Source organism: Nyctibius grandis, chromosome 9 (assembly GCF_013368605.1).
Source record: "Nyctibius grandis isolate bNycGra1 chromosome 9, bNycGra1.pri, whole genome shotgun sequence".
Classification (NCBI taxonomy): Eukaryota; Metazoa; Chordata; class Aves; order Nyctibiiformes; family Nyctibiidae; genus Nyctibius; species Nyctibius grandis.
This window is the reverse complement of record NC_090666.1, coordinates 19,622,718-19,894,723: the sequence shown is the minus strand read 5'-3', so window position 1 is coordinate 19,894,723 and position 272,006 is coordinate 19,622,718. Positions and strand designations below refer to the sequence as shown.

At 39.5% G+C, this 272,006-nt stretch overlaps 3 protein-coding genes across 4 annotated transcripts; 2 read left to right on the top strand and 1 right to left on the bottom strand.

The window, feature by feature from the left end:
• Positions 1-3,981: 3,981 nt before the first annotated feature.
• Positions 3,982-10,038, top strand: TBR1 (T-box brain transcription factor 1). The gene is made up of 6 exons (XM_068408147.1): positions 3,982-4,673; positions 5,061-5,215; positions 5,542-5,663; positions 6,001-6,159; positions 6,976-7,037; positions 9,195-10,038. Exons 1-6 carry the CDS (start codon positions 3,982-3,984, stop codon positions 10,036-10,038), a joined length of 2,034 nt encoding a protein of 677 aa, XP_068264248.1.
• Positions 10,039-89,066: 79,028 nt separating this feature from the next.
• Positions 89,067-222,013, top strand: SLC4A10 (solute carrier family 4 member 10). Of its 2 annotated transcripts, none has more exons than XM_068407411.1 (25): positions 89,067-89,147; positions 116,917-116,998; positions 131,978-132,124; positions 142,948-143,086; positions 151,321-151,481; positions 162,427-162,615; positions 174,147-174,235; positions 178,725-178,882; positions 180,960-181,047; positions 181,559-181,705; positions 182,289-182,389; positions 183,492-183,666; positions 183,852-183,985; positions 185,815-186,060; positions 197,691-197,796; positions 200,611-200,772; positions 201,024-201,137; positions 201,642-201,803; positions 204,535-204,786; positions 206,090-206,158; positions 208,991-209,164; positions 209,820-209,942; positions 213,385-213,452; positions 217,307-217,423; positions 221,965-222,013. In XM_068407411.1, the coding sequence occupies exons 1-25, from the start codon at positions 89,067-89,069 to the stop codon at positions 222,011-222,013; spliced, it is 3,333 nt and encodes a 1,110-aa protein (XP_068263512.1). The 2 variants fall into 2 exon arrangements, with proteins under 2 accessions (XP_068263512.1, XP_068263511.1); XM_068407410.1 differs by having other exon boundaries at positions 174,144-174,235.
• Positions 222,014-227,476: 5,463 nt separating this feature from the next.
• DPP4 (dipeptidyl peptidase 4) lies at positions 227,477-271,671 on the bottom strand. The gene is made up of 26 exons (XM_068407413.1): positions 271,622-271,671; positions 271,455-271,539; positions 258,715-258,813; positions 258,054-258,148; positions 257,860-257,934; positions 255,822-255,874; positions 255,650-255,722; positions 254,371-254,491; positions 253,779-253,939; positions 251,798-251,901; positions 248,220-248,355; positions 248,031-248,075; positions 245,247-245,351; positions 245,073-245,140; positions 244,825-244,878; positions 244,232-244,356; positions 243,236-243,283; positions 242,627-242,725; positions 240,508-240,577; positions 238,841-239,035; positions 237,897-237,951; positions 235,753-235,852; positions 234,070-234,134; positions 228,778-228,850; positions 228,454-228,527; positions 227,477-227,575 (listed from the first exon to the last, which is right to left on the bottom strand). Exons 1-26 carry the CDS (start codon positions 271,625-271,627, stop codon positions 227,477-227,479), a joined length of 2,283 nt encoding a protein of 760 aa, XP_068263514.1. The 5' UTR covers positions 271,628-271,671.
• Positions 271,672-272,006: the final 335 nt, after the last annotated feature.

Genomic DNA, 272,006 nt, shown 5'->3' with positions numbered 1-272,006 from the left:
ACAAAACCCAAAATGCTGAAAATTCCCCTGCCAGCTCCCTTTCAACATTATTCAAACCCTAATATCCCCAGCAGACAACTGACTTTGAGAAAATGAATTCAGTTATGCTGATAACTGAATCACACAACTCTCACAAGCGGTGTCATAAATAGCAGTATTCTGAGAATAAACATTAAAGTGATAGAGGCTGTTCTAGGTTAGATGAACCCTCCCTCCTGCGAAAGAGAACGTACACGAGATGTCCATATATATAAATATATGGAAAGGGTCCCAACTGGAATATGACATTTAAAACCCTTTCCAGTGACTGGAGAGGGAAACACTGACAGGAAGGCAGGTGCGTTGGCTGCTTGGTTTTAAGCAGGCAAAGGCAAATAACTGGGTTTGGGGAGTGACTTTGGGTTCTGGGCAGGGGGCTGGCTGGGGGTTTTTTTTGTTTGTTTTTTTAAGTATTGGATGGTACTTAGGCCAATTTGATTCATTTGTCTGGGCAGAAGTGTTCTCTTTCTGTGTCACTCATGCTATTTTATTTAATCTTAATAAACAGCAACAGTTGTGGCAGGCAAATATTTTAAAAGTAGGTAGATCTTTTTGTCTTGAAGATGATTTTTTAAATTCATTTAACTACTTAGTTGCATAGTAAAGAAATAGCCCATAAAATTGTCTTATTTTCCACTTTGTGCCCAGTAATTTTCTATTTACTTATTCATTACCATTCAAAGGTTTTTCTTTTGTTTAGGATGTCTTACTTAGGCCTTTTAATTTACTATTTTAGAATAACTCTCTCTCAAAGTATATTTAGCATGCATTTACTTCAGAGGGAAACATGCAGATTTTTGCAGCTGCCCTCCTTATGGCCTTCCCTCTGCCCCCACAGTAGGCAGCAGAATATCAGACTGGGAAAAAGGAGACATACCAAACCACATTTGCCTGCATACAGTTAAATGGAAGTGCTTTCTGGCTATTTGCACTAAAAACCTGCGTATCATCAAGGAAAGCTGTATTTGGGCCTTGCCGTTGTCCGATGGGTGCATACACCGCTGCACCCTGGGGTGAGATGGGGCAGGAGGTGATGGGGGCACCTGCCCTGGGGCTGGTCTGCCAGCGGGCTCTGCATCCCTGCCGCTACCCACTCCCACACGCACGTGTAACACCACGAGGGAGACATAGTTTGGCAGGTCGTGGGTAACATGGCACTGCAGAACAGCAGAGGAGCTATCACAGTGCTGCAGTGTATACGTGTGTGAGAGGCCGGTGTAAGCAGGGAGACAAACCAGGGAGTCTTGTGTATTCTAAATTAATTTTGACAAATGTACATCTCGCAGAGGGTATCTGAAGGGAGTCTGTTGGAGATGCAGATCTCCTGCAGTATGAGCTTGTGCTGTGGTACCCTGCTTTCGATCCACTCCTCAGTTCGACTTGGAGGCACAATTTTCCATTTACTAAGATGTTTCACGAATAATCAAAAGGCTGTTTTTCGGGACATCTTTCCTCATTTTTGTCCAGTGCTTTAGGAGCTACACAGAGGATTTGGAAGAATGTGTGCATGCAGTAACCTGAAAAGCAGCAGCCCATATACCATCTTGGAGGAAGAAAGAGGTTTTCAAGCAGCCACCTTCTGAGCCTCCAGCCGCAATGGAGTAGACCTTCATTAGCAGCTTGACCCCTCGTCACCTGTCAGCACGAAGGACGGGCATATTGTATTAGCAAAGCTCTCCTCCTTTCTATGATGATTCTGTAACACCACCTGCCATGCCATATCCCCCTATTATACCAGTTTAGGAGTTGTGCACTGAGGATTTTTGGCATATATTAGCACTTCCATGTGATTGGCAGTACACCACTGAATTCATTGCAGCTCCGCATCTATATGGGTGTAACTCCATAATTCAGGGCAGCGTTTCCCAGGGTTTATCTGCATTTTGACCCATCTCCTGCCTATTTAAGTCCATTACGTTTCTGTCAGTTTCAAGCAGGGAAAGGGAAGGGTGAGCACACTGGTGCAACAACTGTTGGAAACGTTAGAACTGATATTAATAAAACCATTTTCTTAGCACTGAAAGGAGAAGGTGTAGTATGGAAAGTTGCATGCGCTGTACCACCCAACTGCGAGTAAAACAGTGAACTGCTTGCTTTTTGCTTCATAAATTATTTTATTAGAATAATTTCCTTACAGAGAGTGTGCGTATGATGGCTTCTGTGAAACACCAAATAACCGCACTAGCTCACAGTTAAGTGATAGAAAAACTACATGGCTGTGGGATTTAAGGGTGTTGAAATACGCGTTCTGACAAGTCATCCTGGTGCTGGTCTTCCCTGGATTTGAGTTTGCAAAGTTTCAGCGTGGCTTCAGATGATTATACACTGGTCTTGGTGTTATTATGTGATGATCCAGGCTCTATTAACCATCAGTGGAATTTGAAGCCGGCTGCTGGTGTCACCTGGAAAGAGAGACACAATCTGTGAAATACCTGAAGTCCAAACCGCTAAGGGGAAAATACTGAGAAAAATGAAAGGGGAGAGCTCCTCCCCAGGCAAAAAAAAACCGGTGCTTTTAAAAACTCACATGCTTGCCCAGGAAGGGAAACTGAGACTGATGCTGGGCAGCGGCGGGGGTGGCAAGCGAGAACCATGAACTCTCCGGGCGCATCTTCACGCCTCGGAGGGTCCCGCTTCCAGTTAGCCCGGGGGTCGCTCGGACGCGCCGGCCGCTCCCTCCCGCTAAGGGGGGTCCTGGGCGGGCGGCCGGCCGCAGCCCCCTCCCCAAAGGTGCGCGGGCCTCGCCGCGGCCCCGACCGCCCACGGTGCCGCGCTCAGCCGCCGCGGGTGCGCGCCCCGGGGCCGCCGCTCTCCCCCAGGGCCGGGGCTCGCCGGGCCGGGGCTCGGAGAGGCCCTCAGGCAGAGGGTGCCGGCGGCTCCTGCGGCAGCCGGGCCGCTGCAGCGCGGGGCTGTCAGGGGCGGCAGCGGCTCCGGGCAAGGCTGCGACAAAAGGTCTGTCCCCTCCGAGCGCTGCCTGTGGGGCTGAGCCGCTGAGGGAAAACACGCATCGAGTGGACAGAAAGCCGGAGCCGGATGGGTGGATGGATGCCTTCCACGCTGTTTTGCTGATAATCTCCGGCATTACGGCTCCCAGATTAAATATTTATTTACTAAAGAACCCGTAAACATCGCGGCAAATGCATTAGGGCACTTCGGCTGCGCGGCTTATGATTATTTCAGAACTTAAAAGAGATGATACGCGGCCGCTGTCAGCGGGGACGGAGGGTGTCCTTTCCCCCGCGAAGCAGGCACGGGTGGGAAGGGGGGAGTCGCTCCCGAGAGCTGGGGGAGAGGGGCTGCGCGCCCCGAAAGGGGAGGCAAAGCGCGGAGGGGAGCCGAGGGCAGCGGCCGCCCAGCCCAGCGCTCCCCTCGCAGCCGGTCCCCGAAGCCCGCAGCACCCGGTTTCCTCCCTGACACACAAAGGCGGGGAACACGCGCGCAATATTTGGGGAATCGCAGGAGTTTTGGTTTATTTTCCATCCGTAGTCAAAAAAAAATGCTGGAAAGGTCACATAATAATGAGTTCTTACAGCAAACACACTCTTCCCTTCCCCCTTCCCCTTTCTTCTATCTCACAATAAAATCATCTGCTTCAATTTGCCATGATCGTCGCGACCAGGAGCCAGGTGATTATCCTAATTAATGTCTATCTAATTAAATTACTGTCAGCGGTTAACCAATGGCAGAAGCCGTTTCATCCTCTCCACAAGCAGCAAGATCAAAAGTGAGTCTTTCCTGATTGCTGCATAGTGTCAATTGGCCAATCTCTTCTCCCAGGGAAAAAAAAAAAAAAAAAAAAAAAAAAGTAAATCAAACGTTTGGGAAGCATTTGGTGGATGAAGTGCTTTCTGTCTAGTGAGGGTCCCAGGATGTCTAGCTTCTGATACTAAGGAGCCCTTTCAGATTCAGGGACTGAAGGGTTATTACTGTGGTGCTAGAGCTATGCAGCTGGAGCATTGTCTTTCTCCCTCTATCATGCTCTCCAAGAAATTTCTCAATGTGAGCAGCAGTTACCCACATGCAGGCGGATCTGAGCTTGCCTTGCATGATCATCCCATTATCTCGACCACTGACAACCTGGAGAGAAGTTCACCTTTGAAAAAAATTACCAGGGGGATGACGAATCAGTCAGATACAGACAATTTTCCTGACTCCAAGGACACACCAGGGGACGTCCAGAGAAATAAACTCTCTCCCGTCTTGGACGGGGTCTCCGAGCTTCGTCACAGTTTCGATGGATCTGCTGCAGATCGCTATCTGCTCTCTCAGTCCAGCCAGCCCCAGTCTGCTGCCTCTGCTCCTAGTACCATGTTCCCTTATCCCAGCCAGCATGGACCTGCTCACCCAGCCTTCTCCATCGCCAGCCCCAGCCGCTACATGGCTCACCATCCTGTGATCACCAACGGAGCTTATAACAGCCTCCTGTCCAACTCTTCTCCACAAGGCTACCCCACGGCGGGCTACCCTTACCCCCAGCAGTATGGCCATTCCTACCAAGGGGCACCTTTCTACCAGTTCTCCTCCACCCAACCGGGGCTAGTTCCCGGCAAGGCTCAGGTCTACCTGTGCAACAGGCCACTCTGGCTGAAATTTCACCGGCACCAGACGGAGATGATCATCACGAAGCAGGGGAGGTAAGCCACAGCGCGGACCCTCGCCGGGTGTCGGGGCTGAGCCGCCGGGCTCCGCCGGGGGAGCCGCCCGGAGCCTCCGCCGCCCCGGGGGAGCCGCCCGCCCGCCGCCGGGGCCCCTGCGCTGGGCGCCGGCAGCGCCGGTCCCCTCCTGCGCGGTGCCGGTGCCGGTCCCCGCCGGGGCAGCCCTCCCTTCCTCCCCGCGGGTCCCCGCGGCCGCTGTCAGCTCGACGTTTTGGGGAGGGAGTTTCTTTTGATTTTTATTTCCCGGTCGCTACCGGGAGCCGTGAGGATGAAGCGCAACGGGCTGGCTCCTCCGCGTGTGCCTGTCGCTGCCAGTGGCTTGCTTTCCTTCTTTTCTTTTTTTTTTTTTTTTATCCTTTTTTATAGGCGCATGTTCCCTTTCCTAAGTTTTAATATTTCTGGTCTCGACCCCACGGCTCACTACAATATTTTTGTGGATGTAATTTTGGCGGATCCCAACCACTGGAGATTTCAGGGAGGCAAATGGGTTCCTTGCGGCAAGGCGGACACCAATGTACAAGGCAAGTTCCTCCAATTAACACTTTTCCCGACACATATGTAGGTGAGAATGATTAATTAAAGACGTTGTGGACGGGCTCTGGCGACTTCTTAAACGAGAATGGGCCAATGATGCTTTTTTTTTTTAAAAAAAAAGAAGGGTGAAGGAGAAAGTAAAAGGTGTTCAGAAAACGCTGTTTTAATCCTTCTGGTTAAAATGAAGAGAGTTTCGGCAGTAAAATACTGCTAAGTTTAACGGGGTCCTTCGAGCTCGTGTGCTGCTGCAGTGGCAGAACCGATGTATGCGCGAGAACTGTGATGCGGTTCTGTTTTTTGTTGTTTTGCTCAGGAAACCGGGTGTACATGCACCCCGACTCCCCCAACACGGGAGCCCACTGGATGCGCCAGGAAATCTCCTTTGGGAAACTAAAACTTACAAACAATAAAGGAGCATCAAACAACAACGGGCAGGTCAGTAGGGGAAACGCAGACGCTCTGCCAGGGTTATTTTTATTGCTTTAGGCAGAATCCTGCCGTTTCCGAAAGGACATGTATTTTTATGTCGTTAGGTGAAAATAAAAGGGTGGCGGTGGGGAAAAGCCCTCCCGTTTATTTTGCCACGGGCCTCTTCGATCCCGCGCGCGTTGCCCAGGCTGACACCGCTGCCCGGTGCGGCCGATGGAGCTCGCAGCCGTCCCGGGGAGGCGCATCGCGCCTCGCCGCCCGCGGGCATCGCTCTCCCCGTCCTTCTCGCTCTGATTTCCTCCTCTCCCCGCGGCCCCCTCCCTCCTTTTCCTCTGCCTGACAGATGGTGGTTTTGCAGTCCCTCCACAAGTATCAGCCCCGCTTGCATGTGGTGGAGGTGAACGAAGACGGGACGGAGGATACCAACCAGCCCGGCAGAGTGCAGACCTTCACCTTCCCCGAGACCCAGTTCATCGCAGTGACCGCCTACCAAAACACCGATGTAAAGAACTCCCCGCTTTATCCCCCTGGCCGTCGCCCGCGTTCCCTGCAGGGTCCCCCGCCGGGTCCGGCCCGGCCGCTGCTTTCCCTCCCCCGGGTCTCCGGCACTGAGAGATGGGGGTCCCCGTCTCCCCCTTTGTGCCATTGAGTCCCGGCCGAGGCTGGCGAGCCCCGAGCGCGTCCGGAGCCCCCCCCGCCAAGCCGGGCAGCAATCCTGCCGGCGGCCGTGCCGCTCCGCTGGGAGACGGGCGTTTATCTTCCAGTCGGAAACAGCTCAGTTAGCTGTTAAGCTGTTCGCTTAAGCTTTAAGTCTGCAAAGATCAATTAACAACCTCATTGATTGCGCCCGGGGGTGGCGGAGCAACTTCCTCAAATTAAAAGCTCGTTAATGCCTGGCTACGTTTCGTAGTGGTCTGGCTTTGCTACAGACTGGTGCCCCCTTTTTCAAATGACATATGTTCAGTCCACATTTTTGCTTTAATTATTTTGCTCGATGCAAATATAAACCCTTAGCTACCGTTCTGCGGTACTTTTTGCCTAGTTTCTGGATGTAAATATGTTCATACCCATGCAGTAGGAATGCTGACACGTCTCAAAACATGGGGTTGAATATTAACTATTATCGTAGTTTTTACAATAAAGTAAATCTTAAAATTAGACTGTGATATCTATAAGCATGCCAAAGCTTTATTTTTCACGTTTTAAAGGCAATTTGATCGACTAGAGTGAAGCTTGATCCTTTAAAAAATGTGTTGGCTGCAGCAGGGTATGAGTTTCAGGCTTTCACAACGTGCGCTCTGATCCTCTCTTTCCCTAGATCACACAGCTGAAAATAGACCACAACCCTTTCGCAAAAGGCTTCCGAGACAACTATGACACGTAAGTAAACCGGATTTTTATTACCCTTCTGCCGGCCGCACACACATGTCAAAGGGGGAAGCTTTAGGACGCGGGCTGGCTTCATTTCACACCGAAATGTGTAATGCCAGTCTTTTCCAGAGCCCTCCGGGGAGAGGGGGTTGGGGGCACCCTCAAGCTCTCCCGGAGGGGCCGCGGAGGGGCTGTCCCTGCGGCTGGGCTCCGCGCAGCCTGCTCCCACCTCCGCGCCCGGGGGCCGCGCTGCCCGCATCTGAGCCCGCATCTCGCTTTGGCACTTGCGGCGATTTTGTTGTTGTTTTTTTCCTGGCCCGTCTCTTTGCGCCCCTTTCCAAATTCCCGTTTCATTTGCGCGCAAGGGCTCTGAAAGCAGCATCCGAGCAACCCGGGCTCAGTCCCCGAGCAACCCGCCGGGTGTGAATAACTCCGGGCTCCTCAGAGCCGGTGTCCGGTGGAACAGTTCTTCGTCTCGTTTTGTTCTTCTCTGGAGTTTGATTTTTTTTTCATCCTCTTCCTTCTGGGTGGAGCTAAAGCCTCCGAAGTTTTAATCGCGGTTTGTGCCCGCGCTGCCCCTGCCTGTCCACCTCGGGACCGCCTGGTCCCAGGCGCAGCCGTTTGACCCACCCGGCCGTGCCCCGCGGGAGCTGCGGCTGGTGCCGCCCCGAGTGCGGCTCTGGGGGGGTGAGCATCAGCCCCCCACCCCGCCGCCGCCTTCCCTGGCCCTCGGGAGCCGAACATCCCGGCCGGCAGGAGCTGACGGCTGCGGCTTCCCCCGGCCCGGTGTCTGGTCCGCCCGGCACCCCCTGCCCAGCCCCGGCCGGAGCAGCGGGAGGTGGTGGCACAGGGTGGCCCACGCGCCCCGGGGGACGGGCGGCCTTGGAGCTCGCCTGCCCCTCTGCAAGCTACGGGTCTGCGGGACGGGGCTCCGGCTTTGAGAGGGGAAACCTCCTTTTTCCTCTCTAATCTGCGGCGGGGAGCGGCCTCCCTTGGAGGGCCTAAGCCCGCGCGTATTTTACAGCGCCTGCTTGAGCCTCCCTCAGCTCTGACAGCCCTTCAGCATCCCCCAGCAGCGGGATTTCAGTCCAAGGGTGGAAACGACGCCGAGGCCTGAACTAGTGCGAGAGGGGCCCGGGGCCGACTACCGGCTTTCCGCAGGGAGCGGCTGGTGGTGCGGCCGCTCTTCCCCACGGGCGGGGGTCGCGGCGGGGGAGCCGGGCCGCCGGCGGGAGGGGAAAGGCGGCCCCGGTGCACAGAGGGCGGCAGCCGTGCCTGCCCGCTCTTCGGGGGGCTGTGCGGGGAAAATGCGCGGCCTTCAGAAAGGCTGCGTGGCCTTCGCCCCCACCCACAAGCGCTTTTCTCTTTTTAACAGGAAAAAACTTTCTAGGGCGTCACTTGAAAGGAGACGGGGGGAGGGGGAAGCTTCAATGTTGTCTAGCACGTTGAATTTGTTTAAGGGCCAAGTTTATTTTGGATAAGAAATTCCAGGAGGCGTGGAGGGTTAATTAAAGCACAGTTTTAGCCTGAATTAAATACAGATAGTAGTTATTCATCCATTAAAGTTTTTATAATCGCAAATTGCAGCCCAGCATGGGAGAATTATATATATAGGCCACGCAGGGAACACTGGATGCTTCTGGTTTTACATTTCCTACAGTAGGTGTTTAAAGATTAGCTTAATTTAAACTCGGTACAATGTTGATGGTTCGTCTGTGACTCCCAATAATAAGTGTTAAACAGCCGATACAATTCCGTAGCCTGTCATTCATGCTGTTCGCGGCAAATGACCGGGTTGCCTGTTGCGCATATGGCGGGACCGGTCAATGTGTCACCGCGCAGGATTTCGAGCCGTTGGGATGCCAGGCTCGGAGCGGGGCAAGAGATCCCAGCCCTGCCAATGAACGGCCCACTGGCTCCGAAAGATCTGCTCTCCGTGCCTCCCTCCATCCTGCCCCTCCCCCGTTAAGGCCCTCAGCGCTCCTGGCGCCGGAGACCGAGCCCGGAGAGGGAGCGCAGGCCCCCGGGCAGGGCAGGGGCGCCCGGGGTGGTCGCCGTCCCGTCCCGTCCTGTCCCTTCCCCGAGGGCTGCGGCCGGCCGGGTGCCGCGCCGAGGAGGGCACCGGGCCACGGCGGACACCCAGCTCTTTCCCCTTCTCTTGGGCAGGATCTACACGGGCTGCGACATGGACCGGCTGACACCTTCCCCCAACGACTCGCCCCGCTCGCAGATCGTGCCCGGGGCCCGCTACGCCATGGCCGGCTCCTTCCTCCAGGACCAGTTCGTGAGTAACTACACCAAGTCCCGGTTCCACCCCGGGGCAGGAGCCGGCCCGGGGCCCGGCGCCGACCGCAGCGTGCCCCACACCAACGGGCTGCTCTCCCCACAGCAAGCCGAGGACCCGGGGGCCCCCTCGCCGCAGCGCTGGTTCGTCGCCCCCGCCAACAACCGCCTCGACTTCGCCGCCTCCGCCTACGACACGGCCACCGACTTCGCCGGCAACGCGGCCACGCTGCTTTCCTACGCGGCCGCCGGCGTCAAGGCGCTGCCGCTGCAGGCGGCCGGCTGCGCCGGACGGCCGCTGGGCTACTACGCCGACCCCTCGGGCTGGGGGGCCCGCAGCCCCCCGCAGTACTGCAGCAAGTCGGGCTCCGTGCTCTCCTGCTGGCCCAACAGCGCGGCGGCGGCGCGCATGGCCGCCGGCAACCCCTACCTGGGGGAGGAGGCGGAGAGCCTGGCCCCCGAGCGGTCCCCCTTGCCGGGCGCCGAGGACTCCAAGCCCAAAGATTTGTCCGACTCCAGCTGGATCGAGACGCCGTCGTCCATTAAGTCCATCGACTCCACCGATTCTGGGATTTACGAGCAGGCCAAAAGGAGGCGGATCTCCCCGTCGGACACCCCGGTGTCCGAGAGCTCCTCGCCCCTCAAGAGCGAGGTGCTCACCCAGCGGGACTGCGAAAAGACCTGCGCCAAGGACATCGGCTACTACGGCTTCTACTCGCACAGCTAAGGCGCGGCCCGCCCAGCCCCGCCACCCTTTTGCACAATAACTTCTCCGCGTTGGCGCACTGACCCCCGCCCCTAGCTGCCCCATCCGTACCCTCGGCCCCGCCCGGCAGGCAGGCAGGGATGCAGGGATGCAAAGCCGCGGCTGCCGCCGCCCTCCCGCCCCGCTCCCCGCCCGACCCGGCCCGGCCCGGGGGCGCGGGGTGCACCGCCGCTCCGAAACCCACTGATTAGTAGGATGCTTAGACTCTCTCAAACCGTACAGCGCTTCCTTCCTTTTACCACGGATGGATACTAGGGGATAACAGTCATAGTGGGGAAAAAGAGCCTGTGAAATGCCTGTACATAGTATCTAATTTATTGTAACCAATAACTTTTATTTTGTTCCGTTTCCGTTTGGATTTTTTTTTGGTTTTGTTTTCACTGTTAAGTCACAAAACTTAGATCCTGTTTAAATTTCTTTACCACTCCCCCTCTTTGCTCCCTCTTCCCCCTGCCCATCCCCAGGTAAACACTCTTTCTAAATGGAAATCTGGAGTGGTACGTAGCTGTAGCAGTAATGGGTTTCTCACTTTCCCTGCAGTTCCTCGCATGAAATAATTACGGTGTGCCCTGGGCTAACACAGCTAAGGAATAACTGAGCTTTCCCCTCAAAAGAACAGAAATAAATCTCGTAGGAAAGTCGATTAAAGTAGCATGATGCCTTCCAAAAGCAAAATTAACTGCCTCTTGTATTTTCTTTAAAAGGAGTAGCTCGACATCAGCAATATTATTATTTTTGTGGTATCCCCCCCCCCCGCCCACCCCCAAGTGCCAAATCCATTACTGGTCCCTGCAGGTGCCAAACATGCTGACAAACTCTTTTCAAATTTCTTTGCAGTTTTCCCCTCTTTCTTTATACTGCTGTAAATCTTTGTAATGAATAATCTAAACAAAAAAAAAAAGATATAGACGACTGAATTGTTGGTAACCATAGTGTAGTCCAGTGAAGATGAATTGTGAGTTGTATATTTTACTGCATTTAGTTTTGGAAATGACTTTTTCATAAAGTAGCTAACCGAGATCTGACTTCCTGGGGAATAAAATGAACATCGAAAGAAACAGCGATCTTTCCTGTGAACCTCTTATTATATTCAAGAAGGAGAACTAATATCCTTCCAGGTCTCCCCCCCCCACACCTCGGCGAAGCAGAATAGTAAATCTTCGATTTTTGAGTAGCAAATCTATACAATTAACGCATTTTTATATGGAAAAAAACAATTACAAACTGAAATATGCATCAGGCTAAATATTCAGTCTAGATTACACTCGACGGGGAAATTTCCTAATAGAAATTCAGGGTCATAAACGTGTGTATATTTTTGACTCTTCTGTAAATCGAATGTTGTGATTTTTATATTTGTTCTGTTACGTCTGTGGAACTGAAGAATTTATACCAGTACATGCTCCATTGAGAAATGTTTCGGGTTTTGCCCGTTTGTATCGTCTGTGTATAACAAGTAAAATAAACCTGGCAAAACGTTAACGTCGTGTTGGAAAGCACTTCGCCGTTTTGCAAGTACGAAGTTAGGTGAGGCCAAGGGGAAGAGGCTGGCGGGGGCTCGCCCCGCTCCCGGCGAGGCTCTCGGGGCTGGAGTCCCTGCCGGAGCCGGCCCCCTCGCCCAGCCTTTGTCTTTTTGAGCGGGGGGGCTGAGCGCAGAGGAGAGCGCGTACAGCGCGGGGCCAAGCGTGGAGGTTTGCAGTCGGAGAAGGAGGGAGATGAAACCCCGTCGGGTCTGCGAGGTTTATAATTATCCCTGTCTTTGACGCTTAAACCCCCCTGAAAACATTTCGCAGGAGGGAGACGTGCCCGGCGGTGGTGGGGGACCGCCTTTGCTGGCGGAGCAGAAGCGAGGGGCGCAGCCCTGCCCGCCCGCAGCCTCCCCTCGCCTCGCTGGCCCGGGGCGGGGGCTGCGCTGGCGGAGTCTCCGCGGTGTTCAGCAAGGTGCCGGGCAGGGGCGGGTGCCCCTTCGGAGGAGCGGCCTTCCCTGCTGCGCGGGCTGCCGCAGGAGCGGAGAAGCGGCAGAAGGGCCCCCGCTCCCGCAGCACCACCCCTCCCTCTGCCGACCTTCTAGCGATGCTGCCCCCCCCCTTTAAAAAATACCTATTGATAGGCGTCAGGGAAGGTGCCATCCCCAGCACCTGTGTGGGTCGGGTGCGCAGGTGCTTGGGGTAAAAGGCCAGTTTTATTCTTGATTCCTCGTCGGGGGAAGCGCGGGTGCGGAGCCGCCACGGGGATTTTGTCCTGTTGCGGTATTGGCCGGGGGCCCTGAGCAGCCAAACTGCATTAGCCCTCACCTGCCTGCCCTTGCCCCCGCCCAGGTGCGGGGCTCCACCTGAGCAGGGCTCTTGCGCCCCTCGCGCCTCCGCCGCCTGCAGCGGCTGGCGCTGGGCCGCGCGCCGGGTGCACGGCGGGGAGCGCGGGCCGCGCGGCCGCGAGCTTGGGGTGGCGACGGCGGCCTCTGAGGTCAGCGGGAAGCTGCGGCTGCCGTCGGGCTCACGGTGCTGCCCCCCGGGGCGGCGCGGGGGGCTGCGAGGTCGCGGGATCCCCGCCCGGTGAGGGGCCGTGGGGGGCAGTGCCCCTGGGGGGGCGCGGGCGGCCTGGGGCGTCAGGCGGGAGAGGGTCCCTCCGGGAAGCGCGGGCAGCCGGGGCGACGGGGGATGCGCGCCCCTCACCGGCCGCCCCGCACCGGAGGCCGCGGCGCCGCCCGCCTCCTCCCCGCGTATCACCCGCGCCTCTCCGCTCCCCGCGGGGCCCCGGCTTCCCCCTCAGCGGCGCGGTGAGGGGCTGTCCCGGGGCCCTCCACGGGGCTTCCCGTAACCCGGGGGAGCAAGGCTCTGAAAGCCCAAATGTTTTCGAGCCCCCTTTCCCGCCCTCGGCCAGCAGCAGCCGCCCTTCCCGCCCTCCTGCCGCTGCCTGTCCCCCTGCGTTGCCCCCCGAGAGGGCAAAGCAAGCGGACCGAGCTACGGCGGCGTTGCCAGGCGGGGAGGCCGGCACGCAGCGCCGAGGGGAGCCCGCTGCCGCCCGCCGCCCCGCTGCAGCGGCAGGGTGCGGGGGGCTCCTCGCCCAACACCGGTCACCGCTTGTCAAAAATGATTTCGCTAGGTTTTATTTAGTGGGGGTTATCCAGCGGGTCTGGAATAAATACGTAACGTGTGACAGGTCTGAACAAAATCCTCTCCTGCGCGTGAGTGGTTAATGTTATTCCATAACTATTTCGACAGGATAATTCCGTAACTCTTTCTGCGAGAGACTGGAAGAGATAAGGGCTGCAGAAGTAAAAAAGGCAATTTCCTGTCGGTAGGTCACTTTATTACTATTATAATTTTTTAGTTTATTATTATTAGAGGTGCACCTGTGTATCTGCTAAACGTATGTTTACTGACACATTAAAATGTTTGCGTTCACCTAGGATCGAACATGAAGGTTTTGACCCGGTGTTTGTAAGAGATAATATACTTGCAGCGTGCTCAGTTTAGTCGAAGCAAAACCCCGCGTATGTGTTTGTTAGGCCAGCAAATAATTGCATGAATTTTACATGAAGTATAATTTGTATTGTTATTTTAGGCATGCAGAGCGGGCTTTTAATTTAATTATTATGTAAAATAATCCTTTCAATTGCCCTTTCTTTGCTTTATTTGATACAACACAAAATCAAGCTCCGATCCTTAGAAAGTAATTCAAAGTTCTTATTGGCAATACTTTCTACGGTGTTTCACATTAATACTATAGCAAATGTAATACAGGGATTTACGCTCTGCAGATTTTACACGAGTACGCTATGCATATTTGATGACACATTGCATATTTTAACAAGGTTTTTTAATGACTGATTGAAAATGTTTTGCTAAGATATTTTTTAAGAGCTGGAGGAGAAATGGTTGTGGAAAATGTGTGTAATAGAATAGTGATAAGGATGGGAGGGTTTTGATTGACAGTACGAGGAAGCAGATGGATGACTAGGTAGGTCAGAGGTAAAGATGCCTTTGACAGCTTTTTAAGTTCCTTTGGCCATTTCGGTCCAATGAATCATGCAAAACATGTGTACATTACCAAACTGATGTCTCTGCATCGTTTACTGTTGGAATCCTAATCTTTTCAAACCCACCCTAACCTTCTTTCATCACCACTTGACGTGCTATGTCTAAACTAGATTGCAAGATCCTAAGAAGGCAAGAATCTGTCTTGTATTACTTGTCAGAAAAAAAAAAAATTAGGAAAAAAAAAATCATGTAAACCTATGGAGCTAGAAGAACAACCGCAACAGATTGGCAGAATAGGCGTAAGGTGGGACACGTTCTTCTTAATTTTCGCTGTCTGGTCATCACTCCCCTCCCCTAGGTAGTGCTTAAGGGAGATGTGATGAACAATGATTTTTTTTTTTTCCCCAGCTGGCATAAATCTGAATTTTCATAAGTCTGATAAGAGACCTAATTGCATAATTTTCCTTATAACATTATGCAGTGAGTGCTGTTGCTATAGTTAAAATGGTTTTCTTCACAGTCTGTGTTTTCAGGTGCTTTGTATGTCCCTCACAAATTACTTTGTCAACTGGAAGTGCTGTTATTTATCCCTGTAAAAGGTTACTGTTCTTGGCAATCTTATTTAAATTGCACAGGAAAATTTTAAACTTGCTGTGATACAAAAAAAGAATTGGGAAAAGCAGAAAAAACGATTTTGCATGGAAGTATGCTTTCCAGGTACTGTTTCTGTGCAGAATTGACACAAGTTTTCATTTTACGTATTAAAACTTGTCATGAATGTAGTTTCCAGTGGGGAATGTGTCACTTGCTAAGATACGGGGGCAAAGACAAAGAAAAAAGATTGAAATAGCAGAGCGATAAGTAGACGGAAGGCAGCAGACTGTTCATGTTCAGTACCCAGTTCTTTCCAGCTAAATAGATGTAATATATTTGTGGTACGTCTAGAGAGCCGCACACTTTAGTGATAACATTTGATGCGTTTGTCGGAATGCATATTAATCTGGGAATGCACAAAAGCACTGCTTATTTCAGAGTGTGATCACTTGAAAGCTGTCCATTTGTCAAATATGTGTATCTGAAAAAAATAGTATTGGTTGAAATGTATATGTATAAAGCTCTCTTGAATTTTTGAGCATACGTAACATTTTCCTTCTTACAGATGTAGAATAATAATTAATTCATAAAGATCCAGGGCTGCCATTGCTGATTAAATGTAACTTTTGGCCTTATAAAATATATTACACAATAAAATCTGTGATGTTTTATTCATGCGATCACTGCAATTTCTCATAGTTGCAGTGTTTCTAACACCAAGGGGCTGATACGAGTACGAATGATCTTGTTGGTCTTAAGTTGACTTTTTAGGTCAATTTTATTTATTTTTTTTTTTAAACTGAAGGGAGAATGGATGAAAACTTCATCCATTACTTCTGTGTAAAACTATCTATACTATTACACTGATATTAACAAGCATTTATTTCTTAAGCTTTAAATAAGAAACAGCTGCTAATGACTTTGAATCTGTTTTAAGACACATTTAGGTAAAATGTTGATAGCTTGTAAATGTGCATTCCTGCCTTAGTCTCTGATCGTGCACGCAAGTTCATATGTGTGAATAACGTAAAGTAAGAGGTCAGTCCTACAAAGACTATTCACTTGTCTAAAAATTCACAGATATAAATGTTTTCAGGATCAAGGCCTTTTTCAATAATTGTGATAGTCATGTACCTTGAAGTGACTGATTTAGAATACACTTAATAATTTGATTTTTTTAATATAGTAGAAACACTGCATTGATGAGTTACCAAAGTGCATCATACAAGCTCCCACTTCAATCACCTGTAATATATTTTTTTGGCTTGTTTGGGTAATTTTTTTTTTTTATTTTTAGTGACAGCACTGATACATAATTTAAACTTTATAAAAGTCGTATCTTAATTTCTATGGGCTATGCTATGGAATTCATTTCTGTAAGTAGGCTTCTTCCTTGAATTTAATTTAGTTACACATTGATGGCTTTTGTTTATCCAAGAAGCAGATAATATTGGTCCGGGACTGAAGGGTGAGAGAGCAACAGCGATATTTTTAGTTGAGAGAAATTTTAGGTTGCTGAAAGGTGTCCTAGTTTAGACAGAGACACCCACCCACACAGAAATAAACTGAAATCATAAATGTAAGATAACAAATGCTTTTGGTGATTGATTAACACCCTGGTTACAGCTTATTTACCTTTGTGGAAATGTGTGCCTGAAGGGGAGGTGTTATTTATCAGGAGTCGACTACAACTAGACTGTCGTATCTCCATCTTCTGCAGACCTCCACTGAAATGTGGTGGTTGCTCCCTGGCCCTGGGGAGAGTCAGGGCTCACCCCGTACCGTCTTGGAGTCCCAGCCGACGGCCTGGCAGCAGCACCTCTTGTCTTGCCTGTTGCTCTATGATCGGTGCCTACGTTTCCCTAAATTAGATCTGCAGTGCAGTAACACAGAGAAGTCATTGTTCCCCATGCTACATCCCCTTTCAGCAGACCCTTAAAGCATCCCCTCCTCCCCATGTTGCTGCTGCCTTACTGCTATGCGTCTAAAGCACAATGGTTTTGTACATAGATATTACTCTAAGCTTGGTGTAAGCTCTCTCCTGGTAGCTTAGTTTACTGTTGCATTAGGAGAAGGGAGCATTTCACTTGAATTAGATGCAAGGTATTGAATAATAGGTAAAAGGTTTTGCTTTCCATTGACAGTTCCTGAATTTTCTATGGAAACCACTGTGCAGCAGTGATGAGGCGTAGGGGCATTTTTCAAAAGTCTCCAAGTGGTTTAGTAGCCCACGTTTAGAAGTGATGAAAATCTCACTGAAAAATCTGCAGTGCTTGCAGTCCTAAATGATTTCCCCGCTTCTTACAATTTTATTCTTGGGCGCATTATCGAGCAGTTATTTCAGATACTCATTGAGGACTGGTATCTGTTGCAGAGTTGGGGTCAGAATAGCGTGGATTAAATCCTCAAGCGGTGTGCAATTATGTCATTGCGTTGACTTCAGTGGTTCAATGGTGATTTGTGTCATCTGATTGTTTCCTCTTGTGGTTTAGATGCTATCCAAAGCAGGTGCTGTTTGACAGAATGAATAGGGCCAAGTATTAATTTGATATACATATTTATTTCTCCTGTGTTAAAATAATTACAAAACCATCAACTGATATCTTCCTGTACTTACATTTTTATTTCTCTCTGTTTAGATTATAAGAACAATTGAAGCTTCATTTCTGCTTATTGTCAAGGTTGATTTTGATGCTTTAATTGTCTTCATAATTGAACCAAAACCAGTTTGGTTGGTGTGTGTTATATAAGAATTTGTCCCTTTTTAGGGGCAGTATTTAGGCCAACTGTATTCCTTTAATATAAAATAAATGCTCAGAAGTTGAATGGAAGGAAATTAATCAGAGATTTTCAGTCCTTCTTCTATGTGTCTGAAATTTTGTAATGCCCAAATCTTTTTCACGTTCTTTGCAGTTTTATCTAGTGTAGCTCTTTTTTCCTTTGTGTTAAATACAGTAAAACCCCTCTGATGTTAACATTCAATATTGTATTTTTAAACATTTCAGTGTTTCAGTTGTTGTGTTTCTGTATATTGTTCACTTACAGCTTCTCTCTGATCATTTATATAAATGAAAATTTTTAAAAAAAGGGATTTTTTTAATCACAGACTGATTCATTTTTATAAGTAGACATAAACTAAAGTAACATGAAGTGTAATGACAGAAATTAAAAATGGGCCTTTAAAAATTAACATAAAAATTTACTGTAACAACATGTGGAGGTAAGGTTGCTTCAGGAATATATTTCCCTGTACGTTGTTTAGACAGATGTAACCTAAAAGGCCAAAGCCCACAGTAGTCCATTAGCAGTATTTGCTTATTTTCCAAATACATTATAACTGGAGAAACAACACAAATAATTGCCCTGTGACAGTGTAAAGTTTAGCATATATGGGCACATAAGTCTTTGCAGGATCAGGGCCTAAGCCTGTTTTGCTTTAGCAGTGCTACCTGTTGTGGGGTTTGGGGTGGTTTTTTTTTTCGTTGGTAATTAAAACGCAGCTCTGTCACTGTGGTCACATTTCCCAGCTATAGAGGGACAAGGGCAGTGCTTGTGCTAAATGCACACTGTACTAAACAGTAATTATATTTAATTTTGACTTTATTTTGCTATCTACAACTGCCTCAGGATAAGGATCTAGGAGATTTTAAGTGTAGCTCTGTGTACTCAGTCCTTTTCACAAGGGTTAGTTTGCTGTCAGTTTAGCTCTCTGAAGCCACACGTGTGGGAAACGCTGCCAGGCTGCAGGGTGCCAGGGCAGGACAGAAGGAAGCCAGTGATCCCTTTCACAGGCAGGTAGGTATGAGATGGGCTTATCTGTAACCCCAAACCTGCCCTCAGAGAGTTGTTTAGGGTAATGCATGCATTGCTGTATTCCTGGGTGATGAAGCAGCAGAGTTCCAAGCTGAAGCAAATACACCAGTAGTCCCCAAGCAGCCTCTGGTCTCCTTCCCCTGGTAGATCTCCAAAGCTTCCCATGAGCTCTAGCCTCTGTCTTGCCCTCCATCCTTTTCCTTACCTGGGGGGCACTTCACTGGCTCCTCCTTGGCTTGTTCTGTTTAGAGCTTGAGATGAATGCTCTCTCCTTTAACTCCTTCTGTGGAGGATGCTTAAATAAGGAAAGCCTTGCTCAGGATTAGTGAAGAGGACGAGATTCATGGAAGGCTGCTCTCTTTTGTACCCGAACTTTAAAATTTACATTTACATATCATTTCTTGTGATTGTAAAGGGTTTAACTCATACAAGAGATTTAACATGACACGTTTTATAAGAATCTACAATGTAAATATTTTTAGCATTTATAGTTGCATAACCAGGGTGTCTGTTTCTGAGGTTTCTTTCTTAAGTAGCATGTAACAGGTGAACTCCTAGTTTTATGGGTTTTGCATTATAATTTATGGGGCCTCTGCTGATCTAAGCTTGATTCTTTATAGCTTTTGATTTTATTTATTTTTTTTACAATTTTAACACCATTTTCCAAAAGACTCCTGGCCAGAGGATATCTTAAAATAACCAGCTTAAAATTTATTCTTTTATAAAAATATTTAAATTTGTAACAAATTCTAGTCTAGTCTGTAATTGCAAGAATGTCATGTCTAGCCAATATAGATTTAATCTATAGGATTAAATGTCTCTAATGTTATTTCTGAATAACAGGAGAATATTCTAGAACCAATATGCATTTTTTCTGCATTATACAAATACCCTGTTTTGCCTGAGAAATCTTGAGTTTTATTAATTTTAAGTTTTTTTGGTTTTGTTTTTCACAGAAAAGTAGCCAGTATAATGCAGCTTTATTCCATCTTCTGTATTTTTCCACATCTTGATGTCCTTCTATTATTCATCAGAGATTTAGGAGCTATTCAGCTAATGCTTTTATGCTACACCATTACATTTTTCTTCCATTTTTTTTGGTGTAATATTAGATTATTATTATATTTGCAGTATCCTTTGCAAAGTTTCATCTTGTATGACAGTGTCTAAAGTGACAAACCACAGCTCATCTGAGACTGGGAAGATTTTTCTTGAGCGTCCCCACCATCAGACCATGGTGTGTGTATGTCAGTTTTACTGAAAGCTTGCATAGGGTATCAGTTGTCATTGAATGTTGTCTAGATTTATATTCTAGCTGTAAACCACACAAGTGTGTTAAGACTAGCCTCTGCGATCTAGGAGGTGCATCTTCCTCACGGCTGTTACTAGTGGCTTTGTTTCTGACAGTTTCTAATTTTCTGTACATAATAAAATAAATTATTTTGCACGTATATGCTAAAGCTAGAGGCTGTTTTTTGACTGTGCATGCTACAATTAGTTATGTAAATAGCAGCATATGCTGCAAGTTTCCAGTGCTCACCCTGCCTTTATAGAAGTGTTGGCTCAGGCTCTGCTTCGAAGGAAGTTGGCAGAGGTGGTTGGTGCTCGGTGGCTCAGGCTCTGAAGACAATGCTTTCTCCATCAGTTCCCTCTCATGTTTAGTGTTTTGGTCTATAGTACATGTTTGTACACCAAAGCCAATCCATGACTTGAATGCATGAGGGATTTTGGTAGTCAGACTTTTAAGCTTCCTCACATTTTTGTTGATTCATATATAGAGGTAGACTGGTAATTGTAGGTGTGCTATTGGACACCTTCTGTCCGTATACACCTGTCAATCTTCCCCCTATCACACTTAGGTTATTTCTTTAAGTTTGAACTTGTGTTTCTGCCTAATGATTTCTAAACCAGCCCTTTCCAGAGATTTCAGGGGGTGTATAATTAAGTTACGTTATTATTTATTCCCATATGAAAACCTTATTATTGCAATCTTTTAAATATCATCAAATATTTCTGTGTCTTTTTGTAAAATACTTCAGCTGCAGTGTAATCCAAAAGGTAGGTTGGTAAAGTAGCAAATTCTAAGTGGTGTTTTAGAAGCACTCACACGCAAATTGGTTTGTTTTTCATCTTTCATAGAAGATCCTGCTAGAGCCCTATTCAAGCACCCAGCGCAGAGCAGCTTTTGGCACTTTGTTTTTCAGCAGGACTTCTGAATCGTAAATCACAAGCTTCCATAGTCTGAGTCAGAGAAACCAGACAGGTTTCTTAAAGCTTATTTTCTATTGCTTTTGCGCTAGTTCCATGTATAGGGGGGACATTCTTTAAAGATCATTTTGGTTAGGAGTTTGTGTTGTGGCACCTACTAATACAGGATATTTGTTGGATATGCAAGCTCCTCCAGAATTCACTAATAAAGTTAACTTACCTCTTAACTCTGTGCTATTACTTTTGAGAATCATGTATTTGTATCTGTGTGATAACACCTTACTGCCAGGGGCATATGATAGTAAAGCCGCAATGTAATAGCAAACAGGAACTTCATGGCTGGTATGAGATTGAATTTAGGTGCTGTGAAAAGCCTCTGAAAGAAATAATTCAGACAGAACTCAAATGAGAATCCAAGACCCAAAAAAGTCCTTGGATATTTTGAAGACTAGTCGATAACGCTCATTTCTAAGGAGTAATTAGTTCTGAATCTGCTGGGTGCATAAGACTAAAAATAAAATATGCTGAGTGAATATATGTCCTCACAGATAAGGAAAGTTCCTAAATCTAAGACAGCAAAATAATGAAGTTATTTTTTAAAAAAAGGAGCTGGCATAGTGTGAAAGGTGGGAAAGAAAATCCTATAGCACAGTGTAATTGATGTGCTGGGTTGATAGAAACAGAACTGCAAAAGGAAAGACCAATCATAGCTAGTACAAGCAACAGTCTTCCATCAAAATCCTTCATCTGTTGCCTTCTACCCGGATCATTAACAAGTGAATACACGTATGGGACCTTTTATTTTATAGAAGGACAAGGGATACTTTTTGAGCTGGAAGATTTTAACTATTGCTTATTGCTAAATAGTGCATGCATTAGGGTTGTCTTTGGACACAAGGGTTGGTGAGCACACACCTTCTATTTCATCATACATAAAGTATTCACATCTTCGTATTTCTGAATGTGTATGGTGGCTCATGAAAGAGTAAATTCCAGTGGCAGTGTGACCTGTTGGTCTAACAGCAGCTACTTTAATTAAGATGTTGATAACTATACTTCTTAAAATTACTTTTTTAGCACTTTATTCAACTTAAATTTATCTTTTAAAACCTATTCATTAAACATGTGTAATGTCTATGTGTAGGCAAATACTTAGAAACCAACTATAATTATGCTAAACATATTATTGATAAGGTAAATGACAAATATAGAAGCGAGTGGGTTAATTTGGCCTGATCAATGGCTTAAAATGATGCTTTTGTAAGTAATTATTTTTCTTTGAAAGTAAACCTGTTCTCCAAATGTATTTAAAATGTTAATAAACTATTAAATGAACAAGTAACACTATATTCAACATTTTTACACCATTTCTACAGTGGGTAAAATTGTAGTATAAAGTTGGTGTATACTCGATAACAATTTACATGTTTATTTTACCATCTGGTAAATGTGTAAACGATATTTTGAGAAGCACATTTCAAATTCACTTTAACAACTTATCCCCGACAATATGTATCCTATCTCATGTACTGACTGGAAGGATTTTGAAAACCTCTCAGAGAGAAATGCAGTAACAAAACATATTATTTTTTTGGTGATGCTTAAGATCAAGCTTAGCATCAAGTTGGAGGTCTTTCACTATTTGGGAAGGATTTGGGTATGTTAGTGGTGTCGAAGAGAGATTTCAGACTTCTTTTACACACCACAGTATAAAGATATCATACCATCTTCCCTAAAGAAACCATAGGGTGCATAGGTAGTAATAACAAAATAAATACAGTTTGCTATGTTGTTGTATAACTGTATTGTATCCATTCCAGGGGGTTTGAATTTGCTACCTCTTGTGTCTAAATATGGGAAGATCATTATTAGAAGTGTTACAATGAACCCCAAGTGGAATGCTTTTCTCATGTACTTCAACAACACTTTGACACTGCAGCCTTCTGCCTTTTTATTTTAGTCTTCTGTTTATTGGTCTCTCTGGATTAAATTGCAAACACTTTCTTAAATATGTCAAACCAGAGAATATTCTGTTGTAGCTCAGCTTTTATTCACCCTTTCCTAGATGTTACTAATCTTAACTGGGAAAAAAGACTTCCTTTTCTCCTCCCCCAACCCCAATAAAATTAAAAAAACCCTGCCCTGAAAGCAAGTCTGCCTGGAGAACACCTCCACACTAATTACCATCTGGCCAATCTGCAAATGAGGTTTGAGAGCAGATTTCAAATGTAGGCTCCAGCTAGTCCATGCCTTGTATTATTCCATTAGTATTTATTAAGAGATTTGAAAGCATTTAGGCAACTAGAGAGCAGGCAGGTACCTTCAATTTTGGAAATCCAATCAGGCATCTGTTTCGTCCTTCCAGGGTCTAAATGCCTTTGACCTGATACCTCAACAGCAATGCTCCTCTACAGTTTGTGGCAGCCGGTTATGCTTGAGTACAGACTTTATAATGGGCAATAGTCTTAAAACACCTTTTAAAATGCATTGGTGAAAAAAATGTGTAAAATTATTTGTACACATTCCAGTTAACTCCTGTATCAAAGTTAATGAATTACAGTATTCATTTATTTTTGTTTATGTGCTATTTCAGCATGTGGAGAGAAAACCGTGCTTAGTACAGAGTCAAATCCAGTCCTGATCTTGAGTAATCTGAGAAACCTGTGAGCTGCTCTGATTTTATGTGTGCATCTAAAACCAGATTTTAGCCCAGTAATAAAAACAGGTTGTCATTAAACAGCAACTTTAAACTCTAAAAAATATTTGTATTTTTGCAAGTTAATTAAGCACACTGCATTTAACATTACTGTTTTGTTTTATTTAGATATTAAATGCATTTCTCTAATGAATTTCAAGTTTAGCAGCTATCTTCTTTTCCTCTTTCCTTACAGAGATTAGACAGGACCTTTCCTATTTGTAAATCAGCACAATCAAAGATGATAAAATTCTTAGCAGACTGTTAAAGAAATAATTTTGCTTTTCACCTGTCTTCCCTTTGCTGGCTTCTTGTTTTGTCTCAGCTCTGTGAATAGTGCTGTGAACCTTATGTAAAAAATAATTTATTATTTTGTTTTTCATGATAAAAAAACCAACCCAGAAGCTCTTTCAGCAAAAGAGCAGTAGTTGTTTAGGATACTTGCTGTTATAAAAGATCTTACTACAGAAGCTGATTAGTTCATAGATAAAGTCCCAATTGAGAGCACCTGGGAACATGCAGAACTGAATCTGAGTTTTGTAGTGCCAAGAGCAGTTTTTAATATGTACTGAAAATGTTTGTCTCTTTAGATTGGCTCCTGGTATCTATATTGCAGAAGAAGATGTTCAAGAAATTACTCAGAGGCTTAAAATGGTGTTTAGTTGGAATCATGTGGAAAAAATGGGCAACACTTGGAAAATCTGCTTGGTAGAGATCCTGGGAGGCTTCCTGAAATGATACAGGTTTGAAGGTAGGTAGTTAATAGACTAGGCCTTCAATACTGGGTAGTGTTGCTTTTATCATTTTGTATTAGAACTGTAATACAGCAATTTTTCAATGGAAAATAGTTCTGTTCTGTAGCTATTTACTGTCAAACGTGGTGCTTGCAATCAGGAGTGCCAACACTGGGAAGGAATCTGCCCCTTACCCCATGATCACGCTTATCATGGTGGATTCCAAGAAGAAGGTCTCTTGGCTTGCAAAATGTAAGCTGTTTCCCTTTAAGTGAAAAATATGCAAGCCCATTTAAGAAAGATTAATGAAAAATGACCTTTCAAAAAAGTGAGTTAAGATGATATATTTAGTTCTTGTATTGTTAATAACTGGTGCTCATTGGCCTCAGAAGCTTTCCCCCCTCCCTGTGCTTTTCTATGTGTCTGCTTATTTCCAAAAATTGTAAATATCAAACTATGTATTCAGAGTTCTAACTTTTAAAATAAAATTGTAAAATTAAATGTGACATTTTTATAGATTTTGATATTGACTAAAATGGACCTTTTAAAGTGACATAAATACATAAATGGAGATTGATAAATTTATTTCAGACTGCCATATGGGAAGGCTGATTACAAGGGCATGTGGAGCACAAAGCCAATTAAAGATATTCTTACTTCTTACTGTGGACCATTGCCGCTTCCCGTATTCACTGGAAGCTAAACTGAATAGCATTAACAAAAAATATTAAGCTAAGGGTATCATCATAAATTCTCTCTTTATGTAGTCCTGTTCTCTATTGACACCAGATTTGCATCAAAGAACATGACACCAGTGACTTGCTGGCAGCTTAAGTAATTGGGGAAAAAAGTGGGTATTCATACGGAAACAGGAGTTGGCTCATTACGACCAATCACCTGAATAGAAAATGGTATGGCTGCCAGTAGATGGAGAAAAAGGCAAGTCTAGTGGAAAATAGGAGCATTTAAAGGCCAAGAAAAGACATATGGTCTGTCTATGCTTGCTTTATATGCCTGGAAATTATAAATTAAGCTACAATATAGCCCACCACCTTAATGTGAAAATTCTCCATTTTTTCCCATCTTAAATCTTGAGAAATTTAACAGAATTGGCTAGTAATACTGACTTTGGCTTTTGTGTCAGCATTTAAGTTCCGCATAAAAATAATGGCTGAATTGATTGTTATCTAATATTTGATTCTGTTATGGGCATAAAGGATGTACTTTTGAAATAAATTCTCCTTCCTAGCAATTGCAGATGTGGGTCTGTTCTGTCCTTTACAGATGTTCATGAGGGTAGACAAGAGAAGAAAGTGCATCATTCTTGGCAGCTATTTTTCATAAGGTAATCCTGTGATGATGGTATGAAATGATTTGTGTCTTCAAGAACAGTAAATACTTTAATAGATATATGTCTCATTTACTGTTAGTTGTAGTCATAATTTTAACTTATTGTGGTAATGCTCTCCTTTACTCTTTAAGGTTTATGGTATTATTCCTGTAATGAAATAAGAGTCCAAGTCCAAATTGGTGTGTAAATTTAAAAAGTGTTGGGCTTATTGAGGTGGCTACCTGACCACCTTTCTGTTAAGGCATTAGTAAAAGTTGAGAATGGAAAGTCTTTTAAAATGTGCTTGTATAGACACATTTCACTTGAGAGACCAAGTTCTTGAACATCTGAGGGCAGTTTGAGTTTTAAAAAGATTTTATGTGGCCTGAAGACTCTGAAGGCTTATAGCATTTTCCTTCGTGAGCTTTTTTTTTTTTTAAATAGATTCCTTACTCTAAACTATCCCATGATATATAGTCATGTGGAGAACAGATGCTGAATTCTGCCCTTTTTTTAATGTCATGCTCTGAAACTCCAATGGTTTCTCCTTTTCAGTTAGAAATATTGATAAAATAACCAACATGGGACCCTGACATAAGCTTCCTGGCCCTTACTTCTCCATTTTATGTACCTGAAGGAGTCACTAAAGCTGTTATTTCTCATTTGTATTCATGGGCTCTGAAAATACAGCATATTTTGCATATTCCAGAATTTCTCTGATTGCAGCTGAAAAAAATACAAATCTCTTTTTAGTCTGTAAATAATTTCTGACTTCATTGTAGTACTATAGGAACAATGAAGGTTAAAATTTTGATTTGAAGCAAACAACAAACTTCAGATTTAATGGAGGAACAGTGGATAGCAAAATGGTGTATTATAACTAACATGCATTTAAAATTTGACATGTGATAGATGTAGTGAAAACCACGGAATTTGGAGCTGCATAAAAATGTACATATGCTTATCTGAAGTAATTACACCTATAGAGTTTCTAACTGGGTCCAGTGACACAGTACACTTGCAGTTCTTCCCCTGCCCTCGCCAGCGTTGGGTCCTTTCACAAGTACTTCTGTTCTTTCCTACTGTTTCTTTGTGGGTGAGTGACCTGCTGGCTTCATCTCCTTGTCTCATTTCGGCACAGGCACAGTCAAATCATCCCAACTGTTGACCCTTCTGAGAGGGAATTGCAGAAATTAAGTTACTTTACCCACTTTAAATCTGATGCATGTCCCACAGGGTTATTTTGGGATTTCTGAGGTGCAGAGCAGAGAGAAGTACATGTTTGCAGAATTCTGAAAAAATACTGCTAAGAAAAGTTCTTATGAAAATACTGCCTTATTCTGGGATCATCCTGCATTTAAAGAAGTACAAGCTTTTATTTCAGGAAGTTCCATCTAAGTTTCCTTTTTTATTCAGATCGAAAAATCACCTCATAACTCTTCCATAAACCCTTACCAGGTAAGACCGGTCTAGGTAACAAGAGCCTTTCCCCATGAGTATAGACTGGCACCACTCATTTACTGTAGCTCCAATTAATGGTAGTAGAAGTTACACTTGTAAATTCCCCCATGCATTAATGAGCGAGCAGACCTCCTCCATTTAGTTAACCATCTTCCAGTTACCTGGCACTTTCCCCATCCCTTGTGAGATCTCAAATATTTAATTAAAGCTTTTATTTTTTTTTTTTTCCCTTTTCTTTTTTTTTCTCCCCCCACTCTCCTTCATTCAGTTTGTTGAGTTGTAATTCTTGTTGGCCTGATGCCTTGGCAACATTCAGCACTTCTAATTGCCTGTATAGTCTGGCCTAGTCATGGAGCCTTTTAACTTTCATTCAGGCTTCCAGCAGTATCAGCCTCACTGGTCACAAGCTTCCCACTCAGGTTCCGTTCACAGCCCTTTTGCTGATTACTTGTTATGTATTTAAAGAGCTCCATACTGTTTATTTCATTTCCTATTTGAGATAGTCTGTTTGCTTAATTTTTTTCAATGCTAATTTAATTTTAAACATATAGGGCTGTCTTCCTGGCCAAGCAAGCCAGAATTTTGCATCCATATGTTACATTAAATAATAATAATACAACAAATAATAGTCAATGCTTTCTACTTCTATAATGTCTACCATTCAACGATCTCAAAGCATTCTTATTTTACAAGTGGTAAAATGGTGTCAAGAGACATGAACTACTTGTTAAACATTATGTATGACATCTGTTACAGAGCCAGACATAGGATTGAGTACTTTGGTTTTCCCTAATAGCAGTTAGTCTAATAGTTGCAATATGCTGTAGGAATTATTAGGTTAAAATATGCCTTGACTGAATGGGCTGTACCCTTGTAGAGATATGTATTGTAGAGACTTTTGTTCTCAGCATATCACCTTTATTGGTATATAAGACACAGAATGGAAATCCAATGGATATTCACGTGGACTCTGTAAAGGTTAGTAACCACTAATTATAATTCATGTTGGTTTTTAGAGTCATTATTATTAATCACAAAGAGCCTGGTCCATTTTTGTCTCATTTTGTTTTCTGTATGAAGACCTAGCACTCCCACTTCCCTGGATTTCAGCAAACCTCTGGCTAACTATGGCTACAATAACTCGTTTATGTCTCTGCAGAGATAATGTGCTAATATCATAATATATATTACCTACGCTAATATAATCTGCACGTGTCCTCTTTCAATTTCAGATAGCATACAGAGGTCGATTGAAAATGGTCACTACGATTTTTGTTTTTTAAGGTTGCCCGTGCTCATCAGCTAGTCATGGCTCTATGCTGTGAGGGCTACCAGGACCTCATCAGTGACCAAGGTCACATTCCTTTGCATGATCAATCTGCAGGAGTCAATAACTAATCTTTAATGCCTGCACTTGGCTTTTAGGATCGAATACATATATTTGTTGTTATTACATACGTAAAGGAAAATATTACATACGTGTATTCTTCTTCCCAAGGTCAGACAGCAGAATGTAAGGGCAAAGAAGAGCCAATGTGGTTGTATTGGTAGCATATGCAAGTGGAGGACAAGCAAGTAAAAAAGAGAATTCACTGCTGGCTGGGGAAGGTTCCCTAACATGGTGGTAAGCATGGTGAAATGATCTTTTATAGTTTTCAGGAGTGAAATTAGCTTACTCCCTGTGATGATACAAGGATTACTAGGGACTGCATAGGAATAACAAGGTGGATGGGAAAGCTAACAACTGAGGTACGTGGAAGTACAAGGTTATAGTATATCCTTGAAGGAAAAATCTTAAAATAGAATCTGGTTGTTTTCTTAAGAACAACTGAAACTGTGATTGTGTCTAAAAAGCCGCAATATAAAAACAGTTTGCTACAAGTACAGGATTTAATTTGTAAAATAAATGTGTGTCCAATTATTTTTATATTTTTCATTGTTTGTCTAGTGTGTATTCTGAGCTCAGTGTTATGCATAACTTGGTGCCCATGGATGCGTTTGGGCTTCTCTTGGATAAGGACTGTGTGGGCTTTTGAACAATAGTCTGCCAAGCAATGTATCGTGAATCCTAATTGTTTTAGAAAACAGTTGTTCTTTTTCTTCAGCAAATACTGTTATATCCACATTATTAACATAGATATGTATAGTCGTTTTGAAAATCATTCTTGGTTTGAAGAATTCTAATGCTTCATACAGTGATTATGCAAAAGTCTCATGTATAAGCAATACCGATGTTACTGGAAGCGCCTCATACAGAGTCCAAATATAGCAGATCAAATCAAAACTGTGCTACATCTTAAGCAACTGTTGACCCATTTCCATATCAAATTGGTTTCTGTCACAGAAGACTTTGCTTTTTCTTTTAGAGGTATTTACTTGTGCTGTGCTAGCTCAAGTACAGTAACAGCACATTTTACTCTAAGGTTATTTAATAATTGGTCAATTGGTTTTTAACTTTGTTAATTAACACGTTTCTATTTAGGAGACTGTCATAATGAAAGGTTTGTTCCTGCTCTGTGATATGTGAACGTACCACTGACTTCTGTAAAATCAGTCGCCATGATTCAGCACACGCAGAAAGCCGGTGCTAGGTGCTATGCCATGTGCAGGATGCCTACCAGTTGGCTTGATAAGCTCAGTCCTAAATACCTAACTTAAATAAACTGTGGGGAGGAAATTCTATTTTAAAGATTTCACTTTGTCCCTTGTTTATCCTACTTTTTTTGTGGGGGGAACAGCAGAATTAATAGACTGTGGTATATCAGTAAAATTTCAGAGATTGCTATAAATACCTAGAGTAGGAAGAAGGTGAGTTGTTATCGGTGTAACTTATTTGTGTCACTTTGTTTCAACATTAGCAGCATCTTAATATAGATTTCTTTTTTGGCTTCTAATGATACATTTGTTTTGCTGGGGAGAGGATGGGGAAAATGTGCTACTGCTGTTTTTCCGGCACACACTGCCGCTGCCCCCCTCGGCTGCCAATGCCCCCCTGGGCGGTGGTGCCCCCTCCAGCCTGGCTCACCGCCCCAGCCCTGCTCTGGCTGGTGCCCTGTCTGGGAGGGGTGCGCCATTGTGTGTGGACATGGGTGTAGGCAATGCTGCCGAATAGTAAATCTCAGACCCATGTAATATTGTAAAGCAGGATTTATTTCTTGCACAAAAAGTGTACAGCCCAGGCAGCAGGCCAGCTGGGACCACAGCAGGCCTGCCAGTGCTTGTGCTTTAAATAATCTGTTATGTTGTGTAGTATCAGGCCACGCCTACTGAATTAATTACATAATATCAACAATATTTGAACATTTTGACCTCAAAATTTCAAATACATTTGCTTTTTTTCGAGTGGTGGGTATTTGTTTTGCTTTTAATGTGTGCTATTGTCTAAAATATAAGCATCATTCACAGTACAGATGTTATAGAAAATAATGTTATTTGAAGAATAAATGTAATAAATTGTTTAGGTGGTTTTGATACCTTAATAGCACTTCTGTGCTGAGGTCATAAATTTTTTGTCATCAGTGACTATACAGATGATTCAAATGTACAAGAACATAATTTTTAAGCTTAGTGTATTTGTACTTTTGCAGTCTTTCCTTTGAAAAGTGGGTTCTAGTCACTTGGGAGAGCAGTTGCATCAGAGATTTTACTAAACTTCTTTTCCGAGGACATGGTTTTACATGCCATCTCCCAAAACACGTTTCTAATGTCTGTTAGCAGAAGCTACTGTTTCCTCCTCAAACTCAAGATCTGTATGTCAAATACAGAAACAACAAACATAGATGGTTTTACGTCTCATGTCAAAGATGATGCCTTCAGAAAGCACAGCCATTTCCATTATGATGCCAGGGCAGGGTACAATATTAGCTGACAGGCAGGGGAATCTTAGAGTTTACAGGGTATGTCCTGACGGCAGAACCAGCCTAATTCACACCCTGCGAGCAGGCAGGTTACAGGCTGCTCCAGCTGCCCTCGAGTGCCTGGTCCTCAGTGGTGCTGAGCTCTGTGTCTTCCACCTCTGTGGTAGAGGACCTCCAGGAGCATGGGGCTGTTCAGGGACTGGTGACCCATGAGTCAAACTGCCTGTCCTGACAATAATCTGTGATGGAACATTTTTACATCAGAGAATGCAGATTTTTTGAAAATGGCATTTTTAATGGAGATAGTTTTTTTGAAGAAGCAAGAAAAGTCAAGAAACTTAGCTGATTCCCAGATGGTTCCTTGCCAAGCCTCGTACTCCAGCTTCCAGCTTTTTGGTAACGTGTATGTTAGGTTGATCTCACAACTGGACAGTTTCAGATCCTCCCTGTCTTTCTGATAAGCCTCTTAAGGCTGAAGGACGCAAGTTTCTTGTTGCCTTGCTCCTGTTAGAAACCCGAGAAGCCTGATGGGAACTCAAAAACTGCGAGGCTTTGAAGTTACTGTGCAAGCCAGGGCTTATCTCCTAGTTTTTCAGAGTAAGTGGCCTTTTACAATTCCCTCCACCACTGATTATCTCTGGTTGTCTTTGGCTGCAGATTGTGAATGTGCTAGAAGTATTTAAGAATTTTATGGCAAACACTGGCTAAGGGAAGCCTGAGTCTAGGCTTTGTTATCAAGCCCTTCATGTCTGTGAATTCCAAATCTATCTGAAAGGAGAGAAAGCAAAACAAAGCCTTTCTTAAATCTAAGTGGTATTCTCCAACTGGAATCCTGTTACTCATCATCAGATACAAATATTGTTTTTAGTGAACTCATCAAATTGATGGCTTTTATGAAATGTTCCACTGCCCTTGGCAAAATGAGGAAAAAACCCATGTGATTGAAAATTTCTTTGGACTAAATAAAACATAGCTGCTATTAGCATTTAGCTTTGTATATGATAAAAACTATTTGTGTTCAGGTTTGGTGATGATGCAACTTTGAGTCATTCTTAAATCAGAGACATGGGTCTGAATCACAGCTAAACAAATCACTTTTTTTTTTTTTTTTTCTTCGGGGGATCTTCAGCCTGGCTTTGTTCAATGAAACTGAATATGCCACATTAGAGCACAAGCAGATGATTACCAACAATGTTTATTGATGCTACCACTAAGAGAAAATGGCAGACTGATATAAAATAAAGAGACTTAGCAGATGGGATATTGGCATTTGAATTGGTTAAAATAGATTACTGATTTTTACCCCAAACCTGCCCTTTTATGAACACTGCAGTATTGTTGCTTGTTGAAGAACTGTAAACCATATTCAGCCTTATAAAATTATTTCCTGTTGCAGACCCAGGCTATTTATTCTTACATATGCAAAGAATATTTTATTACCAGGGAAATCTAAAGCAGTGAGCAGTGCTGAGAACTACACGAGCCAGAAAGCCCAACTAAGAGGCAGAGCTGTGACCTGCCTTGAGTCTGCTAAAAACAAAACGCAGATGTAGAATAGGCCTAGGATAGGTGTAAGAACTCAGTGGAGTTTAGGCTATCTGAATCTGTCTCTAGGTGCCTAAATAATGCTGTAAGGTCTTGGTCATGGTAACTCTCTCAGACTCCAGGTGAGCATGAGGAGGCATGCAATGATTGATCAGTTCTTTGGTTTTAACATCTAGCATTTTGTGCTACGAGTACCCAGCATGCTCTTCAGGGGCTATCATCATTATTGGTCACCTTTTGTCGTGGGTCAAGGCATGTTCTTTACACATAGGTCGTCAAAACAGTCCTGACTCACCGGTATTTTCCCTGGTGGCTTTTTGCACTGGATACAGTTCTTGATGTATTTGAATTAACAGTGACCCTTAGTATCCAGGATGATTCATCACAATTGCGAATGCATATTTATAGCAGCAAAAATTCATTCAGTGCTAGTCAAGGAAATAATGTGTGAATTCAAGTCCAGTTGGCAAGGTAGTACAGTATCTGAAATGTTGGCTGTGCAGCAGCTGTCATTCTATGCCAATCTATTCTATCGTACAGTAAGCAGGTGGCTCACACATATTGTTTTTACTACATATCATTTTAATTTTGCAATGTCTCACTGAAATAGGAAATGTGTGCTACTGATTTCAATAAGATTTTCTTTATTGAAGCCAGGAGAGCATGTTAATAGCATGCAGCAATTTACAGTGTAGTTGGAGTAATACAGCAGCTGGTGAACCTGTTTATTCCCTATAGCTGTAGTTGTATATCATTCATAAGTGTAGCTAATTAACTTCTGTTCATTAGGGATTTTACACAAATTCAAGCAGAAAAGAAAATACAAGCCCCAAACAGTTTGTGTTCCTTCAGCACCCTTTTGTGATGCCGTAATTCAGCAACCTGTCTCCTCTGGTAGACATGTGTTGTCTTCAGGCCAGCCAAGGGGGACTCTGTGCTTTTCCATATTTCTGAGATTGGTAATTTTTTGAGGGCTGATCTGCTGAAGGAAATGTCTTTATTGCAATGTTGCATGCTAGTTGTTGTGTGTGGTAGTGATATCTTGATGTATTGTAAATAACAGTTTTCACAATACAGCCCTTTGGTGTTTCTCCACTCATCAGAATTAGTGTTTGTGTAGGTCAGGTGAGGCTGGCAGGACAGGGAATGACAGTGTCCAACTATGGACAATGTCAGCATCCCCATGCAAAATGTGGACTCTGTTTCTGGTATTTGATGATCCTGTCGGCTTGTTTGATTCTCTGTATATTTCTTAGCTTCATCTTTTTCTGGTTGGGCAAATAATATTTTCTTTCAGAATATGCAGTATCTCCTAATCAAGTTTTGTTTCCATTTATGTTTTTTAAATTTCTGACATTTATTGGCCTGGAAAGATATCGTTTGGTCTGATTGTAACTCCTATTTCTGTTTGTGGGAATTACTGTCAATAAAATTAATAACATATTAATTTTTTTCCTCTGCAAGTTGAGATAGCAGAGCCCTTACTTTGGCAAGGTGCCTCAAAAGTGTATTCCCTGAGGGAGTTTTTAGGTTAAAACCAAACCAAAACAAAAAACCAAAATTAACAGAAATAATTAATGGTAATTGGGAAGGAGAAAAAGGGAGAATAAAGGAATATAGTGCATGGGATTACTTCTCATCCCTTAGGCTGTAATGTCTCTTGAATTCAAGATCTTGCATGTAGGTGAAGAGTTTTTCCGCAGATAAGCCAAAAGTCAGTGATGACCTACCTGAATTTGCCTAATTGCTTATTTCATTGTCCCATTCTCTTTGTGTTCACGTTGTCCTTCTCTCACTTGCACCTATTTGCTGGACGTCTCTTCTCGCTCCCTCTGACTTTGTATTGTCTCCTGTGTCCTGCAGACTTATTTCACTGTCCCTTCCTCTCTGCTGTTGACTTCTTACGGCTGTGACAATTCACCGGTTCGTGTATCATTTCATGCTGAACGTCCAGTTCCTCTGAAACCCCCACTGTAACCCTTATGTTTTTCCCAAAGCAGGATTATTAAGGCTGAAGATGAGATCAAGTGAAGGATCAATATCATCCTCTCCTCTAAAATCCAGCTGTTTTCTATGAATTAATAAAGTACCGTTCCACCGCGTTATCATGCTACTGGGTGCTCTGCTACAGCGGCTCCCTGCAGTTGTGTCATTTGAACACTGAGTGGCACTAAAGCCCATGTCACTGAACAACAAAGTATTCCAAAATAGGGTCTTTAACTCGGGTGGATGCGAACTAGTAAATAACATGTGAGAGGGTTTTTTATGGCTGGGAAGAGAGGTTTTATCTATGTAAACCTGTAACAGGCATTACATATCTTAGACATGTTGCCTCTCCAGTTATTTTTGAGGAGGAATTTTTCTGAAGGACTAGTGGTACAGTTTTGCTGGGGATCATTCTGAAACCTTTGAAGAATTCTTCTGACCATGACATTGACTTTGTTTTTGTTTTTTTTTTTTAATTAATTGACTTTGATTCTTAGCTTCAAGTAGGTTCAATGTATTAAAACCAAACCATTCTTCTGGAAATCCTACATTAATATGAAGTTCAAAAAATTTTCTCAGTTTGTTTAGGTCAGAGAAGGTGTGGAGAAATGCCCAATGCCTTAAGTGCTATTGAACAACCTTAGTGTTGTTTCTAAAAATTATTTGTGGGCAGTAATTAATATTTTTGATACTCCATTGTTCTGGTGAAATTTTGTACAATTTAAAGTTACTCGAGACCCATCTCCTACTTATTCAAAAGGTACAGTTTGATCAAAGGCTTTTAATCTTCCTTTGAAAAAAATAGCTCCTGCTTTTGTTGTAGGAATGCTGTTTTTGTGACTAGTTAATGACATGAATGTTGCATTCAGTTTTCTTAAGAGTTCAAGAACATCTGTGCTTTACTTGAACAAAATACCTGGGACTTGATCTTAGCTGCACTTTGCGTTTGACAATTTTTACTGGAGCTCAAGTCTGGGCCAGATTTGGTACATTGCCCTCATTCATTGTGCTGAGGACAAGACTCTACTCCCAGCACTGAGCTGAAATGCTGGAGGTGTAGCTGTGGTATGTGCTTAAAAGTGAAACTCTGGGGAAAACCACCAATTTCAGGCATATCATGGTGGTCCTGCTTCAGTCTGACTTAGATGCAGCAAACATGTCAGGCAAATAAAGCTAACTACAAAAATCACTTCCATTCCTCTCCTTACTTATTTTCCATCTTTCCCTATGACCCTGCAGCCATTGGAACTTATTTAATCTCAGTGCACTAAATCAATTTCTGAGTTTCCCATAGAATCTGCTTTGGCTTTTAATCCTTTCTGGAGAGTGATAGGACACATGGTAATATCAGCATCTTACTGTTTTTCTTACTTGATCAAATTTACTTCAGTCATTGAATTGTGTATACAAGTGGCATGCCCTATTTATTTAGTCACTAATCAGATTGCACATTACTAATTGGAGTAGTACCTTCACAGCTGGCAGATGGTTGTTAGGTAAAGAAGGATTTTAAGTGAGCTGGGGGGGAGTTTAGTGGCATGTGTTTAGTTTCTGTCACCTTTCATCTGCACACTGTGGCACTGCCTTGCTTCTTCACACCACTTTGAGGCATGTAAGAACTTCTTCCAGTTAAGTGAAACTGAGCCAGCTGGACAAGGTCTGGCATCACCTGGAAAAGTTAACAGTTTCCATAATGATCTACCTACACTTAGAGGGGGAAAAACATAATTTCATGTCCCGGCACAGCTTAAGGTAGAATTGTAATTATAAAAGACTACCGTGTCCTGAGCCGATTTTTATCAGAGAAGGATAAATAAACTTTAATCTACTGCAAGGTCTTTCAACTCTGTGGTTTGCCTTAACTTTCTCATTGGCTCTGTATTTGAGATATGTATTTGAGATATGGGAAGGTGAGACTTCAGAATTTTGATAAGTCTTATGCTCGTTTCCCATATCTGAACCTTGTTCAGCTGTATGGAAAGGGCCTTCTGCAAGCTGACCACCTCTTTTGCAGTGTCTGGCCACTAGCTAGCAAGTACCACAAGCACAACCAGTGACCGATATATTTTCTGTTGAAAACATCCCATAATAGTGCCATGGAAGAACAGTTAATAACTTGATGCCTTGCATTCATACACTGCAAAGACTGTATGTTTTTGTTGCATTTTGCTGGGATGAGAGAACTTTCTCTCTCTATATAAATAAATATATACAAGAATAATCTTGGCTGTACCGTCCCTGTTAAACAGGGGGTCTGGATCTTAGAGGGATGCCAGACAAGGTTCCTATTTTAATGTTACTCTCTAGATAAATTTTCAGGATCAGTTATATATGATGGAAAAACTCATTCTTATGTTCTCATTGCATGACAGTTATCGAGTTCCTATTCAAAATGGGCAATATTTTTGATATTTTTTTTCTTCTGCAGTGGCAGGTAAGAGTTACTGCAAGGACCCGTATATCAGGTGCTCTGATGGACTCGTCAGGCCTCCATCTGTGGTTACACAGCTAACATATTCTTGTAGCTCTGCATGTCATGCTTCAGATAATTCACCAGTGTATGAAGTTTCAGACAAATGTGGAATTGCCTTTTCAGACGACTCTAAGGCTCTATGCTCTAAGGCTTGTGGCTTTGCACAGTTACCAAAAGCTGTGCAAAATATGTTTTGCAAATTTGGACAAGCTGTACTTGTGATGTAATCACAATTGCTTTAAATGACCATAGATGGTGGCAGTATCCCTTGTGTCTCAGAGGTTCTTCATGCTCTTTCTACAGACAAAATTTGGATACTGAATGCCTTCTTTCCTGACAGCAAATTCTGCAAATTCATGAGTAGTTGGAGAATCTTCTTTACCTTCCATTTAACATTCCCAAACAGGTATTTACTGTTCCACAGTGTGAATGGTTTTCTCATATTTAAGCAGCCTGGTGATACATTGTCATTTCTGAACAGTTCTGCCTGGAAAGCAGATAATTTATTACAGACGTTTCACAAGGAAGAGAAAAACGTCTTCCATTAAATTGTTTTTTTTTGCTACCTCTAGGCATTATATTATATTCTTTTCTGATTGATAGTAGCCTTGTGATTTGGACAAACAGCAGTGATCAGTTAAGGTGAAAATGTACTCCTCTCACCCGAGGATTTGTTCATGAGCTAAAAAGAAATGGCAGAACTTGCGACAACAGTACTCGCCAGGGTATCTTGGGCTAAATTTCCCTTTGAAATACAGGCTTTTTCTATTTTCGTTATTAGAAAATCTGTTTAAATTTTGTTATCAAAATCTGGTATTAAATACAATATTAATAATCACATATCATCACATGCTTACAATTTTTCTCTTCATGGGGAAATAGCAAAGTTTCCATGCTGAATTTGTTAAACCTCCTTTCAGTAATTTTTGAATTTTTTTTGAAGTTTTTGAAGATAACCTACAGAATTGTATGGAAATACATTGGTGTGATCTTCATTTTGTTTGCTCCTGTTGAATGAACTCATAACACAAAACATCCTGAAAGGTCTTACAGGGAGGTGCTCCTCAGTTATGCTTCGCATATCTTAAATCTGTTAGGCTGTCATAGTTGTTACTAGGCTGTCCTGGCTTTGTGGGGATAAAATGTATAGAATCAATTTCCTGTTACCTTTTGTTTCAGTTTGTGGCCAGCTGTGGTACGGTGATCAAGGCCATTAGCAGTGAGGGCCAGGGCAGCTGACCCAGGCTGGCCCACAGGTGTATTCTGTAACATTAACGTCAGGTTCACTATAAATGGGAAAGCTTGGTGGGATGGGGAGGGGGGCTTTTTGTTCTGCTCTCATCTCCCTCATTCTTCTTCTCTCTTCTCAATAGTTACTATCCCTGGAGGGACTTGCCACCACTCTATGAGCTAAGTATAATTTTGTGTCTTTTGTATTAGTATTGATATTGGTTTTCTTGTTTTATTAAATCTGTTTAAATTTCAACCCATGAGTCTCCCTCCTTTTCCCAATTACCTTTCTCAGCTGGGGAGGGGTCTTGGGTGATAAAACAACTGGTTATTGTTTAACCTGGGGTGCGGGCTAAGCATAGACATAGGCAAATGGAAGTTAGACTTCTAATACCACCAATTCCTCCAGTAGAGGACAGCTGTTAAATGAACTTGCAGTGTACTTGGTGCTACTGCAGTTCTGCTGCCAGCATTATCATAGCTTAGTATGATAGTATCTGAGGCATGGCTCAGATATGAATGTGTGCTGCAGTGATAGAAATGTAGTTATATTTTCTGAAATAACACTAAGAAATATAATAAAATATAAATTATCTCCAATGCTAGGAGCATTGACTTGCAAAAAAGTGCTCTTTCCCCTAAACATCATAACCTCCTGCCAACCCTGAATACAGTTCAACTAACTTAACATATTCCAATTGTATAGTTGTAGCTTCGCCTGAGGATGTGAGAGAAACCAAAGTCTGCATGGAGAGAAAACACCTCCCTTAATGTGGTGGGAAAAAATGGATATACTTATGGACTTGTAATCTTTTCACTAGATCTAGTAAGAGACAGCAAAATTAAAGCAAAATGTAGGTTTTACAAAAGTGGTCCAGGTATGATGCCAGACATCTGAGATGTGAATTTCACGTAGCTGAGACCTGTAGCATTATCCTGTCTTGGGACAGAGCGGAGCGATGTGTTTTCACGAGAAGCTCTGGACTCTTATGCACTTTCCAGTCTCTCTGTTTTGAGTGCTTCATGGGGTACCTGGGACAAGACCTGCGCTCCTTGTGTCCCACTTGGCTGCAGCCCACTACAGCTTCCCCATGTCAGAGTTTCCTCTTTGTGGGAACCAGGACACTGGGGGAGAAACAGTACAATGATCTTGTTTTGATATGGATATGTCAGAGTGGCAACCACGGGAGATGAGAAGCAGTCTTCAGTCCTTTAGACAGTTTAGACATTTCTGTCCCACAGTCTCAGTTGTTTGAGATGTTGAGCACAGTTTATGACATAATTTTGGTTAAGGTTTTAATCAGTCCCTCACTGTTTTCAAGACGTGCAACCTGATGCCAACATCAAATTACGCAGTAGTGCCCCAAGGTACTTTTCCAGCAGTGCAGTTCAGTCAGTGTGATATTTATGTTTGATGCTTCAGGTGATCCTGATAACCTCACACTTTCACTCTAATGTGTTTTTATGTGTGCAGTGAGAGTATTCGAGGAATTCTGGAAGCTTTGGCAGCTTCTGGTCCTGCTGGTAGGTGGTAACATATTTAACCCATGTCAACATGCTGGCTGTGTTTTTTAGGAACAGGCAACGGTTCCTCAGAGGAGAGCACTAATACAGGCATTGCTGGGCATAATGCAATGGCTAGGGAGTGGATTTACATCTGTGTCCTTACACTTACAAATCTACAAATAATGTGGTATTTGCAGAAATGGCAAAGAGATTACATGTACTAAATGGCTTGTGTGTCTTTTTAAAAATCTCTTAATGGGCTTAAAGACCCTATAAATAGATGAGAGACACAAACCCCACACTCACTGTCTTAGAGATCCACAGACATACAGATCAGATTTTTCGAGAACTCTTATCAGAGTTCTTTACTGCTCTGGTAAGAGTTTGTACAAATCATTTTGTCTGTGTGTTTAATGTTACAAAAACAATCTCTGTAATATTGCCATATTAGTACTTTCCAGTTTTCTCTTTATACCTACAATTTTAATCTTATATTTTTTCATCTCGGGGAGGAAAGTACAATTGTGTTTGAGCTTAATTTTCACTTCTTTTCTCAAGCAAAAGTTTGGAGCTCGGTTCTGAAGTTGATGTGTTTAACTTTGGTCAAAATTGGATAAAAAGTGGAGTTCAGACTTTATGATGGTATTTACTCTGTAAACGAACTCTCTGTTTTTCATGTGTAACGCAAGTCATCTTGGGGTCTAACGTTCTGACGGTGTTATGTGTCAAATGTGGCTATTGGTATCTGAGCAATTTGTGTGAAATCCTTTCGAAGTCATTGGAGATGAGCAGCTACTCCTAGATTATGATTCACCTTAAATGTTTACTTCAGGGTGAGATGAATTATAGCTGAGAAATGCCTTTTTCTCTCTATAAACTATAAGAGTCTAGATTGCTCATGGAAATTTAGGCTGTCAATGCTGTAAGTATATAATTTGAACAGATTCCAGTTTGTTGATTTTCCTCTGTGTACTGGGGGCCCAAAACTGGAGCCATGTTATTTCAGATGTGGCCTTTTGAGTGCCGAGCAGAGGGGAATAATCACATCCCTGTACTGCTGGCTGTGATCTTGCTAATTCAGCGCATAGAGTTGACCCATCCCAGGTACAGGACTCTGCACTTCTTATTAAACTTCATGAGGTTTCTGTCAGCCAAGTCCTCCAGTTTGCTGAGATCTCCTTGAATGGCCGCCTGGTCCTCCAGTGTATCAGCCACTTGCCCCAGCTGGGTGCCTCTCCATGGGCTTCAGGAGGGCTTGTTCTGTTCCATCATTTGGGCATTAAACACTTGAGGCATTAGGCAGGATCAGACTCAAAATTGACTGACTGGAGATGGGCAACACCTGCAGCTGGTTGCAGTTAGATTTTTGAACCACTGACCACTAGCCTTTGGGCCAAAAGACCCAAAGATCCAGCTTCTCACTGACTTTGTGGTTCACCCATCCAGTTCATACCTCCTCAGTTTCTCTGCAAGGATGCTATGGGGGACTGCATTGAAAGCCTTGCTAATGTCAAGGTAGATGACAGTGCTTACCCTCCCCTTGCCCACAAATACAGCCATTTCATTATGGAAGGCAATCAGGTTGGTTTGGCCTAACATGCCTGGTTTAGTTCTGAGCTTTAGGACAAATGCTTTAAAGTATGGTTGCAACTTACATAATACATGTCACTAGCAGTTGTGTATTGGAATCCCTAATATATTTTTATATTATTGTCACTATTATCAAACATAATGAAACAGGGCTCTACCACATACTGTGTAGCCTCCCTAAGAGAAATCTGATACAGTGAAATTCTCACAAAACCAAGGAATTGTTATAATTGACTTCAGTGAGGCCAGTAATTCAGTAAAGATTTCACTTTCTGTGTCCTAATTACCTGCTTATTAGGAAACATAGATGAATTTGTTCTCTTTGCAGAAATTAAAAGCTCAAGTGAAAAATTTTTCTCTTTAAAGATGCTTTACTTTGCACTAACTATAGCAATATGTATGAAAGAAAGCAATTGTAATTCAGTGGAAATTCTTTCCAAATCCCTATTTTTGATTGGAGTTGGCTACTTCAGTAAGGAACACACTTTCACCTGACATAGCCCATTTGACTGTATTGGAGCTGTGCCAGTTTATACCATGCTGCTGGTCTTGTGAAATCGCAAGCCAGTCAGGATTCTGGATCTCAGGTAAGATATTTTTTCTGGAAATGTAGCATGTGGAAAAATAAAAAGGATGTGTATTTCTATTTCAGTAGTAGGTCAGTATTACTATTTTACAGGCAAGAAAATTGAGGCACAGCAAACGTTTTTCCTGTATTTAGTGGTTAGAGCAGCAAAACTCATAAAGGTGATGTTTTGAAACATAGGAAGCCCTTTTAATGCCAATGCTGTAATCTTTGCCAATAATGTGTTATGTGTGGTTATAGTTTTCTTGTGAAAAGCCTGTAGAGAGCTAGAAATTAGGAAACTAGTAAAACATGCTTACAATGAACACTTCTCATGTTATACGGTATCTATAGTATTTGTTATAAAAATCTTGTGTATGCACGAAGGCTGCTCAGGCTGGAAGGAATGCCTGATTAGAAAAATATGGTAAGAGTTAGTGTTCGATCATTTTTATTTGGTATCTCAGAGTATGCTCCCAGAGGAGGAGAAAATAATCGCATCTGCTAAAAGAACTCTGTGATACTAGGGCCAGGTTCCTACCAAAGCTGATGTGTAGAGAGGAAGCTAGATTGCCAGCTCCATAAATTACCTGTAAGCACTGGTTTGATTACTGAGGAACTTCAGTGTTATGTACAATCTAGAGTGGGATTTTTATTGGAATATTTGTAACTTTGATAGTTTTGTTTTCAAAATTTTAATTCAGAAATTACTTTCTGTGGGTTTTTTCACTTTTTTTCCCCCTTCCTTTAGATATGACCTGTGTTGAATTAACTTTGTATTCTGAAAACTTGAGGAGGAGGTAGGTGCTTTTTCTGCCAGGAGTAATTGATTTAGCCAAATTGGTGTTGCAAACAAACCCCTGGGTTGCCTGCAAATCAAGACAAGGTTGAGAATCCCAGCAGTTGGGATAATGCTTCTTACCCAAGCTGTAATGAGAAAAAGGTTTTTTCTTTCGTCCAAGAATATTTCCCTGGCTCTGGTGGGGACTGTTCAGTATCTGACAAGGGGAATATACTGGAAAGTTGTTTAATGATTTGGGGAAATACCATATTAGTACATGAAGTTATAAGCTCATCAGTGGCATAACTGTAAATAAAACACAAGGTTCTTGAGTTTCAGTCTAATCTCCTACACCTGGGTGAAAAAGTGCCATTAATGTATGACTGGGCTACAAAAGCTTCATGCCAACAGCCCTTTGATTAAACGTGAGTTTAGTTGGTTCATCAACATTGCAAGGAAACAAAAAATAATTCAGGCTTTACTTGTTTTCTGTACCAAAGCATGTATCATACTGTATTTTTTTAAATATAAAAGGAAAAATGTAATCAGTAAAAATGTAAAAAGATAAAAATTTTGAGGCGAGATCTTATTGCTGCAGAAGTTGATAGCAGAATTTCCATGGACTCCATAGAGTCAAGACTTCATCTTTTGTTTGGTATTGTTAGGCTTGTCTGGGTTTACATCAACATAAGTACATTTTACATAAATATTTTCTTCCATTGTTTTCTTGTTCCTGAAGCTTGGAAATTAATTTGCAGTTTTACTTGAAATACAAATACCAGTAAAAGGTTGCAAATAAACCATCTTTTAAAGGTTTCTCTTTATTAAAGAGGATTATTTTTCTGATAAGAGAATTTATTTTTCTGATAAATTTGCACTAATCCTAGTCCCCTCATTGTTCGGTTTTGAATATTGTGTGAAATTGTGCACTCTGCTGATAAAATCTGCTGGCAACCTTTTGAGTGCATTTTGGTTTTTGAATTACAAAGGTGGAGAGAGCATCAGAAAGACATAAATGAACTGAATTAGGTAGACTTCAAACATTTCTACTATGGGGACACTTTAAAATGGTGTAGGCAGTTCTGTTCAGTTTTTGTAACTAAGAAAAGCTTAGCTCTGAATATCTGATGAATTTTTGAGAATCGGATCTCAACCGCAAGAGTTAATTGGGGTACCTTTTTTGCTCAAACTGTGTGGAAATCTAGAGTTTACTTTTTATACAGAAGCTATTAACTGTGCCTTTGGTGTGAATCTCATTGTTACTTCCATGCTAATCTGATATTGGAGCAAATAGCGGAGACCCTGTCCTGGAAGCATGCTAAATTAGAGGAAGCAAGTAATCCTAGGGGGGTGTGTGTGTGTTAGGAAGGGTGAGAAGAGCCCGTACTTGAGACTCCCTGAAGGGGTGATGACTATGACACCACATTAACCAAATACCATTCTAGTATTCCTTTCATATGCAGTCTTAACTTTCCAGCTGGCTAAGACAAAGCCAAATATCTGCGTAAATTCCCTGTCCAAATCTAACAGCCCGGCATGGACACCAGGCAAAACTCTACTCTGCACTGCTTCAAGGACCCATGTGGCTTGGGGCAGATAAGTCTAGTTCTCACAGCTTAGTGCTTCTGTTTCTGGGATTAACACAGATAGCTTTGGTGTCTTAGATATATGTGCAAAATAGTACTGTTCATAAATTGTACTCATCTCAAGGCACAGTTCTTTTTATAGTTACATGAATACCTATGGAAAGCTTCTGGCTGAAGTATTGTGCCTTCTGCTTGATCACAGTAAGGCCATGTGATCAGCGTGGTCTGTTACAGAGGCTGATAGACCCCCTGCTGAAGTGCTTATAGTCTAAGCAAGTGACAGGCAAAAGATATGATTAGGATTTAAAAGGTGCAAGTAGGTACATGCACTTTATAATATTTACTTTAGTGTGTATTTTGCAAATTTGAGAGATTGCAAAACAAAACTGTAGCCAGCCTCATCCATCTTCCCCAATAACTATCGTTTGACCCTGTACATGCCCCGTTAGGAACTCTGCTTGTGGTGCAATGCTTAAGGGAATGATCATGTTCCATAATGTGGAAAGCAGGGGATGATGCAGAGGTCAAGGGCTCATAGTCTGACTGCTGAATGCTACATTGTTAAGCCAAGTTTTGGAATATTGTGGTGTTCTTGTGCGAACTGGAATAGGTCAGAGGAGCTATGATGATAGTGCAAAGTCTTCTCTTGCAGTAAGGAATTAGAAGCACTATAAAGGAAGAGAAGTATTAATACAGTACCTACCTATAGGTACTGTGAACAGGACGGGCAAACAGGGCATGGTGCGGGAGGGCATGCAGGGGGAGCGCCTCTTTGAAGGAGGGGTGTTCCACTGGCTGAGTGGGAGCCTTGGAGTACACAAAATCCAGCAACCGGGCACCATTCTTTGACCATCTGTGCAGGTCAAGGGCACTCATCCTACCTGACCCTCAAGGCAGAATGGTGGGCACTTGTCTGAGAGCAAAGGCTGCAGCTCTGACTGGGGGGTCTGTGCCACCTACCCCAGCGGTGGCTGATGCATCCACCCAGATGGAGCTGCTGAAGGGAGCGTATGCAGTGCAGACCTCAGGCTGCAGGAAGTGCCTAGATCTTTCTCCTGGGGCAGGGACAGGTGGCAAACCTACCTGCAAAAGGTGTGCCCAGGTGTAGGACCTCCTGCAGCAGTGGCTGAGCTGCAGAAGGTGGTGAGAAGGCTGCATAACATCAGGGAGGCTGAGAAGGAGTTAGATATCTGGGTCCAAGTACAATCTGCAGTGGACCCACAGCCCATGGCCAAACAGCCAAGAACTCCCCCAGCAGCACACACAGAAGGGAGGGGGAGCAATACTGCAGAAGAATGGACAGTTGCAACAGCAAGGACCAGCAGGAGGAAGAGACTTCCCCTGGAGCCTGAGGTGCCCTTGCAGAACTGCTTCACCGCTCTACAGACCGAAGAGGAAAGGCCCATCACATAGGAGGGACACTGGAGCTGAGTAAGGCAGCCCGATCTGCTCCCCATACAACAACCAGTGCGTAAGAAAAGGTGACGGGTGATAGTAGTAGACGACTCTCTTCTGAGAGGCATGGAGGCACCCATTTGCTGATCTGATGCACTCTCTAGAGAACTGTGCTGCTTACTGGGGGCTTGTATCAGGGATGTCACCGAGAGACTACCAAGCCTCATACAGTCCCCTATTATCTGCTGTTGCTGTTTCATGTGGGCACCAGTGATACAACCAGGAGCAGTCTGAGGAGTATCAAGAAGGATTACAGAGCCCTGAGAGTGGCAGAAAGGGACTCTGGAGCGCAGGTAGTTTGTTCATCAGTTGTCCAGTCAAGGGGAAGTGGTTTGAAAGGGCCAGTCGAATCTGGCAAATCAACAAACGGTTACAGGACTGGTGCCACAGCCAAGGTCTTGGCTACTTAGACCACGGGACTTGCTTTGAGAAACCCAATCTATTGCGGGCTGATGAGGCCCATCTGTCACAGAAGGGGAAGAGCATCTTCGGTCATAGGCTTGCCAAGCTGGTGAAGAGGGCTTTCAAGTTGCTGGGGGAGGGGAACCTCAATCCATCCCACTCCTACCAGTTGGATGCCAGTGCCAGCAATAGGTGCCGAGAGCCAGGAGAAGGATTGCAGGTCAGCAGGAGGGTGCCTGAAGAGCAGCACAAAGGAATTTCAGCCAGTAAGCTTCACTGGGCGCCCAACTTACATGCCTCTATGCAAATGCAGGTAGCATGGGGAGTAAACAAGAGGAGCTAGAGACTTGCACATGCCTGCAGGGCTATGATCTTATTGGCATCACAGAGACATGGTGGGACGTGCTTCAATGACCGGAGTGTTGGAAGTTGTTTACCTAGGGAATACAACTTCTTAGTAGTATCAGAAAAATAACTTTTTGAGTAGATGAGAATTTCTGCATTTCATTTTCTGCATCATTTCATTTCATTTTCATGATTCTATATAAAGAAAATGTTCCTGATGTGAGAGGACTTCTTGGCCGAGAAATAAGAGATCTAGCAAGATCCAATGACTTAAAGCTCAATCTAGATAAATGTTGTCTTACATCTGTAAGATACATGTTTAGTTTTAGTTTGCAGTTAGAATAACTGAGCAAGAAACAGTATATTATCCCTCCCTTGCAGGTTTTAAATTAAGATAGCTTAATCTTTCGGAAGGATTATTTAGGTCAGTGACTAATCAGGGCCTGATTCAACATATTTTATTTAGAAAGTCGGATTAAATGGATGATATGTCTGAGGAATTTCTTTCACTTGAAAAATAGCCCTAGAAAGGGTAGCTATCTTAATAATTAGCAAGCTAATGTATTGATTCATTTTATGTATTTTATTTTATTAGGTAAAGTCTTTAACGCCTCTTATTTTTATTTTAGATTTTAAAATAATATTCTCTAATATTAACTTAGCAAATAGCAAAAATCAAAGGCCCAGCTTAGAATCAGAATACCATAATATTCATAAGCTTTGGTGGATGATCCATTTTGAGGAAAATTAAGGAAGTAACAAATATTTGGTGCTCTTTACCAACAGATTGTCTCACTGTGTTACGGGAGTAGTAGGACTGGGCTTGTGGACACAGACATATTTCATTGGCATTACTTTTTTTGGCTGAAGAATGTGAGAAGTTGTATTAGTGAGACAATTATTAGAATACTTTTTTCCAGTTCTGATGCCAACAGAAAAAAAGAGATTATGTTGCAATCAAAGAATACATCCCAATCAGCACTGAACCTTTTTGGATCATGTTTCAAATGAATTAACTTAGAGTCAAAAAATTTCAGACAGAGTATATTAGCAAAACAAAGAGCCATTACTGCTTTCCAATGAAATGAGAAACATAATTAAGTACCACCTGTCACAAAGGCAGTACAGTGATCCAGATGGTTATTTATTTTCAGATAGGGAGGAAGAATGGAGAGAGGAAAAACTGCTGCCAGAATAACGTGGAGTTTTTTTTCCCCTCCCCTTTGTTACCTTCTTGTCAGAATAGTTTCTTGAATTACAGGGGAAAAAAAAATTCTTAGGAATAGGTTATATTGATGTGCTGTTGCTTTTGATATCTAAAGGTAGTTCACTTTTTTTTTTATTAGCATGAAATGCAGTTTGAGAGGTCCACCCGTCAGTATTTCATCTTGTACGATCAATAAGACGAAAATAGAATGAAAAGGGTTTTGGCTGCTTGGTAGTGATTTCTTTTCCCCCTGAAGCTTAGAAATTAATTTGCAATTTTACGTGAAATAGAAGCTCCTCTATCAAGCTGAAAATAACCTGCAATTTAAAAAAAGGTTTCCCTTCATTAAAAAAAATATTTTTATCATAAATATGCACAATAAGAGCATTCGAGCTAACATGTATTGTGCGTGCATTTTATTTACCAGTGTATTTGAGGCTCGAGCTTAGGCAAGAATCAAGAGAGGGCAAACTGATCTAACCCTAGTCCTTTCTGATTTTGAATATTGTGTGAAATTGTTCACACAATTGCTGCTAAAATCTACTGGCAACCTTGTTAGGTCTGACAGAGTGCAGGTTCTTTTTGGAATTAAGAACATGGTGAGAGTATTGGACATAGACGTAAATTAGTGAATTAGGTTTCAAGCCTATTTCTACTATGGAGACATTAAGTAAGTAGTTCTCATGTTCAGTTTTGTAGCTAACAACTATGTGGAAATCAAGAGTTCACTCTTTCTTAGTAGCAATTCCCACCGCCCCTCCATCCTGGTAGAGTGACATATTTTATGGCTAAACTTGAAGAAGAACCAATAAACACAGGATGTCTTCCTAGAACAGGAATTTGGAGAAATGGCTTAAATAAAGCATTTCTTTTAAATTATAGCTATATTTTGATCAAAAAATGAAAACTGACAGAAAGGTATGACAGTAAAAATGTGAGTGGTACTGGGCCAATAAGTGATACTAGGCTTGTGTGACAGCTTTTATGCACATATAAAAATGTACATTTACAAATAGCATTGCTTATTATATCAGAATACCTTCTTGGGACTTAGGTGGAGGAAGTACCTGTCACTCTTGGTAATTAGGGAGTACTCCTTAGGTAGAAAACCAGAACTCTTAATACAAAGACATAGTAAGAGAAGTATTGCAAGACCTCTCATGAGCTTGAACCCTGTGAATTTTAGGTCTTCATTTCGGAGCTTCATCTTATCACACATCTATTTTTGTATATACAGAGCTATGTCAGTGATGTTCAAGCCAGTGGGAATTATTTACATCCCTGACCATTTTTATGTCAAACACAGACAGGTAGGTATATGCCATGTGTCTCCAAAATCTATGCTATATACCTCCAAAGTACTTTGAGAATGGGCTGAGCCCTCTGAATACACTTCCTCTTATATATAAAACATAGCCCTTGTGAAAGATTTTAAGGAATGAAACCTCTGTTCAGTGGCGTTTAGAACATTGACTATGATTCAGGAGAACATCTGAGTTACTAGCTAGCTGCAGGCCAAAGGGGTAAGAGGCAATTTTAGGAAGGAGAAGAATAAAAGTAGACTTTCTCTGTCTGTTTATTTTCTTCTGAAAGGTGACACCAGGCAGGGATCAGGTCAGTTTCTGACCTAAATTCAGAACATTATTGAACAAGAAAAATATTTCCCCTTTTTCCCATTGATGTTTGCTTTAGGAGCTTTATCATTGTAAAACTAGATGTAGAAGCCCTTGCTATTTCATTGATGTAATGCGCTAGAAATATAGACAAAATTAGAGTCTGACATAAATATGTCACAAAAGTATTTATTTCAATAGCACATCCTAGGTATTCTTAAAATCTTAAAACTTAAGTGTATCTGCATGTCATGATTTCACAACACCTGCTCTTCTTGTGTTCAAGTTTCTCAAATTATTGATGACTTGAGAACCTCCTCTTACTTTTTTCCTTAGCCTTCACATACAAAAGCTTGCAAAAAGCTTGTACAAAATCTAATTCTTTTGGGATGAGAAGTGGCATTACTGCTCTAATAGAGTAATACTCCAAAAGGAAAAATTGCTGGACATGCCTGGGAGTATGGCTCACATCAGATGCAACAGTGAAAGAAGCCAAGCTGAAGGAAAATGAAAGCAGAATTCAAATTAAATTATAAAGCAATTAGAGAATAAATATTACTTTCTCTTCGTTCTCTCTTTGGTGTGAGATACTGCTAGGATGTTACTAAAAAAACCCTAGTATCTTAGTTATGTTTGATTAAAAATAGAACTTTCAGCTCAGTCCTTTATGTTCTTCCACTTTTGTATGCAGAAAGCCTTTGGCTTTGGAGCTTTTGGATTCAACATTTTGGATCTTCGTATTGAAGCATGTTTGTCACAGCTGTTGAAAGAATGACTTACACTTTGACTTTGGATATTAATTTGTGGCTTTGTACCTATGGACGTCTGCGATGATATTTTTGTGTGAGTGGAGTAGGATGATACAGAATGATTTGGGGAGGTTTGTTATTTAACAGAGTTTTTCCATATTTCATCTGTTATTCAGTAATGCCAAACTCCTGACTGTAAAGCACTGTGACAAAGAGCCTTTGCAAAAACAATTACATGACTGATCCTCACTCTTTTTGGATGGCCCATCCAGTAACTCATTTGTAGCTTGTGCAAATGGTGTCCATGGTCTTGATCCTGTTTCTGTGAAAAGTTGGGGAAAAGCATCATGCACACAATAAGCTGATATCCTTCCTCATGGTCTTTGTAAAATCTGATTTGTTCTTGGACTCTGCTTTGCAATGTGTATGTGTGAATGAGTGTGTTTTGGGCTAATCTTTTGGGGAGTGAAAGATGTGTAAATGCCATTGAGCTTGATGTATTGCAGTACCTTTTTAAAGGTACAAGCTCTTGGACAAGCTTGAGATATTTAGGCAGAGAAGACTAAGGATGCTTATACTGATGTTCATTGAAATAGCTGCCTGTAGACTGAAGGTTTTTGTTCTTCCTGGTTTCACAAGTGGTATATTCACTTTAAATCTTTTTTCATTAAAGAAAGAAAATCACTTTTAAACGCATTCCTTTCCTAGCTTCATCATGACTTTTATAGCTTAATTATAAGCTCCTACAAATAGGGTTTACTGCGTAAATGCTGACACAGCCTTACCTCTAGTGACCTGAATGGCCTCTTGTGTTAATTACTGTAGATCAGTAATCATGTTATAAAAATATGCATCTGGCTTCTGTCCCAGAATCTGGACCACAGTGTTGTCTATCTTTCTGTACAGTGTTACATGTATGTATCACTTTGTACAAAGACCAAATTCTCAGTTGTGACTCAGAAAAATAGCCCCCTTCTTTGTAAGAACCAGCTTTGACTCCCCTTTCCTTTGTACCTCCTCAGCTCTGTGTCTCGCTTGGCTGATGTACAAATAAATCAGCCTGGAAGATCTTTAGGAGACTTGAAGAACATGCCTCATGGCAGATAACATTAAATCAGATTTAGTGAAACTACTTATTGATCTACTTTTAGACTGCAAAGGATATCCAAAATATAGGGAATGGCCTGCTGCTTTGGCAAGGAAATCAATGTTAACAGGGAGGTAGAGGTTTACTTGTTAGCTTATTTTTCCTAGTCAAGTTTTCGTTCATTTTGATTCTTTTGCGTGCAGATTTAGGTGGGCGTGTTTTTTGGAGGGTATGTGCTGGGAAGTGATGAATATGAGAACTTCTCTGGCTCAGCTGTCTTGGTAGGTAGCATTGCACTTGTGTCCTTAATAACACAAGTATTGTGGGGGCTCAGCTATCCTTATGCTCACTTGGGTAGCCAAATTTAGCCTTCGACAATTGTTTGTGTACCTTGTTGAGGTTGTGGTATGGCTGAATGTAACCATTGAGTTGCAGAGGCAGGTAGACTAGAAGCTAGATGTGTAGCAGGCTTGAATTGTAGAACTGGGTAAAAAGGGAGTAAGGCTCCTATTAAATTAATTGTATCCAGAAGGATATGGTAATTGGGTATGTGTTTATAACTTCCAGGTAAAAGGGGATGGTGGGGCTCTTTTAGTGGAGAATGGGACAGAGCTCTATTTTGAAGGTGTTCTCTGGGTGTAAGGGTCAAAGCCTGGCAGGACCGGGCAGAGGATCACTGGTTTTCAGATGCTGGTTACATCAGAATGAATCTTGGCCCAAGAGTGCACTGAAGCAACAGCCTTGGGGGGACTGTGGCCGAAGCCTGGCATAAACTGTTGAACTCCCGAGCCGGATCTTGATCTTTGCAATAGTGTCACTCGGAGGTCCGTGTTTGGGGACCGGTCCCCCGCTCCTTCTCCTTCGGCCACGGAGCCCGCTCCCATGTCGGCCGCGGGGACAGGGCAGACACCGCCGGAGGAAAGGTGCTGCGTAGAGGAACCGATGGCACCGGCGCGCTCGGACTCCGGTTTGCACGCGCGGCCGTGCAGGGGCGAGGTCCGCCCGCCTTCACCTCCCCGCCGGGGGCGGCGGCAGGATCTGTCCACATCCCGCAGGTGGATCCGGCTCCTGCCTCCCCCCGCGCTGGGGCTGGCGGTGCGCGGGGCCATGTGACAGGCGCGCGTTTCCTGCCGGCGCGCGTTTCCTGCCTCCGCGCCACCTGATCCGCGGAGGGAGCGCGGCGGAGCGCGGCGCGCAGCGCAGCGGATCCCGCAGCGGTCGGGGAACGCGCCCCGGCGGGCGGGCGGCGGGGAGGGCGCCGCCGCGGCGGCCCCGCCGCCGCATGGAGACCCAGGACCAAGGGGCGCAGATGGAGCCGCTGCTGCCCACGGTACGGCTGCTGCAGCGCGGCCCCGGCCCCGGCGGGGTGCGAGGCGCCCTGCAGGGAGGCAGCCGGGGAGGTGGCGCGGGGGGCCGCCTTCCTGCCCGCCTGTGCTGGGGGTCGGAACTGGTTTCTCGGGGAAACAGGTTGGCTCGCTCCGGTGCCGGGCGATACGGCGGCGGCCGGGTGCCTGGGCGCCAGGGCGCTCGGGGATGGAGCGGTGTGTGTTTGTGCGTGTCTGTACGTGCGTCCCGCCGCGGCAAGCACCCAGCCCTCCGACTCCCCCCGCTTCAGGCATCCCCTCGGTATCCCCTTTCTCCGCAGCACCCTGCCTTCGGCATCTCCTTTCTCAGGCTCCCCCTTGTCCCCTTGCTCCCCGGCGGCGGGGCAGTGCTGGGGAGGGAGCACCTGTGGGCTGCTCCGTGGGGATCCCGCTCCGGGGCTGGGGCTGTCTCTGCAGGTCCCCGGCCCTTCCTGCTTGCAGACCGCAGAGGAATCTGCTGAGCTCTGGCACTTGCATGGCAGGGTCTGTCTCCCTCCATATCCCCGTCTCTGCTTTGCGCCGTGGTGTCGCATTTCTTGTGCTCAGCCGTGGAGCTGGTAATCTGTGGGGTTATTGTCGTCGGGGGGGCTATGCAGTGCACGCTTGCCTCTGAGCACAGAGTGACTGCACAGCTGCGGCTGGGCAGCGTTTCCCCAGCAAGTATGAAAGCAGGTAGTTGGTGGGGGACTTCTTACACTGTTAAGTCAGTGAGGACCCTCTTTGCTGCCTGGCCTCTCCCAAACACACGGTTTGCAGACACACACAAGGTGTAGGTGTGGGTGTCGATCTTGATCTTGTACTGAGATCCTGTTTGTGAATGGCGGTTCCTGCCTTGCACTGGAAATCAGTCTGGGGCCGGGAGAAGTCTCTCATGTGCATACACAAGTGTCTGACTGTGCGTACACATCCCTGCGAACACACCGCGTAGGTCTGCAGAGGCTTCACTGGCTCCTGAAATGGCTCTGTGTTAGCACGACGAGCTGCACAACACTGACGAAGCTTGAAAGAGACAAGTCTTAGCTGCTGCAGGTTGATGAGATGCTCTGGTGGCAAGCCCATTTTTTGTAGGGTATGTTCCCATCATCTGTTGACGTGGTCCATTTTGCAATCAGGTGGCAGGTTGCTGCACAGCGTGAGGTTATCTCTGGCACCTCCTTTCTCCTTGTGGCGGGGACAGTTTTTTCCGGTTGCTCTCTGGATACCTTTTATGAATCCTAATTCCTATTACTTGCTGCTCTTGCAGTTTCTGATGCTGGAGTAGAAGGTCCTGTCTTTTTCACTGGCAGCCTGGCTGCCCAGCTCCTTTCCTTAGAGAGACAATCCAGTATAAATCCGGTTTCCATCTGTAGTTCATGATCACCGATTCTGTGGAAAACTTAGTCCTCGGTATTTCACACCAGTGTGGTGGTCTGCAGTCGGTAGCAGTCGTGCTCGTACCTTGCTAACCTGTGTTAAGCTTTGTCAGTGTGTGTTGTCTCTGGTTGTGTGATGGCCACTGCGCAGGGAGCCAGCTTTCAAAAGGTGCAGTGTACAGGATTTCCTTGTGCTGTCTGTCTTTAAGGTTTGTTCCTCCAGGGCTGTACACAGAAAAAAGAAGACCAAAGAATATAGTATTTCTTGTGTGCTGATGAGGCTTCCCTCATCAGTCCCCGGTTCCATCTGCAGCCCTGACTGGCAGAGCCCTGCCCTGATGCAGTACCTGTCTGCAGAGCTGCAGGTCCTCGTTAGCGCTGTTGCTCATTAAGTTTGTAGCCTGCTTCCCACCTTCATTTACTACAACTAACTAGTTCAGCAGCTGTTGTGTTTGCTTCAAGTAGGGAAGGGAGACTTCTATACCCCACGTAATATTTATTGTGGCACGTGCTCTTCCTCAGTCCTCTCTTACTGCCGCTGTTTCTGAGAGCGCTACTGCAAGTCAATGAGGCAACATTGCTTTCCTGCCACAACGATGGTGAAGGCCGAGCTCCTGCAGTCTTCGAGTTTTCTATGTCCTGGTGACATTTCCTCTGTGCGTCAAGCAATGAAGTGTGTAAATGTGCTCTGTGAGTCTCAGCCTGGCTGGTGTCTAGAGCCCTGCATGTGGTAAGGCAGAAATGGCTTTTGCGTGGTGGGAGTCTTGTACCTGGAGTCATGGCAGAGTTTAAGGAGCAGGAATCGGTGCTAACTTCAGCACTGTTAGCCTGGAAGGTAATGCTGTGACATAGCAGTACCTTCAGAGTACTTTAGGGATCAATCCTCATCTTGACTGGAAACAAACGGAACAGGAATACAAGCTGCAAAACGGATACAGTTCTGTGCCCAAGCATCGTCCCAGTTCGGTGGACTCTGAATATGAAGAAAAAGCCTCCTAGCTGAACGAGCTTGTTTCCTTCAAGGGCTTAGTCTAATGGCTTTGGTATATACAATAGAGTTAATCTTTTTCTTATGAAACTGTAACACATGATAAGTTTTAATTCTTATTTATAGTAAAAATATAGCAAATATCGTCCTTGATTAATATTATCTTCTAGTGGTGCTCAGCGATTGTGACATCTCAATATAATTTCCCACCAAAATCCCATAGTCTGTACAAAGTGGAATACATTTTTATTGTAGTGTTAGTCATATATTGTTATTGGTTTATTATACAAGCTTTTAATTAAAAACCCCAATCCCTAGCAATTTGCAAAATGATAAAATACATTGTTGCCTTTGGTTTTGAAGAGTTAAATAATTTCCTTATCAGTCTCTTTTCACAAACTCCTTTTGGAAACAGTTCTTACACAGCAACAGCACCTTTGTTAGTGGTTAGGCTACTGCTTCTCAATGTTTTTTTCACCGTGGGCAAATTTCTGTGAAAATTATTAGAAATCTATTGCAAATTGTCTGTAAGTTCAATATTGTAGAAATAAATGAAAAAGGAAGTTGTTCACCCGGAAACAATTTGTTCAAACTGCTCTTGAAACCACAAATATAGTTTTATTTTTATTGTTCAATACATATACTAATATGGTAACAAAATGGAGACTTGTATGCTTTCTGTGTCATCTAGTGTTTCATTTATCAGTTATCAAGTGTATTTTTTCAGTATGATTATTCAGTGCTTTAAAACAGTTGTGAGTAATGGAAAGGTTGCCGAGGAGTCATCATTTGTTTATAGAATGGGAGAAACAATCTGCAGATCTTCTCTGCAAAGATCTTTTATTGATTTGTAATCGAAGGACCAAATATTGTTAGTTTGTCTGTATACGTGTATACCTCATTGCATGTAAATCATTTTGCAAATGTCACTTAAGGCAGTGTATTCATAGCAAAAGTTATTCGTAGAGTATTTGTTTCTCTTCTGGATCTCTCTTGTATGAAAGTAAAAATTGGCTTTCTAAACAGGGTTATCTGACAGAGTTTTGATGTTTCAGATATAAGGAGTGTGTATAGACAAAGGGCAGGTATTTGTGTTAACTGTGTTTATGCTTGGCAGGTTGTTTTCCTGTGTTTTCTGAAGGTAGCAGTAAAACACATGTATGTAAAGCCAAACTGACTCTTCCTTTCTCAGTTAATATTCTCTTGCCTTCCTCATTCACTCTTAAGGTTTAAAAGCTATTTTATTTTATTTATTTGTTTATTTATTTTAAACATCCGGTAGATACAAGACCTTAAAGCATGACATTGCTCGTATATGTCCACAGATATATATAATGCATATGCATGCACTATGGTATGATATGGTATGTATGCACTAGGTAGATACTGTTTACATTGAGTACTCTTGCTGCTGCTGCAAATGGCACACAGTTATTACTATTTAGGCCTCCGTATGTGGGAGAATGGTATAGCGAGATCTCGGGTAGTAACTATTTTTAATGTAGCAGGTGAGTGTGGGAAGCTGCTCACAGTAACAGGGCAAATTCTTTTGCTTTTGTTAATGCTGAGCGGGACCTCCGGCGAGACTTGTAGATGAAATGTATTGCTCATTATGAGAAGGGATGGCAGAGCCTGACCCCACAGCTTGTGTAACAGTACTAATTCCCAGTTCACTTCACCAAAATTTAGTGTTACAGCAACAGTTAAGGCAAGTTTATAGAGACTACAGGAATGTTGTGATTCTTTTGGAAAAACACAGAGGTGGTATTACGTTTTCAAGACAAGAGTACTGAAATAATGGTATCATTGAAAATAAAACCCCCAAACCTAATTAGAAGTATAAATTTAGGATTGAATTGCTGCTTTGGGTATTTATTTTTTTTTTTACTGCTTGATTCCAAGTTCTGAGTGAAAAGAGAAGAGAAATTTTTTTTCCGGGAGAATGCTAGAATGAAATGAAGTAACAATCGGGGATACATATTTCTTTTTAAAAAACCAACTCCCTCCCCTTTATATTTGCCAATGTCATGATTAAAAAATATTTCTTTGGATCATATGGTATCCTGTGGTGTTACTGTTTAAGAATAATTGGCAGCCTGATATATATTTGTGCAAAAATAAGAAAAAGTATGAGTACTGTGTGGAAATCAACCCACTTTAATGCAGCTGTGTCTGGTTTGAGTTCTTCCCATTATTTCTACTTGTTAAATATACGCTTTCAATTTCCTCTGCTAATAATTGCATCTGCCCTTTCTACTTCCTTTCAAAAAAAAAAAATAGAATCACTTCTAAACCAAAGTACTTCCACTGACATCTTTTAATGCTTCTTAAGTAAGTAATGTTTACAGCCTCGGGATGAGAGGATTTAAGCAGGTGAGGGAAAACCTATCCACTGTAAATCGTCTTGAACAATTGGTTGTGTATCTGATATGAGAAGAGAAAGCCATAGGCATAGCATGTTCCTTTCATTTCTGTAATACACTGTAATGTACGTGTTCAGGTCTGCATTGTAAGAAACCCAAACTTTTGAAGACTCGTGCCATTGTGACTCCCTTTACAATAATAATGCCACTTTTACGTCGTTCAAATTAATAGAGGACTGAATGTGTTCAATGCAGTTTTCAGTGTTGGTGAAGCTTAAAAGTTGTTCTCATGAAATGAAAAATAAGCTTTGCATATTTAAAGATGATTAAATTTCACCCTGCTTCTACAAGCTTGTTGATTAGGATAGGCAAGGTGAAAGTTGGAAGAGACGATAAAGGTGATTGCTAAAAATGGAAGGAAGGAAGTGTCTGGGGGCGGGGGGGAAGAAGTTGCAGGGTGAAATGAGGGTAAAATTGAGACTGTAGAGAGATTTGTGCAAACTTGGAGAACTGAGGACATTGTGGCTGTCTGTGGTTTGCAAGGAAAGAGGGAGCTGATTAAGTTGCATGGGGAGGAAATGATTTGGTTATGTCACGGGGAAAGAAATGGAGCAACAGAAGCAGGAAAGCCAGCTCATACCCTCGTACAGCTGGGGCAAAACAGGATCCTGAATCCTGATTCTTCCGTATCTTTGCTGATTTCCCTGGCCGTCTCCTGGAGCCTTTAAACTTTGTTTAATTAGCTATTTACGAGACACTGAGAAGTTGATTCTACATAGGTTTTGGAATTCAGTGGCGATGTGAAAGATGTCAAGATTTGCAAGTTCTCAATTTTAATCAAACAGAGCAGGAACTTGCTGCAAAGAAACAGACACATTAGCATATTTAGGAGAAATGAAGTCGTCAAGGTACATGAGGTAATATTTGGCATTTGTAAGGTATTAGCTGATTAGTACACTACTATGTGCTGTGTTTCAATAAAAGAATAGCAATTGTAGAGCAATTCAGGAAGAACAACAAAAATCAGAATGGGCCTAAAACATATGAAAGCAGATTTGAAGAAACTGGGATTCCTTAGCCTGACGATGGAGACACGCACGTTTAGTATGTGAAAGGCTGCTGCTGAAAAAAAGACCAGTTTCTTTCTTATACCCCTACTGAATAGGAAAAGAAGAAAAGGTTATGGGACAATATTAAAAGGATGTTAAAAAAACCTTGTTAATGCTAAAGATAATGAAGCAGTGGAACAAATTGTCTAGTGTATCTGTGGAATCTCCGTTATCCATCTGTGAGGATGAATATCTGACAGGAAAGATGCATATACAGTTACTGCTGCTTTAGGGCTGAGTGATGGACTAAAGGCCTCATGAGATCTCCTCCAATCCTATTATTCTATGACAAGGGCTCACTCTTGTCTTTTTGGAAAGACTATTTTATAGACGGATAATATATTATGTGCAAAGTGAGGAGAAAGGAGCAGTTTATCTGGATTATAAATGGTAATACCTTCAGTTAAGTGAAGTCCACCTGAATCCTGAATTTACTATAAACATTTGCGCTTACTATAAACACATTAAAAGAGTATATTAAAAAGATAGATGCACACTGTTAATCCAATTTTGTGATTGCAAGCAGGTTTTAAAACCATACAAAAATATAAAATGTAGTATTAATTTTGAATTTGTATCTGCAAAATGCTGATCTTAAATGTAGATTTTTAAGCCTTCATGGGGTCCTGTTGACTTTTTAAAAAGAGTAGGAGTCTGTCTACATCAATGGGGCTGCAAGAAGTTCCAGGAGAGGTTTCACTGGGAGCAGTCACTTTGTAGCTCTTACATTCAAAAATGCCAGAAAGTGTTGCATGGTTGTGTTGCTTTTTGGAGAGAGATTGGGATAATTTTACCCTTTTTTTCTGGAAGCTTGTATTAAAAGTAGTCAACATGCCATAAATTAAGAAAAACTGATCTGAAGCCACTGTTCTGAGGAATTGTTCCAGATATCAGTCACTAACGATTGTACTACATTCTCTTTAGAGGCATTCATAGTCACTGAAACTATGTAAGGATGGAAAAAAACCCCACCAAACCCTGCTATTAGATTCTGGCAAAAATATAAAATAGTTACTTAAACTGTAATTAGTCAGGCAAACTATGTCATTAAATTCAATAGCAAAATGCCGTGTCACTTCTGGAGAGGAAGATCCCATGTACACGTAAGCTTCCTTTTCAACACATCAATGTGTATAAGTGTTTTTATTTTAGAAGTAAGCTGCCATCAGCAAGAATGTGATTTCATGTCAACTCTTTCCCAGTGAAACACTGAAAACTCTGTGATGTTTTTGTGGTGTTAAAGATGTTTATAGTGTTGTAAACATCAATAGGAAATAAACGTACAATCAGGGAGATTGTGTATCAAATCATAAGGGCTTTAGATTTTTTTTTTGGTACTGACTAGTAGTTTTTCATATTTTTTCTTTATAGAATCAAAGAATAGAATCCACAGGGGAATAAAAACTTCAGGATTGTTCTTCTGAAGCATTTTAATTTTGGGGTTCAGGAAAATACTACTGGTAAATTTGAATAATTGGATTTATGATTGCAGAATACGAATTAGAAATAAAAAAGGGCTGCATTGTGCTCAGTATTTGTAAGATTCAGTAAAATTTTCAATTTTGTGGTTTCTTAGTGGACTGAAACATCAAACTTCTGAATACTCGGGTGGAACTGTTGCCTTCTGTAAAGCTATATTTCTGTTGTAAAACAAAACACAAAAGAAAATGTAATTCCAGGACAAGATCCCACAGTCTCTCCTAGATCTGGTTGGACCAAAGATACAATCAATAAATTTGTGCTAGAGTGTATTTCTAGAAAGAGGATTTTGCTTTCAACATCCATCCATCTGTCTGTCTCTATCTTTGACAGTTTCCCAGTAGCCAAACAGGAACTTTATCAGTCGTATTGTTAAAATTCAACTAAGAAAAATATCTATGTGTTTGCTCACAAATTTTTTTTTTTAAATGTATACTGAAAACATACAGAAAAGCGTGAAAGGTTTCTATTGGGAAGTAAGCGGTATAATGATGTCTAAAATCAGTTTGAGGAAGTTGCCAACATTCCCATGCCGACAATGAATAAAGTCTAACTGCAGCTCTAGAAATGTGCGTCTTTTTTCAAGGCCCAACTCTACTGAATTGAAGATGTCATTCTCATTCTTGTGTAATTATTTCATCTGCTTATCTCATAAGACAAAGCCTATTACAAAAGTTGTAAACCAAAAGTGAATCTTGAGCTTTTAGCTAAATCCCTAAATTATGTGCTCTGCTAAGTGTAGGAAGTTGATATTTTTCATATGAACTGCAGCTAAGTGATGATAACGATGAGAGTTTGAATGGCAAGTATTAGCCACTCATTTGCTCTGGAGATTTTGTCCTTTACCTTGGGATTCAAGGTTGAGCTTATAGGTACACTGTTCCCAAGGACTGATAAACAGCCATACAGAAGTGGCTGAACCACTATTGTTCCTATTAACAAAACATTTTTCACCTGTTCTGCCCACATGGGAAATGGATAAAGTTTGATATAATCTCCTAAGAATGCAGAACAGTTTTATGAGATTGCACTACCAGCATCTCAAGTATATTGATGCAAAATAGAAAAGATCAGAAGTTTGTCATCTGAAAGTTCTTAGAGAAGTGGATATATTCTCCTGGTATGCTCTGTAGTGTGAAGAATGTAAGAAAAATAATAATTTCATATTGCGTGTGGAAGAGTGGATATTCTTCTACCTTTGATTTTGTGAAAATGTGAATAACATGAATCCTTCTTCAGAAAAATCAGCATGCTTTAAGAATTCTTTTGATCATTTTTTGTGACCTATTTAGGTAAGTACTGAAATAGAACCAGAGTGTCCCAGAACAGTACATTATTGTGCTGACAGAAGGGCTATTATATGTTTTGGTGTATTAAATGAGTAAATAGAATAAAAGTAATGTTCCCTTACACCCACTCACCCCAAAATCTATGCAGAAGTTGCTGCCAGCCATCTTAATGCTGTCCTCAGAAACAACCTACAGTTTCCAGTTCTTTTGAGGCTACTGCTACCTTGTTTGAGACTCGTATAATTTCCAAAAGTATCATCACCAATACAAGCGTTCGTGCAGTCTCTGCAAGCCTGCTGTGTTCTGAGACTTTACCATACTTTACTTTTTTTTCAGAAAATTTCATAACTTAGGTTGTAACCCATATTATCCATCTCCTTCAATTACTGTCATCCTTTCCCTTTATTTGAAGAGAAGATAGAAATGCTCAAACATAAGACTTGACTATGTAATTATGTTTTAGAAAGCTTCCACTTTATTCTATTTTTCCTCTTAATGATTGTGTTATAGTGCAATACTTAACTGTGTCCACTTGTTTTTATTGCAACATTATAATAACTTTTGAAATTAAATGTGGCAGGGAGCTGTAAAAGCAGTCACAAAGCTGTGTTTCATACTCATGTGAGATTCTTCTCATGTGAAAATTCTAGTAATAGGTGAATTCCATATTGTCCTGGTTTCATTGGGATTTTGTTTCAGTTTGTGGCCAGCCATGGTGATCAGGGCCATTAGCAGTTAAATGCAGGGCAGCTGACCCAGGCTGTCCCACAGGTGTATTCTGTATCATTAACATCAAGTTCACTATAAAGGGGAGGGCTTGCTGGGGAGAGGTGGGGCTGGTTTTGCTCTTCTCGCCTCCCTTTTTCCTTATTGCTGGTGATTGCTATTCCTGGACAATCTGCTGCAACCTGTAGCTAAGTATACTTTTGTGTGTTTTTGTTAGCATTGATGTTGGTTTCTTTATTTTATTAAATCTGTTTAATTTTGACCCACGAGTCTCCCTCTTTTTCCCAATTTCCTTCCTCAGTTGGGAAAGGGACATTGGATGAGGGAAAAACTGTTCTTGTTTAGCCCCGGGTGTGGGCTAAACGAAGACACATATCTTTTTTTTGAGAGGAGTATCTGGATGAATCCAGAACAGGTGAACATGCGCTCAAAAATAGTGTTAAGTGGTGCAGAAGCCTTCATGCTTATCCTCACCAATTTCATAGAAAGGAGTTTTTTCAGTAGCCATCCAGCTGGCTTTCTTCATGAAAATCAAATGTGCCTCTTGCTTTTGGAATAACAACCCCTGCCCCCAGTCCTTATCTTGTAGGGGAATGGAATGGGAAAAACCCTGCTATGGGGTAACCACTGAAACCTCATGTATCTCACAGGACTTTGCTCTAAAATGACATTGGAAGAAAAGGTTAAAGACACTTAAAGCAACTTCTAAAGAAGAAGCCACATTTGGTTTTAGAGAGGATGAAATATTTTTCAGTGATCTATAGGTTGCGTAGTTTGATTGTTTGTTTCACTTCATCTTGCCTAAAAGTTTAGGACTCTGTCTGCTGTATCTGAACTGATTTACTTTGGCCACAAATGCATGAAATTTTTTTTCTATTCACTCAGCTATAACTAAGAGTAGGTGAGAGGTTTCTAAATGCAAGCCGATATTGCCCAGAGCAACAGAAAACTGCAGTTACCTCTGGAGTGGAGAAGACCCATTGAAGAGAAACTTAAGAAATAAATGTGCAAAAACCTAGTAACCTCTCACGGAGTATTAGTGAGCTATAATTTTTTTCCACTTCCTTGTCCAGTGCTTCTACATTGGCCAAATTTGGGCAAAAATAACAGAAGCAGCAAAAACTTTTTGCCTTGCAGAATATTTAGTCAGTGAAGACTGTGCATGCAGTAACAAGGCATGCAGCTGACAGAAGCAGATTTGTGGAGGAAAAGAGTTGGTTTTGAGAACTCAATATCACCACTGTACCCATGATGAGGGATTTGCCTTGGGCTACCTTCTGCCTCAGGAACCATGTTCACATTAGCAGTTACAGTGAGATGTACATGGTAACAGGATTAGAGCTCGCAAGCCCCAACACATTACAGCCAAAAAAACCCAAATCCCAAAGCTACCTTACCCTGCCTCCTTCCCCCAAATTTCTCCATAAATATGAAACTTGTTAGTGTATGTAAGTCTATGAAAAAAGTTAAGCTGGAGAACTTCTTAAAAGAATCTTTCAAAGAAAAATATGGAAATATTAAAGTGAAGACATCTAGTGAAAGTTATTACCAAAACATGTAACTCTGTAGAACCTGACTAAATGTTTTTTTTTTTTTGTTTGATTTTTGTTTATTCTTGGTTAATGACTCAGACTTGTACAACCCAGTCTTGTGCACATTCATACCACTTATTTATCTTGGGTAGTTCAACGCAAAGAATGTACGTTTTGATGAAGCATCTAATGTAGGATCTGAGAGAGTCTGGTGGGAAACTAGTGTTCTTGTTGTGAAACCATTTTTTTGATCTTGAAGTATAGAAATTACGATTCCAGAAGTGGTCTGGTATTTAGAGCAACTTGTCATATAAAAATTCTGAATAGTGTTTCAATGGCAATATTAGAAAAAGGTAAATCTCTACAAAACCAGTTCTTGGTGATACGTAGGCTATTAAAATTGCTAACTGTGGCACTTGTCAGTTGTTCATTATTTAATGTTTATTTGTGCCTATCTGTTCTCCCTTGACTTGCATACAAAGGATGGCTGTGCCGAAAAACTGCTGCGAGGTAGTTAGCATCAGAGCCTTCTCTTCTAATTCCTTAGTTGCATGTGCGGACCTTACATAAATGCAAGGTAGGTTTACCCTTGATAAAATTGGGGTAATCTGCTTTGTGCTTGGCATCATGTAAGAATAAACATGGTAGTTTATTACAGCATGGATAAGATGCTGTAAACGAGCCACCAAGTTTAGGTGGTTGTATTTTTTGTTTATTTGTTTAGGCAAAAAATCGTGTGAACCTTTAGGAATGAGGACAGTGGTTTTGTTCTGGGTGGATGCAGGGTCTGTTGTGAAGGGGTCCTGGTCCATGATCAGCCAGTTCAGGAGCTAGAACACTACACATGTGAATAACAAACGTTAATTAGCTTGATTGCAAACAAATAGATTTTTTGGCAATGCGAAAATAATAGAATCTACTTCTTTTCTCTAGTTTGTTACTCTTCTGATTGCTTATGGAAATTAGTGAGCTATTGCAGCATAACCATTATGACTGTAATCACATAAAGTTCTTGCTGTAAGAGTGCAAATAATGATAGTTACAAACTGTGAATGGACAGAAGTAAAAATACCTCTTAGTTTGTGCTTTTATTTCTAAATTTTTTTTTTCTTAGACTAATAAAACTTTTAATTTTCTTAACACAACAAATAGCAAATTTTATGGATTAGGGAAAGTGCAGTTTTATGGATATGAAATAAAAATATTCTAGAGGATTATGATTAATCTTATTCAAGTACTGTAACCCAGAGACTTATTCTGCTAACTGCTATACTTTAATCATTGAGTCCCAAATTTTTCATTTCACAGTGATTGCAGAAATAGTTGTTTATATAGTACTTCCATTATGAATATTCATTAAAAAGTAAAAAATGTCATTAAAATTTAAGTCTGGCAAGATTGTCTTGAGGAAAAACAAAAGAATTGATAAATGGTCTGTGCAAAGTGTAATACAGTAGTGTTAAAACTTCACAGTTATAGTACAGGTTTTGATAACTGATTACTAAGAGTGGGTTCATTTCAGCTACTGATACGTTATATAGGAAAATAATATTGATTTATAATTATTATGAGTGATTTAGGGTTTTTTTTGTGTTTTTTTTTAATTCCATAATGTAACTGATTATTTTCCTGCTAACATTTAGTATTCTTCCAGCAGGCTTTTCTTGTATGTTAAGAAAGGGTGTGTTTTTTGTGTCCATATGTATGCAAATATGAACACATATTTCGTTCTAATGGGAGTCTTTTTTTAAAATTTCTGCCTGGTGGCAAATATGCAATTCAATTTAATGTTTTCAGCTTTCAAGAAATAGAATATGAAGTAAATTTTCCTTTGGTTTTGTTATTAATACTGTGTTTTAATACTAGTTGTACTCCATTTGAATTACTAAACCCAAGCTTAATTCTGAGATGGCAGGTGCTCAGCATTTCCTAATGATGAAGCTTCTTCAAGGCACTAAAATCACATTGAGATTGATATTAATTACAATATTCTAAGCCTTAAAGCAGCTTCCAACAAGTGTTAAAAATGCTTGTAGTATTAAAAAAAAAAAAGTATTTTTCCTTTTCTTATTTGGAATGGGAAAGCGACTCAAGCCATAGGCAGCAGCGGGATTCCTTCACAAAGCCTTATTTTTCAAGTGTTTCATTTTAGGTATCTTGATTGGAGGGATAGGAATACAAGTGATAGGAAAGTTTCTATCATTTGGAAGTGCTGAAATTACAGATGTGTTATGAACATGAGTGATCCAAGACATGCATGTGAATTGTGAGTATAATGAGAAGAGCAAGAAATTAAAAAGAAAGTTCAGTATCAAATCATCATTGTCAACTTTTATGTTTCTGCTGTAATCTTGCAATCTTGTAGCTTCAACACCAAGAAAACACTTATATTCTAGATTTTTATTTAAAAGGTAAAAATAAAATAGGCAAAATTTTAGCTCGTGGTAGAGATGGAAAATGTGCAAACATCAGTCTTGATAATCGAGGAGGCAAAAATCATCCTATGCGTGCTTCTTTTTAAATCTCATCTTCTGAGCCAATCACTTGATTCTTAGGTGTTACTGCTGGCTCTCAGTATCCTTTTTCTGTAACAAATTCCATCTCTTCCCTAGGATGGTTTTCTCTCTGCTGTGTACGATGCTTGTTGTCCAGGTTGTGCTCCTTCTCGACTCGGGCATTTCCCGCTGCACTTCTGTTGCTGGTGCTTCACACAAGTGTATGCGTATATTTAAGGGGAGGTGAGAGTTAAGTGGCTGCTGATCTGGATGCAATACAAAAAAACCTTTCGGAGCACCTTCTGCATGTTTTTTTCTTTCTTTTAAGAAGAAATGAGGAATACTAAATGTTATCTGCTCTGTCCGCAGCTTTCATGTAGTAGTGAGAGTTAGCATCTGGAATGGTCTCAGATAATGTCATTGGTGATAGCCCTGAGTCCTGGCAACCTGAGACTGGGCTTTCCCTGAGCTTTCAAGTTCAGGACTGTGCAGTCTGAATCATATTTTGAGGTCATGTCATTCAGCATTTCTTGACTAGTGGGGAAATAGTTTCCGTTCAGATCGAAGCTATGTAGATTAGGAGTTGTGGAAATGAGGCAATTCAGGAGACAGAGGATGTGATACCGTGAAAAATAAATAAAAAGTGAATACAGAATAAATCCTAACTGTTTCATTATAGCAGAAATAGTGAATTTCAATACAACTATCAATCACTAAGTTAAAAACAAGAGAGAAACACTTTTTCCACAAAGTATCGAGTTCAAGTTCAAAACTTAAAGTGGTGTGGGATAGTGTGGAGGCCATAAGTGTAAATAGATTAAAAAGGAATTAGGTAATTAAGCGCAATGATCCTAATTCAACAGATGCAGTCACCAGCTTAGGAAAACTTTAAACTGCTGATTACCAGAAACTGGGACCTGAATACCAGAGGAAAGACCATTTGCTAGTTCCCTTTTTTTCTTGTACTATAAGAACCTTGTAGTGGGCCAGCCTGAGACGAGATACTGGATGTCAAAGATTTCTGCTTTTGCTTTCCTTCCTGGAGTCCATGAAATAGGGTTTGCCATTGTTAGCTTGGCAGTGATGGGTTATGTCTCGGATGTTTTTGTGGAGAGAGAAATTATTCTCTTTGGTCTTAGCAATGACTTTTTCATCTGTAGATGAGATCATTTAAAAATAGCAGCTGATCCAAAATGAGCTGGGGTTGCCCATGCACTGTCTTTACTTTCTTATGCCAAAGAGTTCATTTTCTTTCTGATCAGTTACGTTTTTTGTTGGGTTGGATATTTTGGAAGAAAGATGTTTCTGATTGAGGGGTCCCAAATGTAGGAAAACATAGCACTTGTCAAATATTTACTCTTTTAGCAGTGGGCAGCAATGACCTGGGAGAGGTCTGTCAGACTATGTTCTTGCTGAATTTGGTAGCAGAGGAGGAGGAACCTTGTTCTGCTCTGCCCATGCATTCTCATTTTTTTTCAAGCAAATGAGCCATCTATTTGTGGACATCTTCACTGGCTTGCAAACTGCAGTCCTTCTTCCCCAAAGCACCTCTCTTCACTGAATTTTTTGAGTTTCGTTAATGTCATTGCTCTGGCTGTCATCACAGATCTGATTTTTTAAATCCAGATTGCTTTCAGGCAGTTTCAATGATCATTGTGAGTGTGTTGCCCAGCAATTTGTAGGCTACAGCTTGGCAGGAGATGCCAAATACTTGCTTTTTACAATGGGCAAGTAGTTGTATGTTCTTTTACAGATTCAATTATGAACTTCAAAGGAGGGCACAAGGCTGTTGCTGAGCCAGGGAGAGTCATTGAAGGAGCTGATGGTGGATGCCAAGTGCTTTCACTTTAATTGTATTAATGATAGACTATTGTATGGGATTTTGCTTGGTTGATTGGTTGGTTACCAGCTGTGTGTAATTCAACTGATGGGCCCTAGATGGCATCTAGTTTGTCTCTTTACTGCTACTCTGCCCACTTACTTTGGATCTTTATTGTGTGCTTTGCTTACGCAAGCAAAGAGAGCTCATTGCCTGAATGATGACACCACTTGGCTGTTGGGAAAACAACCTTGTAGCATTTCTAGGAGTTACAAAATTTATTGATTTCAAAGGTCCCCACTAGTTTTGGTGCTTCAGTCTTTGGATACGGAAATTGAGATGAGTTTTTGGTCGCCATTTACTCTGCAATTTCACATAAGAGAATCCTGGTCTCTAGAATCAAGCAATATAGTCACACACACTCTTAGAAAGATCTGTTTTTCAGATGCATAAATGCTCAATATGTTGGAAAATCAGAATTTTTTTTCTGATGTTTTGACAGTGCCACTGCATGCAAAATTCGTGGTCATTGTTTCACATATATCCTGAGATGGATCAGGAGAGACACAAAACCAAATTTCTAATTTACACCACTGCAAATTTTTAAAAATAACATTTAAAACAGTGCGCAGGGATGCTAGAATAAAAATTGAATGTAAAGATCTGTAGAAGAGAGATGTTTATGAAACATTTTCCTTGTGGGACTGGGTAAGACTAGATGCTATGTCGAAACATTTGTAAGAAGAAAATCTAAGAAAATGCTCTCTGTGTCTGGATTAAGGAATTAAGTTCTCAGCTTTGGATTGTGTTTTGCTGAGAAATAAAGCTTAAATTCTATTTTAAAGGTTAATGCTCAGGTTTAGAAGTTTGTGCTTAAAAAAATCTCAACATTTTTTACCAACTCTTCAGTCCCGATCTCTAGGTTTGGATCTGATCTATAATAAAGAAATTTCCAGATACAGAAGTCCTTCCATACGTTTTTTTTTTGTTTATTTGGATGGTAAGACTTGGCCAAATTTTATTCAGGAAGGTGCAGTGCAGTGTAACTCGATTGAAACCAATGGGGTTGCTCAAGATTAATATTAAAAGCTGAAAATGGGATTTCTGTCTCAGGGTATTTCTGTTTGCACAAACATGTAATAGCATCCTGTTTTCATATGCTAACATCTTAATCCTTTTCATTTTGTTTCCTGTTTTTCTCCTGTTCTTTGGTTCTCTCATTGTCCATTGTGCCCCACCATCAGGAGCAGATTATCACTCGGCGTGATTGTGCATATGGTTCTGTACAACATGGGTTTTCTAATCCTGACAGCTGAGAGCTACAATGGCAGCAGTCTGAAATTAACTTAGAAACTCAGGATCCTAATGACTGGGTTTTGTGCTGCTTCAGCTGTCTGTGCTTGCAGCCAGCTAAACCAAGACTCTTATTACTTGCAGATGTGTAAGTGTGATAGAGCTGACTGATGGGTCAATTCAGGATTCATTCAAAGTTGAGAACCAGCTGGAAGTTGAAAAAGCAAGAAAGCCTTTCTTCCACATATGTACATGGAATATATTGGAGAAGATGATATCTAACTCTTGAAATTTAAAGGATATGTACACAAATTTTCAAAGACATTTAGACATCAAAAATATATGGAAGTTCATACTGAGATTTCAAAAAAATGTGTAACTATGTTTGGCGTAGTATTTTCACTGAACTAGACTCTTGGGTAACTTCTCTGATTAAAAAAAAAAACCCCACCAACAAAAAAACAGCTAGCAGTTAAATGCCGTAATTTTCTGACAAAATAATGCAAAATTTAACACTGAACAAATGATAAGTTAATAAATATACAGTCACCTAAGGAACTATGTAAGCATACATTGAATCCTCTTGGCTTTTTAAAACTGACCAGGTCTAATATATCTTGGTTTCTATTTCAGTATACTTGCAGTGTTTACTGACGAATGAGAATAGATCTCTTTTTGGAAAATATCTAAAAATCTAACTGCAAAACAAGATTAAAATAGGACATTTTAGTTAAATAATCTAAAAGCTCATTTAAATAATGTTTTGCATCAGTTTTGTTTTAAATTGATCTGCTTTGCCTAGGGCACAGTATAAAAGGGCAGAACCTGAAGAGAGATCTATGCAGGCAAGATGCCTGTGGGAAAGTCTGCTGTACATTTGGTTAGTCAAATGCTTAAAGATGCTTGTTTCTCTAGGTGCCTTTTAGCTTTCATCCCCCTCAGCAATGAGTCTATTCTCAAACTATATTTTCTTTGTGATACTTCTCATGGGATACTTTCTGCTGACTGGTTTACATTTTGGGGAAAAAAAATTACTGTTCACTCATTTACTTCTTGGTATATTAAGAGGTAGCAAAGATGAGCATAGACTAAAATAGGAGTGCTCTCTCGATGGTCCAATTATTGCTTGAGAACATCTTCTGGATCACTATAACCAGAATAGATCAATATGACAGACTTAAAATTCTAGGTAATTAGCATCTGTATTTCATAATTCTTATTCTTTACAGAGTGTAGGGAAATTTCAGGTCATATTCCTGAAATATAATATCTGAATTACTGCTATGATTTGTACTGGTGTTTCCGAAGTGTCTTATTTTGGGGACTTCTAAAACAAATGTAGAGGAACTCTGCTTTTTTTACCTCACAGTATTCCCTTAAAGCATGGGTGATGTAGTTGGTTTTTCTCCAGCAGCTGTGAGAGCACTTGAACACCTGTCTCCCACTTCCAAGGTGAATAACTGATCCACCCCAATGAACTGCAGCTGGACCTGCTAGTGGGCCTTTATGGTAGCATGCAGAAGATGGGGTTTACTGGTGCATTGCAGAGGTTTCATGTTGTTGCCTAATGCATTGAAAAAGTTGCATAATAGATTACATGCATGAGAGTTGAGATTCTTTTCTTGTTAATTCACCTAATCAGGTGAATTTTTAATTTATTTTCTTTTTAATTCACGGAACTTCATCCAGTTACTATAGTAATTGATGGAATCTTCCTTCACTGAAGTCTTACAGTGTAGTTGAGTGCTTTCTGTACATATCAACCTGTACAGTGGTTTTGTGTAGGTTTTTTTTGTTTTGGATTTTTTTTTGTGTGGGTTTTTTTTTAATAATTTTTTGGTATGTTTCTTGTTGGCAGGGTTTTATTAAGTAAGGGAGGTGTAGTGTTATAACTATCATTTTTAGAGTAGAGAGGCTTTAGTTAAACAAGACCACTTTGCAGAATTGCATAATGGTGCATGATTTGACTGATCTGCTATCGTTCTAGCACCAGATTCTCTCCAGCCACAGTTGTTTTTCCACTCCTTCCTCAAATACTTAGTGATCTGCATTAGGAGAGCATGGTGAAGCCTTCTCACTCTTCATAGACTACCATTCAGTCTTTGATCTACATACACTTGATTTTATCAGGGTCACAGTCTTCAGTTAGAGTAGACTGTAAATATTCTGAAGAACTTGATCATGGGCCAGGGATGCTCAGGATGGCCTAAATGAGGATAATCAGAGATGACTGGCAAAAAAAGGGCATTGTGCACCCATGCATCATCAGTTGCATTAAATTACAGTAACCTATCTAGATGGAGAAAATTTAATACTTTGACTGTAGTCAAATTTTGAAATGGAAGGAAGGGGCAGCATTTCCGAGTTACTTTGTACAGGCTTATCATGTTCTTTGGTTTATTTTTTTAACTGATGCAGTTTTTTTGCTGTTCCTAATTTGACACCAGTTTATGGACTGTAGTTTCAAAATAGGAATGAAACATTGGCTTAATCATTATTTACATAGGGAAAATATGGTCATTTTCCTAGCATAAATATGAAGGCTTTAAATCTTCGTATACCAAAGGATTATATTCACTTAAGGAGCCAGAATTTTCTTCAACTGGTTATGATTGGAAAATGGATTTAATAGTCTTTCTCCCTCTGGAAAAGACTTGTTAAGGCTGAATGATATAAAGTTTCTGAAAATAGGGCAACTGTTATTAGAATAAATGACAAAAAATGTAGTGAAAGACATTTATCATCTGAATAATGTGGTTTTGCTTGGAGGCTTACTTATATTTAGTCTCTGTGTTATAAATATCACAGTTGTAATTTTTTGGTAGAAGAATCACAGCACTAATTGTTCTGATACACTGTTAACAGAGATTTTGGCATATTCCCAAGCACCTTGTAATAAAATTCAGATGATGAAATACGAAGATGGAGATTTTTTTTTTTAATGTTGCCTAAGTGATTTTGATGCTAATTAATGTTTGGTGACATCTGAAAATCTCCTGAATGTGTAACTTCATTCCCTTATTTTTACATTTTATTTATGACCATTCAAAAATACTTCCAAATTTAATTTTCTTCCTGAAGTCGTAGAGCCTAATATAAATCCTTGCAGCAGGGTTTTTTTTTTTTATTCCATTTTCTGGTCTTGCTGACAAGATTAGGTTGGTTTTCTAAGTTGTGTCACCTATCAAGGAAGATTTTTCTCTCCTTATTGTGGTTATCTCCTGCTAAGGAGTGAACAAAGAAACATCTGCTTGATTATTATTTGATTGATTGCTTTTGATTCCTCTTTACCTGATTTCTTTAGGCCAGAAATGTTCTTACGCTTCACAATTAAAACCTAATTTAGCTGTGAGCCACTATCTGGGAAATGGGTAAGATTAGTGAGGATATTTACTTCCCGACAATGCAGAGGATCTCTTTATTGTTTCTAGTGATTGTACTAGGAAAGAGTCAGCTGTTACCTTGTATTTTGTTAGCACTTCTCAGTGTCTGGAAAGTTGGGTTCAATTTTGTTTAATTTGTTGAGTTCCACAGTCTTTAATAATCTTGTTGTTTGAAAGTTCTTGCTGAAGCTTAACTTGAATTTTACAGTGGAAAACTTACTCATGTTGTTTTGAATGATGCCTGCTTAAACCATCCTAAATCATTCCTCTCAACCCTCAGTTTAAATAGTGTTCTCTCCTTAAACCATTTAAGCTTTATGTTCATCACCTCCTCTTTTTTAAATGGACACATTTGTTGACCAGTTAACCATCTGGATTTCATGAAACTTTTGGGGAGCACTTGAATACACCTCTCTTTACCTGCTTAGGCTCTTTAAGCCAAATTCAAAAGGTGAATGTTAAGAAATTAAATCTGGGCCTACTGCCTAAATTATTCAGATTTGTGAAATGCTTTTAGGACACTTAATACCAGTTAGCTATCAAAGCACAGATATTGGTAAAACATGAACAGAAGTGGAAGTGATCCATCCTTTCCCTAAAAGATTATTTGCTACATTTTTAATTTTTAAGAAGTATTGTAATGCTTATCATCTTAGTACCTGAGCTCCTCGCAAGGATGATGTTACATCATTGTCTCTCAAAAGCAGAACCATCATTGTTCTTTCATCTGTTTAACTTATTCCAGAAAATATGCTCTGTAGTGACGACGAGAGAATCCTTAGAGGATTTCCTGGGTTCTTCTTGTTAAGGTGATTTTGAAAATTAAAACAAAAATTTCTTGCAGTTATTTTGCACAGCTGAGCAGTAAAAGAGTTGCTCACTGCATTTTAGTTTATATATCATGGAAAATGCACCAGGGAAATACATCCCATTGAATTGTTTCAAGTTCTGCTTTTTGTATATCTACAGGGCCTCATTAAATCAATGCCCTTGTTTGAAAATAACTATATACATAATTGGGCTCACTTATAATAAATACTTTGCAAGTAACTATGTGAAGTGCAGAGAGAAAGGACTGGAAAGAGTGCATGCACTGAGGGAAATAGCCAATAGAGATACACAAGCTCTTGGTAGAGCATTACTTGTATTTGATGCTATTCATGTGTTACAGGAAATGCTGCAGCTTTCTCCTGACAAAAGCTCTTCAGTTCCAATGCCGTGAATTCTGGAGGAGAAACCATAACCAAAAAAAGCTGCTTCTTTAGACACCTCAGTTAATTTTTAGGGTAAGAAACTTTACACAACAGTTGTGAATCTTGTGACTTTGGGTGTAACTTGCATTAATATGGTCTGCCCTGCATACTTAATGTGTTATCCTCTCTAAGTAGGTATTTGTTAGTGCTGGGCAGTGGTGTGGTATGTTCTTGAAGGAAGTTTACTTGAGACTAAATTTTTTCAGAAAGGTCATAACTAGGGAGAGGTGAAAGACCTTGCAACTGAGTGCTCAGAAGTTGGTGTTAATAAGCTTACACTTAAGCGGTGAGCATTAGGGATAATAATGTTTGTGAACCTCGTGGCCCATGGTGAGTTTGAGCTGGTTCCAGCAGTTCTCTTCAGGCCTTGCCTGAAGGCTAGCCGCCATCTTGATGTGGAAAAACGCGCTAGGGCAAATTTTGCAACTGTGATTTGTGTAGTTTTGACTGTATGTGGATAAAATAAACGCAGAACTGGAGGGAGTTTTGCCACAGGAGCACGACACTGTGCCCTCTGCTAACTACATCTACTCAGGGGAGTATCTGTTTAGCCCAAGTACACCGGGACACACACAGCTGCGCTGTTCCTGGGATGGCAGCTGATGCAGTGTTGTGCCCGTGCACCAGATCACCTGAAGTCACCCAGGTGTCTGATATTTGGCAGGACTAAAGCTTCTAAGTTTCCTGGGCATTTATGAATGTTTTGGGCTTAATTTTCAGGTGCAGACTCCTGAACTCGATGCAGCGGTTGGTGCTCAGTGCGAGGGTCTGGGATAGGTGCCTCGGCAGGGTGCCTGAGGGTTGGCATCCTCCCACAGCTACCTGACTCTCTCCTGTGAGGATACGGTGGCCATGCTGACGACTTTCCTTGTATCAGTGGTTAATATAATTATGCAGGACAGGAAGAGACCTGGGTTCAACTCCTTTCCCTTTTTTGAAAGGCTAAAACCCTGTTTCTGTCATCCCTGAAAAGCATTGCAACTGTGAAGGAGCTCTCACCCCCCTCTCCCACTGGGGCCATTTTGTAGAGGTGTGGGAAGAAAGTGCCCGAATCCTTTCAGGCAGAGAAGAGAAGCAGACCTATATCCTGATACAAACATCGGAGATCTCCAAACCCCCTTGCTTTCTAACTTTCCTCACCGAAGTGGGAAGCTAGGTGCGGCTGGGTAAGGAGTCCAAAAGAAAACTCAATAACACCAGAGTGTGTCATTAAGCAGGCATTCTTTATTGCAGCGCTGGGCAGCACTGGGGATTATCCACCATGAGTGCTCCGACGATTTTGCAGATTTTCAGAGATTATATACCATAAAGTTATACATAGTCATAAGATTCTCAATAACTCATTTGCATAGTCATGAGATTTCCCGGAACTCATTAATATATGTAAATGTCCGTTCCGCATGCGCAGTCGTTTTCTCTGGTGGTCGTCAGGGGTCTTCAGATGAAGGCTTACAGTCTTCCTCGCTGTGTTCGCTAACTGACCCCTGCTTCTGCGCAAACTCAGTCCATGGATCACGTAGGTCACGTAGGCTGTGTCCTTCAAGGCAGCTGTTGCAACTCCCTTATCTTTAGGTTTCTGTGCCTCTGTTTTCCCAAGGCCAAGTTGTCTGAAGTGAAATACAGCCATCCTAATTAGAAACTATCTTTTCAAGGCCCAGTTGTCTGAAGTGAGATATACCCATCTAAATTAAAAAAAAGGCTCCCTTTGTTTATTTATATAACTAGGTTAGTCGAATGTCTAAGGTATTTACAACATCCTCTTTGTTCTTGGGGCCCTCAACTGTTTCAATCCCCCCTATTAAAGTGGAACAAACAAGGGTGGATGGTGTTACAGTGTTGTTATGAAAAAAAACCAGTGGTCATCTCTGTATTTTAGGTGTCATTGGATGTGCATTTTTCGGAGAACAACAGAGAAAAGTGAGCGGACACACGTCAGGTGAGGGCAATGCCTGAGCCTGGGCCCGGGCTGGCTTTAGGCTCTGGGTAGGCATCGAGTTCCTTTGCCCTGTTGAGACTGAGATGTCTCACAGCAGAATTTTAGCCACAAATGGAACCTTAATATAAAAAAAAACCAGAGGGGCCTCTAGGCCTGGGTGGCTACCGATCTGTCTGGATTGTTTTGTTTCTGTTTGTATGTTTGTGTGTGTGGTTTTTTTTTTTTTAAGCTTAAGACTTGCTTTGAATTTATTTAAATTCTATCCAAATTCCAGTGTGAGTGCGAGGTTCCCTTTCTGAATCTTTCTTAGTATTTTGTACCATGATTCATTTTTTAATGACTAAGTAATAATATCCAAAATGCATGCTGCTGAGCTTAAGAAAGAAATTAAGTAGTTTGCTTTTGTCCCGAGTAGTTTACTGTCACCAACATCTGTTGTCTTTGTTACTGTAATTATTCCAATTGTCTTCTGAAGAAAGTACAGGCCTTTGTTTTATTGAGAGCACTAACTGGATTTTTTTTTTTTCTCTAATAACATTTACATCAAAGTGCTTTCTAGGTTTGGTCATGCCCTTTCAAGTCAAGTGAAAAGCAGGGGAATAAGATATGGAATGAAAAAAAAATGTTTTAGTGTAAGCCTGGAGTATATTTTAATTGCATATAGAGCATTACATGGGCTTTATTCCCAGTGCCAGGCATATGTATGTGTATTTCCCACCAACATTTGCCCTGTATGAGTAGGAGTTTAATTAATAATTTCTTGCTTCTCAGTTGTTTTTCTAACCAAAGCATTTGATATGAAAGACTTAATCTCAATTTTTGTAAAGTAAATGTAAACGTAAAAAACTGGGAAAAATATTTACGTAGTACAGGGAGAACAGATAACTTGTGCAAATAAAATTGTATTTTTGCAATTTTATTACAACATCAATAATTAAGTATTGCTTCCTAGAATCTGAAACTGTAAAATTCCCAGTGACAGCACATTGTTTATGGGCTTTGAAATGATACTTTCTTTGTTAGAGTGCCAGTTCCTTTGGTATATATTTCGTCTGTCACCTGAGGCTATTTTTCCAACACGTAACACATGTGATTTTTTTTCTGCTTTCTGAATAATCAGCTTTTCCTTTTGCTCATTAGGCGTAAAAATACGTCCAAGGTATTAACACGATACAAGGTATTAACAGTGACCAGTCTCTACCAAATACTAAGTTCTTTTTGTCTATTACCTAATTAACATACTTTAATTAGTTCACTACATTTAATGAACACGTTATGTAAAACTCAACATTTTTTACCTTCAGGATAACCATGACATTCAATCTAATGTGTCAGACTGGACTGTATGAATAATTAATATAGGCTATATTTATTAGTTTAGTATACAGACTGGCTTGACAGGCTGGGTAGATGGGTGGTGCTCAACATGGGGGCTCAGGCAGCAGCCTGCTGGGAAAGGAGCAGGAGGAGCACCGGGGAAAGGAAAGGATGAACCTGAACAGAAATCAGGACCCCAGTGATGCCAGGTGTCCCTGAGCCTGTCTGGGGTCCCCCACTGGAAGGAAGCAAAAGAAATCCTTGTCTCTGTGTTCTGCTTTTTGTGCATTTCACCTCTTTTCATTGCTTCACAGGTAGCACTGGTTGAAACCAGAAGTGCTTAATAATAATAATAATTCATATAAAATGCAATATATGTATTTCTTTAAAAAAACCCTGCACTTGGGCTACTAAAATCAGGAAGACAATTGATGAATACTAATTTTTTAAGCTGCTTGAAAAATGAATTTTAAAAAGAACCTGCTATTTTAATACTTCTGATAGCTGCCTGAACTTCAGTATGTCTTGGGTTATGAGAAATGAAATGATGTACAAGAAAAACTATGAAACTGAAAAAAAGGTTGAGCTTATTGGAAATAGGCCTTTCTCTTGTCATGTCAATGTGTTTTCTGTTTTATCTGACCAGAACGGCCTGTTGTGCTTGGTAGCGTATGAGAATTTTTGGCTTCCTGAACATCTGGGAGGCTGGTGGTCAGCCTTTGGCATTGCCTTGTGCATCTGGGTGGAGTGCCCAGTGTTCCAAAATATCCTATATGATTAAGACACATAAAGATATGTCTAGAAAGCCTGAAATTGTCTAGAACTTCTTTTCAGAAGACCCAAAGGCTTTGCTTACCTTACCAGTAACAAAAGTGATCAACAGTATAAGTTTCCATGTGGGCATAATGCCATCTAGCTATAAACACTAGTGGCTGTAAGGCTTTGCAGAAAGGTCATACTGATGACCTGGAAAATAGGCTTAGGAATGTCAAGTTGGTAGAGGAGCTTGAGAGCATGAGCAAGGGAAAGCAATGCATTTTTCTTGAAATAGATTATGATGGTGCTAGGAATGAGAGGTTCAGATTTTTACTTACAATGCATTTTTAGGCATTGTATTCTTGGGAGAGGAAGTGAGGTGAGTACATGGAGCATCTGTTTGAATAGAGAACTCATTTCTTCCAGTCAGACTAATTCTGTTTCTCCTGATGGTGAAAGATGTTTTTTGGTTCTCAAGGTGAGGAAGAGGCAACAGGCACAGATATAATACTACCTTAAATCCAAGCTCTGATTTGATTTGCCTAGCCACCTTTTTCTCTTCCTTGCCAAGCGCATGAATGGTTTCTGATGAGTTAGAATAGACTATATATAAGCCTATGGTCCATCGACTGCTGGAGGCTATGTGAAGTAAGAAAGTAATTTAAAAAAAATGAAACATGAGAATTTTCTTTTTATAATATGGTCTGAACTGCTTTCCTTGGCTCATAATGCAAAGTACTTTTACATTAGCACGAGTTATTTCTGTTGCATTTATGCTAAATACTTCTGCTGTCACTGAGTGAATTTTGTAATCTTTTCTTGCTAATTACTTTCTTGAATGAGTTATTGGGATTCATGTTACAGCTGTGGTATTTAAAATGACTTATGGTAAACTGGCTTTTGCATGAGTTGTGTGAGTAAGAACTTTTAATAATGAGGAAGAATTTATGAAATAATAGAGGTCCCTCATCACCTTGTTACCATGTGGGTGCGGCTGCCCATGTATTTGTTTTCAAAATAAGTTTGTTTTTTGTAGGATAAGGAGGAGGCTGCAATTGAGATTTACATTGTCTCTGGCCAGCAGTTGGAAAGTGCTATAGATAGTTGAAATGTTCAAATTTTTTACTAGTAGTGTGTGTCAGATACCATATTTGAATGATTCTTTTCATGATTCTCCTTTTACATAGTATTCTCCTTTGAGTTTGCATACATCACTGGGCATGTTAAATTGTAGAACTTACCCTTAAAAACAGAAATTGGAGTGGTAACTTGATGAAGAATCGTTATGTAGAAGTACTATTTAGGGATTAGAGAATAATCAGACTGTTGAAATAACACAGGTGTTCTTGCATTATATCTGAGGTGGAATTTGTGGTGTCATCTATTATCTTGAAAGGCAGTCAAGAACTTCTTGAAAAATAGATTTGGGAGGAACTAACAACAATGTTATTCCTTACATGTACTTAATGAAGTTAGAATACCAGCTATTTAAAACTAAGTCAAATCTTCATGTGTTTTTTCATATCTTCTGCTTCACTTCTGAAAACCCTAACTTTTAGTAATTTACCTGAAAACTCTTCAAATTAATGACTGTGTCCTTTAACATTTCATTACTTTTTGGTTTTACATAATAAAAGTAGAAATAAATCGAAACTGTGGAGGTCATCTGTTAGAATTGAAATAATTTATATAAAACAAGCTTGATAATTACAATATTCAGTGCTACTGTGACTAACATCTTGATGTTGCTAGCTCACTACAAAATTGCAAACAGCAGGCAGGTACAATTTACATTAGTTTCCTAAAAGTTTTTTTATAGTAAACTGCATTTATTATTTTTACCTAAAAGACTTTTACCTTAAGCCTATCCAAGAACGAAAATAATTTAAAGAGCTGTCTGGGTTGGTGTTGTTACAGTGATGTGGTCCTATATTCATGTAAGGTGTTTAAGTTACCTGATATTTGAGACATGAGTGTGTGGCATGATATGGCTAAACAAATCACAAAGTGTGACACTAAGTACAAGTTTTTAGTGCATTGATAACAAAAGATTTCTTTGTGCAGCAGATTTACAGCATTTTATCCAGCTGAGTTTTGAAAGTCCCAGATAATAAAGCTAGCACTGTTTCCCACGTGAGAGTGTTCTACAAGTGACATAGTTCTAAGTGAGTTTTTAACCATGTACTTTTGTGAACTTCACAGTATTAAATGCCAACATTTCTTCTAACAAAGAGAAAATAACATTTTTGTATCAAATTTGGAAACATGTTTTGGAATAATGAGAGAGTTTATGCCTCAGTGACCTGTATTTTAAAGAGGATGTTGGAGAGAGGGAAAGAATGGAAATCTTACCACTGAATATTTCTCTGATGGATTGATGTCACATATTTTTATCAATACAAATTTAGTGTCGCTACAGGCCTTCATTTAGCTCCAGAGTCTGGTCTGAGAACTCAGTGATCAGGTTTTAGTCCAAGTACGTATGTCTTTGTAATGTCTTTCAAAACTGGAGATAGAACAGGCTGAAGCCACGTATCCTCTGAGGCTGCTAGACAACAGTCTTGTGGTAAGAATGCCCTTGCTTTATAGTCACCCTTACCTCTGAAATTTGTATGGAAGTTGGCTCACAGCTGTAACCTAAGAGGAAGTTTTAAAAACGGTTTTGAGCAGGGGAGATGATGAGGGAATGTAGTGACTGCTTGCTTGCAGAAGCAGACTGACATCTTTTCTTTCTCACTTAGCCTTGATTTCCTTCCGAACTCATCTGCTTTTTTTCTCACTGACTTAGAAAAGAGTCTTTAAGAGAGCAGGAAGGCCTGAAGCAGGGCTGTGCTGGCAGAGGATGTATGATGGTCCCACTGATGATCACTGGAGAGAATAGGAAAGAAATTTTCTAATTCGGGAATCTTGTGTCTGCCATTGTCACTCTCTGGGGAAGTGGTCCCACTGCTGTTTTTCTCCCTCTCCGAGGGGGAGGAAAAAGAAAACGTGAAATTGGCTGCTACTGAATTTCTCTTTCAGGACAAAGTGGGAGGTTTATTATCCTGGATATATTTAGTGGTGATAGATCTGATAATTTAGGTTTTAGACTGTCAAACAATAGTTACGTTTTGTGTGTAATGCACAAAAAAATCTGTCAGGCAGTTCAAGTTGTGCAATAGTTTAGGATGAGAAATGATACATTTTCCCTGTGTTTGTATATGATATATATATCTAAGAGAGAATGACTATGAAGAATCATGGAAATAAAAGTATTTGCACCTTTGGCAAAAAAAGAAAAAGTTAACAGTTACGCAGCACCACAGTTAATATTTTTATTTAAGGGTAAAGAGTCTTTACAATGGGACTATTTCAGAAACCTGCTATTGTACTCTAGGTAGTATAATTTCACTCTGCTGTTTGCAATATTCTCTTTACTTAAACCGGGAAACAATGTTTAATAGAACTAGTATTCACAAGAACTCTTTTTTTTCTTTTACTGTTGGTTATCATTATAAGACAAGCGTATATAAAATTACCAAAACCGCCTCAAAACCAGGGAAGTCCCCATGACTGGAATGTGTCTAAGTATTAAATTTTCTTCATTTTGGTTTTCTTTTATCTTTCTTTGTCCTTTACATTTTTACTCTTTCACAAGTGTCTTGTACTGAAGTAGTTAGCTGAAAGACAATTTAAATATAAAACCAGTGGTGTCTGACTTTTGAAGCTCCTACGGGATGTATGTTCCAACGGGCATTTTGTCCCAGTTTTCTATCTTCGAAGCAATCGTTGGCTATTTTTTGTTCTTGAGATCGTAACGTTTTTATCTATGTCCTTGCATTATTGGGTGTAAAATTGTGTTTTAAATATTTAAAAAAATATATGGGCAATTAAATTTTTAAAGCATTTTGAATTGTTCTAGGAAATGTTATTTTCTTCTTCATTTTTATCCATAAATATCTATGAATTTGTCTAGTTTATATAGTTTGTATCTCTAATTTTATTAATCCAGAGCACCCCAACATATGAGCTTTGGGGCCTGCTCCTAGTTTGGGTGGACTTTTCTTTCTTCTCCCCTTCCTGCGTTCTTCCTACATCAACCAGAGCGGGGGGCTGCCCCCAACCCAGTGCCTGTTCAGGCTGTAAATGCCTGGCCTTCCACAGTCATAAATAAGATGTTTAGCTTTTACTAAAGTGTGTGATGCTTGAATAGCTTTTCTGTGTCCCCTCCTAGAGAAAGGATGGCAAGACCGAGCTGGTTCAGTTAATCTTAGCCTGTTAGTTCTCCATGTGCACCATTTTGTTAACTTTGCAAGAAAATGAATGTTTGTTTCAGAGCTCACGTTTCAGAATCAATTTTGGAATAAAGTACTCTATCATTTTATTTATTATTTATTTTTGTAGCTGTAGGGTTGATAAAATTAGGTAGTAATCTGTCTGATGTATTACATATTAATGTGATAAATTGCATTTATAAAGCACTTTTTACTGTCTTACTTTCTTCCCATCATATGTTTTTTGTCGAGACTACTGACCTAATCCTAAAGTTACACTCTTGTAACAGCTCTTTTCCCCCATTGCCTTCCTTCAAAGCAGTGGCTTTCCCTCTCAACCTTTGAAATTCTCATTCCACATTACAGTCTTTTAGGACTCCAAAGGGTATTTTGCACAGGACCAGTGTTAAGTTTGTGCTCTGATATTCGAGCATACAAAACCATTTGTTTTCCATGACTGAAATAAGCATTTAAAACAGCCTGCAAAATTTTGGGGTAACTGATATGTCCGGCAGTTTTCTTTTTGGATGGGCTTTGAGTAAGTAACATTGGCTAAAATGGATTTTTATTTATTATCATTCTTATTTAGAATCAGTATATTTTATAGCAAACAAGAATATTTTAAGTGTGTGTGGGTAGATGGATTTTTAAAATATCTGTATTTATATTTCTCTCTCTTGCCTGTCTATATTTTATTGACAAAAGTAAAACTTTCAAAGGACCGTGATGCACAAATGATGTGCAAATGAACTGGTATCTGGGGATTCACAAAGATATTCAGACATTCTGATTGCTTAGAAGTATAGGTGAAATAATGAGGAGTGCACAGCTGAGTTAGTCCTCAAAGTAACAATATGCCGGTATTTTTATATACAGTGAACATACTTGCCTGAACCTGTCTTTTGCTTTTTTTTCCCATTGTTTGATTTGAAGCAGAATTTTGTCTGATTTAGAGCTAGTTTTGAATATGTAGTAACTGGACATCATCTTTTTAGAGTTCTTCCTGTAAGAACAATGACTGGGTTCTCTGCTCACAATGGGCATATCGATGTTGAAGCTCAGCAGTGTGTCAGGGTAATTGTCTAAAGCTCTGCACAGGTCGAAAACAGAATGCACAGACACTTTTTTGTGGAAAGTCTGAAGTAGAAGGGGCTAAATCCCCAGCGGTAGAAGTTACATAATTTGGTGATGCTATGCTGATTTATGCCTCTTGAGAGTTTGCCTGCAACAGAAGCTGGAGGTGATGAGAAGAGATTGGATGAGAGAAAGACCATCCAGGAAAAATTCATTGAATTTGTCAGTCTTGAAAGGACCATCATAACATATGGTAAGGCATGTAATTTACCTCAGGCTTGGAGGAAAATGATTTCTGCTAGGAGAATATTAATTTTATTTCTTACAGGATCAGCTGACAGGGTAGGCTTTCTCCTGGCTGGTCTTCCCCTTCTGTTTTCTCTAAAGGGAAGGATGGAAGCTTGGAAATGTCTTATCTGTAGCAGACAAGCAAGTTGGCTTTTTGCCATCATTTTCTGCTAGCAGAGAGGATGATGGTAATTATATGTCAAAATTTAACATTTCTCTTCTTTGAAAGAGAACTTTTTAATGCAAAATAATTAGAAAAGGCAGATCTATTCTGAGGCGGATAAGAAGCTAGGATTAGTAACTGACAAATTTTTCTTGAGAAAAAGGAGTTTTTCTTCCTCTTCAGGGACAAGAGAGAGATGAAAAGGATCAAAAGAAAGAAAGGTATGAGGTGTGCAATATAACTAGGCTGCAACTTCAGTATTGTGTAGTATTTGGGAGATACCTGGAGTGGCATTGCCTGTTCTGCTGTTCCTTCTGTGGAAAGGGTGGTAGCACTTGCTTTGCTAACAAGTTCCAGCATTTTTTATTAAATCGTTATTTCTTCATTTATCAGGAAAATAAATTTCTCTTGTGCTGTACAACATGGAGTCCAAATTCCATCATCGCTTTTTTGAGGAGGGAAAAATGTTTTCCTGTAATCCATTCTAGCATCCCCAATGGTTGCAAGTTAAGCCCTTAGTCAGCCATGTCCTTTGTCAGTTAATAAAAGGAGAAAGGTTTTCCCAGGCCGTGGCACAAGTTACCGTACTGTTAAGATGCTGAAAAAGACGGAAAGCTTTGCTTGCTTTAAAGTCAGAAAAGGAAGGCATGGTCATTTTAAATATAACTTATTCATCTTTTAGATACACATTTAAAATTTATCATTTCAATCTGATTTTACAAATAATTTTCCAGAATACATGATTTTCATAAATATAATTTTGCTAAGAAAATAAGTGTGATTGCAAACTTTGATGAGATTTTTGTACTCTTTATTTTCTATATTTTTCCAAGAACAAATGTAAGCAACCATTTCTTCTATACACTGGAAGTATAGGATTACTCCTCAGCAGTCTCAGAGAAAGGAGATGTCTGCCTTCTCCTACATCATCTTCTGGGAAATGGGATGCCAGACATTTTAAAGTTGTTTTTGAAGGTAAAATACTGGATAGAAATCTTCCTTTCTTTTTGTTGTTTCAAAACTGTTTATTATACATTTATTCTAATTTGTCGACAATATGGAGTGCAGTGATCTGGATTGTCAGGGACCAGCCAGAGACAGAAACTTCAGTTTTAGTGCTAGGATACAGCAACACTGATAGTGGGGTATTTTGAAAGGCAGGTTTTGATACAGCTACATTCACTCTTGGACAGAATTGGAACCAAGCAGTTCATTTGCAAATTTTGACTACGCAGCCGTGATTCAGGTCTGCCTCTGCTCATTCCCCATTTTCTTATATAAATGTTCCGAGTTTCCCTTAACCACAGTCATGGTTATCCACAGATGAACTGATTAGACTTATGTAACACCTGTTGAAATAATCACAAAAGGAGAGTTTTTGAACAGTATCTCATTTGAGAGAACAATTTATGTCCATAAAACGTAACAAGTTTTTAGTGAGTTAATAAATTTAAACTTATATTTTCTAAATAGTTTTCCTTTTTGCCTAGAGAAGGGTATTTACACTTTATAGCAAAAAACCCCCAGTAATTTTATGGGAGAATTAAATGAGAGATATATATGGACTAGAGAAAGGTAATAGAAACAGTCCTGTCATTAGGATTAAAGTGGAATGGGCTATCATTAATTACTTTTGAGCTTATTCCACTCAAATACAAAGATATTTTCTAATCTGTGTTGATCTGAGCAATCAGCTGAAACTTGATCTGATGAATTATTTTGGTTAAGAGAAATTGCTGAGCTATTTATATTGTTAATACCCTTCTACATATTAAGACAAAAGCTTGGTGTTTTCAGTACAGGAGAAACCAAATGTTATAGAGTCATTTTTGTTTGTTTACTTTTGTTTTGGTTCAGGGTTCTAAACTTATTTCCAAGTAGTGTTGAGCCCAAGGGCAATCTCCTGATTTTCCTTAGGTCCTGCTCCTGGTATCAGTTCTGCTGTACCTTAAGTTTCTGCTCTTTCATTCACTTGTCTGCATTTTCATGAATGTTTCTTGTGGAAATATAGGAGTGAAAGGTACGCTTTTGGTCTTTGAGTCTGATTTTCTGCTCTTGCAGACATTCAGCCTCTGATAGTTAAAAAGCCCCCAAACACTAATGACAACTTTGTATGGATTTGTGCTTGTTCCAAAATTGTCCTTTTATGTGAATATTTTTTATTTTTCCGTGGCACTTCTATCTTGACACCTATGCAGCTCTCCCCATTAGTCTTTTGTTTGTTAAGCTAAACAAAGTGAACATTTTCAGTTTCTTCTCAAAATTTCCCTGACCGTTGTAGCAGCCTTCATCTCTTGCAGTTTGAATTCCTTTTTTTAGCCACAGATGATCAGAATCAAGAACAGCAGCATTTTAATAGAGCTTCATGCTTTTGCATTAATGTTGATGCCTATGTACTAGGAATATCTTCCCTGATAATTTTAAAATTTCATTTCCATTTCCATAGGGACATCATGTTGGTAGTTCATAATTCCTCTGTGATCAGATTTGTACCCACAGTTTCATCCACTGTAATTTTCAGCTGCTGAGCTCTCAATTCTTAACAGAAACTTAATAATCTGTAAGTTCACATCTTTGCATTTTGCATTATTATATTTTACCTCAGTTTTATTCTTGTGTTCCTGAAGGTAATCCATGTCTTCCTGGTGATGTTGCATTCCTCATATATTAGCAGTGCTTTCCAATACCAGAAATGTTTTGAACAAACCCAAACTGTGATTTTTGGTATCATTCATACTACTTATGCTCTGGTCATTAATAAAATATATAGTAAAATTGACCCCCCAAAATGTTGCTGAGGAATATGCCTTAGTATTTTTCTCCAGCTCTTTTGGTACAGCACTATATTCATCTCACCTTACTTTTACAATCCGCAATACGTTTCTCTGCTCTCAAATGTTCTCTATCATGATCATTGGTACTAGCAAACATGACAATTTAAAAAGTTGAGTGTCAGAGCTTCTGTTTTTTGCTCACTCACTGCTTACGTCGGGTCTTTTTTGATATGGAGCTGATTTGTGATACATTGAAAATGACCATAATTTCACCTTGCGTAGTCCACAGGGACTCTGAATTTGCTTTTTTCATTTTTTTTATTCTTTCGTTTTTCCTGTGAAGGAAAATGAAATAAAAGCAAACTATATTTGTGAGTAATGCTTTTGTATGATATTTCAAAGGCAATGGATTACCAGATTTTTGCTTTAACATATCTCAGAAGAAATACCTAAACTTTATAAAATAGTATTGTATTTATACCCTCTCTCTGTTTTAACATTGCTAATGAAATGTTAAAATTTTCACTTTTGTGAAATAGTAATTGTATTGCCATGAGGAAGAATATGGAATAACTTCTGGGAAAAGATTCCACTAGCTGGGATAATATGCATGAAGAAATAACTATATATTTCTAAGTGCATTTGTAATTTGTACTGAGATCTTAATCTAACTCAGGAAAGTAGTCTTCTATCTTGTCTTTTGCTAGCTCTTGAATTCTTCGAATGTCCAGCTGGGGGAGAGATTATGAACTTGAAGTGATGTTTGTAACAACTGTGGTTATAGCTCCCTAGCTTTGTGTTTTCCACTCTGAGTGGAGATCATGATGTAGTACAAGATTTGCATAGAGAGAGCCTACATCATATTTATGAAAGGTAGCTTGGCACATGCATTTTTTATTCGGTCACTTCTTACCGTCTTGCTGGCCTGTGTATCCTAGCTAGGTGGCTTGTGGGGACTTGAAAGGGATTGCCAGCAACTCACAGATGCAAGGTACTCCCTTACGTAGTTGTAAGTAGCTACTGATAAGAATATAGTATTGGAGAACTGGTGTTTGCATAGGAGTAAATAAACTAATATTTAGTAATAGTGTATTATTATTTTTTTAACTTATCTTGGAAATAAAAATACCGCCTTGGGAGCTATTCCCATTTCGTAGTGACGTGGGGAAAGCTATTTTCCACTTCTTTACCTGCTGAATAAACTCTTGTCTCTTTTTTGAAGAGCCCTTGTTTCCTTTTTGTGTATGTATTTATATCCTGTGTGCATAGATGTAGTAATGTTTTCTTGGTTGAAAGTGAATTCATGAGTTATTCTGGAAAAACTTTAGTAGAAGTGGCAGCTTTCAAGAACATCCACAGTGTTCAATGTGGCACCCTGACTGCCACTGTCATCAGTAGTAAAAAGACAGTGTCAGGTTGTTGGGCCTCAGGATTAAACTCTCTTGGAGGAATATAAAAAGCAGCATCAAGTCTGGCCTGATCTGATTCCCTACTGCACTTTAAAGCCTCCTAGGGCTTCACTGACTGGCCTCTCCTAGGCTACGGAACACGTCACCGGAGAGCCTATATGAACGTGTGGCTGAATTCTCCTTCCCTGTAGATGAAGCGTCGTTATGTTGAGGCAGTTGCATACTGTATAAAGTGAATCAATTAAAAATTGATAGCAGACAGTTTCTCTCTCCAAAGGGAAATATGTGGTGTTCATGGATGAGACCACTTTGCTTTTATCAGTGCCGTAATGTGAATGACTATAAGACAAACCTGATTAACTCTAAGTTACTCAAAAGAGCAATTACTACAACTGTATAATAATAATGTTAAACTAACAGAATAGGATCTGGGTGAATTAATTTAGAACCATTTACTTCTAGTTTCAGATTCTGCTTATATTTCAAAGTAAAGAAGGACATCCAAATTAATTTGAATAACATTCAAGCTGTAGTTAAATTAGGGAAGATTTTTTCCTCCAGGTTTTATTTGTCTGTAAAATTTGACCGGTAGTAATATATTTCAGTACGTGTTGAGTATGCGTTGTTCCTGTGTGTTTAAGGATATGGACCGAGTGCCTCAATAGGACTTTCTCACTGTGTGAACATGAGTAATTTTTCTGTGGGTCTAGAATTCAGAGGAATTATTAAATGATAACTTTTTCCAGTTTGTTGGTGGCACTGTTTCATCTTAGTTCTGTGAAGTGATTTTTTTGTTTGCATAAGTTTGTTGACATAATTATTGCAACAATAAATATAAATAATGATTTATAATAATCAATTTCACTTGCATCAATTATGTGTTTTAATAAAAAATCTATTTGTTACTTTGTAGTCTTAATAATTTAAAAATTACGGAGGAAGATTACATTTGTTAGCTTGAAAGGTCTCTCATATCAGAAAAAACTCATGCATGATTGTTTTGTTTGAATATCAAAAACACATTTTTCTGTCATAACACTGGCAGATTTTCAAGGCATGCTGTTTTCTGGCTGCTAGCAGGGAGTAATGGAAACAATGCAGTGATCATGCAATTTATTGAAAATAAACACTAAAAATACTGAGGCAAGCAATGTTTTTAATTTAATAGGGACTAGGATTCATAAAGCTGCATAAAATAGCTGTTCCAGTACCATAGAGGTATTTAAATGCCTTGCTGCCTATGAATTGTTTATAATTTATTTCTGGTAATTTTCCTTTGGATCAGATTGTGATGCTGCTTCTGAATGGTGATAGTGCTTGCTGAGGAGTGGTCATGCAAGCAAAATTTGATAACCTCGATATGTCACTTCATCTGCTGTTTTTCTTTTGTTAATGCAAAGCTGGTTGCATAATACCTAATTTCTCCTTTAGCTGACCACGGATGAAAACAAAATCTATAATGGCAGTGCTAGGTTTTATAAAAAACGCGAGTGGGGAGTTGAAGGATGTGGCTTGTTCTGTTTGGATGATGCAGGATTGCTTTAAGCAGTAAGCTTACTGTTTTCAGATGGCATTAGCAGCATCAGTGATATAGCTGTGTCAGCCTCCTTGACTACTGGATGTCTGTAATTGCACAGAGGAAACTATATTTAAGATCTGATATCTTGAGGATAATGACTCCAGCACTTACTGATGGACAGAATGGCTGTTAATGCTTTCTTCACTAGCCCAGAAGATTTTGAAAGATAGATGGGTCAGTGATGTACTTTTGTAAGACAGGAAATGCAATTTTTGGGGGTCTCTGGAAACAGAAAGGTCATGCAGCTTGGAACCGGTGAGACATTACAGTCTCTAAGTCATCAGGTATGACCTCATAGTTTATACTAATATTTCGAACACAAGGATTTGTTTTACAGTTTTAGGTCATTTACATCTCTTTGTCTGTGTGATTGCTTCACATTGGATTTGCTGCAGGATTTATAGGGTAGACTGTTTACATAAGCAGAGCAATGTGTATCTTGGAAATCTTAGCGTGTTGTTAATTGCTATTTGAACAATGTAAGGTTATTCCATATATATTTTCAAACTGTGAATATGATTTCTTTTAACTAATGCATGGTAAAAGGTTATACCTTGTGCAGTAAGTAAAATTACAAGATTGTATTGCATTTTTTTTTTTGCTTTATGTTTACATGGCACACAAAGCTATTGTGTGAATGTGTGTGTTTGTCATATGAAATGCAGATAGGCAACTGTTTACCTACAGTGGCAGTTTATTTAAACAACGTATCACATTGTGTAACAGGACTGAGCTGTTCTGCAGGGACAGATCTTGCTTCATTTTGCAGTAGTAGATTTTTTTTTTTGCTTCATTTCAAGTTGGTTTTAAAAATAGCTCACTGAACATAACAGTGAAAGTTTGGCAAGATAACTCCTCTTTTTAATTATTACATTCAGTGACACGTACTAACACTAATGGGTTTGTAAAAGACAAGATTAATAAATATTTAAGCATGTTTAAAACCAAAATTTCATTTTATTGAAGCATGTCTCATCCTTTTTGTTTTTAACTGTTGCCAACTTTATTGCAAAGCTGATACTTTTGTATCTGCTAATGTACTGTGGTGATGTATAGGAAAGTCAGAGTACATAAAAGAAAACAAAACAAATATTATGGGTATTTTACATAGGAAGATAGTGGCCTAATTTCATGTATGGAGCACAAAATGGAATTGGAGACACTGTTATCACTTTAGGTGTTATAAATGCTAGATAATAACCATTGTTTCCCTTGAATACAGCCTAGAGCAATTATATTTGAAATTGTAGGAGAAGTTTATTTTAAAAAATGATGTTCGGCTCCATCTTAAGACATTCTAGATGTATTTGCAGAACATTTCCATGGCAACGTGTTTGGCCATGTGTTTTAAACGCTCAGCTGAAGCCTGAAAGTAATGTGGAATTTTTCTGTCGCTTGCTTTACCCTTGTGAAACAACAATTTTCACATATAACTGAACTGCAGATTGGCAGGGGTGAGCAGTATTTCCTGACCCCAAAGCACAGGATTAAGTGATCAAGATTTAAACATATTTTCATATTTCCACCTAAAAATGTAAACATGTAAAACATGGATTTGGTTTTTATATTTAGAACTGTATTCTGGTTTCACCCTCATTTAATAACATTTTGTTGGAAACGTATGTGTATGGGAGACCACAGAAGACCAGACTTAAGAAGGTGCAGCAAATTGCTTCAGTAAAGATGGCTGTCTTTTCATTTTTAATTAAAAACATATTTGTAAAAAATGTTGTATTACTTTTACTGGCCATAATTTATAGTTTCCCAGTCTACTTATCCAGCTTACATTCTTATTAATAATGGGGAAAGACTGCCCTGCTCTTAAGCTTGCTTAGGTTTGGAATGATTTAACTATACCTTTCACTTGCTACAAGATCTTTTTAATCTGTTAGAATTTATTTTCAGTATTTTAATGTATTAGTCACAATGAGTACATTCTGTTTCTTGGCATTGGAATGAAATTCCTGAAATTATTGGTTTCATGGTATTTTGGTGCTTTGCAGAGTATTTATGGACTTTCTCATAGGACCAGCACTCCCCCCAGCTTCGTTTTCCTTATTCAAGTATAATTTAAAACTTGACTTAACTGTATTTTGAAGTTGTTCCTGAAGTCTCCTTTGCTCATTTAAAATAATTAGATCTCCATGGAATTTTGCGTAACTGGAAGTTATATCAGTATGCCATGTGCTTTTCCTGGACTGTGTTTCATCATCTTAATTCTGCAGACTGCGTTCTGTGGATATTTTTGAAATGTAACATTGATAATGATCTCCAAATAGTGCGATAGACATCCGTTGCAGCCTGTTTAGGGTAGAAGCTGTATCTACAGAGGAAAATAAATTGGTGAAGAATGCTTGCTTGAGGAAGTGGATGTTTAGGTCATTCCATTTTGAAACAATGGTATTACTGGCTATTGCAAGTGAGTTTGAACATTTTTTTCCACTCAAAGGACATAGTCCCATTATAGGTCCTTCATTTGGAGGGACTAGAGAATAATATCCCAAAGGAATGTATTAAGGAGGTGAAGTTCTTTTGTAAGGGGAGGTATTGCAGCAAGGTAGAGATACACACATGGGAGCAGGGAATCAGACTGAAGTGATCTGAAAACTTCGAACTACAAACTATTTTGCTTGTTTAACCTTCTCCCCAACCCCTCCCCCCCAAAAAAAATAAAAAAGAAGGATTTAAAATATACTTGCTGATATTTGGACATATTGCACAAATGTGGAGTAATTGAATCCAGTGGCAATGTGTTGGTATCAACAAGAAGGTTTTTTTTAATGCCTTTTTTAAAACTGTACCATCCCTCTTCAAACCAAGTTGATTGCAACTTGTCAGTATTTGAAGAGTGCTGTGTAAAGAAGAATCTCTGTAACTAAAGAATTCTTTTCCCCTTGACTGTGCATAATGAATACACATCCATGAGTGTGTGTTTCCCTATCTTTAAACATTCTTATTCACAGAACTTGATGATGAAGATCTTATAAAGAAGCAAAGCTCTGTATGGACGTTTTAGGAACAGTGTTAACTAGGAAGTTGGTCAAGAAGCCCAGTATTTGTGTCATTTACCAATTCTAAACATGAATGCTCACACTCATTCGCGTATTCAGTTGTGTAGTGCTTTTACTTATTACTGATCGCTGTTCTGATTCCACACTACTGGCTCTCTTCGCATGTTATCGTGCCAGTTCTTAAGGAAATGGCAACACTAGGACAAGTAGGAGATCGTGGCCAAGTGTTCACAAATGGCAAAATAGTCTCCCTCCCAAGAGATGATCCTATTCTCTGGTCAGATCCTCCTCGTTTAGTAATTCATATACCTAGTCAATGGGCCTAATGACCTGAATTAGGGAAGACTTGGTATAAGCATGTCAGAAAGGTCTAAAACATAAAGTAATATAGCATAAATATGTAATAGCTAACTGCAGGGTCACAAAATATATAGCTAAATGACTAGTGTTCCAAGAATGCTCTATTCCATTTGGTGTTCCAAGAATATCACCACATGATCGTTCTGAATAAAGACTATTGGAAGGAGTTTTGCAGGGATGCAATATGAAAATGTGAATAAATCACAACAATAATGCCACAGTAATCTGTTAAAATTTTTTAAAATAGAGTCGTAGTTAGTCCCAACAAATTCCTGTAGAGGTGGGACCACATAAGAGGGAGTAGTAGGGAAAGTGACCATATTAATGCAGTAAAATAAAAGGCTTATGCATTACTTCGGCATTTTGGTGAGAAGAAGAAATCCCGACTATGGTTCATTCTCTCTCTCTCTCTCTCTCTCTCTCGTAGTGAGCCTCATAAATAATATAACTTGTTCATATTGTTTCTTGTTTCCTTGCAAGACCATATTTATTTTGCCTTCCTTAACTTTTCAATAAAAGTTACTAATAAAAAAACATTGACATGAGTGCTGTTACACTACTGTGATCGGGGTCTTTGGTGTCACAATAATTTCTTTCAGTGGAAGCTAAATATAAGTAGAAGCTGATCCGTAATTCTGGTAAATTCCAATAGATTGCTTAATTAGTAAAATCGATATAAACTACAGAGTAAGGTACATGATGCTTTCTATTGTGCCATACTGATTTCAGTGTGACCCTAAAAGGGAGAGCATCACTTTCCCGAGTCATTTAAAAAAATGTATATTCCAGTAAGAGATTACAAGATGTGACTGATGATAAGGTGGGGAAATACTGCTATTCCCTTTTTATTAAGAGGATCAAGTTTTTTCTTATGTTTAAGTGATACTTCTATTTTAGTTTGTGCCTGTTTCCTCTTGCCATGTCACTGGGCACCACTGAGAAGAGTCTGGCTAAGCCTTTGCTACTTCCCCCCAAGCAGGTATTTGTATGGTCTGATAAGACCCCTCTGAGCCTTCTCTTTTCCAGGCTGAAACAGTCCCAGTGATCTCAGCCTCTCTTTCTGTAACCTTTGTGGCCCTTTACTGGGCTTACTCCACTATGTCCATGTCTCTCTTGTGAGAAGGGAGCCCAGAACTGGACAGAGTGATCCAGTTATGTCTCAACAGGGCTGAATAGAGGTGCAGAATCACATTATCTGGGAAGGAAATTCCAATTCTGTTAACTAGCCAATCAAATATGGGAAACTTGGGACAGGAATCCGTGAAAAATGTGGACTGAATGCACTGAAAATTATGAATAGTAATGTTTGTTGGTAATGTTGAGAGGAAGAGCTTTGAAAATAGCTTTGCTTAAGTCATAGGAGTTGTTTTAGTGAAAAACCTGTTGTTTTGGAATGTCTTACATGGAATCTATGTCCCCCAATGCCAATTGACAGAAGCAGAGAATAACTCCTAAAGGGAAACGTTAAGCTTTAATATTTTGAGCTAAGTAAATTTTAAAGTAACTGAATAAAAAGATGTCAACTAGTATGATAATGCTAATTAAAAAAGAAAAAAGGTAAACTATGGGGAACATGAACTCCAGGGATTCATAAGTTGTGTTCTTAGTCAACTCACCAAAAATTATTTAATTTCTAGTGGAAACTCAGAGCTTGCACAGAGCTCTCAAATATTCTCAACTGATATAGTAGCCATCAACTGATACAAAATATTCAGCTTGGTGCATTAAATGAAAATATAAAACAGGCATGAGGGAGTGTTGAGGTATTGTAAAAAATTGCTCATTTTTATAATAGCTTCCCCCTTTTCCCCCAGCCTGCTTAAATAAAACAAAAATGTATATAGGAGCCTTCAGTAATTCAAGATTCATTTGTTTCTCTCCTCATAACGTAATGAGTTCACTTGTTTAAATTCTCTTTATTAAAGATTTTATGCAGGCACACAGAGTCATTAAAATATGTGCAAGAAATCATACCTATCTGTTTTGCATCCACATTTAATGCAATTAAAACTGTTCTAACAAAAGCAGTATCAGTTTTATGTCTCAATCTTGCGATTAAAATTTTCCAGTCAAAGCAGTGTCACTTTTATGCCTGAATCTATGCAAGCAGAACAGCAGAGAAATAATCTTGTCCTTGCATTAGTAAGGGGAGCTGCAGCTGAGCAATTCCATTCAGGTGTGGAGTCTGTTTGGAGATAGGAATTTGTATGGTGGAGACCTGATGTCAAGCTTATTAGGTGAGGGGGTTAATTATGCTTTAGGAGGATTCTGTCTGAGAGTTAGCCATGCAGGTCATTTATACTAGCTGATGTCACTCTTTAGTTCAATTTTTAAAGGTATTTAAGTGTTTATTTTCTATTTTCCTGCTAAGGTTATCTGAAGTACTTTAAACTTCAGAAAAAAAAAAAAATCAGACTTCTCTTTCCCCTTTTCTTCTTCCCATTGTTCATCTAACTTTTCTAGTCCTGTTCCTGGAATAAATTTTGGTGAATATAAGATTTTAGACTTTGTGCGTGTATGTGTGTCCTAAACAGCGGTTGTGCATATCATAACTGAAAATTTAAATTTAGGCAACTCGTAGTACATAAGAAAGTGGAGGTTGTTTGGTGTTACCTCAATGTTGACTGCCATGTAATGTTTTTAATTTAGTACACTGAATGATTGTTAGAAAAATCTAGTACATAAGGAAAAAACAAAACAGAGGTTTGTAGCAATGACAATAATACAATGATTTCTTATGGCATTGTATATTCTGCTAAAGATTATTCCTGGGTGCTGCGATTTCACATGGCAAGCGTAGGCCTAGTTCTGTGAGTACTACTAAGGATGGAGCTCAGTGTCTGATAACTGTGACTGGATCTTATCTTTGGAATACCAGTTGTGGTAGTTGTGCTAATACATTTCAAAAATATGACGACTTAGATCACCAGAGCACAGGATTTAATGGAAGTGGCTGGTTATTGCCAGTAAAGGTTTACCTAACATATGAAATATGAAACATATGAAAATGAAAAGCTGTCTTGGCATTCTTCTTTCATTCCGGAAGGAAGCGATGACCTCTTTCTTCAGGAACTTGGTTGTGTCACGGTTTAAAGCTGGGCCGGCTATTAAACCTGCGGCAGATGCTCTCTGTTATCCCCTCCTCCTCCCCCCAGGAGGAAAGGGGAAAGGGAAGAGAGACTTCCGGGTTGGAAAGTTAAAACAGTTTTAATAAACTATAATAATGAAAAAGAGTATAATAACAATAATAGAAATAATCAAATATATACAAATATATATACAAAACCAAGATTGAGCTCCCCTGTAGTCAGCCACGTCACCACCGGCACTGCAGGGCAGGCTCCGGGAAGGCCCAGGCTGGGCCTAGCGACGGTCGAGAGCTGGATTCAGGGATGCACGGATCAGGATCAGGGGCAGCAGGAAAACAGACGGAGTCCTCCTTGGACACCGGCCATAGCAGAAAGAGAGCGAGACCCTCGTGATCCCCCCCTCTTTATACCGAGAATGACGTGTGTGGGATGGAATACCCTCGTTGGTCAATTTTGGGTCACCTGCCCTGTCTGCTCCCCGCTGCAGCTGCGACCCCCCTTCGGCTCTTCACTTGTAAGCAGTGAGGAATTCAGCAGTGACCTTGGTTTCTCTAAGATAAGTACAGCTAAGAGCCTTACTGCACAACATCCCTACCGGTGCCTCAGTGATAACTACAAACTTCGAGCGTATCAGTCCTGGAAGCAGACACTGTCTGCAACATGCAGTTAGTTTCAGAAAGTGCAGTTATTAGAGGAGACTTAGCTGAAAGTAAAAATCACTGAAAGGAAAATCGGCCTGGTTTAGGCCAAACCAGGACAGGTTGCCTCGTTGCCTTCACCAGACTTGTACCCTCTGCTAAATCTCAGTGTACTGTCACCAGTCCTTCTGCGCGTAGTCATCGGTGAATTCCTCATTGCTGCTAGCGAGCGTCTTGCAGTGACTCACTGGGTTTGGTTATTGCCCAGTCCTGCCTTCTGCTCTCCTACTTATCTTCCTGAGTGGCTTTCTATTTTGTAGGGTGGCAGATGTGCTGAAATTTCTCAGCCATCTAAATTCTAATGCAAAGATGCATATTTGCTGTGGATGTCAGTGAGAGATGGAATCCGTGCTGTCAAAAGTAGTTAGTAGCACTGCCTTGTGTCCTGAACATCTACAGTAGCAACAACCTCAGCACAGATCTGAGGCGCGCTCTAGGTCCTTTTCTTGCCTGCTTCAACAGATAAGAAGTATTAAATTGTTTCCTTTTTAGTATCCTTTGCAATTGCTGAGACAGGAATTAAATTTATATTTTTAGCAGTGTCTGTATCATCAGCTATAAACAAATTTCCCTGGTAAACGCTTAGACTTCATTTCCCTCCTGGGCCTCTTTTTATGTCCATAAAAATGTCATTATCAATTTCTAGTTTAATTTCCTTTTAGTTTTCCTGTCTTTGCTTGGCTACACAGTACAACACCTGTAGATTTCTAATTTAATATAGGAACGTGAAGAATACCATCTTTGTCTTCCACTATCCACAGCATAAAATTTTTTCAGGTGAACTGAAGAATCTTTTAGGCTGTTTATTCAGTCATAGCAAACAACATTCAGGCTCTTTGGCTTCGGACACTTTTGGCACCTGCTTTCTATACAGAGCTGGGCAGCAGGGATCCTGTGAAGTAATCGGTTAAGCCCTGAGCTGATGCTGTTCCCATAATGGATGCTCCTGCCTTCCCAGCATGTTCATCACCATATATCCTTTCTCTCTTTGTTTACAGTTTACCTATTTGGGATAGGCATCGTAATGTACGCTGATGTAGCAGACAATTAGGGAACAATACTGCTCTTCTCAGAAAACAGCAGGGTGTTACTTCATTTCCAAGACAATAAGCACCCCATACTCAGTAACCCTCACTTGGAGAGATTGTCTGTGTTAATAGAGGCAGGGTTCTCTTTGCTTCATCAGGTTCCTTGTGCATTTCTACTCAGTTTGAATTTACGTGTATTTATAACTTCCTAGTCTCTTGTCAGAGGACGTCTTGATCAATCTCAGCATGGGACTGCAGATATCCTTCAGGTACCTCAGTTGCCATGTCTTTCCCTGGAACATAGGAATATAAAAATGGTTGTGCTGGGCCAGACTAAAGATAATAGCTCAGTCTCTTGTCTCTCTGATACTGGTCAAAAGCCTAGGAAAATGTGTGATAGTGGGACAGGTGCACAACGATGGATCCCCTGGGTACTCTCTGAGAACCTCTACTGAGAATTCCACCACTTGGAAATTGGTTTGTAATCCTCATGGATTACAAACCTGCTTCCTCAAGTTTTGAATTCTGCCATGTTTACATCAGGAGATGAAATTATACTAGAGCTTAAATGTTTCAAAGAAAATAAAATTATTACACATAACTCTTAATCCTTTTCTAAGTGTTTGGTGCCCCTTTATTTTTTAAGTGTGCATTTTTGTGACTTTAATAACATATCCAAGTGACAGAGGAGGAGTGAATTTCAATTCACTTTTTTTCCCTTCCTTTTTTTTTTTTTTTCTTTTCAGGCAGATCAACTCCTAGAGCTTTAATGTTTTATCTGAAATCTGTGGTTCCTATACATAGCAGACCTGATTGCGCTGTTATTTGGGGACCAAAAGCCCTGTGTATGGTTTAAAATACATTAGCTGGCCTCGTTCTGTTTACAGTCCTTTGCCTTCAGAAATCTACTTGAAAACAATTGTTGGTAAAGTTAAGTATCAGACATATTAGCTGTGATGTTGGGCTTGGAAAAGAATAAGTAGGCTTAAAATAAGAAAACAAGCTCCTTAAAAAAACCTCAAATACTCCCTCCCCAAGAACCTAGGCATCTGTACGTCCAAGGATGCAGAAGAACACTTAACCAGCGATGTTATTTACTCTCTTGTGTACTATATCTTGAGAAGAATTAAGCAATCAGTATGCTATTCTGGCAAATGATCCATAAATACACTTAAAATTCCTGGGAGAATAGGGCTCAGATTAGTCCAGTTCTACATTACAAAAGATTTATTAGAGTATGTTGGCATGCACTTCTAATGTAGTTACAGAGTATACAAGTATAAAATGCATTGACCAATACTGCTTGTATAGACTTGGCATGGAATATAAGCTTCAGTGGATTAAGTCTTTTCCTAGTATAACTATGTCATAGCAAATAATCCTTATTAACTAGCATTTTAAATCACTATGTAATTTGTTAAAACAGCTAATGTATGTCAGAGAGAGTATATGTAACAGCTTCAGATAACAGAAGTTTCAGGATATATGGAAGAGCAACAATCAGGATGGTACTGTTTCCTTTCCCTTGTTGTTTTTGATTGCTTTATTGGTGCTTGTTTATCTCTGTGCTTTCTGATGCTTTTCGTGTTCTTGTATCAACCCATGTCCAGATTACACTTCTTTTGATATTCTCTGTCCTTTCCTTCTTCCCTTAAATTACATCTGACGTGCTGTTCCTGTCACTTGCTTTTTTCCTTCAGGTGCAAAACTCCTCATCTCCTCTGTTATCTGGTCCTCCTTTTATTTTTTTGATGTTTCTGGAATGTTACAGGTCTCAGAGAACCTAGAGGTTATCTTTTTACCTCCTGCTGTTCCCTCCAGCCCACAGAACTTTCTTTCCTTCTTTATTAACACCGCCTCATCTATGGTCCTTTGTGTTGAGACTGTTACCTCCAACAATATCCACTCTGAATCTGGGTCAAGAAGTTGTACTTCTGTGCCCTTGTTAAGCTCTGCCTGCTCATAGCTCTTTTTTTTTTTTAAAAAAAAAAACCCAAACCCAATAGAATTTCCTTCTGCCTGCCTTTCAAATGTTTTTAGGGTCTGCATGTACACAACTCTACCTATTCACATCTCTGTCTCACTTTGGCTTGCAACTTTCTTCCATTCATAATCCCTCACCCTTCAGTTTCCATATGGATAACCATCCAACTCTTGTAGCTGCCTTGGTGCTGCTGTTTCTCATTTTAATTGTATCCCATGTGCCAAATCAGCTGCACACACGAGTTGGTCTCTAAGTGCTGTGTTCTCCAAGTTCATTTACTGTGATAACTATTTGAACTTTTTCAACATTTTTATTCTCTCTCTCTCCAAGAATGGGGCTTTGTAAAACCTTTGTTTTGTTGGTCTTGATAACTTCTTTTCTGCTCTTATTTTGTTTATTCCTCTGTACTTTCATTTCCTCTATCAGCTTATCAGTTCCCTTTAGGCTCTATTTTTTTGTTCTTCTCATACACTTCCAAACCCTTCTGACAATTCATGGTCCTGGCTGACTCCCAGTAACCACTTTCTCGGTTCCTGATGCCATCTGCCATGCTTCAGAGATACTGCTGACTATCTCTGAAGATCTTTTGATTTTGCTGACTTTCTGTATTTCTTAATAGCTGTTTTTTTTTGTCATCTGTTACAAGTGTCTTTGCTTGCAGTTTTGCCTATTCTGTATTTTTTATTAATCATATAGACCTCTATTCATCTTATCTATTCCACCCTTTCTCCATGTGAACTTCTTAAAACTAACTAACCAACTAAGGTCAAAAATCAAGCTTCCTCCTCATTTACTGAAACAGACATTATGATTTTGTTTTGTAGTCTTTGAACCTGTTCCAATGAACCTATCACTGTCCCTATCCTCCCTTTGACCTTCTGCTGTTCTTTTTTTTTCATTTGTTTCTTTCCTTGAATTCCTTCCCATACACAAGAAATGTGTCTTGAGTCTCTTCATATTAAAAAAAAAAAAAAACAACACAAAACCACCCTCAACTTCAGCAGTTTCTATTCACCGGGTTAATGTCCTATCCCTGGACCTTCTTCATCTCCTCGCCCCCTTAGTATGCTTTGTACAATTGTCTTCACTTCTTATCTTCTAATGCCTTTCTAGAACTGCTGACTTCTGTTTTTTTTTTTTGTCTTTTGCACAGAAATTTGACTCACTAATGTCCATTTGACTTATTCCTGGAGGAATTCCAGGCTAGTCCTTTATTCTCCTCCACTCCATCTGTCATCTCTCTGCAATGCTATCTTAGAGTCTTCACTAAATTTTGTTTTCTTAGACATTTGTCGTTTTGTCCTTGTTGATTTTCTTTCTTTTCAGAGTCAGTTTTATATTGGGTGGGTCTTCCTCTCCCCCTTCTCCTCTTTCTGTATGTGGGTGTGTGTTTAGATCTCTCGGGAATCCATCCTCAGCCTTTCCATCCTCCTCCACACCTTACTTCAGATAATATAGCCATAAGCATAATCTTTATGAAGGCATCACTGCTTTATTTTTTAGTGGTCTTCCCCCACTCCAGTTAAACTCTGCCTGTCTCAGAAAATTTTTGTGGTCTTCGGTGGTCACCTAAATATAATCATGTCAGAAACAATTCCTGGGTTTTCTTTTCTTTCCTGATGTGCTCTTCTCGCTCTGTGCAGCTCTGACAGTTCCTGTTTGTCCTTGTAACTGTAAATCAGATTGAAGGCCTGCTCATTTCAGTGCTGTGACTGTTATGATCTCATTTGCCTGTCTGACTTTAATACTTAGAGCTTTACTTCACTTGATTACTAGTGTTAATATCATCTTGACTTATAACGCTGCCTGCATCACTTGCTTTTTGAACCCTATTTACTCATCTTCTCAAATACAAACTTTTAGTCTTTCTTTTAAAAGCTTTACAACTTGCCTTCTCCTTTCCCTTCCAAGAGAGAGATTTTACCACAAAGTTGAATTTTGTGTTTGCTATGCTGGCAGTATCAGTTTTGATTTCCCAGTTGCTATTCATCTTACAGTCATTAGTGCACTTTCTCTTACTGTGCACAGTCTTTGTTGAAGCTCCTCCTCAAAACTCCTTCTGTAGTCTATAAAGTTAAGTGTAACCTGTTAATGACTGGGCAGGTGAGTTAGTTGTGTTCATCTTATAATACTTAGGTTGCCAAGTAGTCTTAACCTAAGGCTATTTAGTATTTGTATACCTACAAGCTATAACGTGGCTTTTAAATTACATGACTATTGAAATAGTTATAAATAAAGTAATTTATTTGAATCATTGACTACCACATCATGCATATATTTGCAGTGTGTATGTCAGTGGAGCCCACAGACACTATTTTTCTTTCACCACAAGTGCGTACACGTACATACTTAGTAACAATGTTAGTTAAAGAAAAGGTAGGCAGAATTTGCAGGTGTAAGGAAGGATGCTTATAAGACCAAATACAGATCAGGAGATTATTATTATTATTTGTTTAGTACCTACACTGAGACTGTGCCAAGAAGAGGAGCCTATTGTACTAAGCCTGGTAAATATACATAAGTATACATAAATAAAAATACATAAATAAACAGGTAAATACTGTGCCTGTGAGAAGGGTTGAAAAAAAATTTTGCTTTGGAAAAGTTTCCATACCAAAACAGGAATGCAATCCTGACAGCCTTTCTATTTCAAATACCATAGCTACTACCACCAAAAAGACTCCCAAATTCCTAAAGTAGACAATAGTTAAAGATTAGCTAATATCCTTCAAAGCTCTGATGAAGATCATTGTATCCTCCCTTGCTGTTCTGTACAGCTGCATATGGGTCTATCAATTTAGTGGCATTAGCTTGACCAATCTGATGGCCTTCTATGATGACATGACTGGCTGGGTAGATGAGGGGAGAGCAGTGGATGTTGTCTACCTTGACTTCAGCAAAGCTTTTGACACTGTCTCCCATAACATCCTCATAGGGAAGCTCAGGAAGTATGGGTTAGATGAGTGGACAGTGAGGTGGATCGAGAACTGGCTGAATGACAGAGCTTAGAGGGTTGTGATTAGTGGCGGGGAGTCTAGTTGGAGGCCTGTAGCTAGTGGTGTTCCCCAGGGGTCAGTACTGGGTCCAGTCCTGTTCAACTTACTAATCAATGACCTGGATGAAGGGACAGAGTGTACCCTCAGCAAGTTTGCTGGTGCCACAAAACTGAGAGGGGTGGCCAATACACCAGAAGGCTGTGCTGCCATTCAGCAAGACCTGGACAGGCTGGAGAGTTGGGCAGAGAGAAACCTAATGAAGTTCAACAAAGGCAAGTATAGGGTCCTGTGCCTAGGAAGGAATAACCTCATGCACCAGTACAGGTTGGAGGTTGACCTGCTGGGAAGCAGCTCTGTGGAGAAGGACCTGGAAGTCCTGGTGGACAAATTCACCTTGAGCCAATAATGTGCCCTTGTGGCCAAAAAGGCCAATGGTATCCTGGGGTGCATTAGGAAGAGTGTGGCCAGCAGGTCGAGGGTCCTCCTCTACAGTGCCCTAGTGAGGCCACGCCTGGAGTACTGTGTCCAGTTCTGGGCCCCTCAGTTCAAGAAAGATAAGGAACTACTGGAGAGAGTCCAGCGGAGGGCAACAGAGGTGATTAGAGGTCTGGAGCATCTCTCTTACAAGGAGAGGCTGAGAGCTGGGTCTGTTTAGCCTGGAGAAGAGAAGACCAAGAGGGGATCTTATCAATACTTAAAAATACCTTAGGGGTGAGTGTCAAGAGGATGGGGCCAGACTCTTCTCAGTGGTGCCCAGCGACAGGACAAGGGGCAACAGGCACAAACTGAAACATGGGAAGTTCCATCTAAATATGAGAAAAAATTTATTTACTTTGAGTGTGACAGAGGACTGGAACAGGCTGCCCAGGGAGGTTGTGGAGTCTCCTTCTCTGGAGATATTCAAAACCTGCCTGGATGTGACCCTGTGCAACGTGCTCTAGGGGAACTTGCTATGGTTCCCTGGATGGACTGGATGATCTCCAGAGGTCCCTTTCCACCCTTAACATTCTGTGAAAATTGACAAAATAATAATGCTCATTTCTAACAATAAAATCCTTTCATATAGAAGCAGTGATAAAACATGTATAAACTGGTAATGCCACATTTACATTTACTTTTTACTCTCGATAGTAATACTTGTCCCTTTTACTTTCCAAAAGTTATGTTCTGTAATTTCAACATAAAGCACCCTGTGAAAGTCATACCAGTTGTTTCTAATTTTTAGCTTGTTTTTATTGTCAAATATCTTGACTAGTCTAGAACAACAAGGTCATGGAAGTGGTGATGTTTAAAGCTCCCAGATGACAGCAGTCAAGCAATTTGCACAAGTGTAATTCTTAGATCTCTGAGAGGCAGGAAGACCAGTTGAACTACTATTTCTAATTTGTATTTACCTTTGATTCTTTGGCAGCACATTTCAAATTTCTGAATGTAGATCTTGTGCGCTTGAGCTGTCTAGCCTTTTAAACTATACAAACCCCTCGTTATCTAGTCCACTGTCATGGTCACTTTCCCATCTATTTTTGAGTGAGTCTTGCTATGATAGTTCTCTTTACAGTGCAGTGTTTCATTCTCTGGGCAGAAGTGATGCACAAGTAACGTCAAACTTGGTATCTGAAATGTGTTTATTTGCCCTGTTATTTCTCAGAACACATTATCAGTTTCATTATCTCACTTATTTCTTTTCTGCCCCCCCCCCGCTTCTGCACTGTCTACTGCTTTTCTTAATCCCTGTGTGAATTAATTAGACTACCTGAACTTTCAGATAGCAGATCACATCATCAGTGGCTTGGAGGACATAATTATTTTTTATCTTCTTTGTGAATAGAGTGGCTCCTAACTGTTTTCTCTGGCATTGCCCTCCCCAGTTACCATGGCTTATTGATGACCTGCGACAGATAAAGTGTGAGAGCAAAGATAATCAGAATGTCATTGTCCATGAGATGGAGAGTTTTTCTTGTCTTATGCTGTGACTATATAGACAGTGCAAAAGGTCTCTTTATTTCCATTAGGGTAACTGTTCGTTTGCATGCAGCAAATGGGTGATACAAATCTGGGTTTTTCAGTCACATCAATTACAGTTGCCTTGATAGCAGTCACTCATGACAACAAAATCCTGTAGATTAGCCTAAATCTTTGGAGATGAGAAGTACTGGGTCATTTGTTCTGGGTTTTCTGCTGAAGTTACTCCCTGAAGATACAGGTGATTTGGGAACTCTTCAGACTTAACCCTACATTTGAATTTACACATTTTGGCCAAGAAAGACTTGTCAGTTGTCTTCAAGGAAGTTATTTACAAGTTTCAGTTTAAAAAAAACAAACAAGCCAAACACAATCTTCTTTTCTCTTCTGGAGGATAGTAGGTCATATAGAAGACAACTCTGAAGGACCACAAGGAATCTAGTTGCATCTTCGGGAATGCAACAGAAAATTGCACGGTAATTTTTTCCTGACAATGGATGACAAAAGGGCCATACTATTTTTAAACACTTCAGTTAGGTTTGGTTCAGTCAGGCTATCTTCACTGCAAGTAAAGCAACATTATTGCTAGTCTTGGCAAACTTATTTGGAAGGTTAGCGATGAGTTTAGCTATGTAGGAATGATCACACTCAGTGAAACTAACAGTCCGTCTAGTTTACTATCTTGTCTCTCCAGATAGTCCTAATTGGACTCTCCTAAGTCAACAATTTGCAGCCCATCTTCAGTGACAATCAGTGTACCTAAGATCTTGCTCATCTTGTGGAAGTGCCCATCTCTCTGCATTGACTATTACAAAAGTTGATGGTGACGTCATCTCTAGTTATGGCAACTTCAGTCAGGTGCCAAAAGTTTTATGGAATTAATCTGAATTTAGAATATCTCTGTCTTGGAACATCCTTCCTGCTGCCTTGATTAATCCTTGTATTGTGCTTGTAGACAGTGTTTGTCAAATACAACTGAAAATTGTGGTTAGGTCTGAGAAGCAGAAGAGTCACCAAACATTATATCAGTGTTTCTGAGAGAGACAGTTAATTTATTATTGATCATGCTGGCTTGCAGTGTCAAAAATAAGGTGATGTTTTGAACTAGGGTTGGCATACATTTATACGTAAAAGATGCAGACTCCAGACTAAATCATTTTTGTGGCTGTAAAGGAAGTGAAAAAGTCCTCTCCCTGTGTTGTAGCTGCTGTTAAAACAGGTTCTGATAAGTTGGTCATGACCTCTTTTCTTCTTTGCATTTCCTATTTCCACATGAGTATCTGCTGCAAGAAGTCTGCCTTCTATGATTCTTCTCTCTGACCCTATTTCTAGGTAGAGAAATCTGAAAGCGTCATCTTTTCTGAGGCTGAAAGCAGATCCTTTGAGATGGAAAGTATATCCAACTTAAAACCCAATATATCCTACTGCTGATTAAGAAACTAGCAATTAGTGTAATTTAATTTTTTCAATTTGCTGCTCAGCAGCTAATATCCTATTGCATAGTGGGTTAAACTCGGCACGTTTAACTTCTAACTATGCCTAAATAATGCTGCTATTCTGGATCTGTCCTTACGTGGCATTGGGCCAAGACAGAGCCCCAGACAAGCTGAAAGTAAATCTCCTTTGGGCTTTGGATAAAGTCTTCACATCCATCTTCATGCTGTTGGACTTCTCCATAGTAGTGGACTTCTCCATAGTAGTGGACTTCTCCATAGTAGTGGACTTCTCCATAGTAGTGGACATAGCCATGGCTATGAAGCTAGAAAAGAGGATTTCGGCTAATGGGACTGCACTAGGATGGCATAAGACATTCAAATAATAACTACTGAGGAAAAATTAACCATGCCTCAGCTTGAAATCCGTGCTGTTCTTGCCTCCATAACTTTTAAGTATTTGACAGTGTAGTAAAGAAAAATATGAAGCAAAGGGAATAAAATCTCATCATACAGATGTGACCCAACTTCTACATCCCTTAACTAGCAGCAAGGAATGCTGTCTTTAATTTATTCAGAGGTCTGGCTGAGACTAGCAATTGAATGAAGATAAGCTTACAAATCCAGCAGATGTGATATGATAGGAAGGAAGGGGAGAAGTAGTGAGAATCTTAACATGACTGAAAATGTTCAAAGGAACACAATAACCTTAAGTGCCTTGTTCAGGTTTTGTAAGGTGCTCATGTTATTTAGGCATTCCTGATAATTTTACTCCGAGGCGTACAAAACAGGGCAAGCACCGCTACAATTAAATGCAAGTGCTTAAAACAGGTACCAGGATCCAGAAAGAATTTAACAGTTTAATATTCCATTATTGTATCCAATGCTTCATCAGGTTTATTAAGCCTTTTGAGTGGGACTGTTGGTTCTCCCCCACCCTGTTTTGTTGCTGCAGCTATTAGTACAACAGAGTCCTTTTCTGGTGGGAGAGTGCAGACAAAGTGGGGCATCTAGGTACTGCAACAAATTAAGTTACTATTTTGCCTTGATTTTCTGTTTTATCTTAAGTAGAAATCTTGTCTTCAGTTGGATAAGTGTGTGAAAAATAAAGTAACATATTTGCCTTGCAAATGTAAGAAATATAGTGTCTACCTAAAATGGCTATTCTAAGAAAGAAGATTCCTTATCAAATCATAAGGAAATATTTTAGTGATTATGCATTCATTTATGCATCAGTTCATAGTGGCTGTATTATGCATAATGGTATATAACCCGCACAGGATGCTTCAATGTAGGTAAACACAGGAATTACATGTATTAGCGAGCATTTACTTGTCTGTAAAACTGCATTGTTTTATTTGTGTGTCAATTTTCTGTTTGTATTTCATCTCATTAGATGTATAACACTAGTATGTGCTTAGATTTAATGTTTACAATGATGATCTATCTTTATATGTTACAGGAATCGCATTATTACATTAAATGTGTGCTCAGTCTCGGGTCAGTAGCAAATCAGTTCTTCCAAGGCATTGCTGATTAGTGCAATTTTTGGCAGTGTTGGAGATGTTATTTCTTTATTGAGTCATGCTAAACAGTATCTTGGCTTTTGCTATAAAAAGAGAGAAAAGGGAAAAAAGAGACAGAGAAGGATGCTTTTATGCATGTGACATGCAGCCCTGGGGAAGATGCAAATCTGGAATGAAAACTAATTGCTTTCTACTTTGTTGCATAGCGTGAACTATGTGGAGTAGAGCTGACCAAAAGGAATATGTGCTTTGTGTTAACTAGTAGTGATTACTGCAGAAAGCTGCCACAAAAGCAGTACAATTAAAGGGACACTTTAAAAAATAATTCTTCAGACCTTACAGAATAGACCTTACTGCATTATAAATGTGTTTTGATGGGTCTTCCTTGATAGGTGGATAGAGGGGAAAAGGATGATATAGTGTAGCTAGTGGAATGGAAAAGCAATTATATTTCATCAGGAAGATAAAATACACTGTACTTTCCATCTCAAAAGATTGCTAAATATGATTATATGTGATACAAGCAATTAAACACAATAATATTCAAAAATCTTCTTTTTTTCCCCCTTGGTGCTTGTCTTCAGAAAGAGAAAAGAATTGTAGCTTCTAAATTGTGGGCATACACATTGTGCATTAAATCAGTTTTGTGTGACTGTGTTTGCTCAAGGACAGTTTAAAGGACAAGGCTGAACATGGCAGTCACTAGTGATTTGCCTACTACAACAGGGAGGCATCCATCTACATATAACAGCTTTTTAGCTCTTTAAGTTAATTGTCTTTACAAGGTATTTCCAATATACTCTTGGCAGCTCCCGGGTTCAAATAACTCACTTTTCTGTATCTTTAATAGTGCCACATTTACAAAATGTCAAGCTGAACTTAACCAAAACGATCTTAAAAATACAAATGTCATGTAATGGGTCTGTGATATAAATACAACACAAAGAGATAATGCTGGAGTGCCTTCAGACTGAGAAGGCAATCATGGTGTGTATGTGATGTCTGGATAAACGTTTAGAATTTCATTACAGACCATTTGAAAGGTGAATACACAAGGTCTCTACCACTAACTTCATGATAAAATATATAAACTGAAATGAATATATTACAGAGTTCCATCTTTTAAGTAATTACTGATAATACAAGATAATTAAAATAATTTTATATTACAGCTTTCTATTGTTTATAGGAATGCAGTATTTAATGTTTTATGCTGACAGGCGTTCCTTAGTTCCAGATGGCATTTAAGAATTTTGTAGGTGGCCTAATCATCAATAAGTGGCTTATATAGAGAAGTAATTAATACCATGATTATTTTCCTTATGAGTCAGCAGGTGTGTCATATGCATAATTTCTAGTGCGGAAAAAATCAAAATGGTTTCTGCTCTGCTATGTATTTTACAGAAAGGAAGATGCTGGAAAAGGATTCTTTTTGGTTATGGTGTGCTTTGTGCTGTTGGGTGTATTCAGAATGTAATGAAAAAGCAAAAGGATTTTACCTGAAGGTTTAAAAATCCTGAAAAATGTTCTGAAATATTAATACTCTTTGTAGCTGGTTTTTGTGTTGTATTTCAAAGAAAAGCAATCATCCAGTTTATTGAGAACAATGACAAAATATCAGAGGCAGAAAATAAAACTAGCCAAGTAAGAAGAAAATTAGAAAGAAGGATTAATAAAAGAAATAATTTCTAGTTTTCCATGTAAAATGAAAATTTTAGTGTTATCTATTTTGACTTGTCTGTTCAAAATATATTAGTGCAAATATCACACCAGTGGAACAGAGTACCTACCAAGGGAAGGACAGTGAGACATACTCATTGCAACTATTTAATAATTTTGTATTGTCCTAACAATTTCCTATTTCCTAATGTACATTTAATGTCATACTATTATTTCATTTACTGTAGTGATCAGCACAGATGATCTTCAATTAATATTTGTGCAATATTCAGTAGCTTTAATGATATATGCCACAATGTCTTTTAGGATCATGTATTGGTTTTCCTTTTTTAGTAAATATTTATAATAAATGTATAGATAACTTCAAATCTGTGTATTGTCACCTAGACTTTAATCTACCTTCTTGACATCCAGAATATGAGGAATATGTCCCAATTCCATCATCCAGCAATATACTGAAGTTCTAGAAGTGTACGTGTCTACGTTAGCACATACAAATTTAAAAATGTGTCATATGCCTTTGTATGGATGCACCTTTGAAAGGAGTTACTTTCCTCTTCTTTCCACTCAGTCATCTACCCCATGATGAAAGCATAGACATTTTATAAGAGCTGTAACTAAAAACACATGAAAACATCTGTCTTAAAACGAGGTTTCTCAGCTTTTCTAAATGTGTACTTTCTCCAATAATTAAATTGATCTGAGGTGTGGAAGGGCAGTGCACAGTTCTAGGAGGTGACAGATTTAAGGATCAGCCTCTCTGCAACACATTATGAATCACAGTTAGGGCTGTATCATAGCTAAAGAGGGTCAAATTGGGAAGCTTTCTGGGAGGTCATTTATCTAGCTTTGGAATATCCTGGGTAGTGAGCTTTATCAATACATGGGTGGAAAGGGCACTTTAGACAATTTGTTTTCGGGTTCTAAACCATGGGCCTTTTTATTCCTTCTAACCAATGCACTTACAGTTCCTGGCAACAGCTGCAGCCTCACTTTATACTCTGATAAGCAGGTTGTTGATGTAAGAATTGAAAATAAGCACCCCTAGCACTCATGTTGACCTTCTTCCTCCATGACTGCATACCAAAAAGTAGAAGCCAAATGTCTTTGAAGGCAGTTTATTTCCTTTTAATTTTGTTCAACTTCAGATATATGTTTCAGTGTTGTAATGTGCGGTTGCACTGTAAAAGATGCAGAGGACGACTCTACTGTCTGCTTTTCTGTACTCACCACTGTGTTTAAACTTCTAGTATGAAGAGACAAAAATAGTAACAACTGTATTTATAAGACTCTTTCATTGAAATAGATTTTTCCTGTGAAGTATGTGCAGCAGATGCTGCTGTGTGGTGAAGGTCATTTCAGCATTCATTTGGAAAATATAAGAGGCAAAATCCCGGACTGAGTAGAGTTGGTGAGGCCTGGTCTCTAAGGACCTTGTGGTTTCCACATGAAAGCCTCAGCTTTTTCTTATTCTCTTATGCCAGAGATATTATTTCCTCTACTGTGTGTTTGCTGATATTTTATTGCTTTAGGGAATAGTTTTGTGCCTACATTTTAGGTAAACCGTTGTGTGATAATTACATAAACCCATAAAATATTAACAAATATAATTAAAAAGAGAGAGAAATGTTAGGTTGTTTATAAATATATGACAAGTTTATTGCGCTCTGATTACACAGAAATGTCATTCCACTGGCTTCTGTAGCATTGCTACAGCTGGTGCCACAGCCGGGGGTTTGGCTACTTAGACCACAGGACTTGTTTTGAGAAACCCGGTCTTCTGGCAGCTGACAGGGTCCATCTATCAGAGAAGGGGAAGACCATCTTGGGTCATAGGCTAGCCAAGCTGGTAAAGAGGGCTTTAAACTAGATTTGCTGGGGGAGGGGAACCTTAGTCCATCCCATTTCAGCCAGTCTGATGCCAGGGCCAGTAATAGGTGCCCAGAGACTGGAGAAGGATGGCAGGTCAGCAGGAGAGTGCCAGAAGAGCCACAGATAGGAATTTCAGGCAGTAAGGCAGCTTCGTTGGGGGCCCAACTGAAATGCCTCTACGCAAACGCACGAAGCATGGGGAACAAAGAAGAGGAGCTAGAGACGTGCGCATACCTGCAAGGCTATGACCTTATTGGCATCACACAGACATGGTGGGATGACTCTGATGACTGGAGCACTGGAATGGAGGGATACAGGCTTTTTAGGAAGGACAGGCAGGGGAGACGAGGAGGGGGTGTTGCGCTCTATGTCAGTGATCAGTTTGAGTGCATGAAGCTCCATCTGGGGATGGAGGAGGAGCTGACGGAAAGCTTATGGGTCAGGATTAAAGGGCGGGCAGGGATGGAAGACATTATAGTGGGCATCTGCTACAGGCCACCTGACCAGGAAGACCAAGCGGATGAGGCCCTCTACAGACAGATAGAAGTAGCCTCACGTTCACAGGCCCTGGTCCTCATGGGGGATTTCAACCACACTGACATCTGTTGGAAGGACAACACAGCTGGGCATAAGCAATCCAGGAGGTTCCTGGAATGCGTGGATGACAACTTCCTTCTGCAAGTGATAGAGGAGCCGACAGGAGAGGTGCCATGCTGGACCTTGTTTTCACCAACAAGGAGGGGCTGGTGGGGGATGTGAAGCTCAAGGGCAGCCTTGGCTGCAGCGACCATGAAATGGTGGAGTTCAAGATCCATAGGGCAGCAAGGAGGGCGCACAGCCAGCTCACCACCCTGGATTTCAGGAGACCAGACTTTGACCACTTCAGGGACCTGCTTGGGAGAGTCCCTTGGGATAAAGCCCTGGAGGGAAGAGGGGCAGAAGAAAGCTGGTTAGTATTCAAGGACCACCTCCTCCAGGCTCAGGAGCAATGCATCCCGACAAAGAGGAAGGTAGGCAAAATGCCAGGAGGCCTGCATGGATGAACAAGGAGCTTCTGGACAAACTCAGGCACAAGAAGGAAGCCTACAGAGGGTGGAAGCAAGGGCAGGTAGCCTGGGAGGAATACAGGGAAATTGTCCAAGAAGCCAGGGATCAGGTTAGGAAAGCTAAGGCCCTGATAGAATTAAATCTGGCCAGGGATGTCAAGGACAACAAGAAATGCTTCTATAGGTATGTCAGTGATAAAAGGAAGACTAGGGAAAATGGGGGCCCTCTCCGGAAGGAAATGGGAGACCTGGTTACCCGAGATATGGAGAAGGCCGAGGTACTCAACGACTTTTTTGCCTCAGTCTTCACCGGCAAGTGCCCTAGCCTCACCACCCAGGTCACAGAAGGCAGAGGCAGGGGCTGGAAGGATGAAGAACTGCCCACTGTAAGAGAAGATCAGGTTTGAGACCATCTAAGGAACCTGAAGGTGCACAAGTCCATGGGGCCTGATGAGGTGCATCCACAGATCCTGAGGGAACTGGCGGATGAAGTTGCTAAGCCACTATCCATCATTTTTGAGAAGTCGTGGCAGTCTGGTGAAGTTCCCACTGACTGGAAAAGGGGAAACAAAACCCCCGTCTTCAAGAAGGGGAAAAAAGAAGATCCGGGGAACTACAAGCCAGTCAGTCTCACCTCTGTGCCTGGCAAGATCGTTGAGCAGATCCTCTTCGAAACTATACTGAGGCACACGGAAATCAAGGAGGTGATTGGTGACAGCCAGCATGGCTTCATCAAGGGCAAATCATGTCTGACAAATTTGGTGGCCTTCTATGATGGGGTTACAGCACTGGTGGATAGGGGAAGAGCAACTCTTGTCATCTACCTGGACTTGTGCAAAGCATTTGACACTGTCCCACATGACATCCTTGTCTCTAAATTGGAGAGACATGGACTTGAAGGATGGACCACTCGGTGGATAAAGAACTGGCTGGGTGGTCGCACTCAAAGAGTTATGGTCAACGCTCAATGTCCAAGTGGACATCAGTGACGAGCGGCGTTCCTCAGGGGTCAGTATTGGGACTAGTCCTGTTTAACATCTTTGTCGGTGACATGGACAGTGGGATTGAGTGTGCCCTCAGCAAGTTTGCTGATGACACCTAGCTGTGCGGTGTGATTGACACACCGGAGGGAAGGAATGCCATCCAGAGGGACCTTGACAGGCTTGAGAGCTGGGCCCGTGCAAACCGCATGAAGTTCAACAACGCCAAGTGCAAGGTTCTGCATGTGGGTCGGGGCAATCCCACGCACAAATACAGGCTGGGCGGAGAATGGATTGAGAGCAGGCCTGGGGAGAAGGACTTGGGGGTGATGGTTGATGAGAAGCTCAACATGAGCCAGCAGTGTGTGCTTGCAGCCCAGAAGGCCAACCATATCCTGGTCTGCATCAAAAGCAGCGTGGCCAGCAGGTCGAGGGAGGTGATTGTGCCCCTTTACTTTGCTCTTGTGAGACCCCACCTGGAGTACTGCATCCAGCTCTGGGGCCCCCAACATAAGAAATGGAGCTGTTGGAGCGAGTCCAGAGGAGGGCCACGAAGATGATGAGAGGGCTGGAGCGCCTCTCCTATGAAGACAGGCTGAGAGAGTTGGAGCTCTTCAGCCTGGAGAAGAGAAGGCTCTGGGGATACCTCATAGCAGCCTTCCAGTATCTGAAGGGGGCCTACAGGAAAGCTGGAGAGGGGCTTTTTACAAGGACAAGTAGTGACAGGATGAGGGGGAAGGGTTTTAAACTGAAAGAGGGTAGATTTAGATTAGATATTAGGAAGAAATTCTTTCCTGTGAGGGTGGTGAGACCCTGGAACAGGTTGCAGAGAGAAGTTGTGGCTGCCCCCTCCCTGGCAGTGTTTAAGGCCAGGTTGGATGAGGCTTTGAGCAACCTGGTCTAGAGGAAAGGTGTCCCTGCCTGTGGCAGGGGGGTTGGAACTAGATGATCTTTAAGGTCCCTTCCAACCCAAACCATTCTATGATTCTCTGATTGCTCTTGAATTAGGACAACAGAAAATGAGCCCAGTATATTTATTTTTGTGTAAACTTTGTCCAGTTAAGTTGTCAAAGCCATGAACTGCAAAACTATTACAAGGTATCAGTATACATTGGTTTAATGTAAAAAAAAAAAAAAAAAGAAAATATGCCTAAATGTTGTTTTTTGTCAGTCTATTGTTTCCTGTCATCATCTCTTCGCATGGGTAAACTGTGCACTTCCCTAAATCGGATGACTTAGCACTTCTGTAGTGCTTTACAGTTCTGAAATGCTGTGTGACTATTAATTACAGCACAGAGTAGCCCACTGAGGAATGTAGGTAAGTAAGTATTATTATCCCTATTTTACAGATGGGGAAGCTGAGGCACAGAGATTGTGACTTTCCCAAGGCCACACAGCAACTTAGTGGCAGATCCAGGATTAGCACTGGGGAACTTCCTGGATCCCTCTCCCATGCTTTAAGCAGTAGATCACAGTGTTCGCTGGACTGAGCAAGCAACTCATTGTAATAATGGACAGTTCCAAGGACTCATACCTGGTCAGTGTGTCCAGACATTTGTTTGCCGACTGCAGCAGTATGTCAGTATGAATGTTGAATACCTCAGCCCTAGCAGATTTGTGCACTGTGTAAAATTTCTGATCTTCACCCTTACATGGGGTGAAAGGAAGAAGCTGTAGAATTTTGACATAAACATGGCATGGCTGTGAAAAACTTTTGGTTTTCTTGCCTTATTCTGATCCTGCTGAAACTGATGGGCAAAACTGCAGTGGATTCATGGCTTTGAGGATGTTAGTGTGGAGGTTGGTGGCTGCTTGGTACGTTAAAAGTCACCAAGAGCACAAATTCTGTCTTCCATGACTGTGTTATGGTTAATCTTGCCTATACTGTCGGTTTCAAATTCTCATTTATTGCAACACTTAAAAATAATAATTTCATAGTTTTCCTGACATGCTAATAAAAAGCAGAGCATGACCAACTGAAATGAAGTTTCTAGTCTCTAGTCATGATGCGAAAGTGGAGCAGATCTGCCACTATTTTTACTTGTATTGTGATAGTGCTTACCTCCAAATGAGCTAAAGACCTAATTGCACTAAACTACTAGAGAGCCCTTCCCTGACTTCTCCCCTCCTCCAAGGAGGCAGTACAGGAATCGTGGAAATTACTTCTAGACTAAGTGCAGTGTGACTGTTGTACTGGTAAATGCAAGGTGGCTTTCATACCGCTCCCTGGGAAGTGAGAGCATACAGTGCAAGGCCTGTTTAATTGGACTTTGCTCAGAGTTTGACAAGTGAATTGGCAACAACACAATACCCCCAATTAAGCTGTTTTTCCCTGTAATATTAATGGATTAAACCCACTTCTGAGAATGAGGCAAGGCTGAAACTTGCTGTGACATTAGAGGAAGAGGAGGCAGGGAAGAAACAGATTGCCGGAAGCTGAATATTGAACACATGGGAAAGGAGAAGTCAAAGTGTATGAGCATATTTTGATAAATATTAATGAATTAATTTGTATTTAGTTTACTTAGATCATCTGTAAAGACTTTAAACTGTCCAGCAATTTAATATTTTCCTCATTGTAGAATTTCCCCTAACATTGCTTCCATAAGGCCTTTTCAGGATCAGTAAAATAGTGATGGCTATGTCTTATGCTAGAATAGCACTACTTCTGATGGGGCTGTAATACTTGGCCTTTGGCATCCTGCTTAACCATTCACCCAGGGGCATGGCGTCACGCCAGCATGACAAACACACTCAGTTACATCTAACTGCTTAAAATAATGGATTCATTTTACCTAAGATGTTCAAATGGTTTGTGCGAAATTATACTGCCCTGGTACATTTTAATAGATTATAAGCTAATTCTAAGTTATTTAAAGACAAACCAGTTTCAATAGAAGGCCTTTTCTCATTGTCACCTTTTAGTTACATACTGTTATCTGTGGGAGAGCTCTAATAAAGACACTAACACTCTCAGTCTCTCTTTCTTTAACAGCTCAGATGCTTGGTGCTGACACATTCCTAGGATTTTTCTATATAAGATAGCTATAGCATCACAGCTATTTTTAAAAAAAGAGAGGAGCCTGAAACAAAAACTTAAATCCAGAATGCACGACATCCAGCTCTAGATGTGAATCTTTTTGCCTGGGGGATCTGCTCTTTAAGGAGAGGTGCTCATGTAGTTCAATTTCTTATGTTCTATTGCATTCTATATATAGATACACATTTAGCATGGAATGCTGGTATTTAAATCCCCTTGCTTCAGACTTCCATTAAGATACCAATTTTATATACTGAAATCAAGCAGTTCTAGTATCACTTACTAAAACCCTCTAATGAGAAGTAGATATATATTCGTGATATATTAATTGATGTTTTTGTGTAATTCATCCTTTTTTCTTCATCGTCATTTAGTGGAAACCACTTTAAATCATGTTGTGAAATATAGGCTGTATTTAGCAACTGTTTTTTTTTTACAATTGGTGATGTCAAACTCTTACTGAAGCCATTTTTTTTTAGCACAGCATCCAGTGCCCTGTTGCTGAACTCCCGAAGATTTTTCTACTTAGGGAAATGTGGTTTTTTTTCATGTCAAAAGTGACCAAAATCACTAGTTTCTGTAGCTTTTTTAGCCTGAGCACAATACACTAGTTCGTCACATAGTACTTTTACAGTGCAGTAGAGAATACAGTTAAAATACAGGTATGACTACAGTATAAAATTAAACATGAAATGTATGTTCCTGAGGAAGAATAGCTTCGCTGTTTTCTGCTATTAGTGTGTGCTGTCTGCCTTTACTGTAATTACAGCTTGGTGTTTGTAAAGAAAAGCAAAAGCTTTGCAATTCACCAGTAAGTGAAGCTAGTTGTTTTCATGGTATTAACGTTTTCTTTCTTATCATATTGCCACTGAATATCATTCTCTAGCTTTGCCAAAATATAAGGAGTGTTAGTGCTGATAATTTGAGAATTCTGCATGTAGGTAGCTCAGGATCCTGGTCTAAAAACAAAAATACATGTGCAATCCGTTTCTTCAAGAGTAGAAGGATAAAGCTGCCTCAACCAGACATTTCTTCTCTCATCTCTTACATTGTCCTATTGACTCATGTTTTTCTTAGTTCCCAGTAACCAGTGTTTGCTCATCATCTTGCAGGTTTTAACAGGAGAACTTCTCCATGTCGATGTTAGCTGTAACCATGCCTCAATAAAAACTGATGCATAAGGAATAGATTTTAATAAGGAAAATTAAACTCTTAAAAACATTTTGTTCCAGACTAGGAAGAGTTAATAGACAAATATTAAAAACGTGTTTGTTTCATAGTGCTATACAATCTTGCCAGTGGTTTCCAAATGAGAAGCAGCTTACCTGTCCTTTTTTCTATTTTGCAGAGAAATGATGAAGAGGCTGTTGTGGATAGAGGTGGAACTCGCTCCATTCTCAAAACACATTTTGAAAAGGAAGATCTAGAAGGTGAGAGATTATTTTTCTGTGCATTACATTGTGTCTTTCTTCTGAAAGTACTGAAATGCAATTCCAATGTGTATACTTACTGATTTGAGAAGGGATGCAAAAGTGAACAAGAGAGTAGAATCTCATAATGTATTTTAAAAAGAGAAATATTACTCATTTCTCACAGCGGTGCTCAAATACAGATAATTGTAGAAGGAGTTTGCTAGTTTTCAGTGATCTGTAATCAAGTCCTGTAAACATGCATGTATGACTTTAAGTAAGTCTTTCTACCTTTAAGTTTCCAAATACGTAAATGCAAGCAGGACTGATGATTTAGTACTTATAATGGCTTCTACACTTGCTTTACAATCCTCATAAGAAGGACATGGACTGTTGGAGCGAGTCCAGAGGAGGGCCACGAAGATGATGAGAGGGCTGGAGCACCTCTCCTATGAAGACAGGCTGAGAGAGTTGAGGCTCTTCAGCCTGGAGAAGAGAAGGCTCCGGGGAGACCTTATAGCAGCCTTCCAGTACCTGAACGGGGCCTACAGGAAAGTGGGAGAGGGACTTTTTATAAGGGCAAGTAGTGACAGGATGAGGGGGAATGGTTTTAAACTGAAAGAGGGTAGATTTAGATTAGATATTAGGAAGAAATTCTTTACTGTGAGGGTGGTGAGACCCTGGAACAGGTTGCAGAGAGAAGTTGTGGCTGCCCCCTCCCTGGCAGTGTTTAAGGCCAGGTTGGATGAGGCTTTGAGTGACCTGGTCTAGTGGAAGGTGTCCCTGCCTGTGGCAGGGGGGTTGGAACTAGATGATCTTTAAGGTCCCTTCCAACCCAAACCATTCTATGATTCTATGTAGTTGCCTAGCCACATCTTCAGCTGAACAAAAACATTATGGAGTGTCACGGATTGGACAGATACTTGATAATATACACTGCAGAAACCACCTAACGTCACAAGGTAGAAGACATTGAGAAGTTGTGAGAACTGTGTTATGATATTGGGCTAATAATTAAGGTAGTCTCTGAAAGAGTCGCATTCCAGTTTGTTCAGTGGATCCCAAACTTACTCTGGTTACTACTGTACTTACAGTCTTGTATTGGGGTGTGTGACCCCCTAAGTCATAATTGTTGGATGAAACTGAATTTCTGTTGCACGTATGATATCCCATCCCTGAGACTGGAACTTGCTGATTTTAATTGTTAGCTTCTTGTGGTGGTACATGGAAAGTTCTTGTCTTTGTCATACGGAGCCACAGGAACTAGCCAAAAAGAAATACTAAGATCTGGGGTATATTTCAACATCCTGCATCTGAAAAGTTAGCTGCCTCAAGTCTAAAGAGAGGTATCACAGAATCACAGAATCACAGAATGTTAGGGATTGGAAGGGACCTCAAAAGATCATCTAGTCCAATCCCCCTGCCGGAGCAGGATTGCCTAGACCATATCACACAGGAACGCGTCCAGGCGGGTTTTGAATGTCTCCAGAGAAGGAGACTCCACAACCTCTCTGGGCAGCCTGTTCCAGTGTTCAGTCACCCTTACAGTAAAGAAGTTTTTCCTCAAATTTAAGTGGAACCTCCTGTGCTCCACCTTGCACCCATTGCCCCTTGTCCTGTCAAGGGATGTCACTGAGAAGAGCCTGGCTCCATCCTCATGACACTTGCCCTTTACATATTTATAAACATTAATGAGGTCACCCCTCAGTCTCCTCTTCTCTAAGCTAAAGAGACCCAGCTCCCTCAGCCTCTCCTCATAAGGGAGATGTTCCACTCCCTTAATCATCTTCGTGGCTCTGCGCTGGACTCTTTCTAGCAGTTCCCTGTCCTTCTTGAACTGAGGAGCCCAGAACTGGACACAATACTCCAGATGCGGCCTCACCAGGGCGGAGTAGAGGGGGAGGAGAACCTCTCTTGACCTGCTGACCACACCCCTTCTAATACACCCCAGGATGCCATTGGCCTTCTTGGCCACAAGGGCACACTGCTGGCTCATGGTCATCCTGCTGTCCACTAGGACCCCCAGGTCCCTTTCCCCTACGCTGCTCTCCAACAGGTCTGCCCCCAACTTGTACTGGTACATGGGGTTGTTCTTGCCCAGATGCAGGACTCTACACTTGCCCTTGTTATATTTCATTAAATTTCTCCCTGCCCAACTCTCCAGCCTGTCCAGGTCTCTCTGAATGGCTGCGCAGCCTTCCAGTGTGTCAGCCACTCCTCCCAGTTTTGTGTCATCAGCGAACTTGCTGACAGCACACTCTAATCCCTCATCCAAGTCATTAATGAATATATTGAATAGAAGTGGTCCCAGAACCGACCCTTGCGGAACTCCGCTAGACACAGACCTCCAACTGGACTCTGTCCCGCTGACCACTACTCTCTGGCTTCTTTCCTTCAGCCAGTTCACAATCCACCTCACTACCCGATCATCCAGACCACACTTCCCCAGTTTAGCTGCGAGGATGCTGTGGGAGACCGTGTCAAACGCTTTACTGAAATCTAGATAGACCACATCCCCATCTGTGCATGAATCTGAGCTTTCTAAATGTCTACCCTTCATCATAATTTTTTTTTCCTTTTCTCTCTGGCTGTATGAATTTTGCGTTCTCTGCTGCGTGATGGCCATATTGATCATGTGATGGCCATATTGATCATGTGATCATGTGAATATCAACATGATACACAGCAACTCCCTGTTACTGCTTCCCTCAGCGGTGCCTCAAAAATCAGACATGGCTGCATTTTGAAAGGGGCCTGGCTGTATTAGTCTGTATGAGGTAGTCTCTCACAGAAGGATGTAAAATGTCACGCAGCGTAGCATGTATGAGGTAGGTAGCTCTCTGCTCAGTCTGGGGCAAGTCTGAGCACATGCAAGGGTAGATCTCAGGTAAGATTTTTCCAGGATGGCATTTAGGGTTTTGGTGTCTCCAGGGGTAAGTGGCTGTCAGTGGACCAGACTTGCAATGACAATTTTGGACTTAGGCACACAACCCCCTGTTTGAATCTCACATTTAGTCTTCTGTAGTCTTCGGTCCCTTGATCACATCCTTGGACAAAGTGAAACTGTTCTATCTGGTGCCCTTACAGAAACACCTGATAGAAGAATGGGGGCTCCCTACCTTCCCTTCTCCATGATACTGACTCACAGACTTTTTTGTGGGGTGAGCTTACCCAAAAAAAAATGACCTTTTGCTGAGTCATTTTGCTGATGATGGTAAGGTGGCATTTTATAAATGGACAGCTTTCTGGAGAATATCATCAAGCTCAGTCACATGGGTAGACTCAAGGCAATTAGAATTACTGTGACTACATGGAACCTAAAGCCTCATCTCAAAATTTGAAGAAGTATGTAATTTAAAAACTGTATTTAATTACTATTTTTCCGCACCATCCTCTATGTGTGTAGTTGTTCCTGTGAAATATCAGTGAAAATATTCTTTCAAAAATCTGCTCCTAGGACGTTATCAATAGAAATCAGAACATGACAGTGACACCCCCTTCAATCTTTCCATCAATTTAAATTGTTTAGAACACTGCAGAATTCTGTAGTTAGCCAATGAATCTGCTTTTCTTTAAAATCACACTGCTTCATAATGTTCTAACTAAACAATTACTCAGTGTAGAATCCTTCGTAATGCAGGTATCTTTCTCAGGCAAATTTCATGTCCACTCTAAGATCAGATCATTGTGTCTTTAAATATATAATCACTGCATCCAGAAATACCAAGTGACATAAAAAGATTTGAAGAGATTGTAAATTTTAATAGCTAGTTGCTCTTAATAGCACATCCATTTGTTTCACAGCACATCTAGGCACTTTTCCATCCGGAAACAGTGGATGTGACTCACAGATGTCACTGTCTTATTCTTATCCAGTGTACATTGTGTTGAGTCTTGCTGAAAATGTACCTTATTCCTGATGACATAACAACTATAAAATATGAAATTATATAATCGGGTGCTAATTGCATAGCTTAGTAAAAATCATATAATTAGATAATGATTATGTGTTATGTAATTAGCTCTTTGACAGACATTTAATTGGGCTTATGTTTTAAAAATGTGAATAGCTAGTTACTGAATATTCTAGCAAAGACTAGTTTTGACAGGGTTTAAGTTTCAATAGCACCATATCAACAACATTTCAAAAACTGCAATTCATATGAAGAACTAAAGGTTGTTTAAATCTGAAAATCAGTATTTGATTTCTTCTAAGTCTTAAAATTGTAAGTTATTTGCTATTTTTTAATTTTAGACTTTCAGCATTCAAATGTTAGAAATACCGATTAAAATGTTTACTGTAATTTCCATCTAAAATTTCTTGGCCCAGCAAATACTTGTATTTGCATATTTTGGGGCAGCTATTGTGCAAATACATTGCAAGTACGTATCTTGCTGAAAGCATGAAAATATCATGGTAATTAATGCTGCCTGGAAGAACATCCACAAGACCAGAATTTTACCTTAATCTCTCTAGATCAGTGTTTTCTTTCCCTGAGCAATATAGTAAAAATTTGGGGAGATAGGACAGGAACTGCAATACTTATGGGAATAGAAGAGATGTGGTGCTCATCTTAGTGCCATTAATGATACTTGCAGTGTGTACTTCAAATTGTATCTTTTACTTAAGCTTTGTAGTGCTTCAGAGGTGGGTTGTTTGCAGAGCTTTGGCGTTCAGATTTTCAGTACAAATGATTTTTCCACGTAATTAATTTTTCCTGAGTTGTAAGGTCAAGATCAGTCACTAATACCGAACAGGTCATTTGTCTGACTGTTGCATTAATGAAGGGACAGAGAAAGCATTTCTAAAAGCAAAACAAGAAGCCTGTCTCCCCTTGTTATAATAACATATTTTGCATGTTATCTTTCAATGTGTGTACAGACAAAATTCCTACTGAAATAAATATACTTTTATTTTTATCAGTGGTGGAATTCCTAAATGAGAGTTGGGCACTGATTCTGGATACTAAAGTACTTAATTGCAAAAGGACAGGTTTTACATGTACCTGTACTGGGAGCAGGGAGGCAAGTTTCCATAAACAGATGTGCACATCAACAAATGTTGCACTCCGCTTACTCCCTGTTGTCTCTGGCTGTCTGCCATTGCTTCAACGCATGTTCAGTAGGAACAGTTTTCTGACAAAATGGATATACCTACTTTTTCTCTCATAGATTAAAAATATTTGGGTTGATCTGTATGTGCCTGGAGATCTCAGATTCTCTCAGATCATGTGCTCTGACTGTTGGACTATACAGATATGCAAAAGGATTGGCACTAAGTGCACTCCGACTAAAATCTTTTGCTTATGCCCACCATATCAGCTGAGAGTGAAAATGACTGTTCCATGGCTGTCCCTGCTAATGTGGTCAGCTGCAGATCCTGGATTTTTGTGGCAGGATTTCAGAACTGCTGTGGGTATTACTGTGGCCTGGTTTGAGAAGCAGCTTCGATAGGGAGATGGGTGGAGATAGGATTGTTAGGTGGAGGTCCAGGCGTGAATCAGAAATGAATTCTTGCTCTGTTGGAGGAAATTGCAAAATGATCCTTGACTCAGAGAAGTCAAGATGTTGCTTAAGCTTTTTATGTTTCATATATTTTATCTGCCTAAGTGGTGTGGGAAAATTTGTCTCATGGGAAATCAAGTTTGCCATCTTTCATGTCTCTCAGGACACATAAAATACCGTATCCAGTATATAAATCATTGTACATTGGGATATGCATTCTGATGCTTTTGACAGAATTTAGATTATGTGGACTGATTACTGAAAGTCACAAAAGACTTCAAGCTAAATTAGGAAATGAACCTCACTAGTACAACACTGAATATGATGCAGAAACTGACGATTTAAACTTAATAAACCAAAAATTAATTTCAAATGTTAGTGTGCTTGTAGAGATGTTTTGTATTTAACAACCTGCATGAAGATTAATTTTGATAATAGATGTCCTGCTGACCAAAAAGAGAGAAATCCCAGAGTATTTAATGATTCTGTTTTAAAAATGGTTATTTTAGTTACTTCTTTTTAGATTTGTTCTAGCTTGTGACAGTAATCTAAAAATTATTTTTCATGAATTTTTTATTATATACAGTTAGGGTTAATATATGAAAAACTCATTGTGACTGAACACTAATCTCCATATATTATTTAGTAAAAATCTGAGTGGCTCCAGATATTGAAGTAGGCTTTTATTATCAGAGACTGGACATTTTTTATATAAATAACATAATAATGGACCTGTCTGCCCCTGACATTATTTACCTGAAAATTAATAGGACCTAGCAGCTCACAGGACTGAAAAAAACATAAATCTTACTAACCTGCTGGCCTTGATTCAGCCTTGCCTTCATGTAGAAGCAAGTCAGCTACTAATCCTGCTTGGCCAGAGAGGAGCATTGACCAAGGTCTCCCCTCCTTTTGGCTGCCAGGACACTACAGCCTATTGCAAATAATTTGTTACCCCATCAGTACAGATCCCCCACTCCAAGCTTTCTTGCCTCTGCTTCCCTTGAGTACCTCAGTCATCCTGATGTTCACTCTAACCTACCTTGTGCTCCTTGTGGCAATGTTTGAGTACATTGTATGAGTACAAGTTGGGGACAGACCTGTTGGAGAGCAGTGTAGGGGAAAGGGACCTGGGGGTCCTAGTGGACAGCAGGATAACCATGAGCCAGCAATGTGCCCTTGTGGCCAAGAAGGCCTATGGCATCCTGGGGTGTATTAGAAGGGGTGTGGTCAGCAGGTCGAGTGAGGTTCTCCTCCCCCTCTACTCCGCCCTGGTGAGGCCGCATCTGGAATATTGTGTCCAGTTCTGGGCTCCTCAGTTCAAGAAGGACAGGGAACTGCTAGAGAGAGTCCAGCGCAGAGCCACGAAGATGATTAAGGGAGTGGAACATCTCCCTTATGAGGAGAGGCTGAGGGAGCTGGGTCTCTTTAGCTTGGAGAAGAGGAGACTGAGGGGTGACCTCATTAATGTTTATAAATATGTAAAGGGCAAGTGTCAAGAGGATGGAGCCAGGCTCTTCTCAGTGACATCCCTTGACAGGACAAGGGGCAACGGGTGCAAGCTGGAACACAGGAGGTTCCACATAAATATGAGGAAAAACTTCTTTACGGTGAGGGTAACCGAGCACTGGCACAGGCTGCCCAGAGAGATTGTGGAGTCTCCTTCTCTGGAGACATTCAAAACCCGCCTGGACGCGTTCCTGTGTGATATGATCTAGGTAATCCTGCTCCGGCAGGGGGATTGGACTAGATGATCTTTCGAGGTCCCTTCCAATCCCTAACATTCTGTGATTCTGTGATATGTTTGTTAGACTTAGAGGGGTAGACTATAAGCTATGGAAGTAAAGAGCTGGAGAGAGAGATTTGGGTTAGTCTCTGCCTGTAATGTCAGATGTGGTTGTATAGCTGTAGGTCTCTACAAAAAGGTATCTTAGAGAACCATTTTGGCTTGACAAGCGCAGAATTCTTTCATTTTGTTACCTACCAGGTATTACATGCTTTAGCTTGTTCCATTTGTCATTTCTAAGGTACAGCTTTCTGTGGTGCCTCTCATCTAGTATTGTCTCCTTTTTCCTATGTCTCTCAGTATTCCCTGAGATCTGACTTTTCTTCTGAGCTGTGCTTGCACTCTTGCCTTGGCAGTCACCTGGTTTGGTCCCTTTGCATGGATCTCTTGTTGCTTCCCAGGTGTTCCCATGTTTGTGGGAACGTGGTTCACCTTTAAGATTCATGAATAACTCTGCAGGACATTTTCACAAAATCTCTTTGAAAGTTCGCTTGAAGAATAATGAAATACTGAAAGCAAACAAGTTACCACATAGTGCTGGCTGAACGCCAGTCTTGTTGATCATAAGGTTTGGGTTTTGAAGTTTGACTTTGCTCTGAGCTTCACTGACAAGAAACCTTTTCAATATGTGTGGGGAGTAATATTTCCAAATATTTCACATTGTGAAATTCTGATAAATGAAATAGTTATGAACCAACTTGCCATTATTGGTGAAAGCTGCAAAATAGCAGCAACGGAAGACAGAAACATTAACATACAGTTGTGCTAGTACTGAGTTTGCATTTTTTTTTTCTTGTTGCTAATTTAGAAATATAGGTCAAATTCTTCCCTGTGATAACCACAGCTTCACATTCCATCAGTGGAAAGTCTATGTGTGTGTGTCTGAGAGGGTCCTTTTATGTTCTGTGTCTGCTGACTTTTTTTTTTTTTTCTATTGTCTGGCAAGGTCTGAGACCTAATCTCGTGACAGGACTGTACACACACCACTTCTGGACTCCTCTGGAGCAATGTAGGGAAATAGGGAATGAACATAAGTGCAGTTAAAAAGACTTTTTATCCCAGCTACAACCTGGAAAAATGTTTTGTTAAAAGGAGAGATTTTTTGGGAGGGCAGTGATTGATAGGGGCTCTTTAAAAGGTCCTTAACTTTAATGACTTCAGTGAGATGCTCTTACCCTCCATATTCAATATGTCCTTAATGCCAAGGATATTGTTTTAATTTTTTTTCTATATAATTTCTGTACTTTAACCTAGAACAAAAGTTACATGTATGATCTAAAAAATATGTGAAGGCTTTCTTGTCAGTTCCTCCAAATTATAGCATGGCAAAAAGGTGAAAAATGTCCCTTGAGCAAACCATAACTACAAACAGCAATGTAAACTGTTGGTTTAAGAAGCATTGCTTTTTGTCCTTTCTGCTTTCTCTTTAGCTCTGCCTCCCTGCTGCACTACAATAACGAATCATGAGTCATGTACTCTCTACTCCTACACAATTCACCATAATCACTTTTTCTCCTGTAAGGAAAAAGGCAATTTTTTTTTAACTGTACATGGACTGCTGGTTTTCTGTCTGTATCTCACTGTTTATTTTTGAGAGGATAGGAAATTGCATGTGGTTCAGTTCTAGCTGGCAATACATAAAAGAGGCTTCAAGGCACTGAGTGTTTTCCAGAGGAGGGAGAAACCCCTCCAGTCCTGCTGAGGTCAGCAGTCATTTGAGATTCAGCTTGAACCACTGGCAAAATATTCTCGCTCAAGGCATCTTGACTCTGCAGTGTATTTCCTTAGCAGATCACAGAAGCCTGCCTTTGCTCTTTCTGGAGATGTTTCAAGACCCATCTGTTCCCTTATCTGCCCCTGTCCGTCATGCCCATAAGCGAGGATCTGAAAGCCTTGGTCTCAACAGGTGCCTAAGGCAGATTTGGATCATTCTGGGTGGAAGGCAGCACAGGCAGATGTACCACAAGCACCTAGTGCTCACGGATGTTCAGATCCAGGCACCGACTTGGCTGGTTCACTAAGGAGCTCTTAAAGTACTCGCTTGAGTCCCACATGCCTGGTGTAACATGGAGGCCTGTGGAGCCTCTACTGATGGGGAAGTGTGGAGGTGAACATGCTTCATACATGTGTTCTTCCTACCAAATGGGTGTGTGTTTTCTGTGTTAAAATTGTGTTTGGAAAGAAAATGGGAGGCACTGGGGTAAAAATGTCTGTACTCTTAGCATTCCATGAAAAAGATCTTAATTTCTCTAAATTAGGGAAACATTTACAATTCCTTTCTTTCTGTTTCCATTTTCCCTTGCAATGTCACATCCATTCAGACAATTGTAATGGGATTTCCAGAAGTGCCTAAGTTAAGTAGTCAGGCACCATAAATTATAACTGGTTATATGTTTTCAAAGCTTTAGAAATCCCACTACATTTCTTTTCCTTTCCTTTTATTTGATGAATAAGCTAGGTAGTTAGGACAAGCTTCTGTTTTAAAGACCCAGAATGCCAGGTTCTGAAAACCATTTTTAGATGTTACACCTGTCATTTTCAAGGGCTACACAGAAAATATTTGCTTTTCTGAGGCTGCCTTTTTAGATGGTTAATTTGCTATTAGTTTCTTAAAATAAAATTCAGGTGTAAGGAAGAATTTCTTCTTTGGAATACAGTAACCCCAAACAACCTTTCTACTTAGATATTATTCTAAGAAACGTCTCTGCAAGATATATTCATATTAATAATGTATATTTCATATCTGTCTTTTCTAGGGCAAAGAATTAATACCTCCACTTCGTGGAGGTATTTACAGCACAGTATGCTTTTTCTTCAAAAGTTTAGGGGAAATCCTGGTTTTTACATATGCTTATATGTACTTTCATCTGTCTGAAAATTAAATACAATTAACAGGATCCCTTTTAAATCTTTCATAATATGATTTAGATTTATTAATGTAATCCTGTAAAAATTAAAAAGAACACTTTATAACAAGGGTCAGTATTTCTTTAATCCCTAAAATATTTTTACTCATGGAGTGTTTTAATGCTTTGAAGGTAAACCACAAGGGGCCAAAGCCTCTTATGCTATAAATGCATAGGTTGGAACTAACTTTATATTCTGGGTTTTGTTCCCCAGCTATGTGCAATTTGATTAAGAATACCCTTTTTATAAAACAATATTTATACAATTTAACAGTGGATTTGTAGCATTGTATAAAGGTGACATTGCAGAGCAGATCAATTCAGTGTATTGTATTTCTTTAACAAGCTTTCAGATTGTAAATAATCTTTGTATATTAATATATTTTCTCAGAGGTTCAGTTTTAAAAAATGCTTCACTCCTAAACCCTAATACTGAAAATATTTGTATATGTGTTTATGTTTAGCTTTCCTAGCAGCACATTTGGAATAAATCAACATTTTAATTCGGAATGCGTTTTTGCAGGGACAAAATCGTAGTCTTTCCATGATAAAACTCTACTGATGTTAATGTAAGGTTAGTTGAAAAAGCTCAGGAAGACCAGATAAATCCTATGGCTTACTGATATCTAAATTAATTCAGATTTTTAACATTATAACATAAGTTGAACGTAACATAAACCATGGAGAGGAATAAACCTCTCTCAGCACAGAAATTCTTTCATTTGTTTTGAAGTAAGAATTAGCAGGAGAAATCCTTTTTGATCTATTAGATGTACATTTTTTCCTGAGAAAGGACAATAGGCCAAACTCTTAAGTCTGTCCAGAACCACAAATCTGCATGTGTGTACCTGAGCGCATTTTATCTGCATATGTTTCATACACCTGATTACATGTGGCTATCTGTGCATGCATGCACAAATTATCTTACAACACATCCACCATAGTCCTTGGCTGAGAGATACAGAATAAAGAAATGTTTTACGTATGGTTTTTCCCATTACAGGATGGTTCCTTTGAATAGAGGAGAAGCAAACCAAACTAACTGACTAAATGTAGTAATAATAAAATAAACTGTAATTGACCACTTCAGCTGTTAAAATTTTTTGCAAGAAAACACAACCTTTGGAAAAATACAATTGAAAAAAAACCTGTTTTGTAAACATGAAGCAAAATGTAAAACATTAATCCATTTGTGTATTTTTGACTAACAACTTTAGCCCTTTCTCAGGTGATGGGAAACAGCACATGGTGCACAGTGCAGGTGACAAAACTGTCCAAAAGTGATGCCCAGCGTGGTGTTTTTGAAGACTTGACTTTAAAGAGTTCTAAATCCATTGTTTCTTATGCTCACCTCTTAAAACTGTGCGTAAATTCTGCATGAGAATGGTTGTTAGGTTGTACCTGATGTCAACAGTATGTACCCTGATTTAACTTACAGTTGTTACTGTTTTCCATACTTTAGTGTCTTTGCAGCCTTGCCAAAAAAATGAGAAATTATGATCTAATTGAGTGAGGCGCTGTGCAAACATACAGCAGAGCAGAATTATTTTACAATCTTTAAGCAATATTCAGGCATTTTTAGATGGCATCCTGATAAAGTAAATAATCAAACACACAAAAAAGCTCCTAAAGATAAATGAAAGAAATGCTCTTATACGATTAGTTATAAACTCTACAGAACAAATCTGGATCCTGTTGGATATCCTGCAATTGACTTCAGCCAAATTGAAATTATAGATGTTCTTTCTTTGGAGAATTTAGTCAGTTTAACTGAGATCTTATAATAAATATAGGTGCTGAAGGTATAAAAATGTCTGTAATTTTTTGCATTTTTGGGGAGGAAGCGTGCTTCCATTGGTGTCACTTGGAATTTTACCATTGATGTCATTGATGTTCAGGAGCTATCTGCAACCTGTATTTGTGTTATGCTGGGTCAGAAATCTTCTAATAACTGCTTTTGTGCACAACATTAAAATGACAGAGTCTAGCTGATTCTTGGGACTTGCTTATGGCAATGGGAATAAAAGAAAATGCTCTTTAGATCCTCTTGAAATGCAGAATTTTTGGAAAGATGTTTTGGAAAAATACTTCTTTTAGAATCGTGGCTTAAAGGTTCATTTGGTATTTCTGTTAGAAGTTTTATATTAAGCAGAGTTCTTGTTTATTCTCATCTTCAAATTATTCTCATGTTCAAATAATGTAAGTCTTAGGGGAGAAAAAAAAAAAAATCTGTTGAAGAACTTCATTGGAACACGTGTGGATGCTCCTCTCCAGAGTCAGGTAGCAAGAAATTGTCTGTCAGAGAAAGCGTGGTGTTTCTGGCCTGCTCTGTCCTGGAGACTGCAGGGGAGCTTCAGGGTTGGAATTCTGGGCGTGGGAAATTCACAGAGCTCACTGGAAACTCTTCTTTAGTAATGTCTCAGTCAACTTGTACAGGAAAACGTACCTTACGTTCTGGGCACTAGTTTATAATATTTATCATCAAAAGGTTACTTGAAGTAAGGTCATTTTACTCATTGGATTTCTTTTATCTTTCCTCTTTTTTCCCCCTGCTTCTGTCATTCACTGTCTTTTTGCCAGCAATTTAGAATTTATCAACTTTTCTCTTGTTCCCAGCTGGTCTTTTTTTTGCTCCATGGTTGTACTCTTATACAAGCAGAACTTCTTAACTCTTTATTCAGACTTTCTACTTTTGCTTTTTGCTCTATCATTTTTCTATAGAAAAATATTCCGTGTCCCCTGTCAGTTTCTTTCTTTTTCCTCTTATTTGCCGGAACCTTGTTACAAGGACCTAGATTCCTCTCTGTGTTTATTGAAATTATGCCTTGGTAGAACTCTGTTGGCGTCAGTAAGTTCACACAGAAGGAATAAAATCCATTTTGCCTTTTCCTGGTTATCCACTTCAGTTTCCAGGTTCCTGTTTTCTTTTCAGCATGAACTGATTCTGTCTGTATAGGGAAGATTTTTGTATTCAGACACACATGAATGGTGTGGCATTTTAGGGCCTGCTTCCCAGTTTATTGAATGAAGAACAGTCTGGACTCAAGGCCTGGATTCAGCCCTGGAAATTAATTGCAGTGTGAACCTGAATCTGCATTTCCTGATGCAGGTACAACTTGAGCATTGAAGTGGGGCACAAAACTATGGTGAGCATGCCCACTTCTATCACAAAGCAGCAGGAATGTATTAAATTACTAAATTAAAAAAACAATCTATTTGCATCTCTGGAAATGGTTAAAATCTTAGGAGGGGTAACCCCATTCCTTTTGAAGTGTTGTTTTGGGTTTTTTTTCTACCCAAGGAAAGGGACAAGGAAGTGTTGAGTACTGCATTACTGCTGTCCTTCAGTATCTTTTTAAGGAATTCTTTCTATGGAATGCATTTTTCCTCGTTTCATGCACCACTAATGGCAATATATTTGAAATACACCAAAGGCAGCGGTTCTCTTTAAATAATTTCTTAGGTTAAATGTAATAAGCAAGAAGAAAGAGGTATCTAAAAAAAAATAAAATTTCAACTTGTGGCCTTTGCTTCAGAAAAATCTCCTGGCTCTACAAGAATAGTCTTCCAAAAATTGATGCCTCTGCTTTCTAGTCTCCTCTACATGAAGCCAAGTTGAGGAATTAACTAGTGTGGTGTCCAGAGCCTTTTCTCCAGCTTTCTTAGCTCTGCCTCTGCAGAGCGTTCTTGTCAGCCTTGAATTTCGCTGATGTATTGTGACAAATGCTGCCTTGCTGTGTTTTCTGCCCCTGCTGGAGTCTCCATGGGATTAGAGATCATGTGGTACCTTACTTTTAATGTTCTTGACCTTTTTCTGATGATTGGCACTGCTGAATGATTACAGCAAAGCAGCAATTGTCTAGTTAACTGTGTTACGCTCATTTCAAGGAGAAAACAAACGTTATTTGAGATGAGTAATCTGGACTGTGTCTTTCTGCTGAGTAAATGTAGGAGACATGGCTGTAGTGAGTCATTATTCCTTTCCTATTTGGTCTGGTTTTGTGGTACTTCCTGCACATTTGCCGTGTGCTCTCCCCCTTCTAAATGCTTTACTGTGCTCTGATCCTGTAAGCCCACATAGCTAAGGAGCTATATCTTTTAGGCTTGATCCGCAACATAAAATTCTTCAGGCTCAAAGGCTCAAAGATGGTGGCAGGCATGGCAATGTGTACCTTCTCATGTATTTTAAAAAATAAAATAGAAGAAATTGAAGCACCCTAAGCTATCAGTAATGTATTTATGATGTAAGCACATAAAGTTGTATAGGGATTTTACAGTCTAGCTTCTACAGTATTTATTGTTTTTTTCAGTCTCTTTTTTTTTTTTTTCCCTTCAGTGAATTTCCCACAAAAATCCTGTCAAGGTTTGGCTCATAAATAGCAATGAGTTTTGCAAAGTTCCTGTACACACAAAGCAAACAGCAACTTTACCAAATGTTCAGTGCAAAGAGATCCATGTGTCTCTTCATGTTACTGTTTTGGAAGACATTTTACAGAACACCTGTCTGGCTTTAATGGAAGTTCACACATAGAGATTCAAATTTGAAGGCAAAAAATATAAATCTGGCACTGCATCATAAGGACTTCAATACTGGGATTTTGTCCTGTATCAAGGGGTTGTATATCTGTGACGCTACATCATCATTATTGTAATCAATAATGTTACAACTGTTAACGTTAGAATAATCAATATTGTACAGTTACACAATTATAATAATTATTATACCATTAATGCTATTATGGTTAATATTTTTATTATGTTGCCACAGCCCCTTTTTAAAAGGTAACTTTTTTTTACCTATAGGCCATCGAACATTGTTCATTGGAGTTCACGTGCCACTAGGTGGAAGAAAAAGTCACCGACGCCATAGGCACCGTGGACATAAACACAGAAAGAGAGACAGAGAGAGAGATTCAGGATTAGAAGATGGGAGAGAGTCTCCTCCTTTCGGTAAGATAAATTTTTTAATAATAAACATCAGTATGATTATGCATGCTCTGTCCTGTTATGGCTTGGATATGATTAGCAGTGGGGTTTTGGAGAACGCACCAGAGCCTCTCCAGTCCCTGCTGGAGAGCCAAGATTTGTTCCTCTGATGAAGGGCAGCAACCAGTGGCAGTCAATACATGAGAAATCTCAGTAATTTCTACCACTGTCGGAGACTGTCCATGAGTGTTCTCATAAAGGTAGACTGCTACCACCACTGAGAGGAGGTTAGTGCTTTATGGCACCAGCTGCCCTCAGTGAAGGCACTGGAGTATTTGCCCCTAAAACATAACGTGGAAGAGCTGTGAAAACGTAACATAGAAGAGTTGTGGTTCTTTACAATTAGTTTTGTAATGATGTTCGTGTAAGTGAAGCTGCAGTGTTTTATCAGATATGAACTGTGATCCAAATTGTGTTTGCATTTTTCCTTACATGACGCTGTAATGTGCCGTTGTGAGATGAGTCTGCTAACTGAGGACTTCAGAACAAACAGGAAAGAATACCTTTCAATAAACTAACCTGATGCAAAACTCCTAAAATTCTCAAAATTTTAAATTAAAACCATTACAGAAAACAGAAAAAGGTAGTAATGAATAAATTAGTTAAGCTTTGTCTCAAAACACATGAGAATATTATTTGCTGTTCAAAAATAAAAAGCACATTTGCTGAAATGTCCAAGGCTATAGTAAGTGTTGAAAAGATGATGGAAGCATGTATAGAAGACAATTTGTCAGTGTACAACAGAAGAATGTTTTTAAACCACTAGGGAAATGTGCCAATGTAATTTCAGGTTACAGAATAGTAATTGTAAGACTTTCTTTTGATCCAAAGTTTGTATTACGTATGTAGAAAGCTTTGGAGCAAGTAGATTATAAGTGCTGATGGTTAAGTATATTGTAAAGAGCTTGAAATACTCTAATCTTTCACAATGAATTATACTGAGAATGAAACAAAGACCAGACTTTTTAGAACTTAGTAGATATGAGTTATGTTTTGAAGACTGAACAGTGAAGAAAAAATTGGCTGTGGTGGTTCTGTCTGGAATGTATCTCAAATGTACAAAGACCCAATACTATATTGAAACCAGTTTCTTGGAAAACAACAAAGTTCATAAATTATTAAAATAGTTTTCAAAAAGAATATGCATATATACATATAATGTCAGATTAAAAGAAACAATTGAAAGTTACATTAGCCAAGAAGCGAGATATCTTAAACTATGAAGCAATGTCTTCTGTTGAGTCATCTGGTTTTATTTAGGTGCCAGTATGTGACACATTTTGGCTGAGAACTTAGCTCTGTTCTTTCAACTTTTGGAGACCCAGGCTTGTGTCCTTCCTAATGTCAAAAGTTTTGCTTTGTTTTGTTTTGTTTTTTTTTTTTTTTTTTTAAAAAGTCATTAACTGGCTGAATATGTCCTCATTAGTCTTTGGCAGTTGTGCATACAATAAAATGCACTGTTCAACACAGTTCTGTGTTAAGTGAAAATGAGCCTATGTTCAAGAGAGCTCCAAGAGTGGAACAAGCAGTAATATGAAAAAGATGGGTTTGAAATGCCATTTGTAAGTTGGTGTTCACAGCACTTGTCTACAGGCATACATGTTTGAAATAAGTGCAGGACTGCACTTTTGTAAGTCACATTTTCACTTGTAAAGATATTATAACTACCAATTAAAGGATGTGTAGGTCATGTCACGTAAATTATTACTTTTATAAAGCCCAGGACAGACAAGATATAGGCCAGAAACATGCAAGTCTTCTCTGGATCCAGAATGCTGAAGATACTCTTCAAAATGCTTGGGTGATAACGATTCAAAAGGAGCCAAAGACAGAACTACCAAACATTCAGAAAAATCTGGAAATATCTCATTTTTCCACCCTGAAATATCTAAGTAGTAAAATTTGAGAATTTTTCCCCTTGGCTATCTGTCTTCTGGAAGTTTGGCCAGAGAACCAGACTTTGACTGAGCTTTGATATGTGTCCATCCAGGCAGAAATGTGGCATCCCATAGACGCTTCTCCCATAATGAAGTGGAATTGCCTTGTGAAGGCAAGTCTGAAAATTATACAGTGATGGAGGAGTTAAGAACAGTCAGAGCAGGCAGAGAAAATTATACAGGGATTAACTGTAGCCTGTGTCTACATCCTCGCGTTTACTATGGATTTTCTTTACAGGAGTTTCAGATGGTTGTTGTGCTGCCTGGGGAGGAGCATTGCCTTTAGAGAGAATATAAGCATTGTTTTTCCATGCTTTATTTACACAGAGGGAGCAACAGATACTTCCTGCACTAAATCTGAATCCACTAAACCTTAATAGCGCTTCTTAGCTCTCATTCCCCGTCACCACAAGGTTATAACAGTACCCAGAGGCTGAAGGAAGTTGCAAGGAAGACAAATGCACTCCCTACTCTTGATGCACAACTTAATATGAGGGACTGTGCTACCTAGGAGAGCAGATCCAAAATAGTCCCTTAATTTTATTGAACACGCAGAAATGCTTAGATCCCTCTCACCATATACTCCTTTTAATGCATTTCTGCTGAATAGTAGGAGGCTGTATTCTTGGGAACTGGGGGGAGGAGGGGAAAGAAAAAACATTTCAACAAGCAGGTGCAAGAAGAAAGAGAAAATAAGCACTGTGAGGCCAGCTGATAGAAAACAGTTCTTTGAAGTAAGTCAGAAAAATACCTTAGGATTTTTATGAAACAAGAGAATAAATTAGCAGTGTTTTGAAGCAGTGAAGTATGAAAGGAGGTATAATAAAAGCCAAAGATGCAACAACTCAATAATAGAGATGCTGGAGCAAGTAAGGGCCTGAAATATTCAGACATGAAGTGCTCCAGACTGCTCAGTTAACCAAGCATGGGATGAAGCATTATTTTTTTGTCATAATTTATAACTGTATAATTTGTAACTTCATCTGTGAAGTACCATTAGGTGCAGATCTTGCTCTGCTGTCAATGCTTCAGGGAGCTGTGCAGTGCACATAGTGCTGTGGGGCTGTGCAGGCCCCACTTAGAGTGGACAGGTGCCACCTGGTTTGTATCCAGTGAAAAACAATTTCTTAAACAGTTTTCTTTGTATCAACATGGCTAGAAAACACCTGTATTCAGTGTAATGCCCATGGCTGGAAGCTTCCCAGTAATCCCTTTGAATCCTGGCTGGGAAAGCTGTACCAGCTACTTTCTGAGGGAATGTTTCAGTAGAGAATACATTTTTTAGAATATTCTGATGGCAGCTCATAAGCTGGTTTTTTTTTGATCTCCTACTGTCACTTTTCAAAAATAAGCCAAGTGGTCTCAGTGTGCAGACTCAGAGCCTTTAGACAAATAACATGTAGAATATGTAGTTAGTGGAATAAAAAGGAGTAGAGTCCTATCATTTGGGGGTACAGATCAGTTACTCAAGTTTTGTTTTTGTTTCCCCCGCACCTGATTCTCGCTGTCTGTTGACTCTTGATGAGGTTGTACAAGATGTTTTCATTTTGCCATGACGATGTGCCTTTGAATTGCATAATTTGAAGATTACATGGTTTGCTCTTGGAGACGCCTTTTTGGTAGTAAAAGTTGTAAGCTAAGCGATTTCAAGATCTAGATTTCCACCATCTTGCCTCAAAATTTTTTGGAAGAAAAAGAGAAATCCAGTAAAATTACCCACTCTAGTTACAAATGCAGTAATGCTGTTTGCTTTATTGAAAAGCTTTGCCATTCCCAGCTGAAATGCTGCTGTTGTAATTAAGGCCCTGGTTTCATGCCCACTTTAAGCTCCTGTCCTCCACAGCTTTCCTTGTGAGGCAAGTATTGTGGCTGCTCTGTGAATTAAATTAGGGAATTGGTGCAAATTAAAACTAGTTTGGCAAAAGAGCTGTTTCTGTCCTAGAGCAGCTCCTTGGTGCTGTTTGGTGGGAGGGCAATGGGTGCCAGCCCCACTGGGACTGCTCCATCAGCTCTGAGGGTCTGAGGACTTTCAGCTCTGGCACTGAAAGTCTGCTGCAAATTTCCCTTTGACTAGTAGGGTTGCCCTTGCTTGGTATGCATGTGGATTTTAGTGGCAATTTTCAGTGGGTTTGAGATGACTTTTTTCTACCTGTAACCAGTGAAACAGCTCTCTTGTACTCGCACTTAGGAGTTAAAGATATTTATGTTTCTGTTTTAAAATGGGGTGGAATAGGAAGACTGTAGCTCCCAGCAGGGTGTCTTTAAGGACAGGTTTGGGAGGGTGAAGTGAACACAGCTGTGAGACGGGGGTTTGATTTCAGCCTCCTGTGATGTCTTCTAGGACTAGACACTCTTGGGCCTTGTGCAAGGTTTGGTTTGTTCTTTTAAGAAATCTGGCTTTAATACTCTCTGGTTTTAAAGAGGCTTAAATTTGTAATTCATGATATTGGATGTGGCAAGGGAAGCTGAGCAGCCTTGGAGGCGAGCCTAACAGAGGACTCTACACACGGTACAGGAAAGGCTCTCTGAAGGTGCAATGCAAGCAAAAAAGTGAATTGCAAAGGGGGACCCATCTTGCTTACTAGAGGGGCTTGAAAAAAGTATAATGAAAGGACTCAGCTGACTATATTTGGTAGCTAACCTTAAACCTCGAGGGGTTATTAATGGGGCAAATGTAATTATTTGTAAAGAGTACGGCTGTTAAGAGAATTCTCCTATGCTTAACTATAGGCTTTGTCTGCTGAAGGGTGAGCTTGGAAATTTGAATCTCTGGGCAGCTGTGGAACAGATTGCAGCAAATCTGGATTAAAATAATGTATCATAACTGCAGTTTTAAGAGTCTAGCAAAAAGAAGAGAATTGAAGCTTGGGAATTGTCTGTATTGTCAGATCTAAAAGATAAGATTATTTGTCATAGCCCTGAGGTGATGGAAACAATTCATGTGAAGAAAATGCAGAGAGCGCTTCCTGAAAACAAGATTATATGTATAGGGATAAAGTGCCAGAGGAGCAAGCAAGGGAATACTTTCTCCTAACCTAACACATGGTTTCTGAGGTCTGTGAAGAGATTTTCAGAAGCATGCTGTATGGCTGTTTACTATTTTATGTGTACTTTAGTAAAGTAAATTTTGTTTTAATTTTTACCATGTTTTCTAATTAAAAAAAAAAAAGTAATTTATGATTCCTGCCTTAACTGATTGCTGAGCTGAAGGGCTAAATCCAATCTGCACAGGAAGGAGGTGCAGGGAAAGCCCGCATCTACCACTTCCTTGGTGGGTGCAAGCAGGAGGATGATGAATGTTTGTGTGTGAAATGATCCTTTCTTTTCTGTGATCCTTTGAATTTTTCACACCCTTTCCCCTTTGTTTGAAAGGAGTTGTTATGGATGTCAACTGTGTTATGCCAGTTCACTCCCTGTCTGCAGCCCGTCCTGTGCAGTAAGCAATCAAAAAAAAAAAGTTTGTATATTTAATATTACTTTAATGTGAATGTACAAAAGCATGAGTCGTGGATTAAATCTTATCTATGCTGTTTACTATCTTAAGTGAACTTTTGTAATGTAAACTTTATTTTAATGTTTAGCATGTTTTCTAATGTAGAAAAAGTAATTTTTCACCCCTACCTCTACTGATCCCTATAAGAAGTATTAGCCTACTAGTACTACCCTTAAATGCAGGTTCTCCACAGGCTTAGAAATACAGAAACCTGATTGAAACCAGAAATACATTTTTGCACCCTTTCTAGAGTTTATCAAGAGCAGAGGACAAAATTTGGAATACATTTTCTATGTACCCAAGGCTGTGTTTCTGCTTGTGGTATGGCTTGGGCAGATTGTGTGTAGTTCTGCCTGATGGCAGAGTGGTTTGTCTCAGGAGAAATCCTGGTACACACTGAGGAGGAGATGTAGATCACACTGAACGGCGCAGTGGAGCAGGTTGTTTGCTGGGCTGAATTTATGTGGAGGGACTGAGAATGATCCTGCTTTCTTACCCCGCTCCAAGTCTTGATTTCGTCTTGTTCCCTTAGGCAAGAGGGAGCAATCCTGACCCAGAACTGTGGTTGCACTTGGGGGTGGTTTAAATGAGGGAAATGCCAGTTATGGTTCTTTCCTACGTGTGTTTTGCAAGGCGGGATAGTGATGTAGGCCACCGTTCCCCTCTGCCTGCGCTCAGTGCTGTTCCAGGGAGCAGCTTTTCATTATTAGCAGGTTATTAGCAGTTCTGGCTTTCACTTCTGCTGTTTTGGCATGTCTATGCATATCTTGCTTTTGTTTAGGGATGTTAGTGACTTTACAAAGAGTCATAGTAGTGAGCAGTATGTCAGGTTGCTGGAGGGTCACTTCCTTTCTGCAGCACTGAAACCCTGTGTGAATTTGTGCTTTCGACAATAGCGTATCCACCAGGTCTTAATTTTTACCCTTTTAACAGTGCAGTGGAATTATACAGACTTTTAAACCTGGGATACTCAGGTTTTCCATGTATGTAAAGAATTTGAGGTATCAGAGGTAGTTTGGATGTCTGTGTGAGTGCTGCATGGATGATGTGAGCAAAAGCCCACAGAAACCCAGGTGTAACACAGAGTCTGGCAGGGGCCTCCCATGGACTGGTGGGGCCACTGGAGACAGAGAGCTGCTTCAGCCTCTTCTGAGATGGCTCATTAGCCAAGCCTGGGTGGTTGTTGATGGTACTCCTGCTCCTGTCGTGTACCAAACTTTCTGCCCAGTCCTAGCTGGTCCTGGGGGATTTCCTGAACTGGTGGAGCCGTTTCCTTGAGAGAATCATCAGCTGCTTATAGGGGAACTTTAAATTCACATTGCTTCTAATATCTCTGTGCTCTGATGTAAAACAACTGCAGTGATCGAAATACTGATGTAACAGATTAGTCCCATTCATTTGATTTTTTTTTTTTTTTTTGCTTAATCTAGGTTACTTTCATTACTTTTTAGAAATAGCAATAATATGAAGGATTTTTTTTTGCTGTCTGTACTACTTGAAGTAGGGATAGACACGGATAATTCTCAAGCCAATTTCTGTTTTCCTAGACTTCAGAAAAAATTGAGTGTCCTAGTTTGCAAATATGCTTGTACACTGAGGATTAAGTTATCACAGTTTGACAGTCAGCAATTGAAGTATTCTTTCATACTGTTTTTGAATCACGTATTACTCATTTTCCATATAACACATTAATGACATATTTGATATTTATTACTCCTATGAATAAGAGACAAATCCATCTGGCATTGCTCACATGAGTAATCCTGTTAACTCAGTTTTATAAGTTGAACCAACAGATCTGATTTATTTTTTAATTTTATTGTGTTCCTGTTGTTTAATTCTCTTAGGGTTTTGTCCTTGAAATAAAATTATTGTACTATAAAGCAAAGAATAACTTTTTTTTTTTTCAGTTTTCAGGTTGGTGTCTGAAAATCAAGCTGTGTCTTGCAGGTTTCAGACACCAATACGAAGTACAGCAGCAAAGATAGATAGCTAGAATCTAGCAGGTAGTTCTACTGGTGTGTTAACAAGGAAGAAGAATTTATTGCATGTTTGTCATTTATATAGATTCTTCACTGTTGTCAGTCGAGTAGCTGTATGATACACAGAAGACCCAGTAAGAGCAAGTCACAGCAGTAAGGTGTTTTCTTGTTACTACTCACCTGACTTCAAGGGATCCTCTGCTTTCCTTCCCATGCTGAAAGTGTGCATTTGCATGAGTATCATAACTGTCATAAAACTGCAGCTCTGCTGTACAACACTACTCATTTATTACTTAACAGTAGCTGTTGCTGTAAATCAGTTCTACTGCTGATTTTATCAGCAGCACAGGATGTTCTTGGCAATGCTTATTCTCAGATTCTCGCTGTCCAGCTCTCTACCAGAGTAGCTTCTTTTCCGTGTTCTGTCAATAGTCGTATGTGCTTGTTCTTTGCAAGTTCCTATGTCGCTGAATTTTTTCCTTCTGGGAAATAGTTGTAACAAGTTGCACACTTCTTGACCAGAATGTACTTTCTAGTCTCAGATTAAATCTTGATGTTTGTTATCTACTTTATCCTTCTCTAGAATGCACCAGCATGTGGATATGAGGAACATAAAAAATTAAAAAAAATAGATAGATAGAGGCCTGAGGAGGGTCTAGAATAGAGGTTGAAATGGCCTTAAAGAAAAAAGAGGACTGAACAGTGAGAGAGAGGAGTAATAAAAAAAAAAGGGTAAAGTGGAGGACATTGTTGCTGTTCTTTAATGATTCATCAAAAGTAATTTCCATCCCCTTAGCTGTCCCCCTGCAGTTCCATTCTCTAGAGCTTAGTAGTACCTGAGCCCATCTCTCTCCCTCCTCTCCCATATTTCTTTCTGTGTTTCATTTCCTTTGTGAAGGAGTAAGTAGGCTTGACTGTACTACATCTTTATACTCTGTTTAAGCAAATAGAACTCAGGTGAAAACTGTCATGTATTGTTTGTGTTTCATTGCTATAGCAAGTTTACTACTACTACCAAAAAAAGTATCTTTACTGCTGAATTTAATCTCCTGTATCAGTGGCCCATTAATTATTTTTGATCAGTGCTGTATTTACTCTATAACTAGCATTCAGTGAGTGCTATCATCTCAGTTTTTCCAAAATTCAGAGAGCTTGAGGATCCTGTGCAGTGATGCTCTTCACTGCTAGATGGAGAATCGTGTCACTTGTCTTACAAATATGATTGTAGAACAGAACTTCATTTAGACAATGTTCAAGGAATTGCTGAGCTGTTCTGGATGATCAATTTTTTGGTTGACTGGCAGCTTGGTCCCTATCAGCTCTCACGGTCTCCTACAGCATCCTCGCAGCTAAACTGGGGAAGTGTGGTCTGGATGATCGGGTAGTGAGGTGGATTGTGAACTGGCTGAAGGAAAGAAGCCAGAGAGTAGTGGTCAGCGGGACAGAGTCCAGTTGGAGGTCTGTGTCTAGCGGAGTTCCGCAAGGGTCGGTTCTGGGACCACTTCTATTCAATATATTCATTAATGACTTGGATGAGGGATTAGAGTGCGCTGTCAGCAAGTTCGCTGATGACACAAAACTGGGAGGAGTGGCTGACACACTGGAAGGCTGCGCAGCCATTCAGAGAGACCTGGACAGGCTGGAGAGTTGGGCGGGGAGAAATTTAATGAAATATAACAAGGGCAAGTGTAGAGTCCTGCATCTGGGCAAGAACAACCCCATGTACCAGTACAAGTTGGGGACAGAGCTGTTGGAGAGCAGCGTAGGGGAAAGGGACCTGGGGGTCCTAGTGGACAACAGGATGACCATGAGCCAGCAGTGTGCCCTTGTGGCCAAGAGGCCAATGGCATCCTGGGGTGTATTAGAAGGGGTGTGGTCAGCAGGTCGAGAGAGGTTCTCCTCCCCCTCTACTCCGCCCTGGTGAGGCCGCATCTGGAGTATTGTGTCCAGTTCTGGGCCCCTCAGTTCAAGAAGGACAGGGAACTGCTAGAGAGAGTCCAGCGCAGAGCCACAAAGATGATTAAGGGAGTGGAACATCTCCCTTATGAGGAGAGGCTGAGGGAGCTGGGTCTCTTTAGCTTGGAGAAGAGGAGACTGAGGGGTGACCTCATTAATGTTTATAAATATGTAAAGGGCAAGTGTCAAGAGGATGGAGCCAGGCTCTTCTCAGTGACATCCCTTGACAGGACAAGGGCAATGGGTGCAAGCTGGAGCACAGGAGGTTCCACTTAAATTTGAGGAAAACTTCTTTACGGTGAGGGTGACTGAACACTGGAACAGGCTGCCCAGAGAGGTTGTGGAGTCTCCTTCTCTGGAGACATTCAAAACCTGCCTGGATGCGTTCCTGTGTGATATGGTCTAGGCAATCCTGCTCCGGCAGGGGGATTGGACTAGATGATCTTTCGAGGTCCCTTCCAATCCCTAACATTCTGTGATTCTGTGATTCTGTGATTCCTCTCAGAAATCTAAAATACATTAGCAGAAAAAATAACTATGTATTTCTAGAGAGACTGGGTTTCATCCAGAGTTTGAGATTTGCATTTAAATAAGCAAATAGGATTTTTTTTAAAAAGACTTAGACCATTTGAGCTCTGAACACTGGATATATATGTACGTTAAGGTGCTCTGTGAGTCCTGCAAATTTTTAGTGATATTAAAAAAGAATATCATGTCTCCAAAATATATTTAGTGGTCTGTGCTGAAAAGTTATGAAGAAAAATAACCGGTAATAGGAATGTAAAGGGAAGACAGAGACAGGAAGAATAAAATGGAGAAGTGGGGACAGACAAACAACTTGTTCATTTGGAACAGCCTAACCATGTAGAAACAGTTTACCATGGAGCAGGGGATGGTAGGTATAGATAGTGATGTATTCTTTTTGAAGTTCCCAGTTGTATATTGACATTGGAGAGGTTTTTGTTTCTTTCTCCTGCTAGGTAAACAAAGAATGCATATTTAGTATACCAGCTCTGTGAGCTGAGCTAAATCTGTAGATTTAGACTTATGATGTGGCAAAGTAGTTTTTGTACCACTGGAGTAAAAGACTTTTCTCATCTCTGTCTATGCTGCTATCTGTGCTGCCTTTTTTCTGTGAGATACCGTTCCAGCTTCCAATAGTCACTACTTCTATACATCCCATTCTATCTTTAGACAAGTTTGTTTAACTAGCAGACTAGACAACTACAGTAAATAAAGAGGTCTCAATCTGAAGGTGTTTGTGTATAAATGTTCTTACAGCATAACTATAATCATGTTTTCTGTGTGGCAGTAAGTGATATGGATGAAAGAGTGGATAATCTCATGAAACTTCAGGAATTTGCTTGCTCAAGGCAAAAAAATTGGTGTTCTGGACTTGATATTTTTATTTTTCCCCAGATACCCCATCACAAAGGGTGCAGTTTATTCTTGGAACAGAAGATGATGATGAGGAACACATTCCTCATGATCTCTTTACTGAGCTTGATGAAATTTGTTGGCGTGAAGGAGAGGATGCAGAGTGGAGGGAGACAGCAAGGTGAGTGTTTTCATGAGTTTTTCAAAATTATCTGTAGCTGTTGTTTGCTGATGTATTGAGGAATGATTTCAAAGCTGTGGCAAGCTCAGGAACAGATTTGAGATATAAAGCTTAAATAAACCCATAATTTTAATCCTTAGACTGCTAGTATTACTATAGCATTTGTTGTTTTCCAGAGCCAAATGTTTTCATCTGGATTATGAAATACAGGCCAGAATGAATATCAAGGGAAAATAATCAAAGCAAACATATATGTATATGAATTAAAAATTACTGGTTTTATTAACATTTTAGCTTATCATTTTAAGAATCTTTCAAACGTCATATTCTGTTTGAATCCTCAAGAAACTGAAAAAATTACCCTTATAAAAAGATTAAAGCAAGGAATGAGATTACTTTTGGATCAATAAAACTTTTACATATTCTATCTGTCAATGAACAGTTGATTTTGAGACTGAGTGTACAATGTTGGATTATTTTGTTTCCACAAAATTAGTGCAAAAAGACTGTTTAGATTGCATTTCTGCTGAAGAAGTAAATATTGGAACAGAACTTTTTTTTGGCGTGTTTGTTTCCTTGATCACCTAAATGGGAGATGACTTGCTTAGCTTCATTAAGACTTTAAATTTCCCTGCAATCCTTGCTTTATTTTTCTTCTTAGAACCTTAATTCTCTCTTTCCCTGCCGGTATTGCTTGACAGTGTTCCTCAATTGTGCCAGAAGTCTGTGGACCACATCTTTGGTGTCAGTAGGATAAAAATCGTGGAATTACTGAAAGGATTTTGTGGGGAAATACCTATTTGGGCTATTTGACATGAATATGGCTGTTAGCTTTCCGTTTCATTTTACTGGAAATTCTTGCTTTTGCAGAGGGCCACAGATTTTTCTGTGGCCTTCCCTTCCCTGATGTGTCCATAGGAGGCATAGACAGTGCTAAATACAGATCTTTACATGTAGAAAGTTCTCATATGGGGATTGTGCTGCAAAATGAATATAGCAGTGTTCCTAAATAATCTTATTAATATTCAGAAAGAGAAAAATCTAATCAAGTTAATCATTTGCAGTGTTCTCATGCTGATTAGGAATATATAGGGCTTTTATTGTGATTAAAACTAAAAATCATTGTGACTTGTGTTATTTTTAAGCGAGGAAATAGCAGCTTCTTTGTGTTTCTGAAAAATTGTAACAATTTTTATTAACATAAATACATAATCAAGATAGAATTTGAAAGGAATAGGTGAAATAAAGAAATTTCTGTTTAGGTTGATCTGTCTGTATGTTGTCATTTGGGAACTAAAGAATCAAAGATGCAAGATGAGATTGTTGAAAAAGGACAGGAAAAAAGAGCCTAGAAAACTGTATTTTTGGACCTCAGAAAATACAAGAGTGGCATATAATAGCTAATGGTAAAAATTTCTTTAGCATTAGAAATAAGATGAAAACAAAGAAAGAGTGGGGCTGCTGTGTAGAAAGAACTGGTCAAGATAAATGATCTTTTTCAGATTGGATCCAAAAATCTGAGACAGCATTTGACATGGGGTGGCTGGCTGTTAGAAAAGGAGAAGGCAGTGAAATCACCAAATTCAAATTGAAAGCAAGTGTCAAAGTGCTTTATCTTTGCAAATAAGAGGGTGCAATAATTTCCATCCTAAAAAGCTGAAAGAGCTTATATTTCATGGGTATGGTAAATCCTGTCTTCATGTGAATCTATCAGGTGGGTGGTTGTACTATAGCAAACATAGTGACACTATTCAATAAAGGATAAAAATGGTCAGAATATACAGAAGCCTGATAGATTTCAGAGCTATGCAAGCCTTAGAACAGTATTTGAAGGAAAGAATAATTATAGACTTGGAGCTAAGTGGAAAATTGTATAAAACGCAATACAATGGTGTATCATGTCAAACTAAATAAAGCTATTTAATCAGATAATTGATTTTTGTTTTTCTGACAAAATAAAAACAGTGGATCTATTTTTTTTTTTAAGTGAAATATTGGATATGGTTCAACAGTGGGAATTTCTTACTTAAACTCTGTTCTACTGTAAAAATTATATTGGTGGGTAAGAAACTAATTGAAAAGGTGCAACAGGTCATGCTGAAAGATTAAACTATTGTGGAAGGTAGTGACAACTAACTTCTGAAGAATTAGTCTTACTAAATAGCTTTATTACTGAATGACAAAAAATAGGGTTACAGTAATGAAACTTGCTGATGATAAGAAATCAGGAGGTATTGTTACTCTAGAAATAGGTACGGATATCATACACAAAGAACAAGGTGACTTTGAGTAGAGAAATAGAAATGGGATGGTGTTTAATATGCAAGATCATATACTTCCAAACTAATATAATGGATCCTTTTCAGTAACAGTAATTGATTCAGGACTTCAGAAATATTGATTGATTAAAAGCATGGTATGGAGAGAATACACCCTGAGTTTCTTGCCTTTTCAGCCTTATTATATGTTTTCCATCGGTGTGAAAAATGACACTGGAAGTATTTGTAAATCTTACTGTCTGGCTTTGGACATAGTTCCAGCTAGATGAATTTAAATGCAGGCAGTACAGAGAAAGACTCGGTCTTTAATTGCGTTTAATGAGAGTGATGGCACTAAGTGGTTCTGTATTCATTTCACCAAGCTCTGCATGGACTGAAGGGTTGGGTTGATTCTAATGCCGTAAATCTGTACCTTTGTGTTTTCAGTTTGATTGAAATTGCACGCACAGTTCGGCCTTAAATTTTTTTAAATATCTTGAGCAAACTGCGTAAAACTATTTGAGACATTTTGTTCTTGGTTGATCAAAAAGTAACATATCAAAGGCAGCCATGGATAAGAGCTGATGGAAGCTTGGTGTCCAGCAGTTAGGAGACTCCAAGGTTTGCCATTCTCTAGTTTGCATAACATTTCTTATGAGCAAAAGCATTCCTCCAGATTACTTAGTAAGAGTGAGAAAGTGCACTGCTGTTACAGCCTGTTCCATTCCAGGATCTGATTTAGGCTGTCCCATCCATGGAAGATGTTAGCGAGCAGAATAGCTTAGTTATGTTGATAAAGTGAGAAAATTAATTAATTTTTCCCCCATTAATTGAACTGTTGGGACTCATTTAATTGCTAATACAAAATGAAAATTTTGGGAGAATATCACTAAGTTTCTGGAACAGAAAAGAGTCTGCAGTAAGGAGGAAAATAGACACTTTGGAACCAATGGGAAAGTGTTTAGGCTTGAATTTTAATGAACCTGCACATTTGTTATGAAAATAAACCTCTGTCCATCGTTTAGAAAGTAAATTGTTAATAGTGACTAGAAAATGAATGCATTAGGGAAAAATTACGAATATGAAGTGAGAAATGTATCTCCCCTGGATCAGAACTTTTTTCCAAATAAACTAGGTCACAGAAAACTTAGGTTTGTCACTACTGCTTTGTTTCTGACATGCTTGTTTACTTTGGTCCATTTTCTAATCAATGTAGGCAGGCAAAAGCTCATGTGGAAATTTATACAGATTGTAAGATTGCATTAATAACTGACTCTTGAGCAGGTTGTAAGTGAATACATACTCCAGCTCTCTGCTGTAGACATAACAGACTGTAGAATAGATCATGTTCAAGTCACCCACTTCACATTGTGCACCAAAATATTGTAACTGAGTCTACAGTGAAGTGTGCACACTCTTTTATCGACTCCTGAAAAATTGATGGAGATGACTAGAAGATGTAACATGTATGTGTGTGTATGTATTACACACATCTGAGTAATATTTTTCCAATAGTAACATACTTTGCTGAAACTCTTGTTGGCATGTTTTGTGTCAGCAAGTATGCTATCAGAGGAACTAAGCTGTATGATTGATATACCTGTGCTAGTCTTTAGCAGTAAAAGAAAAACATATGAGTGAAGCTGCTCTTCTATGTGATCAGACACAACTAGGATAGCTCTAAATATATTCCAGGCACAGGGGATACATGTGACACATGAGCTCAATATACAAATGGGGTTGGTGTTGTTTTCTGGGAAATAATTTTATTTATCAAGCATATCAATTTAAGCAGTTAAACTGCAAAAGTAAATATATTAAAATTTGTCTTTTTCCCTGGAAACTAAAAAGAGTAGAAAATTGGCAAACTTGGGATCCATGCCTGTATTTGGATTTCAAAGCCATTTCTATCCTTGAATCTTGTACATGAATTCAGAGGGTTGTGCAAATGGTATTATGATTTTTAAAACCAATTGAACAACTATGCGTAAGATGAGAGATTTCTTTGGTTTATGTTTTCTGCTGCTCTTTCTTATTTGATATGTTAAACAAGGATTATCTGACATAACAGAGGAATATTTCTGAAAAGAGAAAAGGTGATAAACATGATTTTCCCTTGATGAGATGAGTAAACTCCTGTAATGCTTACTGAAAACAAAACAGAAGTTTATTCCAAATGTAGAATTCTCTCAGCTGGGTGTGATTTACGTTTATGTACTAGCCTGTTGGCTCATTAAGTAACAATGCATGATAATGTGTTTAAACACAGAAGTTTTAGTAACAGTAGGAAATTGGATGCAACCCATAGAATTATACTATTCAAATTGATTGAAACTCAGATGGAGATGATCACAATGGCAAGTATGATTATTTGAGCAGTAGCAATTGTTTCTTGTGGATTTTTATGTTCTGCGTAAGCTTTGATGTCTGATTGGCACCATAAACTAATTAAAGCTGTTATCATGATTTAAACTTCTCTTGTCCATGTGTCCCTAGTAAGTTATGAACTCTGGTCATGGGCTTGCCTTAATGAAACTTTTAAGAACATGTTTGTCTTCTATCACTCATTTAAAATCTCTTTAGAAATGGTCAGTATATTCAAAATAGGTAATATCAAGGACAGACTTCAGCAGTATAATCGGATAAGCAATGTTGAAGACTATTTACATGAACAGAAGGTAATGACAGTATGAGGTTTCTGATGATATTCTGTAAGAATCTATGCTTGGATCATTGTTTTTAGGATATACGTAGAATGATTTTAAATCTTTTTTTGAATCGGTGTAAAACAAGGTGATGGTACATCAGAAATAATTGGGAATACCCAAGCACAAAGATCATAATCTTATAAAACTCCTAAGGAGATTAGAAACATGCACAAAACCAGAGGTATGAGAAGATAAAAAAGGAGATATTTTGCAGTCTTAGGAGGCAATAGTTTAAGCAGGACAATTAATGCACCATATTTGTGATGTTATGGCCACAAATAGGTCTAGCGTCTTTTTCGCTTGAAAACGTGAGTGCCATGAGTAAGCTGGGAGCAGCCTCTTCTTATGAAGTTCAAGTGCAACTGCAAAATGAAAAAAATGAAGAACTTTTCTTGCCGTCTCACGTGCTTCTTGGTAACTTTCCTGAGATGTTGTAGATCATTGTTGGACAGGCTGGAGAGTTGGGCGGGGAGAAATTTAATGAAATATAACAAGGGCAAGTGTAGAGTCCTGCATCTGGGCAAGAACAACCCCATGTACCAGTACAAGTTGGGGGCAGACCTGTTGGAGAGCAGCGTAGGGGAAAGGGACCTGGGGGTCCTAGTGGACAACAGGATGACCATGAGCCAGCAGTGTGCCCTTGTGGCCAAGAAGGCCAATGGCATCCTGGGGTGTATTAGAAGGGGTGTGGTCAGCAGGTCGAGAGAGGTTCTCCTCCCCCTCTACTCTGCCCTGGTGAGGCCGCATCTGGAGTATTGTGTCCAGTTCTGGGCCCCTCAGTTCAAGAAGGACAGGGAACTGCTAGAGAGAGTCCAGCGCAGAGCCACAAAGATGATTAAGGGAGTGGAACATCTCCCTTATGAGGAGAGGCTGAGGGAGCTGGGTCTCTTTAGCTTAGAGAAGAGGAGACTGAGGGGTGACCTCATTAATGTTTATAAATATGTAAAGGGCAAGTGTCAAGAGGATGGAGCCAGGCTCTTCTCAGTGACATCCCTTGACAGGACAAGGGGCAATGGGTGCAAGGTGGAGCACAGGAGGTTCCACTTAAATTTGAGGAAAAACTTCTTTACTGTAAGGGTGACTGAACACTGGAACAGGCTGCCCAGAGAGGTTGTGGAGTCTCCTTCTCTGGAGACATTCAAAACCCGCCTGGACGCGTTCCTGTGTGATATGGTCTAGGTAATCCTGCCCCGGCAGGGGGATTGGACTAGATGATTTTTCGAGGTCCCTTCCAATCCCTAACATTCTGTGATTCTGTGATTCTGTGATCCCTTTCAAACCATGGCTTTGAATTTGGTGGGGGTGCGGTGCATTAATTTGTGTTTGATGTCCATTTGGACATTGTTTTGAAAATCTATTTGGGAAAACTCATTTGCATATGCAAATTCAATTTCATGGTTCAGCTCTGTGGAAGCAAATTTTTGTGTGTGCTGTGTCCTTATTACAGCTTCTCTGGAAGAATGAAAAAGGAAAGGAGATAGCCTGGCTAGGCTGGGAAGAGAAGAGAGATTGCAATGAAGGGAGTGGAGAACAGAAGTCTGCTGGAGAGGAGGAGGTCTCACGGGCGAAGATGAGATATGAAAACTGGCCAACACAGAGGAAATGGAGGGAAAAATGTTTAAGTACAAAGAGGAGGAGAGGGCTAGACACAGGAGATTGGAGATTTTTGGAGGAGTTAAGGGCAAATTGTGTATGTAAATAATGGGAGAGTGATTAGGAGGCAGCAGGTGCAGTTAGAAGAAATGGATCAGGAAGGGAGCAGATATGCTGTGATGAGTGGGTCACTGAAGTGGTGGCTGCTTGCAGGATGGCATCAGAAGGGGAAGAATCTGGTACACAGTGACTGAAAGGAGGAAGGTATCTAAAATATAGATACACAGGCATATTTTACAAGTAGGAGCAGAGCTAGGCAGGTGGGCCAGGAACAGAGGCGGACAGCTGTGTTTGCTGTGTTACTGGGCTGTGAGGCTTGGTAACACTGGAAATTGCTCAGCTTTAGAGGTCTTAAGGCTCTATGCTTCCCTGCTGTTTGGAAATGAGTGTGAAGGTGCTGTCAAGGTGTGAGGCTCTGCTTGACTTCTCTGCTGCCTGGTCCATATACACTGGCTGAGTGCTGTTGAGTCAAGTGATAGTGGCTTCTGCTGTGGCTGCAGCTGTTCAAACCCTGCCAAGCTGGCAGGCTGCATGACTCCATGCAGCAACATCTGTGTATGCTTAAAAGACTTAATAACTTTAATTTAAAACACTTTTGCATATGTCAACAGACTTTTCTGGTTTTTTGGTTTGTTTAGTATTCTTTTAACATTTTAAGTGTAATTTTTATCAGTAAACAATTAAAAAGTTGCACAAGAAAGTTGATCCAGCTGGCGAGTAGCAAAAGGCTTGATCCTTTCCTTCCATTTTCATGTATCCTTTTACTTTACTGAAGTCTCTCCAGATTTACTCTGAACCTGAGAACAGGCAAATGAGAGTCACAAGAGTGAGATACAATGTTGTTACTGGATTCTAAGTGCTATTTCATGTCATTCACGTGACTGCTTTGCCTGAGGAAAGCCCGTATTTGGGGCTTGAAAGACTGTTCGCAAGTGTTTATACATTGCTTGTGTGTGCATGTATGTGCCTGTGAAGTTTTTCATTTTAATTGACTGAACTTGTAAATGAAAAATAGGCTAAATTTTGCATAATGTTTGCTGCCTTTACGAGTAGCTTAGTGCAGTTAAGTAACTAACAACTTTAACAAAGTTCATAACAGTGTCTTTTGGGAAAAGATTATCATGCTGATAATGGATGCAGATTCTGTGAAGTGTGAATATGTCTGTATATTTAAATGAAAAATGTCTCTTCTCTGTTGTGTTTAGTCCAAAGTGAAGACTAAATGGAGAAAGTTCTCTCCTGTGTTATTATTATGTATAGGTTTTCTTTTTCTCTAACCCAAATTCTTCTCCTCTATCCTTTTCATGCTTCTTGCTGCTCTATCATAGAAATATCATTGTGTGCCAAAGAATTACTCAAAGTTTTTGTGAAGTACAATAATGATTACTTAATAAGCTTCTCTTTTCATCTCTGTGGCCAGAATTTATCTTCAGAAATGGTATAATACAGCATTATATGGGAAGAAGCAGGCAAGGGAGGTTTCTCCTATTTCCTACAAAGAAAGAATAAAGTGAAATCCAAAGACATGTTTAATAGTGATCTTTCAGTATCCATGGGAGTAATTTATTTTTTATTCTTATGCACAACGGAGTTATAAAATGTGTTGTTTGTACAGGTGGTTGAAGTTTGAAGAAGATGTAGAGGATGGTGGAGAGAGGTGGAGCAAACCATATGTTGCCACACTGTCACTTCATAGCTTGTTTGAACTGAGAAGCTGTATCCTGAATGGCACAGTTCTTTTGGACATGAGAGCTAACTCCATAGAAGAAATTGCAGGTATGTATTGATGATGCATTTATTAGTTATGAAAATTAATCACAAAACCAAGTGCTTACAAAATTGCTTACAAGAAAGCTATTGCATAATAATCAGTTTGGTTTAGAAACTCCTAGGAAATATTTTACTCAATGTATTAGAAAAGAAACTAATATCTGACACAACTGGGAAATATTTTATTTATATTTTTTGCACAGATTTTGCTATTTTCAGAATCAATTTTTATGTAAAGGAGAAAATTAAAATGGCACAGAGAGGACAGTCTGGATATATTTCATTAGAACTGGCATGTTCTCTGCTTCTGCTGTGCCACCTCACATTGTGAATCATGTGTGTGCTAACATCCACAAACTGAATCTACTGCTGTGCTAATTGCAGACAATCTAGCTTAAAAAAAATTAAATTATAGGGAAGTATTCATCATAATTATGTAACATGAAAACAGACCATTTTAGAAAACATGTCTCTCTGAGTTGAGAATGAAATCAAGAACAATAATACTAAGTGTAAGTTTTTCAAAAATTTTAGGATGCATTAACTTCTTTAGTTAAAGTTGATTGCATTTTTTCCAATAAAGGTGTATTTGGCAGTTGCAGTTCTAGAGCTTCTGAGAACAGCAGAATCAGAAAGCAAGAGACATCATAATGGATGAGTCTTGTCTTCCAAAAGTATGAGATTGAGACTGTATGCCATTTTCTGCGTTCCTGGTGTTTCCCATAGAGGCTATAACTAGTTACTGCAGAGGACTTTTTTTTGGTAGTGCATTTGTTACTGTAATAAAGCAGATTGTTAGAGGCTGTATAGTACAAATGTGCAATGCACAGCCTCAAGGAGTTCTAAAACTACAGAGGCCATGCTAGAATCATGAAGTACAGTCTGGTATGTTAATTTCCCTTCCCAAGTACAGCAGCTAATTTGAATTAAATAATTTATAAATTAATTTATTAGTAGGCAAGAACTGAATATAAAGTAAGTTTCTCTAGACTATCAAGATAGGGATAATGTATATATTATAAATATGTTTACATTAGACTTGAAAACTCATCATTAAAATGATAACACCCTGTCCAAAGCCTCATGTGCCCTAGAGAGTTTCTAGTGCTGTGTCCTTGCTCCTGTTGTTTAAAAATCTCTGTCCCTTCCAGCAGAGAAGACACAGAGCAAAGAGCTGTGCTATTTTGTAATCCAAGGTCTCTAATTTTCTGTTTGTTTACCGTTAGTAAGGGCTAGTTGCATGATGATGATGGTTATTGGACTGGTATCCTTGCATGTCTTACACCTACTTAAAAGTTTTCCCTTGCTCTGCCTTACTGTATTTCACAACATTTCTGAAAATGGTGCTGTATCTGTAAATCAGACATTTAATATTTTATACGAATTATACAAATATTGCTATTTTATACAAATACGGTATTAGATTTATGGTATTCTCCACTTTGCAAACTCTGCTTGAAGATCAAATATGATGCAACAACTATAAATTTGGGAAAAGAGCACATGCACAGAGAAGTAGTGCATGAGTGGTTGTTGGGGCCTTTTTGTTGCCTTGTCACGGGCGCAAAGTAGCGTGTTAACAGAAAATGTAAAATACACAAATAAAAATAGAAAACTTTTTTTGGGTAAAGGTACAAAAGACAGAGCAAGAAAATGTTCTAACACTCAAGATTATCAAGAAAACTGCTTCATGGGTGATATGTTATGTGAGGGCCAGATAAAATTTATTTTAGTTATTTACATTATCAGGTGAGGGAGGTATTGTTCAGCAGGCTATATTTAACAGTGGAATTAAAATTGGTTCAGATGGTGGTAGCTGCTTTTTGCATTTACTTTTTCCAAATTGTTTATGTCAAACTGACGCAAGACATTATTAATCCAAATCTGCAGAAACTTGTGTGGGTTTCTACTCTGTGCTGAGATCTGGTTGTCCCATGAATCATAGTCTGAATCAGAGCTTCAAAATTTGTCTTGATAATGATAAGAAATAAACATGAAGAATAAAAAGCAGTTAATTTGAAAGAACAAAGGTGTTTATCAGTATGCTTCTTTATTTTTTATTTAATTAAAAAAATTAATGAAGAAGTAGTTAGATCAGCTGCTTGATGTTCTTTAATTGCTTTTTTGCTTAAATAGTAGACTAGGATTTTCAAGTTTGAGCTTTAAATTTTTAATCCAGAAATCACTCAACAACTTCTGCAGTCAGCTAAGAGATCCCTTCCAGAGTTGTTTTTATTGAAGTAGGTAAAAAAGTAAGGATTAATGTAATAAAAAGAACTTCAGCAAACTCCTTTTTTTTCTGTTTTTCGAAGATATTGTATAGTGAGACCACAATGAATTTATGTTTATAATCTCTTAATCTCTAGTTAGTTATAGTCATTTTGTTTATTTGTTTAATTAATGTGCCCACGGATTTGAGCGTTCACAATACTGATTTTGTTTTGAAACTCATCACAGATGTAAGCTGTCCTTCAGTAGAGAATTTGATTAGTTACTGTAATGCTATTTTGAATCAGTCTTCCTTCTGGAATATTTTCATTTTTTGATTAGGAAAACTTATTTCTACTGAGAAGAGGCTTTAGTATGAGTTTCCTGAATTAGCATGTACCATTTTCACTTTAAAAGTACCTATTGTTGTGGCAGATGTTGGGTGTATTTCGTTTGTAGTTTTATTTGTTTGAACTGGTAGGCATCTCTTTCTGATAAGGTGATCACATGATAAGTTTTGTGTGGGTCTCACTTTGGGAGAGGATTTATTTTTTTTTTTCCCTCTGAAGATTCAATAAACAATGGGGCAATTATTATTTTTTTAAACAACTTTGCATCAGGTTCTTCTGGCAAGTGAATCATTCTGTAAATTACCCATGTTCCATGTCAGGTTTCTTTGAAGAGATATTGTTTTTCCCCCCTAGAAATAAAGTTGCTATTCCATTTGCTTTCCTCTATTATTATTGGTTGTGTTGTAGTAATGCTGTTTTCTTCTTCCTCAACCAAGTTCCTTTGTAAGCTCTCCAGCGCTTACAAAATGTTACAAAGAGCGTGGCACACGTTAGGCAGCACTGGGAGGACGAAAGACTAATGGCATGCCACTGAGATGTGTGTGCTACATATGCTAGAAATTTGATAATTCCAAATAATATGACAGGCTGCTGTTTTTCCATATACATGACTGCTGGACCTAAAGATTAGACAGAACTTGTATCTCTCAGGAAATCATTTCTTGTCTGTTCTTCTCAGTTGCAATTCACTGTCAGTAGTTGCAACCCTACTTATCGTGTGCTATACAATGCAAACATTGTTTTCACCCTGGCATTGGTATGTATTCCAGTTCTATCTGACAGTCCTGACACTTCAGAATTTAAAGAAATGGTTGCTCTCACCTGTTGGCTTCATTTGTTTTCTACATATAACTCTCTTATTTTGCTTGCCAGCCGTTCTTATGCTAGGCAAGTCCAGTGATCCTGATGGTCACTTTTGGTTGTTCTTTGCAGTGCTACTGTGCATACTACATGTAGGAGAATTTGCAAAAATAGATTATACCCTGCAGTCTTAAGTGGTACTCCTAAATTAACTTTGGCTCTTGTACTTCTGATTCATAGTTGATTACTATGGGTTTTGTTTTTTAATGCAAACTGTTGATAATTTTACTGCATTACTATAGGGCATCGTATCTCTTGAGAACAAATAAACTAATTGTGCACATGTACTTCCTTTTTACTTGCCTTAACATTTTGTTAGGAAGAAATATGTGTTGTGTATTTATTGGTAATGTCTTGCTCTCTGGGCTATATTCCAATATCAAATTATATTGTTGTAAATGCAGTGCCAGTCTTTGTATCCTTGAAAGAGGTATACTTAATCTTCGTTGCTAAATTGAGACAAAGGATTCCTATTTGTTTTAGTCAAAGTTTTTAATCTGTAAACACTTAGGGCATTAAACTCTCGGCACTTAGCTCTTGAAAATTTCTTTTATTAAAGACTAAGTTTTAAGACCTTAATGGGCTTGTGGTAAAATCTACAGATGAAAAACATCTTTTATACTGTTTGCATGGCTTTCAGAACATTTTGTATTTCATCCCTGGAAACTGTGATAGTTCTGCGTAACAAGATTTCAGCACCAGTGATGTGGTGAGAATTTTTAAATCATCCTGTCTTCCAGCATGTCCTTTCTTTATCAGATTCTTTTTCATTCCAACTGTCTTGTTAAAAAATGACTTGATCTACAAGATTAAATTTCTTTGGACAGGCACCCAATTTTCTTTGTTGATAAAGAGCTTATTCGTACCTATGATGCTAAATTCACAGACAATATCGTATTATAATAGAGACTTCTGAGATGAATTTCCAACATTGTCGTCATGCAGTGAAACAGCTTGTTCATTGCTGAAGTTTCTCAAATTGTTCTTAAATTTTGTAAGATGGATTTTACTTTTCCCTTGAAAAGAGCTCAATTCCTCTGCTGAACTTCATCCTGTTTAAAAATGCATTTTTTATTAAATATATTTTAGGGTTTTTTATTACTCTTTTTAATATGTGACATTCTTTTTTCATATGTCTTTACAGTGGCTCTTATATCAGTAAGCTAGCACTCCATGCACAAGGAATTCCTTTGAACATTTGATGTAGTAATATTTTATCGATCACTTCTGTATAGAACATATGCTAAAAGGAAGTCTGAAAAATCTATGTAATCAAAACAATTTATTTTGGAACTTGTCTCTTGAGAGGAGGTATTTGCCAGAATCTGGCTGTACCATTAGAGAGCAGCTTCACTGTGTTGTTCAAGTTGGCAGATGAAAATGTTCTCTTTTGATATTTTCATTTAGTTCCTTTGAAACCATGTAGATTCTCAGATTACCATCTGGTTTTTTGATTGTAACCACTGAATAAACCCAAAAGGTTCTACTTAACATATGATGCCATTTTCTGTTGTTTGGTTCAAAAACTGTTCAGTCCAGCCTTTAATGGCAATACTTTCTTTACAACATGAATCACAGATCTCGGATTTTCTTGTAGTTGTGCAGAGTGTACTGTGAACAAGTGTCAAACCTTGTCAAATGCAAACTGTCGCCTCAGCGTTGCACAGTGGTGCTTTGGTGACTTGCATATTTGCAATATTAGAGAGTCCCATTTATTTTAAATAGCTTAAATGTAATAATGGTTTATTTTTTATATTAAATTTTAAATATTCCCATGCTTTCCAATCCAGAGATGTGACTTTTTTCCCAAGCAGTCTTTTGTATGTTCCTCATGATGGAATTTTCAATCTGCGTAACAGCTTAATCTTGTGATTGAGGTCACTGGACTCTGTGCTCAACAACTCAGGGCATTACATCCCAACTGTGCAATTTTATTGATTTCGGTAATATCATGTTAAGCTTTCAATCTGAACAAGTCTTCTTTTGCCTTTGTTTGCTTTAAGCTTTATTACTCCATAAGAATGATATATTTAAACTGGCTTCAGTTTAGATTTTATTTCACTGGAGCTTTTTGTTTCAGCTGCGAGACTCGTGTTGTGTTATGTTTCTGACAGTGCTTTTATGGTAAATTTAACTTTTATTACAAACACTGTAACAACGCATGGGATTGCCTGTGAGCAACCTGCTCCTCTGTTTGACCCTACACCTGTCTTTTGTTCAGCTTTCACCTTCTCACGCAGGTTTTTGCATTTGTTTGCTTTATTTACAGCTTATCAAGCGATGATTACCTCTACAAAGAAACCTTTGTCTGGTTTTGTTCCTTTGTGGGTAAATTGTAAATCTCTACCAACTTCTAAGTAGCATGGCTTTTTTTTTTTTTGTTTTGCATTTTCCTGTGCTAACCACAAATCCGGGAATTTCTTAGATTGCACAAGTCAATCTCAGCTTTCATTTTGTGTGTAGAGAGGGAACCAATGTCACTCATGGCTCTTGTTCTGTTTAGAGATGCAAAATATATTGGTCTCCATTCTTCTTTCGGTAGCATCCGCTGTGGTGTGTTAGCATAGCTCTGATTTACAACTGTGCTTGCTGTCTGAGCTGCAAGCTGGGAATTTTAGCCTTGTCTCTACTATTTACAGTTTTGGTGAAATGCTTGCTCTTGTTTTTCAGTAAAATTGCATGTTGTTACGTTAAAAAGCAGACATTTTTAATTCTCCTTTCCTTTTCAGTAATTCAGATGAGAAGTTGAACAAAGTAATTTCAGGTAGAGCTGGAAATAGAATCCATCTCAGTGCACTGGAACGCTCTGCCTCCTTGAATGAGCAAGCTGAATCCGCTGGCTTAGATAGCTTGTTTATAATCACTATTGTAAATTCTGTGAACAGGTCTTGGTCACAAATGCAGCCCAAGAATCCTAATTGTTAGTTTTCTATTGCTCCTAGTGCCTAACTCACTAGGGAAGTGTATATTCGGGTTTCTGTTAGAGACAGGTTATGATTAAGGACAGCATTTCAACTGAATGTCTTCCATAAAGCACTGCTTGAGGGTTGCTTGTGTATTCGTCTCCCCTGTCTTTAAGGGAAAGAAAACAAGCACAAGCCAAACAAACCGTGGCTTTTAAATTAGGTTTTGTAGTCAGCTGTCACTGCAGTCATGACGCACACAAAAGCCCATGTGTTCTATTTTTTGTCATTAATCTCTCATTTTGTACTGCAATTGCAGAGTTATAAAATTTGGAAGATTGAGAGGTGTAAATACTGGCAACTTTGCTGGTATATACAGAGTTCAATTTCTTCTGCTGTAAACTGTCAGTGCCAACCTGATGTATCAGGAGAATATGAGCCCAGCAATTCAAAACTGTAGTTCATCTGGTACACAGCTGAAAAAAAAAATCTCTGGATCTTGTTTCTTTACTCACCACTGCAAAAGTCAGGCCCGGTTTAGCCTGTTTACCTGTTAGTAATTTCTTTTTGGACTTCACAGGTATTATGGTGCAAATGCAGTATACCTTCTATAAATTTATTCTATATTTCACCTGGGAGTTTTGTGTAGTATTGTATGTGAGGTGACGGGCACACTGTGAACCTGAAGCAATGGAGAATGAGCTGTGGCCACACTTGAGTGTCTCCTCATTACTCATTTGCTTGAACCTTGGATGGCTCCATGTGGATCTGGCCACATGTCTCTGTACAAAGCTGCAGTGTGTAATAGATGTTTCCAGAGTGAGTGAAAGCAGTCAGCCTGCTTTTGTATCCTTGCTGACCCTAGAGGTGGGACAGATGCAGTTTGCTGTGCTGGGCAACACATGAGCCACACTGCATTTGAACTGATTTGAAATGTCTATACCCCTGATGCTCTAATGCACAGCCTGGGTAAATTGTTCACAGGTGATGAGTTACTATAATAGCTTGTTTAAGTACTCACATTGCTCACATTTACTCACAAAATTAATGTTATGTAAATGATGTATTGTAACTGAGTCTGAATGGAGAAAGCATTCTTGAAATTACATGAAACCCTAAATTTCTTTGAATCTTTTTAAACAACCAGGGCAGGAAGAATGTCTGTCTCTAATGGCTTGAAAAAATGATGTAATGGTTCCAGTGTGAATCAAGATTTTCCTTATTGAAGAAATATCCTAATTTAGTGTTCCTGATGTTAGCAGAAATGGTATGGTGTAAGCAATTAATAGAATGGGTAACACTATGCTGGTGGATATTCGACACGTTGCATCTTGCTGAAAGCTCCATATGGTTGTGAAGCATCCTTGAAAAATCTAATGGCAAGCTGTGTCTCTGGCTAGAAGAGGGCTCTGCAGAATTTAAAAGGTCATTCAAGAGGAAAATTTTTTAAAATAACTAAAAAAAAAAATCCCCAAACCTTTGTTGCTGAGCATAGAAACCCTGGAGGGTCGCTGTTGTTAATGCAGCTGAGATATAGTGCTGTGAAGTTTCAGGTCCATATTCTTTACTCTGTTTTGTCATATGGAGTTTGGAGAAATGGCCATGCACTCTAGATACAAAAGTGAAAAACAGGGCTTGAAAAGCAGGTGCAGCTTGAACTGGTGCGAGCATGTAGGATCTTCCTCTCATAGGATTAAGGAAATAGTCTTGTTTTGAAAATGGGATGTTTAAAATGCTCCTGTTTGCCATTTACTCTTGGACTTTAACCATGTTGCTCTTGTTTTCAAGCTTATCTTTGCAATCAAGAGTGTTATCACTGACATTGCAGAGGCTTGGGCTTTTAAAAGATACGTTGAAAAACTTGGGAAGAAACTGAAGCGGAATCCCATAATGATAGGTGCTGATGTAGACAGTCTGTCTTACTACTGTTCAAATCTGTTCAGGTCTGAAAAAATGGTCAAAATACAGCAATCTGGCAGTAATTTGACTGCATTTAAACTCCTACAGCTGCTACTGCAAGTGGGTTTGTATTAAAGGAATGGCAACTGGAGGGGAGTATCAAGGCAAGAAAACACGTATTCACCCTTTCCAAATCTGAATGCATCTTCCCTTTTTTACATGTGGCAGAGGTGCTACAGTAAAGGGGAAGCTGTTGTAAAAAAAGAAAACTCAAGGTAAGCCACTTTCTTCTCCGTTTGGCAGGAAATAAAAATTGTTAGTCGCCACGCTGGAACTGGCTCCATGACTTGTGTGACTGTTAGCAAGTCTAGCAGAGCATCTAGGCAAGGAGAGGATAGGTATATGATTTTCTTTTTCCTGGCATTTTCTCTTCTCAAGTGGATCATCTTAAATATTGACATCATCATTAGCAGTTAATGTATTTTAATATTTAATATGGAAAATACTGTAATTTCAGGAATTTCAGGAATGACACCATACAAGTGGAGTTCCACTGATCTGTAAGAAAGGTGATGGCCACAACCCTAAATTTGCCTGTTCTAGAGGAGTCCTTTTTTTCAGCTCTTCCTTTAGATTTCAGTCTTAGAGCAACTCAGAGAAGGTAATCTTTGTTTTTGCATCCTCTACAATTTGTCTTTTGGTCAGCAGAATTAAAAAGGAGGGGGGAGATGATCATTTCGGTTGTGCTTTAGCACAGATGCCCTAAGTTACGTATTTATAATTCATTTTTTTCTTCTGAAGATTCCCAGTCATGTTGCAGAAAGTACTGGCCTTTTTTGGGAACTGTGACATGCAAATTCATGTACTCAGGCTATCTGAAGGGGAGATAGTCTTATCTTCAGGGCAGAGGCAGTTCCTCAAAAAGGAGAAGAGTTGAGCAGGAAAATGAAAAAATTCTGCTGGAGACTTTCTCTTGAACTTGAGTTACCTTCTCTTTTGCCTTTCTGTCACTCATCTTGCTTCTATGCCTCTCTATCTCTTCTAGAGTAATAGAAAAACTGTGTTTGTCTAGACTGGCAGTGCAGAGATAACTGACCTGGTGGTGTTTGAGTTAACCCTGAAGAGAAAAGTTCCCTTCAGAGTCAGGTGAAGCACCCCAAAGACGGGTTTTATTAGTTTAGGCACACCACCAGGCAATATTACTCTTTGGTGTGAGCCTTTCGGCCAACACCATTCTTAATACTGCACAGAATGTAATTGCCGGAGGAGATCAAAGGCAACGTTGAAAACCTCTGCATCACTCTTCATTGTGAGATGCGGATACATCTCTTGTGTTTGCATCTGTTGGCAGCTGCATTTGTCTGTGGACCGAGCCTTGTCTTTTTGTGTGTGTGTCATCATAGAGATGTAAATATGTTGTTAGCCTCTTCATAGTGAGTGAAACATGCAGGTAATTTGTTCTACTCTTAAAGCAGCCATGTGTATGATACATTGGCTTATTATGTGGCTATCAAGAACTTCAGGAAAACTGTTGTGTTTTTTAAGTGTGTATACAGTGCATAGTTGACTATTAGCAATTAAACTCTGCTTTTAACCAGCATAATTATTTAATGCCTTTTATTATCTCTCTTCTTTTCTCTTGCTCTTGGCAATTATCAAAGACCTGTCAAACTATGTCTCTACTGATGATGCATCTGCTTTTTATTTTCTCTGCTCTGCTTGCTTTTCCACTGAGTTTACTGGTAGATAGGAATCTGACTCCAGCACAGAATCATGAGCGGTCTGAATTTTCAGTACAAGGAGCTTTTGACTCAGCTTATTATATCACTATTTTTGTGTAGTACAGTTTCTTCCAATGAATATACAAGGACAGTGTGTACTTAAATGCTGTTTTACTTGCTTTGGTACAGAATTTCTTTTTTTCCTATCTTTTTCTGTTAAGCGTTACTACTGTTGCCAGCAGGATTTCCCAAAATAATAATTTAAAAAATCCAACAAAATTCTTAACAGTTCTTTCCCATTTGAAATACATAATGCACATATTTACAAGTAGTTTTGAATATGAATATGTAAGAATATTTTCTACCAGTGGACTGCAAAAATGGTTGTAATTTCTTAGCAGGGGGATCAGTTTCACTCATACCTCCATGTAATGATTCTCTTGCAGGAACATGTATATCTGGCAGTAGAATGAGATCCTATTAAGTATCTGCAAATAATGCAGCAAATTTTCCTGTATTGTCTTATCTGAAATTTCTTTATATTGTACTGAAAGTATTGTAATTATAGGTATAAGAAATAAAGAGCTAGACTGTGATCTTCTGTGGGTAAGTATAAAGGGAATAAAAAAGTTGTTTCCTTTGTAGCAAATAGGGTAGGAGTTATTTGGAAAAAAAAGACACCTTATACACATCATAATCCTGGGTTTAAATGCATTATGTATGCGAGTGCTTAGGGACTGACTTCAAAGTTACATAGGCGACCTTAATTTGGGAACTGCATATGTTTTGAGCGATTGAATTTTTTACATTAAAAGCATCCTTTTTGATTTTTTTTTTTTCTTGAGAGTGAAGCATTCTAGATAAAACTTACCATTTAATTCTATCGTGTTAAAGGAACTGGTACCTTTCATTTGTAATCCTGTAGGGTACTAATTTTTATTATTGTAATTTAAAAAATAAAATATTTCCTCTTTTCTCTCTTTTATTATGTTTATGTATGTATTTTCAGATATGATCCTGGACCAGCAGGTGGGTTCTGGGCAGCTCAGTGAGGATGTTCGTCACAGAGTGCATGAGGCATTACTGAAACAGCATCACCATCAGAACCAGAAGAAGCTGACCAACAGGATCCCAATTGTGAGATCCTTTGCTGATATTGGAAAGAAGCAGTCTGAGCCCCATTCCATGGATAAAAATGGTAATGCATTGCTTTATTTTGCATTTTGAGCTTTCAATAACATCTGCCTGTTCAGTATCACACATGCTTTGTACCCACAGGTTGAACTCAGCATGACCCTGCTCTGAAAAGCTACTGTGTAAAAGTGGTGCCTTTTACATGAGAGTGGTTCCCGTTATGCATTCAGTAACACACCTGTTTAAATCTGAAATTCAGATATCCTGCACGATTCGGGGCTGTGCAGAGATATTCAAGGGAACTAGCTCAGGTGTCGGAAGCAGGCTAGCTGTGTTAGTGTGCCTTTCTGTCCTGGGTAATTGGCATGGCACATTATCCCCGGTGCAGCACAGCTCAGGTACACTTGTGGTGCTTTAGGCACTCTGTGAGATCCTTCAGACTGAGCTTGAGTGTCTTTGCACAGTGTTGCTCTGAACTGTGGACATGCTCCATTAGTGCCAGAAATGTGATTTGACTATTTTTGACTTCTGTTGACTGTCCAGGGCCTATTTAGTTAAGATGTAATGTATTGTTGTAGTAGTTTCCAAGTCTATGGCAGTGTATGCATTAGCTAGTGTTCAGCTGGTGCTTTGGATTTTATAGTTGAGTTTGAGGGGCTGGAAAATGAGAAAAACATTTTCAAGGTGACACTGGTGGAGAGATGCCACAAGAACTGTACCTTGTTCTTCCAGAAAATCGGTTTTTGGAAAATCATGTTCATGAAAATGAGAGCACATTTCCAGAGTGGTGGTTCTACAGTAGGATATTGGTATAACCTTTTTCTTGCTTGCTTTTACTGAAGCCTTTATAAGCCGTACTGTTGTTGTAGGTTAATCATAATGAAAGATCATTTCTTACTGCCCCTTCCTTATTTACATAAACACAGATCTGTGTTACGAAACTTGCCAAATTTTGCAAATATTCACAATTAATTCACTAGAATTATACATTGCAGAATTACTGAGCCTCTGTATCCAGTATCATCACAATACCCACAACATTTTTGTCTGAACACCATTGGACTATAGTGACTATTATTCCAGAAATCACCTTAACTTTAGTGAAATCTCAGTCCATTCTGCTCTCTCTCTGGTTTAGGGCCCTAGTGAGCTCTCCTGTCACCCTGGAAAGCGGGGAGTGAGGAAACAGCTGCATCACAGGGAGGGTGCAGCGTGCAAGAGGCATCTGTGTGCTGTGTGAGGCATAGGGGAAAGAGTAGTAGTGTAACTGATCTGGAAAGATGGGGATGTTTAAAGATTATAAAGATTAATTTTGGTTTCAAGGATGGACCTTTTGTTTCAATCATTGTCATATAAAGTTTTAATAGGTACTTCTGAATCTAACCGCTTCCCTGAGGAAGGCTCTCAGACCTAAAAGGCAACATATAATTTCATCTGAAGAGGATATTAAATAGAACCATACTAATTATAGCGAACCATACCAAAATAGCGTTTTAAGAATAAGGAAAAAAGTATTTATTAACATGTGTGTGATGATGCATATGGAGCACAAGAGTAGAGGTAAGCAGGGTGATCGTCCATCCTTTTTAAGGCAACTTTCCTGTTGATTTGTGCAACTCTTGCTGTTGACTTTAAACAAATATTCAGGAGACACTTAAGAAAGTTAATGCTATAGTTTTCCTATTCCTCAGTTTCCACAGGACTCAAGATGGCAGCTTGCATTCCATAAGCTTTTTGCACTAGATCTTACATAACAAATAAGCAGGAGGTCTCCTTAAAAAGACCCCTGAGGGCAAGCTGTGAAAGTATCATAAGCTCAATTTCTGTAACTTTCTGTGTTAGTGGAACTGGTGCGGTAATTCACTCCAGAAACATCTCACTTTTGTGTAAGTTTCTTCTGGGAACCTTCATAGCTCTATCTAATTCCCAAAAAAGTAGATTCTGATCAGGACAGCGTCTAAGTCTGTATTAAACTCAGTAATTTTATATACGCAGTGGTTAAGTGATTCTGTAAGTAGGGAGACGCATTCTTACAGGTTTTCATTTGTCTGTGCTTATTTTGCGAGATGAAAAGCTACTGAATTCCAGTTCACATGCTTATGTAGAGATGCCTCAGAGCACTCTAACCCCTGGTTAAAAATATCACTTAGTCACTTTAACTATGTTAATTTAAATTAAATGCACCATAAACAGTACAAATCTAAATATTTATACAAAGGTAAATGAGTTTTTTATCTAAATTACATAGTGAAGAGTTCCAAACCCAGTCCTTTTGGACACAGATGTCTTTTAATCAGTTTGAAGCATTGCTCTTCTACTTGCATCTTTTAAGTGCTAATGCACATTTGGCAGTCTCCTGCACTCCTCTTCAAAATAGATGATGGCTCTACCATAAAGCAAAGAGAGGTTGGTTTATTTTAAGTTTCTCTCTTACCATCCATTACCCTGTTAAATTAAAAAGTCTGAATCTTATTTTATTGCCTGTGCCTGAAGTATTAGCTTTAGAAAAGGAAAATTCAGTCTGTAAGTTTTTGGTTTTAAAAGGAATCACAATTTTTTCCCTTTTCAAGACAACAGCAATTAAGCAGCTCATGGACTTGAGTGGCAACTATTGCCCAAGTACTCCAGGACTAAAGGAGTAGGGAAAGAGATTATTCTGGAGAGCTGCCTAATTTCAGGCACGCTGACTGCTACCTTTTCTGGCATACTCTTATGTCTTTACCCTGGGTAACGTATCATAGTACGTGGCGTGTGAATTATGCAGGAATCTACACTGAAATGCTCAGCCTTCAGGAAATCTGCTGTCCTTAGAAGCTTGACCGAGGTAGTGGTGAGGCATTTTCTTCTGCCATTGCCTAATGACCCAAATGCTGGAGTTCAGCTACAGTGTTATGCTCAGTGCAGCTATGTATTTCTTTTTAGATTGCCGTGGAGAGTCTGTACAAGCTTCTCATAATAATAGAAAAACAAGTTGTTAAAACGTAACTTTGGATAAGGTGAAAGCAAAAGAAAAATCAGCTAAATATGTGTAAAAGAAAGCAAAATTAAGGGATATAAACACTTTATATTATTGTCAAGAGTGTGCTGTGAGACACAACTTTGTTTCCTGAGGACAAACTGGTAAAATGCAACCAAGGCATCGTTTTAGTCTGCTTATTCCCATTTGTACACAAACATTGTGTAGAATGTACAAACGTAAAATATTCCATATATTGCCAACAGTAGCAGTATTATTCTCTCTTTTTAATACAAAAAATGCATTAAAATAGTAAAAAATTTTATTATTGCATTTACTTTCTGCATGAGAAGCTTAATTCCTAGAAGACTGCAGGGAGAAAAACAGAATGTCTCGGGTACTACTGATGAGTTTACAGCTCAGTTTACCCCTATGAGAGACCAGAGTTTTCGGAAACAGCAAGTGCCAGGAGCTTTAGAAGGGCCACTTACTTGTCCCTGTTGAAATGAGGCAGGAGAACTTGGACACTTCTAGTGCATGAAAGGAAATTCTCTGTTTGATTAAGTTTGGGTTTAGTGTAGACAGTTTAACTGATAACAATCCTTAGCAGTCTGTAGTTTGTAAAATAGGTGGTTCAGAGCCATAAGTTGTTGCCATCTGGGTTACGTGGTACAGCTGAGGATGCAGAACCCCTTCTTGTCCAAGTTCCTGACTATGCTGGCTTATCAGTGTATCAGTTTCCAGATATTCAGGAGCAAAGTCTGAGAATGAAGACATAAATTCAATATATGGCTGTGCTGCTGACAGACCACTGTGATATCTTTGCTGGAAGATAGTTGTACATATGTTCTCCCTCCATTTTTTCTTTGTTTAAGAGTCTGTCAGACCATCTAATTAATTTGCTTTGTATTTGGTAGTATTATCTTTTGTTTACAATGGCTTTTCTTCACATCCTCTGCAGGGCTAAGATGTCAGGGTGCTATGGATTTACCATGCATTTTTAATGCTGCCATGCTGTGTTTAACTTTCACTTTTCATTAAGCATCAAAACTGTGAGAATGAAAAGCCTGCTTTTGATGTTCCAATAAAAACCGACAGTCAAATTTGGCATAAGACTAGGAAAGATGATTTTTTTTTTTTTTTTAAAGTCTAATTTGATACCAAATACCCAAAATAGAGGCTGGCAAGTAATTTTACTATAAATACTGTAAAAGGCAGGTAAAAATATGAATCTTTGTCATTAGTAAATAATCTTTAGAAAGTTTGATTTGTAAAGCAATTTAACTTATTTTTATTGAGATCAATAGGTTTTTCACTGATACCTGAGAGCTGTGTCTGTAAATTCCTATGACATGGTCTAAAAAGCCAAAGACAATTGTAAATATACCACACCTTTATATTGTTAGAGGAATGCTAAAATAATTTCATAAGCTTCTTCCCTTTATAATTACAAAGAGTTCTGCAATTCAGAATTTAAGCATGTGTGGGACGGAAAAGTAGCTGGTTTGATGAAAATGTAGTTAGGAAAAGAAGTTTTCATCATGTAAACATTTTAGGTTTTTTGACTGGCTATTCCACTTTTAGTCTAGGCTTTGGAGCACGCTCACACACGCGTGTGTATACATGTATATATGTGTAATGAGATCTAACAGACCTTTTACTGGTTAAAGTCGAAGAGGAAGGAACTAGGGGAGAGAAGCATGGCAGGATAAGTGGCTTGTAAATTGCATGTCCATGCACCTTGCTGAAGTGTTTACCCATAATAACATTATCTCGTGCCTGTTTTCTGTTCCATATGTATGCCATTTATAACTGCTTATTTTCCCTTGATGTCAGAGCAAACACGTTATTAGTGTAAAAATTGCATTATGCCACATATCATGTCTGATTTTGTGAAATTCTAAAATTCCAATGAGAGGTTTATCCATATGCCACAGAGCTTGAAGAAAGCAATGGCATATTAAATTGAGGGTCTTCAGAGTTAACAGCATGAGGTACTCGAGCAGTTCATTTTGACATGTTCTTTTTCAAGCCTTTTTCCAGTTATTTCAGTTAGTATGATAGGCTGGTTTGGGCTTTTTCATTGTTTTATGGCAGCATGAGCACATGCGGAGGTGTTTAAGACTATGCTTGGGTGTCTAGTTTAGGATATGATGCTTTAGTATCCCAGTAAGTCTAAACTACCAGTTATGTGATGGTGTTTGTTACTTTCCTCAGTTTCCTAAACTCTCCTAAACATCAGTTCAAGCATTTATGCCATAACTCAGAGCTAGCTTACAGCATGTGAAACTCTGATGTCAATACTACCACGTGGAGATGGACATTGCTTGGAGCCATATGAAAAGGGTAGGGAGGCATTGCTAGGTACGTGACTGTGTTCCTTTGTTTTGGGAGTAAGTCACAAGGAACACCATATATATGTACTCAAGTTTTCTGGCAGTATTGGATCTGGATCAAGTGGATTGCTCCAGCTTTCCTTGAAGGGAAGGCAAGCTCAAAGACAGTTAATTCTAGCTTATTAGCTAATTTAATTTGCTTGTTTTATATTCTTCTCAAATGTATATATTTTAATCAACTTGTATTACCCACAGGTTTTTATATTATTAAAATATAACTTGTATTTATGAACATTTTCATCTGGTATTTATTCTTTCTTTCTCCACGTTTCCTTATACCCATGATAAAATGTGTAATCCATATGTATAAAAGTGTGTCATTCATCTTTGTGTTTCTTTATTTTGCTCTTTGTTGTGTCTGTCTCTAACAGGCTCATCTCATCTCTGTATCTTCCTCATCTCCTATCCTTTGGGTTCTGTAAAGTCCCTGAAGGTTCAGAGGTAGTATAAATACCTATTCTTGCTTGGGCTTCAGATCATTTCAAATGTACACCCATGTCTTCATCTCAGTTTCTTGACAGCATGCAACTTCTTGCTATAGTGATTAAAAAACACCTCAGGCCTTTGTCAGCAGCTGTGGCGCACTTAAGAGAAGCTTGTGTGGAATTTGTTTTTGGGGAAAAAAAAGTGCCATTTCTTTGTAAGTTCATTTTCTTACATCAATTTGTAAAACTGCAAATCATAGCATTTTAGTTAAAACTGCATGACTTCATGTGAATTGTGCTTGAGATTTAGTTCTAGCCTTAGAAAAACAGGTAAAGTAACTTCTTCCTCATCCTCTTAAAATATTTATCATTAGCGAGCCCCTGATCTACTTGCAGTTACGCACGTGCAATGGGAGTGACATGGTTCTCCACCGATTTAAAATGTTATGTGTCATTATGTGAGGCCTAAACATACAGGTACAATTCAGCCTGCAAAGATGGCATCACGGCTCTGTTATATCAGAATTTTACCATATACTTGGGAAAACTTACTGTTTTTCAATCCTTGATTTTTGTTCTGGACTGTGTGTCCATTTAGATTTGGAAAATTGGTGACTAGTTGCAGTGAAAAGCCTGAAGATTGTTATAGCTGGCTGCAAATCAGACTTTTTTTTCTGAATGGGAAGAAATATATATGGTCTAGAAAAATGAGCAACTTCTCTGATTCAATTTCCTTTGACATGTCAGTTGCATCCAGTTTGTTTCCAGTAACTGTGATTTGTATCTGAATACATAGTTCTTCGTTTTTGTTATTGGCATTCTAGAGACGTCTTGGTTTTTGGTTAATAAATACAGTGCACACAGTTAAATGTCTTGAGCTTTAAATTTTAGGGAGTAAGAGTATGTTGCATGTGACATTAATTTACTAGGATTACATTTTTTTTTAATTTGGCAGGACTAATAGTCTCAAAATGCTGAGCTCTATCTGCAAATGCAAACTGCTGTTAGTGTAACAAATATGGACCTTATTTTGATGGATTTTGATTTTTAAGTGACTTGGCTTTGCATGACAATATTTTTTGTGTGAGTTCTTTGCTCTATTCAAAGCTCTGGCAATTTCACATTATCTGAAAAAAACACTAATTTTTTATGTACACCAATTTAAAATATAATTTAAAAAACTGTGCTGATATTGGCTTTTTAATGTATAGATAAGCCTCAACACCCATTTTATTGTGGTTTTATCTGTTAGATATTAAGTTCCTTTATATGTATGCTGGATAAGTCAATGATACCACACTGGGCATTTGTTTGATACTTCAGAAAATCTGAATGGCTCTCTGATGAATTCTCAAAGAATGCAGCTCTTTACATGCTTTATGTAGATGGACTGCAGGATAAATCAAGGCTTTTAAACTTTAGATTTATAAGGACTCAAAATACTACACTGCGCTCCTAAAATATAAAATACTGTATTTACCACATACAATGTGTAAATAAATATATTTTGCTTGAGAGAGCTGAAATGGAACTGGCAAGGACAGGGCGTGGAAGAGCTGAATAAATGGCAAGGCTGTTGCCCTTATTCTGTCTTGTAGGGAGTTGATGGTTTATGCCTTCACCATTCTTATCAGCCTAAACCCCATACTACCAACTCAAAGAAGTAATAAACCATCGCAAGTGTTTTTGTCGGAGCAGGTGTTTTAAGGCTGGCTAGGGTTTCATGTTAGTTTGGATTTTTGTTGTGTTTGTTTTGGTTTGTTGTTTTTTTTTTTTTTCCTTTTGTACATAGTGCAAGAGGCTCCCATATTATAATGATAAAATTTGGAGAAAACTGGGATTTAGTGTACTTGTATTCTGGAGACAGTTTGATGCAGTGGTGACTGTTGATGTTTTGGTGGAAATCAAAGAGGAAATCTTTTTGGGTTTTTTTTGCGTTTTTTTTTTGTTTGCTTGTTTTTTGGTTTTGTTTGTTTGTTTTTGTCTTTTGTTGTTGTTATTGGTTTGTGTTTTGTTGGGTTTTTTTTCTGTTTGCTTTAGTTTAGGTATGATGTGACAGCTCCCCTCTTCATTCGCATAGCTCTTTAATTGATTGTTGCTTCATAGGACCATCATGGTGCCAATAACTGCGTCCTTCATTCAGAGAAAACAATCAGTTCCTGAAATTAAAAGTGGCTTGGGGATAAAGCACATATATAGTTGCTAACGTGCTTTAGCAAACTGAGTATTTTTAATGATGTTGGAAAACCAGTGTAGCGTGGTGATGCACATGTTCACTAGGTTGCCATCAGTATGCTTTTGGTCCTACCCCATTGGGAATTACTCATGTGCTTAACAGTATTCACCCCAAAGACATCTCCTTTAAGTCAACATGAAATTATACACTAAATTAATTTATGAATTTTTGTGGCTTCATAGCTCAGAAGTAGAGGAAGATACCAAATATAAAAATAACCATGCAGCATTGCAGTCCTGCTCCTAGGGAGAGGGCCACCGTAGCACTCCATCTATGTACTATCCAGTGCAAAATATACAGACATTTAACAAACTAAATGTGTATAGGAGCAAAAATCTCTCAAAAACCCAGTACTTTTTGTCTTACTTTTCAGTTGAAGGGCCACACAGAGACCAAGTTCCAGATTCGCATTTTACTGACCGTATTGTTGCATAAGAGGCATGCATTACTGAAGTGTGTTTAAGATGCACTTTAAAAAACTTTCTTCATGATTATCATGTGAAAAGTGAAATTACCTGTCTTCTCTACCTTGTATCCTTGTTTGTTATTCAATACAGTAAAAAAAACCAAACTTCTTGTGCCAAGATCCAGAAAGCTGTCTTAAGTTGCAGAGCTATTTAAGCATCTCTTACTGCCTCAAGGTAAAACTTGTGTTCTTTCAGATTACTCCAGCATATGGGTAAATCAAAGTTTGAGGTCTTCTGTTGGCACAGAAAAAGAACATATGCTATTCTTATAAACTTCGCATACTTACTGGTTGTGGCTTTTATTTCCTACTATGTATATTTAAAAATATTTTTCTCCTAAAAGAGAAGTGGACACAATGTTTAAAAGTTAGCTTTTGGACTGTTACGCTAATCACTTAGAGACTTTAGATACCTCCAACTATGATGTTAAAACTTCGGTATTTATAACAGGTGGTCCATGCTCTGACTCCTTTGTTGGTCAATATTTTTATCTTCCTGGCAGGTATCCCTGCTGTCATTGGTTTTGAATTTTTGGGTCCAGAAAAAAAAACAGTATAAGTGTAAATCCCTAATTAGCAACAGAAAGATAATGAACTATCTCTGTTGCTTTCCTGTAACATCTTTATAACATAGTATGTATATTAGTATGGGTAGTTATTACAATTATTTCCCTTTATATAGATCCTAGAATATAGAGGAGTGTCTAAAAGGAAGAAATTAAGAGTTAAGAAGGTCTAATAGTACTAGATTTAAAGTTTTCTGGGAGTAAGTTAGGGAGGAGTTTTCTCTGAGCATTTTATAGCTTCTCTATTAGAATTAGTGAAAGTTTTTTTTTTGTTATGTTATTAAAATCTCAAAAATAGTACAGAAATAAAATGTATATATTAATTATTTGTAATAGTTATAATATTACAGGATGATTCCTGTCAAAATAATTCTAAGACTGCTAAATAAACAATACAGAAAAAAATTACAGTGTGAAGTCGTATATGGGGATACATAGTGTAAAGGTGATGGTGTAACAATGATGGAACTCAGTGTTTTTTTCTTTAAGTTCTAATTAAAACAGACAAATTGAATGACCACTTATAAGCATCTTGCATATTTAATCATTTCTGGCTTCTGATTTGCAAAAGTCGTCTCTTGTGGCATTTAGGCATGAATAATTTTTTAAAATGTGAATTCCTTTAAGTTACATTAATATGTTGCTTTCTGAAATCAGTCCTTTATTACTGTCATACGTACATTCTAATCCTGACTTATTTTTATCTGCTTGGTTAGGTTAACATGCTTGTCATGTCTTGTTTTTTTGTCACTCTCTGTTTGTTTCACTGTAGTACTCAACAGAAGCCCTGATTTCTATTCTTGTTTCGATCTGTCCTTGTCCTGAATCAGAGAGAAAATGGAAATATTTACATTTTTAAGATTGATACATTTAATAATAGGATTTCTAGCAATACATTTTAAAACATTCTGCTCCTGTACTTCCTAATCAAAGTGAAATCTCTCTGGCTATGCTACCAGGATGCAGTACAAGAGTCTAAAAACTGTTTTGTGTCATGGGAGATTTGCCTAGTGGAAAATGAGATGTCGATTTTCATGAAAACCAATGTTTTTCTTGAGCAAGTGTTTCAACTTTCAAATTCATGACCAGGCTTAGACAGGGATACTGTAGTGCTCGGCTGTGACAGAAGCTGGATACTTCAGTATTTTGGCAATGGTTGAGATACTCTTGCAAGGCTCCTGTCCTGTTCAGACTGGATCCTGCAAAGCGCTCTGTTTCCTGGCTGTGGCTGGGGACAGGCTTGGACTGCAAGTGTCTGTGACAGCGATGTGAGGGGACACACCGTGGCTTTTTTGAATTGCCCAGACAGTGTGCCTAGCTTAGGACTTTCTGACTGTCTTTATCTTCAAGTGTCGTGAACATATGGACTTTGTTACTGTGCAAGTTTAGGTTGATTTTCACCAGAACCAATGTTTTCACATCATCATTTCGCAGTCATATGAGAGACTTTATTTGCTATGGAAACAAATATATGCTGGGCACGAGATGCTGACTCTGGGCCAGTTGGACTCTGTAGTTATTCCTGGGTATGTGTTAGGGCAGTAAGAGATAGTTGGCTCATATATTGGTACTTTTTCATGTACTTTGTTGTGGTGTTCAGAGCTGTGTGTGGCTCCTGCCATGCCAGGGAGGAAGAGTGAAGGCAAGCAGGGAATGGCCCATCACCCTGTGGGGTTTGTGTGCTGCTCTACTGCCAGCCCCACACCCTCAGTGTGTGCGTGGTGGCCTCTGGCCGTGCACAGGGGCAATGTTGGCATTAAGTAAAAATATGCTTTATGTGACATATACTTGTTACTTAATCCCGTTTTTCTTTTTGAGCTTTCCTTGGCAAAATTTTGTTGGTCACAAGGCTTACTGTTTGCTTACATGAGACTGAGGCATGTTTAAACACTTCTTATCATCTTGAGATATTTTTAAAACTTTCATAAAATACTTTTGCTAAATCCTTCCTGAAACTTTTTGAAAATATGTATGCCGAAACATTTGTTTTACATGTCAATAATCATATTGTTCAATACTGAGTTTTTAAAATAATCTTAATTTCCAATATGTCTATTTTTATAGCAGCCCACTTTTATGCTGGGTTTTGTAGTTGTTATTATAATCAGGACATTCTTATACACTTGAGTAATTTTGTGGAAATTAGTAATCCTGTTTTATTCAGTGGGGAGTATTCTTGTAGACAGATATTGCCCGAAGTTGGCAGCTCCTCAAATTACTTACAAAAACTATATGAAAATATAGCTTTCCTCAAATGTAGTATCTTAAAAATCATAAGCTTTAATTGGCATAGAAAGTTTGTCTTCAAATATTCAAGAGTATCTTTTACATTTATCTAAATTACGTTCTCCCATTCCTAACTGCATGTGATAAATGTTCTGTCCTTTGAGAATGTGTTATTCTAAATAAGGCTTTAATTAAAATGCCATGTTTAGATGCTTCATATACATATGAAATGTATGTAGTTCTTTAACAACTATTTCATTGGATATTGCTTTATTTATACAAGTAATTGTTAGTATTCTGTAATAACGGTACTTTTTTTAGCAGGTCAGATTGTTTCCCCACAGTCTGCTCCAGCCTGTATTGAAAACAAAAATGATGTGAGCAGAGAAAACAGCACTGTTGACTTCAGCAAGGTAAGTGTTCACTGACGGTGAAGAGAGCTTCCTGACTACCAAATGGATCTTTTAAATTAAATAAAATGAATCCACAAGAATCAGGAAAAGCTGTGAAGTTTAAATTTTATTTCAGCATTAGAGTTTCATGTGCACTGCAACATGGTTTGTATATAACAAAAAAGAATTTTTAATTTTCTTGATAAATTACTCGTAACAGGAAATCACAGCTTGGGAACATAGATAAATGTATTGCATGACAACATCATAGGTGTAGATTTGTAGGGGGAATTTTTACAAATTAACAGAAAATTATCTAAGTGGGAAAGTAATTCAGAATTCTTATAATTCAGATTTACCTCTCAGATTTTTACTTTTTGTAGAAGTAATGCATGAATGCAAACTGTGTTTTTTATAACCTGAACTCGTGGATTCCAGATGTCTCAAACAGAATGTGTTTCTGTAAACCTATAACTTAATTCTTCTGGCAAGCCAAGATATTTCAGTAGACTTCACAAAAGATGTTAACTGTTCAGTAGTGGAGATTGCAATGACAGTTCAATGTTAGATAGCAAAGAAAAGCAAACAGCTTCTCAGCTTTAATGTAAAGGAGAATCCTAATTTGTTTAAGAAGTCTGTATATACCTAAAACAAACTGTCACATTAGACACAGATGACAGACCTGACGGGGACAGATGACTTCAGCTGACACATTAATACCACAAGGGCTGAGTAAGTGAAGAAAGGTAATTTAAACCAAATTTCTGAAGAACAGCTCTTTGAGTCTGTTGCATCTTAATGCTGGTGCAGCTGAGCTAAAAGTAGAGTTATGTGATTGCTCCATCTGGTGCCAGACTTACTTCCTAGCAGCAGTAGCTGTTTGCACCATTTGAATTCTTGACTGAACATGCCAGACTAGGAATGGTATATGGCTGAAATAAAGATGGGCAACAGATCTTTTTGTCAAAGACAGCGAGAAGAAAGGAGGTTGGCTGGGGGTGTATTATGGATCACATCTCTACAGAGGTAGAAAGGAGATCTATAAACAGTGCATGTTGTTAAAAATTTAACGCTAACACTTTAAAAATATTTAAAACTAAGATTATAATGCTTTAAAAAGTGAAGTATGATTTTGGTTTCCTGATATTTATATTAAAAGTGCTAACTAAAACTAATTATTTTGGCAAGTGTTCTAATATCAAGATGTAAAATTTAGTAAAGGATATCAAATATAAATAAAGCTGTCTATTAAGAATTAAGCTGTGCAGAGGTGAAGCTCATAACAACCCAAAGGGAACAATATGACTTACAGTAGTGCTTTTCTTTCTTGTTTGCCCATTTGCTTTGAGTGTTGTAGGATCAAAATCCCAGTCTGTTATCTAGCTGCATGATGTTTGTGTTAAACAAGAATGGAGGCTGCATCATTTGATCATTCACTTACTATTTTTGTGGTGCTGCAGCTTTGCCGATCAAAAGAGCTCTTCCTATTTAAACTGGCCTGAGAAGAGATCAACATATGTCATCTTTTGGCTAGCCTCAGCAGTGTTAGATACCAACAAAGATGTCAGGAATTTGAAAGGAACAACTTCTGTTTGCAGGAATGAAATAACAGTAAAGGATTGTAATCTAAATACCTTTTTTGACTGCCTTTAAATAGATCCATTTATCCTTTTGAAGATGCATAAATAAAGTATAATTTCCCCTTGAATTGCATTATTGCAATAACTCCCAATGGTTATAATTGGAATTATATGCACAGATTGAGAGGAAAGTAGAGCAGTACACTAATTTTCTCTTGAGTATTGTGATTTCTTGCTCTAATTTTGTTCCACATATTAATTTCATTTGTCTTCTACACAAAAGCACCTTTGACTACCTCACAGACTCTCTCCTTGGTAATCTGTCTCCCTTGGGCTACTTCTAATATTCCAAATTTTGGAGTTGATTCAAAAAGCTGACTTAATCTGAATACAGCACTGAGACTGTGTTGATTGTGTTGGTATCTATTTATGAATAATGTGAGACATGGCACTAAAAGCTGTCTTGAATGTTACTTCAGTAGCACACATAGTTTCTGATGTTTGTACTTGTAAATGTGTCACTCCTCTTCCTCTGGGGACACCACGAAGACTTTGTATTCCCAGAGTGATATGGAGGTGATCTGTCACAGCACCATTTTATCCTGTGTCTGAGCAGGATGGGGATGGCAGTTTAACAACTGCATCTGGTTGGTCTCTGCTTCTTATGCCAGAGGCTGAAGGGAACCCTAGTTGCCCTGAAATATGAAATTCGTAAAGAGACTGCACCCGCATTCCTTCTCATGGCAATGTTCCTATGCTCCACGTGGAAACAGGATTTCTGCATAAAACCCTGGTTCCATACTGACAGAGTTTGCTCTTTTAAATACCATGGAAATAATTGACTTGCTTTTGAACACTGGTCGGGCCTGCTTATAAATAAATTTGATTAATATGTGTCAGGGCTTTCCTAAGAAGTGATGTTGAGTATTTTCTGTTTGTCTTCATGTCAGTTTATATTTGGTTCTGGGGAAGGCCCCCACCACCCTTTTCAGTCCTTGAGTTGCAATGGAGGGGAATGGCCTCCACATTAGCTTTTTGTTTAATTGAAGCTTGCTGGGACTATTTAGTCAGGAAAGTGGCTCAGGTTAGGGTGCAGATTAAGATGCACATGAGGTCTGTCCAGCTGAAGACCTCTTGGGGTAAGAGATGTATAATGGATAGGTTAGATGAAGCATTGGAAGGATGTAGCTTCTGCCATTGCCCCAACCTCACTCCAGGGCCACCTCTGCTCTTGTTATGTGGCAGAAGCATCACCCGAGGTTGGGGTGTAGTTACCCAGTTTGATGCTTCTCAGCCAGCTACCTGCCTTTTAACTGGGGCTATGTTCACTACCTGAAAGATTTTGGAATCTCAAGCTGATAAATAGTACAGGAAACATATCTGGAAATACTTTCTGGTACACAGGAGACTACATGTTTGTTTCAGATTTGAATCTTTATCCTGTGATCTGTATGTTAGTGGGACCTTAAGGTGACAGCTGTAGCATGTTGTGTATGAGACATTAGTTATTAAATGTTAAATCCGTTCACAAGGTAAAATTGGTACAGAATGCACATTGCTATGTGTCTGAAAGACTACTTCCTTTCTCTCAATGATAAATGACCTATGACACCAAAATAGGTGCAAAGTGAATCTGCTTGGGTTTTGTATTTAACCCTGAAGAGTTATTTTGTGATTTGTGTGGGGAATAGAATTTAACTCACCTGATACTTTACCTTGCAAAAGTACTTGGACTCCAACCTTCCAGGTTGATTTGATGCTTGTTTAACTTTGTGAGGTGTTTGGTCGTCGTTCTAGATTTGCTTAGGGTAGCATTAGACATCTCTTTGTGATCTCAGAGAAATAAGATTTCATTACACAGGCAACTGTTATATCTGAATTCTGATTTAGTGCCAGAGCCATTTGCAAGAAAACAATTTTCTAAATATTACCAAAAACTATGCAAACTAGTACTGACAGATGGCTGTAAGATAGACATTAAAATGGTCCACTTTAACAGTTTATATTGGATTTGGTTGCTGTTGTTGTGTTTAGATTAATAAAAGGAAAGCAAATGACAAAATTCATGCATTTTGAAATGTAGACAATACTGGTGCATAATGAAATCAAACATACATTATATAATCTATTACTCCATGTCGATCTTTGTTACAGAGTAAACTCTAGACTGATACTGAGGAAATACAAATGAACACATTCCTAGGCAAATACCTTGAGCTTATATAGCAATGTCATGATGAAGCTGTTTATCTGTCTTTTCCTACCCTCCCTGTAAAAGTCAACATCACTGCCTTAAAACTCCAGAGTTTTTGTTCTGCTTTGCTCTTTCAGTTTATTCTTGAGACAATCATGGTCATAGTTTATTTTCTGTCATTTTCAGCAGAAGGGCAACTGTCTTCCATTAAATCCGAAAACAAAAATATATCTCACTTAGAGTAGTAGAAGGAAAATTATGTGCAGTGGAACCTGTTGTTCTCATTGAGATTATAATACAGCAACTATGAACTATGAGTTCATGATTTCCAGAATTGTTAATTATGGAAAAATAAGGTGTCTTTATTTCTTTTACCGGTATGAATTATTGATTCTGTTATAAATTATCAATGCTGTTATGATTATTGATAAAATGTATTAATAGGAAATTAGTACTATATTCTTAACAAGATTTAAAATGTGATTTGTTGTCTTCATAAATTAATTCTGTAGCACTTTAACTATGTTACCAAAAAAAATTAGTCAAATAATGGAAGACCAGTTGTTTGGTTTTTTATTTTAAAAAAATTACTCAAAAGACAAGAATAGTAGAAACTGTATAATTGAAATAAGTAAAGATTATAGTGCAGTGACCAGAAAGTCTCTGTCAACAAAACAGAGGGAAAAAAAATCCCTGTGAATAGCTTTTAGATTGTAATTTAATATACTTTTCCCAGGTTGACCTACACTTCATGAAAAAGATACCACCTGGAGCTGAAGCATCAAACATCTTAGTTGGTGAACTGGAGTTCCTGGACCGTGCGGTTGTTGCTTTTGTTAGGTTGTCTCCTGCAGTGCTGCTTACAGGACTAGCTGAAGTTCCGATTCCAACAAGGTACAGTTGGATTTATTTTCACGTTTTTCTGAGTACCTTGTGGAGACAGGGTGATGTAGCTTTCAACTTCATCATTTATTGAGTTATGAATTTGGTTCTTTCTTTAACAAACACATGTCTTAGAGACATCTTTCAGCTCATCCTTTCAATGATGTATGGGTGTATTCAGAAGCATGTTGTTTGTGTATGCAGATAATAATTCTTTGCAGAAGTGATTGGTTGTTAGGTTACAATACAGTTTATTCTATGCAAACTGGTCATACTGCAGATGAAACACAGGTGAAATATTCAGCTTCTTAGAATATTTCATCTGGAACTGGAACTGAAACTAGTTGTGTGATACTGCATAATTATGTTCAGAAGGAAAAAATAAAGAAGGAATTGAGTAAGGGGAAAAAACAAACTGTGATTTCATTGACTAGGGATAGTGAATGGATGAAGAACTGTAATAACACTGTAATAACTGCTGTAAATAACAAGCTCCTATAAAGTTACTTTATAGATAGCTGCATGGTAGTGAATGTGACTTTTAACCATAAAGTTTTATTAGATTAATGTTTTCTGATGAACTACTTTGGTTCTGAGAACAAATTATGAGGAAATTTAAAAAAAATCTAAAGTAGACTTTCTAGTCACATAGAAAGCATTTAAATAGATCTGCAGATATATCGTTTCCTATTGCGGCTGATTCAGATCAAAACTCCAAAGTGATTCTCCCATATCTGAGTTCACTGACTTAACTATTATTGCAGTCTCTCACTTTTTTTTTTTTTGTATTTGTGTGTATGTTTGTACATATATTCTGTCTCTTTCCCCTTCCCTCTTCCAATTTCTATAAAAGTAGAATTCCGACAGAAGGCAGTAGTGTATTCCGGTTGTTTGTGACACTCAGGAAGGAGTGTTGTGTTATGCTATGGAATGCTAATGCTGAGACTCAGATCCTTGCTCCTAGTCAGATAAGCAGTATAAAATTTTCTTTAAGTTGTAGTTATTTTGTAGTTACTTTGAATATGACTTTTTTGGTCTTTTCTAATTTTTTCATGTGTATAAGGGACATTGAGGGACCTAGTTAGTTTTGAAAAAAACTTCTGAAGCCTCTTCTCATAATCTTGCCCAACTTCCCACAAAAAAAAAAAAAAACCACAAAAGGAAACCAGCAAATTTCTTGATTTTTTTTACCAAAAGAAAACTAAATAGTTAAAAATTAGGATAATTAAGAATTTCTGCAAAAATGTTTATTTAAAAAAATTTAATAATGTTAGTCAAAAAATTGTCTTTTGCATTTTAGCAAAACTGAGAAGTTCAGTTATTTCATTTGAACCTATCCTCTGCATTTTATAGAACCTTTTGAGCCCCAAGCCTAGAGTAGAGGCTGTCTAGAGACTTAATGAGAGTAAGAATGATGTTAAGAATTGTTTTTATTCAAGGGTAATTTCACTTCCCCAATATTGGAATAATAAGACTACCATAAAACAATTGATTCTGTTGAATTAACAGAATTAAATAAATTAATATGTTCTGTATATAGGTTATAATTGCATATATATGTATTATGTAAGATAAGGTTTGTTACGTAAGGAGGTTTTAGGTCTCAATTAAGTCTGACTGTGAAGCTTTTATGCTAATATCCACCAAACTTAAAAGATCACCAGTCACTTGCTCTGCATTTAAAAGAAACTCAAATATTCCACAGAATATTGCCATGCCTTCTCCACACAGCCCGATAATGCAGCAAATTTTAGCCCTGACAAGATTTCAGAGGTGTTTTTTTTGTTGGTGTTGTTTTTAGATAAAGGGTTCTTCAAGCAGAGATCATGCAACCCAAAGAAAATTATGAGCCAACAGAGGGTCTTCAGACTCAAAACACTGTTCGCCTTCACATTTTTGGAAGTTATTTTCACAGTTTTTTCTAACGAGAGCTTCACGTTTAAATGCATGTCTGAGGATCTTGAAGGAGATTATATATAATACTTAGAGGTTCTTCTAGTCCAATTTTTAAATAAGTATTTCTGTAGAACGTATAGTTACTTTCAACCATCTATCCTTTACAATTTTTGTATTTAACTTTTATTTACAGATTTCTGTTTATTCTTCTTGGACCACTGGGTAAAGGGCAACAATACCATGAGATTGGAAGATCAATTGGAACACTAATGACAGATGAGGTATTTTTATTTGTGGCTTGGTTTTAGTCATTTTGTACTGACTGGAAGAGGTGTATTAGGGAATCTCCAATACGGAGTTGTCCAGGTAAAATGTGGCTAATCATTCTGATGATGCACAAATAGCATTCCATTCATTTCATGATCCTGTAACAGCCCAGATTATGCTGCCAGAAGGAGATAACGAAATAAGGGACAATGTTCACATGTAAGGATATCTTCACTGAGAAGATTCCATTTTACGCAGTTACTTTCCAGTGGAATTAAGTGTGGTTTAAACTGTGAAATCTCTAGAACGTTTAGCACCCATAAGGATGTTTTTCCACAGCAGCTGGAACCTCTATGGATGCTATATACCAGAAACTCTATAGTTAATTGAAGCTGAGATTGTTTGGTGGGAACTGCATGAAGTGGATTCTATTTCAGAGAAAAGAGACCATCGTGAGAAATGTTATGAGAGTATTCCTTTCCCCATCTCTTTTTCCTCCCATATACACTTCACCATTTTTCACAGGTGTTCCATGATGTTGCTTACAAAGCAAAAGACCGCAATGACTTGGTGTCTGGAATTGATGAGTTTCTTGATCAGGTTACTGTTCTCCCTCCTGGAGAGTGGGACCCAACAATTCGAATAGAACCACCTAAAAATGTTCCCTCTCAGGTTTGTACATTGTAAAATTCAGATACTTTTAAATGTTGTGATGAATTTTTGCTAGGTAGAATTGTCTCACTAATGTAGCATTTAGCAGAGTCATTATATAGACATTTTGCGTGCTCTTTTTGTTAATTTGCTTTAAGAGAACCCTTGTCTTGCAAGCATACAGTATAATGATAACATTTCGTGTTGTTCAATTCTAGGTCTTGGCTGAATAAAGACAGATAGTTGTATTTAAAGATCTTAAATTCAGGGGTAATTGGTCGTAAGCATCTTTATTCCGAACACCCATGGTTTGATTTTCTTCGAAGTTTATTGCAAGAATTGATCAAAGCAGCCTGGCTTGCTACTCTTTAATATGTTTTCTGATGCAGGATTTTCTGTGATCAATTCTTTAAATTTCTTAAACCACAATTCCTTCTATTATTTCCTGTTAGAGAACTCCTCTACAGCTCATGAAGCAGTTTTGTTGATGAATCTTACAATAAAACTTACACATTTAGTCTTTCAACTGTCAAAGCCCATTTCCTCTGCTAAAATTGTGTTTTGGTTGCTAAGACCCATGAGAAGTATCTTTTCCTTCTGGTAGGAGAAGCGTAAGATCCCAGGAGTGCCAAATGGGACTGCAACCCATGGGGACGCAGAACAACCTGGGGGACACTCTGGACCAGAACTGCAACGCACTGGAAAGTTAGTGAAGACATATGCAGAATCTGAAGTGTTCTAAGTGATGCATTTCCAAGGGGATCATAATGGGCTGGTTCTCTCTAAAATGACTGTCTTGGCATATGATTTTTCCAGGCATTTTTCCTGATTTGTGTACCACATAGCTGAAAAGGACAATACACGCTAATTTGCAGGGAGGGGGAGAGGGCAAGAGGATTTGAGTTTTCACATTGTGTGTATTGCAAGCTCCTTTCTCTATTATTTATAAAGGTTAGACCTCTGTTAAACTCGATTAACGTTTCTTGTGTCTGTACAGCGCGAAGGAAAAGCTGGGAATAGTCTTGTGCCATATATTGTGAATGCTTACAACTATTTTGTAGTTGAAGGTTCTGGGTTGTGCAGTGGGGCACAGTGGGGTGGAGATGATGGCCAGTTTGGCTGTAAGCTGTTCTCTCAGTGGTGAACCTGGGAACTGACAGCTCAAAGGATCATTCTAGTATTTAGCAGATGGTGGCACTTCGTTTTCCTTTTAACCCCAGCAACATCTGATACATGAGGTGCCTGTGAGAAAAAGAGCATTGTGGGGATATTTACTATATCTTTAGGGTATATTGTAAGGGAGCGTCTGTTCCTAAATATTTGATTATATTTAGCGTAGTGTAAATGACAAAAGATGACAGTTCTTGTCCTTGGAAAATTGTGGCCTACATTCAGTTCTATCATCAAGCGTATTTAGGAACAGATTCTCAAATAAAAAAAGTGAAGCTCTATATGTAGACATGTGGGCAAGTGGGCACTGTAGTAGCTCTCTGATTAAACAAATGCAAAGAATTCTTTCACATAATAAATAATAGGGTTTTATGCATGGGAGTTTTGGGTCTGGATGGTTAGATGAAGATTTTATAAAAGAAACAGGCAAATTAGTTTGTTTTAAAACCAAAATTTCCTGATTAAAGTTATCAAAACAGGGTTCCCAGAAACTTTTTTCTGGGAAGGGTGAATTATAAGAGTATGTATCATTTGATCAAGGAACAATAGCTTCTCTGCAGTATATTTAAAACAGTGCTGTGGAAGAAAGTTTGGTTTGCCTTTTTCATTAATTTGATCTCTTCTATTTTTTTTTTAGATTTTTTGGAGGATTGATTTTAGATATAAAAAGAAAAGCTCCCTTCTTCTGGAGTGACTTCAGGGATGCTCTCAGTCTGCAGTGTCTGGCATCATTTTTGTTTCTCTACTGTGCTTGCATGTCTCCTGTCATTACATTTGGTGGTCTGCTGGGAGAAGCAACTGAAGGTCGTATAGTATGTGTTAAATCTGAGCTTTCAAAAAAAACTTACATTCCTAGGTTTGTGGTTAGTATTTTCTTACTGTTGCATGAATCACCTTTAAATATTGGTGTTTCAATGTTTAGAAGGCTACAGACTAAGACATTGCAAAAATAACCTGTTTGAAAATTTATGGACACTTTTCTCTGTATCATATTCAGAGTGCAATAGAATCGCTATTTGGAGCATCCATGACTGGAATTGCCTACTCTCTCTTTGGTGGACAGCCTCTCACTATACTTGGCAGCACAGGACCAGTTTTAGTGTTTGAGAAGATCTTATTCAAATTTTGCAAGTAAGTGAAGATCATGATATGCATCATCCCTAGCATGTTGTTAGGTAAAAGTAGAGAAACTGATTCTAAAGTTCCAACATCTGCAGGGTAGGATCAGCAGTTTGTTTTGGAGTGCATTGCTTAGGCTTTCAGAGTCTGAAAATTATGTAGTGACTGAAACAAGAATTGGTGGCAATGCAGAAAGGCTAGTGAGGTTTTTTTATTGTTGGTTTTTGTTTGTTTTCAAGAAAAGCTGTTTTGAAGGGAATGCAAACTTCAGGATGTTGGTTTATTTTTTTTTTTTGTGGTATTATTTTCTAATTTGAAACAATACATTTAAATCTGTGCTTTATCTCCTCCCTAACTCATGCAAAAGGTGTTACCTCTTACCCGGGAAGTAAATGCAGTGGCAGTGGTGCCATCTTTCAATAATCACAGAATCACAGAATCAACTAGGTTGGAAGAGACCTCTGGGATCATCGAGTCCAACCTTTGACCTAACACCACTGTGTCAACTAGACCATGGCACTAAGTGCCACATCTAGTCTTTTACACACCTCCAGGGATGGTGACTCTACCACCTCCCTGGGTAGCCCATTCCAATGCCTAATAACCCTTTCTGTGAAGAAATTTTTCCCAGTGTCTAACCTGAACCTCCCCTGGCGCAGCTTGAGGCTATGTCCTCTAGTTCTGTTGCTAGTTGCCTGGGAGAAGAGGCCGACCCGCACCCCACTACAACCTCCTTTCAGGTAGTTGTAGAGAGTGATAAGGTCTCCCCTCAGCCTCCTTTTCTCCAGGCTAAACAATCCCAGTTCCCCCAGCTGCTCCTCATGGGACATACCCTCCAGACCTTTCACCAGCTTTGTTGCCCTCCTCTAGACATGCTCCAGCACCTCAATGTCTGTCTTGAAGTGAGGGGCCTAGAAATGGACACAGTACTTGAGGTGCAGCCTCACCAGTGCCAAGTACAGGGGGACAATTACTTCCCTAGTCCTGCTGGCCACACTCTTCCTGATACACGCCAGGATGCTGTTGGCCTTCTTGGCCACCTGGGCACACTGCTGGCTCATGTTCAGCCAGTTGTCCACCAATACCCCCAGGTCTTTTTCCACCAGCCTGCTTTCCAACCACTCACTAATACAGCCCCTGACCTTTCTCCCCCCTGAACAGAGAAGGGGTGAAGTATCATGCCAGAACAGCATATCCCCACGTTTATGTTAACGTGCTATACGTGACATACTTCTGCCACAGTGTGGGTAAAAATAATGTCTGCATCTTGGCAACCATCATGCTTCTCTGTGATCCTCTCTGCTTTTCTGCCTCATTGCTGTGACTGGGACTTCTGCACCAAGATCTTCCGAACCTTCTGAACAACAAAGAGTAGCAGACCTCTCTTAGCACCCCAAAAGCTCTTTTATCACCTCTGTGATAATGTCACCCAATGTGTTTGGAGCTCTATTATATGCAATAAGCATATAGGATTTTGATGGAAGTTGTTATTATAGCTACTCTTGCAGCTTAAAAGAAATTGGCAGGTGTTGGCTGTTCATAAGGCAGATAAGGGATAAAAAGCAGGTGGACCTTCTACATTCCATCTGTGTGACTACTCTCAAAGCTGCTCGCTCACTTTAGTAGAGAGAGAGCTCTTTGTGTCCTGTTAATTGGGACGAGAGCTTAGGTCAAGAGGTGACTTGACAGTATCTTCAGATCACAATAGGTGAATAATTTCTGATTGAGACTGTCCCCAGAATCACACATGTCTAGGCAAAGGAAATTTTGGGGCTACCTCTTCTTCATTTACTGTGGCTGGACAAAAGATAAACTGTGTTTAATTTTTTTCTTTTTTTTAGAGAGTATGGGTTGTCGTACCTTTCTCTGAGAGCTAGCATTGGACTGTGGACTGCAATCCTGTGCATCATCCTTGTTGCAACTGATGCAAGCTCTCTAGTCTGTTACATTACCCGGTTTACTGAAGAAGCTTTTGCTTCTCTTATCTGCATAATTTTCATTTATGAGGCCTTAGAGAAGCTGTTTCATCTCAGTGAGACATATCCAATCAACATGCATAATGATTTGGATCTGCTGACAAAGTACTCGTAAGTAAGACTTCTTCCGTTAACACTGGGTTTTTTTTGCCGTAGGTTATGTTTTCTCTGTGAGGAACACAAACCAGTGCAGAGCAGGAAAAGTTTGCAGTAGTTGCAAACTTAACATGTGGAAGCTATTGAGTTAGGCATGATGCTGGCATATGGAAGTAGTAGTTACTGGAGGTATGTGTACAAGCAGTACACATTTACTTAAGATAAGTAAAAAATACCTTGGCTTGGAGTTTGGAAAAGCTTAGGAGTTTGGAAGTCCTAGAATAAAAAATAGGACTTGGCAGGACCTCAGCTTTACGTCTTTATTCACCTTTTTTATTTAATGAGGTATAACTCAATGATCTTTTACTATAACCGTGTACTGATGATTTATAATATTTTATTGGGTGTTCAGGCAACATTGTTATATCATATTTACCTGTTGTGTTTTTTTTTCCAAATTGAAATATTGACCTATCTAAAAAGGTCATAATTTGATGTACCTCTTTTATTTTAACCTCTCTGGCAGTTAAGGTTAAAGCTTCAAGAACTGAAGTGGATTTGGAAATGTTAGGTGCTTCTCAGCAGTGACTGATTTTGTCGTAATCAATTTGTTCTTAATAACAAGATTTTTTATATAACTCCATTTAAGCAGCTTTACTTTATTGTGGAGTTTTGACAGGTGTATTTGGATAAGTAGTATTTTACTTGGGGAATAAAAAAGTGAATGGCTTTAATTGATAGAGTTTCGAGGTAAAAACTCGTAGACTTGTTTCTGTGATGTTAGAACAAAAATGTTCTTCTAGGAAAGGGCAAGATCCTAGTCTGGCCTGAGGCCAATTAAGCCTGGTCACCTCAGCAACTAAGATGTCATTAAAAAGCATTTTCAGAGAAGATCCCCCCCCCCCCCCGAAATGTCTTTATTATTTCACTGAACCCATTTGAACCTTCTGCATGAGCAGGGTGGGGCCCAAAAGGAACAATGCTTGAACAGTGCCACATCTTCTGTTCACTGGAAAAACAGGAGTGTCCCAATGCAAATGTATCATTTGCATTTTAAGCTGCGAAAAACAAAACACAACAGAGAAAACATTTGAGCTTTGTGTATGTTATCACTAGAAAAATAGTTAGCAAATTCTGAATCTCAATGCACATTATGTACCTTAAAACACAGAAGTTAAATTATAGAAACTATAGTTCTGCTGTGACATGCTCTCTCATAATGCTGAAAAAGATATTCTCTCTAACAGTTTAATCAGTAGACAGAGGAATATTAATTTGGAGAGAAAGCAATAAACATCAAGAATAGACCATGCATGCAGTTGAGGTTGTATCCTGATCATAACTTCACTTAACTTCATAGAAGTTAAGTTACTCTAAAGAGCCTCATATAGCACAGTGTTTGTGGATTTTTTTTTTCCTTTACCACTTCAGAATAGTCGTGTCAAAGGGAAAGAGAATATGGTGTTCTCGTATGGTTTTGAAAAACAGATGTTGCAATACTATACAAAGACAAAAAATTATTCAAAAACTATTTAGCAGGCAGAGCTGAGAAGTTAAAATATGTAATGAAAAGCATAAGCCAAAATAGAAATATGGATTCCTGGGTAGTTAGCTTTATTCGTTGTTAGCTGAATCCTGTGATATAGCTTGAGATTTCAGAGAAATAAGATTAACAGTCTTGCTTGTATAGGGGTACAGTGATAGGTATCTCTATATTTTATGATAATGTTTTATCATCATAGTCCTTATGTACTTACCATACAAGTAAATGTTTTTGGTTTTACTTAAAATTCCATTCATCAATCAGAATCTCAGATTGATTTTTGAAGGGTGTTGTTTACTCACTGCCTGCCCTTGGTAACTGTCTTCATTGAATGTCGAATGTACAGAGCACACAGCATGGTAAAAGAGCAGCAATTGTCATCCTCTAATTACAGCTATTGACCTGTCCTACAGTGTTGGAATACCAGCACAACAGTTTTAGATTTTCCAGACACAATTCCTGAAGGACAAGTGTCTTTCAGATCATAGAATCATAGAATGTGGTGAAGAACCTTTTCCTAATATCCAACCTAAACCTCCATTGACATATTTTCCTGCCATTCCCTCAAGTTCTGTCACTGGTCGCCAGGGTGAAGAGGTCAATGCCTACTCCTCCACTTCCCCTTGTGAGGAAGTTATAGACTGCAATGAGGTCTCCCCTCAGTCTTCTCTTCTCCAAGCTGAACAGACCCAGTGACTTCAGCTGCTCCTCATATGGCGTCCCCTCTAAACCCTTCATCATCTTTGTGGATGTTTTCTGGACACTCTCTAGTATCTTCATATCCTTTTTATACTGTGGCACCCAAAACTGCACACAGTACTCAAGGTGAGGCCGCACCAGTGCAGAGTAGAGCGGGATAATCATCTCCATTGACGGGCTGGCAATTTTGTGCTTGATGCACCCCAGGATATGGTTGGCCCTCCTGACTGCCAGGACACACTGATGGCTCATGTTCAACTTGCAGTCGACCAGAACTCCCAGATTCCTTTCCACAGGGCTGCTCTCTAGCCTCTCATTCCCCAGTCTGTATGTACATCTAGAGTTGCCATGTCCCTGGTGCAAAATCTGGCAATTTCCCTTGTTAAACTTCATGCGGTTGGTGTTCGCCCACCTTTCTAATTTATCTAGGTCTCTCTGCAGGGCCTCTCTGCCCTCGGGAGCGTCAACAGCTCCCTCCCACTTTTGTGTCATCAGCGAACTTGGATAGTAGTCCTTCAAGTCCTGCGTCCAAATCATTAATGAAGATATTGAAGAGCACTGGCCCCAAGATGGATCTCTGAGGAACCCCGCTAGTGACTGGTCGCCAGCCTGATGTAACCCCATTTACTATAACTTTGAGCCCTAGATGTTTGGAAGAAAGATTTGACCGCTGCCTGGTGGTTTCAAACACATATATAGCTATCAAAATTATGTGATATAATAGTTTTGTAGTTATTTATGGGGTCATCATTTCATACCTATATTCTCAGTTATTCTTTCAGTCTGTGTAGATAGTACAAATAAACTGACTCTTCAACTCTTACATTACATTTCACTTTCGGCATTTATGTTGTGCCTTCTACTTGCAACAGCATCCTGTTTATTATTGATATCATGTCCATGGCAACTGACCCCACTAATACCAAAATGCCTAGCTGTAGACATAGTTTAGGCAGCATAGTTCTTATGGGATGTAGGCATGTATTTTTTTAACCTTAAAACTGACTGTTGGAAACACCACTATGCATATTATCTTGTAAGAGCACATCTGCTGATTTGAAGGATCCGTGCTTGGAACACAGCAAAGCGGTAATTACAGCCTCTTCTGTTCTCTCCCCTTCCTTCTCCTTCATCTGTGTTTTTCTTAGTTCTTCAGAACCGGTCTTGACAGGTTAGGAGACTGGAAAGATGTGCTCTGTTGGAGCAACCCTACATCAGCTGCGCAAATGACCAGTGCTTTTTCACAGCAGGCTTGTTGCAGCCTGAACTCCATGGGCTTGCTGTGCAGATATGCACATATTACTCTGTCCAGACAGAGTGGCCATTTGCCCAGAACATGAAGGTATCACAATTATCATCCCCATGGGATCATCACAAGACATTTCAAATGACCCTCAGTCCCTGCTCAAATGTCTGTACGCATCTCTGTTCCAGAAAGATCAGAAACTAGAAGACGAATGAACATAAAAGTTTACTTGAAATAAATATCTCGGTTTTTGTGTACTTGAAGTTTGGGAATGTTGCTTTCACAAAAAAACAGAAGATTTTTCTTCAGCATCTGACTCCAGTCCTTCTACTTGTAGTTTAAATGGGTAACAAACTTGGGCTGAAACTGGTCCTGTCCTTAAAGGACCAGCATACTCTGTTACAGAAGCTAATTAGTATCTGCTGTTTTGCTAATTAAAACAGCTGTTTGCATTTTCCTCTTTGGGGATTTTAAAGACAAGTTTTTAATTGTTAGTAAAGCCTTGGCAGTTCTTTAATTAGCAATGGGTGAACTTCAAAAGGTTGAGCAACTCATTTCTCTTTGAATGTTCAACCAAAGCTTATGTAAAACTTTATCTTGGATCTGCAATTCTATGCTAGAAAGCTCAGGTTATACTGTAAAATTTCCATGTTTTCTGTATTCTGCCTGTTGCCCACTCAAAAGGTTGGTGATAAATGGCTTAGGACACTATATATTTGAAGCTTTCAGTGTATGCTGTGGCCCAGCCCTCCTCTCTTTTCCCACGGGCTTTCCGAGGATGCTCTGATGTCCACAGGTAGTCCGTCTACATCCCAGTACTGTTGCCTTTGCACTGGTGAAGACATGAGTTTGACCCAGAAAAAGTCACTGGCATGCTGTTAGTACTGTCCTTTGGAGTAGTAGAAAGACAAAGAAAATAGTAATTTAATGTGGTTGGTATTTCAAACAGATTGGAACCATATTTCAAGTGAGAAATAAAACCCATTCTGTATTTTGGGTGGGTTTGAATTCTGTCATAAACAGTCTCTGTTGCAGGAGTTTGATGTAAAAGACTGTACTGCATGCATCTCCTTATATTTAAGAGTATAGGAGTCATTACTAGTATCTGCCATAACAAACCTTGGAAGGCTGTAGAAAGAACATTCAGAACGGTTGTGGTTTTTTTTGGGGGGGAGGGAGTTTTTCTGTAGTTTTTTTGTTGTTGTTGTTGTTGGTTTTTTTTTAATTCAAGCAGACCCAAATATTTGAAAAACAGCTGAAAATCCTCCTAAAAGATTTCTTAAAAATTTGTATTTACCATTTTACTATTTTAGGTAGAAGATATGCATTTGACTTTATTATAGAATTCTATCTCAAAAAGACAAAAATATCTTTTGTTGCATGATCTAATTAATGTAGAACCAGTCCTAATGCACTTTTTACTTTTTCTTTATTATACTTGTTTGTTACTCTGTGTCGAAACATTGGCCCTGATCATCAGGTGATCTACTTCCAGGCAAATCCATTTAGCATTCATATATAACTTCTTCTTAAAACACTGTCTTTATGATATGGACAATAAATATGGCCTTTAAGAGCTAAATCAAAAGAAGGACAAAGACAACCTGATTTTCAGTGTGCTACTTGCTGCAAATTTTTTCTTTTTAAACTGCATTGTTTTGCAGGAATTTAAATACAGTAGCTGCATTGTTTATTAAATAAAATACACATACTGTTTGATCTGGGCTGTTCTTTATTTCCTTTTTTTTTTTTTTTTTAACTGTGACCTTTCTTTATTTGTCATGCCATTAGCGTTTGTAGGTTGGCATAGCAACTCTCTTATTTCTGCACTCTCCTCCTCCTGGTTTTTCCTAATCCTGTAGCAAATATATTTCCAGTTAGTGAATCTTGTCTGGAACACTGATACACATCAGTTTTAATGTGTATATTAAATATTAGGGGATCATTTTTGCTAAGAAAAGAAAACCCTACAACTGGGTGGATTAAAAACAGAGGTTCTCAAAAGGAAAACAAAATAAGCATTGTGGATGACAGGAACGTGATTTAGAAAGCAATCCAGTATTCTTTAAAATACAAGCATTTTAAGATAGTTACCTTAGAATACAGAAGATCAATTATCTCTCAGTGTGAGGTTGTTTAGATCTTGGGACTTTATATACCTTTTGTTTTTTCATTAATTCTTTTTTTCAGAGTGATGAATTCATGTTGTTTTTAATAATTCTTTACCAGAAGTTACTCAATTATTAACAGATTACATTGAATAATTTTAAAGTGATTTCTTGGCATAGTAATATGCATATTGCAATCTGTCTTGGTATTGACATTCACTTAAGCATTAGGAGTAGAAAATCCCACTCTGATGTAATTAAGGAGCCAAGATCATGTCAATCTCAGTATCTTTTGCAGGCTATAGAAACCATTGCTTTCAGAAGGCATTGTGAAGATTAGTTTTGTGCATACCACTATTTGTGCAAACAAGTTTTAAATCTTTCATTATCTATGTAACTTAATCTAAATATGTTATAATTGGATGCAAATTATGTTGTTTTATACCCTGCATTCCTTAAGCTGCAAGTGGAATGAGAAGAGTCAGTGACGATAAGCACAGAATTTCTCATTAGGATCCCAGGCATGTAATTGAATTTGATTCCTGTAATGATTTCTTTGAACTCAGATATGTATGTAGATTTTCTTTTCCCCTTCTTTATAGTTCTTTTTCTACAATTCAGTAACTATGCTGTATCCTGTGTGTCTTTGCCTAAGAATGTCCCTCTTCTTCCCAGAACCGTGCAACTGCCATCATTAAGTTTAACTGCTGGTTGCCTTTTGCTTCTTGACAAACCCTGGAATCCAGACATGATTTTTCTTTATTCCTTTTATTCTAGGACTTCCTTATGTCTGCCCAACCCAACTGACTAATTTTTCGCTTTCTCCCTATTTTGAGCTCATGGAGTGCCCACCTTGCTTCATTCTTTCCTACTACTCATCCCCCTCACTTTGGAAACAAATCTCCTTGTTAAGCAATTCTCCAGAGCATTCAGTTTGTAGTTGATAGCTGGTCTACACAATGCCTTCAAAATCTAGAAAGGCTTCAATAAAATCCTTGGGTGCTTTTGTTACAGTACATTTATGTGTATTGATACAGTACACCTGAACAATTGAAACTTAAGCTGACTGTATAGCATTATGGTATATCACAGTATATTATTTCTGAACCAGCATTATACTGAATCTCTTCTCCTCAGGTGTATGTTTTTTTAACTTTGGAAGTGGGGTGAAGTGACATCCTAGAACTATTTCTCAGTGAAAGCTTTCAGATGAATTGTCAATGTCCCACGTAACACACTACTTGTCTGCACATTAACTTCTATGTATGGCAGTTACATACTATAGTACTGCTAAGAATACATGGACTGCATACCGCACCAGGCAGCGAATAAAGACCAGCCTTCAGGAGTGACAGTCAAGGTTAACAAAACTACAATGGGATTATAAATCTGTTTCTTAGGCTTTCCCCTTGACAGAATAATGTTCTCCTGCCGATGTGCTATCCAAAGAAACCTGATTCTTTGAGATTTCTTCACTCTAACACCAGTGTGTGTGTCCCCAGTTTATCTCTATGTGTGTGTGACATTGTTGTGCTGCTGAATGCATTGTCTAGGTGCTTTTGTAGGCTTTTCTGTTTTCCTCCTCAACTTCACCAACTAAACTATATAGACTTCCAACTTCAGAGAATATACGTGGATGCCTACTGATGTTCGTGATTGTCAGAGATGGGCTGCTTAACTTAATGACTCAATGGTCTAATTCAAGATGGCAGATCTCATGAAAAAGTGAAGAAAAAATCCTGTCTTGCCGTGACAGCTGTGCTTTGGAAGGGTTTTGTGATACTGAGAGTAGAACTTAACTGGCAAGTCTATTTCCCATCAGTATTAATTATTTTGTTTCCAGTCTCTTCTCCACTGAGACTTTGATTTCATCATTATGAATGTTGACATGAGAAGGAATGTGATAAATATAATGGCAGGGATATGCAGGTATTGTAGGTATGGGACAGCAGAGAAGTCGTCGTCTATACTATTGTTGTTGTCCCCTTCCCATAGCAGTTGTTAGATAGAGACTCTGTGAGTGCCCATAAGTCACATGAAAATGGTATATTTGGAGACAGCCTAAACATGCAGAGCATTCTGCTATTATGTGCTTTCCTTCAGCCTTCTAAATGCAACATAGAGAATACTTATGCATATATTCTAACACATTACTTCTAAAACAAAATTAGTGATGTTACCTTCCATTTCATACCATCTTCTTACTCTGTTATGTGATCAGTGCACAGCACACCCGTAGAGCGTACTCTGTGTCTTAGGGGAAAAACTTCCTACTCATATTACCAAATATGTGCTCTGATATTCAGTGAGACATATTGTTTAAACAAACACATTTTGTAACTTATTTGTCATACTTGCCTGTTGTTTTTTTTAATAATATAAGTATTCATATTGAGCAAATCTCCTTCTCTCTCTTAAGTGAGACAGAAGGAGATTTTGCCCTTCTAGGAAGGGAAATTATATGTTGGCTAATCATGAAGAAGCTGTAGTTGCATCTTTTATAGATCAGAACTTTAGCTAGTGTAAACAGGTGTAGCTTGCAACCTTGGAAGATGTAAAGACCATGAAGTCCCCTTATTCTGGTTATTTTTCCTAGCTAGCAGGTTCGGGCCATTATTTTTCTGTTACTTTCTCCTTTTCTCTGTTCTGATCTTATGACTTCTCCTGCAGTTTCCTGAAGGCTGTCTTGTCTGAAATGATTTATTAGTCTACCTCAGATTTATAAGATACTTTGTAATAGGCTGTATTAGATGTTTAAGTACCCTAGAAGAAAACAAGCTCCACTGATTTCTGCCTAGTTGTAAAAATATGGACATTTTAAATGCAGAAGGGGGTGACCTATGACTGGGTATCTAGTGCCCTTTTAGATCTCTTAACCTCCAGCTGCTGTGAAAACAAATGCATGAGTTACTGTAGACCCTCTCACATATGTGCCAACCCATCATGGTTGTCACAGATATCATGGGGTATATAGGCACCTATGTTTAGACATCTGAATTGCTCCCAGGAGATCATAAAGTCTTGCAGTAGCCAAAAGTGTAAAGACACAAAAAGAATTGTTCTGTCCTCAGTGTAATGAAATGGGTGTATTGTGGGATTGGCAGCAGAGATTTATTTTCACTATAGTGACACCTATGCTTTTGCCACCACAACCAACGTCAGATTCTTCCCTGCCTGTATTCTAGCCACAATAAAAGCAGTTTCTTCCTAGCTGTGATGAAAGAGAATCAAATGAATCCTTCTGTATCTTCTAGCATAACAAAGATGGTTGCTGACTCCTTATCACTGAAAAGCATGGGAGTACATTGCTAAGTTGGTACTGTATTTAGAGCTGAGTATGTTGATTAGAAAATATACTTATAGGTGTATGTATAGTCTCTTGCTCATTGGTAATAGCATAAACTCCACATATATCTCTTGTAGTGAGCAAGTGCTCAGCAATTTAAACAACTTTACAAGAACTTAAGAGCATTTGAACCTCCAAGAGGCAATACATTTTTACTTATTCCAGCCTTCTGACTAATATTTTATCAAGAAAACAGATGAGTTAGTGATTAACAATTCAGTGTATTTTACTTTTTTCTCCTGAGAGCTGACCTCTCAGAATAAAAAAGACAATGAAAGAGACTAAAATTTTTAAAAGATTAAAGTAGAAAGGCTTATTTCACTAATGTGAGTTTCTCCTCGCATGTCAATTGTGTTGGGAAATAGTCATCATTGAAGCAATTACATCTGTAATGAAATGTCACATTTTGGTAGATAATCTTTCATGTTCTGGCACTGAGTGCTACCTCCAATTGAGTTTTCTGGACTGGACAGGGAGTATCTTACTATCTCACGTTTCTATAATGTTAAGCAGTTAGTGGGATGCTGGAAGACCATACAGTCTCACATCAAAATGTCAGTGTTGCCAAAAGACATATAATAAAACAATATATATAAAACATATAATAAAACAATATATAAAACAATTGAAAACAATATAATGTTATGTAATGATCTTCTCAGTAGAGAGCAGGATCTGATCTTTACAGTTAGGGCCTAATTCTGCACCCATTCAGTGACAAAAGCTGGGCGCACGGTGATTTTTGTCTGCATGGGCGGAGTCACTTGCTGATGAACGATCTGCCATCGGTAAATTTACGCCTGTGAAAGGCCAGACTGGAATGCTGTGAAGGAGGAAAGTGGTATTGATATAGAAATAAACAGGGTGATGATCTCGTCTGAAGGTGAATTACTTGAGCTGTATTGAACTATAGCTTAAATTGTCACATTTCTGACTAAGGAAATAGAAATTTTGGCTTCTCTAACTTCTAAATGTAATTTTGCAGTTTGCAGCAAGTGTAGCTGTACCAGGTAGTGTTGGTGACATGCACAGTCTTCCCTTCTACTGAGAAAGTGACTGTAACTGAACAGCCCACGTCACCTTGGCCATCAGCGATGGACATCAGGGGGCAGGGAGCTCCTGTGCTCAAGGAAACAGCAGTAACCTGAAATAGCCACCTCTCTGTTGTTGCATGAATGTCAAATACTCCCTTGCGATAACATAGACATACTGTTTGTTGACTTTATTATGCTACTGTACCTCACTAGTAGTGATGTGCTTCATTTAACCCATTTTGTAATATTTTAAACTATGCATTGAACACGCATTCATTCTGCACTTGGGGCCTGATCCAAAGCATATTAAATATGTTTGAAAGATCCAGTCTACTTCAATGACTTTTGGCTCAGGCCCTCTATTTCCCTGAATGCTGTTGCTTTTTTATTTTTTGCTTTTTGTTCATGGGCTGTAAGGGTTTTTTCTTTCTTTTATGAATAGCTGCATTTAAAATAAAAGCAAGGAGTTGCACAAAGACAACCTGCATCTCTCTATATGTATATATTAAATGCAGCTGTTGTCACATGTATAGTATTGTAATCAAAATACTGTGGCACTCTTCTGTACTTATAATGTAGATTGTAGAATTCTTGTATAGAAAATATTACAAATCTAGATGAGAATTGTCATTTTGTGGGAAGATAAACAGCCACAGAGAAAATAGATGGCATGCCTAAGTGAATAAACTGATACTCTTCTAGACCTGGAACGCAAATGTATTCTTAATGGCTCTCCACTCTATAGTCACATGTTATCCTGTCCCCAGCTACTCCTGAAAACTTTTATCAGAAAGGAGAGTGCAGAATTTATTTACAGCCATCACAAGCACGTTAAAATACTAGCAGGATAGATAGTACTGTAGGTTTTAAAAGTAGGATTAATTTAAAGGGAACTGCAAAGCACACTTGGCATCTTGAAACCTACAGAGTATCCTGCATATTTTGAAGGCTTTGTCAAAGAAAAAGCCTCCCACAGTTGCTTCAGAGGCTTTAAAGACTTAATTTTGATTTTAAATTGTCCATTTGCAGTATTGTCCTCCCACACTGCTTCGTCACGTTTTGTATGTTAAAATGCACAATTTAAAATTAAAAGCATGCTTTTAAAGCAGCTGTGGGGAAGGGAAAAACAATGGACATGAAAGATCACAGAGCCTTTGGTGCTGGTGATCTTGCAGAGCCCTGGCAGTTGACCGGCCATTCTGGCAGTTTTGCACACAAAGGTAAAGAGAAAGGAAGAGGATACAGACAGTTTGCATTTGAGAAATGGGTCAGCCTGGAACTGTGCATAGCATCTAATCCCCATGGAGGAAAGTGTTAGGTATAAGGGGGTGGAACAAGACTGGCACATTCTCAGTATTGCGAACTGTGCTTGGAAGTATCAGTAGAACAGGAGGAAAATAGGTGGAAAAACTTGCTGTGGACAGTGGTTTAAATATGTCACGTTACGTACTATATATGCATATGCACCTCACGGCAAATTATACTCTAGTAATAGCACTAGCTATTGAACTACAAACCGCTTCAAAGCATGCATTTACTGAATTAATTTGAACTAAAATTATCTGGCAAAGTAGAGCACAATTTCAATATGTCATAAAATTGATAATTTGGATTAATATCTGATACATCTTTTATTATTAAGGAAAAAAATATTATTTTGTCTTTTCAGATGCAATTGTGTGGAACCAGAACATCCTAGCAATAAAACCTTACGATACTGGCAGGACTACAATATATCTACATCTGATGTGCCATGGGGGAACCTAACTGTGTCAGTAAGTGAAATACTGGAACTTAATAAATAAAGGCATAAGCATAAATAATGTTGTCTGTCCTACTGCAGCAAATACATTGAAAAAAATACTATGTTTTTTTCTGATCATATTTATTCAAATCAAGCATAAAATAACTGAACAAAGATTAACAGAGACTTTGTAGCATTATCTCTTTTTGTAAGCATTTTGCAGCCTTTGGTAGTACACATTAAAGCAAGTACGTGCATTTCGTGCCCTTATTTGGAAACTTCGTGACACACTAGCACAAGAGTTTGGCTGAGATTAAGTCTAGGATTTGTCCTAAATTCTGCCAGATGGCAAAACCAAAGTTGCCTTGTATAGAAAGACTCAGAAGTATTTATTTCCCCTAAAACATTCTTACAGCTGTTTGGGCTATAAAGGGGAGGAAGAGCAGAAATTGTGTTTTCTGTTCAGTGACCAAATTTCTCTCTTACGTAGGCCTTCAGTGTTATTTATGTCTTAATTGTGTAGTTTTTTTTCGGGGGGGGGGGGTGTGTGTGGGGAACAAGCTACAAACAGTTTGGGGAGCTTGCATGGATATGTAACTTATTTCTAAACAGTACACTTTTCTAGATTTAAAGAATTTATTACTTCAGGTTTGCCACCTTTAAAGCAACATTTACAACTTGATTAAAATGTCACACTGAGATCAGGCCACTGCATTTTCTCACAAATGGATCATTTCATTACACACTCAAAGAGAACTGAGTGCAAAAGACACCAAACTGAAGGGTTCCTCAAAATTACAACTGAATTAACCCCCTCATAGGCATAACCAAATGAAATGCTTAAAAGCCAGTCTAGTGGAACATCTCCAGCAGATACTGTGTTTTCTTTCGAAGTCAGGAATGCAGAAGAACTGGTGTCCTCTATCGTGAGTTAAGCAAGAGCTGCCTTCCATGGCTACTCTGTCTTGATAGCAAGGACTGCTCCTCAACTCTGTTGGTGTGGCAACAGCAGAGAGAAATTTGAGAACTGCTGGCCTGAGGGATTCCAGCAATCCAGAATGAATATTCTCAAAATTGCACAACACTCTTAAGAGCATCTGTGCAGGGGCAGACTCCTCCTCTCACTTTCTCAGATCTCTGACAGTGTTTTTCAGAGTACATTTGCAGCTGAGGAGATTTAAAATAACAGATTTTGTTTTAACTATAAATGTAAAAGATCGGCTGCATTATATAAAACCCTTTAGAACTTCTGTAAAAGCTTATTACCAAAACTTGAGTTTACATGGATAGCAGTATAACTGACTGACTTTTTCCATGAGTCCCTATAGTTATCAAAGAAATAACTGAAATTTTTCATACTTCCACGTATTTATTTCTTGTAGCATCATCAGGAAACTTCAATTCTCCTGTTCTAGAGAATTGCAGTAAAAGATTAGACCTAGTTGCCTCCAAATATTTGGTCAGTCTCATCCCACTGTCTTTTTTTACTGCTCATTTTCTCCTGTTGTTTCTCATGTCTGGTTTAAAAAGTTTCAAGTTTCTGAAGGTCTAGATTGGCACTCTCTCTTAAAAACAACAGTAGGACCAACAATTTTTTTGCTACCTAGGACAGAATGAGTGTGAGCAAAGTATTTATTCTGATGGTGACAAAATCCTTTTCAGTAGTTATATGATGAAATTCATCCCTGTGCTCTGCCAACATCAAGGTCTACCTCAGAGCAGGACAAGTTTTCTATTTGATGTCCCAGAATCTTAAGAATTTCTTCTAGATTTCCTGAGAATTTTTTTCCCTATCTAAAACCTTTATTTCATCAGTCAGAAGTGCATCATATTTATCCCAGCTTTACTGCTATCCCATATAAGAAGTTTTGCACTCCTTTGTCTCACAGTCATCAGATAGCAACTGTGTTTTTTTTCAAGCCAGACTTTGTTCAAAGCGAAAGTTTCTCATAACATGTCAAGCCACAGTATTGTGACATGAGTCTCATGAACCAATGACCCAGTTCATTTGATACTAGAAGATCCTGATCTGGCAGGATATTGCTGCCTGGAATCCCTGATTCTGGGTGCTGCATTTCTTTTTGCTTAATATGTGTGGAGGGATTTGGGAAGAAGGAAAGGATTGCGAGTCCAGAGCTTGTAGCTCCCATTTTTAGAGCTACTCTTTTATTTCTCTGCTTGCTACCTTGGAACATGTATGATTTTAAACAACTAAGGATGGTATTGGAGAATTGCTAGATGTGGTTTCTGCGGTATCTGCATATTTGATCGTATATTATATTGGATAGAATTAATGTTATAGATTTTGGGTTTGGCTGCATTTATGAGATCGCTTTTTTAAAAGAAAAAAATAATTTGTGGAATGTGCTGCCCCCATGTGGTATTAAATATATTGGTCTCCTTTTAGGCGAATGATGTACATTTTAAGTAGCTTTTTCTTGAATTGCTTGGCCTGTAAAGTTAAAACAAAAAATCAGTTCATGAGAATGCACCAGGAGCAGCCTTTCTCTTGGTAGCTTTTGAACTTTGCTTTCCTCTCTTGGAAGGAATTAGGAAGGGCAAATCTGTGTTTGCAAACAAATAAGTGTACTTGTTTTATTTATAGTATGTCTTAGTGACTACGTCATTTAATAGTGGTTAAAAAAGAGATTCTTTTGAGGGTTTGAGAGTTTTTGATGCACACTATATAGAAACGTTAGGAATTTTAATTTTTAAAAGAATAAATATCAAAAAACGATTTTACTATTTCTAGTCATACAGTCTGCTTAGGAAAGTAATTGGAAAGAAAATATCAGTGTAAGCGAGGATATTTTTCAGAACAATACTACTTTGTTCTCCCTGATAGGAATGTATAAAGTTTCATGGAGAGTTTGTTGGACGAGCCTGTGGTCATCATGGCCCTTATGTTCCAGATGTCCTCTTCTGGTCTGTCATCTTATTCTTTTCTACAGTAACGCTGTCATCCACACTGAAGCAGTTCAAAACTAGCCGATACTTTCCAACAAAGGTGTGTGCCATTTTTTTTTTAATTCGAAAGTTGTCATTAGTCATGCGTAAGCATGAATTCCCTCTGCATTGCAAATTCAATTAACTGCTTGTGAAGTGGACGCTGCATCTTTTCTCTGTTAGAAAATTTTTATCAGAATAAGCATGGTTTTAGCTGTAAGCACAAAATGACTTAAGACAGTGAAGAAAAATAAATCTTAAATCACACATGAACGTTTTGGTTAAAATTGTTGTTTCTCTCAATAATCCTAGGTACGATCTGTTGTCAGCGATTTTGCTGTCTTTCTCACTATTTTGTCCATGGTTTTAATTGACTATGCCATTGGGATTCCATCACCAAAACTTCAGGTTCCAAATGCTTTTAAGGTAATTTGTTGATAAATTGCACTGCCTTATTATTTCGACAAAGTAGTGTGCTATAGTGGGTTTATTATATTTTTTTACCATCAGGGAGTAGTGATACTATTCTGAATTTTTTGTGTTCACCAAGTACTATGCAACCTCTCTGATTCATGGCCCATGTAAGTGAGCCTCTCCTGTCAGGCCCCTTCATGCTTCCTAATGTCTTCTGTGTGAGGACCAACCTGACTCAGATTACCCCAATCCTAGATTAGTGTAATGTTCTGGGCCTCCTTCCAAATTCTGGGCTCATTGTATCAAATACAACCAAGTCTGTAATATCTCAGATGATTTTATTAGAAGTAACTTCTCTTTTTGGTGTCATAGGAAGTTTAGTGTTTTTCTGTGCTCTTAGAGATTCATTTTAAAGGCAATCATATCTTAGTAATGTTTTTGTATGTATTCTTGTGAAGTTGAAATGTAAATAATCCTTAGATTTCTGACTGATCATGCATGACTCTGTTTTTATAGCCCACCAGAGATGATCGTGGCTGGTTTATTACTCCTTTGGGGCCTAATCCTTGGTGGACAGTGATAGCTGCTGTAATTCCAGCCCTGCTTTGCACTATCCTTATCTTTATGGACCAGCAGATCACAGCTGTCATTATCAATAGAAAAGAACACAAACTAAAGGTATTCAGTCAAATAATTACATTTTTCAGTCGTTTTCTGCTTCAGGTTATGTAATGTACCTTCATTTACTTGAGTAGGCTAATTTATTATATGTTACATAGCACCCCTTTAAATTGTATGCTTTTTCTCTGTTGGTCTGTGTAGTATGTGTGCCCTGTGTCAGTGATTCACTGCCTTTCAGAAGTCTTTATGCATGTGATTTGGAACAGAGATTCTGAATCAAGAAAGTGCTATCCTCTGTGCTTTATTAGAAGTATGATACCCACTCACCTAAAGAAAAAAACTTGGAAGTTAATAATTTCCTTAAGTACCATAATATTAATTGCCTCTTCAGATATTGACAGTGCTGTTCTACTGGATTGGGTTTTGAAAAACTATTCAGGGGTTATTTTGTAATATAATATTATTTTTTTTCCTCTCTTCATCCTTCTCTATGGTTCTATCCATCCATTTTTTTTATGCCGCCCTTATGTTAAAGGAGGGAGAAGAATAAAACTGAGCTTTAGAGGCACAATGGGTTCTTAAAACAAAATAGGACAACTTCCTGCTCTGTTCTCTAACACTTCAGTTGCCTACAGATGGAGAGAGAAAAGGGACATCACCTCTCTGAAAAACTGTTGGGCAAAATCTAGCAGCAGGTTTCTGTACATGTATATGCAGCAAGCTTAGGCTTTTTTTGTCATACTTTTAATAAACAGTAATCCAATCCCAAGTTGCTTTAGCAAATGCAGTTACAACCTTCACTTTGCACTGCCTCTTCTTGGATGATTGTGACATTTGATATGTTCTTTTTTTGCCCTCTTTGTCAGCCTGGCTCTTCATGTCAATCCATAGCATTGCATGTGGTTAACTTGACAGATGCAGGAATTTGCTGCCAAGCTTTGGAATGTGTTTTTTCAGCACTGGCATCTGGGAGTCAGATGGTCCTCCTGGCTGCCCCCTTGTCTTGCTGCGTTTTAGTTTTGCTGGGGTCTGGTGTAGCATCACCTGTTGCTATGCTTCCTTTTCTTCCCATATGTCAGGTTCCTCAGATCATGTATGAATGTGAGGAAATGCTCTCGGATTCTGTATGCATTAGCAGATACATTCCTCATAAATGTGTCAGAAGGTAAAAAAAGGTGTTTCTGTTAGGATTTAGAATTAAACTCTTCCTTTGAGTGCGTTGTGCATGTAACTAATATCTGTGTTTGACACATCTCTGAGTTTGTCGAGATGTGTCTTGGAGGTAAGACTCATAAGCACGTTCAGGGAGTGAGGGAAGGTTGCTAGAGTTGATTCTTTTCGATTTCTTTACTTTATATGAATTCCCCTTTTTAAATAATGTAAGCAAATAAGATGGCATTTTCATTTTGATATGTGGCTTACATTTTCATAAACCCAGACACTTCCCATTTTAGAAGTAAAGTTGTCTTCAGAAAGAAATGATTTGTTTGCTTCCAACTTGTTTTCCCCTCTTTTTTTATACTTCCCATAGCAAATTCTGAATAGTGCACATTTCAGCTTTTGGCAGTCTCTGTAGCAAACCCTTCCAAGTTTAGTTTAGTTACTTTTTTTATGTCAAAAGGCATTTGCATGGCTTTACAGGCAAAATTATGGTTCAACATATTCACATTGTTTGCATGAACATCACTGTTTCATCAGACCATGATATTGGATTTGTGCAATATTGCAAAATTCTGTGAAGATAACTACCTGCCTGACTTTTAGAAGGAAAATAGCTTGAACTCCTGCTTGCAGCTGCTTGGTGTGGTCCTGGATACTTACTAAAATGGAAAAGAAATATCCCTCTCAGCTATGGTAACATATCTGTACAACCAAGCCTGATGCAGACATTGATCATTTTCAAGTGCAAGTTGTATTTGCAGGTTTTTAAATGTATCTAAGATTTGACCAAAGAGTTTTATCCCCTACTACAAAAGCAAAGAAACCTCCTTCTGTTGGTAAACTTACAGGGTATTTGACTACTACAGAGATGATCCAAAACTAAAGGTTTTGTACTGACTTCTCATATGAATGTTTATGAGAATACTTCTAAGTATTGAATAGGAAAACCAGTAAAACAGTACCTGATGATTAATATTATTTTATAGTTTAATGTATAGCTTAATTATAGTTTCTCTCAATTTTTAGCTATATGTTCTTAGATAAGATGAAAGTACATTAGTGAAAACATCACTATCACGTGCTTACCATATATAAAAACTTTACAAGGATTGATGTTTTATGGCCCTTTAGAGCATAAACTGACTTTGCGAATGTTAAGAATTTTTGTGTAGGAAAGAATCAAAATACGTATTTTTCTGCCTCCTGTGTAAGGATGGATGGAGGGTCTACTAAGATCAGTGCAGTGGAAAGTTGGCAGTGCAGCTGGACGTTCTGCTTACTGTTATCCACAGAAGAGATTTAGTTAGAAAATGTATTTTCCATTGTCTTACTAGTATCTTTTTTAAGCAGGAAAGGTCTTTGGTGCCCAGTGTAAAGTGGAATTATGATACATACACTAAATCATAACTGGAATGAGTGTAATAACATTAAGCATTCCTTGTGAACCAGTAGGAATTCCCCTTAGATAAACCAGTTTGCCATCACTGCTGACCCAACCTGGATAACACATAGAAGAAAGCTATTTTTTCCTACAAGTCACAATTTTTTTAGGAATGCCTGCCAGGAGTGTTCTCCTTAATTCAGATGTCATTTCATATCTTCTTGCTGTCATTACTTGTTTTAACAGAAAGGATGTGGATACCATCTCGACCTACTCATGGTGGCTGTCATGCTTGGAGTGTGCTCTATTATGGGATTGCCGTGGTTTGTTGCAGCCACTGTTCTCTCTATTTCCCATGTGAATAGCTTAAAACTGGAATCAGAGTGCTCCGCTCCAGGGGAGCAGCCAAAATTTCTTGGAATCCGGGAGCAAAGAGTCACAGGGCTCATGATTTTTATCCTTATGGGATCATCTGTCTTTTTGACAAGTATCCTGAAGGTAATTTGGGGAAGTAAGGAAAAGCTAAAGAATACTACACTGCACTGAATGTTTCACTCTTGTTACTGTGTTATTTAATGAGTGCCCTTTCCAGGCACATTACTAAATAGCATGATGTTACACAATGATAATCTAAGTGGAATTCTGATTTTGCATAATAAAATGGCTAGAGACAGCTAACATTTTTAAAACAAAAACCTTGTAATGAAAATCTGGCCTGACTGAAGTCAAAGGGAATTCTGCCATTGACCTGTAGTGTATGAAGATTCACCCTTTGTCTATACTTTGGGCCCATGGCAAATTATCATGAAATAGTCTTCCGAAGTTATACAAATAAGTAAATTTATTTAGAAAATTTAAAAACATTTTGTGATTTCTGGATAATTTAAAAATATTTTCGCAGTTGCAAGAGAAGTTCTATGGTTCATTTCTTGGAAATGTACATGAAAATTCTCTCTTGCTGCCTGCATACTCAACACAGCTCACCAGTGTCCTGAAACTGGGTGTCTAGTTATATGCATATATAATACCATCTATATACATAATACTTACTGGTTTTAAGAATTATCTGGCCTCTGTGAAATCAGTGAGAGTTTTGCAACTGGCTTCAGTAAGATCAGAATTTAGACTTGCATGTTGTCACAGTGAAGGCAATAAGCCCTTAGAACTTGTACTTCCCAGTAGTATTTTATTAAGTATATCATAAAACCTTCACTTTGAAAACACACAGAACATGCATTTTGTGTATTTAGTATTTAAAGCAGATACTTACCTATGGAAATACTCGTTTACCTACACACTGCATTCTGAGAGCCTGAACGTTTTAAAATAGTCTCTTACAAAATCATTCCATGAAAGTCATTCACCCACTTTTAAATGCTTACAGCACAGAACATTTCTTTTAGCAGTATGAAGTATTTTGTGTCTTGAGCATTTTTCTGAGAATTATAGCTTTACTGTTCAGATGCTCTCGTGAGCAGTCTTATAAATAAAGAATTTAAGTATGTATCAAACATTTTAATTTTTTATGTAGTTGTGTTAATTTTATTAATAGTGAATAAAGTATATTGTAATAACTGGCCATGAGAGGAAAATAAAACTAGAGAGCCAGATTCTTCATTTGCTTTATATTCTGAGAGACATTATTAATTTGTAATTGAGTGACTCTGAATTTACAACTTGTCTGATTAATGCAGGCATATGGCACTTTGAATTTCAACTGTTTAGAATGTCTTTCTAGAAGCATTTGAAACTGTTAAATGGTATTTAATATGTTCTTCCCTTTCTCTGCTTATTTGTGCAGTTTATTCCTATGCCAGTACTTTATGGAGTATTTCTTTACATGGGTGCTTCATCTCTAAAGGGAATTCAGGTAAAATGGATTTATGAAGAGTGTGTTACTGATGATGCTTTCTATAAAATGTGTAGCTATTCTTACATTATTTTCTTTTGTGTATAATCTTAAAGGAATGTTGCCAACCTTAAATTCTTGAAAATGACTCACTTAAAAAGGAAAATGGATTCTCTCTAAATAGAGTATTCCCTTTAGGTAATGTGCTCCAATTATTTTTTTTTTTTGGTGCTAATTTTTCTGTTCTCCCTTGTTATCGAGGGAATTTTGTCTGAGCCTAAAAACTGAGTAATAACTATCAGGAGCTCTTCCCTCTCCCTTGCCTCCCCATTCACTTGCTTCCCTGCTGCCCTTTTAGCTTCCAAGTTAGCGCCTTTGTAGCGGTACGCTTGATCTTGAACTTTGCCTGTATGAGGCTTTTTGCTAACTTGCCCTAAAATTAACATAGGTGAGATTTTGAAGATACTTCTGTGCAAACAAATGCCTCGGGCAAGGAAGTGGAACTGTTGCAAGTCCCATGCTACTTAATTTCTGGCCTCAGGGATGAAGGGCAAGTTTAGTGGAAGGGCAGCATGCCTGCAGTGGCCTTAAGTAGGAGCCCCTGGCAGAAGCCAGGCACTCCAGCATTCAGGTCAGGGTTGGTAGTGGTATCCTGTGTACCATTTCTCCTGGATGACTGCAGTGTTAAATGGCACGGTGTCAAATCTTTTAGCCCATCTGACACAAACACTCAAATTTTCCAGTGTGCCTTCGTTTGTTATCGAAAGTTGAAGTATTGATACACCTTCCAAGACAATTGAGAAAGAACAATCACATGACAAAAACATGAATTATACTGTGCAAAAGGTTGTCAAATACAAAGAGCAAAGAAAATGCCTGGTTGTTTCTTTCATTATATTTAAATTTTTGATTGCAAGTTAAAAATGTCTGGGTTTTTTGTACCTATTATTTATAGGTAAAGCTGGCAACACCTCTTGGTTTTTGATTGGTGTTTTCTATTCAGACTCTTCTTTTATAACTTTGCCTAGGTCTTACCATTTGGGTTGATATTCTAAGAAGTGTAGTTTGGCTTTTACTGAGGTTTAGATAATTTCAACTTAATATGGTTCAGCTGTTTCTCAGAACAAGGACATGAGAAAGCACTCTATTGAGGAGTGTTTTTAAGGCATGCTAAAATCTGGCTATCTTTACTTGGAAAAGTGATAGCATCCCCCTCCCTTTTTCCCTCCCCCAAGCTGGGACAAGGAATTGAGATTTGATAAGATGGCTTTTGTGGGAGGATGTGCTCTTTGCTGTTTCTGTGAAAAAGAAGTCTGCTCAAATCTGGCCAAATTATAAGCCTTTAAAAAAATGCAGTTTACACATGCTCAATAAAAATTCCTGAAACTTGAAATTCCTGAAGACTGTGTGAATATAGCATGGCTCATCCATGCAGGGAGAAATGGTGCATCACCATCATCACTGTGCCATAGCAGCTGACACAAAGTCTTGGGTCAGTATGGAGCCAAATAGGTCTGAAAAACAAGAACCTCTCACGTACATTCCTAACGGCATGGCAGTTGGCTTTCTGGCATTAGGTTTTTTTTTTTTTCTGCTCCTGGTTTTGTGTAGAAAGTGCAATAGGGAAAATAAAACAGCCTAGGATAAAGTGCATGGTGAAGTAAACTGGGGGGGGGGGGGGCGGGGCGCGGGGAAGAGCTTCATCCACAGGAGGTAAAAGACTGAAGAGATCCCTCCATGATTAGCTTTTTGTGTGCTAAAGGAAGCAGAGCTCCATTGTTGAAAAACAAAACTTTAGAATGTATTAGAAAGGCAGTGTAACAGTGTGTATGCCCAACAGGATCAACCAGCTTCCATTCAGTTTGATTCACAATTGATTCATGTCTGCTTTGAAGTCTGGCTTTGCCTAACTTTAAGAGTTCTTGACGTGAAATCTCAGCAGTACTATTTTAAAGTAACTGTTTTCTTTGTGTATAACATGTTATGCAGTTATGAGCAGGATGTTTCCTGGAGGAAACTGGAGGGTCTGGAGGGTCTGACCTACAAGGAACGGCTGAGGGAGCTGGGGTTGTTTAGCCTGGAGAAGAGGAGGCTCAGAGGTGACCTTATTGCAGTCTACAACTACCTGAAGGGAGGTTGTAGTGAAGTGGGAGTTGGCCTCTTCTCCCGGGCAGCTAGCAATAGGACAAGAGGACACAGCCTCAAGCTTCGCCAGGGGAGGTTCAGGTTGGACATCAGGAAGAATTTCTTTTCAGAAAGGGTTATTAGACATTGGAATGGGCTGCCCAGGGAGGTAGTGGAGTCACCATCTCTGGATGTCTTTAAGAAAAGACTGGACATGGCACTTAGTGCCATGGTCTAGTTGACAGGGTGGTGTCAGGGCAACGGTTGGACTCGATGATCCCTAAGGTCTCCTCCAACCTGGTTGATTCTGTGATTCTGTGGAGTATGACTATACAGAATGTAATTCAGCGGAATCCAGTATCTCAGCACATATGCAACAGAAACACCTAGGGAGACAAATGTGTATTGAAATTTAAAGGAACTTAAGAAGTATGACTAACCAAGTAATTAAACTTTACTTTAAATAAATACAATTCTCATTCTTACTCTGGTGGCTCAACCAGAGAGAAGATAAGTCCTTTACCACCCTTGGACTAGTGTAGACTCATGGCTCATGATTGTAACTGAGGTAGTCTTTTTCCGTGCTCCTGAACTTCTGCACAGTTTTTGCCTTTAGAATAACAAGCCAGATTCTTTGGAGGTTCAGGATCTCTTAGGCAGTGTGTGAATGTCAGCATAGATGATCCTACACCTCATTTTGATGCAAACTTTTAAAAATGTCTCTTTCAGCTTTTTGACAGGATAAAGTTATTCTGGATGCCTGCAAAGCATCAGCCAGATTTTATTTATCTGAGGCATGTTCCTCTTAGAAAGGTCCATCTCTTCACTGTAATTCAGCTGAGTTGTCTTGTGCTTCTGTGGATTATAAAGGTTTCAAGAGCTGCCATTGTCTTTCCTATGATGGTATGAAATATTTTTTATCTCTTCTAAAAAGTCCCTTTTCTTTTCACTTGTGGATAATTATTATTGAAAAAAAAATTAATTGTGGGCAGGTAATTACAGTATTGCTTTGATTCAGTGTTCAAGGACAATTCATACGGTATTAAGGAAAAATTCTACATGTAACCTCTAGTTTGAGTCTAGGTTGCACTCTGTTTATATGTGTGGATAGCCCAACTGTATATTCTCTTAGGGAAAATTCTTCTCTTAAAAAAATAATTAAAATCTATTTGATGTTATTATTTAAGGAGTAGTGCTTAAATAGTTTTACAGAAAGAACATTCACTCATTAAAGAAGATTGTTCATTGCACTGAGGAACTTTACTGCTAGTTCTGTGTCTTGCAGGAAATAAAAGAAAAATCTGTTCTGCTGCTTAAGGGATCTCTCTCTGATTATTTCACTAATTGAAAATAAACGGTGTCTGCTGACCTCCGTGATTGTTAAATGCTTTAAGCCATATTTCATCTGAACAAAGGAAGACCAGCTGTTGGCCTATCCAAATTAAAGGATAAAATTCTAGCTGTAAACTGTGGTCACTTTTGAAAGTATTCCTCTACAAGTATATTTGCCAGTTTTACTTGCTTAATTTCCTAATTCTTTGCATTAATATCTTTACAGGTCCTAGCTTTGGTATTTGTCCGAAAACTGATGGATTTCTTTTTTACTAAGCGGGAGCTCAGTTGGTTAGATGATTTGATGCCTGAGAGCAAGAAAAAGAAACTGGAAGATGCTGAGAAAGAGGTGGGTCATGGTTTCAGGTTTTTTTGGTGTGTGGCACTTCATCAGTTTCTCCTTCAGACATTTAGAGAAAATTCTGTAAATAAGGCATATTCCATGCAACAGGCAGACTTGTTAACAGTATCCAAAGTGTAATATTGTCATATTTTACATAAGTCCTTTTAAGGTTACAAATCTAATAGGCTTAGGTGGGAATATCTATTAGATGTAGATTCTTATGCTGCCATACTGTCATATAACATAGTATCTACAGTGCTCCTGGGGATTGCTTCTGTGACCCACTCAGATGATATGCAGGGATGAACCTGTGTCTGTAGGAAAGCCCTCAGATGCCTGGGGCACTTTGATGCTGCGTTGGGACTGGCCTCGTCCTTGCTGGAGATGCTGAGGAGAGCACTGCAGAATTTAAGGGGTGTGGCATGTCCCAGATACATCTGAGCCATAGATAGGTTACATGCCATCACCCTGTGCCCTCTCCACTCAGCTATGTCATAACCCTGTGCAGCATCCCTATTACACTCCGGGCCAGCACTTTCCTTCTGCTACTGCAGAAACAGTTTACTTCCACTTTCTAATGGAAAGGTCAGTGACACTGCTTACCCCTGTTAACCAAATCCTCAGACTTTTACTTACACCCTGTGGCACTGCTACCCAGTTGACTGTTTCAGATCTGGACTCCTCGTCTCCTTTCAAAGAATATGCATCTCAGATCATTTCTTATAAACTTGATACAAGACAGATTCTTACACATTTCCACTCAGAATGTTCCTATATTTTGACAGTGAAACACTGATCTTTCTGATTGTAACTTTCTAACCAGTTTTGAATCTATTTGATAGTATTTTCATCTAGCTACTGCTTCATGAATTGCTTGTTTGAATATCATATAAAACTGTGGGAATATAAAGTAACTTTATGTGTAATGGACAGAGGTCTTTGTCCTTTGTCCTGTGTCCCTGGTATCAGCCACCTGATCAACGTCAACTGTTAGGGAACCTCAGTACTGGGCCCAAGTAAATAAGGGAGAAGTCTCGATGGAGAAACACTAACTGCAGGAGCAGCAGCTAGAATATGTTGGTGCCAGGTTATTTTAAATGGGATTCGTGTGTCCTGCGTCAGCACTTTTGAATAGTAGCATGGTGTGAGGCTGTGGCAGCAGTGGGAGGTGAAGGTGCAAATCATGCCACATGGTCTTGGCAGGCTGTGGTCACTTCTAGGCAGGAGTGCTCTGGGGACAGTTGTGCATATGACCTCTAAGATGCCCTGAAGACCTCTTCACAAGCCCGGGACCTGTAAGACATAACCTTTTGGTGGTACAAGGGTACTGCAAAAACTAGACAATGTGAATGGATAAATCAGCAATTTATTCTTAGGGATGCCCTGAGATGTGATCTGAGACGAGTGAAATGGTGTGTGTAAGGATTCCCACTGGTAAGTCTATTTGCAGAAATAGGACATGAGCTAATAATTTGAACATGTAACTATGAAAACTAGGTTTCTCTGCCTTTAGGATTCTTCTGTGACCTTTGACAACTCACTGCCTCATCTGTAACGTGGAGAACTATAACTTTGCTTTCTTTCACACATTCAACATACTTTCATAGAATATGTTTTGTGGAAAAGGTTTTACCTAGGTGATAAACATCATGATGATTATTTACTATTTAGTATGTGCCTGTAAAACCACCAGGCTGAAATTAAAATATGTGAGTCATTGTTTTTCCCCTTGAATTGAAGCAGACTAGAGAGTTCTTTCATCACAGTATCTGTTGTCATCACAATTCAGAGTAACCAAAAGTAACCAAGGTAGCTCTCTTCTTGTGGGTCTGGTTATTGGAAAGAATTCCTTGTTACCCTTATGTTTTGGTTATCTGTCACTTTCCTTCCCATGCTTGATAGGATGGCATCAGAAAACAAAAATGGGAAAATCTACTGGGGTTACTTTATTTCATTCACTGTCTATTTTGAAAGGTTATTTTTACATATTTTGGCATTTCTAAATATTTGGAGCTATTATTAAAACTGTTCAACTGTCAAAAACTTACAAAGCTGTGAAGCCTGGAAATGACAAAATTAACTAGTAATAAAACTTCTGACATGTAGCCTAAGGAATTAATCGTAGAGTTGCTATCATACAGCTTTTAAAAATAGAAGTATTCTACCCACAAGAATATTCAGAAATATAGTTGACAAGATCTGAAACTTATTTGATTGGATCCTAATTTCATCACTTAAGTTGTTTTTATATTTTTAGGCCATGATTTTCCAAGGCTTTGTACATTTATAGTGGATATTATACATATCTTCTCATCACAGACCTCCTTTGGAAGCCACTTTGATGTTAATCAATTAAGTCTTTCTGAGACAGGAATGAACAAAGTGACTTCTCCCATTTGAAGAAAAAAAAATGTTACTTTTAAAATAGTTGTAATAGAAAAACAGAAGAAACAAACCTCTGTGCAGAGAGGACTTAAATTTTACTATTTTGGAAAACTGTACTGGCTCTTCCAGCTAATATGAACTTATCAGTGTGTGTGATGCATGTGGGGTTTTGGGCGATCTGCCAGAAAATGGTAAGCTCTCTTTTTGGGAGAGCCAACTCACACTTTCAAACAGGCACCAGGGTAAACTGTTACATAGCCATCTAATAAAAGGAAGATAGATGTGGAGGTCTCTGGGTGTGTTACGCTCATACACACACAGTGCAACCATTTAGGGCAGGATTTGATGGTTGCATTCATGTGAAGGCACATTAACCTCCTGGCTGTGGTTTTCCTGACCTAACAGGGGTGTGAGTCTTGAGAATCCTCCTGTGAAGCCTTGAGTTGATGTCTGAAAGACAGAGACTTGTTTTCCTTTGTTCTTGCAAGCAGGACATGGTGCTTGAGGGGTGTTTTGTTCTCCCCTCCCCCTAAGAGAGATTTTCTAAATTTGTAATTATTTCACAAAAAGATTTTTGGTAGATATGTCTCCTAGTTCTCTCCACTTCCTGTCACAGAAGTTTTTTCCCTGTTCAAGTGAAAACTACTTTTGGTGTCTCGTTTCACTGCCTTTCACTGCAATGAACTTTTATCAGTATTAAAACTGCACATGCAAACTTAAATTTGACTTCCCTAATTTTTGCATGTTAACATTGCAATGTATATATCCTGTTGTGCATGATAGTTAAAATTCACCTTACAGTTGCTCATTCAGTGTTACTAATTTTTGTCTGTCTTTATTGTTACGAAAGTGTGTCATCTATTTGGCATTGAAAAATAACATTAAATGAAGATACATCTTTTAAAATAGAAGGTTTTAAATGTCAAATATTTAAATTAAAAGAGTTGAAAAATATCTTAAAAACTTCACGTACTTAAAGAAAAGGGGAAAAAAGATTAAAGTACATGAATTTCACTTTTCATAACTTCATATCCTGTCTCATGTCTAAATTCCTTCCTTCTAGGAAGAGCAAAGTATGTTAGCAATGGAAGAGGAAGGGACTGTTCAGTTACCACTAGAAGGACATTACAGGTAAAATATACCTTTCCTCTTTTAGGTGAGTTGCAATTAAACAAATAAACATGCCACAATATTTATTCTTAATGCTTACTGAATGTCAGGAGGAGGATGTTTGGTCATGAAGTACAGATAGATCAACTGGACCATATGCGGCAGCATTTAACAAGCTCAGCCCTTTTGTAGTCTTTCCACATGATCTCACAGTCCCTAGGAAAAGGACACACTAGTTGAAGTTTTCCCTTGGGCAGGACTGCAAGGTCAGGTCGTTCTTAATGAACCTTGGCTTCTGACATGCACAGTGCAAAAGGAAGATGTAGAGCAGGTCAGACCCTTCACCCTGATGCTAGCAGGGAGCCGGGAAAGGTTTTGAACACACCACAGAAAAAAATAGGTTCTTGCACTATTACATTTTAAAACATTCTAATTAAGATCCTATCTATGTGAGATAAGAAGTGAATCAAGAGCTGTCCAGGGTAGATAAGGCATAATGCAGGGTTGACACAAGCATGAAAACCTATGTAAAGGCCATAAAGACTCTCATTTACAGTTTTCAGAGAGAAAGTTCTTAATAAAGATTTGAAATAACTGCTGATAGTAACCTCTGCACTAATGTGGAGTTCACAGGAACACTATCTCAGAGCGGCCTCCTCTTGTATTTTAACATGAAGTTACGCTAATGATTCCTAAGGCAAATAACTGCCTCTGAAAAATCCCAGCCTATTTCTTACTTTTGATTCATCACACTTCTAATGGTCTGTTTTTTTCTTCTTTTGTCCATACCTTTTTGTTCTATTTTACATTAGCAATACTTAGCTTAATTTATCTTGAGGTGTGATCTATATTGATCTATAGTGTGTTTGCTTAGGTAAAGTTGCCTGGCTAATATCTTGACTTTCTGTACTGTAAGGGTAAGAGTCCTACAGCTAAAAAGAAGAGTCAAGACATTGGTTGATAAAGTGGGTCCCCAAAACACTGTGAAAACAAGTTTACTGAGGGCTTCTTGAATGTCAAGCCACACTTAAACCATGAAGTCAGGAATAATATACAGGGAGGCCCTTAAAACATTTAAGACTTTTTATTAGTTTTAAATGTATAAATACATATTTTATGTATTAGGAATTAGCAGGGCTCATTCGGAGAGCTTTAAACTAGATTTGAAGGGGGATGGGGTAGTAGCTGGGCTTGCACCACTGGGGCAACGCTCTAGTGCTGAGGTAGACCAGGAGGCCTCAGCCTCCTGGAAGAGGGAAGAAGAAGAGGGTGTACAGATCGTGGAAGGAGGGGCTGGCCACTTGGGAGGAATATAAGTCTGTTGTCAGAGGATGTAGGGAGGCAACTAGGAAAGCTAAGGCTTCCTTGGAATTAAACCTTGCAAGAGAGGTCAAGGACAACAGAAAGGGCTTCTTCAAATACATTGCAAGTAAAGCCAACACTAGAGGCAATGTAGGCCCACTGATGAATGAGGTGGGGGTCCTGGAGACAGAGGATAAAAAGAAGGCGGAGTTACTGAATGCCTTCTTTGCCTCTGTCTATACTGTTGGAGGCTGTCCTGAGGAGCCCCGGACCCCTGAGGCCCCAGAAGAAGTCAGGATAGAGGAGGAATCTGTCTTGGTAGATGAGGGCTGGGTCAGGGACCAATTAAGCAATCTGGACGTCCATAAATCCATGGGCCCTGATGGGATGCGCCCGCGGGTGCTGAGGGAGCTGGCGGAAGTCATTGCTAGGCCACTCTCCATCATCTTTGCTAAGTCATGGGCACCGGGAGAGGTGCCTGAGGACTGGAGGAAAGCGAATGTCACTCCAGTCTTCAAAAGGGCAAGAAGGAGGACCCGGGTAACTATAGACCGGTCAGCCTCACCTCCATCCCCGGAAAGGTGATGGAACAACTTGTTCTTGATGCTGTCTCTAGGCACATCAAGGATAGGGGGATCATTAGGGGCACTCAACATGGCTTCACCAAGGGGAAGTCATGCTCAACCAACTTGATAGCCTTTTATGAGCACGTAACCCAGTGGATAGATGATGGTAAAGCTGTGGATGTGGTCTATCTCGATTTCAGTAAAGCGTTTGACACGGTCTCCCACAGCATCCTCGCAGCTAAACTGAGGAAGTGTGGTCTGGATGATCGGGTAGTGAGGTGGATTGTGAACTGGCTGAAGGAAAGAAGCCAGAGAGTGGCGGTCAATGGGACAGAGTCCAGTTGGAGGCCTGTGTCTAGCGGAGTCCCTCAAGGGTCGGTACTGGGACCAGTACTATTCAATATATTCATTAATGACTTGGATGAGGGATTAGAGTGCGCTGTCAGCAAGTTCGCTGATGACACAAAACTGGGAGGAGTGGCTGACACACTGGAAGGCTGCGCAGCCATTCAGAGAGACCTGGACAGGCTGGAGAGTTGGGCGGGGAGAAATTTAATGAAATATAACAAGGGCAAGTGTAGAGTCCTGCATCTGGGCAAGAAGAACCCCATGTACCAGTACAAGTTGGGGGCAGACCTGTTGGAGAGCAGCGTAGGGGAAAGGGACCTGGGGGTCCTAGTGGACAGCAGGATGACCATGAGCCAGCAATGTGCCCTTGTGGCCAAGGCAGCCAATGGCATCCTGGGGTGTATTAGAAGGGGTGTGGTTAGCAGGTCAAGAGAGGTTCTCCTCCGCCTCTACTCTGCCCTGGTGAGGCCGCATCTGGAATATTGTGTCCAGTTCTGGGCTCCTCAGTTCAAGGAGGACAGGGAACTGCTAGAGAGAGTCCAGCGCAGAGCCACAAAGATGATTAAGGGAGTGGAACATCTCCCTTATGAGGAGAGGCTGAGGGAGCTGGGTCTCTTTAGCTTAGAGAAGAGGAGACTGAGGGGTGACCTCATTAATGTTTATAAATATGTAAAGGGCAAGTGTCATGAGGATGGAGCCAGGCTCTTCTCAGTGACATCCCTTGACAGGACAAGGGGCAATGGGTGCAAGCTGGAACACAGGAGGCTCCACTTAAATATGAGGAAAAACAACTTTACGGTGAGGGTGACCAAACACTGGAACAGGCTGCCCAGAGAGGTTGTGGAGTCTCCTTCTCTGGAGACATTCAAAACCCGCCTGGACGCGTTCCTGTGTGATATGGTCTAGGTAATCCTGCTCCGGCAGGGGGATTGGACTAGATGATCTTTCGAGGTCCCTTCCAATCCCTAACATTCTGTGATTGATTCTGTGATTCTGTGATATTTGGAGCAGTCCGGGTAAAGCTAAGGGGCATAATGACTACAAAGTGCTGCTTAAAGCTACTGATGGAGCTTGTTTAATTAGGGCATTTTTATTAGATCTTTTAAATCTTTGACTTTGTCAAGGTTTTTTGATTGCTTTCAAAATTGTTTTAAAAGCAGGTGGCGTTTCAGAGCATTAGTACTTTGAGAACTGCTACAAACTCTTAGGATTCTTGTTTAATCCAGCTGTGCTACTGGCATGCTGTGATATCTCGGGCAATATTTAATTTCACAGTTCCTCATTTTTTCTCTGTGTATTAGTTGGAAGTGAAACAATATATTTTATTGATATTACTGTGATTAATTGCTGCTGGAGGAGGAAAATGCTAAAAAAGTGCTAAGATGTTTTAAGAGAATACTTAAGTCATCTTTCAGGATTTTTGAAGTTTAACATGATTTCTTAAATGTGATACTTAGGGACATGGTTTAGTGGTGGACTTGGCAGTGCTAGGTTAGCGGTTGGACTCAATGATCTTAAAGGTGCTTTCCAACCAAAATGATTCTATGATCTATTTATTGCCATCACTATCAGTTTTCAAGGACTTTGTTGTAGAGTTAATAAGTAACAAAGACTGATTGCTCGTTGTTTTATTGTGTATTTACTTTTATTCTTGGCTAGAGATGACCCATCTGTGATAAACATTTCTGATGAAATGGCAAAAACTGCTGTGTGGAAGACATTGTTGATCTCCTCTGAGAATGCAAAAGATAAGGAGTCAAGCTTTCCTTCTAAAAGGTTTTAATTTTTTTTACTACATTATGCTTTATATATTGGTGTTGAACTGGTAATAGAATATTTTGCTAGGGATTAGAAAGATTTCTAGCATCTTGCAGTTTTATTTCTTGAGGTTTCCTTTTATTTATGTCCAGTCATAATATTCTGAGCTCAAAACACAATGTACATTTATTTAGAAAAAAAAATCACAAATATTTGCATGCTATTTAGTTATGCTACAGTGGAAAATGAAGTTGAGCATGCTTGATGTAATGAACCACCAACTTACACCTGGATATTGCACAACAGCTGTTGTGTTTGTTCTGCTTGCTTTTGTTCTTTCCTCTTGAAAAAGAAGTGGTCATCATTGCCCTGGAAATAGCTCTATGAAGAGCCCAGTACTCTGAATGCAATCTACCAATATTTGGAGTTAAAATAATTTTAAGATTGCATCACTTCTTTTCATTTTTCTGCCTACTTCACTTGTACTCAGAACAGTTAAATACTTATAAATTTTAGTCCAGACAAATGGAAAACGAAGCAATGATGTTTTATCTGTGCTGCAGAGTTATTATGGGAATAAGAAAATATTAAATACAAGCACAGTGTGATTGTAAGAGATTTTCCTCTGTTTCCACAAATGTTAAATTTAACTATTTTCTAGTTAATTGTTTTATATCACATTTTTGTCATAAGCTCCCCTTCCTAATCACTCTAGAAGCTGATTCCCCAAAGGTAAGACCCTGTCCCCCAACCTTTTCCTTGACTGTATCTTCCACTTCAAAGTGGTGTCATCTGGGAACCCAAATGACTTTATTTTGTGTAATTTTTGGGGAGAGAGAATGAAAAGAAACTTCAAATAGGAATGTAAAATGTCTTAATCGAAGTCCTTAATATTAAAATTTGAACTTTATTGTGTATTAAAAATAGAAACTGTAGATGTAGTATATTTAAATGTTAAATTGAATTTACTCCTAGATTTTTAAAATTCTTTTACTTTTTTAAAATATAAAATTATATTCTGCCCATTTCTGAATTTAGTTTTCAAAATAGGCTCTGTGTTTGAAACAGGTGGTCATTGTTTTATGGTGGAAAGATGCAGTAAGAGAAGAAATTTTGTAGTGAAATGCATTTTTTAATTTCATCACCCCAAAATCACCTGCTGCCTTTCAGTGTTGTTCCTTTCCCTAAACAGCATAAACAAGATGAACAGTTGATGACCACAGAATCTTCATTTCGGACACCCATAGAGCAGCTCACTAATGTGATCATTTTAATGCTATTTCACTGACAGTCAAAATAGCAGTGCAGTTCTGATTTGCCTTCAGCCCTACACATGGGCAGAAAAAGATCCTGTCACAGTGAAAGCAGTGTGATGCATGGGAGAAGGATGTGTACAGCAGTTGTAATTTTTCTGGTGGATGTTGCTTTCTTTGCTGGTATGATGTTATGTAAACATGTATGGTACAGCAGTTGTAATTTTTCTGGTGGATATTGCTTTCTTTGCTGGTATGTAAACATGTATGGTTTTTACCTGAAATTTTCAAAGATCCTTTGAGCAGAGAGCATCCACATAGACAGTGGCTCAGACAATGCTGGTAAAAGATGCTTTGGCTGTTCCACTGCAGTAAAATAGAAACTAATTTTCTAATGGCCTGTTCTTGTATCTTTGCTCATGAAAACAAAGACTCGGGTGAAAGGAACTAAGAGATCACAGGTTTTATGGTTTTAGGTATGAGTGTCCTGTTATAAAGGAACAACCTCTTAAAGAATATGAAATCCTGCTTTTTCATGTGCTCTAGCTTGTCTCAGATTCCCAGACAGAAGTAGATTCGAAGCACTTTAAACCTGGAAGGCTTGCTTTCTGATAAGCAAAACCATAGACAACATTAATCTTAAATCATAATAGAGACAGAGCTAAAGAAACATTATATTCCTAAATGCATGTAGCATTACATGAAGATGTAATTCAATCCTAAGTACTGAGAAAAAAGAAAGCTTGGAGTGGTAGCAGTCATCAGGATCATTTTTGCAAATAATCAAGATCACCAGTGTTACATGACACAGTTCCCTTCAGTGAAGGGTATCTTACCATAGGGGGGAAAAAAAAAATCACATTGTTTTAAAATTATTTTCCTGATGCCTTTTGAAGTTCAACTACAGAAGTGATTAGTACTCTTCTTACTGTTGTCAGGTCTACTTTCTTATGCTAATATCCCAAAATATTATTAAATGGGGATAATTAATTTATGACACTGTACTGTGATTTCATGTAATGCCTTTTACATAAGGCACTGATCAATTAACATAGGTGATTTCTGGAATACATAAAATCAGGAAGTTTTTTGTACTAATTAAATATGGAGTTGACTTGGCCAATGAAAGACTGACCAATAATAAACTAAGATCATCTCCAAAGAGAGATTTTAGGCAGAAAGGGTTTATAACAAATGCTCTTTCACCCTGATGCATGGATAACGTCTATCAATTGTAAGCTTTGCCTTGCCCCTGGCTCTATGAAGTAGCGTAGTGTGTGACAGGTCTTACATCCCAGACTCCTAACAGTATTTAAGTGTTTGAAGAGAGGACTTAAATCATATTTACTTCGTCAACTGTTGCCTAGCCACAGAGGCACCTGAACTTTACAATTTTCCAACCTCCATTTTTCATTATTAAAATTCCTAGGGACCTAAAGGTCTGCTTTTGAGCCTGTCTTGGTAGAACTGAATACCAAGGCACCTATCTGAAACATAACCCTCTTTAGCACATGTAATTAAATCTTCCTCTGTCTTTGCTTATAATACTAAGTCTTCCAGATAGCAATTTCAAAACATATGCAGAAGATCTGACCATGTATAGAAGGTAGTCTGAGCTGGTCTTTTAAAATATTGGAGAAAGAGGCTCTATCACTTTGATAGGCTACTATCACTTTGTAGATGGTGTGAGTTCCCTTCTCCACCTGGAGACAGGCAAATCCCACATCCCAAACCTTCCTTCTCAGGCTTGTTAGACTGCTCCCTTGGTAGGGAGGAAGAGAGCTTCAAGTCCCTTACAGATCCACCAGTTCCATGTTTTACTGGTAAAAGACTGGACTTGTCCTTTTTTTTTTCCCAAATTTCTCAAGGCATTAAAGCCGACATCTGCAGGAGATGCTCAGAGAGAGATGTGAATCCTAAATAGAAGGAAGACTTTCCTGTTATCACAGCGGCACCTAAAACATGGACATATAGACTGTAAGGCACACAACACATCCTCAGTGTTTGCTTTTACTAAGCACAGGTAACTCTCTGCCTGCTGTACTGCTGCACTTTAAATTCACCCCCCAGGAATTTGTTTGCATACCCTTTGTGTGCAGAAAGTGTATCGTACCCACCAATTCTATCGCTGTTCTACAGAAGGTGACAGTTTTGGCAGTTGAAGTGGCAGAAGTTGGTATTCTTTTGCTATTTCCATTAACACCTCTGGAAGCTGCCATAGGCACAGAAGTAAGCTTTGGCTGAACTGAATTGTATCCTTAAAGCAATTTTTATGTGAAGAAAAATGCCAGACGATTGTAAAATTGTGCATGAATCGCCTTAAGAATTTGAGAATTGATCTTGCTTTCTCTAAGCCTTGTGTAACTCAGCCTATTTCTCATTCATTCTAGTTAAGGAATTATTCCCATGAAACCTGGTAGGTTATGTACTTGATACAGGTTTGTTCTCAGAACCATCTTTTTTTTTTTAGATACCCTGCCACTCTTTGTTGAAGGCTTGATTTGCCTGTGTTGTGGAAACCTCTTTGCATTTTTGTAGTGTGACTGACACTCATTGCAAGAACATGACTTTTTATTTATTTACACTATTGTAAATTAGGACCCTCTTCACACATATATTGCTTTCTGTAGGCAAATCAACAGTGTTTTAACTGGAAAAAAGCTGAATCCAAATTTGAAATCTGCTTCAGAGTTCTTAGTGATATGGCTTTTGTATGATCTTCCAGGCTTTAAAAAAAAAAAAGTTACTTCCTTATAATGTATACATGAGGAAGTATGTATTAGGCTCCAAATGGGGATATTATCACTCCTCACTCCCCCAGCCTTCTCTTGTTCTCCTCAATCAAGACTGAAAGCCAAATATTACAGTTGGAAACTGGATTGCACTGCTCTAGTTCAGAAACATTCCTTCTAAATGTACATTGAACAACAGACTACATTTTAAAGACAAGAATACTTAATTGTGACCTCATTTGTGCATTTAAGAAAATGCCGGTATTGTCTGAGAACATTACCATTATTAATCAATTTACAGTTGTATTTGCCAAAAAAAAAAAAGTGGCTATCTTTGCTTGCATGCTGGCTGGCTTGTCTGTCTGTACATCTTACAGTTCTTTACCTACCTCGCCACTAAAATGCTGGCTGATGTCTTGCGCCACCATTCAGCACAGAAACTTTCACTTGCTTCCCAGTTTGTGCTATGCAGCATGAAAAATTAATTAAAATATCAGTGCAATGTTTGGTTTTCAGGTAGACAGTAAATATATATGATAGTGCTGCTGTAACTTTTTTTTCCTTCTTTTCCTAGTGCTGAAATCAGAAAAGAGAAGAAAGCTGACTCAGGGAAAGGTGTTTGACCGGGAGTACTTGTCTATGACTTGTTCTTCAATTAAATTTTTTTTTTTTACAACGAATGAAAGGAGTGCCACAACCACTAAATCTAAATGATTTGACCTTGTAACTTTTGTCTTTCATCTCAAACTAGCACAGTGTAATGTAGTGCAATATTTGTCTCATTTCACCTTGTCTAAATGTCTGCTTTGTCTAGTATCTGTGTATAAGTTGCAGTAGCCAATGCCAAAAAATCTTCATGTTCTTTGCTGATATTGGCCATTTATCAGTATTCGTATCATAACATTTAACAAGCAGAGTTTCTTTCAAATTCAACTTTTCCTGTTAATTAGGTTTTGTACTGTATTTTGCTACTTTTTCTGTGTGAGAATAATTAATAATCTTCATTCAAGATTCTCAGAACTTGAAAACACTTGTTCCAATTTGTTTTTTTCAAATCACCTAACTCCAGTAAATTATTTCAGGAGACCCAAACTGACGAGCAAACATTAAAGACATTTTTAAAGTAACAACTGATTCTGACCCTGTGAACAAACTAACAAGGATAATCCTTTCCTCTCAAGCTGTCCTTTTGAAGTCATGGATTACTCTTGCCAATGAGGATTGCAGGGGTCAGATTCTGTATTTGTGAAGTTTTCCTTGATTTAATACAGTGTATTTAATATTCAAATTTGTATGTAACTGGAACATAGTCATATAATATATAAAAATATATATTAAAAATATATATTAAAAACATTATCTCACCTTAGTTGAACACCACCACCACATCCTTTGATGTGAAACATGGGAACAGTATTTCTTAAAATGCAATCTGTGATTACAGTATCTTGTATTGTATGAATGTTGCTGTGGTAGGCCAATCAACTGCATTATGTCATTAATCAATCCATTATTTTATAATAAGGAAAATTTTGTAGATACAAACTATACTCCACATGCAGTTCTATCACCTGCCCAGTGATTTTCCTCTTCATTGCCTAAAAATACAGCCACATAAAGGGCATATTTATATTGTCCTCTCCCTACTAACAACTGTAAACTTCTTAATTTCAGAGATTAATTGTGTATAATACTTAAATGGTTGTCCTGCTGTTGGTTTTGTTACAGCTCTTCACTATTCCATCAAGTACATATTGATTAAAAGATAAAAACAACATTGCAAAGTAAAATGTGGTTTTAAAGCCATTACAAAGACATTTTTCATAGTGGATTTTGTTACTGCCTGATCCTTCAAGCCATTCTTTTGTGTAAAACAACGACTGTTGAGATTAGGTGTTGAAGGAATAGAGATGTGGAGCAAAAGTTTTACTGCGTTATTTGGAATTCACTGATTTAAAATTTTTTTAAGATAAATTTTTAAATGATTAAATGAAGGCTGCCATTATTACACTATTACTTTGAATCCTACAAATAAGAATTACAGTCTTGTAATCTTTATAACAACTCATCCACAGGGCTCTAACATTCCCCAGCTTTCCAAAATTTGATAATCTTTCCATACACCTCGTGAACAACTTTTCATATCCAGCACATTTAAAGTATTCCTTCTAATGTTTTTTGTGCATGAGTGTGTATGTTTTACTACTTTAGCCATAAATGATAATTGCATTTTGCTGCAAACTAATAGGGTCACTGTTCTAAATTTGACTTAGCATTATCAAAGTCCATTAAAGGCCATTTTTATAGAGAAAAAACCATAATCTAATGGACACAAAGAACAATTTACATTTAATTCAATGTTTGTATTTGTAAATTTAGGAAAAAAATGCCAATGCATTAAGGTTAAATGCTTTGTTTTGTGTACTTGATGATAAATTGTAAGATTCCAATTGTTTTAAGGTTAGTATAGAAGTTCAATACTGGTTTGTCCCGAAAGCAGCCTGGTGGTGTTTTAATATGTTGCTAACTTTGTTACAGATAATGTATACAATCAAAATGTATTAGTTTCACTTGACCAACTCTTAGAATATTAAGAAATCAGTGTATTTAATGGCATTCTGTATTTCTGTTCAGTATTTCAGAGTGGTTTTAATTTAAAACAGTCACTCTGTTCTTGTGTGAATTTAAATGCTATTCCAATGTTAATCTTAACATTCTGAAATCACACACAATATAAAGCAAATGTAGTGCTATATTTACTTCTAATTTCATATTCCTGGTCAAAATTACTCAATTTCTTGGATGTAATTTATTACAGAAGTTTATGTGTACATGTGAATAGACTATTGTGTTTTTCACAATTAAGAAATGTTATGTGAAAATAAATATTTATCCTAACTGATTTTAATTTTATTTTTACACTGCAAAACCCAGAACAAGTATGCAACATGGTACAGTAGTTTAAATGTCTACCTGACACTTGAATGTGCTTCACAAATTTATGAATTTTAGAGCCCATTCCTGTTCCCTTTCAAAGTGGAATCTCATTGAAACATGCACTGCTGTCAGTGTTGGCTTGCTGCGTGTAGTTGATGGCAGTGTACTTGGTCTGACTCTTAACACTAAGCATGCCATCAGGGATGGCACATAACTGACCTGTTCCAGGAAGAGAGTGGGACTTAAATTCTGATTTCCTGGTCACGAGTTGGTTCCCCTTGCTCCTGAGATGATGTGGACCAGGCAGCTGTAGTTGGGTCTTTTTACAGATCAATAGGTAAGGTCATACAATTTAAAATTCCTTAATGCTACAATATTTAAAGTGTGTAATAGTTGAACAGCAGCTTAGCCTACTGCCTGTTGTGGGAGCTTCCGCTATTCTCAGGACCCTAAATTTCTGCTACTGAAAAACTTTTAGGCCTTAAAGCCTAGTACTACAGCCAAAACCCAATACTTAGAAGTATTGACTCCATCTTACTAAGTCCCTTTGAACTTCTTCACCAGTTTTTAAACCAGAGACTAGAACTCTCCCAGCCTCAGAACAGTAACAGTCACACCTCAGGCTTCAGCTGCTTCTGTTGTTAGGATTTTACACAAAGTGTATTGTACAACAAAATTAAGTATCCATTTCCCATGGAAAAAAATACAGAGAAAAAAGGTAATTGGTAGGTGCCTAACTAACTCTAGCATGTGGCACTACTTCAGGCACAACTGGTTCCTAGTGCTGGCTTTGTACATTAATGAAATGAGCTGGCTTTCTTCTGTGGCCTCAGTTTTAGGTATTTACCTGTGCTCATGCATTTCAAGTTAGCTGTCAGTTCCCTGAGGCAGCTCTGTTGTCCTATTGTCTGCATTATTTCTGGAGCTGAGGGAGATACACCAGAGCGAAAAATTAGACACTAAATTGATGTTTCTTAGGACACTTACTATACCAATAAAACATTTTGTTTTAAAGTTGCATCAGGCTCTTATCATCAGCAGCATAACTTAGAAGTTGTTTTCCAGACAAAGAAATACAAGATAATTATCATTGTACTTTGTTATGCCTCACAGATAAGAGTTAAAACAGGACTATGTATTGAGAGAACAGAAGAGTTTCCCAGCTAGCCTCAGTAAGGTAGATCAGACACAAAGAACGGCATCTTTACGTAATGAAAGACCTACCCAGACCATAAAAGTTTTAGTTTTATTTAAAAAGGTTTTTTTTAATGCTTCTCTGATTACACTAAGGGAATACTTGCAGTACTTGAATATGAGAGCCTAGTTAATGTAGTTTTTGGATTACAGAAATACCTTTTTTGTCTAAAAAAAACTACTATATGCCCCTTGCATACACAAGCCATCCAGAAGTTCATAATTACCATCTTTTTTATAACCTATCAGCATTGCTGGGAGCTACCTGTAAACTGAGTGATGTTTCTTTCCCTTGAGTCGACAGAATCAGAGACGTGGACACTAAACTCTTGGAGACAACTGACAGCCTGTATCCTATAGAACAGTAGTGCCAGTCTACATTAGAACCACTCATAAACTGAGTGCAAGATGATTGTATTTATAATGCCCAGCTCTAGTCTGTTTGCCAAAAAAACTTGTTTTGTGAGTTTTTAATTTGTTTGTGAAACCAAACCTTATTTTCACCTCAGACCCTCTTCTCTAATTTAAGGACAAGCTGTCTTGACATTCTCCCCCATCTCCCCCAAGCTTTATCGGTCTGTATGAGTACTTCTACATTCACAGCTAATGTCACTAATAACCCACAATGCATACATAATCACATGCTGGCATCTAATATCAAGAAACTAAGTGTTAGATAATCACATCACACTCCATTACATGATACCATTAAACAAAAGCAGGAACTTCACTGTAAGGCACTCTCAAAATTAATGGATTTTTGTAGAATTCTAGGAGCAACATTTTCAATGATATGGACTGCACTTCCTTTCATAACTTAATGTCTTTATTATTTTAAAGCAGCACAGTTTGTAGCACAAGTGGGTTGCATCTTTTCTATCTATGTGAAATTAAGAAAATCAATCTTATCTTCAGATGGAGAAGCCTACCTGGAGTGCTGACGATAAAACAGAAGTTTACTGGTAGGCTGCAAGGAAAAGCAGGTTTGCTAAATAGCATGTTCCCATGAGGGTTACAGTCCAGCCCTTGCTTTAAGTGACTGCGAGTTTGCATTGTATTGTTTTATGCTTGAGTGCAAGGAGTATATCCTATTCATCAGGAAATAGCAAAGTTCAGAAAAAAAAAATTTTCTGTTCCATAGAGAAACAATGGTGGGCTGCTAGAGTTCCCAGATAAGATTCTACCAGTGCAGATTCCTACAGTAGCAGCCTTTTTGACTATAAAGGAAGCAAAAAAAATCACATTACTATGATAGGAAACAAAAAAATTCAGTGCCATTGGTTTGAATAGATATCATTCAAAAATCTTTGGTGAAAGCTGGTTACACGTTTTCCCTTGCAAGACGTCTACAATTGTAATCCAAGAGATTGCAGAGAAAATACTAACACAAGGACCTGCAGTAAACAAAGTGTTTCATTCTGCATAGAAAATATTAACATTGCAGTATTCCTGATACTGTTTCTAAAATAATAATTTATCAAGCATTAGGTAATTTCTTCAAAAATCTGTTTAAAGTTTTATCAGTATTTTCACAGAAATGATCACAGGGTTAATATTTTTTTTTTTGTTGGAAACATTATTGTTTTTATCCCTCAACTGCTCTCCATGTTGGTTCCTCTGTGACATCTTCATCATTCATTACCCTAATACAGAAAACTGGACTGTTTCTCTTTTAGACTGAAGTATCAAAAGGTACTGGTTCAAGCAAGTACCATAAGTCTTCAACATACCTACATTCTGGAGATGTTAAGACCTGATAAAACACAATCAGTAAAAATGCAATAGTTGCTTGGCAACAGAAATCATTATAAAGACTAGCATTTCATTGTGTACATAGGTATCCCAAGAGCTGACCCTTATCTCCTCTTGATTCATAAAAGTTTACACTGCCTCAGTGTACATAGGCTAGAGAGTTTTCTGGAGCAGTACCATCACTAACGACCAAAATGCTGGTGCTAGGGCAGAGAGAAACACTGCTTTATGAAATGGCTCATATGGGTATAAATATGCTTATGTGCTTGACCGGTGATGGCATGGTCTTTGTCAGTATACCACTGTGGGAAAGAAAAATACAGAGAATGTTAGTTCCAGCTACATTTAAATGATATAAATCAAACATGATAGACATAAAAACAAGCGCAGCCATTTAAAATTATCCCAGCATGAGGCTAGCTCAGCATGGAGGCAAAGATGGTGGTAGGAAGCTGCTAGGAGACTTTTGTCCCTGCTTTGTGTGTGGGATACACCATCTATTCACGCTGAAAGTACAAAATGAATACGTGGCTTGTCCTCGTGGAGGGTAGATGCAGCTCCTCAGTTTAGAGTGATGCCTGATCTCTGCACCCTGTAAGCTCTGCAAGTCTGGGTGAAGGACAGCCATGTACTGGTGCATTTGGCATCCTTCTATACTTTATCCTTTCCAGCACTGCTCTCCAAGGGCTGGGAGAAGGTAGGAAAGGAAGAGCTTGCACCATAGTCAGAGAGTTTCCATGTACAGCATAAAAAGGGGCAAATAACTACTTGTCTTTCTTACAAGTTCAATACAGACATACCAAACGTGATGGACAGGTTATCTTGGACTTAGCTGAAGTTAACCTTTCCTTATATCCTATATCTGTAAGATACAATTCATTGGACTTTGGGTATATGCAAAGATTGGGATTGGCTTGGCTGTTTGTCTGAGAACACAAATTAACAAAATTAAAGATCAGGTAAACAGGGTCAAATATGAGGAGGAGCTGCTTTACATTTTTTCTTGTACAGAAGATACATGGGTGTGTTATGTTAAAATTGCAGTTACTGAACCTAAATGAAAGTTCACATACTTGCACCTAAAGATGGCAATTGATTTATACCTAACAACAGGGAGCTTTTGCTATTATTCTCATAATACAAACCTATTTGTATGATGATAAACAAAACAGAACCATACCATTGCCTGAAAATCCACTTCAGCATCAACAAGAGCTTTGGAAATCTGTGCGGCTTGCTGAAAGTGAACATTATCTGAAAAGTGGAAGAAAAAGAGGAAAAAGGTAAACAAAAAATTGCTTCTGTACTGCTCTGGGGGAAAAGCAAAATAATGAACACAGAAGACTCCCCAGCACTGCTGACTGTAACACAAATTAGTTGCAGAAAGCAGTATTATTTTATTGACGTAAATGTAACAGCCTTGCCCCTTCATGCTTTTGTTTTGTCAGTAGTAGAATAGCAAACCTGTCTGTAATACTAAAATGTCTAATTAACTGCAACTCACCATCTGCTGTTCCATGAATAAGGAGGTATTCAACTTCCTTGAATTTTTCAGCTCTGGCCATTACTGTTGAACTCTGAAATTAAGGAAAAAAAAAAGAAAAAAAGGTGCTATTTATTAGAAGATTATTTGCTACCAAGTGACTTTGATTCCTGTTGACACAGTCTGGGGTCCTTCAGATAAAAACAACCACCCCTGCTCCCCTCTGGCCCCGCAGCCCCAGGTAGCATGTTCACATACCCAACAGCACTGCACTCGCATGCAAACCATTCTGCACCTGTCTGCAATTAGTACCAAGGGTTATGTCTGCAAAGAAACAGGCAATTCCAGAGGGGAAGAGTTTTGTGAGACACACATTTAATGCAATGCTAACGTCGTTAGCCTGCAGCACACCCCTTGCCATAGGTTTCCTGTGCGACTGAAGAAAAGTTAAAAAAATGTTGCCATGGCAACAGTGCACCCTGTGATAGCGAGGAGTAGATATTGCAGAGACTACACGCGTTATCCTCCCCACCAAAACCTACACTAGTTTACCTGTAGGTAAGCCCACAGAATGATAATATTTCATCAGTCTCAAGTAAAAATGGCCAACAAGAAGGGTAAAACAATGCTCTCCCCCAACTGTGACAGAGAAATGCCTGAAGGAAAAACCACTAGACCAAATCAATAAATAGAAGTCAAGCTGCATTTTGGGAACTGAAACACAATACAGTGATGTAAAAATAATCAGCAACTAAGATTAATCAAGAAACCTAAAACACAGTAACAACATATTCCCTAGAACATACTAACCACCTGACTTGCTAGTGTGACTAGGTACTAAATGAGGAAAGTAAGGACTGCAGGTAAGATCTTTAGTTTGGGCAAGGAAAGGGAACAGAACAGTGCTCTGCCACGAGAGCAGGAAGAAAAAAAAAGGACAACAGACAAGATGTTTTAGGCTTCATAAGACAACCAGCATAATGGGGCAAAAATACGTTGAATTAAATTTCCTTCTATTAGCAACATTACAGGAGTTCTCTGCTGAAAATGACTGTATCCCTGTGGCAGTTTTCTCGATATTACAGCAACTTGAAAGCTTCTATGGCAAGGAAAAAACAATAAGGAACAAAAGAATGTGGTGGTTTTGTTCGGGTGTTTTTTTCCCCCACCTTGTACTAAGGCTGGATCCTTGCACAGAGATTTGCATTTAGTATTCCCAAAAAATCAAATACATTGTATTACCAAGACACAGAAGTGTTCTAATTTCCTTCTGTCTCTTGTACACTCATGAATCTTTGAAGTAAGTATAAATATTAAATTCCTTTTGTCATGGCAGAATAGCGTACCACAACTCTCTCATAGGTGAAATGAGTTCTTTGTAGTTACTCAACCAGACAGGAAAAAACCCCACCCTCCAATCCGCAAGACTGCAATTGCCCTCTTTTGATAGTGAAAGGCTGCAGAGCACCAGAAATCCCATCTAGTATACGGCAATCCATGCCCACTGGAAGCACGACGCTATCCATTGAAACGGGCTGGTATCATGCAGTAAGAACAGAGAGTTGCGAGAGTGCCAAAATCTGGAGACAGGACATTGATTTAGTGAGGAGCGCTGGTACAGCAGCTGACCCAAAGAACGATTCAGAAAGTAATGGCCCAGTGATGGGATGGGATGGGGTGGGGGGGTGGGGGGGCGGTGATGAGGCAGTGGCGAGAAAAAAGAAAAGGAATCAAGCCATATCCTTTGAGTGCATCATTTTCTGCAGGTACAGAGGGAAACCTGATAGATCACCTTCATACGCTTTCTTCCAGCAAGTCAGCGCTAGTTTAAGGGACAGCAAACTTTCTTCGAGTGGAAGCCTGACTTAAGCTACACTTCTGAGAACGACTTTCCAAAAGCAGTTTTAGAAAAAGGAAGGCTAAAATCGTGACATCCAAACATTAAACAAGATAAACTATTTGTACAATACTTTAGAAAGAAGGAACACACAAGAGTTTTTTTTTTTTTTTTAAATCACTTGCACATGATGTCTCACTTGCTGTACTCATACTCAACATGAAGAGTCCCTTCCCTAAAATGTGCTTTAAGGACACAGTATTTCTGCCAAAAAAAAGAAGGTTACAAGACAGGGAGCAATCTCAAGTTATGCACAGTTACAGCAACAGCTATATCAGCTGAACAACCCTCAAGTGGACAGCAAATAAATACAACTTAATTTACCCCTTCCGTTTCATAGTTACACTGCTGGGACAAAGGTTCTGAGAAGATAACGTGTACAAGTACTGAGATTGGGCCCTGCTGAGTGTAACTGGCTTTTCTAAAGATCACACAGCAGTCAACATTTTATCAGCACTCCACAAACAAGTTAGGGTTTGGCTGAAACTGAAGGTCTCTCTCCCTTTAGCATATTCTCAGATAATAGAACAAATGTCAAATCAGTACAAGATGGCATATTTACAAAATTGTACCCTGTTTTGCATAACCTAATGATGCAGCAGTTCCTAAGGACTGAACATTTCAAATCTGCTAGAAGAAGACTGCCAAATCTATGACTGTTTCAAACACTTGCCAAAAGCATATCAAATTCAGAGTGAACTGCAAAATAATCTTCTCACAAGCTGAACAGTCTCTGGTGTGCTTTACATGGCTACTGCATCTGACCTCTAGAGCTCTGCCCTGATTTCATCTCAAGTCTTTTACATCAGGAATATTTCTTCCTGGGCTGACAACTTCTCTGCCATTCAGCCTAGGATCCCTACACCATTAATTATATTGGGAGCTCCACCCATGCTTGCTCCTTTCTTTCAGAAAGCTCTAATTTTTAGTAGTTCACAACTACCTTAAAAGGTACTGTTCACACCTAATTAGCCCACTTAGAGGAGCGTGAGTCATCCCTCAGACTTGACTCTTGACAAAGAGTATTTAACATCTCAGATTCTCTTCCTTTAATAAATGTGAAACCTAATGTCACAGTCATATAAATGTCAGGTGTACCCCTCTTACCACAGCTAGTTTCTTGAGACTATATATTCAGTCATTACTAATACTCTGTGCATTAGGAAGGCATCTAGCAGCATGTATTTTCTCTAAGCAGGTGCGTACACAGTCCCATTTCTTTTAAATTAGGGCACACAGTACAGTTTATGCAACCTTTCACTTTTCAAGCTAGCTTTATAGCGGATGCAGTAGGATAGAGAATACATGATGCAGCAGGCAAACCTGACAGTACGAAGTTAACGGTTCAAAAATGCTTTAACAGCTTCAGCTAGGAGAGCTTTCAGTACATGTTTTGCATTTACTTGCTAAAAAACATTCAGTTCAGAAAACAGCTCCCATCAGCAACAAGCGGCCAGTAGGCCGGCTACCGCGACTGGGACATTGAACAAAGGGGCTGCCAGCCAGGAACACGCTGGGCTGAAGTCAGTAAGGGTCTTCGGCAACAAAATCCCACGCCCCTTCCATTGATGCTACATGAAAAGCAACAAACTCACTTTTTGAGCTATTCCCCCCTTACCCCCCCCAGGTTTATGTGGAAAAGTGAATTCCAAGTAATACATTATTTCGGGCTTTTAACAATGAATGAGGGCTTCAGTTGCATTCTCCTATCTCCAGGAGCAGCAGTGAAGTGTGACAATCTGATCTGTGCAATTACCCCTCCTCCATCTAGCCACCATTCTCCCCAATTAGTCCTCTGAGTAACACATTTGAAACCTTTAGCTCTTTGGTACTGGCAGTTTCAACGTGGCCATTGCCAGCAATGGATACTATGCCAAGAAAATCCGACTCCTGGCTTGAAAGGATTAAACAGTCCTCTGTTGCCATCTGTGCCGTGAAGCTGGTGAATGACTTTGTGCACCCAGAGTGTTAACGTTCATTCTGCACGACGACAGTAACTTCTATTTACACTGCTACCTCGCAGACCTCCTACTGTTCCCACTGCCTTAAAGAAACACATTTGGAAAAAGGCAGGCAGGCGGCTGCGGGCTGCTGGTCAGTCCCCCGTGGGCCCAAGCAGCTCACTGGTTAGAAGAGGCAGACGCAGTACCAAGTCTTCCAGCAGTCACTGCCATTGTTCTCAATTTTGACCAGAATGTCCAATATCGCAGTTGACAAAACTAGATTACTGTAGTGGTAAGTCAAAACAGACGTTTCAAGTCCACATACGTATGTTTTTATATGTTTTACATACTTTTAAATCAATGCAACAACCCCCACCCTTCTTCCCCCATGACACTGATTTTTCTCATGCATCAAGACACAAGCAGTGCTACACTGTCTTCTTTACCAACCCGAACACAGAATGCCCCGTCTCTTTTCCTCCGACATCCATGTTTTGTTCCAGCATCACCACGGCTGAACACCTCTGTGAAACACCCCAATAACCAGGGCACAAAGTACCCCTCAGATCCCTCACTGTTCTCCAATAGCCACAGTATTTCCACCTAGATCTGAAATTTAACAAAACCTTACAGAAGGCTTGGGCTGCTCTGCCGTACGCCCAGTTACCTGTGACTTCAAAAAGTCCTTGAGGCAACAGAAAGCAGCTGGCACAAAGACCAAGTCAAACAATTCATCATGCCATAACGAGGACAAACAGTCTACAGGTATTTTGCTCCCATTAGAACACCTGGAAATTCCCTCACTTCTGGGCAATCATTAGTCATTTTAGACCAAACCTTGGATACCTTGTGGAGATGGGGTCAAAATTCCAGCCCCGACACTGCTGGCTCTCAGTTGGTCTGCAATTCGTTTGCTAGGATCACAGTACAGACAGACTTGCCTACCTGTCAAAGTTTCCAAATACTTAGGAGATTTTGCTTTCCCTGAAAAAAATCTTGCAGATTCCTAAAGCAATAAAGTTCACACAATACCCTTTTTTAAAAAATTACATTTCAGAAAGAACTGGAGTACATTTGTTTTGGTGGAAATATTGTTTAAGATAAAGCATAGTTTGCCCACGAGCATATTAAATTTTAAAACAAATTTGTTTCTTGGGGATTAAAATAAAACAGTTTTTACAGCTTGTTTTACAGTCTGCAAAGTAGCCAAATGGAACTGAATGTAAAAAAACCCAACACACCAAACAAACAACAGAAAGCCCACACCATATAGCAAGGAGTAACTGCCTCATGCAAATCCAAACACATGAGACTTCAGCCTCTAAAAGCACAATGCAACACACATAGCTGGAAAAGAAGAAACAAACTTATTTCTTCCCATCGGGAAGGAACTAGGACTGTATAAAGAAAAATAGAGTGTTTTAGAAAAGAAACACACTTCAAAAAAATGAAATAAAGTGATCTCTTTCTTACATTATAGTTGTTCAGATTATCACTTGCTATAGGAAGGCCCATGTATCGCTCCGTGTATATTGAATCTGTAATTAAAAAAAAAAGAAAACCAGAATATGCTACTTAATTTTCAGTCTGTCTAGAAGAAATTTTACCCACTGAAACCAACAATGAGAATGCATACTGGAAATAAACAAAAAAAAAAAAAAAAAAAAAAAAAAAAAGATAAAACCAGGTTTTCTACAATGAGGCAAGTAGGTAACCATCATTATTCAGAATATTTAATCTTCTTGTTGCCATGGACACCTGAATGCTGAATATTAATAAAGTACTTTGTGTCAATGTTACCTTATTGTTATTCATTCAGTAATCTTTAAGAAAACTACTGAAAACCTTGCAGTAAATGACTAGCATTTCAAAAAAATCTTAGATATTTTATGTAAATGTTTACTACTAAAAATCTATAAAATGCAAATGTTGCAGTAGGTTAGGACTCATCTTGGCTCTGTTATATATAGTCACAATTAAGCGTCTCTGATTTTCCACAGATTTTTCAGCATATCATATTACTTTTTTTGCAGATTTGCTGCTTTATTTTAAGCCATACAAATCAATACTCTGTTGCCATATTCTAATGTCCATCTGACTTCTCATCAGCGTTGTCGCGGGTTTTTTTTATGTTGAATATGCATGCCTCCATAACCCTTTTATCTAATCAACTAAAAGTGGAATTTTAGAGATCCTGAACTTCATTACAAAATATTTCCTGACATACTTTAATATTCATGGGCAAAACATTATGAAAACATCCCTATGTCCTCAACAGACTACTGCTAATACCTGGTGGTATGATTTGATCTGTTGAATTAGCCAGAGCACATAATGCGCTATTATACAGCCTTTGTGCTAGATGCAGAATGATAAATTATGCCTTATTTAGCAGAGCTTTGCCAGGAAAAGATTTTCTTTGAATGTTTTTGGACAAAGCCAAACCAGAAAAATGTCAAAATGTGGTCACATTGTACCAGCATGTATTATATTTCTAACTGTATTTTTTTTAATCTGGGAAGGCCCTTATAACTGTGTTTATAGCCTCATGCAACTACAACCTGAGCTTGAAGCATGTACAAATTTATTCAGGTTTTCCTCACATCAGTCTATCGTTAAGATTAATTAGATTTATACAATCCAAATTTTACACTCTAAAAGCAAAAAAACCTGAAGGTAATTAAAAACCTATTCTGTTACTTTGAGAGAGTAAATTACAATGCAAATTCAATGTTAAGCCTCATAGTTTGTTCTTATAAGTTAAGTAGCATTTTGAGGAAGCAAAGTCTAATAGGAATGGATTTCTGACACACGATACTGGTCTTGGAACATGTGGCAGCTTTGGAAACGAAACACGTTTGGAAGCAAACACAAGACATGTTACAGTAATACTACAAATATTACAATAATTTAGCCTTCATTATATGTTAAGGAGATTACCTGGAATTGTGGATTTGACTTTTTAAAATGGGAAATAAGATTTAGGGAATTGGTTTAATTCTGAAATGCAATACCTATGAGTTCATAAAAACAGACCAAGTGGCATTTGCATGGCATCTAGTAGATAATCAAAGTTCTGCACCATGAATCAACACTTTGCAGCATGTGCACTGCAAGACATATGGGAATCCTTGTAACGAGGAAGCCATCACATACCATAATATTGCCAACGTGACACGGGGGCAACCGCTATTCCACACTTGAACACGCCGCTTCCAGAGCCAAGCACCATGGAGGTCACATATCCCCCATAAGACTGAGAAGAAAACATTGCTGTTATTTTAGTCAGAAAGAAAAGGATGGGGCCCATCTGCTAAACGGTTCATCAGACATTTATAGGCTCAGCGTTTTTCATATTAATGAACTCCACTCTGAATTTGGGTCAGATCTCCCCCAGCCTGCTCAGTGGGGGAAAGAGGCATCAAACAGCGCGCGGCAGCTGTGGCGCCGACGAATGAGAACTTGCTTGGGAAAAGGGGCACAAACGCCGCTGAACTGTGACTCAGCTAAGGATGACAGCGTGTGGTAGCACCATAGGCAGCAGCGAAAGACAGGAAACGACACTGCTGAACCGCTGTGTCCCTCTCCGTGCTGGGGGGGTGGGTGGAAGCAGAGCTCGGGCCCACAATGTGCCTGATGAGTAGTTGCACCAGGGCATCCAAAAATTTACAACTCCCTCGGAGCAGGCCTACAGCAGCTCACTTGCTAACTCTTCTCCAAAGCGTCAAGAGCAAGACTGTGACTGGGGGGCGAAGGATCTTCTGCTGAGTCTGTGGGAGGAACTGTGCAGAGACACACTCCTTGCTATGCACCGAAAATTCACTCGCAGTCTAGCCTGATACACAGATGAGTAAATATCTGACACACTTGAGCATCCAGGCAGCACGATACCTAAACAATGTCACTGACTGCCCAAATGACTGCCCTCACTATAGTTGAGGTTATTTAGGAAAATGTGCCCACCCACATTCAAAAAGAAGAGCCATTTTTGGAGCTTGCTGCTGTCTTGAAACCAGATTACAGGCAAACAGAACCGTATCTTAGTTCAAAGCCCTTAAATGTTTGCTCCAGCTTCAATACTTAGGTCCTCACAATGAGATCAAAGCAATGCATGCACTTAGTGACCAAACCCATGTATAAATACGTTGCCTAACCTGGCCACAGCAAAGATATTACTGCTGAACCCTATGGCAAACAAAAATTAATGTAGATAGTGACAGGCTGACAATGAGACACTGAATCTGAAAACTCGAGAGGAGAAAATCCGTTTGCCCACAGGTTCGGTATCCAGGATGCGTAACTCCAGCCTGGCTCCAAAGGGGACTGCTCTTCAACTATTCATCCCGAGGGTCATAAGGACTAAGATGGGAATGCATTGTCCTCCATTTCTGCAGAAAGAATTTCCCTCCCACTAAAGTTAATACTACTACGCTTGACTTCATACAACAGAGATGTTTACCCCCAGAAGAAAAGCTACTAAAGGCACTGTCATCATCATCTTGCCATCAAGCAATTTATTTACTGGTGCCTGTCACCAGCAGTGATCAAATTTCATCTAGCAATTTAATTCAAGATCCTACATGCAATCCTGCATATACTTAAACATAGTACGCTTAAACAGAGCACGCAAAAATACTCCCCGTCACACCAGAAAAAGCAGTGAAACAGCAGCCTGGGACAGAGAGATGTTCAGAGTTTGAATCAAATAGATATCACTAACACTACACATGCACTTAGCCTTGCAGCTGAGGGGGCATGTATATGCTATTAAGCACTCCCGTCTACTGTGACAGGTTTTAAAGACATAACAAAGTCAGAGAAATCTGGCCCCTTGCTGGAAGTACTGGTGAAATAAAATATAGCTGAGCACAATATAGCAGATTTAGATATTTTCAGGCCGCTAGTAAAAACACAACCATGCCATGCAGCTGGTTCACATGCAATTTTACATCTTTTTTTAAAAATCAGAGTCATCCAACTAATATAAAGAGACACAATTGAATATATACTTGGCTATATTTTTTTTTTAAATATTGGTTCATGGACTTGGCAGTATCCCTTTAAAATGTTTTTAATCCCTCTAGTAGTCCTAATTTCTGTTTCAAAGGCTCCTGAACACTTGCAAAGGGACAATGTATACAGGCACTTCTACGATGTACTTCATCAGTTCAGTTATTGGACTGTGCCGTGACCCCAGAAGTGCCTCACACTAAGTACTCCAGCACCTCACACACATAGCAGTGCAACAAATAGTTGTCACAATTAAATAATAAGCCAGCCAAACTTATTTGAGTACTTACCCAACCCCAAATAGCTATTCTGTCCTTATCAACAAAGCTCATTTCAGAAAATTGTCTAGAAGCAAACAGAATAATTAAATGCTTAATGGATTGCGGGTATCTGCCATTATACAGATATGCCTATTTTCCATCATGTCTGCCTCTTTCTGTTGTACAAATAAGAATTTCCTACTTAATCATAGTGACTCCATCTGAAAACATACAATACTTCAGGCATGTGTGTCTTTAAGAAATTGAGAAAAACATCTGCGTGTGTGAAAAAACAAAACCTGGACACTCCGTAAAAGCCTTCAAACCACACTCACTGACATTTGTATTGTATTAGGTTACATTTCACCACCTGGTGAAAAAGAGGAGCAGCACTCAAATTGCAGCAGTAAGGGACAGGCTGACACCTGTAAATCCAGTCAGAGTTCAAAAAACAGATTCTGAAATGCTATTTGTTTAAACTCCTTAACATTTTAAAATCCCCAAAAGCAAACCCTGTAAGATCACTTCTTTGTGATTCTGAGAGATTCATACTGACATCGTTCGGTTTATTGAGGTTCTACAAGCACACAGCAAGTGATGAACTATGATGTAGAGGCCGAGTAGTTCATACAAGTAACTCCATCACAACAGAAACTTGCAAAAAGCTTGGAGTATAACTTGCAGCTCCAAGTTTCCTTGGTAGCATGCTCTCCTACTAATGTGACAGCTATCATCTCTACAAAACCAGAGATACTGTAAATTTAATATTATGGCATTAGCTCTTCTCTCTTTTTAAGCATAAAATGATGGCTGGCCCATAAATGACACTTCAGCATGCAAAATTAATGTAGAATTTAGTGATGTTTTTGTCAGTAATTTCAAGATGACCATTCAAAACTTTCACCTTTTTATTCTCCTTACACAATAAGCACAGAAAAGAAGGAGCAGGTGTTGACCATTTCACTGCAGCTCACCTGGCTGCTGCTATCTGATCTTCCACTTCGTATGTTCCCAGCCTTCGATTTATTGCATGCATTATTTCATCCCCTTGGTATCCACTTCCTCTGCCATCAAAGCTGGCCACAATGATCTGCTCAGTGCTTGCAAGGTAAGTAGCCCAGCTGATCCGGAAGGCATAATCTACTTTCTGACTACAGGGTCCTGCATACCTGGGTGAAAAGTACCACAGAATTCAGGCATTTTCTCTCCACATATTCTCACATCAAGCATTTGAAATACAATTATTACTGACAATTTTCAGCCACTAAAGAAGGGTAAACTGTTAAACTAAACTGAGCAAACACGAAATGCATCCCTGACTGACTCCAAACTGCTGCTTTGCCTGGACACTAAAAGCAATATGCTTTTTTTAAAACATCAGCTGTTAATCAAGAAAGCAGACTGGATTTTATTTCTTTTATTGCTTTCTGCTCTCTTCCATTATTTTGACTTTAAGCAGCTTATCAAAAATCCAAACCAAAATATTTTTTGTGTTGGCATTTCTAGTCATCTGAGTTTCAAAGCAACGCTCTTTAACTATTTCTGTTCCATTTACCCATGATTGATGTAGTTGAAGTCTGAAATCAACAAGTAGCTTTCATTTGGGAAAGTGAAAAAATCTTTTTCTGCACTTTTAGTGTCCCATCAGTGTTCCCTACAGTCTAAACTATTTCTTATGCAGGCTGAGAAAAAGGAAGCAAAACTGTAATTACAACTTTTTATTTTAAAATACTTGGAAGTACTTGAACACTATGAAATCACACTCTGTGAGTGCCTGGATGTTAAAATTCTGTTTGCAGTCCACTTCTCTAGCCACTGTTCAACAGACTAAGAAATGGAAGAGTGGCTCTTATGGCTCTATAATGCATTTTTCCAAGTTTTAAAAGCAAAGAAAAAAACACTAGGAATTCTCTATACCAAGCTTTGCTTCTATATGCTATGGATCCTGACATTTCTGAAATAATTTCTGATATCAAGATCACCATGACGCAGAGGTGATCCTGACAAAGGCCCAGGTAAGTCAATAAAAATAGAATGAAACCCAAAATAAGTCTTAAGAAGCAAAGAGCACTGACTGCTCATTAAAATGTTCAATAGCCATATCAGAAAGTATTACAGTGCTACCAAATTACATTATATAAAGATGTATCTAACAATTAACAGCTAGTTTCCTTGTGGAGTCAGCTTTTTGTAAAAAGAGGAGAAGGTTAACATTTCTATTTTAAGGAACAGCTAAATTTCAGTAATTTCCAGTTAGAAGAAAACACACCAGCATAAACAGAAGTGCCTGAGGAAAAATGGACCAAACAGCATGTGTTCATGGTCTTGAATTTATGAAGAAACAGCAAATGCAATCCTGACCACAGAATGCAGTTTGCCAACACCAGCTGACAGTCAAATATCACAGAGAAAATGCAACATCACACGTATTACTTCAGCTTTAGGATACACAGCTTATTCAAGGGCTCATTCTAGAATGCAATTTCACTGAATATTATCCCTAATAAACTCTAAGAGCAGAGAAGGAGGTAAGCTAACATCCTGACTTTTAAGTTTTTGTGTTTCCTGATCTTCTTAAGAGCATTTGAAGTAGATGAAAGTGATTATTAACACAACATTGCCATGTAACTCGAAGACTTACACATCAAGGAGCAGAGGGTACTTCTTTGATGAATCGAAATGGGGAGGCAGTATCATTTGGTACCACAGGTCTAAAAGTGAAAAGAGTTTGACTTAGGTGAGTTCTCCAGTGAAATAATTCGGTACGCATTGCAATTCATACAAGAGCACATTTGAGTCACCCCCTAAAAAGTGGTTTCATCTGAACTGTCCGAATATACACAGGTAAAAGTTCCTAGCTAATCTAATAATTTTTTTTAAAATGTTTTACATCTAAGTTAGCAGAAAGTCTGGAACTGGAATGCCAACAATAATAATAATAAAAAAATTTGGGGACTCAACATGCTGTCTCCCAGCACTATTCTACATTATAAGCTTACATGTAAAACTTGGTAAGTCTCTACAGTGGTAAATCTGACACTAGCTCAAAAATGTTCCTCTACTCAAATTTCTCTCCCAGAACTAAAAAGAAATTTCAAATATTTTGAACCTGCCAGATAGGCTTTACATGACAGTTTGTAAAGCATCCCAGAACCATATCCAAATATCTATTATTTCTTAAGCAACACTGATTACGGTTCCACCCATGTTACTTTCCACCCAAGCTGGCTGAGAGTTAGCTGAACATTTTAAACGCATACCGTGTAAGTTTTGCAAACCAATTGGCTCAACTGTTCACTCATGAATTTTAAAAGAACTGATGTTGCAAAGGAAGCATTAAGCAATGCTGATGGCCTGCACTGCAGTAATAGCGAGAGCACAAGTCTTACAGAAATTTGTCCAGGTATGAATATGCAAGACATTAAAACACTGAAAAAATAACAATCTAAACTGAACACATGAAAATAATAATTTTAATTTTTTGTATCATCTGTGTACTCTATAGTCACCAGAGCAGATTTCTTCTTTGATAACATACTCGGATTTGTGAGCAGACTTGGAACTTGAAGTAGGACTACATAAATGGATTTATTTATCCCATTTGTGACATTAAAAATAGATTCCCCTTACCCAAAAATCTTTCACCCTGAAGAGATGAAGTAGTAAGAACAAAGAGGAATAAAAAGATGAATATACAACTGATAGCACGAAGAACATCTTTAAACCTCCATCGTGCCTGGAAGATTTCATCTTTAGCCCTAATAAAAATGTGACAGAAATAAAAGACAGAAAACACAAAGACAGAGAGAGTTATTTATATAAATAAGGTAACAGTGGAAGGAGTGAGGCATCAAAAAGAACAGTTAACAATGACTGATAGAACTCAATACAGTTTGTAAAATATATTCCATTAAGAATATTCATTAATTTTATCAAGAGGAAGTTTGTCACAAAGAGAAAAGCTAGCAGCAAAGGCTGGAGAGCAAGAACAGTTAGACAGGTACCAGGCCTCTCACTGCCACTCTACCTGATGTTCCTCAGCCTAGGAGCACACCAAGAAAGGTGTGCAAACTCAGACGAGCACCAACAGCAATGCACTAGCAGTACATTTTCTAGCATTTCATTCTAGTCTGTATTCAGAGGTTTATGTAGTCTTGGAGGGTGAACATGCTTTTAAGAACGTGACTTTCAATCCAAATATTCCTCTACACAAAGTCAAAGGTGATCTTCTTGAAATGCAGGCCAAATAATTTTTCAAGCTTTTCAATTTAGACTCTGTGTCCATTTTTTGATAACTGAACATCTCCACTGACTCAACCTGCCAACACAAAGGTACAAAGGGACTTGGTACCTGTAAATTAAGACCTACTTGAATTTATAATTTAATTTAAATTCAACAACGCTTATAAGCGTTGTGCCCCACTCCCTATTCCTCTTATTTATTTATTTAATTGTGGTGTTAGGGACTTCTATTTTTCAGGTAATTATCCAGGAAAAAAAGTGTTAAGCCACTTCCATCAGGAAAACATGAAGATACCACAATATGGAACAAGCATATTTTAGATAAGAATATTCTGGGATTTCAGAAAAAAATAGAATGTTTGGAGATGTCTGAAAAAAAGATCTTGTCTCACCTCTAAGAGTTGAGTAACTGCAATAATCCCCACTACACCCATCTTTTCTGTCGTGCTTTTCAGCAGAAGACCTTAAAGCACTTGGTGAAAGGGGGAGAGAAAGGTAAAACATGTTTTTGAACTTACTGTATCCACCTACACTAATGGAGTCAATTTTTTTTGAAGGCATCTGAATATCTTTCAAAGAATTTTCCAGTTCAGTGTTATTTTCCAAGTATCTGAGGACTAAATAACAGAGTTAGTAAAAGCCAAAGATTAAATACCTCGTTTTCAAATGCATTGCTCTTTAATTATGAACTGCTTCAAAAATTCAATCTTAGATGATGGCAACGTACATTGCAGTCTTAAGTTTACTGCAGTTTTTGTTTTTCCTCTCAGATTCAATGTTTACAATACGGTTTTCCTTCAGTAATTTAGTAACCAGAAAGCTGCTTTCCACATTTTTCATCTAAACGCAATTTCAGAAAAACTGAACAATTATCCAGTAAATAAGTCATACATTAATCACTGTTTTCTAGCACAATGTAAAATATATTAAATAAACTATGAATAAATGTATGCCAAGCCATATAATGTATTCTTCTGGTTAACTACACTATAGGAATTATCTGAAATTAAATATACCCTTTATAACTGACATTTTAATTATTATACTAAGCAATGAGAACAAAATTAAAATAAATTTACAATACAATTTTCTGGCTCAACACAATATATTTTAAGACAATCCCATACCTTGATCATCACTGCTTCTGTGCAGAGTAGATATGGGCAGGCCAGGACCTGTTAACAGAGCATGAAACCTTCATGTTTGCATGCTGTCTCAAAACACAACCCTCATAAAGTAGTTGGAAGTGGGAGGATCATAAAAGCTCAGAACTCAATTCCCTCTAGTTTAAGTTAGTAGGGCCCAAACTCAAGCCACAGCATCCCCTAAAATATTCAGACTGTCTCACAGGTGAACCACATGGTTGTAAGGTACAGAAGAACTGAACTTCCACTCTTCAAAGTTTACCCGTCGGTTGTAGACCATGGTTTCGAAATCAGTAAGCCTTGTCATAGAGACCACAGTAGTCGTCTTCAAACAGACAGTTTTACAACCTGACAGAACAATTCCCTCTCTGCTGTCTGTCTGTCCTCCTAGCCCATAGATCAAAGGAAGACCCTGACATCTAGAAAAACAACATACATTTCAATTTAAGGGAAATTTTAGAGAAGATTTTATTTTTCGCACCCTCTGATTAATTTATCCCTTGTACTAACTAGTACAAGCACTTACGGGTCAGAGACAGACTACAGGCCCACTGCTTAACTTACGATTATGTTAATTGGATTTTTTTGAACAGCATTACCTATCTTAATTTTATTCCCAAACATAGAGCATTTCTCTTTACCCAGCCTGTTGCTCACCTTGCTCCCAGAGCCTCCAAATTCCTTCTACAGACAGAGCTCCCTGTGCAGCTCTTGAGGAGATGCACAGCGGACAGGAGCGTTTTGCACCTCTTTCTGGTCCACTGATAGATGGAACTATTAAATTTTATCCTTGTAATTTTTGTCAAGGTGCTTTTGAGCCTAGGAAGGAGTATGTTTTTCCGCTGCCAACGCATTTATCCAACGATATTAACACATATCATTGTTACGCAGCGCACATCAAGATCTTGACGAAGTGAACTTCCCCACCCATCTAATCAGTGAGTCATGTTCGTGTCAATTAATTCCGGATATACTCACCACGACAATCTAGCTGATAATACTGTGCGTCTTTGCTGAAGGACACAGAATAATACTGGCATCTTTCTTGATTCAGATCACAGCTAACACATTTAGTAGAATTTGGACTGCTTTCCAAGAGCATTCTGCAAAGTAGACGAGCTTCATTTCAGAGATGAAAGACTTCTTATTTTTTTAAACTATGCTAAACAAATGTATGCTTTTTAAATAAGATGATCAAATGAAACACGATACAATTCAGGAGTAAAGTCCTTATTGATTCAAAAAGTAGAGAAAGCAGACTTTAAACTTTTGAGTTCAATTAATACTGGAATTATAATCATAGCAAAAAAAAAAGCATGAGAGGCTTTCCCTAGGGGTTTGTTGCTTGAGAATCGATTGTTTCTTTTCACAATTTCCCCTTTATTAACTAAATTTACAGAAAAATATTTTAGTTGTTTTTACAGTTTATACTCCTACACTGATTTTAATTAAATATCCCATATATGACCCCACATTAGACTATAAACATCCTAATTTTATTTTGCAATGCTTTTTCTTAAAGTTTCTTAATTAATAAATATTTTACTCATACTGCATAAAAAATTTCTTACTTATAAAGATTTCTTCCTCCTGGCATTCCACCGTTTTCATTACTAATGTAGTATCTATAAAAGCAAAACATACTGTTTTTGGTAAAATGCTTACAGTACCTTACAATATTTAAAGGATTATCTTACACGTTTAGATCAGATTTTTAATGAGTTAAATGACACCTTCTCCCTGTTCTCCCTCCTTGCTCGCTTAGACCCTTGTTACAAGCCCTCATGATAGGAATCAACAGCTTAATTACAATACTTACAAAAAGTTATTGGTTACAGCTTCTATGCTGATTACTTCCCATTTTCCTGCAGTAATAGGTACTGGAGCCTGGAGGGGAGGAAAAAAAGGCAAGGCAAAAAAGTAGAATGTGAAGTTCCTCAATCACCACGAGAAACACAAGTCAGCAGTGACTGTCCTACACCTTATTACTTACCTGTGAGCCATTTATGTAATGAATGTGCTTGTAACCTACTGTATCGCTGAAGACTTTGTAGTAGGAAGCATTGTTGGGTGCAAAGTAGGGGACAGATGGCTGAAACTTGAACACAAGAGAGCAGAGAGGTCAATTAAAGCAAACAACAAAACTCCCAAACCAAAATGATAAGTGTTGAAACTTCTATTCAGAGATATCAAAACCTAAGTTTAAAAACAATGTATCACTGAACGCACTGCAAAACTTTTTGCCTACTGACTTAGGTAGAACCTGTAGCCATTACCCTAAAAGTAAACGCTTAAAATATTTTCTTGCTACTTAACCAGCAGAATTTCCTGAGTATTGGCCCTGGTAATAAACAACATCCCCTCCCACCTCCCTTGAATTTGAAGTCCTACAGTTGTTCCTAGTTTCCTACCACTTTAGGAAACAATATGTGCATCTACTTTTAAAGTCACCGTTTTATTCTGTCCAATGCCAACATGCAGCTGTAACCTATAGCAATGTAAACATTGCAAATACACATTTTAAAACACGTATTTGTGAACAAATTCTTTGAACTCTTAATTTTTTTTTTTTTAGCTTGACAGTGAAAAATGGCCCCCTTTACTCAAAGAAAGTAAGCTGCTTTCCAAGAGGAAATTTTGATAGTAAGCAGATGATTACAGAATGCCAGAAAACCCAAACTGGAATGATATTTTCATGAAGGAACTATCCATGTGTCAACTGAGAGCGATGGAAATGAATGGATTCCTTCTACTGACTGACTTTTGGATGTGCTCCACATGGTACAGAGAAAAACTGAGGAATGAAATTGAGCCAAATGAAATAAAAGTTATTTCTGTGATAAATGTCCAAAAGATCTAAACCTTAATTAGCCCATTGACACAATGCAATTACCTCTGAGATGTTATATCCATTTTTGAAATGGAAAGTGAAATAGAAAGACGAAGTGACTCTCCTCCAGTCACTCAGCAAGCAATGACAGAACTCGAGTCTCCCTAACCCATGTGCTCCAGATAACCTCTCCATCTTCCCTAGCAATGTTTTTGCAAAAAATAACCTGGCAAATATTTTGCTAGCTTCTCCCTTATCGCAGTCTTGCTTCTTCAAAGCGTGACTTTCCTTCAACTCAACTGGCAAGCTCTAACTTAGCTCATGACCTGGAAGCCTTATGCAGTAACACAGGCTGTTCTGAGCATTCTTAGATTAAGTATAATTTCATCTCCATTCTTGGAAAAAAAAAAAAGAAAAAAACACTATAGATATACACAGAGAAGTATGTCTACATTTTACACACATATACAATTTACTTAAGTTTGTATATACATTTATATCAATTATATATACATATGTGTATATACACATCTCATAAAAAAAATATCCTTTATCAGTCAAATGTCATTTTATCATCCCAAAGTAGATAAGAATAAAAGAAAGGAATAAATATGCCTTTCCTATCCCCTCTTCAATCCTCCCTACTTTCCACTCCCTTCTCAAATCCAAGCATCATACAGTGAGATTATCTTTTTCTTCCAAACAGCTCCTAAGATGTGGGTTGTCTCTTTAAAAGAAACAAAAAACCAACAACCTAGTTTAATGGCACAGACTTGCATTTTGCCCTCTCATTTTGCACAACTGTTTACGAAGTCTGCAGCTTGATCATCACATTGTCTAATTGTGAAGCCTTTGCTGCAGAGAAGCAAAATGTGTCAGCGTTAAGGCCTTCCTTTCCATATCAAATTTGACAGCAGGTGGGTTGATCTCTCATCTTCATACTGCGGATGATTTCATCCCTGCTGTTGCCTCCCTCTTTGCATTTCTTTAAACTTTCATTTTTGACTTCAAAAGTGAATTAGTGACTAAAGCATAATCAGTGTGTGGAGAATGCGGGAGTGGAAAGCGTACTCTGTGTTCTCATCAAAAACTCTGAAAATCATTTCTCCCTCCAAGTCTGAACTTTTCGCATCTCTGCTTCACTTCCCCCAGATCTTCTGTGTAGTTCATTAGGTGCCTACTCTCTACCATGTACAAAAGGACTGAGAGGCAGCTTGGAAAGCATCATTCAGACAGTTGCGATTGGTTTGGCAGAAGTGTATGAAAATTTTAATCTGGTCAGTTATATGCACCTTGTCCCTAGTTCTCTCCAATAGATATTTTGGATGGGGGAAAAATAAGTAAATGAAAAAAACTCCAAGGAGAACCTGGAATGGTTTGCTGCAACCTGAAACGCTAAAAATGGCTTTTGTCCTCTATGCCTTTCCTCCAATAGAATTCAAAGGTTATAGGATACACTTCTTAATATATTTTATCCCCTAGATCATTCTGGAGGTGGCAGGAAGACTGGAGAGCAGCCAAACCAGTGTAGCTGACAACTCCCCCAGAACAAAGGGAATTCAGAATCCTGGCTTCTGCACTCCCTTACCTACTGCTACCGAAGCAGTAGGTCAGAATTAAAAAGGAGTCAGGAAGGACCACTCTGCTTTTTGGCAAGCTGAACATGAGGCACGAGCCACAGAGGATGCAGTTACAGCTCCAGCCCACGATGCACTGTCAGCCCGGCCTGGGAGTTCAGAACCCCATACCTACAAAAGCTTAAAACCTGGAGCGGGGTGGCACAGCGGCTCCATTTGAGACCATTTTTACCTATACATGTATAATGCAACAAGTGAATGGATCAGACCTACACAGAAGAGGCATTGCAACTGGCAAGAGGCTCATAGGAAATTTTCTTAATTATTAGTGTTATTTAGCACATGGCAGTTTTAGAAATTGAACACTCACTCTGCCAATCCAGCCAGTTCTACTTTCTTCCGTACGTTGTTTTTCCTAAGAAAGAAAAAACAAACAATCCCACAACAATTATGTTTATTTTACATCAGGCTATGTTTCTACAAAGATACACACAGAGATACTCTCCTCCTTTCTACTCATTTATCAACCACTGCAACTCTCCCACCTCATTTTTCTTACCTGTGGACATGACCAATTTCCAGTAGCACTTTCAAAGTCACAGACTGTGAGGACTGAAAAATTCTGAATTCTTCTGAGCCACTGCAGACAGATCCTTTCATCTGTCACCCACGTTACAACACTCAAATAATGATCCCTGAAAAAAGCAATAGCATTAGATATTTAAAATCCTCTCTATAATAGCATACTATGCAATAGCATTTAGCAATTCACTGAATGAGACTCATCTGGCTATTTTCATTTCAATCTACTCTTCAACAATAAACAATGATGCAAACCTAATTGTGCCATTTTTTTGCCAATTGTTTTTGCTGCTAGTAGATGCCTTGGTTATTTTCATTCACACAATAAAGAATTAGATAGTTTGTACATACCCACTTCCAGAAAGACTGCAATTAAATGCTAACAGCCAGATCACTATCCTCTAATGCATAAAATAATAAAAACTCCAGACTGTTGATAAATCTTGTACTATGTGCATCTACAGGAAATGCTTCTGAATATTAAGTTGTATGGGCCATAGATTTTGGAATTTTACCCTTAGCTGCATGAAGTTGGTTGCTTGTAAGCACCTAGTGATACATATCTTTGTTCAATTTATTATTTATTTCCATTAGCTAGAATGGAAGGAGAGATCATACCAAGAACAAATAATACTATTTAAGTATTTTACTTTCATCTTCAGAATACCAACTAGTTGAAAGGAAGAACTGAAGTATCTGAAAAAAAAATATTATTCATGCATATTCCTGTATATTAATTTTTAAAAGGCACCACAAAATTTAGTGGTTTTGTTTACCATTACGATCTGCTAGATGTACTCGTCTTTTCTTATTTTAGATCTCTCCTATCTTCTAGAAGCCTTAGGAACTAAAATAAAACAAACCTCCACTCCAAGGCAAGTATACATTTTTAACTGGAATTTGCACATTCGATTTAGTTCCAAGTTCATGTTCCCCTTTTCCCTAAAGTTCGTTAACAAAAACGTTTGGGAAGTTTTGTGATGAGAGCTAATATCTTCATGATGGGGTGGGGCAAAGAAAACACTACAATTAGTGTGGATGGATTAAAAATATATGCCAACTGGTTACCGAACACTTTCAGGTTTATTTCTAGATTGCAGTTTAGAAATCATGTTTAAAAAAAGGTCTGTTTTCACATTCATATTTGACTGGGAAGTTGGTAGGTCATTTAGTTGCTACTGTCACTGGCTTCAAACAGTCTATTTTACACTAATAATATTATAAAAGCAGTCTGCAGAAGCTTGTTTGGAAAAAAAAAAAGAAGAAACTGCCATTCTTCATGTACCTATAATGGTGGTTTCACTTGTTTTGTAAAAGGGGAATTAGCCCCACAGTTTTTATTCCTTAAAAGTGAGAGAAGTTAACAAGTCTGGAGACTATAAATCATCCATCAGACAAGATGGACAATACAAGGAAAAAACAAAAAAAATATTATTTATTATGCTATTATTATAACATAAGAAATATTTTATGGTTATTCTAGAGACTAGGAATGCACCTTCAGTTTTCAACAACCCATGAAATGTTAACTAAACTGAAGTATAGCATACAGTAGTTCTGCATTGCCCTTCCTCATTTGCTGCTGAGAAAAGATATTCCTGCAATCACCGTCTGGAGCTCTCTACTCTGAAGATGGCTTATTTTTAGGACAGATCATTTCAGACAAGAAGCATCCATTGCCTTTATCATCCTCCTCCTGTTGGGCAACAGGAGCCCCCTGGACCCATGGTGTTAAAAGTGGTGTTTAAACACCACATGGATTCCATGCTGGTCATTCGTGCAAAAAGCATCAGGTTTCATCTACAATCCTATGTGGCAAAGCACTGCCATGCCAGAATTTGGCAGCTTTCCTTGAAAATAAGAAAACTTACCCTCTGAAACAGAAGTGTGCTGTGCCTGCTTCAAATGTGGGGGTACAACTGCTGTGCATGCAACAAGCTCTGGATAGTGCTGCAACAACCATTTGCAGTGGGGTGAGGTATGCCACCAATTCAAACTTAGTTTTACTCAGAATTTAGCTCCAAGGAAGTAAAAATAGAATTTTCCACCACAAAAATTAACCTTTCCTGCCATACAGTGGTATAAATATACATACTGTGCAAAGGTTCATTACTTTGTGCTGCCAGGAGTGAAACTACCTGACAGCAACATTGCACATCACTTGCCTTTTCCTAATTATGTACTTTTGCTCTTGCAAAATTCCCCAAGACTGTTCTGGCAACCTTAGCGTTTGCAGGACACACATGCTGAGGCTTAACCATTATTTGGATCAGCCACTGGGAGAAAGAGTAAGTTTCGATCCTTGCACTCATCATTCAAGACTTGATTTATCTTTGTATTAATCCTGATTTACAGAGTGTTACATTCATTTAAAAATGGATTCAGTCCATATAACTCAGGCCTGTGTTAGCCAGATGGGTAAAAGGCTGGCAGGTGGCTGATGGTTATTCTCCCAGGTCACACAGCAGCATTGTTCAGCTTTCATTAGGTGTTAACAAAAGGTAAAACGTAACTCTTAAGACAGCAGAGATCTTAACCAGAACTGACCAAAACATAAAGGGCTTATTATTCTGAGGCACTGCAATTCTGGACAGAAACAGTGCACAACAGTTAGGTAACATCTAGCTATTGGAGTGTTTCTGTAGAGAAAGGACAAAGAAAAACACATTCACAAAAAACTTGTGTATCACAGATACACAAGTGTTAACACAGAGACATTAGTTACACTGCGGTGAGGACTGAAATGGAACAGCACTGATATTCCGGTTATAGGTTTTTGGCCACCACATACAAAATGCTGGTTTTATGCACTAGCTAACAGACCTCTCTTGTTTTTTCTGAATTTTATCAGTATAACCTGTGCTTCCATACCCATCATGTTTGTAAGTACAAACCTCTAAAAAAATTTCCACAATACTGTTAAAAAGAAAAAGCAAAACCCAAGATCTGGGATACCAAATTCTGTGTGCACGCATTTTAAATCAATTTAGCTGCTCTTTACAAAATACATTTATATCATGTTGTGCATTTCCAGCGGCATTTTAAGAAATACAATTTTCCATTTACTGTGAGAGGTGCTGGTTTTCACCACGTTTCCAAAGAAAACAAACATTCTAAGTATAGATCTGAAGACAACCATGATACCTTGCCTCAGCAAGGAGTCTGCTTCCAATGAAATCAAATCTTCACTTACCATTAAGGTTTTTTTTTTCCCCTCCCCAGTGAATTGGAATACATACATTATAATTTGATTATACCAAAACTTGCTCATATTAAAGTTGCACTGTGAAATGACTTCACCATAGTTAGACTCCACTGAATATGATGAGCCAAGAACTTGTCACATTCTGAATATAACATACATGGAATATGCCATCTATATATAATCACTAGGAGGATAATCTCTGTGCAGATTTTCTCTGGTAACTCTTGTTGCTACCAGAGCTGCACGACTGGGAAAAACTGCCATATACACTGACTATAGGGTAGTCACACATAAAAGCTCCTCCTCTCCCACCAAAAGAAACAAGCAAATATTTAACCAAAATTTCTTACCCTGATTTTATTTCTGCAGGTGGAGAAATTTCAGCAGAGTGGAAAGCAGGAAGCGATTTGGTATCCACAATAAAGAACTGCACAGTTGGATTTGTAGCTCCTGCCTAAAAATAACATTTTTCGTTGTACTTTTGAAGAGAGAATATTCTTAGTGAAACAAGTGTTTGAAACTATAGATGAAGAAATTACTACAGACAGGCAGAACCAGCCAACTTCAAACATCTGAAAAGACAAGTTCCTAAATGCAGTCCCTAAGATCAATACATAAATTATCCTTTGTATATTTTTATATGAAATTGTTAGTTATGTATTTCTAGATAAGAAAGACTACTGCATTTAGAAACATTTGTAACTACATAGGACTTGCTGTACCCAAAACAGTATTTGACCATATCTCATCCCACATGCCACACACAGTATCTACCAGTGAATCAAATCCATTGCTAACAGACAGAAAAGTGCTTTTTCATGGAAACTGATACCTTTAAGTGACCATGTAACAGCTGCCTATACCACAATCAAAGCTGTGACTGCAGCATGTACCCCACTATTTTTAACGTAGTGCTACTAGGTACTGACAGCAATATAACTGTGTCAGTAAGGGCTGCTTCTCCAGAAATTAACTAGCCAAGTCCTCATCACAACTGTTAGGTAGCTGTAGTTGACCCACCTCCAGAAGTCAGCAATATTCCAAACAAAAGGGGTTTGTAATAAAACATGCAATTTAAATTGGCAGTTCATTCCACACCTATGTCTCTTCACAGGCGCCACGCTCAGGGCAGAGCACCTGCAGCCATCAGTGACCCCTCTGGGGAAGGCTCCAAGGGGACAGGCAAAGGCCATGTGCTCCCGAAGCTTTGGGAAGGGTAAGGGAGTGACTGACCATGGCTGCTGCAGAGAAAGATGAACTTGGCACACAGAGGGAGGGCGGCTTTTACACCAGACAAACAGCTGTATCAGTGGAGCAATCAGCTGGCTGTATCGGCTGTTTTGCCCCCGTTAATCAAAAGAGTGAAAATATCTTCCTGAGCTGGCAAGACCAGCATTAGGGGGGATATATAGGTGCTTCAGCCCAACAGAGTACAAAAACCAAACCAGGAACAAAAAGAACTGAAAAAAGCAATGGGCTTGAGATGGTTTCAACCCATATATTCCTTCCCAGCAATGGCGATGCCCAGCATTGTGACGGTGAGCATATTGTGGACACCAGCAATGAGAAACACATTTGTATTGTGATTCAGCAGTATAGTGTAATTGTTGTACTCTAAATGTAATTTGTACTTTTATTGTGCCTTAAGTGCATTGCTCTGTTAAATCAAAATCTCATGTAATGTCAAATAACTTCACACAGGTATATCCTGTATTAAGCATTAAACCCTCCATGTATGGAATATCTGGAAGAACCTGTTTGGAGTGTATTGGACTGATTCTCACACCATTTAGTCCAGTGCCAACTGTGCCATAAGCAGTGGGCACAAAGTCATGTGGGGAGAAAGGAGAAGGAGCTGCACGCACTAAAGGCTTCACTCTCTCAGCTAAAACTGGAAGAGCTTTAGGTGTGGGCAAAGCAACTCTATCAGCAGATTCTTCCCAATATAGGAAGCACCCAACAACTAAAAATGCTACATTAGTTAAAGATTCCATTATCAACACCACGTACAACCAAAACAACGTACATCTGCCAAATGCCTTGTACCAACTTCAACCCCCAAGAGCTTTTTTTATCTCAACATCTACTTGCTACCTCAAAATTTCCTGGTGAAATAACAAAACCTTAAACCATACATTGTTTTTTCTTTTTGCTTTCCCCTGGAGATAATAAAATACTTTAACATTGCCAGATGCTGTTGACTTCAGAAAGAGTAATCACAGCAAGCTGTTGAGGAGAGACAGACAATATTTTCATCAGCAGAAACTGATTAAATGAGACAACGCTCTTAATGAAACTGCAGAACAACCACATATAATAAATAATACAGACCTTGGGATACGGGATTCTAATGGTCTTTGGATACTGCAAGGTGTCCTCAGAGTAAAAGGAATACTCTATAAGAGGAACTTCTGTATCATTAAATGCTGCATATGCCACAAAATTGCCATTTGGAGACCACCACAGAGCAGAATGGGTGCCAAACATTTCCTCTGAAAGAGATGCAAACGCATTTAAGTTATAGTTGATAAGCTGGCTCTTCTATCCTAGGTACTGTTCTCATTAGTTTTTAATAGGATTTTTTTTTTTAACTGAAGTTCAGATACTAAAGTGCAGACTGTTTGTCAGGTTTCTGAAATGAGATGTTAGATCAATGCTTATAAATCTATCATGTGAAGCTAATTCACACACTATGATTTCCAGTGACGCGCTGGAAGTTCAGCAAAATCATTTCTGTTCTTAGATCCTCACACTATCCAGGTATTAAGCTCGGGTAAGGATGCATGCTTCTGTTAAAATCCAGACTTTGATTACTTTGAACTTTGCAATGATAAGAAATGAGACAGCAGTTATAATAAAATAATTACAATAAAACAAAGTTTTTACATCATCATGCAAAGTAAAATATGCTTGATATAGTTACCTTCATAAACCCAATCTGGTATTCCATTGAAAATTTTATTTTCTTCTCCATTTTCAGTAATTTGCACAGGTTCTTCAGTTGGCGAAGCTTTTACATAAACATCATTATTCCAAACATACGCCTGCAAAACATCATTATGATTACAATTACTCTTAGAGTAAATCCTACTTCCTTCCTTTGCCATATCTAGTGGGAAATTTACTTTTACATCATATGACAAAAACTGTCTTTGAACATAACATTTCACCAAATATCACTGATACTTAACAAACTTGAATTACTAATACAAATCATGTGTGGCAACCTAACTTCAGGCCTAGATGCTAAAAACAATCAACTATGATAAATGACATGATTACTGTATCAAGTTTTGAAAACCCTGCCATTCATTTTCTGTTGAGATACAAGCTTATTTTCCTTCATTAGGAGTTGCTTTTCACTAATTTGACTTTCAAAGAAAACTATCAGTACTTTGGTAAAACATTCATGGGGGTCTCAGCATTGCTAATAGATCTGCAAAGATGGGGCATTTCTTCAGTAGCGCTCAGAACTCCTCTAGCTTTTGGCACCTGCCTGCCTCTCTAATCACCCCCGTTTTTCCTCTCCAACAACTGAACAGCACCGTTTTATTACAGAGCTTCACTCTGCAATGCAGAAAGCTCTTTTCAACACCCTTTGCTTCTGTGGTTGGGCTCTACAATCCCTATACTACAAGCAATAAGAATAAATAAATGCCACGTTCTCCTGTGATAGATCTTTAGTCAGATCCAATGCTCACCACAGGAAATGCACAAGCCTTGCAAACAGTGTCTGTCATGATTGCCATGGATCGAGCAGGAAGAAAAGGACAGTGGGAAAGAGTACAAGAGAGATTTTGATCCTCTAATCCCTGTCACATGCATCCATCAACTGTCCATTGCTTATGGTGTAATTAGCAGACAAAAACCACAGTGATGAGTAAGTAGACAATTGTAATGCTGCTGCCTTTGAAAGGCACGAACCACTGTCTGCAACTGTAAAAACATGAAGTCCCTGTGCACTTGTGCATTATATGACTACTGGGGCCACTACTACTTTCAGGAATGCTTTTTCATTAAAGAACAAAACAAAACACACAGAGGGATTTGAGTCTTTCCAGCAAAAATAGTCAATTTGGAAACTAGTTCAGCTACTTCATCTAGCAGCAGGGAAGTCCCAAAACCTCAAGGGCACATACAATGCGAGCTTCCTTGCCATATGTACAAAACCAACTATACATGTTTCACTTATCTTTACTAACCAGTTTGTGACCAACAGGTGACCAGGAAATATATTGTGTATCATTATGTAGTAGTCTGGCATCTATAATAGAACTGGAAAAACAAAAAACAAAATGCAGCTAAGAGAAATCAGTGAAATGTCATTTCATTGCAAAATGTTAAAACTATGTGTTGTGTACAAAAATTACTGACCTGCTATCGAAATCATAGATGTGATATGAAGCTGTATAGGAATGCCTCCACAACTGCAGAAGAATTATTTTAATATTAAGAAAATAAATTTCACCAGAATTCATATCTCTTACAGTTTGAATTACCTCTGAAACCCTCCTCAAGCTTTTGCGTGACAGACAGAACACAACAAATATACAAGGGTAACAAATCTCTGCAAGGTTTAAGAAAAGACTAAATAATCGCTACCCCTCTGGGGTCATCACTTAATACTATGACAGAGGCCACTGACTGATTAAGGACAGAGATATAGAGGCCAGAGATGCTGCAGATTTTCAGAAATCCTTGTAGCTACATGGCAGACTATTGTAGCTATGCACAGTTAATCCTCCTCCTTCTGCCTCACTGGCACACTTGCTGCTTTCTGTCTCATTTTCCATGCTGTATTATTTAACTTGGCATCTTACTGTTTAGTAGTCCTCATAAGTCGCAGCAGTACTTCTGTAGCAGTTCCTCCAGTTCCAAGGTGACCTATTCCCATTCATATTGTCACAGAAATAATCCCTTTCTCTCAGAAACCTGCCTCTTGAAGCCATATCACTCTGTGGGCACTTACAGAGGGAAAGATGATGATGATAACGCAGACACATTTAAATGTATTCATTATGTGGGGCTGAAGAGGTTTGATTTAGCCCACGGTGTTGACATGCTACAATAATGCTACCTTCTATGATGGTTCTTGAAGATTTGTATGAAGATATAAAACAATAACTTAGTACTACAGAGCCAGATGGCTATTACATAAGAGGTGTCTACATCCTCATGATTCATTTCGTTACTCTGTTTCCTTGTAATGAAGATTAATAACATAACTTTCAATCACCCTATTATATAAAGGTTAAAAGATCTTGCTTCAACATTAAAATAAAATTAACTCTTATGACTGCAACAAATAAAATACCATAAAGCAATAAATCACAAGTAGAGGGGATGTCTAGGGTGGCTGGAAAAATATAAGGAATTTTGTGGCCACTAATGATGCAGTGAAAAGTCACACAATTCTGAACAATTTAGAAAGACAAAAGGTAACTGGCATAGTAGTACCTAGCAAGGAAGCTAAAACTGCAAAAAAGTGATGACTGGGTGCATGGATTGTGGCTGGCGCAGTGTGAGAGGCATTCTTGGACTGCAAAGCCAGAACATGCAGACAGAGCTCAGTGACAGTGCTCGAATATTTGTACACTGCACCAGTCAGCACTGAGCTTTTTTACAAACAAAACAGGCAGCTCTCTAGAAAAAAAAGGAAACAACAACAAAGTTACTGGCTTCTCAGTGCACACACTGGAGGGCAAATTACCACCTCCATTAGGTTTCTGTAACTGTCCTCAAGTGGCAGGCAGAGCCAGGTTTTCATGCCAGCTGGCACAAACACAGGTTGACCTTTGTTGCATGGTTCAGCACAAAGCCAGAATGAGGCATTGTGCTGGAGGTTTTTCACGTGCTTCCTGACAGTAGGGAACAAGGACACCCAAGTCCACTCCAAGCACAAGAGGACAGCCTTCTCTCGTAAGCACATGCTGCTTTTCATTCACCTCAGTTTTAACTCTTATGTCCTAACACCACAATGTAACAGCCATTTATATACATAGCATATATGCACACACATATGTATACAAGCATATCTACTCATCACTTCTTACCCACACAACTCCTTGAACAGTCATGCCTATCTACTCTTCTAGCTTGTCTCCCCAGACAAACCAGCCAGCCTCACTCTCCTTGTGGTATCTCTCCATCCACTTTTTATCCAGCTTCTTTTCTCAGGCAGTCATCTCTCTTCTGCCAAGCTCACACACACCACCAGTCTCTTCTCCTCCTCCTGCCTGCTCAACTTCACTCTTCCCCTGCAGACATCCATCTCATTCATCCATCCTCCTGCATTTCCCTCACATTCTCTCAGCCTCTGCCATCCCCTAGTTTCAAGGCCACCTTCTCGCTCAGTTGTTCCCAAACCTTTATTTCCCAGCTTCATCCTCATAGACACGAAGTGCACTTGTACCTTTGTATAGCTGTACTGCAGAAGAGCAAACTTTTGGTCAGGAGACAATATAACTGTGGTTGCTTTGTATTTATCCTGTCAACAAAGGGCAAAAGGAACATATAAAGCACAGATTCCAAAGAAATATGCAGAACAACATATTGAAATCAATACCTTTCCCAATGCCTGCATATATTACATAAAAGTCAACATACTAATGTTGTATTCGCCAAGATTACTGAAGATGTTCCGGTTTCAGCATCGATACGTAGGATGTCCCCATTAGCTGTTTTGTGAAGATACTGATTTCCTAAAAGAACAAGAGAGCTGCTAATAAACAGTAAGTAAAATGCTCATCAGTTACTTCCCTTTTCCCCTTATGTTTTTAAGCAGAAAATAAAATTCAAAAATCTGATCAACATTGTGTTTCCCACTTCTGCAATGAAAGGATGCTTATAGCACAAGAACATTCACTAAATGTAGTCCTGGGGCTCACAGCCTCTGCCTTCTGGCATCGCTTTCCCTTGGGGCACTAGGCATATTCAAAACGAAAAGCGCCCTGTATCCTCCTGTTCCCCGATAGCCTGATGCACAGGAAGCTGACACACTTCAGAGTATAACATGCTTCTACAACAAAGCATAGAAGTAAGTATGCTCTTTTAGCAGTAGGAGAATATAGCTTGCTGTGAATGCGAACATCTATCTAAGGGGAAAAAAAAAAAATCACAACTATTTGAGCTACACATCTTTCTATAATAGCACCAACAAATTAACTTTTTTTTTCCAGGATACAGTAGTCACCTCAGCACGAAGATACGTGTTTACTGAAGGCAGGACATTTTCTTTACATTCATGCTGTATGTAGAAATGAATTACCTGAAATCCACTGCAAATTATGTGTTCTGTACTTATAGTCATCATTCAAGTAATTCTGTAGAGTATATGTGCTTCGTGAATCAGGCTCAGAGGTACTTTCTGAAAGAGATGGAAGAGAGATTTTGATGTTGCTGCAAACTTTTCCACCCCAGCTTCTCAACCTGACCACTAAGTGTTTTTTTTGTTGCCAGTTATTGATGTGTTTTAGCTAACCAGCTCTAAAGTACTAGCAGTAAGAAGGCTCTAAAGTTTTACTGCAAGATAAATTCAGCAAGCATAAAATAAAGCAGTATCAGTGAGATCACTCAAAAAACTTATGTAAAAATTACCAATGTCTCTGCTGCTATTTTACTTTAAGGTACACAAGAGCTGTTATCTTTTGAGTAAATGTAAATATCTTTTTTGACAGTGACAAAAATAAACAGAAGACCTCTGGCCCTCTTATCTCTGGAAATGCATACTTGTACTTCTCAAAAATTGGAAAGAAGTGGTCTTAGTGCCTTTCCTAGCTATGCTTACTCTGGGAACTTCGCTGCAGCACCCTGACTGCTAATATTTGCGTAAGACATCAATTGTGGGGTGGATCATGCAAAGCAGAGACATATATGCTTATGTTTGAGAGTGGTGGATGGATAAGGCTGTCCAGATGAAAGAAATGTGGCAGCCATGTAAACAGATGTACAGACCTCAAACGATACCCTAAAATTAAAGCGGCTACTGTACTTTATCACATATTCTGTAAGGTTGCTGTTCCCGAGTCCTTCGATTGTGAATCATCTGCTTATCATTAAACTCAAATTTCAGAAATGTCTCATATAAAAAAAAATCTGAGGAGCAGCAAAATTTTCAGGGAAGGTCTAATTTAAAAAAAAAATAAATCATAAAAACTTACTGATAAGCTTATGATGAAATAACTGGTTAAATATTCAACCCTCTCTTGAGGTGTTTTTCACCAAGGTATCTTAAATGTTTACTGCAACATTACTATTTTGACTGCAAAATTAAAGCCAAGTAACCAGGTTACTTTGAAAAGACTGAGTGAAACTTTGAACCCAGTTAAGCTAATGAGTTTGGTCATCAGCTCCAGTGCACTGCAGTCAACTTCTACGAAAAATATTTCTTTCTTACTGGCTGCAGTGCACAAGCTACTCTTTTCAAAGTCTGAAAGGTTCAAATAATAATAATAAAAAAAATTAGTTTATGAGTCTTTGTGATCTTTTTCCTCTGAAAACAAAGACCACAATTTTAAAATTCAGGTGTGCAATTCTCTCCCCACTTCCTCCCTTGCCTTTTTTTTTTTTTTTTGAAATGGAAACCTAAAAACTATCCTCATTCAAATCTACACAGTCCAGAAGTGAAGCAATTTTTATTTCAACTGGCTAAATCATTCCTTTTTTGTTACTACCAGTACAAATCAAAAGACCTAGGATAAAAACAATTGAAAAGAACACTCAAGTACAGACGTGATGACTGATGAGCCAAGATAATAACTTGCCCCTATCAATTCTGAAAGTCCCAGTCTTTGAGATACTTTTAAATAGACAGCCTCTTCCATTATTATGCTGAAGAAGAAAAAGAGTGCAAAGACCTTGGAGACACACAGAAAAGCATCTCACAATAATTTTTGCAGGTTATCTTTCTGCAGGTTAAATACATGTGACATCTGGAACACGTCAGGAAGATATTTATACAAGCTATTACAGTTTTACTCTTATTTCCAAACAATAAGCACATTGCATATATACAGCACAGACTGTACAGCCATTGCTGCAATAGAAGTCAAGAGCCATAACAAACGATAATTTTAGTCTAAGATGCTCAGCAAAGGGTAAAAAAATTGCTTGCTCAATTCCATCTGAAATTTGACTGTTCCAAGAAATTACTAGTCTAGATTTCTTGCTCATGAAATTTCCATAAGAATATTAATTTCTCAAATTATTCTATATTAACTGAACATTTAATTTGATGGATTATGAACAAGTGTGCATTTCATATTCATGCACAGTTGTCTAGTTGGGAATATCACTTCTTTCCTTCCTAATTGAATAAGTGTAATTTTCAATTAGAGGAGCTTCAGAAAGCAACAAAACTCTCTCTTGGAAAAGGAGGAGCAATTTAAGACAGGTGGCTGATGAACAGGTTTAGGGATTTTTCCAAACTGATGAATGTTTTTCCCCCTGGTGACATACACATTTTGCTGAGGTCTCATTACTAAAAATCAGGCCACTATTAAGATTTCTTGGCTGTGTATAAAATTAAAATTTCATTTTCTGTCAACACCTTCCACATAGTAACTGAATATGAAAACATACGCCAAGCTGTAAGGGTATAGTCATAAAAGTTCTAGTCGAAGTATTTTCTTAATTTGCGAGATAGGCCACTACCAGTATGTTCTTACTTACCCACACTATGCCATCAACCAAAGATACTCAACATACACTGAATTCTGCATTTTGGTTCTTCTTGTTCAGATTCCATTTGAAAAAAAGTGTCAAACAGGTTTATTTTGACAAAATAAAGTAGTTGTTGACATTCAAGAGCATTTTACTGGCTTTGAAGATTGGATACAGGTCAATGTATGTTCATATTTTTGCAAAATAGCTTTTCACTCTCAGGCTCCTCAGAGAGGCTGTGAAGGCTGAATTTTTGTGCTGTTTTTCTTTTTTGACTATTTCAGATACAGACTTATTTTTCTAAATTCAAAATGACTAGCTCTTCATCTTCACCCTATTCTCATCCCCAGCAGCACATACATATTTCCACTGCCATAATGGCATACTGGAAATATTTACCTCACAATACCTCTGTTACAACAGCAAAAACTTAAGTAAGTCCTTCTGGGAAGAAGGCTCTTAACCTTTTATGTAAGTAGTACTCATATGAAGTTGATGAAAGAGTTTTGTTTCAATTTAGTTTTTTTTTAATATGTCACCCTTTCTCAAGAGAAAAATTGAGTTGGTTTCTGTAGGTGTAAGGTGTAAAGTAAACAAGAAGTTAACTATTGTGTAAGGTTTATGGTATGACACATCACCATAGCAAAATCTAAAGTTGTTGACAAATTACTTTTGGTATATGTATTGTTTATTCCCCCATGTCAAGGCACATTTTACTAATTTCCATATGTAATAAAAAAGAGCAAGAAATTATGTAACTGACTTAAAAGAGATGGAAAGCGATAAAATCAGTAATAAGAGAAGCTTCGCTGCATGTTCACCACTACCAAGAGAGACTGGAAGAACCGCAACAAGGCAAAGACGAGTACAAGCATGATGCTCAGCAATAATGAGAAAGAAAGGGATAGAGAAACAATAAAATTCAGAAAAGGTGAATGAGTACCATTATCTTTAAGTGACAGTAAAACAAGAGCAAGAATGATCTGTAATCTAAGAATGTAATTTAGGAGCAGCGTGAGAGATGCAAGAAGGGAAACCTGACTGATTCAGTAGTTAGTCAGAAAAGTGACATTTCAGGCTATTTTTTCCAAATCTTCCTTCTTCCCTGTTTCTCTTCTAATGTGTGTAAAAAAGCACTCAAAAACCTTCCCCCTACACTCAAGCCCCCATTTACTGCCTGAGATACTTGATAATTAAGCGCACAGAAATGTATTTCTAGCAAATAATAAAGTAAAATGACTCTGCTGGGTCAGGCCAAGGTTCGCTTAACGCAGAATCGCATCTGGTTCCCAGTGGCTGATACTGGCCATCCAGTAGAGACCATAACCAACGGGGGAGCACCGTGACACCTCCTGGGGCAGTTCACCCAGGCGTCACTCTCTGGGGCTGCAGAGACTTCCCCAGAGGGAGGTAATCATTAACTTTGTAATCAATAGCTCTCGAATCCCTCTCAAATTTGCCCCATCTCATGCAAAGCAAGGAAATAAAAATAGCAGAAGTGTTTTACAGATAGCAATCCACTGCTGGTAATTTTTTTTTATATTATGTTACTCAACATTTGAATTAAGGTACATAACCCAGTTAAATGACAGTTACAGAAGTCAAGGACATACAACAGGAAAACATTTCCATTGTCTATCTTTTCCTTCACTACCTAAAAAAGTAATATATCCACACATAACACGATGACTACAAGGATCCTGTAATGCAGAGCAAGGTGCATGAACACATCGGGAAAATAGAATAGTTACAACAGTTGGATTCAAGCCAAAAGACTGTTTGGTCACACCAATCTATAGCATGCTGTATCTATTTGAATCTAACTTCAAAGATCAGTTTCTGATCCTGTCTCCATTTAGCCCACACCCAGGGCTAAACAATAACCAGTTGTTCTATCACCCAATGTCCCTTACCCAACCGAGAGAGGGAACTGGGAAAAGAAGGGAGACTCATGGGTTGAAATTTAAACAGATATAATGCCCAGAGGGGAGAGGGAGACTCAGCAGTGACTGGGTGTGTCCCAGGGCAGGGGAGGCCGCAGCTGTTTGCAGCTCGTTGGGGAGGGCACTGACTCCCTCCCAGTGCACAAGGCGAGGAAGGCACCAAGGAGCTGTGAACCAGGGGTGTCACCAACAGGTATTTCCCAGCTCAGTGAAAGAACAATGGTATCTACCCGGCGGAAGAAGACCAAAATGGATGTGGGAACCCAGACAGAGCTCCCACGGAAGGAGGCGATGGTGCAGGTCGCAGGCTGCAGGGAATGCTTCAGCGTCTCTGTGGTGTCAGGGGGCTGTGTGCGCTGTGAGCAAGTAGATGATCTGCTTGGCCGAGCGGCACAGCTGCAAAGCCAGGTTGAAAGGCTTCAAGCCGAAGTAAAAAGGCTTAGGAGCATTCGGGAGGCTGAAATGGAGATAGACTGGTGGAGCCAGGCTCTGCCCTCCCTGCAACAAAAATGGGAGCACCTGCCGGAGAGCTCCCAGGATCGAGGGACCCCTGTACTCTGCCCCTCTCAGGTGGAAAACGATAACCTAGAGGAGAACAATAACCTAGAGGAGAGGAGTGAGTGGAGACAAGTCTATGGCCGTGGCAAAAGGCGAGTGTCCTCCTTGCCTACCTCGCCTCCACAGGTGCCTCTGAGCAATAGATATGAAGCCCTAGTGGAATACAGCCGGTCCAATGGGGATGTGGTGGAGAGGCAACCTATATCAGAGGTCCCACCACAGTCAGAAAAACCTGACAGGCGTATAGCTACCTCCTCCACAAGGAAGAAGAGAAGAGTTTTAGTGGTTGGAGACTCCTTTCTAAAGGGATCTGAGGGCCCAATATGCAGAGCTGACCCCCATCACAGGGAGGTCTGCAGCCTGCCTGGGGCCCGAATCAGGGATATCACCAGGCAACTCCCCAACCTGGTGAAGGCCACAGACTACTACCCCCTGCTCATCTTCCAGACAGGTGGGGAAGAAGCTGCATCCCGTAGTCTGAGGGGGATGAAGAAAGACTACAAGGCCCTAGGACGGTTGGTGAAAGAGTCTGGGGCACAAGTTGTTTTCTCCTCCCTCCTTCCATTTTCAGGTGATGACGTGGGATGGAATAGTAGGATTCTCTCTATTAACGCCTGGCTACGAGACTGGTGCTACAGGCAGGGCTTTGGGTTCTTTGATAATGGCTGGTTTTATAAGACACCAGGCGTGACAGTGATACATGGGAAAGGTTTATGTCGTAGGGGCAAAAGGGTTCTGGGACAGGAGTTAGCAGGGATCATTCGGAGAGCTTTAAACTAGATTCGAAGGGGGATGGGGTAGTAGCTGGGCTTGCACCACTGGGGCAACGCTCTAGTGTTGAGGTAGACCAGGAGGCCTCCCATCCCCCTGGGGTGAAATGGGTGTGCTCAGCTCGCTCCCTGAAATGCCTGTACACCAATGCACGCAGCATGGGGAATAAACAAGAGGAGTTAGAAATCCGTGTTCGGTCGGGGGGCTATGATCTAGTGGCAATTACAGAGACTTGGTGGGACGCCTCGCATGACTGGAATGTGGTCATGGATGGCTATGTCCTGTTCAGGAAAGACAGGCCGCTAAGGAGAGGTGGTGGAGTTGCTCTTTATGTGAGTGAGCAGCTAGAATGTATTGAGTTCTGTCCAGGGGCGGATCAGGAGCGAGTTGAGAGTTTGTGGGTGCGAATTAAGGGGCAGGCTGGCAGGGGTGATACTGTTGTGGGTGTCTATTACAGGCCACCGGATCAGGATGAGGACGGTGATGAGGCCTTCTACAGGCAGCTGAGAGCAGTCTCGCAATTACAGGGTCTGGTTGTCGTGGGGGATTTCAACTACCCTGATATTTGCTGGGAGGCCTACGCAGCCAGCCATCCTCAGTCCAGGAGGTTCCTCCAGTGCATTGATGATAACTTTCTGATGCAAATGGTGGATGAGCCAACTAGGAGAGGAGCACTGCTGGATCTGATCCTCACTAACAAGGAGGGTCTGGTTGAAGAGGTGAAGGTTGAGGGCAGCCTTGGTTGTAGTGACCATGAGATGGTAGAGTTCAGGATCTCATGTGGCAGGAACAGAATAGCTAGCAGAATTGCAACCCTAGACTTCAGGAGGGCCAACTTTGGCCTTTTCAAGCAATTGCTAGGGGAAATCCCATGGGACAGGGTACTAGAAGGTAAGGGGGCCCAAGACAGTTGGTTAGCATTCAAGGACTGCTTCTTCCGAGCTCAAGATCAGAGCATCCCAACAGGTAGGAAGTCAAGAAAGGGTACCAGGAGACCTGCATGGTTGAACAGGGAACTGCTGGGCAAACTCAAGTGGAAGAAGAGGGTGTACAGATCGTGGAAGGAGGGGCTGGCCACTTGGGAGGAATATAAGTCTGTTGTCAGAGGATGTAGGGAGGCAATTAGGAAAGCTAAGGCCTCCTTGGAATTAAACCTTGCAAGAGAGGTCAAGGACAACAGAAAGGGCTTCTTCAAATACATTGCAGGTAAAGCCAACACTAGAGGCAATGTAGGCCCACTGATGAATGAGGTGGGGGCCCTGGAGACAGAGGATAAAAAGAAGGCGGAGTTACTGAATGCCTTCTTTGCCTCTGTCTATATTGTTGGAGGCTGTCCTGAGGAGCCCCGGACTCCTGAGGCCCCAGAAGAAGTCAGGATAGAGGAGGAATCTGTCTTGGTAGATGAGGGCTGGGTCAGGGACCAATTAAACAATCTGGATGTCCATAAATCCATGGGCCCTGATGGGATGCGCCCGCGGGTGCTGAGGGAGCTGGCGGAAGTCATTGCTAGGCCACTCTCCATCATCTTTGCTAAGTCGTGGGCAACAGGAGAGGTGCCTGAGGACTGGAGGAAAGCGAATGTCACTCCAGTCTTCAAAAAGGGCAAGAAGGAGGACCCGGGTAACTATAGACCGGTCAGCCTCACCTCCATCCCCGGAAAGGTGATGGAACAACTTGTTCTTGATGCTGTCTCTAGGCACATCAAGGATAGGGGGATCATTAGGGGCACTCAACATGGCTTCACCAAAGGGAAGTCATGCTCAACCAACTTGATAGCCTTTTATGAGGATGTTACCCGGTGGATAGATGATGGTAAAGCTGTGGATGTGGTCTATCTCGATTTCAGTAAAGCGTTTGACACGGTCTCCCACAGCATCCTCGCAGCTAAACTGAGGAAGTGTGGTCTGGATGATCGGGTAGTGAGGTGGATTGTGAACTGGCTGAAGGAAAGAAGCCAGAGAGTGGCGGTCAATGGGACAGAGTCCAGTTGGAGGTCTGTGTCTAGCAGAGTCCCTCAAGGGTCGGTACTGGGACCAGTACTATTCAATATATTCATTAATGACTTGGATGAGGGAATAGAGTGCACTGTCAGCAAGTTCGCTGATGACACAAAACCGGGAGGAGTGGCTGACACACCGGAAGGCTGCGCAGCCATTTAGAGAGACCTGGACAGGCTGGAGAGTTGGGCGGGGAGAAATTTAATGAAATATAACAAGGGCAAGTGTAGAGTCCTGCATCTGGGCAAGAACAACCCCATGTACCAGTACAAGTTGGGGGCAGACCTGTTGGAGAGCAGCGTAGGGGAAAGGGACCTGGGGGTCCTAGTGGACAGCAGGATGACCATGAGCCAGCAATGTGCCCTTGTGGCCAAGGCGGCCAATGGCATCCTGGGGTGTATTAGAAGGGGTGTGGTCAGCAGGTCGAGAGAGGTTCTCCTCCCCCTCTACTGTGCCCTGGTGAGGCCGCATCTGGAATATTGTGTCCAGTTCTGGGCCCCTCAGTTCAAGAAGGACAGGGAACTGCTAGAGAGAGTCCAGCGCAAAGCCACAAAGATGATTAAGGGAGTGGAACATCTCCCTTATGAGGAGAGGCTGAGGGAGCTGGGTCTCTTTAGCTTAGAGAAGAGGAGACTGAGGGGTGACCTCATTAATGTTTATAAATATGTAAAGGGCAAGTGTCATGAGGATGGAGCCAGGCTCTTCTCAGTGACATCCCTTGACAGGACAAGGGGCAATGGGTGCAAGCTGGAACACAGGAGGTTCCACATAAATATGAGGAAAAACTTCTTTATGGTGAGGGTGACCGAACACTGGAACAGGCTGCCCAGAGAGGTTGTGGAGTCTCCTTCTCTGGAGACATTCAAAACCCGCCTGGACGCGTTCCTGTGTGATATGGTCTAGGTAATCCTGCCCCGGCAGGGGGATTGGACTAGATGATCTTTCGAGGTCCCTTCCAATCCCTAACATTCTGTGATTCTGTGATAATACAATAAGAAAACCAATATCAATACTAATACAAAAGACACAAAGTTATACTCAGCCTATAGAGCAGTAGCAAGTTCCTCCAGGGATCACAACCATTGAGGAGAAAGCGGAAGAATAAGGCAGAGCAAATAACACCCCCTCCTCCCCAGCAGCTTTCCCATTTATAGTGAACCTGACGTTAATGTTATAGGACACACCTGTGGGCCAGCCTGGGTCAGCTGCCCTGGCCCTCACTGCTAATGGCCTTGATCACCGTACCACTGCTGGCCACAAACTGAAACAAAATGTAACAGAAAATTGATTCTATACATTTTATCCCTGCAAAACCAGGACAGATCCATAGATTTAAATACCCTTACAGATTTTCTAGCTTTCTCCCTAAACACCCTTGAACCTAATGCCCTTCAGAAACTGGAATAATACAGGACCCCTTATTCCCAAGAAAACCATGACAGATCGCAGCTGCCAGACTCATTCATCTTGTGGCACAGGTCTTCAAATGCAAGGGTTGTATATCAGCCAGAAGCCTCTTTGTAATTTAAACACACTGTTCAGTTGCATGCAGGCTGGTGACACTGGCAATAGTTACTCCTCCACACTACTCAGTCACAAATTTGCTTATGAACTAAGAATGGACAGAATGCAGATAGGATAAACAGGGAAAGACTGTAGACATGACCATCCCCAATAGAACAATGACGAGAGCTATTCGGAGACTTTTTTTTTCCTTTTTTTCCAGTTATACAGTAACACGGCTGTGAGGAAGATCTGCAACCTCACCTCTCATGAGTCCTTGAAGCATGAAGCTGTCTCAGCAGTCCCAACACTCTTCAACTTCAAATCCAGGATGACAACATGAACTTATCGGACTTCTGCTGCCAGTAACCCTTAACTCTATTTATGGTAGCTTTCTACCAGCCACTAGTAATACCAAACACATCAGTTAGGCATCAGATCCACAGAGTACCTTCAGGCACCTTAAGGTCATTAACTTCCCCAGCACCTGCTGTGCTTTTCCAACCTCTTCTAAGCACATTTCTGTCAAAAGACCACAGAAGCCCATGCCTAGTATCATCTAACCATGACAGTGATGAGCCTTCCCATTTAGCGAGTATCTCATCCTTGGAGAATGAGACCTCTGGGTGAAGGAATCTGGTTTATAGGACCCCCCACTATAATGCTGTTGATGACTTGCTCATGGCAGCAGAATGATACGAGATATTGCACTGTCTCCCTTCTGCTCTCAGCATTGGCTACTCTTTCTCTCACTCCTGGCCTTCCTGCTCAGCTGGCTGCAACAAGAACTGCTGTTAGAGAAGAAGTAATGGTGTATGGCCACTGGATGTTTCAATCTGCCTTTTGCATGGAAAGTTACAGGAGAAAAAAAATGTGAGAAGCGTAAGTAAATGGATAAGTGAAACACGAGCAGACAGACGACAATTTTTTAGAAAGTACTCATGCTTTAAGGGTAACCACTTGCTACTGTAGCCACCTCTTGAACAGTTCTTCAAAGCATAACAACGTTTTCATCAACAGACTTCAAATACAACCCCCAAGGCTGTTTTGAGATTAAACTGTTTGATGCAAGTAGCCCCAGGTGGTTAATACAAAATAATGTGGCAAAATAGATAGTGGAGATAAACAAAAAGTATAGAATTTTGCACACAGTTCTGGCTGAAGACCCTTAAGGTAAATACCAAAGGGCTGCACCCAAAATTAGGGAACCCTTTTGCAAATTTAAGTCTGCAGTATTTGCCGATGTTAAACGGTCGCAAGGAAAGAAGCCAAAGTTCCACTTGCCAAGCCTACAGTCCAGCCAACAAGCCAGAACTTCTCTGGAGTGGCAAAATTTCACAACCTTTCACAGCACTGGAGCCCATTTATCCAACTGATTCTGTGCTGCATGACTACTAAGCTTATGAAATAAAAGTACATTGAGAAGCATGGCAGGGGGAAGAGCAGCAGACCAAAGGTAAGAAATCCAAACACAAAATTATCCGTGTATATCAATAATCATCATTTTCACCCCCTGCACAATGCCTGGACCATTGGGATGAAATAAAGACTGCAATTACAGTGAGTTTTATCAGAACAGACTTTGATTTCACATAGTCACAGTCATGTGAGCTCCTGCTGCTGCTGCTGCTGCTCCTGCTCCTCCTCCTCCCCCCCCCCCCGCCCCCCACTGCCCCTCAACTTTGCCTCCTTTTATTTTGTACTCTGCCCAGCACCTGTACTGTCCCAGGAGGCATCCTCAGCTGATTTGCATGCCCTGAGGTTGTTCATAAAAGCCATATAATCAAACTGTCAGTGATTAAGTGCTCTAACCTATAAAGGAGTAATTATAACTGCACCACCTGTACACTCTCAGCTAACAGAAAACATTTGTTTAGCACCTGTCAGTCAAAAATTCAAAAGCACCCTGCAGTTCCTGAACTATAATGGTCACAGTTGTTACTGCTGGCCTGATTTGGGAAGAGACAGGAATTCAAGTTTTTGAACTGGGACCTCTCCATCTCGGTCCTTATTTTATCTAGAGGGACCTGGTGAACTACGCGGGTGTGCTAGGTAATTTCCCACGCGTTAATTTGAGCCAACAGTAAAAAGACTGACACATTGCCCTACTCTTTTACATGCAAAATGACGCAAGCCAAGGCTGACAGCATGGTGATATTCTGTGTGTCATTCAACAGAAGTGTTTCTTTAAAGTAAAATCTATTTACTACATACTCTATGACTGATTCTAAATTGCAGCCACTTCCACAGCAAAGGGATTCCTATGCTACAATTTATGAAAGAAGAAAACCCATTGCATTTTCAGTAACTGGCATTGAGCTAGACAAGCACCAACTCTTCAGCAGAGTTCAGGCCCACATACTGAATTCTTTCACTAGGTGTTATGCTTGCACACATGAATCTGATAAGCTATTAAGACACTTTCTCTTGCTCTTCCCAACTTCTGAAACTAAGAGTATTTTCTGTCATCTCAAAAAAGCAGATTTTTTGAGATAAGTGGCAAAAAGCTGCCCAAAAAAAAAACAGAAAAGAGAGACAGCATCCTCTGATGCAAGTTTTAGCCCAGAAGGTATGTAATTCAGGTATCCGGACTTTAAAAATCTAGTTTTTAATGACTGTGATATTAATAATGACAGAGCTGAATTGCCAAAAAGCTTAATGTAATTATGCCTTATGAACACTAGTGACGCAAGCTTTGCCTCTTTAATTTACATACAAAAAAACCCACCGTAACTTTCTGTGCACATAAGCCATCGGTGTGTTCAGAAACGAACACACTGTCAAGATCAACATATATGTCTTCACACTTTTTGTGATGCACCTCACAAACAGAAGACTACCAAACATCCAGTCTAGAAAACACTTTGTTTCCTTCGAGTCTGCAGTCCTGAATTCTACTTACCACAAATGCTCAGCTGTTAATCGTAAGGACACAAGAAGAGAGATTAACCTGCAGCTCTGTCCTACCAGCTGGAAGCAATGCATTGCTGATGAGGATTTAATACTATTTCACATTAACATCCAGAGCTACAAGGGCAACCTGGAAAGTATAAACTGATCACAGTCCAAAAATACATTCCAAATATTTTCCTACTTTTCTGACCTCTGTAACTGTGCTGTGTATATACTTTCGCTCAATCACATTAACAAAAGTTGTGCAAACAAAGCAAATCAAAGAGAATATAATCTTATCTTTTCAATGTGCCCTAGAAAACTAAGTGGCATTTTACTGCTGGTTCTACAGCCTTCAGCTACAATAGGAAAGGAAAATACTGAAAACGATAATGCTTATAACTAGTACTTTCTCAGCTCACACGGGGCTCAAGGGACTTTTTACCCCCGCCCCTCCGTCCCCCGTCCTCCCAGATGAGACACCTTGACGAAATACTTCCCAGGACCCAGGAGCTCCAGCTCCATCAACCCTGTTCCCTAAAGCACAAACTTTCAGCAAAACTTTCCCCCCCGCGGCAGTGGGCGTCGCGGCTGCAGAACACCCGTCCAGAGCAGAGCGCGAGCGCCCGCGGCCGCAGGCAGCCCCCCGCCGCCCTCCCCTCCCTGCCCCGCCGCGGACTTACTGCCGGTGAGCAGAGCCAGGGGCACGGCGATGACCGTGACGACGACGGCAACCCCGAGGATCCCTAGCAGCCACTTCAAGAAGGTCTGCAAGGAGAAGTCTCGTCAGGCGCCAGCCGTGGCCGCGCAGGGCCCGCCGCCGCTGCCGCCCACCCTCGCCCTCACGCACCCTCATGGCGCGGAGCGGAGCAGCGCGGCCCGCGCAGCCGCTGCCCTGGGCCCAGGAGCCGAGCGCGGCAAAGCGGCCGGCTTGTGGCTCTGTGATCCTGCCGCTGCCCTCGCGGACTTTCCCTGGGAGCGGTCCTGGGCGCCTCCGTGGGGAGGCCGGGGGCGGCTGCTGCTCGGAGGAAGCCAGCAGCGCCAGGCACCGGGGGTTTGTGCAAGATCTCGGTTTTCCTGCTGGCTTTGCAGCTTCGCGTGTTGTTTTTTTTAGCTGCGGTTTCTCCTTCAGTTCAAACACTTGGAGCACGGTGACATAGCTGTACATTAAAGAGGAGGGACCTATGACACTGAAAAGATTTCTGTAGGAAATCAGATAACGGCCACACAGAAGT

Excerpts from the sequence above, each read along its gene's own strand:
- TBR1 (XM_068408147.1), top strand. The coding sequence starts at position 3,982 with ATGCAGCTGGAGCATTGTCTTTCTCCCTCTATCATGCTCTCCAAGAAA. Across the intron at positions 4,674-5,060 it reads ATCATCACGAAGCAGGGGAG|GCGCATGTTCCCTTTCCTAA; the intron begins GTAAGCCACAGC and ends CCTTTTTTATAG. Across the intron at positions 7,038-9,194 it reads TTCCGAGACAACTATGACAC|GATCTACACGGGCTGCGACA; the intron begins GTAAGTAAACCG and ends TCTCTTGGGCAG.
- SLC4A10 (XM_068407410.1), top strand. The coding sequence starts at position 89,067 with ATGCAATTTTTGGGGGTCTCTGGAAACAGAAAGGTCATGCAGCTTGGA. Across the intron at positions 151,482-162,426 it reads CTCCATAGAAGAAATTGCAG|ATATGATCCTGGACCAGCAG; the intron begins GTATGTATTGAT and ends ATGTATTTTCAG. Across the intron at positions 183,667-183,851 it reads AAGCAACTGAAGGTCGTATA|AGTGCAATAGAATCGCTATT; the intron begins GTATGTGTTAAA and ends TATCATATTCAG.
- DPP4 (XM_068407413.1), bottom strand. Across the intron at positions 254,492-255,649 it reads CACCTGTTGGTCACAAACTG|GCGTATGTTTGGAATAATGA; the intron begins GTTAGTAAAGAT and ends GATGTTTTGCAG. Across the intron at positions 237,952-238,840 it reads GATCAGATAGCAGCAGCCAG|ACAATTTTCTGAAATGAGCT; the intron begins GTGAGCTGCAGT and ends GTTTGCTTCTAG.